This window comes from Mesoplodon bidens, assembly GCF_964165515.1.
Source record: "Mesoplodon bidens genome assembly, chromosome: 4".
In the NCBI taxonomy this organism is placed as follows: domain Eukaryota; kingdom Metazoa; phylum Chordata; class Mammalia; order Artiodactyla; family Ziphiidae; genus Mesoplodon; species Mesoplodon bidens.
Genome location: NC_138160.1, coordinates 143,115,751 through 143,321,390, shown reverse-complemented (window position 1 = coordinate 143,321,390; position 205,640 = coordinate 143,115,751). Strand labels below are relative to the sequence as shown.

The 205,640-nt window shown below is 53.6% G+C and overlaps 15 protein-coding genes across 22 annotated transcripts; 9 read left to right on the top strand and 6 right to left on the bottom strand.

Annotated features, from left to right (window-relative positions):
• Window positions 1–7,440: 7,440 nt before the first annotated feature.
• Window positions 7,441–17,697, top strand: ASF1B (anti-silencing function 1B histone chaperone). The gene is made up of 4 exons (XM_081232962.1): window positions 7,441–7,852; window positions 13,373–13,488; window positions 15,687–15,863; window positions 16,469–17,697. The coding sequence occupies exons 1-4, from the start codon at window positions 7,744–7,746 to the stop codon at window positions 16,673–16,675; spliced, it is 609 nt and encodes a 202-aa protein (XP_081089088.1). The 5' UTR covers window positions 7,441–7,743; the 3' UTR covers window positions 16,676–17,697.
• A 1,805-nt stretch (window positions 17,698–19,502) lies between these two features.
• PRKACA (protein kinase cAMP-activated catalytic subunit alpha) lies at window positions 19,503–37,048 on the top strand. The gene is made up of 10 exons (XM_081231889.1): window positions 19,503–19,767; window positions 27,230–27,291; window positions 27,745–27,873; window positions 30,345–30,443; window positions 31,467–31,549; window positions 32,328–32,454; window positions 32,547–32,642; window positions 32,746–32,868; window positions 34,911–35,075; window positions 35,520–37,048. The coding sequence occupies exons 1-10, from the start codon at window positions 19,722–19,724 to the stop codon at window positions 35,643–35,645; spliced, it is 1,056 nt and encodes a 351-aa protein (XP_081088015.1). The 5' UTR covers window positions 19,503–19,721; the 3' UTR covers window positions 35,646–37,048.
• Window positions 24,761–24,913, top strand: SMIM46 (small integral membrane protein 46; the record flags this gene model as incomplete). The annotated part of the gene is made up of 1 exon (XM_081233184.1): window positions 24,761–24,913. The coding sequence occupies one exon, from the start codon at window positions 24,761–24,763 to the stop codon at window positions 24,911–24,913; it is 153 nt and encodes a 50-aa protein (XP_081089310.1).
• Window positions 37,049–38,174: 1,126 nt separating the features above from the next.
• Window positions 38,175–41,282, top strand: SAMD1 (sterile alpha motif domain containing 1). Its single transcript, XM_081233327.1, has 5 exons — window positions 38,175–39,280; window positions 39,700–39,994; window positions 40,084–40,180; window positions 40,279–40,390; window positions 40,543–41,282. The coding sequence occupies exons 1-5, from the start codon at window positions 38,330–38,332 to the stop codon at window positions 40,699–40,701; spliced, it is 1,614 nt and encodes a 537-aa protein (XP_081089453.1). The 5' UTR covers window positions 38,175–38,329; the 3' UTR covers window positions 40,702–41,282.
• Window positions 41,283–42,473: 1,191 nt separating this feature from the next.
• On the top strand, window positions 42,474–45,617 carry LOC308615882 (UPF0575 protein C19orf67 homolog; the record flags this gene model as incomplete). Its single annotated transcript, XM_081231757.1, has 6 exons — window positions 42,474–42,808; window positions 43,487–43,628; window positions 43,746–43,846; window positions 43,933–44,118; window positions 44,670–44,804; window positions 45,269–45,617. 6 exons carry the CDS (start codon window positions 42,474–42,476, stop codon window positions 45,441–45,443), a joined length of 1,074 nt encoding a protein of 357 aa, XP_081087883.1. The 3' UTR covers window positions 45,444–45,617.
• A 3,065-nt stretch (window positions 45,618–48,682) lies between these two features.
• Window positions 48,683–51,127, bottom strand: MISP3 (MISP family member 3). 2 transcript variants are annotated; one of them, XM_081233713.1, is made up of 3 exons: window positions 49,911–51,068; window positions 49,324–49,397; window positions 48,683–49,064 (listed from the first exon to the last, which is right to left on the bottom strand). In XM_081233713.1, exons 1-3 carry the CDS (start codon window positions 50,476–50,478, stop codon window positions 49,047–49,049), a joined length of 660 nt encoding a protein of 219 aa, XP_081089839.1. In that variant the 5' UTR covers window positions 50,479–51,068; the 3' UTR covers window positions 48,683–49,046. The 2 variants fall into 2 exon arrangements, with proteins under 2 accessions (XP_081089839.1, XP_081089838.1); XM_081233712.1 differs by lacking the exon at window positions 48,683–49,064 and having other exon boundaries at window positions 49,071–49,397; window positions 49,911–51,127.
• A 5,047-nt stretch (window positions 51,128–56,174) lies between these two features.
• On the top strand, window positions 56,175–64,947 carry PALM3 (paralemmin 3). The gene is made up of 7 exons (XM_081232885.1): window positions 56,175–56,277; window positions 58,892–58,940; window positions 59,847–59,927; window positions 60,448–60,590; window positions 60,729–60,813; window positions 62,722–62,767; window positions 62,864–64,947. The coding sequence occupies exons 1-7, from the start codon at window positions 56,237–56,239 to the stop codon at window positions 64,723–64,725; spliced, it is 2,307 nt and encodes a 768-aa protein (XP_081089011.1). The 5' UTR covers window positions 56,175–56,236; the 3' UTR covers window positions 64,726–64,947.
• A 173-nt stretch (window positions 64,948–65,120) lies between these two features.
• On the bottom strand, window positions 65,121–82,509 carry IL27RA (interleukin 27 receptor subunit alpha). The gene is given in 15 exon segments (XM_081234027.1): window positions 65,121–65,662; window positions 65,665–65,823; window positions 65,944–66,037; window positions 66,223–66,316; window positions 66,703–66,828; window positions 69,553–69,711; window positions 69,786–69,887; window positions 71,782–71,970; window positions 72,066–72,249; window positions 76,029–76,102; window positions 76,408–76,567; window positions 78,061–78,218; window positions 78,301–78,458; window positions 81,727–81,844; window positions 82,257–82,509. Coding segments are annotated over 15 exon segments (1,902 nt in total). The 5' UTR covers window positions 82,357–82,509; the 3' UTR covers window positions 65,121–65,635.
• A 739-nt stretch (window positions 82,510–83,248) lies between these two features.
• RLN3 (relaxin 3) lies at window positions 83,249–84,613 on the bottom strand (the record flags this gene model as incomplete). The annotated part of the gene is given in 3 exon segments (XM_081232355.1): window positions 83,249–83,365; window positions 83,369–83,478; window positions 84,415–84,613. Coding segments are annotated over 3 exon segments (411 nt in total). The 5' UTR covers window positions 84,599–84,613.
• Window positions 84,614–98,327: 13,714 nt separating this feature from the next.
• RFX1 (regulatory factor X1) lies at window positions 98,328–130,503 on the top strand. Of its 2 annotated transcripts, none has more exons than XM_081233470.1 (21): window positions 98,328–99,121; window positions 105,898–106,281; window positions 113,255–113,364; window positions 113,601–113,684; window positions 114,593–114,700; window positions 115,649–115,750; window positions 116,866–116,961; window positions 118,396–118,490; window positions 121,722–122,088; window positions 123,848–124,029; window positions 125,048–125,167; window positions 125,258–125,373; window positions 125,602–125,720; window positions 125,803–125,912; window positions 126,364–126,515; window positions 126,590–126,687; window positions 127,778–127,927; window positions 128,022–128,230; window positions 128,662–128,815; window positions 128,899–128,944; window positions 129,094–130,503. In XM_081233470.1, the coding sequence occupies exons 2-21, from the start codon at window positions 105,960–105,962 to the stop codon at window positions 129,261–129,263; spliced, it is 2,910 nt and encodes a 969-aa protein (XP_081089596.1). In that variant the 5' UTR covers window positions 98,328–99,121; window positions 105,898–105,959; the 3' UTR covers window positions 129,264–130,503. The 2 variants fall into 2 exon arrangements, with proteins under 2 accessions (XP_081089596.1, XP_081089595.1); XM_081233469.1 differs by having other exon boundaries at window positions 105,894–106,281.
• Window positions 130,504–130,611: 108 nt separating this feature from the next.
• Window positions 130,612–138,566, bottom strand: DCAF15 (DDB1 and CUL4 associated factor 15). Its single transcript, XM_081231152.1, has 13 exons — window positions 138,420–138,566; window positions 136,737–136,834; window positions 136,512–136,647; window positions 135,767–135,873; window positions 135,548–135,687; window positions 135,292–135,462; window positions 132,665–133,099; window positions 132,468–132,559; window positions 132,237–132,365; window positions 132,059–132,144; window positions 131,721–131,825; window positions 131,528–131,643; window positions 130,612–131,140 (listed from the first exon to the last, which is right to left on the bottom strand). The coding sequence occupies exons 1-13, from the start codon at window positions 138,549–138,551 to the stop codon at window positions 131,085–131,087; spliced, it is 1,803 nt and encodes a 600-aa protein (XP_081087278.1). The 5' UTR covers window positions 138,552–138,566; the 3' UTR covers window positions 130,612–131,084.
• A 13,902-nt stretch (window positions 138,567–152,468) lies between these two features.
• On the top strand, window positions 152,469–157,341 carry PODNL1 (podocan like 1; the record flags this gene model as incomplete). The annotated part of the gene is given in 10 exon segments (XM_081230842.1): window positions 152,469–152,508; window positions 152,511–152,827; window positions 153,323–153,416; window positions 153,696–153,760; window positions 153,893–154,002; window positions 154,274–154,430; window positions 154,693–154,808; window positions 155,278–155,935; window positions 156,632–156,780; window positions 156,903–157,341. Coding segments are annotated over 10 exon segments (1,857 nt in total). The 3' UTR covers window positions 157,054–157,341.
• Window positions 157,342–157,954: 613 nt separating this feature from the next.
• On the bottom strand, window positions 157,955–175,758 carry CC2D1A (coiled-coil and C2 domain containing 1A). 4 transcript variants are annotated; one of them, XM_081231883.1, is made up of 29 exons: window positions 175,587–175,758; window positions 174,085–174,220; window positions 172,360–172,475; window positions 172,201–172,266; window positions 171,806–171,940; window positions 171,488–171,722; window positions 165,940–166,064; window positions 165,551–165,623; window positions 165,301–165,372; window positions 165,078–165,208; window positions 164,926–164,998; window positions 164,096–164,229; window positions 163,613–163,727; window positions 163,359–163,531; window positions 162,540–162,662; window positions 162,402–162,460; window positions 162,194–162,310; window positions 161,003–161,076; window positions 160,869–160,927; window positions 160,699–160,750; window positions 160,509–160,608; window positions 160,331–160,421; window positions 159,890–160,027; window positions 159,734–159,798; window positions 159,080–159,143; window positions 158,859–158,985; window positions 158,708–158,784; window positions 158,567–158,614; window positions 157,955–158,483 (listed from the first exon to the last, which is right to left on the bottom strand). In XM_081231883.1, the coding sequence occupies exons 1-29, from the start codon at window positions 175,644–175,646 to the stop codon at window positions 158,463–158,465; spliced, it is 2,859 nt and encodes a 952-aa protein (XP_081088009.1). In that variant the 5' UTR covers window positions 175,647–175,758; the 3' UTR covers window positions 157,955–158,462. The 4 variants fall into 4 exon arrangements, with proteins under 4 accessions (XP_081088009.1, XP_081088011.1, XP_081088010.1 ...); XM_081231885.1 differs by having other exon boundaries at window positions 159,734–159,795; XM_081231884.1 differs by having other exon boundaries at window positions 163,613–163,724.
• Window positions 175,759–176,019: 261 nt separating this feature from the next.
• On the top strand, window positions 176,020–195,170 carry BRME1 (break repair meiotic recombinase recruitment factor 1). 2 transcript variants are annotated; one of them, XM_081231888.1, is made up of 8 exons: window positions 176,020–176,073; window positions 176,892–176,943; window positions 180,601–180,778; window positions 183,459–183,540; window positions 186,751–188,037; window positions 191,704–191,792; window positions 193,862–193,954; window positions 194,376–195,170. In XM_081231888.1, the coding sequence occupies exons 2-8, from the start codon at window positions 176,913–176,915 to the stop codon at window positions 194,527–194,529; spliced, it is 1,914 nt and encodes a 637-aa protein (XP_081088014.1). In that variant the 5' UTR covers window positions 176,020–176,073; window positions 176,892–176,912; the 3' UTR covers window positions 194,530–195,170. The 2 variants fall into 2 exon arrangements, with proteins under 2 accessions (XP_081088014.1, XP_081088013.1); XM_081231887.1 differs by lacking the exon at window positions 176,020–176,073 and adding an exon at window positions 176,137–176,362.
• Window positions 195,171–196,995: 1,825 nt separating this feature from the next.
• NANOS3 (nanos C2HC-type zinc finger 3) lies at window positions 196,996–200,086 on the bottom strand. Of its 2 annotated transcripts, none has more exons than XM_081232909.1 (2): window positions 199,556–200,086; window positions 196,996–197,319 (listed from the first exon to the last, which is right to left on the bottom strand). In XM_081232909.1, exons 1-2 carry the CDS (start codon window positions 200,019–200,021, stop codon window positions 197,252–197,254), a joined length of 534 nt encoding a protein of 177 aa, XP_081089035.1. In that variant the 5' UTR covers window positions 200,022–200,086; the 3' UTR covers window positions 196,996–197,251. The 2 variants fall into 2 exon arrangements, with proteins under 2 accessions (XP_081089035.1, XP_081089036.1); XM_081232910.1 differs by having other exon boundaries at window positions 199,568–200,086.
• Between the last annotated feature and the right edge of the window lie 5,554 nt (window positions 200,087–205,640).

Below are 205,640 nucleotides of genomic sequence, written 5' to 3'. Positions count from 1 at the left end.
CTATGGCCACTGAGCCTGCGCGTCCGGAGCCTGTGCTTCTCAACAGGAGAGGCCGCAACAGTGAGAGGCCCACGTACCGCAAAAAAATAAATAAATAAATAAAGTTATTTACAATGTTGAATATGAAACTGTATCAATAAACTTTTCATACTCTGTTACACTGAAACCCATTGGTCTATCTTACAAATTTTAATTGATCTTTTATGACTGATTTTGTAACATCATGCATTGGTCTTTAGGAAAATACTGATATGCTGAGTTATTACATTTCACTCTACAGTATTTTTTAAATATATCTGTTAATAATATCACCACTGATCTCATCAGGAAAACCTTTAAATTTGAAAAGTTGTCAGGTTGATGGTGGTGAATAAAAGTTTCCTAAATGTCTAAGTTTTGCTTAAAAGCTCAAATATTATCATTGGCAACACACTGTTAATTCTCCTCCAAGTGACCACTCACTGCATTTGTTTCTGAGAAAATACACAGCATATATCCTAATCTGAATAATTAATAATTAGCAATTATTCAAGTAAAAATTGTGTTCATAAAAAGTCAGCAGTTCCACCTCCACTCAAACTACTGTACATTACCTCAACTACCATCATTCTCCAGCATGCAATAGAAGTGCTCTATGCAAGCGTCCCATTTCACCACCCAGAATATTAGAAAGACCTGCTGTAGGGCTAAGCTTTAACACAATTACTACTTTCACTGCTCCTTCAAGGGCATTCTTAAGTGAAAGCGTTTTAGCACTGAGCGTGTGTGTGGTGGTGAGGAATACAATGACAACCACTACCACAATATGGTGACACTGCACTGTTTCCTGCTAAGGGGCCAGAAGTTTTACCCATTGTTTTGGTACCAATAGTGCAGACAACACAGCACAAATGAGAAAGGCAAATAATGCCTTAGAATTATTATGAAAATAGTTTATCTCATGGATTCCCTAAAAGGTTCTTGGGGATCCCCGGGGGATCACATTTTGAGAACCACTGGACTACTCAATAAATGGAGCTGGGACATGTGGTTATCCAAACGAAAAAAATTAAACCTACCTCACATCATAAACAAAAATAAATTCCAGATTGTTTTTTGTGAAGATAAATATGAAAAGTAGACCTTCCAGAAGAAAATACAGTAGGATATCTTACTGATCGCAGCGTAAGATTTCTTAAGCAAGACACAAAAAAACACAAACTATAAGTAGATTCATAATTCTGATGACATTAATGATGATGATGATAATAATAATAATAAATTCTGAACATCAGAAGACACCATACAAATGAAAAGGCATGCCTCAGATGTAAGAACTCCTGCACTCAGTAAGATGAAGACAATCCAGCAGGAAAATGGGCAAAGATATGAACAGGCAATTCACGAAAGGCAAATGGTAAATAAACATTTAAAAAGCTCAATCTCACTATTAATCATGGTAATGCAAACTGAAACCAATAATTCACAGCCATCATAAAGACAAACATGTAAGGGTCTGACAATAACAAGTATGGATAAGGACACTGAGCAATAGCAACAATGCTGGTGGGAGTGAGAACTGGAACAACCATTTTGAAGAACAAACTGGCAATGTCTAGTAAAGGTGAATATTCCCAAAACCCAGCAGTTCAACTCCTAGGTATGTAGCCTAGGGAAACTCCTGCATGTGTACACAAAGAGCCATGCACAACAATAAACATTACAGCACTGTTTGTAAGAGTAGAAAACCAGAAACAAGCTAAATACCAAGCAAGAGGTAGATGGGTAAGTACACTATCCAACAAAACTTTCTGTGATCACAGAAGTATTCTTTATCTAAGCTGTCTAATGCGGTAGTCACTAGCCACAGGTGTCTATTAAACATATGAAATGTGGCTAAGTGACTGGGGAATTGAATTTTTCATTTAATTTTGATTAACTGAAATATAAATAGCCACATGTGGCTAATGGTTACTACATCAGACAGCACAGCCATACACCAGTGAAAATAAACGACTAGAGCTATACACGTGTCACATATATACCTCTGAAAAGCATTACGTTCAGGGCTTCCCTGATGGCACAGTGGTTAAGAATCCGCCTGCCAATGCAGGGGACACGGGTTCGAGCCCTGGTCCGGGAACATCCCACATGCCGCAGAGCAACTAAGCCCGTGCGCCATAACTAACTACCGAGCCTGCGTTCTAGAGCCCGCAAGTCACAACTACTGAAGCCCGCGCACCCTAGAGCCTGTGCTCCACAAGAGAAGCCACCGCAGTGAGAAGCCCCCACACCGCAATGAATAGTAGCCGCAACTAGAGAGAGCCTGCGCACAGCAACGAAGACCCAACACAGACAAAAATAAATAAATTTATTATTTTTTTAAAAGCATTATGTTTGACCCAAAAACAGCAGCTTCAGAAGGTAGGGCTGGGGGACTTCCCTGGTGGCGCAGTGGTTAAGAATCCGCCTGCCAATGCTGGGGACACGGGTTTGAGCCCTGGTCCGGGAAGATCCCACATGCCGCAGAGCAACTAAGCCTGTGCACAACTATTGAGCTTGCGCTCTAGAGCCCGTGCTCTGCAACAAGAGAAGCCACCGCAATGAGAAGCCCATACACTGCAACGAAGAGTAGCCCCCGCTTGCCACAACTAGAGAAAAAGCCTGCGTGCAGCAATGAAGACCCAAGGCAGCCACAATTAATTAATTATTTTTTTAAAAAAAATGAAGGTAGGGCTGGGACCAGAGTGAAGCAAGTTAGGTGTCTAGAATGAAAATTTTAGGAGGCACTCACCCTCAGAGTCATGCAGGTATAGGTTGGCACTTGTGTGACTTGGAGGGTATGTCTCCTTAAATGTTGTGCCCTTGCTTTCCTCATCCTAGTTCCAGCCCTATCGGGATATATGTGGTATGATACTGTGTTGGGGGTCCCCAAGATCATCCCTGACTCACTAGGAGTATTCACAGGATTTAGCATATAGCCTACTCAGGGTATGCTTTCTTTTTTGTTGTTGTTGTTGTTTTGGTTTGGTTTTTTGCTTTTGTGAGGTTTTTTTGGCCACACCATGTGGCATGTGGGATTTTAGTTCCCCGACCAGGGATTGAACCTGTGCCCCCTGAAGTGGAAGCTCAGAGACCTAACCACTGGCCCACCAGGGAATTTCCCAGGGTATGATTTCTTACAGTGAAAGGATACAAAGCAAAATCAGCCAAGGGAAAAGGTGCATGGGGCGAAGTCTGGAGGAAACCAGGCACAAGCTTCCAAGAGTCCTCTCCCAGTGGAGTTACAAAGGACGTGCTTAGTTCCTATAGCAGAGCTGTGACAACACGTGTGAAATGTTGTCCACCAGGAAAGCTCCTTAGAGATACAGTGCCCAGGGTATTAGGGTGGGGGGGGGGGCAGCTGCTCAAGTACCAAACTTCCAGACTCCAGAAGAAAAGCAGGTGTTCGACAAAAATCACATTGTTTGTACAGTTTAGGCACCATGAGCCCCTTGTATTATTTAGGGAATGGTGTGAACCCTCCTGAAATCCAAGTTCCTAGACACCAGCCAAGAGGCAACCTTGCAAACAGGCCTTTCTAAGGAGAGCAGTCTCAGGCCTGCTATAGTTGACTCTTTTGTATCAAGTTGTAGAACATGACATACAATACTCTACATAGTTTAAAGGCACATATTAAAGATACACAAACGTGCACTGAAAAATAAACACCAAAACCAGGATTGCAGTTACATCTGAAAACAAGGGGAGAGGAACGGGTTTGAGGCAGGGGTATAAAAGACCTTTCAATTGCATCGCTAATGTTTTACTTCTTAAGCTGGGTGATGGGTAAAAACATATTTGTCATAGCATTTCTTATGCTTGTTTTTGAGTGTGAGTGTACCTGAAACACTACATAAGAAAAATGATGACTTATCTCCTAATTACTATGCGCTACTAACAGTTCATGTTTATGGTGTTTATGGAGTACTCTTCACATTCCAGGTACTATGCTAAGTCCTTTATATGGATTTACACTTTTTTTTTTTTTTTTTTTTTGCGGTACGCGGGCCCCTCACCACTGCGGCCTCTCCCGCCGCGGAGCACAGGCTCCGGATGCGCAGGCCCAGCGGCCATGGCTCACGGGCCCAGCCGCTCTGCGGCACGTGGGATCTTCCCGGACCGGGGCACAAACCCGCGTTCCCCGCATCGGCAGGCGGACCCTCAACCACTGCGCCAACAGGGAAGTCCTGGATTTACACTTTTTAAAAAAATTTATTGAAGACTTCCTATGCTAAGCTCTGGCAATACACTGAGAGTTCAGCGTGAGACAGGTGAGATCTCTGTCCTCAGCCAGCTTTCAGTCTACTGAGGGATGATGAAAGCTAAGAAGCACAATTAGGGAGTTCCCTCGTGGTCTAGTGGTTAGCATCCGGCGCTTCCACTGCTGTGGCCCAGGTCCAATCCCTGGTAGCGGAATTGAGATCCCGCAAGCCGTGCGGCCAAAAAAACCCCACAAAATCAACATATCTACAGATTCTGGTAAGTGCTCCTAAGATAATAAATAAAGCAGGCTTTGTAATTAATGACGGTCTACTTTAACTAGGGTGGTCCAAGAAGGCTTCTTTGGGAGACATCTGAGGTGAACCATAAATTATGAGACAGCCACGCAATTATCTGAAGGAAGCACATTCCAGGCAGAGGGAACAGCAAGTGCAAAACCCTGCAGCAGGAATACGTTTGGTGTGTTAAAAGACGGGAAATGAAGCCAGCAGGGCTTGAGAGTGGTCACAAGAGGGAGACTGGTAGCTGAGGCTTGAGAGGTCAGCTGAAGCCAGTGTGCAGGGCCTCCTAAGCCAAAGTAAAGATCCTAAGTTTCATTCTAAGTATGATAAGCCTTTGAAGGTTTTAAGCACGGTAATGACATGATCTGGTTTACAACGGAAGATTATTCAGCCAGCTGTAGGGAGAAGGCATTATAGACAGGGCCATTTTCTTCATTAGCACCACAGACATAATGCTTACGGCTGATGAGCTTTTCAGAGGCTATGAAAAGGTTGGGGCTGGGGATACAGGAAAAAAAGTTCCACAATGCAAAAAGAAAACTATGAAGTTGTAATAAATAAATGTTCAATTAAATGTCTAGAAAACATATCATAACAACTTCATTCATCAAATTTTGTATTCATAAACAATCGAATTACATTTGGAAATAATTTGAAAATTAGATTTTCTCAAGTCACAAAAATTCCCAAGGATGCCCAGTAACTGCCAAGAAATCATAACCGATTGTAATGTGAATTTTCTTGCAGCCAAATCGTTTCAATGGGGGAAAAAAAATCCTTTCGATTAAAACAATTTTTTTTTTTTTACTTAATGTGAGATAGAGATACAAAAAATAATAATAAAAATAATGCCTAGCATCACGAGGCCACAGAAGCAGCTGGATAAGAAATGCTAGTGGCTTGCTCAACCCACCCCCACCTCTGGGAGGGGTGAAGGGCTGGAGATTGAGCTCAATCACCAGGGGTCGGTGATTTAATTAATCATGCCTAATGGAGCCCCCGTAACAACCCAAAAGGACAGGGTTCAGAGAGCTTCTGGGTTGGTGAACACGTGGAGAATGGGGAGAGAGAGCACACTCAAAGAGCATGGAAGTTCAGAGAGCGTGGAAGTTCCACACACACACCCCCTTTCCCCATACCTTGCCCTCTACACCTCTTTCATCTAGTTCTTCCTGAGTTAGATCCTTCTATAATAAACCTGTAATCTAGTAAGTAAAAAAAAAAAAAAAAATGCTAGTGGCTTGAAACAGTACTGTTCAGGCTGAGTCTGAACACTGTCCAGTAGACCCTTGGAAAGGTTTCTCCCAGGAGAGGACATCTCCCAGGAGAGGACATCAGAGACCTGAGTAACAAGAAGGCACCAGTCATGGCAAGAGCTGGAAGAAGAGGTGGGGCTGCCATCTCAGATTTTTACGAAATTAAAAGAGGGTCAGTTTGGCTGGACTGAAGTTGGGAGCTGGGTGGCTAGTAAACAAAGCATGTAGAGCCTTGAAGACAATATTCTCATACTGAGAACAATAGAAAACCACTCACATTTTAAGTGGGGGGGTGTGACTGATCCAATTTGTTTCAGATCTGCACTGTCCAATACAGAAGCCACAGGGGATCACGAGCTCCTGCATGTGGCTAGTGCCGCTGTGAAACAGAACATTCCCGTGGCTTAACTTTCATCAATTAACATTTCAATTTAACACCGACAGAAGACTGAGCTCATGGGAAACTTTTAAGTATGCTGGGAACAGCTTGGGCATGTGAATCTACATTTCAACTGTAAATTTTATGAAACCTAAACTATTTCCGGTGAAAATGCTGCATCCGGAGCACAGATGTGGTATAATGTGTAAAACACACAGGATTTCAAAGCCTTAGTACTAAGTAACAAAATGTAAGATACCTCAGTTGTATTTTTTTATACAGATCACATGTTGAAATGATATTGTAGCTATATTAATTTTAGTATATTAAAATTAATTTAACTTTTTAAAACTTTTTTTTAACGTGGTTACTATAGAAAAGTGTAAAATTAGGTATGTTGCCGCTGGTGGAAGCACAGTGAGTGAGTGCGGAGGTCCCTCGAGTCTTCCAGACTGGGGGCCACGGTGGTCCAGCCTATGCCTGGAAGCGTGGAGAGAAGTTTCTAGATGTATTATGTAATCATAAGTCAGGACAGTCAATTTTCACGACCCCGTTCACTGGGCTGGGAAACGTGGCCTCGGGTAGTGAGTAGCAAAGGCCAGACTCGAACTCCCACTTACAGCGTTGTCCACATGAAACCTCCCCAGAGGCTCTCGAGGGTGTAAGAACTGGATTCGAACCAGGCCCGACTCCCGGTCCCGGGACTCAGCGCGCCGCGTACCGGCCCCAACCGTCTCCCCTCAAGGGTGAGTTAAACGTTCACAACGTTCTCCCAGGCCGCTGGGCCTGAGGAGCCAGGAGCCCCCTTCGAGAAACTTCCAGCAACGCTCACCAGCTGACAGACGCCAAAGGTACAAACGCTCCTCTTTCCTCTTCACACGCGGCTCCGTCGCGCTAGCAGCCGACTTCCGCTCCACTCCCACGAATCCCCGGCCGATTCTTCTCTCCTCCCGCCTCCCGCAGCCATCTCAGCCAATCACTTCTCATAGAATTTGCTTTATTCCCTCCCCACTCCTGCCTGCCAATCACCGCAGGTAAAGCACCGCCCTTCTTTCCCTCTTAAGCGAGCGCCGCGCGCCACCGCTCGGAGGTTGGCTGCGCTGTCCCCAGCTGGATGCGTCTCCCGGAAGGGCGGGGCTAAGCGCTGACCTCGCTGGTGCGGGGACCCTCAGGATTGGCCAAGAGGAGCCCTGCGCCATGACCCCGCCCACCCCTCCCTAGACTTCCGAGTCGGAGACTCTGGGGATTGGTTCTCCGCGGACACCCAAAGAAGCTAAGAGACGGTTCCGCCTCCCTCCCGCATCCCGGAGAGGGAGCTCCACGGATTGGTCCCGGGAGTCTCGGCGCGCGCAGACCGACGCTCCAGGATTGGCTGAGGGGGAGCTCGCGCAGTCGTGGAGCGTTGACTGTGATTAGCCGGAGGGTGGGACCTGCTATTTGAAGGAGGCGCGCGGAGGAGATACGCACTTTAGATCGCGGTCGGAGGGAGCGGGAGCGGCTTTGGGCAACGCTACTCCGCTGACCCGATAGGACCCAGACACGGGCTCGGCCCCAGCTCTGGCCTCGGCTGCGATCCGACGAGGCGATGGCTAAGGTGTCGGTGTTGAACGTGGCGGTGCTGGAGAATCCGAGCCCTTTCCACAGCCCCTTCCGGTTCGAGATCAGCTTCGAGTGCAATGAGGCCCTGGCAGACGGTGAGGCTGGGCCCGTGTGGAGACCCCCTCTCCCCTGGGCCAACCCCGACCTCCCCTTGGAGACAACCCCGAGGCCAACCCTGTGAAACACACACCCCCTCCCCCAACCGAGATCTCCCGTGAACCAAACCCCCTCCCAGCGCCAACCTGCCCTTAGAGACTACCCCACCCCCACCCCCACGGTTACTCCCGTTCTCCCCTGTGGAGACCTCATCATTCCCCTCTTTCTCCTGTGGCGCTCCTCCTGGGCACCTGTGTTCTATGTAGAGACCTTCTCAGCCTCCGTTCTTTAACCTGCAGAGACACTCAGCCACCCCGTCTTGCCTGTAGCAAAAAACGCCCCACCTTCTGTTTCTGTACGGGTAGACTGCCACTGCAGCCACCCAGTCCTCCCCACCAATCCCCTGTCCCCTGTGGTGAGACACTCCCACCTCACTCTTCTCCTGTGGCGATCCTAACCTCCAGGCCCCTCGAATTTCCCCAACGGAAACCCCAGCCCCCTCCCAATTTCCCATATGGAAACCTCAGCCCCCTCCCCCATTTTCCCTGTGAAGATCCTCTCCCCCTGTGGCAAGACCTCACTCGTCCCCATCTCCCCATTTGTCTCCCCATAATCTCCTCCCCTACCTGCTGATACTTAACCCCAACCCCAGCTACTTCTGCTTGTTCTCTACCCCAAACCACATACCCTAGAACCTGGCTTCCCTCCTTAGTCTGGCCCCAACCCTCTACTCCACCTGGGGAGGCATGGCCTGGCTTCTGGCTCCAGTCTTTGAGGATAACCTGATCTCCCCAGCTCCTGTTCCTTCCGCCTCTCTGACTGTGGGCTTCAATGAACATACTCAAATCTGAGGGGTGGCATGGCCAGGCAAGCATTAGCTGGTTCCTTCTGTTTGCCTGCCAGACTCCTGCTGACCTACTGCAGCCATGCCCCCAACATTTTTGATGGTCTGACCTAGTCTGGGGGGGTGGGTGTTCCAGGCTGAGCCGTGAAGGTATCTGGCTTCAAACAATCATCTGGGAGGTCACAACATTTTGTGCATCTTTTCCAAGGTGCTTTCACAGATGTACTTACTCATCTGTGTAACAAAGGTGGACATGGCTCTCATCTCACAGATGAGAAGACGGGAGCCACAAAGAGTAAAAGACCTTTCAAGTAAAGGTCTATAAAAATCGAAAAATCTGAGGTCATTTCAGCTAGTCTTGGCACCGCTTTCAGGAGGAAGTATTCCATTAGATCTCTTCTCCACTTGGTGGTTAAAAGAAGAGAAGAGGCAGCGGCTGAGGAGGTGGAGATCTGTGAGGCCAGGGTGTGCTAAGCAGCACCTCTCAGTGGTAGGTGGGTGGTTTGCCTGCATATCGGCCCGTGGACTAGCCTGGGGTTGATACAGTTTTAATGTGTGTGTGCTTGGGCTGGGCCATTGGACCAGTCTCTCCCCAGTTTCTCTCCTTTTTAAATTAAGGGGTCTACTTGTGACTAACTATAGAATAAGCCCAGTTAAATCCTTTCTGGAACAAGGCAGGGTGTAAATAAATAAATAAAGTGTAGAATGACCCTGTGGAATAAGATTTAATTTTAAAGCCAGGAGGAGATGTAAGGAGCTAATAGGTTAAGGGATTCACAGTTCCCAGATGGCAGGAGATCAGGTTTCAATCAGCCTGTTTGTGCTCCTTGCATTTAAAAATGGTTGCATGGTCATTATCTGTCTAGTACTTTCATTCCTACAAAGCTCCTGCTCTGTTACTTTACTAATCTGTTTATAGAATCAGAGCAGGAAAGGCTAAAGTCAACCTGCAGGTTATTATTTTTTAATAGAAAGAAATGGAATGACTTCTCCAAGGTCACACAGCCGGTTTGTAGAATTATTAACCCTAGGTTTTGTCTCTGAGTTCTGTGTCCAGGGTTCTTTATCTTTGCTATAACCTGGGAAAGAAGGCATCCTATTTTAGAAGTGGAGCATAAACAGGACTCAGAGGAGGAAAAGGGAGGTGCTATTATTATTTATACCTGGACAATAAAACTTTTGCTCAGAGAAATTCCAGTTGGAAAGCCAACTCTGGCCTAGAAATCTAGACTCTTTGGTTGTACCTGTTGAGCTGTCCTTCACTCTAACCTGCCAACTTCCTTTCTGCCTCTTCCCACAGAGCAGAGAGAATTTGTTTCCTGCCTCCCAGACAGATGCAATGGGCCTGGCTCTAGAAGTCTCTCAGATTCTGGAGGAATCTCAGTCTTGTTACCTGGTGACTTCAGACACTGGCAACTGAAGAGCTGAACACCCAATCCCCAGTCTGACCCATTTCTCAAGGGTTCTTTTGCTCTCTTTTCTCCTCAGCATCTGGAAATAGATGCTTCCAAGGCATGGGTCTACATTCAATACATTGGGTGTGTTTTTCCCTTGTTTAGTTGAGAAATGCAACAGGTACTACTTGAACAAGTCTTGGAGCCAGATGGCAGGAGATCTGCCACACCTAACACCCTGAGGTCAGGCCAAGGTTCATCTGTATGATTACGAACAAAGGGAAAGTGATAAACAGAAAAAGCCCTACTAGATAAGTTGTTGTTTTTATAAATTTATTTATTTATTTATTTATTTTTGGCTGCCTTGGGTCTTCATTGCTGTGCCCGGGCTTTCTCTAGTTGCTGCGAACAGGGGCTACTCTTTGTTGTGGTGCATGGGCTTCTCACTGCGGTGGCTTCTCTTGTTGCAGAGCACGGGCTCTAGGCGCACAGGCTTCAGTAGTTGTGGCTCGCAGGCTTTAGAGCGCAGGCTCAGTAGTTGTGGCGCACAGGCTTAGTTGCTCCACAGCATGTGGGGTCTTCCCGGACCAGGTCTCGAACCTGCATCCCCTGCATTGGCAGACAGATTCTTTTTTTTTTTTTTTTTTTTTTTTGCTTTATAACAAATTTAATCAGTTATACATATACATATGTTCCCATATCCCCTCCCTTTTGTGTCTCCCTCCCACCCTCCCTATCCCACCCCTCTAGGCGGTCTCAAAGCACCGAGCTGATCTCCCTGTGCTATGCGGCTGCTTCCCACTAGCTATCTACCTTATGTTTGGTAGTGTATATATGTCCATGCCGCTCTTTCACTTTGTCACAGCTTACCCTTCCCCCTCCCCATATCCTCAAGTCCATTCTCTAGTAGGGGCAGACAGATTCTTAACCACGGCGCCACCAGGGAAGTCCTGTCGTCGTTTTTAAGGCAGGAAACAGATTCTCCAACTAGTTCAACTACGATATATATTTTTTTAACATGTCTTTCATCATATCATTGGTTTGGGTTTTGTTTTCGTACATAGTAGAGCGGCATCTTGTGCAATGGTTAGATTATAAAGTTAAGGCATAAAGACAAAATGTAATATAAGGAATTCCCTGGCAGTCCAGTGGTTAGGACTCTGCACTTCCACTGCAGGGGGCCCGGGTTCAATCTCTGGTCAGGGAACTAATCCCACAAGCACATGGCATGGCCAAGAAGAAAAAAAAAAAAGTAATGTAGTCATTTTACCCTTGAAATTACTCAGAAGGTTAGGCACACAATGCTACATGTGTGTGATCGTGTCCCATATCCAGTAAGAGTGAGTTTGTGCTGTGTTGGTGATTGACGCCCCATATCTCATTCAAAAATGAAGTCACTTCAGTATGCTTCTCCTTAAGACACTTGAGCAGGTTTCAGGCAATTCCGATTTGTAGATCCTCATTTCAGTCATCTTCTATCTTCCATAGGTGATCTTATCGGCTCCTCTAACCCTTGAGTGAGTATTTCTCTGCAGTCCTTGGTTAATTCTCTGGTTTCTTTCTGGCCTGTATGGAAGGAGCCATCGTGATCCATTTGCTTGTCCACCTGCATTTCTCTCTTCTGGTCAGCCAGCATGCTTTCTTGGTAAACAAAATCTTTGTTTAGGTTTTGCTGACGGTATTTTTTTTTTTTTTTTTTTTTTGGCTGCACCATGCAGCTTGTGGCATCTCAGTTCCCCAACCAGGGTTTGAACCCGGGCCACAGCAGTGAAAGCCCAGAATCCTAACCACTAGGACACCAGGGAACTCCCTTGCCGACAGTATTGAACGCTGAGAGCCCACGGCATACAACCCGGCCTGCTCTATTAAAATCTCCTTTCTGTCTCCCCCTGCAGCACAGTAATTAATACACACATGTGTGACTCCCCTGGTGATGGGGGAAAAGGCCAGAAGGAAAGATATCAAACGATAGAGCTATGTTAGAAAGGTGAGAACAGAGCTAGCTTGTTTTCTTTTCATCCAAAAACGTTATTTCTGGTTGTGTCACTACTGGTAACAAAAATAAATCAGTAAACTTAACTCCTCCCTGCAAATAATAAGAGACTGGAGTTTGACTGAACCCCAGTGAGCCCAATGGCCACCACCTCCTACAGATCTGTTAGGGTCCCTGAGTAGAAGGCCTGGGTGTCAGTTGCAAAAGGACAGGAGGCCAGTGTATCGAGAAAGGGCATGGAGCCCAGGTGACAAACCTCCATAGTCATGGCCCGGCATTGCTGTGCTTCCAAAGTTGGGTGCTCCTGTGGGACACGAGACCAAGGAACAGGGCAGCTTCTAAGACAGTTTGCTTCCTGTGAAAATCACAGCTTGTGAAACTTCCCCCGGCTGCTGGAGCCATAGGTTGTGTAATTTCAAAGAACCTAAAATAAGTTTCAGGTCTCCTGCCAGATTTCCGTGTAGTAGCATGACCTTGCCCCTGATACACTTGGACCTCCTGCAAGAGGCCGCAGTCACTGGGAATTTCCTGTGATTGACGGGCAGGGTCTCATTGAGCACTTTCCCTTTTATCTTGCCGGAACATACCCAGGAATTTGAGTCCCCTACTGGATGGGATGCAAGAAAATTGGGGTTCAGAGGATGGCCGTATGATGCCATATTTGTTGACTGAGTCGCTGTTGCCCTGATGTCTGTGAGCAGGCATGACTTGGTGCCGGATCTGGAGGACCTGGGGACTGGCTGGCTCCCCCAGCGACCTTATCTTCCCCTCCTGCCGGCTGGCTGTCCTACTGCATTGCAATCTGCTGCCCTGCCCCAGTTGTCGAGGGATCTACTCAGTTCGGTGGCACTGGTCCGTGTGTGTGAAAGAGGATGCTGCTTCCTATCCCGCCACCCAGTGGGCAGGGCCCTCAAATGGCCCAAGTCCCTGCTGTTCCCTCCTCAACACGCCTCCATGCCTCTGTCACGTGGCTCTTAATTCAACCTCTGCCATACGGTTCACCCTCAGGCTCTGAGAGGCCCAAGTTTACCCGGAGGTGCCGAGTCAAGGTCGCCTGGCAAAGCTAGGCCCACAGGAGAAATTTCCCCACCGGAAATAGAGCTTCGCGCCTGCCCCAGTGATTGGGACCGCAGTGCCTGGCACTTAGTGCCCAGTGGGTGTCAGGTGTCCTTGAGAATAAAAATCTATCAATATATTAAGGACCTATCCAAAACTAACATGAGAAGGCCCTTTCCCAGCCTTCTTGCTGTCAAGCTGTTTCAGTTCTTAACACCCTGTATCCTTGCAGACCTGGAGTGGAAGATCATTTACGTTGGCTCAGCCGAGAGTGAGGAGTTCGATCAAATCCTAGACTCAGTGCTGGTCGGCCCTGTCCCAGCAGGGAGACACATGTTCGTCTTTCAGGTAAGAAAGACTAGGCCTTAGGCCTTGACACCTAGAAACATCCTCTTCTACCCAAAAGCACACAGAATGGTTCATTGGTCAAAGTTCAGGTTCAAATCCTGGCTCTGCTCTCAAGCACTGTCTGACCTCTCAAAGGTACTTCAGACACCTCCCTCTCCTCCACCGCTGTGTCATAACTGTTACCATGAGCCACTGATTTACAGTTGATTCTCATTACTCGTGGGAGTTATGTTCTGTAAAGTTGCTGCAGACACTGAATTGGTGAATTAGTGAATTAAATCATTGCCCCTAGAGGAAATATAGTGTTATTTTCCTGCGAGTCACATTTTTATCAACCAGTCAATACATAATCTTGTTTTATGTTTTTCTGTTTAAAGACAACTTATTTTGTATTGTTGATTTATTCACATTGACCGCATGGCCCACATCACTATAACTCATGCCTGAACAAAGCTTATCTAACACGTTTTTCTCTATGAGGTACATCCCTTCTTGCTTTTAGAAACAGGGCAGCACTCAGCACTACGCTTTGGGGCCCCCCCCCCCTTTTTTTTTTTTTTTTTTTTGCGGTACGCCGGCCTCTCACTGCTGTAGCCTCTCCCGTTGCGGAGCACAGGCTCTGGACACGCAGGCTCAGCGGCCATGGCTCACGGGCCCAGCCGCTCCGCGGCATGTGGGATCTTCCCAGACCGGGGCACGAACCCGTGTCCCCTGCATCGGCAGGCGGACTCTCAACCACCGCGCCACCAGGGAAGGCCTGGGGCCCTTTTAAACAGCAAAATTACCAACAAAGATGCAGAAACCGTGGCCCTGAGACAGGAAAAAAGACACGTGTTTACAGTCTGAGACTGCCTGGTTCTACCTCAGCTGGGAACGTGCACACTGAGCTACTCAAATTCCACCCCTGCTCTGTGCCTGTCCTTAAATGACGGTGAAAGCCCCTGAATATTGATTTGGGGGTTACAAATACATTGTAGCAAGTAGTCGAATTGGCAAATACAGGATGCATGAATAATGAGGATCCACTGTAGCTGCTAAATAGCTCTCTAACCCAGCATCACAGGGGTTGTTGTCAGAAATGCAGGTTTCATGTGCTTCTCAGGCACACTAAAGTTTGAGAGCCTCTGCTCAAATCCATTCACTTATCTGATCTTGGCTATTCCGGCCCCAATCTAAGCAACCTCATCCCATCACCTAAGCCCGCACCCACCCATATCCAATCCACCTAACCTACCCCACAGCCAGGACCGGCTTCCTAGGCCTGCGACCCATGCAGTCACACTGGGCCCCACTCTTGGTATGATGTTCTGCTGTCACTGGCTGAAACTTACTAATTTTTGAACATGAGGCCTTGTGTTTTCACTTGTTTGTTGCTTTTTTTTTTGCCTGTGTTGGGTCTTTGTTACTGCGTGCAGGCTTTCTCTAGTTGCGGCGAGCGGGGGCTACTCTTCGTTGCGGCGCGTGGGCTTCTCATTGCGGTGGCTTCTCTCGTTGCGGAGCACAGACTCAGTAGTTGTGGCGCACAGGCTTAGTTGCTCCACAGCACGTGGGGTCTTCCTGGACCAGGGCTCAAACCCGTGTCCCCTGCATTGGCAGGCGGATTCTTAACCACCAGGGAAGTCCCTCGTGTTTTCATTTGTGTTGGTCTCATTTTGCACCAGTCATACAGCCGATCCTGTCCTTAACGATACACCCCACATCTGTCCACTCTCTCCCCTTCTCTACTGCCTGATCTAAGCCACTGTCCTCTCTGCAGGATGACCTCTGTAGCCTCCTGCCTAGTCTCCCTGCTCCCGCTTAGCCCTCTTCCTATCGCAGCTCCACTGGCCTCCAGGGTCGTCTTTTCAGATGGCAGGAGTGATGCCACACTTATCTCCTGCTAAACATTCTCGATCTTTCCCAAGCCCTTAACTGACGGGTACCTACCTGCTCACCTGTTCAGCCTCATTTTATACCGCTCTCCCCCTTGCCTACTACACTCCTCCTCAACACCATATACTTCTCCTTGATGGCACCTGTCACATTCGGCACTTTACAGGCATTTGTGCGATTGATTCTGTCTTCACCACTGGATTGAAAACCCCTGAGAGCAGAGACCCATACTTTTGGCTCAGTAAACATACGTTGCTTGAGAATCGTATTACCTGTCAAGGTGTGACTGGCAATCAGTGCTAAGGCCCAGCCTGTGTTTCCCCTAGGCCGATGCCCCCAACCCATCCCTCATCCCTGAGACTGACGCCGTGGGTGTGACTGTGGTCCTCATCACCTGCACCTACCACGGACAGGAGTTCATCCGAGTGGGCTACTACGTCAACAATGAGTACCCTAACCCTGAGCTGCGGGAGAACCCACCCCTAAAGCCAGACTTCTCTCAGGTGGGTCCTTTCTCCATGCTTCCTGCTTCAGACAGTCTGGCTCCTTTTTTATTTTTATTTTTTTTGCGGTACGTGGGCCTCACTGTTGTGGCCTCTCCCGTTGCGTAGCACAGGCTCAGGACGTGCAGGCTCAGCGGCCATGGCTCACGGGTCCAGCCGCTCTGCGGCATGTGGGATCTTCGCGGACCAGGGCACGAACCTGTGTCCCTTGAATCGGCAGGTGGACTCTCAACCACTGCACCACCAGGGAAGCCCAGGCTGGCTCCTTAGCACCTGGGGGTAGTTGAGTCGTTGGAATTGGGAGCCAAGGTCACTTCTTAAGGTTTTCAAGTAGTGCTCCGCTCTTGCAGCGCCAGGCTAGAACAGGAAAGAGAAAGGTCTTTGTTTCTCAGAATTTTGCCTTGCAGAATCAAGATTAGATAGGCCCTGGCCCTAAATCATGGTGCACAGGCACTCCCTGGAGTTCTACACATATTGTCGGTGGGGATGGAATAAACAAGGTCTGCTCTTCCTGGGCTTTTGGGGCGGGATCTCAGAGCGCCCTACTGTGTGGGAGTAATGCGAGGGCATGCTAATGAGGGTTCCCGTTCCTTTTCCTGCCCCAGCTCCAGCGGAACATCTTGGCCTCAAACCCCCGGGTGACCCGCTTCCACATCAACTGGGACAACAACACAGACAGGCTGGAGGCCATAGAGAACCACGACCCAGCCCTGGGCTGCGGCTTCCCCCTCAGCTGCACTCCCATCAAGGGCTTAGGTCTCCCTGGCTGCATCCCTGGGCTCCTCCCTGAGAACTCCATGGACTGCATCTAACTGTGGGACTCTAGGCCCTACCTGGGCCCAGCTGGGACTGCGGGCCAGTCTCCTGGCACATCTGGAGGGGGCAGCCGGGCCTACCAGAGAGTCTCAGGGAGGCCACGTGGAGGACTTTGGGGCCATCAACTATATCCAGGCCAGTCAAACTTGGCACCAAGGAAGGAAGGGGCTTCAGGTCTCTCTCTGCCAACCCTGGCCCAGAGGATCATCTCACCTCTACTGCCCAGGCCTGAAAGAAGCAGGTACTTCAGTTCTTAATTCTTTCTCTCTTGTGTCCTTTCTCGCCTCCACACACATTATAAACTCCGCCTGCGGGCCACTGTGCCATCACACTCCAATAGTACCGTTGACCCAAAGCTCTTCCCACAGACCTCCCTGGCCTGCCTTGAGGATTTCTTGGTCTATGCCTGGCAAGGCTTCAGCCCTATTGGGCCAAAGGCTCTGTCGTTCATTTTCCTTCCCAAACATCTGAGCAGACCCACCCAGCTTTCTGGAGTCACAGGCCAGGAGCCTCGGTAGAACATGGACTCGGACACAATTTCTGTCCTTCTCCTAGGATGATTTTTAGGTCTTTTCAATCCAGTAGCCCTCTGGAAAACTCTGTTCCCAAAAGGGTGATCAGCAGGATGCTGAGAAAAGATGGCTGATGCTCCTCTCAGTCGCAGCCACCCTCCTGCTGCCTCCCGGCTGGATCTGGCTTTCCCTGGAGGCTGCCCTTGTGGGAAGATGGTATGTTGGAGGGGCCTTTTGTGGTCTGTCTCGATATCGGTATCAGGGCCCCTCTGCTTCTGGCTGCCTTGATCTGCCCTCTGCTAAGACCTCATGTTCTCAGAGGCCACAGTGCAGACAAGAGAAGCAGGAGGGACCCTGAAAACCTTCCCCCCTCCACCACGCTCCCCACCCTTGCCCGCATCCCCTCGTCGCTACATGGATGCTGTTGTGATGGCAGTTTGTCTATTAAAGGGTTTTTATATTAAATATATTTGGTTGGTCTAAAAATAAAAAGCACTTCATCTAGACTGTTTCTGCTTTTGTCTTGGGTAGACTGAGGCAGTTTTGTCCATCTCTCATGACTGGGCAGCCTCCTTCCCCAGCCAGTAGGTTGACTGCTCCCTGTCCGCTTGCTCAGCTTCTTACTCTAGTCTTGCTTGTTATAGTTGTATTCCAGACTGAGGTCCAGGGAGGGGTTTTTCTTTGTCAAAACTTAAGCAACCCAGCTGTTCTGTAGATAGAACATAACCAGTGATTTTTCAGACTTTGACCTTGACCCACAGAAATTAGTTAACATTGTGCTCCAAGGATACACACAGCAACACTTGTAGTAAATTTTACTTAGTACTTTTGTAACTCCACAGCCCCACGTGGAGTGGTTTGGCTGATGAGCCATCTCCCCACAATTCACAGAAAAACATAGACTCTTCGCTCCCTTAGACTATGGTGGACTTAGGAACACAGACAGCTGCTGGGTGGGGTGCAGGTTGTATACAAGTCCAGAGGCAGAGCAGTGAGTTGGCTTGTAGACCTGAGACGAGCTAGCCTCCCCAAGCCAAGGAGAGCTGGCTCATCCAGTCTCCTGCCCATCGTGTCACTTCCTGTTTGGGCCTTCCTCTACTTCAGTGGTTCTCAACTGGGGGCAGTTTTGCCCCCCAGGGCACATTCAACAATGTCTAGAGATGGTTTTAGTTGTCACAACTGCCGGAGGAGAGGGAAGTTCTACTGATGTGCCGTTGGTAGAGGGACTGGAGATACTGCTAAACACCCTATAGTGCACAAAACAAACCCACAACCTCCACCCCAGCGTAGGATGATCTGGCCCTGAATGTTAGACATGTGGCAATGGGAAACTGACCGTCCTCAAGCTGTATGTAAAGGGCCCCTGAAAAGGGGGGCATCTTGCACTTCTCTGCTCCAGGAGAAGAGGTTCCTTGTGCATTGCCCAGACAGAGGGAATCCTCAGTCTGGCTGTGCCCCCGATTCCTCATCTGTAAAATGGGAGTGATGAGACTAGTACCTACGTGATAGGAGTGTGGTACGAAGTAATGTATTTAACAAGTGCCAGCTCTTACTACTGGCATGAGCCCAGCGTGGGCACCCAGCAAAGGGATGGCTACTGAGCGCCCCCCTCCTGGATCTCAGCATCCTCCTGAAGCTCGGGCTGTAGCTGAGGGAGACCCAGGAGGACCCCGGCATGGACCCTGGGCCTGCTGCTGCTGTCCTGCACCAGGCCTTATGAATGACGACGGCTGGCGGCCCGGAGACCTGTGACCCAAGGCGCTCGCCGCGCCCCTCCCCCGCTGGCAGGTGGACAGCGGCTGCGCCGGGGTTGGGGTGGGGGAGCCGCGGCGCCAACCTTGGCTGGCCGGCAGCCGCTGCAGCACTGAGCGGGGGCGGGGGACTGCGGCGCGCACGGGCCCGGGCGAGCGCCCGCCTGGACCGCCTTCTGGGCCTCGGAGCGCGGCGCCGCCGCCCGCCAGCCTCCGCCGCCCCGCCGGGCGGGCCCGGGCAGCAGACTGCACCTCCGCCCCGCCCTCTCACCCCCGGATTGACACTGAACGTTCTGCCGGGGGCTTGCCGGACAGCGCGCCTCCGCCAATTGGCGGCCTCGCTGGGCGGACCCCAGGCCCTGTCGCGACCCTCGGCCAATCAGACGCGTAGGCCCGCCCAGCTGGGGCCTCGCAAGCGCGCGAGTGGCCAGGCGTCCTAGGGGCGAGTCATGGGACCGAGAGCCTATGGCAGCACGGGAGGGTCACGGAGGACCAATGGGCGGCGACGCAGCACCGTCAGTCAGGGCGGCCTAGACCAATGAGCTGCGGGCTGCGGGGGCGTCACGGACAGCAGCAGCGGACTTGGGCTGAGGTTCCCGGGCGGGCGGGCGCGGAGAGACGCGGGAAGCAGGGGCTGGGCGGGGGTCGCGGCGCCGCAGCCAGCGCAGCCAACCCGAGGGGCCGCCGCCGCCGCCGCCCAGCGCGCTCCGGGGCCGCGGGCCGCCTCCAGCACCCGCCGCGCCGCAGCTCCGGGACCGGCCCCGGCCGCCGCCGCCGCGATGGGCAACGCCGCCGCGGCCAAGAAGGGCAGCGAACAAGAGAGCGGTGAGTGCCCGGGCCGTGACCCCGATCCCGGCCCCGCGCTGCCAGCCCCCTCCCTATCCATCACTGCCTGGCCCCTCCCCCTACGCGCCCCCCCATTTCTCTCTGCTTACCCCTCAGCGCCCCTTCCCCTGCCTGTCCAAGGTTGGGGCCCAAGGCCCGCAGATGGCCCCGTAGGAGCCCCCTTGCCTAAGACCGCCCCCCACTGCAGACTGTGCTCCCCCCCAGCTGTCACTGCCAACCATGGCACGTATGACCGCTGGGGCCCCACATGGAGCCCTGTCACCACCCCACTGTCTCCTCTCCAGGTCCCCTCTCCCCAGATTCTAATCTCTCCACTTCCTCACTCACCTCTTACACAGATGTGACCCACTGCCAAACCCCGACCCAGACCTCTGCCAGTCTGGGAGTGCTATGGGGTATGCCTCCACCCCGCAGGGACCTTGGCCACTTGGTGACCACACCCCTCCCCCCCTCCAGCCCCCGCCATCTTTCTCCTGCCCTTCCCCTCTTCACCTTATCACAGCCCCCCTCCAAACCCACTCTGTCCCCTTTGAGCACTTCCCAGAGCCACCTCCAGCATTGTTTTTCTCTTCTGTGTCACTTGGCATGGGGGACAGGATCTTTCTGGGTCCCTCTGCCCCTCTCTCACTCTGTCACTCTGCTTCTCTGCTTGTGCTTCCTCCTCCAAGCAAGCGTCTGTCCCTGGCTGGGGTAGCAGACTGTTTATGAACCTAGAGAACTACTTCTGTGCTTCAAAAGCCAAGTTTGAGCCGATCTTGCTGGAATTCATTGCATCCTCTTTTCGGGGTTGGGGCGGGGGGGGCGGTGTCAGCAGAGAGCCCCTTCCCATCTCCTGCTGTTCCGTGAGCTCTAGGCTCCTTGGAGGGCCCTTCAATAAATGGTTGTTTCACAACTGAGGCTCTGTCATTCACCCAGTCCCCCAGGCTTCTTCACCCGCTCCTGGCTTGGGATGAAAAGTAGAGGATGAAGAGGGTCTGGGTTTAGCAAGGCTCATTCAGCTTGAGCTGGGATGGTGAGAAGGACTCAAGGGATGGCAGTTGGGAAGAGAAGTGGTTGACATCTAATGACTTGCTTTGCCAAGAGACAAATAGATTCTGATCATTCCCAGCGTTCAGCCAGAGAGGGGACTGTTTCCCCCTCAGCTCCCAAATATATTGGCCTTTTCCAGCCAGCCGGGGAAAGAGATTCTTTATCTGGAAATGCCTTCAGAAATGGTCTCCAGCCCCTTCCTCAAGTCCTCCAGCTCTTAAATTGTCATCACTCCAGGCCTAAAGCTGGACCTCAGCTAGGATCCCCTTACAGTTACCCAGAAATAGAGTTGAAAAGGAATGGCCACATCCAAATATGCTCTTCCCAGTTACTTTTCTCAAACCCCAGTGTCTGAGTTCCCTGAATGCTCCCTCCCAGAAAGACCCAGGCATGAAAGCCAGGGAACTTTATTCCCACCCAGACTCAAATGGCAGAACTCAGAGTCACTGAGCAACCATGGAGAGGCCTGACATGTCACCGATGGGTGGGGGACGGGAAGGCAAGTGCCTGTAGCTGAGCGCTTGATGACAGAGGAGCAGGTGGGTAGTGACCAAAAAAGGTCTGGGCATGAGCTTGGAGGGAACTAGGCAGATAGGCAGAGGGGGAGGGGCCGGGCCCCCAGCAGGTGAGACCGGCTGAGAGGTGGAAGGTGGAGGCAGGCAGCTGTACATTTCAGTGGCTCAGTTGAAAGTTGGGGAGATGACATAGTCCTGGAAAACTTTAAAGGCGTATCAAACACATGCAGTGGGGAGTGGGGGTGGAAAGCCACACAAGGAAAAGGAGCCCTAAGAAAAAGATCAGAGGCTTCGGAAGGAACCGCTAATTCAGAGCACAGGCTGGACACCCAGGAATGGACTATCAAGGTGAAATAGAGCCACTGTTTATTGGGCATCTAGGATGGACCAGGCTAAATGGTCTCCACAGATCTATCTGCTCGAGTAATTTTTCATAACGGGCGGTTATCTGCATTTTCCAAACGAGCTCTCCGAGTTTGACATAGATGATGCCACAGAGGCAGGATTCACATCCAGATCCACCTACCAGACAACTTCCTGGACCCCAGGGTTTCCCAACTCAAACATTCTCAAGCCGCCTCCCTGATTTTTACTATATTCACTTCTATTTTGTTAACTTAAATAAAAATTTTGACTCACTTTTGTTCAGATGTAAATTTTGATCCGTCCTAAGCAATATTATAAATGAAGTCATGGGATTGCTGTGCCAGTTATATTCTCTCTGATATGCATTAAAATACAACGTAACTAGAAAAGTGAAACATCCCTAAAATCATTTCATGCCCTGCCAGTGGGACCTATGTCACACTTTAGGAAATGCCCTAAGCTATACTTCCTTCCAGAGGCTTGCAGGGGCTCTCAGAGAAGGAAATAGGATGAGGAAGGAAGCCCCTCTTCGCTTCAAATCTCCAATTCTGAGAGGATGGAGTTAAGACAAAATTTGCCTTCTCGTAACTAGGGTCTGGTGGGGGTGGGGTGGTAGTAGCCAGGCCAGCCTGCAGGGGGCACCTGAATTTCATCTGCCAGATGTCAGCCCTACTGGAGTAAGGAAGATGGCCAAACCTTAGTAGGCACCAGTTCAGCATCCTGCAGCCCTCTATACTACCGGCTCCATGCCGGGGCAGGACAGCGTTGGCTTCCTCCCAAGAGGGTGGGGATCCAGAATGAGCCCTGGGGTGGGGTGGGGTAAATCTGTACCCAAAGTTGCCAGAGCCATTGGCAGGGGCCTGGGTAAGATGCTAAGAGGGCAGAGAAAAACAAGACCAAGCCCTGGGCCCTGAGCAGCAGGAGGAATTGAGAGAGGGCAGTGGCTTCAAGAGGCCCTGGGGACAGGCGGCCAAGTGGGGCTCAGGCCTTGGCTGCCCTGGCCAAAGGCACCCCTAAGAGCTGGTCCATGGGAGAAGGGACAGGTCTGGTGAGAAGGAGCCCTCCAGATACCACCCCCCCGCCTCCCAGGTCCCAGGGATAAGCAGATCCAGGCTCCGAGAGTGAGAACTGCCCCCAAGAGGTCCCTAAATGGGAAGAATTGTGGCCCTCTAATGTACTACAGAAGTCCTAGAGGGCCAAATACTGTCTGTGCGTTGGCAGTTGTATGGGTGCCCAAGAGGGTCCTGCCAAGGCAGCTTTTCCTTTAGCCCAACCAGGCTTACAGAAGCTTGAGGGTTCTCTCTGCCCCTTCCCTGCACCCACTGGCCCCAGGTTGGGTTTCTTTTCCTGGCACCACCCCACAACTCCCTGGCTCCCCCTATAGGCAGGGCTCTGGGGATGGGCAGCCAAGCTGGTGCAGCAGGTCTCATGAGCCTTCCCAGCCACTATAGTCCTGGTGCCCTGAGAGGAAGACTGAGTGATGGCTTCCAACCCCAGCGATGGTGAGGCTGAGCCCTGTTGCTATAGCAACTTACCAGGCACTCTCTGACACTCAAGTCAGGGAAGGATTGCAGTAGAGTTTAGGGAACAGGTGAAGAGGAAAAGTCTGTGGACCCCTGGCTGGCCCTAGAAACCCTCCCTTACTAACAACCCTGAGCTGGGGGGCCTGGGGAAGAGCAGGCGAGATGGGTGGTTCAGTTCAGACAAGGGGGGGATGGTCACCCAGAGCGGGGGTCCAGCTCAGAGCCAGGCAGTGGGGTAGTCCAGCTCAGTGTTGAGGTTCAGCTCAGATTGGGGGTTGGTCCAGCTCAGTGATGGAGTCCACGTCATAATGGACAGTGGCCCAGTATAGAATGAGGGTCCATCAGACTGTGGGTCGGTCCAGTCCAGTGTTGGGATCCAGCTCAGGCTGGGGGATGGTCCAGTCCAGGGCTTGGCGTTCCTGCCCCAGAGTTTCCAGGACAACCAGGTTTCAGGGAGCAGCAGGTCCTGAGATTGTTGTCTGGCGGGGTCTGAGGCTGGGCTCCTGCCTCCTCATGGGGCCCTGGCTTTTTGAGGGATGCTCTCTCTGTGAGCTCCAATTGAATCCGGACCACGGTGGAGGCTGGCACCCCTCCTGTGGGAGACATGGGCCAGCTGACAGGTTCTAAAGACAGCAGCCAGCTGGGTTTCCCTTCTCTGCCACTTCCTATTGTCAGCAGGGGCCATGGGTGCCAGGCGCTCTCGGAGAGAAGCTGCCACTGACCCTCCACTTCTTTTGGGATCTGGAAAGAAGGAGGAAGATGGTCAAGGCTGCCTCCCCCTCCCCCACCCCGGGGTTTAGCGTTTCGTTTCCGGTTTGGACTTTCATGGCTGAGAGCAGAGCCAAGCACAGGGCAAGGTTTGATACAGGCCAAGGACATCCCAGGATGCCATTCCCCTCTCCGCCCCTGCATAGAAGCAAGACAAAGTCAGATGTACCCATTTCTTTCTCAAAGTAGCAGAACTTGGGGGCTCCAGGTTCAAAGAGCACTTGGGGGAGGAGATAGGGTAGCTCTCACTGCCCCCCAACTCCCGCCTTTCTCTCCAGCTGCTCTTTCGGCTAATTAACGGAGCTCTGGGGCCTCTTTGGCCCCCAGGGAGGCCCCAGCTGCTGCCTGGGCCTGAGCCTTAACTCCTTCCCCTCTGCCCAGTGGGCACTGCCCTGGGCACATTCGGTGTCATCCTCAGGGTAGTCCAGCACCCACTGAGAAAGGCAGGGCCTGGCAGCCCGGGAGCAGTGTAGTCCCTGGAACGGGAAGTTAGCTTTAGCACCCTGCCCCCCAGGGCAGGCAGGCCAGCCTGAGGAGGGACACCCTCAGGAGAATCTTCCCACCACATCCTGCCAAGGAGGGGCCTTTACAAACCTTGGCCAGCGGGAGCAGGTACCTTTAAATGCTTCCCTGGCAACCAGCTCCTCCTCGCCTGTCCCCCCGAGGCCCTCCCGAGGAAGCCAGCTCAGAGGCTCTGCAGCTCAGAGGCTCTGCGTCTTCCTGGTTTCCCTGCAAAGGGAAGGTTCCAGGGAGAACTTAGGGAGGCCTGGGATGGATCTGGGGTCAGGTAGAGGCTGGGATGGGGACTCAGAGACCACCTTCCAGCTCTGGCTGCAGCTGCTTCTCTGGGGCCATGTGACTGTCCGTTTCCTGGGCTACCTGTGCCGCACCCTCTGGGCACCTAAGCCGCAGCCAGCACCCTGAGCCTCACTGGCCAGGGGTAGATTGGCCCCAGATCACCCCATCCCACTCTATCCCCCATTTTACCCTCTGCTGGAAGAGGCAGGAAGCAGAGGTGAGTATGGGGGCTCCTGGCTGGGGTTCCCCCCATCATTATCCCTCTTTATCTGCCCACTCTTTCTGGCACTGCCACACCCTGTGCCCCATCCCCAAATCTGGCAAGCTGATGGCACCAGAGAGCACACAGCCTGGGCCCTTCAGCACGTTGAAAGGCCAGAACAGGGCTGTGTCAGAATCAAGGCACCGTGTAGAGCCTCTTAGTGGGGTACCAGCAGACAGAGGCACAGACGCACCAAGTTGGGAAAAACAGGACATGGCAGTTCTCAGGGATTGCTGAGAGCAAAAGAGGAAGCAGGACCAGGCTTTCTCCTGGATTCCTCTTAAACTCGCTCCTCTCTGCCTTTTTGGGTGGGTGACGGTAGAATCCCAAGAGGGTGCCTTCACCCCCACCTTCATCCAGAATTCAGTGTGTACGTTTGGAGGTTTCCAAGGAAGGTGGTGTGTGTCAAAAAAGATTCTGCCAGTGAAAGCATTGGATGTGGTGCAGCCCCCAGGCTCAGGGAGGTCTCAGACAGTTGGTGGCTCAGCCAGGCACCAGCCTAGGACTCTTGGCCATTCCTTGATCACCCCCTTTCTGCCTGGTCATTCTTTGTAGGGCTTTCCTAGCCCACAGTCTCTCCTCCATCTGCCACGCTTACAGCTCCACGGAAGGCTCTTCTCTGCAAACGCTGAGGGAGAGACTTGCGGGTGATGGGGGGTGGGGGGTGGCTACCCACAAGGCTGTAGGGATTCCTGGCACTGCATATGGGTGAGATAGGCAGATGGCAGGCAAGGCCAAAGTACCAGTGTGCAGGACCCCTCAGGGTGGCAACTGTCCCAGGAACATCAGGGTTGAGGACAGCTCTGTCCATGGGCCATCCTGGTGCCCTGCAACCAGTCAGAAGCAAAGCAGTTAACCTTATGGGCAGTGGGGTCCGGGAAGTGATCTGAGACCAGTCTTCTCATCTGTACAATGAGAGTAATAGCAGCTCTGAGCCATCAGTGTAGGAATTAAGCATGGAAAGCACTCAGCACAGAGCTGGCACACAGGGAGGGTCCCTGAACAACAGCGCGCCTGACTCCAGGGGGCGGTTACAAGGACACGTCCATACCGTAAGAATCCATCAGGTTGAGCATTTAAGATTTGAGCACTCAGTGCTCCTCCTGTATTTTATACCTCCATTTTAAAAACTATTTAAAAGCAAAATTAATAGCTGACATTTATATGGCACTAACCCCTGTACCCGCCACCATCCAAACCCCCTTTGCCAAGATTAACTCATTCGGTCCTCACAACCACCCCACCAGGTCATTACTATTATTATCCCCATTTTACAGATGAGGAAAACCAAGGCCCAGAGGTGTGATCAGTTGCCTAAGGTCACACAGCTCATCAGGGACCAGGCTGGGATCTGAACTTGATCTTATCCCAGAGTCCTGGCCCTTAACTGTTTTGCCGGGCTGCCTCTCCACATGGGCGGGAATGCCTGTTTTCAGGCCTCAGTTTCCTAGGGTGGTAAACAGAATGGTTAAAATGAAAGTTGACAAGTGAACCAAATGAGATAGTGGATGCAAAGCAGCAAGCCCAGGGTCTGCCAGGAAGTCTTCAATGTTAGCCAGATGGTGATGTTCGCCTTGGGGTGCTGAAGGGCCTGTAGGGGGCAGGCATCAGGCGAGGCTTCCCTTGAGCAAGCTCTGGAACGAGGGCCCCTCCATTGGCAAAGGTGGGAATGGAGCCAGCTGGGGGCCAAGGCAACAGCTGAACCCCCCAAGGGCGCCTGCTACCCGAGCCCCAGAGGCCTCCACCCCGGGCCGGCCTCCCCAGAGAAGGGGCCAGAGGAGCAGCCAAATCCCGAGGCTATAAATACCTCGGCTGGCGTCGTCCCTCGCCCTGGAATGTCAGTCAGAACTGGGGCGAGTGGGGGTGGGCTGGCCTGGGCGCCGCTCTCTGTCCCCCTGAGAGTGACCCCCGAGTTGCCCTGTCCCCCATTCTGGACAGAATTGAGGCTGGACCCCACCTCTCTAGTAAAGGAGACCCCAGACCCCAGCCCAGATCAGGGCCCCCCCCACCAGGCTACCCTCAGACTCAGCCAGGACACCCGAAGGCACTGGGAGAAGGTCAGGCTCTGGATTGAGACGACTGCACCCCACTTTCCACAAACTGGCATCTCCCCAGGAGTAGCCCAGGCCCACGCCAACAAGATGGGGTCTCCATCTCACTCTCTCCTCTTTTCCTTTCAGTGAAAGAGTTCTTAGCCAAAGCCAAAGAAGATTTTCTTAAAAAATGGGAAAATCCTGCTCAGGTAAGCTCCCTGGGTACAGAGCCCTGGGAGGGATAGCTGACAGCCCCCTTCCCCTCAACTGCATCCCTATGCCATGGGCTAGGATTTTATGGCCCCATGGAGGGCTCCAGACCTGCCCTCATTCGCTCCCTAGATGCCCATGGGGGCACCTGATCACTCACTGCCAGGCTCCCCCACCCCACCAACCCCGTCCAACTGGCGGCCCCTGCCCCCCAGGCAGCTGCCAGCAGCTCCTGGGCCCCAGGCCAGGGCCGGATCTGGCCCCTGCCACCAGCCTTGAGGAATGTACCCTCCGCCATCTTGTTTTTCCACCCCCTGTCCTCACCCCACTAACTCCACCTGGTCCCCAGGGCCCCCTCTGCTGGTGGCAGAGGGAACACCCCAAACTTTGGCCTAGCAGGCTAGACAGGGTCGGGGGCTGGTCCCTGACCCTCCAGACCCTTGTGCCCACAGAATACAGCCCATTTGGATCAGTTTGAACGAATCAAGACCCTCGGCACGGGCTCCTTCGGGCGGGTGATGCTGGTGAAGCACAAGGAGACCGGGAGCCACTTTGCCATGAAGATCCTCGACAAACAGAAGGTGAGCCCAGCCCTGCCACAAGGCCCTGGTCCCAGCCACCAGGGCTTTGCCTGGGCTGTTCCCACCACCTGGAGTGGTCTTCCCACCTATCCACTCACCAGCTATTTCCTGAGCCTCCATAATGTGCCAGACCCAAGGGCGGGAAGGGTAACATGCTGCCTTCAGGAAGCTTTCCCCAGGAGGAAAAGTACCCTAAGACGTAAAGCGCACACGGGCTCAGACACCTAGGCTGTATCGAGGAAGCCAGAAGTCTTCCTGGGGGAAGTGATGCTTACATAGACCTTCTTTCTGTAAATATTTTGTTTTTGAATTTTATTTTATTTATTTTTTTATACAGTAGGTTCTTATTAGTTATCCATTTTATACATATTAGTGTATATATGTCAATCCCAATCTCCCAATTCATCACACCACCCCCTGCCCTATGTAAATACTTTTGAAACCCTACTTTTTGCCAGGCAGTGCTCTAGAGCAGCACCATCCAGGACACATATCACACAAGCCACATATGGTTTTACATTTCTAGAATCCTCATTTTATTTATTTTTATTTATTTGGTAGCACTGCGTGGCTTGCAGGATCTTAGTTCCCGAACCAGGGATCGAACCCCGGGCCCTCGGCAGTGAGAGCACGGAGTCCTAACCACTGAACCACCAGGGAATTCCCTAGAATCCTAGTTTTAAAAGTTTAAAAAAGGCAGAATTCATTTTAACAATATGTTGTAATTAAGCCAGTATATCTACAATATTATCATTTCAACGTATGTATCCAGTGTAGAAATATCCTTAATGAAACATTTTACATTATTTTTTTCCGTACTAAGTCTTAGAAATCCAGCGTGCATTTTACACATATAACACATCTCCATTCAGATGTTAATTTTCACTGGAAAGACAAGAAAAAGTAGAGAAATTGAAAAAGCAGACTCACGTAGCCCACGTTGTTCCAAACAGGCTTGAAAGTTGTCTGGTAACTGTGCCAAGTATCAGTTTTTAAATTTTCTTTTTTTAAAATTTCTTTATTTCTTTATTTATTTTTGGCTGAGTTGGGTCTCCGTTGCTGTGCATGGACTTTCTCTAGTTGCAGCGAGCGGGGGTACTCTTCCTTGCGGTGCACAGGCTCTAGGCGTGAAGGCTTCAGTAGTTGTGGCACATGGGCTCAGTAGTTGTGGCTCACAGGCTCTAGAGTGCAGGCTCAGTAGTTGTGGCACATGGGCTTAGTTGCTTCACAGCATGTGGGATCTTCCCAGACCAGGGCTCGAACCCGTGTCCCCTGCGTTGGCAGGTGGATTCTTAGCCACTGTGCTGCCAGGGAAGTCCCTAAATTTTCATTTTATATATCTATATAGATATAGATATAGATATAGATATAGATATTTTTTTTTGGCTGCCTTGGGTCTTCGTTGCTGAGCGCGGGCTTTCTCTAGTTGCAGAGAGCAGGGGCTACTCTTCGTTGCGGTGCGCGGGCTTCTCAGTGCGGTGGCTTCTCTTTGTTGTGGAGCACGGGCTCTAGGCGCAAGGGCTTCAGTAGTTGTGGCATGCGGGCTCAGTGGTTGTGGCGCACAGGCTTAGTTGCTCCGCGGCATGTGGGATCTTCCCAGACCAGGGCTCAAACCCGTGTCCCCTGCGTTGGCAGGTGGATTCTTAACCACTACGCCACCAGGGAAGCCCTAACTTTTCATTTTAGATACTTCAAATTTTAAACTTGGTTCCCCAGTCAACGAACCACATTTCAAGTACTCAGCAACCATACGTGGCTAGTGTGGAATCTACTGGACAGTGCAGGTATAGACCCAAACGATGTAGCTGTGAGCAAAGCAGAAAAAGCCCCAGTGCAGTGGGGCTTAGAGCTGACCAAGGGGCCAGGCTGCCTGCGTGTGACAAGCTGCACTGATGTTGACTAGCTGCATGTGAACTTGGGCACGGCACTTCCCCTCTCTGCATCTGGGCTTCCAAACTTGCATGCTCCCATTGCATACCCCGCAGGGCTCCTGTCAGAGAGTGTGAGACGGCTGCTGGGGACAGCTGAGGGCTGAGGAGGAATTAACCCTGGGTTCAAGTGGATGTGGGGGGCGGGGTGTCCTCTAGATGCAGGGAAGGTATTTCTAAATCCCCCACCCCTTGGGTGCTACTCCCACCTATCTGTTTGGTTTCAACTCAGCTGCCCCTTCCTCCAGGAAGCCTTCTCTGACTCCCCAGGCTTCACCAGATGCCTTATCTGGGCATCCACAGGCCCCAAGCTTCCCCCACCACAGCTCTGACCCCTGTGGCCTGGTGACTCATGTGTTCTTGCCCTGAACTGCATGCCATGTGGGGACAGGCACCCAGCCCAGGGCTTGAGAGGCCCCAGGCACTCAAACGATTCTGGATGGAGGACCCAGCCCAGCCTTGGCACATCTACTTTTGGGTGGCAGGGAAGAAAAGAGCTCTCTCACACCCCCTCCTCTCTCCTCTCCCCTCCCACCCCTGCAGGTGGTAAAGCTGAAACAGATTGAGCACACCCTGAATGAAAAGCGCATCCTGCAAGCGGTCAACTTTCCGTTCCTTGTCAAACTCGAGTTCTCCTTCAAGGTGGGGTCCCAGCGGCCGCAGACCAGGGCCACTGCCGGGTGATGCAGCCTCTGGGTTCCCAGAGCTGGGGCTCAGCCAACCACAACCAGTGGTTGCCCGAAAAGGCAGACCCACTGATGGGGGAGCGGTGAAGAAGACCCCTGGGGGTGGAGGGCAAGTCAACCTGGGGCTCTGATAGACCCCAAGTTCAGCTGGGCCTGCCAACTTACAGCTTGATAACCTTGGGCACGTCCCCCAACCTGGATAACATCCCTCAAAATCATCGTTCCATTTACAGCAAGAACCTGACACACAGCCACAAACTGCCGCTCAGCCTGGGTTCAAATCCCAGCCTTGCACTTCCTGGCTGTGTGACCCTGGCAAGAAACTTCACTCCCATGAGCCTTAGTTTCTTCATCTGTAAAATGGGGATCATGGCAGGCCCCACCTGGTGGGGCTGCCATGACAGTTCCAACCGCATCATGAGCACCCTGCGTGAGCTGTTTTGGGTGCCGTCCTAAGCCATGACTGTGAGAGTTGGGAAAGGCCCCTCAGGGCCTGTGACCCTAGCAGTCACAAGGACCCCACGCTTTGTTTAAGGCTCTGCTGCCACCATCTTGAAATTCATAATCATTTTTTTAACAAGGGGCCTCACTTTTATTTTGAGGGAGGACTCACAAAATCTGTAGCCCATCCTGGTCCCATTTGACAGATGACAAAACTGTGGCCCCAAGAGCCTTGCTCAAGACAGTCACAGACAGGAACCACCACAGAGTTCTGTCTGCAGCCCAGGCATGCCAGCCAGGTCCCTGGTGTACCTCTAGCCAGCCCTCACTTTTGGCCCCCGTAAGCAGGATCATGGCTGCCCCTTCTTTCTCATGGGCAGAATGAAATGAGACAGGTAATCAGTGAGCACAGTGCCTGGCGCTTGGAATGTGCTTCACATGGGAACCAAAATTGTTGTTGCTTTATGTCTGACACCTGCCTTCAGATGGGGCCTGGGGCTTGGGGAGTGGGGCCCTGATCAGCTGCTGCTTCCCACAGGACAACTCAAATTTATACATGATCATGGAGTACGTGCCTGGTGGGGAGATGTTCTCACACCTGCGGCGGATCGGGAGGTTCAGGTGAGCCCGACGCCCCCTGCCACCCTGGGCCTGGGGTGTGCATGGGTGTCGTCCGTGGAAGTGGCCTCTCCAGGTCCCTGTGGGTTCTTGTTCCCCCGAGCTGAGGAATCTACAATGTCTCAGCCACCACGAAACAAAACAAACACGGTGACTTAGGCGTCACCATGTAAGTGGGCAATTTCATGTCGTTTTTAAATTTGTGCTATCTTATTTATATAGATATGCACTTTACATACAATAAAATGCACAGGTTTTCAATACGCTGTTCCATGAGTTTTGACAGCTGCATTCACATGTGTGTAACCACCACCCCAGAAAATTCCCTCAAATGCCTTTCTTGGCAAATCACCACCCCAACAAAGGCAAACGTCCTTTCTGGCTTCAAACACCATAAATGTGTTTGGTCTGGGTCTGGACTTGATATAAATGGAATCACACAGTTCATATTCTTTTGTCCCTTTCTTCTCTTGCTTCACATAAGCGTTTTGTGATCCAGCCACATTGTTGGGTATATTCATCATTTGTCCTGGTGGTGGTGTTGGGTAGGATCCCATTGTAGGAATCTATCACAATCTGTGATTCCATTCCTCTGTTGATGGACATTTGGGCTCTTTCCAGTTTGGGGCTGTATATGAATAAGGCTGCTCTGCTGATGCATTTCGATCGCTGGGCTGGAGGCAGCTCGATAGGCCCACCTGCTGGACCATTTGGGGGTGGGCAGGTCCTGCTGGTGTGGCCACCCACTCTCACCCATCCTCTCCCTGCTTGTCCCCATCAGTGAGCCCCATGCCCGCTTCTACGCAGCCCAGATTGTCCTGACCTTTGAGTACCTGCACTCGCTCGATCTCATCTACCGGGACCTGAAGCCGGAGAACCTCCTTATCGACCAGCAGGGCTACATTCAGGTGCCCACTGGGCTGGGCGAGGGGCAGCCCCAGGTGGCCACAGCCTGTACCCTCCCACCCTCCCGGCCAACCACCCATTCTTGTGCCCACAGGTGACAGACTTCGGTTTCGCCAAGCGTGTGAAAGGCCGCACCTGGACCTTGTGCGGCACCCCCGAGTACCTGGCCCCCGAGATCATCCTGAGTAAAGTAGGCACTTCCCTACCCCTCCCACCGCTCTGAGGCCTGCTCCACTGCCGGCGGCCCCCTCCTCACCCTTCTCCCCTCACCTGCTCCCCTCCTCTCACTCCAGGGCTACAACAAAGCTGTGGACTGGTGGGCCCTGGGGGTTCTCATCTATGAGATGGCCGCTGGCTACCCGCCCTTCTTCGCTGACCAGCCCATCCAGATCTATGAGAAGATTGTCTCTGGGAAGGTGAGGCCCAGATATGGGGGCTCAGGCCTAAGACTGACCCTTCCCTGCCTGTCCTGCTCACTGGGGAGCCCTGATCGTCATTGTCAGAACAGTCTAGGGAATTCCCTGGCAGTCCAGTGGTTCGGACTCTGAGCTTGCTTCCACTGCCGGGGGCACAGGTTCGATCCCTAGCTGGGGAACTAAGATCCCGAGTGCTGTGTGGGGCGGCCAAAGAAAAACAGAAAAAGAGCAATCGAGAAGTTCATCAAGTCGGGCCAGGTGGTGAAGCCAGACACACCCACTACGCTAACTGAGGCCACCACTTCACACAACCTCGCTGTCTGATTCTGGACCACAGTGCCGAAATCCTAAGGGTTTTCAAAACCCCGGGTCTCACCCAAACTCCAGCCCTGCCTGCCAGGAGGCTCATCTCGTCTCTAGTCGGCCCCCTCAGCATGAATTTTCACAAGTTTCACAGCAAAAAAGCGAGCATGTTCAGTTCCCAGGCGCTACCCCAGACCCCTCTGGGGAGTCACTTTGGATGTAAGGCCCTGCCTCCTTTCCCAAATGCAGACTTTCTAACTTGCAGGCTGTGGGTAAGGGGTGGCGGAACCGTTAGAGCCCCGGAGTGCATTAAGTACCTGCTGCCCCATGCACCCCCTCGGTCGTACCCCACCACTCTGAGGGAGTGAGGAAGCTGAGGTGCAGAGATTGGACATGTCTGGTTCAAGATCACACGGCAGCATCATCTCAAAAGAGGTTGGGGACCCCACCTCTGACTGCAGCTCACCCACCTCACCGGGAGGACCAACCATCCCTCCATCTGGTCCAGGAAATGGTGTGAGTGGCTCCCAGCTCAGCCTAGGTGGGCTGACCTGGCTCTAAGTCCCAGCTCTGCCACCCATCAGCTTTGAAACCTCAGGCCAATGTCTTCGCTTCTCTGAGTCTTATCCATCTCAGAACTGGGGAACTAGCCACTTGCCTCTCAGAGAGGTTGAGAGAATCACCACCTGCAAAGTGGGGTCACTAAAAAAGGGAAAGATGAGGTGTCTGCCACCAGGCAGAATAGAAATTGCCAAGAAAATGGCCCAGCGTGGGGGAAAAAAAAAAGCCATAGAAGTTTTCGAGGGGGGAGAGAAGATGAGCGTGACTCCCATCTTTGTAGCATTTCACAGTTCCCACGCACCCTCAGCAGGATTATCTCCCTCATGCAACCCTGGGATACCTGCCCCATGCCAGAGAGGCAGGCACAGGCCCAGAGAGGTTAAGGGCCATGGCCAAGGTCACACAGCATGGAAGAGGCAGAGCAGTGCTGGAAGTTGGTTCTTGGAGCTCGAAATCCAGTGACTGCTGACATACAGCTGTGGACTCAGAGCATTTGGGGAAAGTTTCTGGAAGAGTTGAACTGAGCCTTAAAGAATGGAAGAGCCTTAGCTATGCAGAGAGAGAGAGAGAGAAATAGACAAACAATGATTTCTCTCAGAAGCATGAATATTTCTGAAGTCCCCAGACCCTAGCAGAGCTGCCTTTGGAAGCAGTGGCTAAGAATGCAAGTTTGGAGTCCAACAAACCCCAGATGGAACCAACTTGCCCTGCTCCTCTGTGAGATCTTGGGCAAGCTGTTTAATCCTTCCGAGCCTCAGTTTCCTCTTCTCAGGAAACAGAACTGGGAACCTCAGGAATTCCCCGGCAATCCAGTGGTTAGGACTCGGGACTTCCACTGCCAAGGGCCTGGGTTCAATCCCTGGTTGGGGAACTAAGATCCCACAAGCCGCGTGGTGCAGACAGAAGAATAAAATGGGAACCTCATAGCTCTTACCTCTCCAGCAGCATCAGCATGGCCCAGGAACTGGCTAGAAATACAGACTTTCAGGCCCCACCTGAATCAGATATCCTGAATCAGAAACTCCAGTGGGCCCAGCAAGCTGTTTTAACGGAATTCCGATGCACACTCTGGTTTGGGGTCCTCCACCCAATAAGACAGTTGGATGGTGAAGGCAGTGTTCTGGGCTCCCCAAGCTCCAGATCAGTTTCCCAATCTGTCTGTGTTACCCCCTCTCCAGGTGCGGTTCCCATCCCACTTCAGCTCCGACCTGAAGGATCTGCTGCGGAACCTCCTGCAGGTGGACCTCACCAAACGCTTTGGGAACCTCAAGAACGGGGTCAATGACATCAAGAACCACAAATGGTTTGCCACAACTGACTGGATCGCCATCTACCAGAGGAAGGTAGGCCCCCCCCTTCCCCTTGTGCTCTCAGGGTTTTGGAGGGGGCTGGGCAAGAGCCAGGGAGTATTGCCAGTGGAGAGATGAAAAGGGAAGGGGAATTTGAAAATAGGCTGAGGGCTCTGGGCTCTGCCCAGAGCCAATCTAAATGGGCTCTGCCTCCATTTAGATGAGGCAACTTAGAGCATCGGGGGTATAGAAACAGAATTGTGGGGTCATTTGGCCACTCTGTGACCTTGAACAGACTTCCCTCTCTGGAAAGTAATCTCCCCATGGGTGAGTTGGCTATAAGATTCTTGGGTTGTTAAGATGAGTTCACACCCTAATGCTAAGATCAGGCCTGGGTCAGAGTAAGTGATCTCATGAATGTTAGCCCATTCGCATTTATTGTTGTAACAATGATTATGTTGACTGCTGAGGTCTGAATGGCTCTTGACCCCTCTCCAGGTGGAAGCTCCCTTCATACCAAAGTTTAAAGGCCCTGGGGACACAAGTAACTTTGACGACTATGAGGAGGAAGAGATCCGAGTCTCCATCAATGAGAAGTGTGGCAAGGAGTTTTCTGAGTTTTAGGGGTGTGCCTGTGCCCCCATGGGTTTTCTTCCTTTGTTTCTTTTTTTTTTTTTTTTTTTTTGTGGTGGGTGGGAGGGTTGGATTGAACAGCCAGAGGGCCCCAGAGTCCCTTGCATCTAATTTCACCCACCCCTGCCCCACCCTCCAGGGTAGGGGGAGCAGGAAGCCCAGATATTTGGAGGGAAACACCAGCTGCTCCCCCTCACCCCCTTCTCCCTCCTGCCCCCCCATCCCCCCTACTGCTTTTGCCTCCCTCCTCCCCCACAGCCCCCCACCCTAGCCCATTTCTGCCTGTTTTAAACGAGTTTCTCAGTTCTTCCCTTCTTCAGGTTAGACCAGGTCTTGCTGGTGTGTCAGGGACAGGGTGTGGAAAGAGGGGCCCAAACTTAACTCCAGCCACCTGCCCCCCACCCAAAAAAAACCCACAGGCACCACTCTCTAAGGGCAAAAGAATGAAAGGCTAACCTTCCCTTCAGAGCAATCTTGCCAGGGAAGGAAAGATTTTAGTGACATGTTCAGTGGGCTACTTAATACAATATTTTAAAAAAACAATTTACAATCTTATTTAAGTTCCACCAATGCCTCCCTCCCTCCTTCCTCTCCCACCCCTTCCCATGCCCCTCCTCCCCAAATCCATTTTAATAAGGCTGGGAAGCAGACTGTAAAGGAAGGAGCTGGGGTTCAAACCTCTCCCCCAAGCTGCTAATCTCCCCCCCCACCCTGCCCCCTCGGGGTCCCCTGCCAAGCCTGGAAGGGTCTCAGCCCCTTTAGGAAGCCCCCACTCCCTTCTGCCCCAATAGACCTGTCTTCACCCTTGGGCTTCGGGACCCAGACAAAGCAGCTGCCCCTCTCCCTGCCAAAGAGGAGTTGTCCCCTGAAAAGATAGAGGGGGAGCCCCAAGCCCAGGGTCTTTCCTCCCAGTAACACTCTCCCCAAACTTCTTAATTTTATTCTCAACTAGATTTTAACGTCCAGCCTCCTCTCAGTTGGGAAGGCCACCCCCGCAAAAGGAGGCAAAGCCCCCCGCCACCCCAGACGGCCCCGAGTTCAAGGCCAAGGTCGCTGGGGAGGGGCTGCTTGTTTTATTCACCCAGGAGCCTCCGCCCCCACCCCATCCTGGGCGCTCCTCCTCTGCTTAGCTGTCCGCTGTCAATCACCCGTTCTCCCCGCCCCCCCATTGTGGTTTTTTTCTCTCAGTAGAAAAGTGGGGAGTCACCCCATTCATCCCCATATTTATCCCTCTCATAATTTCTCCCCATCCCAGGAGGAGCTCTCAGGCCTGGGGTGGGGCCCCGGGTGGGCGCGGGGGCGATTCAACCTGTGTGCTGCGAAGGACGCAACTTCCTCTTGAACAGTGTGCTGTTGTAAACATATTTGAAAACTATTATCAATAAAGTTTTGTTTAAAAAAAGTGTCGCTGGTGTTCCTGACTTCGGTCACCCACCCACACACCCCCAGGGGGTTGGAAAGGGAATTTCGGACCCCAGCGTCCAGGCTGATCAGCACCTGGTCTGCAGTCCTTAAAACCGGGTTTATTTGGAATTCTGCCACTCTCCCCGTCCCGCAGGAGAAGGGGGCGCCAAACTGCCCTCTGACCCCAGATTAGGGGTCCCCACATTCTGAGGCGCGCCCCCTCTGCGTCCAACCAGAGGCCGAAAGGGCGGGCGCTCTAGGGAGAAGCTGGGGCCAGCGCGCCGGGAGGCCGAGCGGCGGCGGGGGCGGCCCTGGTAGGGGGATATGGGGTGGGGGTGACGGTGCGCGCCCCCCTTCCCGCATCCTCCCCGCGGAGCCAAGCGCGCCCAAGGGGCGCGGAGGCGTCGGTGGTCCGAGGATCCCCGCAGCCCCGGCAGAGCGCTGTAGCCCGACCCACGGGCGGCGAGTTCCCGGTAAGTGCGGTCCCGAGAGCGGAGCGCGCCGGGGAGGCGTGGAGAGGGGGGCTGGGCGCCGGGGACGTCTGGGTCCCGCGCCCAATGGCTGGAGGGCGGCCGAGCACCGCCCGCCCGCCCCGCCCGCCCCCTCTCCCCTCCCCCAGGCGCTCCCCTCCCCCTCCCCCGCCCGCCGCTTTCCCCCGCCCCCGCCCCGGCGCCAACTCCGCGGCGCCTCCTTAAAAAGCGCGCGGGAGTTGTAAGGGGGGGCCGGAGCGAGCCTGAGTGAGCGAAAGCGCAGGGTAAAGGGGGCGGGCGGGGGGCCCGGGCTCCACCTTAAAAGCGGGCGCGTGGGGGTGGGAGGGAGGAAGGCGGGCGGCGGGGAGGAGGGAGGGAGGGAAGGAAGGGGGGCCGGAGTGTCCCGGGCGCAGGGCGCGCGTGCGGCGGCGGCGGCGGCGGGGAGGGGCCGGCCGCGCCGCGCTCCCCTCCTCCCTCCTCGCATCCCCGGCCCCGCGCGCGCCCAGCAGAAGCGGGTCTGTGTGTGCGTGCGTGCGAGTGAGTGAGTGTGTGCATATATTTTTCTCTCTTTTCTTTCTCTCTCACTGCTTTTTCTCTCTCTCTCGCTCCCTCTCTCTCGTTCTTTTTTTTTTTTTTTTTTGCAAAGAAACAGCAGCGCCGCCGCCGCTCCGCCGAGGCGCTGCGCCCCCCGGGGGGGGAGGCGGAGGAGGCGGGCAGCGGCGGAGGGAGGGGAGCCGGGGAGGGGGGCGCCGCGCTGGGAGGGAGGCAGCGCGCACGGTGCAGCCGGGCCGGGCGGGAGGCATGGCGGGGCCCCCGGCCCTACCCCCGCCGGAGACGGCGGCGGCCGCCACCACGGCGGCCGCTGCCTCGTCGTCCGCCGCTTCCCCGCACTACCAAGAGTGGATCCTGGACACCATCGACTCGCTGCGCTCGCGCAAGGCGCGGCCGGACCTGGAGCGCATCTGCCGGATGGTGCGGCGGCGGCACGGCCCGGAGCCGGAGCGCACGCGCGCCGAGCTCGAGAAACTGATCCAGCAGCGCGCCGTGCTCCGGGTCAGCTACAAGGGGAGCATCTCGTACCGCAACGCGGCGCGCGTCCAGCCGCCCCGGCGCGGAGCCACCCCGCCGGCCCCGCCGCGCGCCCCCCGCGGGGGCCCCGCCGCCGCCGCGCCGCCGCCCACGCCCGCCCCGCCGCCACCGCCCGCGCCCGTCGCCGCCGCCGCCCCGGCCCGGGCGCCCCGCGCGGCCGCCGCTACCGCCGCCACAGCGCCCCCCTCGCCCGGCCCCGCGCAGCCGGGCCCCCGCGCGCAGCGGGCCGCGCCCCTGGCCGCGCCGCCGCCCGCGCCCGCTGCTCCTCCGGCAGTGGCGCCCCCGGCCGGCCCGCGCCGCGCCCCCCCGCCCGCCGTCGCCGCCCGGGAGCCGCCGCTGCCGCCGCCGCCACAGCCGCCGGCGCCGCCACAGCAGCAGCAGCAGCCGCCGCCGCCGCAGCCACAGCAGCCGCCGGAGGGGGGCGCGGCGCGGGCCGGCGGCCCGGCGCGGCCCGTGAGCCTGCGGGAAGTCGTGCGCTACCTCGGGGGCAGCGGCGGCGCCGGCGGCCGCCTAACCCGCGGCCGCGTGCAGGGGCTGCTAGAGGAGGAGGCGGCGGCGCGGGGCCGCCTGGAGCGCACCCGCCTCGGAGCGCTCGCGCTGCCCCGCGGGGACAGGCCCGGGCGGGCACCATCGGCTGCCAGCGCCCGTGCGTCGCGGAGCAAGGTGAGCGCGCCGCGGAGGGGGGCGCCGCGCGGTGGGCAGGTGCGGGCGAAGTTGGTAGCGGGTCGCGAATACCGGGAGGAACCGGGCCGCAGGCGGCCGGGGTTTTGCGCTACTTCCCGGCGGGCTTGGCGGGTGGTGACCTTGGCAAGTGACTTGATCTTCCCCAGCCTCAGTTGCCTCTGCTGTAAAGCGCGACTTAATAACAGTAGCGACTCTTTGGGGTTGTTGAGCGAGTTTAGCGAGATTTGGCTACTGAGGGCTTTATTAACACAGAGCCTGGCATGGAGTGAATGTGTAAAAGTTAGTCCGTGTTGATATTAAAGATGGTAGTGAGGCACACCACTTGGTCCTAGATCCCAGGGATTGGGCCCAGGGCCAGAACAGCTACTAACCTTGCGTGCCTGTCTCCCTTGCACCAGAGAGGTGGAGAAGAGCGAGTGCTTGAGAAGGAAGAGGAGGATGAAGATGATGAAGATGAAGATGATGAAGACGAAGTGTCTGAGGGCTCCGAGGTGCCCGAGGGTGACCGTCCTGCAGGTGCCCAGCACCAGCAGCTTAATGGCGAGCGGGGCCCTCAGAGTGCCAAGGAGAGGATCAAGGAGTGGACACCCTGTGGGCCCCACCAGGGCCAGGATGAAGGGCGGGGGCCAGCGCCAGGCAGTGGCACCCGACAGGTGTTCTCCATGGCTGCCATGAATAAGGAAGGGGGATCAGGTAAGGACCCCGCTGGGTGGGGGAGGGTGCCTGGTGGGAAGGAACCGAGCCCAAGACAAAACCACAGGCATATGCTTTTTATTTCCCAGCCTCTGCTGCCACTGGGCCAGACTCCCCATCCCCCGTGCCTTTGCCCCCAGGAAAACCAGCCCTACCTGGGGCTGATGGGACCCCCTTTGGCTGTCCGTAAGTTGGGGTGTTTGAGACACAGGGGTGCCGCCCAGGTGTGTATAACAGAACCAGAGGAGCATCACTGCTCACTGGTTCCCTTTGTTCCAACACAGTTCTGGGCGCAAGGAGAAGCCGGCTGATCCTGTGGAGTGGACAGTGACAGATGTGGTAGAGTACTTCACCGAGGCCGGCTTCCCCGAGCAGGCAACAGCTTTCCAAGAGCAGGTGAGTTCCTGACCCTCAACTTAGCCCCAGCGTTCCAGGGCCTTAGTGGGGGTGTGTGCTCTGACCCTGCTTGCTCGCTCTCTCTCTCTCTCTCTCTCTCTCTCTCTCTCTTTCCCTCTCCCTCCCTCCCTCCCTCTCTCTGTCCCACCCAGGAAATCGATGGCAAGTCTTTGCTGCTCATGCAGCGCACAGATGTGCTGACCGGCCTGTCCATCCGCCTCGGCCCAGCCCTGAAAATCTACGAGCACCACATCAAGGTGCTGCAGCAAGGCCACTTTGAGGATGACGATCCCGATGGCTTTCTAGGCTGAGCGCCAAGCCTCACCCCTGCCCCAACCCATTCCAGTCCCCATCTTACCCAAGACCCCCAGAGTCCGGGAGCTGGTCGGGGACACCCTCGGCCCTCATAACAGATTCCAGTGAGGGGGCATTCCTACTCATCTTTTCCCTGTGTCTCCCCAACACACACACCTCTGGCCCCCAGCACCTCCTGTACTCCCTGATAGAGGAGTGTCGGGTGGGACAGGGCCTACTCATTTCACCCCAGGAGGCCAACCCTCCCCCTCACCCAGTCTAGGACATTTTTGGAAAAATAAAATGGGGGCTTCCCATCTTCCCTAGATCCTCTTCAGTTCAGCCAGATGTTCCCTATATAAATGTTTTATTCTGTCTGTTCATTTTGGTGGGTGGCCGTTCCTCCCTCCCCCACCACCCAGGCCCCTTCCCAGTCTGTCCCTGGCCTCCAGCCCCTGGGAGCAGCTGGGAGGGGGTCCCTGGATCTTCCTTACCCCTCCCATTTCTTTCTGTTCATTGTCGCTCCAGCTGGCTGTATTGCTTTTTAATATTGCACCGAAGGTTTTTTAAATAAAATTTTAAAAAAAGAGAAGAAAAACATGCCACAGTGTCCATTTTATGAATGTAGTCAAGGAGGTGAAGATCCACAGCAGCCTTCTGGGAGTCTTGGGTTAGGACAGAATTGTTTGAGGAGGGAGACAGGTAGTGAATGGGGCTGCCCCACAGCCAGCTAACTGCTCCAGGAGGACAGGAATATTTGCTGCTTCTGCCATCTCCCCATTCCCAGAACAGCGCCTGGGCACACAGTAGGTGCTCAAATATTTGTTAAGTGACTAGCAGTTAACTCTAGGCTTTTCGGGCATTCTCTGGGTTCTCACCACAGCCCCATGAGGCAGGGCTCGTGAAAAATCCACTTTACAGATGGCAACTGGCTCATCACAGCAAAGATGCTTGCTCAGGGTCACACAGGGTGCAGCCTGACACCTGTCTGAGTTCTTTACCCAGAGTCTTTAAGTATAATTAATGTGTTTGGCTTCATAGCTCTATTATCTGACAACCTTTGCATGCTACAAGGAACCCAGCCTACAACTGTTGCGCGCAGGGGTCTGTTTTGGGCCCATGGTAGGGTCTCCAGGCCTCCTGGCCCTCTCCATAAAAGGGGCAGAAAGGACTGGGCCATCAGATGAGATCATGGGATGGGAAAAATTTTCCAAGTGAAAATTTTTATTATTGTTAGTAACAACCACTACATCACAAGTGCTACTAAGTTCTAATGCAGTTTCTCAACTCCATTAGTTTTTTTAAAAAATATACAGATTCCGTGTCCTGGGAGTCAGAGACACAGCGGGTGGGGCGGGGCCATCCTCGTTTTCTATACCTGCAACCCCGGGGTTTGGACGCTCGGTAGAGACCCCTCCTCCCTAGGAAACCGCCTCAGAGAGTCAAATGCGCTGGCCCCGGGCCGCACCCCCAGGACACTGCCGCTCTAGCAACGGCCCAGGTCGCCTCCCCCGGCGCGTACCCCACGGCCAGGTTACGGGAGCGCGCGTGTGCGCGAGGCGCCGCGGCCGGGCCCCGCAGCGCGAGCCGGAGCGGCTCGCCCCTCCGTGTTGAAATTCAAATGAACCGAACTCCCTCCACGCTGAGCCGTTAGAGAGGTCGAGGCCCGGGTGAGATGGAGGGGGACGCGCTCCCAGCCAAGTCCGAGGTACCCTGGGCGGGGTCGAACCCGCGGCCAATGTGAGCAGCGGAGGCTTAAAGAGCTCTGGTCCCCGCCTCCCGCCGCACGATGGCAACCAGGCAGTGGTTCTTGGGGCCGCTCCCCGCGGGCTCTGGGGAAACGCCGCTCCCGGACGACTTGGAACCTGGGATACAGCCCTGCGAAGACCCCTCATGGTCGCCTCCCACTGGCCAACCTGGGGACTCAACCCAGGCGGAGCCCGAGGATATTCAGGGACAGCTGCCGGAGGCCTCCACCTCTACGCCTTTCCCCGAGCCTCTGGCCCCAGGCCCCGGGCCCGCCCCTCCTCGCCTACCCTTGGACACCATGTTCAGACCCATCAGTGAACAGCTCCGTTACCTGCTCAAGAAGGCAGATGACTTCCAGAGCTACTTGTTCTACAGGTGATGTTGGACGGGGTCCTAGGTTCTACCCATGGATAAAGAGACGGAGGAGGGGATAACAAAATAGGTGACATACACTAGATTTACAAACTCAAAAGCATTAGGAGCCAGAGGAGGTAAATGAAGCTAGCTGATTAGCAATCCCATTTCGAAGAGTTACGAGGACTGTGTAGAAATTTGGGGTTAGGGAGTGCAGGCTATTATGTGGGCCCTTGGGGTTGCCAAATCGCTAGAACTCTTCTCCCACTTTGTAACCGTTGGCTTAGGTTTTGAACCCTGGGCAGGCTAAACAAAACCTATCTGAGCAAGATTTGGCCTACTGGCTACCGGTTTGAGACCTCAAAGGATAATATGATTCCCAGACCAAGGGAAAGGGGACTGTGATTCTCATATATCAATGTCCATGGGAGGTTGTTTAAACCCTAGATTTCTGGGCTTCACCCAGGGAATAGTAAGTCAAAGTCAGTCTTGGGACTCAGGTGTCTGCATTTTAACAAGTATTTCAAATGTTTTTGATGCTGGTGGTCCTGGAAGATGCTCTGAGAAAGGCCTGACACTGGGGGATTTTGTTTGTAGTGGGGGTCCAGGCCAGGGATACAGGTGGGCAGTGAGTGGAATAGGAGAAATTGGTGGGGGAGCCAGGGACCTCAGGCAAAGGCCCCCTTCTCCCTTCAACAGGGACCGAGTGCAGAAGGAACAGCTGGCGAAGGCCATGCCCACCTTCTTGCAGATGTGTGAGCCCTACTTCCTGTACCTGGAGGCAGCTGCACGGAGTGTGCCCCCCATCTATGGAGCCCTGCAGGAGCTGACCCGAAAGGGGGTGTGTGGAGCAGTTTTCCTAGATCCTATGCCCCTTTCTTCATCTCTCAGGCCTGGGGGATGGGGAGGACGCTCACGGCAGGCCAGCTAATCACATTATGTCCCCTCTTTCATGCAGCTGTTGGAGATCTCCCAACAGCTGACTCTGCGCCTGGAACAGCTGGTCCTTATGTATGCATCATTTGGGTTTGTGAACCTGGAGGAGACTGAACCCCTAAGGTAAAAGGTTAGGAGACTGGGATTGGGGTCAGGGGTGGAGGAGGCCAGGGCATACCCTCATTCCCCACTCTCCCATCTCCTGCCAGCATCTCCTGTTTCTTCTGCGGGAGGTTCTCCATCAGTCCTTCCCACGAGGTGTCCATCTTTAGATACTGTGCCCCTGCCGCCTACACCGCCAGCCGCTTCCCCCGATACCTCTATAAGAAGATGCGCTGGAACCTGGAAACCACCCCAGAGTCCAGCAGCCAGGGGCAAGATTCCCGTGTGGATTAGTGAGTCCCCTTATCAGAATCAAAGTCCTCCCCTCTCTATGGAGAATGCCAGTTTGGGCCACTGAACCACCACCATCAAAGCACGGAAAGCCAAGCAGGAAATCAAGGACCTTTGAAAGGTCATCCCCACCTTTAAAAATATATATATGCCCCCATCAAAATAAAAGCCCTCATCTTAAAAGTAGGCTGGGCCTCCCTGGTGGCGCAGTGGTTGAGAGTCCGCCTGCCGATGCAGGGGATACGGGTTCGTGCCCCGGTCCGGGAGGATCCCATATGCCGCGGAGCGGCTGGGCCCGTGAGCCATGGCCGCTGAGCCTGCGCGTCCGGAGCCTGTGCTCCGCAACGGGAGAGGCCACAACAGTGAGAGGCCCGCATACGGCAAAAAAAAAAAGTAGGCTGACAGTGAGAAAAAGCCTCAGTATTGAATCATATCCCTACCTGAGAACTTGAAGGCAACTTCTGATGAGTTTCCACCTTACCTCCAAAATTAAAACCCTCCAACAGAAGTTAGGAAACTGCTCACATTTAATTGCTGCCCCTTCTCCTCCCAGCTACTTCCTGTGCTATAGAGATACATGGGAAGACGCAGGCAAGAGTCCAATCAACTCATGCCCCCAGATTCAGAAGCTGTGGTCCATCGGCCGATGGGTGCCCCTAGGACCAGCTGAGGATGACCTTTATTCATGGTAGGAGCTAGGGCGATGGCAAGGTGGGCGTGGGGTCTGGAGGGAGGGGCAGAACCCAAACAAAGACCAGCTACCTCCCCCAACACTGTTTCCATTGGTAATAATGATAGCATTTTATTGTGCCCTGAAAAGCGCTTTATGCAGACTCGTGTAACAACCCACTGAGATCTATACTACTAGCCCCATTTTACAAAGAAGGAAACAGGTGCTCAGAGAGGATAAATTACCTGCCCAAGGACACACAGCTAGCTGAGTAATTGGCCAGGTCAGGGCTAGAGTTGTTCAGCCTCCCAGAGCCATTACCCTCTATGTTTCTCATCAACAAGAAAATCACTTTCCCCCAGGGTTTTTTCCACCCCTAGCTGAAACAAAGCCTCTCTCAGCCACAGCCTCTCACTCAAGGGGAGGGGCTCCCGAGTAGCAGGGGGCGCTCACATCCAGGCCTGTCTCTCCCCGGCGCCCAGGATTTTGTCCCCGCAGCCCCCTGGGGACTACGAGCAGCTGCTGACCATCGGCTTCGAGGAGCCGTCGCACATGCTGGCCACCGACCTGCTGGTGCAGATCCTCACGGGCCAGGCAGGCACGGCCCGGCCCCCGAGCGCCGCCGGGCCCGCGGCGTGGGCCGCGCAGGAGTCTTGAACCTGGAGAGAGGGTGGGAGCTGGAGCTTGACAGTTCCAAACTCCAGGAGAGGGAGTAGTGGAGGGGCTCACTCGTTCTCCTGGTGCAGCTCCGCCTCGCCTTCCAAGGGGCCAGGCCGAGCTAGCCCGTCCGCACTGGGTCCGGCCCGGCCGCGGGGCCCTGCGGGTGGACACACCGGCTTTATGTTAAATAAAAGAAAGAAAGAGGTCACAGTCTCAACGTCCGCTCGGATCGCCTCTCCCCTCCCCTTGGGGAGAGGGGGCTCCGCCCACTCGCGCGGCCTTCTGGGAAATGTAGTCTCTGGAAACAAAACCATAGTCCACCGACTGGCGGACGGAAGCTCAGAGCATGCGCAGAGGTGTGCATGAAGCAAAAAGGGAAGTAGCTGCTCCTGTCAACAACCGGAACCCAGAAAACCGCAAGTTTCGGGTAGCCGGGAAATTCAACGCCCACTGTGGGAAGGGACGCAGAGCCACGCCCACTCTTATGTTTTGACCCGGAAATTATGTCCTTGTACCGAAAAAGACTATATTTCCCAACGTGCCCCGGGAAAGGGCCAGCCATCAGTTTCCTAAGAGCCGAGGTTAGATCTTTTCTTCCAGCTTTTGGGTCTTGTCTTGTGCAGGTCGCTGTACCCCCTGGGGTGTCCGGGGCGCGGGCTGGGTGGGAGAGCCGGGAGGCAATCCAACTTAGGGTCGCTAAGCCTCACCCCAACCTTGGACTGGAGAGAAGACACGAGTTGAGAGGTGAACTCGCCTGCCGAGAGCTACAGTGACCAAGTGGCGGAGCCTGGACCTGAGCTGGGTTCTTCTGATAGCAACTGGCCACTTGCGAGGGGAGGGGTGTCCTTGCTGACCCGGCTGTCACTCAGCTGCGAGCAACCCCCCCTTTAAACTAAGGGACACCTTTTGGTTCCCCCTAGCATTTTCAGAGTGGGAGGAGAGACTTGGAGCCCTGCTTCATGGAGCAAAACACTCGCTTACCTAATAGTCCCTGGTACATAGTATTATCATAAGTATTATGATTATCCCAGTTTACAAATGACAAAAATGAACGTGAGAGGTGAAGTAAATCAGGATTGGACCAAAACCCTTGTTCATTCGGGGTGGGATTGGAGGCTTCTGGTGACAATTTCTGACTGCATCAAGGATTTTTTAGTCCACAACCCAGGTCTGAACGGGTCCAAAGGGGTTCTGAAGTTCCCTGACACGGATTTGAGGCCCCACCACCACCACTGTTTAGACTAGCCCAGTCCAATAGAAATTTAAAATGAGCCACAAATGCGAGTCACATATGTAATTTCAAATTTTCTAGTAGCCACATTAGAAAAATAAAGAGGTCAGAATTTTAGTGATATTTTTATTTAACTTCATATATCCAAGATATTATTCCAACGTATAGTCAATGTAAGAAATTATTAATGAGATATCCCTCTTTTTTTGTACTAGGTTTTAAAAATCTTTTGTGTATTTTACACTTACAGCACATCTCAATTTGGACTAGCGACATGCAGATTTAATCTATCTCCCTTAAGACAAATCCACAAGCCACTTAAAACTAGATTTCTGGTGGGTGGTGACAACACTGGGAGAGGAAGGAAACAGGTTTAATTTCTTGGGTCCTGTCTACACCCATGATTCTCTAACTTTAGAATCATGTGGAGGGTTTGGTCATTAAGTCTGGGATGGAGTCCAAGAATGTGTGTTTCTTACAAGTTCCCAAGTGATGCTGACGTTGCTCGTCCAGATACCACACTTTGAGAAATGCTAGCGTACATCGACCTCATGGCTCTCAAACTTGGCTCCATGTTAGAAGCACCTGGGGAGCTTTACTGATGCCAAGGCCTCTATCAGATTCTAATTTATTTGGCATAAGGGTGCCTCAGGTAATTTTAATATGCAAGAAAGTTCAAGAACCCAGGTCTACACTTAAGCAGTTCTGTCAACTCTACATACTTAATTCTTAGCTCCCCTGCCAGGGATTAAGAACAGGTTCTTGGCGTTTCCATTTTCCACTTTGGCAGTGCTGGCTCTTTCCTGCTTTTCTCTCCGTACCTCCCAGAGCCACGGTCAGCCATGTGGTCAGTGTGCTGATGATGGGGTCAGGGGTGGGTCCTTGGGCTGAGCTACTGTTGGGGTGCAATGCTGTGTGAGCTAGACCCAGGGCATACAGAATTGGACAAATCCAGGAGTTTAAACAATGATTCTAAAAGTCTTTTCTGGGTCTCAGCACACCTCTAAGAAGCTGATATACTAACACCGCAGAATATACTGCACAGATGCAGTCTTACAGCTTATCTCGAACCCCATCCAGGGGAGCCTTGGACCCCTTGTCTTGGGACAGAGGGAAATTAAGGAGGGCTTGCCAATTGACAGCCATAAGCCCTACTGCAAACAGGTGTTGCTTGCTGTCCCCTCCTGCCCCCCACCAATTAAGTTTTCTAAATAGTCACAATTAAAGTTTGGTAGATTTATCTTTTAAAGCCTGGGTTTCCAGTTGCTTTGGGGTTTGTTTTTTTGTTGTTGTTTTTAATTTTTTTGGCTGCGCCATGGGGCTTGTGGGATCTTGGTTCCCAGACCAGGGATTGAACGCAGGCCTTGGGCAGTGAAAGAACAGAATCTTAACCACTGGGCCACCAGGGAATTCCCTCCACTTGCTTTTGGAAAGCAGAAGCTTGACACCACTAAGCTCACTCACTCATAGCACTGGTGATATGGAAGAACACCTACCTGCCTGTTGAAATGAGGCATTTGTTTTACAGCACACCCTGTCTCTCTCTCTTAATATCTGCCTAAGGTCTGTAGGCATGTGAGGTTTGCAATTGCTAGGCAGATTATAAATGGCCTTGCATGCCCTACTAAGAAGCTTGAACCAATACCACTCCCTTTTTTTTGTAGCCATTGTTTATGTCCCCAGGGCGGGAACAACCTCTTATCACCTCTGTCTAGCCAGCACCCTGCGCGGGGCATGTCGCTTGGCACCAATAAATGTTGACGAAATCTGGAAAGGGTGGGCATGAGTTCGTTTGTCCCAACGCCGCAGTTCGCGCCCGCGTCGCCAGGTGGCACTAGGACCCCGGCCGGGCAGGGGGAGATATGCGGCCCAGGAACAGGGAGATAGGGGACATTCTGCATTCCGGCCGGCGCCTCCGGCGACTTTCTCAAGCCTTGCTCCTCTCGCCGCGCTCCCGCCCCACCCCACCGCAGACGAAGAGGACCCAGAAGAAAACAGCCTGCACTGCCCAGAAAGAAGGGGCTTTATTGGGGAGTGGGAACAGCCGAGGAGGTGACCCCTATCTAACAGTCAAGGCCGGAAGGAGAGGCTAGTTCCGTTTGCAGTTAGGTGGAGAAGGGCGGGGCAGTTTTACTGGCGGGGTTGTGATGGTGGTGTTTTCCAATTGGGACTAACAGTTTTATACAAGATTCTGGTCAATTTCACAAAGTCAGGTTCGAGGAGGGGCTGATCGATCGCGTCTTTCCTGGCTCAGACCTGTAGCCCCTCTCCAGGCCTTCCGCCGATCCGGAGGGCACACCTGGGCGACCCTGCCTGGGTCCTCTGACGGGCATGTTACCTTCGTCCGGGGACCCCAGCCGGCTCGAACCTCAAGGCTTCCGCTCCTCCTGGAGAGAGGGGCCAGACCAAAGGCATGCCTCGGGGGCCCGCGCACCGCGAGTGGGGACACCCAGGCCCCGGGTGGGGCAGTTTGAGCCCCAGGACCACCGCCTTCTCGACACCCCTGGGCCACGTCCGGGACTTTGGGTCCTAGCGCAGAGTGACTTCCCAGGGGGTCCTTTCCCCAGCCCAGCGTTCTCGCACGCAGAGGGTTGGGGTGGGGGGCAGCGACAAACGCCTGAGGCAGGAGGGGAAAGGGGTTCCCACCTGCTCCAGACCGTTCTCCGTAGCCTTTCTGCGGGGAGGCCAGATCACCGCCAGCTTTCCGTCGCCCCTGCTCGCTGCGGGAGAAGGGGCGCTCAGCCGAGATTGCCCCTCCTCTCACCAGCTGGAGGCGGCCAGGACGAAGGAGAGCGGCCGCGCCCCTTAAACACACACAGGCGTTCACCCCCCTCCTCCCCATGGAGGCCTCCATCATGAGGGAGGAGGGAGGAACCCGAGGGAGGAGAGAGGCAAACAAACCCAGGGTGGGGAGGTAGAAACCCGAAAATTCAGAGGGAGGATCCAGGTGTGCCAGAATCCAGGGAGGGTTCCCTGGAACCCGACAAAGACATCTGGAATCCTCCTCCCTTCCCCCACCACGAGCCTAGGGGGAGTGGATCTGGGAGTCCGACGGGGGCCGGGGGTGTGGAGCATAGGGATGGGCAGCCCAGAAGGGGTGAGTTGAGAGGGGCCCGAGGAGTCTGGGAGCCAGGAAGGGGGACCCTGAGGATAAGAGGGCCACTGGAGTTGGGTAGTCGGTGAGAGCGGCTGGAGCCCTGGGAATTCCCAGCGTAGGGGCGCCAGTGGCTTACCAGTTAGGCTGGGCGCGGGCTCCTTGAACTCGGCGGTACCGTAGACGCTGAGGCGCTGGCGCTGCAGTTCCCGCTCCCGCTCATTCACCTCGCGCACCTCCTGCTCCAGCAGCGATGGTGCGATGGGCAGCGGGGCGCGGGCCAGCACCGGGCACCGGCTCTGCACGACTGAACGTGGCCGGCCTCCGGGCTCAGGCAGCCGCTGCGGGTCCGCGCTGCCCTCCGCCGCCGGCGAGGAGCCGCACCCGCTGGCAGCCTCGAAGAAGCGCTTGAGCTCGCCCAGCGGCTGAGGCGGCTGCCGGGCGCGCTGCTTTGGGACCTCGGGGCGCGCTAGCGCCGCCTGCCGATGGGCCTCCCGCTCGATGTCTCGCTGCATCTGCGCGCCCGCCCGAGCGCGCTCCAAGGCGCGCGGGAGCGCGGAGCCGGGGCCCGGCAGGCTGAGCACCGGCCGCACACGCAGTTCGACGAGTTCGCGGCCCGCGCGACCTGGGCTCAGGCCCCGGCTCCGGCGCAGGCTCTCCTCGCGTTCGCAGCTGCGGCGGATTTCGCGCTCGATGGGCGTCTCCATGAGCGGCTCCTCTGGGGGCTGTTGTGGGGTCTCGGAGAGCAGTAGAAAACGCAGCTGAGGGGATTCCGAGTTTGACTCAGAGGAGGTTTCCGGACCTTGAGAGGGACACTGCTCCAGGACTCCCGCGCCTCGCGCTTCACACGGTTCAGCGTCGTCGCTGCCTCGCCCAGGACTCTCAAAGCCCTCAGCTGCGGTCGGTCCAGGGCGCTCTGCCTCCTGCCCCGCTGATAGCCTGAGGACTTCGCTCTCTTGCTTGGGGGTCTCCGCGCCCTGGTCTGGGGAGGGCACGGGGACCTCGCCGCCTGGCCTGGGGACCTCGGTATCCTGCTCTGCGGCAGGCCCGGGAATTTCTCCGTCTAACCCGGGGGGCTCAGGGCCCCGCGCTTCGGACGACCCCAGGGCTCCGCTCTCCGGCCCGGGGGCCTCGGTGTCCAGGGTTGGGAGCAGCTCGGAAGCCTTAGCTCCCAGCGCTGGAGTTTTGATGCCCAGAGCTGGGACACACTGCCCTGCGCGGCACCTGTGGCTGCAGTCGCCGTCCGCGGGTTCCAAGGCGTAGCCTGCACCGGCCGCTTCTCTGACCCGCCCCTGGCCTTCAAGAACTGTCCCCGGGGGCAGGGCCGGGCAACGCCCCCTGCACCTGCAGGCAGGACTCTGGGCTCCGCCCTGGCCCCGCCCTCGAGACGGGGGCGCCTCAGCTGGGCGCTGGATTTCTTCCACTAGCACGCCTCAAGTCAGCTCAGGGCATTGGCCCTTTTAGAAGAGGACTTCCCTAGACCTAGCCCGCTACCTGGGACGCCAGTCTGGGTGCAGTGTTCACTCAGGGGGCGCCACCCTAGAACATTTTCGGCCTCACGTCCCCGGCATTGCCAGGAGGCTTGGCCCTAACTGCACGCCTGGCTGGGCCTCTGAACAACTGTCCTCTGGTGGCGAGTCCCCCGAAGCCATCTTTCCGGGGCCTTGCCTGTCCCGCGCAGCAGCAACGCCCACGGCCTCTGGGCTGTCCTTCCACCTTCCACTCCTGCAGCGCACAGCTCGGGCTGGAGGGGGCGCCAGGAACCGCCTCACCGCCCGCCCCAGTCTCCCTCCCAGTACCTGGGTTCAGCAAGGTTCCGAGCGGTGAGCCAGCGCCCGCGACAAGCCCAGAGGTCACTTCCCCTCACCCCCTCCAGGAAAAGTCCGCGAGGCATCCACCGCCAAGTGCACTCCCAGATTGAGGGACGAGGGAGGGACGCACACACAGAACGCCCAGGGCTCAGCAGAGCGGCTGAGGTTTGAAAGGCGGTCACCTTGGGCCCAGGCGACTGGGAAGGCTCAGAGAGGTATCCAGGCTTGCGGGAGGAAGTAGCTCCCTGCAGCTGGGGCCAGATTGTGACGTTCAAGGCCGGGATCGATGCCGGGAGCAGGCGACCTACCCTCAGGGACATTTTCCACTCTCTTCCCCTGGGCTCTCTCCAAAACCTGCCTCCACCCCCCACCATTTTGGGGTGACCAGTAAGAAAGATATAGTTACCTAAAGAAAGTGGGGGGCTACACAGCCTCAGGAGCCCCAATAATCCTCCAACTCTCTGCCTACCCTGGTGACTCCCCTTTCTGTCCACCCTCCCACTCTACTCTCTCCTTGATCCCAATCTCAAGCTGCTACCCTCCTCCCTCTGACCATCTGAACTTCCTCCCTCTGACTCTATTGACCCAATTGGAATCAGACCCACCTGATTCCTGCCCACTCAGAACCTAAGTGTCAGCCTTCTCCAAGGCTCAGTTTCCTTGTCTGTAAAATGGGGATAATAGTGCTTACTCCCTCGGGAGGTGATGAGGATGAAAACTATACTTCCGGAATGAGTTGTCTCTACAGTGGACTCTTTATCACCTCCTGTCCCTCTTCTAGCCATGCTTACTGGGTTCTTGGTTCCACCATGCCACACTGAACCTTCTCTGTCCAAGGACCTCTGTGACCTCCATTTGCCAGACCTGATCACTGGCTCCTCCCTGATTCCCTCTCCATTAGCTCCTTGGTCTTGGAGGACACCATCCTCTCCTGATTTCCTTCCTACCTCCCAGGCACCCCTTCTCAGACTTCTGGTTCACCTGCATCAACGGGCTTCCTTCCCTCTGGCTTCCATTGGGTTTGGCTGATGGGAGAGAGGTGAGTGAGGTCCGGATGTTTATCCCATGCCCCCTTCCTCCAAGCTTTGTTGGCTGTGTCCCTCCACAGCAGCCAGCACCTCCACCTAGTTCTCTCCCTCCAGGGCCATGGGGTGGTAACAGCTCCTGGCTGTGGTGAATCCAGGGTATGCACTATGCCTTGATTATTTCCTTCTATTGAGTTCTCATCAATTACTTGGTTTAAGTATACAATCTCTTTCCTGCCAACGCTCAGACCTTGACAAACTCCAATCTCATGCTTTAAGTACCATCTCTATGCTGATGTCTCCCAAATTTATATCTCTAGCTCTGACTTCTCCCCTGGGTTTTGGACTCATATCCAACAGCCCCTAGTCTAATAGATAACGCCAAAATGAACACTTTAGAAACTGAACTCTTGGTTTCCCCCAACTCTACTCCTCTCTACTATGTATAGCAACTCACTCATTCTGTTTTTCATGCCCAAAATGGAGAAGTCAGCCTCAGGGCTTCCCTGGTGGTGCAGTGGTTGAGAGTACGCCTGATGATGCAGGGGACACGGGTTCGTGCCCCGGTCTGGGAAGATCCCACATACCGCGGAGCGGCTGGGCTCTTGAGCCATGGCCGCTGAGCCTGCGCGTCCGGAGCCTGTGCGAGGCTCGCGTACCGCAAAAAAGAAGTCAGCCTCAATTTCTCTTTTTCCCTCAGCCCCTGCCCCAATCCATTCATATATTGGATTGCTGTTTGCTCTGCCTCCAAAATATATTCTGAATTCGTCCACTTCGCGCCACCCTTGTCCCAGACATTCACTGTCCTCCAGTGACTCCCCACCAAACTTAGAAGAAAATTCCAAATTCCCTACCCTGGCTCAGAAGGCCCTTCCCACTTCTCAGGTCTCATCTCCTGACATCTCCCTTGATCACTCCTCCATCCCAGCCTTCATGCTTTCCTCAAACCCCCCAGCTGCATTCCCACCCCCAGGGCCTTTGCACTTGCCTTTCCCTCTGCTTGGAATGACTCATCACATGGTTGGCTTCTGCTCTTCAGGTCTTGGTTCTTCAGAGAAGTGGTCTCTGTTCACCCAGCCTACATCAAACACAGCTGTTCTTTAACCCTATCCCTGTTATTTTCTGTAACTCACCCAATACTGCAGTTATCATCAATTACCTTTATTTCTCCCTTTATTTGTATATTAGCTGTCTCCCCCCACCCCAGCCTGGAAAGTGAGCTGCAATACAGCATTTTCTGTTTGTCATGCTCACCCAACTCCCCCATGCCTAAAACAGCGCCTGACACATAACACTTGTTTAAGAATGTTACCAATGCTGGGAACAAAGAGATAAACCAGACTTGGAAGTTGCAGTTGAGCTTGGGAGACAGACACAATTATAAACAGAACAATCTTGCCTCAACGTGGAACACAGGCCAAGGGTACAAAGGGAAGCCTATATATTATACATCCAAATAATTAACAGTTATAAAATCAAACTACAAGCAATTAAGTAAAATATATTCTCTCCTCCAAAAGGTGGGAACAACCTAAATGTCCATCAACAGATGAATGGATAAACAAAATGTGATACATCCATACAATGGAATATTATTCAGCCATAGAAAGGAATGAAGCACTGATTCATGCTACAATATGGATGAACCTTGAAAACATTATGCTCAGTGAAAGAAGCCAGACGCAAAAGGCCACATACTGTATGATCCCATTGATAGAAAATGTCCAAAATAGGTAAATCTATAGAGACGGATGCAGATCGGTGGTTGCCAGGGGCTGGGGGGAGGGGGGAATGGGGAGTGACTGCTTAATGGGTACAGGATTTCCTTCTGGGGTGCTGAAAAGGTTCTGGAACAAGATAGTGGCAAAAGTTGCACAACACTGTGAATGGACTGAATGCCACCAATGGTAAATTTTGTTGCGTGTATTTTACCACAATTAAAAACTAATTTTTAAAAATATTTTCTCTCAGGGGAATTTCCTGGCGGTCCAGTAGTTAGGACTCAGCCCTTTCACTGCCGAGGCTTGGGTTCAATCCCTGGTCGGGAAATAGATCCTGCAAGCTGTGTGGTGCTGCATATATATATATATATTATATATTATATATATATATAATATATATATATATAATATATAATATATATATATATAATTTCCCTCTTCCTATCATGACAAATATACTTGTAGAATGACCTAGAAGATCACGTTCAATTGAAAATATTTTGAATCCCTAGGAGTTTTGTACTTGAATGTGGGACACAGGAAAACCCCAGCCCTCAGTCTGGCCCCTTTTGCTTCCCACCCCCAACTGTCCTAGACAGCGAGCAGCCTTGTGCATGCACCTAGGGGGCCCATCCCACATGCCCATGCTCTTTCCTCACCCTTCTGCCCATAGCTGCCCTTGACCACTTCTTGGCCACCCTGCGTAGGATCTAGAGCAGGGAGGGACGATTTAGCTGGGTACATTCCCTTTGCCCCATGGGGAGCAGGCCCTCTAAAACAAGGGGCCCAGGGGACTTCCCTGGCGGTCGAGTGGTTAAGACTCTGCGTTTCCATGCAGGGGGTTTGATCCCTGGTTGGGGAACTAAGATCCTGCATGCAGTGCAGTGTGGCCACAAAAAATAAAAAATAAAAATAAATGAATTAAAAAATTTTTTAAATTAATAAGTAAAGCAAAGGGCCCAGGACAAGGGCTCTTCTCATTGAGGTTTATGTCAGAATTGCAAAGTGTGACCAGGGCTGTGATGAGGGAAGCACTGGGGGCTGCAGGATACCAGCCTGGAGAGTAGAAATGATTTCCCCAAGAGGGTGGTTGGATGAAACATATAATCAGCTGAGAAAAGGGGTGCTGGCCCTTTAAGAATGGAATGTGGGGTAGAACAGGGTCCCTCAAGATTTGGGTAGGAAGCTCTCTAGACCTTTCCCATCACCACACTCTCCCAACAGTTATCACATCTAAGGGGTGTCCAGGGTCCTAGAGGCTGTTTGATCTAATTCTCTTATTCTCCCAAAGGGGAAACCGAAGCCTAGAAACCTAGGGGAAGTTGCCCAGAGTTGTCCAGAACCCAGACGTTCTGGTTCCCATGGGGCAGAGGCTCTGGTCTCCAGAATCCTCTAGCTGGATCAGCCCTTCCTCCTAACCCCAGAACCAGGTTCCAAGAAGGGAGGGCAGTTAGCCTGTAAAAGTATCCCTTGTGTGGTGTACAACAGTACTCAAAGGTGGGTGACCCTTGGTGGGCAACTGGACTAGAAATGTCTAGGGTGGCAAGGGGAGGTGCCATTGTGTGAGGGGGTCAGGGACTCCCAACGCCCGTCTACCCGCTAGACCACACATGTGAGAGTGTGTTTGCCAGGAGGCAGCTGAGTGCAGCAACGAGGCCACTGGCTGGTAAATAATTGATCAGGACAGCTGATAGTACCTCCCCAGAACTGCCCGCCAGCCCCCGGCCCCCCTCGCCCCGGCCCATGCGTCTCCCGCCTCCTGGCCCAAACCAGCTGGACCAGCTCTCCCAGTGCCCGCCTGCAGCCCCCCCCCCTCCCGACAGCCAAGTCACAGCCTCCAGGGCACCTTTCGGCAAGCGGGTGGTGGGTCCTGGACTCAGAGACCAGAACGTGGGCTTCTGGGCAGAGATGGCCCTGCAAAGCCAGGTGTGGTCTCCGGCCACACCCATGTAAGTGTCTGGGGTCAGGGGGGCCAGTGGGCAGGGCCTGGGAGGGGCTCATGGAAGACACTGGCCTTTCCACGGAGCAGGGGAGGTGAGAGCTCCAGCTAGCCTCTCTAAGGGGGCCAGGGAGAGTGAAGGGCGGCCGGCAGCCAACCCCCCAGGCTCTTCAATGCTCCCCTCCCCAGAAAGTCGGGTGGGAGGTGTGAACCCTCACCCCCTTCTTTTTTGGGGATTTTCCACTGGCAGGCCGAAGCCCAAAGTCCAGCCTGGGGGGTGGGGCTATTACTTGGGTGAGGGGCAGGGAATGTCAAGGTCTCTCACTCCTATGTTTTGCCTCTAGAATCATCCCTCAGTGTCCAGGGTGGGAGGAAATGCTTGAGATCCAACAGGAAAAAGTTAACAGCTCCCAAACTGGGAAAGAGAATGGCAAAATGGAAATGATCACATGCTTAATGAAATGACCACCAACTGTTCCTGGTGGGGCAAAAGCCACCACCGTGAATGTTCTTCTTGTAGAGTTAGAGATAAGCAACATCTAACGAAATGTGCAGATTATTTTAATATTCGAGGTGTGAGGGCTTTTTAAAGTAAGAGGGTGGAGGGGCTCCAGAGATTTGTAGAGTTCTGGAAAAGGGGCTCCCCCCAGGGACCCCAGTTTGGTTCTTCACTCTTTTGGGTTCCCCGTTGCATTATTCACCAACTACAAACCTGGTTGCCTAGCAACGGGAATCTGATCCTCCCCCCAGCAAGGAAGAGGCAGGGAGATTACATCTTGGGGGTGGGAGAGCAGAGGGGGGACTTTAGCCTTCCCCCCAGTGGCAAACTTATTAACAGGGGGTCTGAGCTTCCTTTGGGATACCTTATAAAGCATGACTTCAGCATCCTGCCCCAACTGGAATTGGAGACACCCCAGACTGATCTCTTGTCTCCTGGCCGTCAAGAGGAGGATGCCTAGACTTCCCTCTTCCCCACAGTGTTCCCAGTATTTGGGATCTGAGAGCCTTGAGTTCCAATCCTGACTCAGGGACATTAGACAAGTCTTTTTGCCACTTCTTGGAGCCTCAGTGTTCTCATCTGTCAAATAGGGACAGTACTACTATTGATACTTACCTTCTAAGATGGTAGAGAGGGTTAAATAAGTTACTGTGAGTAAAGCATTTAACAGTGCCTGGCACGTGGTGTGCACTGGCTAATGGTTGGCTGATTTTCTTCTTAGTTGGAATGTCAACTCAGCAAAAAGTTGACTACAGTGTCCCAAGATCAGGGCAGGGAGGGGGAGGGGGAGGTGGCTGTGGGAGCCTAGCGAAAGCCCCATAGAGCATTTAAGAGCGCTATAGATAGTAAGTGTTAAATGTGAACTCACTATTATACCTTCATGGTGAGGCCAGAGAAGATCTGGGAGGCCCCACCAGAGTTTGGGCAATGAGGCTAGTTAGTGCTCAACTTAATAAATGTTTGATGGCTTGCTCTGTGCCCACCCTGGGCTAAGTGTCAGGGCCAACAGGCAGACATATATATCCTTCTAGATATTGGCCTGTGAAGCACCTGCACATAGTCAGTGCTCAATGCATGTCTCTGATGAGAGGCTGATGTAATGATGACTGTCCCTGAAGTGCCCTGCAGTACCAGTCAGCCTCCAGCTTCCAGGGGGAGCCCAAATGGACTAGGGGTGGCCCTGGAGGCTGGGAATTGGGGATCCTGGGGTGCTTTGAGGAGGGCAACAATGGGGGTAATCTCAGGTTAAACCTTAAATGGTGAGTCCCCCTCCCCCTCCTCCCAGTTCAGAGTCCAGTACTAGGCAGTGTGACCTGGTGACCCTTGCCCCCAGGGATAGTGGCTTGCAGGTGGAGGAGGCAACTCCGGAGTTACCATGGTACTGGCATGTGTCCATGGTGGGATGGACACTTTTCTCCCCAGACTCCCTCACCCCCCAGCACTTAAGGGATGCTGAGTAGAAGCCAAGGTCCAAAAAGGACCTTGTTCGGGTTTGGTGGGATTCGAGAGTTTCTGGGAATGGTTATTAAAATTAATCAAAAACATTATTAGTTATGGGAATTATTTTAAAAAATTGTTTTTCTTTTTTTTTTTTTTTTTTCTTTTTGGCTGTGCTACACGGCATGTGGGATCTTAGTTCCCCGTCCAGGGATTAAACCTGGGCCCTCGGTAGTGAGAGCATGGAATCCTAACCACCGGACCGCCAGGGAATTCCCTAAAATTATTATTAATAATAAACTATGCTACTGTTTTTGGAGCACTATGTCCTCAGTTTTTTCCTGCATGGATACTTCCTTGCAAGGCCATCTCTCTCTGCAAGGTGAAGGCCAAGCTATCCTGGTCCATTTTACAGATGGGGAAACTGAGGCTCAGAGAGGTGTTGTCAAGCCTAGGAAGGGATTTATCTCAGTCTGTCATGGTCTCTGCTCTCTCTCCCTCACAGAACCCCTGCCCTCTGCCCTGACCCCTTCCAGGCGCAAAGGGGAAATAGAGGAAAGTGCTGGGTTTTGGTTGGTTTCCAAGCTGCTCAGGGATCTTGGCTCAGAGAGGGGTATTCGAGAGGTGAGACTGCTGAGGTGTGGGCCCCTGGGAGACCCCTTTGGCAGCCCCCTCCCTCTCCCTGCAGGCCCATGGCAGAGAGCTCCCTCTACCGGCAGCGGCTAGAAGTCATCGCGGTAAGTGAAGCCCTACCAGTGCGGTCAGCCTGGAGCCCTGGGCAACCCTAGCCTTGCCCCAAGCCCTTCCTCTCCTCCCTCCTATCACAGGGAGCAGGTCTAGGGCTCTGAAGGTGCGGGGAGCACCCTCAGCTCCAGCCTTTCTCGGGGCGCCCCACCTAAATCCTCAGGCCCCTCCGCTCCCCAGTTCCTCTGATCACTGACACCCCTAGAATGGAGAGCTGCGAACTCCGCACTCTCGAAATCTATAGCATCCGATGCTCCATTCTTGACCCCCAGTCTCCAAGATACCCCATGTCTGAACCCCATCTCTCAGACCCCCATATCTGAACCTCATCTCTCTGAACTCCCATATTTAAATCTCCATCTCTGTGGACCACATCTCTCTGAACCCCCCATCTCACTAACCCCCATCTCTCTGGACCCCTTCTCTACATCCTAGTCTCGCTGGATCCCCATGACTGCACCTCCATTTCCGACCCCTCCATCTCACTAGCCCCCTCCCTTTGATCCTCATATCTGGACCCCCATCTCTCTGAATCCCGTCCCTCTTTAACCCCATATCTCAGACACCCCCTACCCCCGGATTCCCATTCCAAGGCCCTCCCATCCACAGACCCCAGTTCCGCGCGGGCGAGGCCTCTGCAGCATCCCGGGCGCGGCCGGCCCCGCCCCCGCTGGCCCCGCCCCCACCCGCTGCTGAGTCAGGGCCTCCGCAGCCCCCTCCCGGCCCGGGGCCCAGACTTGTGTTCCGCCCCCGGCGCGGTTTGCAGTCCCGGGAGTCCCGGGAGCCCCGGGAGCCCCCGGGAGCCCGGCGGAGGAGGGAGGGAGGGAGGAAGGGGGGGGGAAGGCGGCCCCGCCCGACCCCACCCGGCCCGCTGGCAGCTCCGGGTCCTCTGTGCGCAGGAGAAGCGGCGGCTGCAGGAGGAGATCAGCGCCGCGCGCCGGGAGCTGGAGGAGGAGAAACTCCGTGTGGAGCGGCTCAAGGTTGGGGGCGGGCAGGGGCGCCTGCTTAGCCCGGGCAATGAAGTGGGGGTGTCTGTGAGAGTCAGTTCTGGGAACCAAAGGAGGCTCTGTCTAAACATGGGGGGCGGCGTTGGTTCCAGCTTTGGGGGCGGGCGTCCTCCCCAGCTTGGGAGAGTGGGTGGTTGTGATGGGGACATTTGTCCCACCTTTGGGAAGAGTATGGGGACAATGGAGGTGTTTGTTCCGCTTTGGGGTAGGGAGGGGCTAGTAGGGACATTGAGTTCACCTTTGGGGGTGTTTGTCCCATTCTGGAAAGGTTGGGGAGATTGATGGGTGTTTTTTTTCCAGCGTGGGAAAGCTCTGGGTTGGTAACGGGGTGTCTGCCCCACCTGGCATTGTTGGGGCACGTATCCCAGCCTGAGGGAGAAATGTCTGTCCCATCTGGGTGGTTGTAGGGCAATAAGAAATCTGCCCAGGGTGGGACATCCAGATGGGGTGCTACATGAGGTGGGGTAGTCCATGTGCCCCTTCCCATGCCCAGAGGAAGTCTCTCCGGGAACGCTGGCTAATGGACGGGGCAGCTGAAGAGCCAGAGCAGCCCCAGGACCCTGCCTCACAGGACCCCCAGTCACCTGAGGACCAGGCTCAGGCCCGCATCCGGAACCTGGAAGGCAGCTTGTTCACGTGAGTAGGGCCCCTGCCTGACAGCTTTGCCCCAGCCTGACTAGGCCAGGCCCCTCAGCCCACTCCAACTGACACTTCAGGTGGGGTTGGTCCATAAGCCTGAGGTCCAGGCTCCCAGCAGCCCCTTCTCTTCCCCAGACTCCAGTCCCAGCTGCAGCTGTTACAAAGTGCGTCCACAGGTGCCCAGCACAAGCCCGCAGGCAGGCCCACCTGGCGCCGACAGGTGAGGAGCTAGGGGAGCAGGCGGTAGGAGGAGGGAGTGTGGCAAGCAGACCCCAAAGCAGGACCTCTCCAAGCACAGTTTAGATTCTGGGTCCTCTGCTCTGTGGTCTTGGGCAAGTCGCTTTCCTTGCCCAAGCCTCAGTTTCCCCATCTCTAAAATGAGCATAACGACAGCACACACCTGGAAGAGGTGTGAGAGAGGGTTGGTGAGATCATAGCTTAGTGCCCGGAACAGGCACAAGGGACCATTTTGATATATGGTGGCCAATATGACCTGAATGAGGAAAGCAGTCAGCAAATGTGGGGAAGTGTTCATGGAATTCAGTCTCAAAGGTGGGAAAGGGTCATCGTGAGATGCTCTCATGATTTGGGGCATCTACATGGCTTTTGGAGTTTTGGGTTTTGTTTTGGTAATGCCTCTATTAAGATACAATGCAGGCCATACAACATACAGGTTTTTGAAAACCAAGACAACTTCACATTAAAATCTGGCTCTCTGGGCTTCCCTGGTGGCGCAGTGGTTGGGAGTCCGCCTGCCGATGCAGGGGACACGGGTTCGTGCCCTGGCCCGGGAAGATCCCACGTGCCACGGAGTGGCTGGGCCCGTGAGCCATGGCCGCTGAGCCTGCGCGTCCGGAGCCTGTGCTCCGCAATGGGAGAGGCCACAACAGTGAGAGGCCCGCGTACCATAAAAAAAAAAAAAAAAAAATCTGGCTCTCTGGGTTGTCCTTGAAGTCCAAAGATCCAGTAACATTTGCACCTGGCCGCAGTGATGTGTGGGTTTTCCACAGTCCCCACCTCTCCCTGATGCTTTACCTTGGCTCCCAGGTGCCTGTCTCAGGACAAAAGGGGAGAGGAGACCTTTAATTGGGATAGGAAGCTCTTGTTGGGTTTTTAGTCTAAGCCGGGAATTCCCTGCTAGAGATGCACAAGGCATGATTCCTGGCCCAAGAGAGCTCACCGTCCAGATGAGGAGATGGGGTGCAAAGAGTCTGTGAGGGGGGAGCCCAGGATATAGGGGAAGCTCATAAGAAGCACCTGAGTGAGGTTGGGGGCTCAGGGACGGCTTCCTGGAGGCAGTGACATCTATGCTGAATCTGGAAGGGAATCAGGAATACAGGCAGAGGAAACAGCCTGGGCAAAGGCCTAGAGGCTGGAAAGAGGAGGGTAGGATAGGAGATCTGTGGGGTTTGGCATAGGTGGCTTGCAGAGCTGTCCTCAGCTCCCCTCCCTTGGGCTCATCTTTCCCTTGATCCCTTCCTTCATTCCACTCTAGCCACCCTGATTCTCTGTTCTATTCCTTGAACTTGCCTAACTCACTATAGCCCCAGGGCCTTTGCATTTGCTGTCCCCTCCGCCTGGAATGCCCTTTCCCACCTCTTGACTCAAGGCTGGCTCTTCTCACCTTTCAGGCCTTTGTTCAATGTTACCTCCTCCAAGAGGCCCTTCTGCATCTTATACCTAAAGGAGGCACCCCATCACCTCCCAGGCATTCCCCAGCCCCTTATCCTGCTTTGCTTTTCTTTTTTTTCCTATCATAGCCCTTCTCACTCCCTGAATTACAGATTTGTGTTTTATGTTTATTACCTGCTTCCTCCCACTGGAATGTAAGTTCCAATAGCAAAAGGCTTAAGTGTCCCTTAAGTAACCTCAGTAGCTGGCAGAGTAGGTCCCCAGTACAGAGGGATTGGCTGCATGGCCACAATATTGATTGGGCACCTACTGTGTGCAACGCAATGGAGCAGAGGGAGATGAGACAGGTAAGGAAGGCTGAGGTACAATAGAGGGTTTGGTCCTGAAGGTAATGGGGAGCCATCGATGGTGTTTGAGCAGGGGAGGGGTACTGGCATGCAGGAGGCTGGAAGTGGAGATGTGGGCTGGCCTGACCTTGTTTCTGCCATCCCTGCAGGGTCACCGTCCTCTATCCCAGTCCACCGTGGAGGCAGGTCCTGCAGGTGGGTGTTTTGAGGTCTGGGGGTCGCAAGAGGAAGGGCCTGAATCTCACTCTGTTGCCCCATCTCTCCTTTCCCCTTCTCCCCTGACGCCCCCAGGCCAGACTGATCTAAACAAGAGAGACTCCATACCAGCCGGACCAGTGGGCACATACCCAGAGTCCCCCTCTAAGTCCAGAGATGAGTCTGTCGGGGTTCCACCAGCCCCAAGGAGGATCCCTGGGGCAGCAGGGGCCTCCTCAGAAGCCAATGGCCCCTGCCCTGGATCCAGCCCCCCTCCAGAGCAGGTGCCGAGTCAGGAAGTGGCAGCATCTGACGGGGACGTGAATGATGCCAAAGGGGGAGGCACGGTGAAGGTGGTCTGGGAGGGGCTAAGGGCCACAGAGGACTGTACCATGGGGGCCACAGGCCCAGAGCTGGAGGCTAAGGTGGAGGAGATGGTCATGGAGGCCATCGGGGACAGACAGGAAGCCGGACGCCGAGAGCTCCCTTCGTGGGTCAGGGAGGACAGGGGTATCGTGGAGGTGGTCTGGGAAGGGGTGGGAGGCACAGAGGGCAGCGACTCAGAGGCCACGGGGGAGGCGGGCAGAGGCCTGGAGGCTGCACAGACCAGCTCACTGAGGCTCCAGGAGGGACCGGGGGGAGCAGCTTCTGGAGAAGGGGAAGATGCCCCCAGGGGCAGCCCTGATGGTGATGGGCAGGGGGGCTTTGGAGGAGAGGACGGGTCCTTCATTTGGGTGGAGAGAGTGACCCTCAGTGAGCAGTGGGAAGAGCTGGTGGTGGAGGGGTTGGAAGGGCCAAAGGCACGGGGAAGGGAGGGAAAGGATGAGAGTCCACTGGGCGCAGGCAGCAGAGGCGGGGAGGAAACGTGGGAGGCAGAGAGGAGGTGGGCAGAGGAATCAGCGGGGAAGAGAGGAAGTGAGGGAAAGGCAGGCGCGGAGCCAGAAGGAGCAGAGATGTCACTGGTGGTGGAGAGGAAAGGAAGTGAGGAATCCTTGGAGCCGGAGAGGAGGGGAGTTGAGGAAAAGGTGGAGACAGAGATGGGAGGAGGTGACGAACCACTGTCGGCAGACAGAAAAGAAGTTGAAGGACCTCTGAGGGCAGAGAGGGAAAGAGGGGAGGAGCCGCTGGGAGTACAACAGAAAGGAGGTGAGGAAAAGTTAGAGGCAATTGAAGAACCATTGGTGACAGAAAGGAAAGGAGGTGAGGAATCACTCATGGTAGAGAGAATAGGAGGTGAGGAAGCATTGGAGGGAAAGGAAAAAGGAGATGAGGAACCACTGAAGGTAGAGAGAACGGGCAGTGAGCAGCCGTCGGAGGCAGAGACAAAAGGAGATGAGGAACCACTGAAGGTACAGAGAACGGGCGGTGAGCAGCCGTCGGAGGCAGAGACAAAAGGAGATGAGGAACCACTGAAGGTACAGAGAACGGGCGGTGAGCAGCCGTCGGAGGCAGAGACAAAAGGAGATGAGGAACCACAGAAGGCAGAGAGAAAGGCAGGTGAAGAGCCATTGCAGACAGAGAAGACTCAAGGGGTTGAGGAAGATCTGAGTCCAGAAGAGCAGAGAGAGTCAGGAGGAGGAAAGGAATGTCAGGCAGAGGAAGTGAGTGAGGAAGTGGCTCCCCTGGGGGCCAAGGAGGAGCCAAGGCCCGAGGAAGGACAGCAGCCCCAGGAGAAGCAGGAAGGCTCCCCAGAAGCAGAAGCAGTGAAGCCCCAAACCTCTGATGAGGGCCAGGACCCCTCTGGGGATGCCACCCCCCTCCTGGCAGAGACCCCAGCTCAGGAGCAGCCTGCTGAGTGCCAGCCACTGCTTCAGGTGGAGGAGCCCAGGGCCAACCCCAGTGCCCACACTGTGCCCACCTACGCGCCTGCCCGGCAGCCGGAGCCATCTGCCCCTCCTGAGGGCGAAGAGGCGAGCGGCCCTAAGCAGAAGACGTGCCAGTGTTGTGTGGTTATGTGAGCCCACGCCCTCTACCCCACTCCCAGCTCCTCTCACAGCTACCTCGGCCTCTTGGCATCAGCAGATGGTCCCAGGCGCAGACAGGGCACCACGGAACTAGTGGTGGCACCTGGGAGCCAGCTGGTCCACATGTCCATCTCCACCTGGGCTTCTGGACCCCTTGCACACTGCCTGTGACCCTGGCCCCCTTCTGTGACAAAGCCTTTATACTTGAAAATAAAATGTTGAGCATTTGGACAGTGTGAGTGTGTGTGTTGTTGGCACAGAGCCACCTCACCGTCTCCTGGTGGGAAGTGGAGGGCTTCACTCTGCCAGAATCAAAGATTATGAATCAGTGAGAGTATAGATATGGCTGCTGTAACAAAAAGACCTCAAGCTACAGTAGCTATCAAAACAGAAAGAATTTATTTCTCTGGGCACTTCTGATCCATGCAATCACTCAGGAACTCTGGTTCCTTTCCATTTCTTGCTCCACCTTCACCTTGGGTATGGCCAAAGCTGAATCACAGGGCACATCAATGCTCCAGCTCATGGGAAAGGGAAGGGAATGCGGAAGAGCCCCCACGCAGACCCACTGTAGGCACACGTCACTTCTGCTTATGTTCCACTCGTAAGAACTCAGTCCATGGCTGCACCTAGCTGCAGGGGAGGCTGGGAGTGCACCCAACTACAGTTCTGTTATAGCAGCAGGACAGATTTGGGGAGGCAGCTGCCACTCTGGATTTTATATATTTTTCTTTGCTCCCTCATCCATCCGGATATTCCCTGTAGGGCCAGGCCCTTTTCTGTAGGGGTCCTTCAATCTCAGCTCTTCCTTGGCTGGGTGTCCTCAAGCAAGTGACTCAGCTCCTTTTGAGCCTCAGTGTCTTCATCTGTCAAATGAGCACCCCTCTCCCCTCCTGGGGTTGGTTCAGTCCATAACCTGGAACCTGGGGTGTGGCCCAGAAAGCCCAGCTCCTCGGGTGTGGGCAGGAAGTGTTTCTCATACCCAGAGTCCAGTGGGGCGGAGGCCTGGGGGGCCTCCATAATCGGTACCTGCTCTATCTCCTCCACTTCCAGGATGGGCGAGTCCCCAGGGGGCTGGGCCTGGGGCACCTCCTGGGAAGAGAAGAGGCTGAGATTCCTCCCCTCATACCCCCCAATTCTCACCTACTCCCCACTGTCCGAGCTTTCCCTAATCCCCCCAGAGGGCCCTGACAAGCCAAGCTTTCTGCTCACCTTCATGTGGGGCAGGCTGAAATTACTGTTGGCAGGATCAGGAACCTTCTCCCAGACCCAGTGGGGTAGTACCTTGTGCCGCAGGTGGACGCACCTGGCAAGCAGGTAAGAGTCAGGGCAGGGAATCCAGGCGGCTAGACACGCATGCCCAGATCGTAGGGTCCAGGAACGTCACAGAGCTCTGAAGCATCATCCCCTTCCCACATCTCTCCCCAAGCTCAGCTAACACCCAGCTGCCCTCCCAACCTGGGCAGAGACCCATGTGTCCGACAGCCTCACCTTCTGGAGGTAGCTAGGCTGACGCCACAGCCCGTCAGGAGCAAACCCCATATGAGAAGGACAACTGGCAGAACTTTCCATTTCAGGGTGTTATCTGGAGGGAGGGGGGAGGGGCAGAAGAACATCTGGACACCAGGCAGGTGGGGAGGGGTCAGGTAAGGCTCATGGGTGGAGCTGGGAATGGGTAAGGGAGGTGGATAAAGGGGCAGGGCCTATGAATGGGTAGGGGCTAAGGGTGGGGGAAATCTTGGGGTGGGAGTGGGGCTTGTGAAAAGGTCAAGGTCAGGGATGGGGTGAAAGGGTCAGAGACACACATTGCTTGATAATCCACAGCAGTATTTAGCAGCATCAAAATGCATCATCAACATCCCGAAGTCTAAATGTTGTCCACCCCCTGAAGTTCAGTAATGATTATATAACCCCCTCCAATGCCCCTCTCTCCCGGCCCCCTCCCATGGCAGTCCTGCCCCAGGCCCGTACCTGGTAGGTGAAAGCGGAGGCTTGGACCCGGTGGGCCCTGTCCTGCGATGGTGGACGCGGTCACCCACAGCTCACAGGTACCCCAGTGAAGGTCGGGCAGGGTGATGGTCTGGGTGCTGCCACTCACTGAAGGATACACCCAGAGCGGTTGGAGAGGCAGTCAAGTCCCATCTCAGGACCTTTGCACGTGCCATATCCACATGGCTCCCTCCTCATCTCCTTCAGCTCTTTGCTGCAAGGTCACCTTCCAGTGAGGCCTTCGCTGACCGCCCCCGCCCCGCGATTAAAATAGCACCTGCTTCACCACTCACCTTCCTTGCTTTATTCTCTATCCACCACTTATCACCATCTGACACACTGCTTAGACATTATTTACTTTGTCTATACCTTCATGTCCCCCATTAGAAAGTTAGCTCCACGAGGGCCATATTCCCAGCACCTGGATCAGTGCCTGCACATAAAAAGCACTCAAAAATGATATACAGGGGACTTACCTGGTGGCACAGTGGTTAAGAATCCGCCTGCCAACGCAGGGGACATGGGTTCGAGCCCTGGTCTGGGAAGATCCCACATGCCGTGGAGCAACTAAGCCCGTGAGCCACAACTACTGAGCCTGCATGCCTAGAGCCCATGCTCCGCAACAAGAGAAGCCACCACAATGAGAAGCCTGTGCACCGCAACAAAGAGTAGCTCCCGCTCGCCGCAACTAGAGAAAGCCCGCGCAGCAACAAAGACCCAACGAAACCAAAAAAAAAAAAAAAAAATTTGATATATAGTTGACCTTTGAACAATGCAGAGGTTAGGGGTGCTGACCCTCAACTCTTTTAAAAATCTAAGTACAGTATAATTTATAGTCCACCCTCCTTATCTGTGGTTCCTCTGTACGCCCAGTTCCACATCTGCAGATTCAACCAAACGCAGATAGTACTGTACTATTCACTATTGAAAAAAGTCATGTATAACTGGACCTGCGCAGTTCAAACCTGTTGTTCAAGGATCAACTGTATATTTGAATAAATAAAAGGATGCCTGAGTATCATATCCCTCACCTGCACAGAATCCAGTGAAGGGAAATTCACCCCAGACGAGGGGAATACATTTGCACCTCCCAGATATGTTTTTGTTTACTTTTTAACTGAATTGCCCTTTTTAGTTTTTAAGCCAAGAGAGGAAGCAGCTTTTTGGTTTGTTATAGGATTACAGGAGACATGAATACAGATCAAGATATACTGCCATAGAAAGATGTCCAAGTTAAATCATCAGGTGAGAAAAAGAAAGTTGCAAAACATCACGTTCATAAGCTTCAGGGGCCTATAACATAGTCCTCTTTTAATTATAGCTACATGTACACATAAATATATATGATTTTTAACCTAATGATATCTATATACTTGTGCAAGGTGCAATCATGGCAAAGTATGTTAAAAAAAAAAAAAGTAGGCTTTATCGGTTAGAGACAAATGCTGAAGTACCAAATTATTTAGGGGTGAAATGATGCCAAAGGCTCTAGAAAAAAAAAAGTGTGGGGATAAATTGAAACAAGATTGATAAAATGCAGAAAACCACTGAAACTGGATGGTGGGTACACAAGGATTTGTTATACTATTTTTCCGACTTTTGTTTGTGCTTGAAATTTTCTATAATAAAAAAGTTTAAAATTTTCAAAAAACACAACTCCTATCTCTATGTTAACGTACACATGGCAAAATATGGAAGCTGCATTGTCAGTATCAGTGAAATGATGAGAATGACGATATACTTGAGTATACTTCTTTAATGTGTCGGTTTTTAAAAAAAGAACAGATAACTTTGGTAATTAGAAAAAAAGGGTATTTTGAATTTTGATTTTTTTTTTGCTTTTTCTTTTTATTGTATCTATATGAGATGATGGATGTTAACTAAACTTATGGGAATCATTTCACAATATTCGTAAGCCGACCCGTTACACTGTATACCTTGAACTTACACCGTGATGCTGTCAATTACATCTCAATAAAACTGGAGTGGAAAGGGTCAAAAAGATATTTTAAAACGGTATTTGGGGGGCTTCCCTGGTGGCGCAGTGGTTGAGAGTCCGCCTGCCGATGCAGCGGACGTGGGTTCGTGCCCCAGTCCCGGAAGATCCCACGTGCCGTGGAGCGGCTGGGCCCGTGAGCCATGGCCGCTGAGCCTGCGCGTCCGGAGCCTGTGCTCCGCAACGGGAGAGGCCACAACAGTGAGAGGCCCGCGTACCGCAAAAAAAAAAAAAAAAGGAATTTGTGCTCAAGAGTAAAAATTTAGCCTACACCCAAACGTATGAAAAAGAAATAAAAGTCATCTTTAGGGACTTCCCTGGTAGTCCAGTGGCTAAGACCCAATGCAGGGGACCTGGGTTCAATCCCTGGTCAGGGAACTAGACCCCACATGCCACAATTAAGACCCGATGGAGCCAAATAAATAAATAAATAAAATTTAAAAATCATATGTAATCCTACAGTCCCTATTGACACTGTGGGGGAATTTCTTTTCATATTTGTGCCTCTGCTTCACTCGGTGCTGGGTTTTTTTACAAAAATGGAACCATCCCACAAAGTTTTACAATCCTTTTATCTTTTTCACTTAATAAAATATGACAGGCATCTTTCAATGTCAATAAATATAGATCAGAGTCTTCATTTTTAATGGCCAAATGACAGTCCATTACATTGATAGCCACCTGGGTTATTATCCACTAGGGAACCCATGATAGCGTGTGTTCTCCCAGGGGCTGAGAGGGAGCCAAAGGGGCCCATGTGGAGGTAAGGGAAGGGGTAGGCTGATGGGTGGGTCTTGTGGGGGCTGGGAGCAGGGGCAGGCGGCAGTGGAGCTCACCATTCATGCAGACAGAAGGCCTGGTCCCACTCTGTGCACACAGGGTGTAGTGGGTGAGATGGCCCCGAAGTTGGTGCCTTGGGACCTCTCCCCACGCTACAGCAGGGGTCCCTGGGGGGTTATCCTGGAGTCGCCAAAGCACTGGCCCTGCCAGGGGTACTGATGAGAGAAAGTCAACCGGTCAAGTTCTGCCAGGGTTCCAGGACCCTCCATCCTCCAGCCCCACCACTTACCTAGTTCCTCTCTGAACTTCCAGACTGAGGGGGCAGGGGCCAAGCCCCAAGGAGAGACTGCTGTCACCGTGATTTGGTAGGGGACCCCTCCTTCGAAATCCCCTGAGTGGGGGAGGAGCAAAGACCAGTTAGAGTTGGCTCCCCTCCCCGACTCATTTCTTATTTTGTAGGAATCTTCATTTGTGTCCCCAGAAGGACACCTTGATATAAGAATTTGAATGAATGTAATTTATCTGGGAGGCAACCCCAGAAAACACCAATAGGGCGGTGGGGAAGTGAAGCAGGGAAGGAAAGTCACCCAGTAAATATGTGTTAGAGAACAAGTTCCCAACATGGCCAACCAAGGCTCAGTCCTGCTGGCGAACTCTGTGTGGCAGCAGAGAGCACAATCCTGAGCACCATCCCACCTGAGGAGGGTGGGAGCTGGGGTATTTATCCATCAGCCATTAACAGTCATTGGTAGAGGGCTGCATCTGAGGGGCCTTGATTCCCCGGCACTTCCAGCTGTCCAGGCAGGCAAAATGTTTCAGATAAGAAAAAGCCCTCAGGCCAGGAATGCAGGTGCCAGAAGCTGGGAGATAGTCAAATGCTGGACTATGAGTGGGGCCCTGACACCACCCATCACAGTAAGTAAGGCTCCTGAAATCCCTTCTCAAAACCTAATGCTGCCATATGGGCTTCCCCAACTGGGAATTTTCCAGAATCGGGGCTCCTCTTCTTTTGTCCATATATACTTATGGGTCTTGGGACTCTGTCCTAAATCTCTCGCTCAACACCTTCTCATGCTCTCCCAAGTTCTTTACACCAAGGACAGACTCCCCAGTGTTAAATCTCCGCCTAGAACTTATTGCGAGACCTGAGGCTTGAGTATCTGATAGTCCCATGGACAATTCCACTTGGATGAGCACATGAGGTGCAACATATCCAAATGGGTCCCCAACATTCTGCTCTAAGACTCCCCAACAAGAATCTGCCTGCTTCTCTCCTTTCCTTGGTCCCCACCTGGTCCAGTCCCCACCATGTCCCACCTGGACATACACAGTCCCTTCTCCTGGGTCTCTTACCTCCAACCCTTGCCCTTCCAGGCTGTTCCTCCCACAGCAGCCAGGGGGCGCCTGTAAGCACCTGAGTGAGGACACATCCTTCATCTGCTCAGAACCTTCTGTGGCTCCCACCTGACTCAGAGCAAAAGCCAAAGTTCTCCCCAGGACCCACAAGGCTTTGCACACTCTGCCCCATCACCTCCCTGCCCTCACCTCCTCCCACTTTCCCCTTTGCTCATTCCACTCCAGCCACGCTGGCCTCCTCACTGCTGCTCTAACACATCAGGCACAATCCTGCCTCAGGGCCTTTGCACTGTTTGTTCCCTCTTGGTTTTCCCTTAGACATCCTCATGGCTCTCTGTCTCACCTCCTTCAGGTCTTAGTTCAAATGCCACTTTCCCAGAGAGGCCTTTTCTAACTTTTGTTTTCTGAAATAGCTATCCTCCCTCCTCTCCCTTACCCTGCTTTACTTTGCCCCAATTACATTACAGAGGTACTTGTTTTTTGTTTCATTGGGTGCCTGCCCTACAAGATGAGGATGGAGATGTTGGTGAGGATGAGGGTGGGGATGCTGCTGAGAGGAGAGTAGGGTGATGGTTCAGGGTTTAGCTTCAGGAGCCTATGTGGTTCAAATCCTGGTTCTACCACATACTTGCTGTATGGCCTCAGGTGAGTTGCTTAACCTCTCTGGGCCTTTTTCTTTATCTGTATGCTAATAGCAGAAACCTACTTTATAAGGGAGTTTGAATGATTTAATGCTTATGGTAAATGCCAATACACATCAGCTGCCATCACTGTGTACCAGTGTCTAGAACATGGCCTGACACACAGTAGGTAGTCAATGAATATTTCTTGCATGAATTAATGATACTTTAACACTCTCTTCTGCAAATCCAGCCATCAGTCTGCTCTCCAACAGCTGAAATGGGAACCCAGGTGTCCTGGGGCCTCACCTGGCAACACAGCACTGAGGTTTCCAGGAGGAAGCCAGACCCAGTTGAGATCCTCCAGGGGGTCACCATCTCGAGCCCAGTCCACCACATGCTCCTGCAGCCCCCCAGACCCCTGTTGCCAAGTCACCAGCAGATCCGAGCTTGCAGGGATGATGCTGACCACCACACCATGAGGGGCAAAGCCTGGACCTAGAGGATGAGGAGGAGAAATCTCAGCTGTCCACTCGGGAAGTCCCCTCTTGCACCTCCAGGGCATTGCTCAGAGGAAGCTCACAGCCTCTTACCCAAGCAGGCCAAAGAGAGGTTGGTAGGAGGCTCCCAGCTTGTGGCGTTGATGGCGGACACCCCAGCCCACTCCGCCTGAGTGGGGATGGAGAAGCTGCAGCATGAGGTCTCCTCCTGGATCACCTCCTGATCTTTAACCTGGAACCAGACTCTGTAGCTCACCTGCACACAGTGCCCCGAGGTCTGAGGGATGAGGGGAAGAAGTGGTTAATATCTCCCATTTATCAGGCACATACTGTGCTTCTCAGTGAGGTCTCCTGACAAACCAGTCTGTGAAACATTTTTGTTTCACTCTAAGATGAAGATACCGAGTCTCAAGAGTGGCTCAGTGGCAGAGGCGGAATTAGAATACAGCTCCTGAGCCAGAACTAGGGTGAGGTGAGGGAGGCACTCACCTTGGCAGCAAAACAAGAGAAGATACCAAAAATCCAATCAAGATAAATTATATTTTAATGCAATATTTAAAAAAATTTTGGGGGGGGCTTCCCTGGTGGCGCAGTGGTTGAGAGTCCGCCTGCCGATGCAGGGGACACGGGTTCGTGCCCCCGTCTGGGAAGATCCCACATGCCGCGGAGTGGCTGGGCCCGTGAGCCATGGCCACTGAGCCTGTGCGTCTGGAGCCTGTGCTCTGCAACGGGGAGAGGCCACAACAGTGAGAGGCCCGCGTACCAAAAAAAAAAAAAAAAAATTTATTTTTTAGTATAGTTGTAGTTGAAGTATAGTTGAATTACAATGTTGTGTTAATTACTGCTGTACAGCAAAATGACTCAGTTATACATATGTATACATTCTTTTTCATATTCTTTTCCATTATGGTTTATCCAGGGTATTGAATATAGTTCCCTGTGCTATACAGTAGGACCCTGTTGTACGCAATATTTTAATCAATCAAAATTAATGCAGGGATTTCCCTGGCGGTCCAATGGCTAAGTCTCTGTGCTTCCAATGCAGGGGGCGTAGGTTCGATCCCTGGTCGGGGAACTAAGATCCCACATGCGGCTCGGCACAGTCAAAAAAAATTTTTTTTTGATTAAAAAAAATTAATGCAAAAAGAAAAACCATGACAAACAAATTATCAAGATTTTAGGGGGCTTCCCTGGTGGCACAGTGGTTAAGAATCGCCTGCCAATGCAGGGAACGTGGGTTCGAGCCCTGGTCCGGGAAGATCCCACACGCCACAGAGCAACTAAGCCTGTGCGCCACAACTACTGAGCCTGCACTCTAGAGCCTGCGAGCCACAACTACTGAAGCCCGTGTGCCACAACTACTGAAGCCCGCGTGACTAGAGCCCATGCTCCGAAACAAGAGGAGCCACCGCAATGAGAAGCCCGCACACCGCAACGAAGAGTAGCCCCTGCTCGCCGCAAGTAGAGAAAGCCTGCGTGCAGCAACGAAAACCCAATGCAGCCAAAAATAAAAATTAAATAAATTAATTAATTAAAAAAAAAAAAAGATTTTAACTAAAGACAGGCAGGATCTGACCATGCACTTATATGACCCTGTCTTCCCTCACCTTACCTTAGTCTGTCGTGTGCAGTTCTTAGGGACTGCAAAACTCCCACTGTTGTATAGAGGAGTAATTATGCATAGCAAAGAGGATAGTACCCTCCAGAGTACTTTGGGGAAACTTGCGAGAATATCTGATTGCCTCAATGACTGGTATTTGATGGGCAAGAGCCAGAGACACTACCCTCTCCTAGAAACAAAAAAATTGTCCCACGTCCCTTGTGACTTTTGAAGGTCATCTCAACTGGAAACTTCTGTAGATGAAAAACCCTAATAATTTTAACTGATCCTAGAACCAAACACATTTTGATGTATAAATACAGAACCTTTTGGGACCTGTTTTTTTTCTTTTCGGTATGCGGGCCTCTCACTGTTGTGGCCTCTCCCATTGCGGAGCACAGGCTCTGGACGCACAGGCTCAGCGGCCATGGCTCATGGGCCCAGCCGCTCCGCGGCATGTGGGATCTTCCCAGACCAGGGCACGAACCCGTGTCCCCTGCATCGGCAGGCGGACTCTCAACCACTGCGCCACCAGGGAAGCCCCATGGGACCTGGTTTTAACAGTCACTGAATTTTGAAATATCCTGAACATATGGGGACTTTCTAAGCACTTTTTATTATCTATTTCCAGCACAATCTGTGTTCTGATCAGAGAATTTTTCAATGTACCCAGCATCACCTCATCCCTTTGAAGTCCTTGGAAACCAGCTCAATAGCCTAGCATGTGGATGATTTTGGTAAATGTCCTGTTTGCATATGGAAAGAATGCATGTTCTGATGTTTCCTATGTGAGTCCATTAGGTTGTTTGTTATGCATATGTTCATATTCTCTGGATCTTGACTTGTTTTTCCATCTGCTTGTTATGAAATTACTTAGAGGGGCATGTTAAAATCTCCCACGACGGTTGTGGATTCATAGAGTTCTCCTTGTAGTTCTGTCAATTTTTACTTTATGTATTTTAAAGCCATGTTATGAGGTACATACAGATTTAGTATTCCTATCATACTGGCGAACTGAATATTTTGCCATTATGTAGTAGCCTTATTTCCCTCTTATTTTCTACTGAATATTATAATACACTGTACACTGTATGCTATAATACAATACACTGTATTATACACATTTTAAAATATATGTACATATGGGTTATATTAGCTATGTATTTCATTTCAGTATAGTAAAGGGGCATTACAAAGTATGTGTTATAAAATAGAGGCACGAGGGACTTCCCTGGCAGTCCAGTGGTTAAGACTCTGCACTTCCAATGCAGGGGGCACAGGTTTGATCCCTGGTTGGGGAACTAAGATCCCACAAGCCGTGCAGCATGGCCAAAAAAGAAAAAAATGAATTAAAAAATAAATAAAACAGAGGCACTGAAACTGTGAATTAAGGTTTGAAAGCCAAAGAACCTCAGCTCTGCCACTTAGCTGTTGTTTGGTTTGGGGTAGCCTCTCTATGTCTCATTTTCTCATCTGTAAAGTTAGTTAATGTAAATAAGTGTTGTAGGTGAGGACCTGGCACATAGTAAGAGCTCTGTAAGTATTATGCATGGTTAAAGTTAGTGATATTAGATTGTGTGGCCCAAGAAAGTATAAGCCCTGTTGTTTCGTTTCTTGCCATATTTACTGTGAGCCAGGGCCTTGCAATGTCTGGAACACGGTAGGTGCTCAGCAGATTTGCATCAGTGAGGACTGTTTCACTCTTGTCTGTCATCTCACAATGCCCTTTAATACTAGCATCAAAGTCCTTAGCATATTCTGCTATATTTTGTGGAGCTGAGCCTAGTCTTGCTTCTAAATCTTTGCACCTGGTGTCCCCCCTGACTGGAACACTTGTACCCATCTTCATGTCTCAGCTCAGATCTCCTAGATTCAGCCAACATTGGTGGAGTCTTTCTCTGCACCCAGCACTGTGCCAGGACCTCTCTGAGCATCCCCTCCTTGAAGCCCTAAAGCAACCTCAAGAGGGCAGCATAGTAACCTTTGTCTTGTTTACATCATTTTTTTTGGGGGGGGGGTTTGGTTTGGTTTGGTTTGTTTTGTTTTCTTGGTTTGGTTTTTTTTTTTTCCCCACTCCTCAGCTTGCAGGATCTTCGTTCCCAACCAGGCACTGAACCCAGGCCCTCGGCAGTGAAAGCCCAGAGTCCTAACCACAGGACCACCAGGGAATTCCCTACATCATTGTTTTTTGGTTTTTTAATATTTATTTATTTGGCTGTGTTGGGTCTTAGTTGCGGCATGCAGGATCTTCGTTGTGGCATGAGGAATCTTTTAGTTGCAGCATGTGGGATCTTTAGCTGCAGCATGTGGGATCTAGTTCCCTGACCAGGGATCAAACTCAGGCCCCCTGCATTGGGAGTGCAGAGCCTTAGCCACTGGACCACCAGGGAAGTCCTCTACATCACTGTTATTTGGGGTTTCCTGACATGTGCAGAGACATGGTCCTCACAACTCACCTTCCACAGAAGCAGGGGTTCCTGTCCGCCTGGTGCCCCACAGATGTTCCCTGATATCCACACATCTTTTGGAGCTGGCAAGGATGAAAAAAGGAGAGACCATGTGGCTAAGTTCTAGCCAATGAGATACGAGATGAAAGATACGTGCAACTTTGGGGTTGTGCTCTTAAAAGTGCAAGGGCAGGCTCCCCGACTCCTGGGGTCCCACTGCGCTGGAGTTGTCTTCAATTTTTTTTTGCTGTGTGAGCTTGGGAAAGGTGCTTACCCTCTCTGAGGTTCAGCCCTCCCAACTATAAAATATGACAGATGAGAATGGCATGATTGGCCAGACTTCCAGGAGAGGGGCTGAGGGTGTAGGGGTAAGCCCAGAGATCCTCACAAGAGGGTGGTGTCTGGAAGGACAGAATGGGGCTCCACTCGCTCCACAGATCCTCTTCTTCCTCCACTTGACAGCGGCCAGATACCTCATAGCCAGTGGCTAGCTCCAGGTCCTGGATATCAACAGGGGTCAGGGGTATGGACTTCACTTCAGGTTCCAGCTGGGGGAGAGACAGGGGAGAGTGATGAGGCTGAAGATTGAATTGAAAGTACCTGGCCTTATATGTCAATAGGATGACCAATACTGTCCTGCTTTGCCTGGGATCAAGTGGGTTCCTAGGACACAGGGCTTTTGGTTTTAAAATTGGGACAATCCCTGGAAAAAAGAGACAAGTTGATTATCTTCTGTGCCAGGTATAGCAGTAAGTGGCAAATTCTATTATTAATATTATTCTCATTTTACAGATGAGGAAAACTGAGGCCAAGAGAGGGGAAGTGACATACCCAAGGTCACATAGCTCGTGAGTTCTGGAGCTGAGATTCATACCCAGGCAGTTAGATTGCAAAGTCTGCATCTTAGCATTGCTCTGAATTGCATGAATATTCACAGTGACAACTCTGCTCTATATTGTAGTGTTTTGCATGAAAAGCTATGACTGAGACAGTGGGTTATCCCCAATATCCATTCTCCCCTTCTTCCTTTGGAAATAGAACCCTTGAGTATCTGTCAGGAACATGTGTATCAAGAATAAAGACTACATTTCCCAGTCTCCCTTGCAATCAGGTGAGACCATGTGACTAAGTTCTGGACAATGAGATATGAGATGAAAGATACTTGCAACTTTGGTGCTGTGCTCTTAAAGTGCATGGGCAGGCTCCCCAACTCCTGGGTCCCATTGCACTGGAGTTGTCTTCCATTTTTTTGCTGTGTGAACTTGGGAAAGTTGTTTAACCTCTCTGAGGTTCAGCTTCCCCAACTATAAAATAGAGATCTTAAAAGCATCTACTATATAGGGATGTTGGGGGTGCTCATCAAGATAATCCATGCAGATTGCTTAGCTTGGGCCCTGATGCGTGGCAGGTGCTCAGAAATGTGAGCTGCTTTTATTACTTTTGAGTGTTTACTGAAAACCAGGCTCTGTTCCTCATCTGTAAAATGGGTAGGCATAAAATACATCTACTCAAAGAGTTCTTGTAAGGATTCAACAGATAGCTTAGAACAGTGTATGGCACACAGTAGATGCTAAGGTCTGCTGTTAACCTCTTATTTTAAGGTTAATGTAATAAGCTATTTGAGGATTTTTATTCATTCACGAAAATGTTAGAGGAAGTTTACTGAGTTTCTCAAAAATTCCAAGTGGAAGGAATTCCCTGGAGGTCCAGTGGTTAGGACTCCTTGCTTTCACTACCGAGGGCCCGGGTTCAATTTCTGGTCGAGGAACTAAGATCCCATAAACACACCCTCGCGGCATGGCCAAAAAAAAAAAAAAAAAAAATTCCAAGTGGAATTTGGATTGGGACTGCATGGAATTTATAGATTATCTTGGGGTAACATTTTTAGCTGAACAAGATGCATGTACAGGCCTTCTGTGAGGAATGTGGACAGACTCCAGGGCCAGCTGAGGAATGAGCTCTGAGCTAGGTGTCTGATTTGGGAATGATGTCCCGGGCCCCGCCCAGAGTAGGGTGGGAGAAAAGGGTCCCTGACACTCACCAGCATCCAGGCCACCTCCTGGCATCTTCGGTAGTAGAACTGGCAGACCAAGACCTTATGGGGTGGCCACATAGGAGGGGCCCATTGGACAGTGGCCTCTAGGGGGTCATCCTCTGAGAAGTCCACATCAGGGTACAGTTGGGGGGCATCCGGCTTCACTGAGGAAGGGGAGATGCATTGAGCCAGGGCCTCCAAGACCACCCACCCCACACATAGCAAACCCCCACTCCCGCCTGTTACTTCGGGTTTCGAGGTTCACGAAGACTGGGGGCCAGAGAGGTTGGCCTGCCTTGGCCACCCAGACAAGGAGTTCGTCAGACATGGTGAGCTGTTCCCGTGGAATGGTCACCCAGCTCTGCCCAGTGGGCACTGCCACAGTCCAGGTTTTGTTGGAATGGCTGTGAGGAGAGATGCGAGAATCAGGGCAGCATACAGTGGGCTGGGCCCAGAGCTGTAATAACATATTTTCTGCCTGGGTTCAAATCCCAGTTCTGCTTCAGAGCTGTGTGACCCTGAGCAAGCAACTTAACTTCTCTGTGCCTCAGTTTCCTCATCTACAAAACGAGGGTGATAAAACTGCCTCCTGAGGGACTTCCCTGGTGGTCCAGTGGTTCAGACTCGGTGCTCCCAATGACCACGGTTCGATCCCTGGTTAGGGAACTAGATCCCGCATGCCCCAACGAAGATCAGTGTGCCACAACTAAGACCCGGCACAGCCAAATAAATAAATAAATAAATAAATGTCTTTTTTTTAAAGTGCCTGTTGAAGGGGCTGAATAGGGGAGGGGAACAATGAGATGAGAAATGGACTGCATTTAGAACAGCAAATGTCAGGGGCACAATACATGTTATATGAGCATTGGTTATTTTGTTTACTGAGCACCTATTACATATACGCACATTTACTTCTATGCAACTGCTCAGTCAGCAAATATATATTTCTGTTGTAGAAGCTGGGAACAGGACTATGACCAAAGCAGGCAAGCATCCACTATCCGGAGCTGGTGTTCCAGTGGGGGAGGCAAATGAGAAACTCATAAACATATAACTGATGGTGGTATAAGTGATATAAAGAACAATAAAGCAGGGTGAGGAGGATTCAGTGTGATGATAGGATGAAGAATGACAGCGCTATTTTAGGAAAGGTGGTCAGGAAAGCTCTCTGATGAGACATTTGAATAAAGGCCTGAAGGATGTGGTGTGGAACCACGCAATACCTGGGGAAGAGCATTTTAGGAAGAGGGAGCAGCTGGTGCAAAGGTCCTGAGGCCAAACTGTGCCTGGTGTTTTATGAAGAACAGTGGGGAGGAGGCTTGTCCTCTGGAGTAGAGTGAGTGAGAAAGTGGGAGGAGGTGAGGGCAGGGAGGTGACAAGCAAATTATACAAGGCCCGATGGGCTGCAGGAAGGATTTCGGCTTTTACCCTGAGTGAGGTGGGAGCCCTGGAGGGCTGTGAGCTGGGGAGGGACATGCCCTGATTCAGAAGTTCACAGGTGCGGGGCTTCCCTGGTGGTCCAGTGGTTAAGAATCCGCCTGCCGATGCAGGGGACAGGGGTTCGAGCCCTGGTCCGGTAAGATCCCACATGCCCCACAGAGCAAGTAAGCCCGCGAGCCACAAATACTGAGCCTGCGTGCCACAACTACTGAATACTGCGCGCCTAGAGCCTGTGCTCCGCAACAAGAGAAGCCACCGCGATGAGAAGCCCACGCACCGCAAAGAAGAGTAGCCCCCAATCACCACAACTAGAGAAAGTCCGCGCACAGCAATGAAGACCCAACGCAGCCAAAAATAAAATAAATTAAAAAAAAAAAAAAAAAAAAAAAGACTCCGTGCTCTCAATTCAGGGGGCCCGGGTTCGATCCCTGGTCAGGGAACTAGATCCCGCATGCCGCAATGAAGATCCCACATGCTGCCAGTAAAACCCAGAACAGCCAAATAAATAAATATTAAAAAAATAAATAAAACAGAAGTTCACAGGTGTCCTCTGGATGCTGTGGTGGAGAACAGACTGTGGGGCTAAGGGTGGAAACCGAGTCCAGGGAGGTGACTGCGTGGTCCAGGCCAGCGATGATAGGGACTGGATTATGGTGGGTGCTGAGGAAGTGAGGAGTGCCAGATTCTGGATAATGTAGAAGGTAGAGCTGGTAAGGCCTGCTGATGGATCAGATGTGGGTGACAGAGAGAGAGAGAGAGGAGTTGAGGACATCCCAAAGGGTTGGATTTAAAAGGTTCAAATCAAGGTCTTCAGAAAAAACCAACAAAAACACACGTGTTATGTTATGCTGCTGGTAGGAACATAAAACGGCATAGCTGTTGTGGAAAACAGTTAGGTGGCTCCTCAAAAAGTTAAACACAGAACTGCCATGTGATCCAGCAATTTTACTCCTAGGCATATACCCCGAAGAACTGAAAACAAGGACTCAAAAACTTGTACACATTATGTTCAAAGCAGTGCTAGTCACGATCGCCCAATTGCAATTGCCCAATGGTGGAAACAACCCAAATGTCCATCAACAGATGAGTGGATGAACATAGTATATCCATACAGTGGAATATTGTTCAGCCACAAAAAGGAACGAAGTTCTGATTCGCTACGATATAAATGAACCTGAAAAACATGCTAAGTGAAAGAAGCCAGATACAAAAGACCACATGCCATATGATCCCATTTATGTGAAATGTCCAGAAAAGGCAAATTCAGAGACAGAAAGTAGATTAGTAGTTGCCAGGGAATAGGGAGTGACTGCTGTTGGGGATGGAACTTCGTTTTGGGGTGATGGACATGTTTTGGAACTAGATAGAGGCACTGGTTGCACAACATTGTGAATGTACTAAATGCCACTGAACTGTTCACTTGCAAATGGTTTATTTCATGTTATGTGAATTTCACCTCGTTAAAAAAAAGGGGGAAGACCTTCTCTTACTCCTTCATTCTCTACCAATTAAAACCCTAGGCACCCCCCTTCTGGACATGGATGGTGGTGATGGTTGCACAACAATGTGACTGTACTTAATTCCACTGAACTGTACACTTAAAAAAGGCTGAGAAAAAAAGGTGGTAAATTTTATGTGTATTTTACCATCGTTAAAAAAAAAAGAGACCAGCCTCCCATCCCAGTTCCCATCTTCAAATGTTCCTCTCCTTCTCCTCTCACTTAGCCAAATTTGAAATGAATTTGTGTTTCCAGGTGTGATTCATTGTGAAGCAACATCAGTCACCCCCTCAGAACGTGGGCTCCACAAGGCTTTCTGTGTCTCTTTCACTGCTCCATCCCCGGAACCAGACCAAATGATCTTTTCATATGCTCAGAGAGGTTAAGCTATTTGCCTAAGGTCACACAGCAATAAAAACAGCTTCTAATCATTAAGCATTTTCTTTCTCAAGTGCCTAACTCATTGAATTCTCAGAACCAGCCTTGAGAGGCAGGTTCCATTATTATCACTACTTGATAGAGGAAGAAACAGAGGCTCAGAGAGGGAAAGTGACTGGTCTAGGGTAACACAGCAAGGAAATGAGGGAACTTGGAATTGAAGGGCTTGAGAGTGGGGCAGGACTGGGGGGTGCGGGTGGGCAGGACTAATGGGTCCTCTCAGCCTGAGAAGTCTAAACCTGAGTGGTCACTCTTCCAAAGCCTCTGTTTCCCCAAATCACTCCATTGTACTCACTACTTCTGGCTCTGGAGGTACAGCGTGGAAGGGGCTCCCAAGTCCCCAAGAGGCTCCCATGAGCAGTTCAAGTCGCCCAAGGGTCCAAATCCATAGCACTGCAATGGCCCAGGGCTGACTGGAGAGAGAGGAGGGAGGGTCCGAGGGAAGGGGGTCAATTCCCCCAGCCGCCCTCACACCCCAGAACTTGAACTCCCCCCACCCCTTATGGAAGTGAGCAGCAGGAAGGGGGCACTGGGCACCGCTCCCCAGGCTTCGGGCGTAACTCCTCCCCTCCCTCTACCAGCCACATCCTGTTACCATCCGAAGAGCCCTTTCCCCTACCACCCCCCAACCCCGGACCCTGGCTCCCACCTCGCTGCCGCCCATTCCCCAACTCCTCTCATCGCCCGGCCCCTGCCCCGGGGGGTAGCAGAGTGGCGTCCGGATCTTTGTCATTCATTCCACAAACTTGCGGTTCACCCTGGAGGAGGTGCGCTTTCGCGGAGCGCGGCGGCAGAGCGCCGACACGAGTTCGCTCCGTAACTCACCCTGGGGCCGAGTCCTGCAGAACAGCAGCATCAACAGAGGCAGCAGAACCAGCTTCGGCCGCGGCCGCGGCGGGAAGGGGGCGGCCCGGGTTCCCCGCATGGCGTCCCCGCGCCCCCAGTCCGGCCCGGCCCGGCCCTGCCCGGCCCAGCGCTGCAGCGCCGCCCGCTTAGCTCTCGGGGTCCAGCGCCCGAGCAGCAACGGGAAGAGGAGCCACCCCTCCTAGCCGCCTCCGCACCTTGCGCTTCGGCTCCCCGCCCCTTCGCTGCCTCGGAAAGTCCCTCGCCCGGGCTGAGGAGGCGTAGTGGGGGATGGGCGGCGCTGAGGAGTGGCCGAGCTCCGCAGACACCTGCCCCTCCCCCCCGCCCCCCAAACAGGCTGCCGAGTCCTTTGGAACTGTTTATCTTTGGGGTTGGAGAAGGTTCTGATCCGTTCCCCCCACTGAGCTTCCCACCCCAGCATATGAAGGGAACCCAGGGGTCCCTCCACCAACCCTGGGGTCCACAGCTTTAGAACCCCCAGGAGGCGAGGTCGGAGCGAGAGGGGCTGGCAGACAGGGGGAAGGGAGCGGGCAAGGCTGGAATCGGGCGGCGGTATAATTGGGGCTGGCAAGGGGACAGTGGCCACAGTTGGGACAGGAGAGAGTCACAGTTTGGGTAAGGGTCTCGGTGTGGCCAGTTTGGGTAGAGTAGGGGCATCCATTGCAGCAGGAGACAGTATAGGGCAGGAAAGGCATGATATGGGCTGCGGAGAGGTCAGGGTCCCCATTTGGCCAGGTAGGGGCACAGCTTGCTCAGGGTCAGGTTAGGCAGGCTGCTCAAAGGTCAGGGTTGGGTGGGGGGACTCTGTCCAAGTCCACAGTGCCTGACCTCTGAGACTTGCTGATGAATGAATGCATGAGGGGCCAGAAACAGGTGCCCAGCTGGATACTGGTTAGGTGGATGGCAGGGCTGGGGCGTTCACCCTGGTGCTCCCTGGCTGCCCAGTTCCCCTTCTAGCAGAGGCTGCTGATTTCACTCTTGCTGCACCCGCACTTGCAGCAGTTGCTGGAGAGGCCAGCCAGGTCATCGCGGCTGCCCCGCAGAGCCCCTGGGGTGCCCTGCCAGCCCGGTCAGCCTCCATAGAAGGCCTGGAGGGACTTGGTCAGGGCCAGCCACTCGCTGGAGGCCACTGCCTCATCCAGCTCGCTGTCTGCATTGGAGTCTGCGTCTGGGAAGGCATCCCCTGCAAAAGATGAAAAGAGTTAGTGCTTGGGACTCTGTCATACCCAGAGTCCGGGCTCCTGGCTGGTCCAGCTACTTCTCTGTTCTTGTGACTCAGCCTCCTGAGTAAAGATTTTGATTCCACTCAGGCCTGGGTTCCCACTTTGATGGGCAGCTTACTCAACCTCATTGAGCTTGACTTTCCTCTTCTGTCGTATCTTTTCCCCCACTATTTATTTACTGAGGACCTGATGGTTAAGAACATGTGTTTGGGAGCTGAACTGACTGAGCACCAGTCCCATTATCATCTCTCAGCTTCCGTTTCCTTGTTGGCAAAACGGAGATAGTAATAACTCCTACCTTCTAGGGTTTTTATACAGAGTAGATGACTTAATTAATACCCATTTAAAAAAAAAAAACTTAGAATAGTGTCTGGCACATGGTAGGCACTCAACTTTGTCCTAATCTGTTTTCACTCAATTTTGCCACTTAACAAACCTGCAAGATACAGGGGCTGTGCCTCCCTTTTGCAGATAAAGAGGATCAGGGGAGGAAAGCAACTTGGTAGGAGGGTCACCTACTAGGTGGCAAATCTAGCCTTGTACTCACCACACCCCTCACACTCCCTTCCCTGAAGGCTTGGAAAGCACTTTAGTTTTGGCTTCTGAAAGGCACTTCCCAGTGTTGTGCAAAGAGCAGCCTTGCCTAATGCAGGGCACAGGGCTCCCAAGTAGCAGCAGACTTTTAGCTGGTGTGGATGGCTTACTGCCCTTCCCCCGTCCGGCTCCCCCAGCCTTGACACAGCTTTGAGGGCCTGGCCCATCTCCCCAGCTGCAATGTGGTGGAGGAGGGACTCTCCTGCCCCAGCCCCTCATCTCACCTCCGTCCCTGGCTCCTTGGACCCATCTTGTGTCCTGTCAATGCCCCTAACACACACACAGCACCTCCCCAGCCTCACCCATAGCTTCATAGGCCAGGATGTCTGACCGTCTCCACCGGGAGCCCCCACAGGTGAAGATGACTGCTCGGATGAATTCATGGCTGCAAAGCTTCACTCCGTAGGGTGCTGCCTGGGCCTCGGTCCACAGCTCCCCAGCCAGCACCCCCATGGCCAGCAGCAGCAGCAGAGGACGTTTGGCCATGCTGGACAGGGCTGCCTGAGATGTGAGAGGTGGCACAGCAAGGCAGCTTCCTGTGGTTGGTGCCTCCACCGCCTCCTGGCCCCCCATTTATACATCTTAGCTCCCCCCGCCTGTCATGGAGGAGCAAAGTGACCTCCTTTATCTCCACTAGCAGAGAGGAGGCAGGCACGCGGCCCCCTCCACCCCTCCAGCACTGACCTTTCCCGTTTCCCAGACCAAGCGATAACCTTTCGCCAGGGATGGGGTGACGTGGTCCAGCTCACTGTCATCTTCAACAGAAAGAAGTGAGAAGGCCTCCACTTAGCAGAGACCAGGAACCCAGACCCCCACCAGACCGGGAGAGAGGGCACAGCCAGCCCCCCATCACCACCATACTGCTAGGGTCCCAGGCCTTCTCCGTAATAACAACAATGAGTGCTTACACAGTATGCGCTGTGGGGCCAGGCACTGCTCTAAATATGTTTATTTGTTTAATTGATTTAATCCTCCCAACAACCTATGATAATAGTTCTTAAAATTTGAGCAAGCCTCAGAATCTCCTGGAGGGCTTGTTAAAACACAGATCACTGGGCCGTACATGCGGAGTGTCTGAAAATCTGCATTGGCAACAAATTTCCAGGCCATGCTGATGCTGCTGGTCCAGAAACCACACTTTCTCTTTTTTTTTTTTTTTTTTTTGCGGTACGCGGGCCTCTCACTGTTGTGGCCTCTCCCATTGCGGAGCACAGGCTCCAGGCGCGAAGGCTCAGCGGCCATGGCTCACGGGCCCAGCCACTCTGCGGCATGTGGGATATTCCCCGACCGGGGCACGAACCCATGTCCCCTGCATCGACAGGCGGACTCTCAACCACTGCGCCACCAGCGCCACCAGGGAAGCCCTCTTTTTTTTTTTTTTTTTAACTTTTTATTTTATATTGGAGTATAGCCAGTTAACAATGTTGTGATAGTTTCAGGTGCACAGCAAAGGGCCTCAGCTATACATATACATGTATCCATTCTCCCCCAAACTCCCCTCCCATCCAGGCTGCCACATAACATTGAGCAGAGTTCCCTGTGCTCTACAGTTGGTCCTTGTTCAGAAACCACACTCTTAAGAGCCACTGGACTATGAGACTAAGACTAAGACTGTCTCCATGTTACAGGTGAGGAAACAGGAGAGTGACCTAAGGTGCCAAGATCAGCTAGTAAGTGGAGGTGGGTGTTGGGGTTCAAACAGAGCCTCTGGTTCCAGAGCTCATGCTCTCCAAGGGAAAAAATATTTTTTTAAACTTTTATTGGAGTACAGTTGATTTACAGTGTTGTGTTAGTTTCAGCTGCACAGCAAAGTGAATCAGTTATACATACACATGTATCCACTGTTTTTTTAGATTGTTTTCCCATATAGGCCATTACAGAGTATTGAACAGAGTTCCCTGTTCTATACAGTAGGTTCTTATTAGTTATCTATTTTATTTATAGTAGTGTGTGTATGTCAGTCCCAATCTCCAAATTTATCCCTCCCTCCAGGGAAAATTTTTAAGGATTAAAAAAAAATGTTGGGACTTCCCTGGTGGTGCAGTGGTTAGGAATCTGCCTGCCAATGCAGGGGACACGGGTTCGAGCCCTAGTTCGGGAAGATTCCACATGCCACGGAGCACTAAGCTCATGCACCACAACTACTGAGCCCGCACGCCTAGAGCCCACGCTCCCCAACAAGAGAAGTCACTGCAATAAGCCCGTGAACCACAACAAAGAGTAGCCCCCACTCGCTGCAACTAGAGAAAGCCCGCGTGCAGCAACAGACCCAACACAGCCAAAAATAAATAAGTAAATTTATTTTTTAAAATATTGTTATGGAGACAGAATTTCAGTTTCGTAGATGAAAATGGTTCTGGAGATGGATGGTAGTGATGGTTGCACGACCATGTGAATGTACTTTATGTCGTTGAACTGTACACTTAAAATGGTTAAGATGGTACATTTCATGTTATGTGTATGTTACCATAATTTTTAATATAATTTTTTAATGTTTAACTAATATCATATACAGAGAGGAACTGTCGTGTGCTGGGCAATGTTTAACAGTGGGCCTTCCAGATACAAATGAACTTATTTACAAAACACAAATAGGCCCACAGACATAGAAGACAAACTTATCATTACCAAAGGGGAAAGGGGTAGGGGAGGGATAAATTAGGAGGTTGGGATTAACATATACACACTACTATATATAAAATAGATAACCAACAAGGACCTACTGTATAGCACAGGGAACTATACTCAATACTTTGTAATAACCTATAAGGGAAAAGAATCTGAAAAAATATATATATATATGTATATATGTATATACACATATATATGAATGTGTGTATAACTGAATCAATGTTCTATATACCTGAAACTAACACAACATTGTAAATCAACTATGCTTCAATTTTTTAAATAATTTTTTTTAATTAATTAATTATTTATTTATTTGGCTGCACCCGGCCTTAGTTGCAGCACGTGGGATCTTTAGTTGTGTCATGAGGGATCTAGTTCTCTGACCAGGATCGAACCCGGGGCCCTTGCATTGGGAGCACGGAGCCTCAGCCACTGGACCACCAGGGAAGTCCCTATACTTCAATTTTTAAAAAATAAATTTATTTATTTTATTTTATTTATTTTTGGTTGTGTTGGGTCTTCATTACTGCATGCGGGTTTTCTCTAGTCGCTGCGAGCGGAGGCTACTCTTCGTTGCGGTGCGCGGGCCTTTCATTGCGGTGGCTTCTCTTGCTGCAGAGCACGGGGGCTCTAGGTGTGAGGGCTTCAGTAGTTGCAGCTCGTGGGCTCTAGAGCACGAGCTCAGTAGTTGTGGCACACGGGATTAGTTGCTCTGCGGCATGTGGGATCTTCCCAGACCAGGGATTGAACCCAGGTCCCCTGCATTGGCAGGCAGATTCTTAACCACTGCGCCACCAGGGAAGCCCCCTACACTTCAATTTTTTAAAATATGAAAAAATAATAAAACAAAACAAGTAAACCCCAATGGGCTCTCCAGAAAAAAAAAAAAAGGCCTTGATTTATAGCAGTTATAGGTTTCTGGCCAATTTCAAGCTACCAGCGTGATATCAGTGTGATGTTGCCAAATTCCTGAAAAGGTAACAGTCAGTTTTCACAAGTCAGTATAAGCCGGCTCCAGGACACCACCAAAATGTGAAAAACATTGCAATTTGCGCAATTTAAAAAATAATGATTTTTTAGGGGCTTCCCTGGTGGTGCAGTGGTTAAGAATCTGCCTGCCAATGAAGGGCACACGGGTTTGAGCCCTGGTCCTGGAAGATCCCACGTGCCGCGGAGCAACTAAGCCCGTGAGCCGCAACTGCTGAAACCCGCGTGCCTGGAGCCCGTGCTCCACAACAAGAGAAGCCACCGCAATGAGAAGCCCACGCACCGCAACAAAGAGTAGCCCCCGCTCGCCGCAACTAGAGAAAGCCCGCGCGCAGCAACGAAGACCCAACGCAGCCAAAAATAAATAAAATAAATAAATTTAAAAATGATAATAATAATAATGATTTTTTTAAACACCCATGTCATCATTACCCAGATCAAGAAGAAGGACAGTGCCAGCACCACAGATGTCAACCCCCCCTCACCCCACATCCCCGGTCACAATTTCTTCCCTGCAGAGGTAACCACCATCCTGACTTCAGTCATCGCTACTTCTTTGCTTTTTATTCGTTTTGTGTTTTTTTTTTCACCGTGCCGCATGGTTTATGCGATCTTAGTTCCCCAAGCAGGGATTGAACCCAGGCCCTCTGCAGTGAGAGCTCGGAGTCCTAACCACTGGACCACCAGGGAATTCCCTGCTTTTAATTAGTTTTAACACCAACCTGGGCATCTCTGAAACAGAAAACTGAATCTCTGAAACATAACTGAGTCTATTTCTTTTTTTTTTCCTTTTTTTTTCATTCTAACAAATTGAACTTTTTATCAAAGTTCATACAGATCTGGGCACTTACAGAAAAGTGCCCAGATCATCAGTGGACACCGGGAAGAATTTTCACAAACTGAACACACTTCTGCATCCACCCCTCAGGTCCAGAAACAGAACATTCCCAGCCTCCATCCAGAGCAGGGAAATTTAACTCCACCGTCTGGGAGGAGGAGTATGGAAGAATTTGTGGACATATGTTAAAACTATACTAACTAATAAATGCTTTGAGTGAGATGCTTTGAGGCTATGCAAAGACCCTGTTTCCCGTTCCACCCACTGATGTTAGCATTCATTGGTGGATTGTGTGCATTTGCTATTATTTATTATTTGGAATTCTTCTGTAAGGAAGAGTTGTTTCATCTTCATTTATTTACTTGTTCAATTATTTGTTTATACCAATATGGACTCATGAATAGTTATTTTTATTCTTTGGGTTAAAATTCAATACTATTATTATTTATTTCACTGCCCAAATTGTTCCAGCTTTGGCCATTGGGAGCTCTTTCAATTGGTTCCTGCTCTAAGCATTTTCTTTCAGGCACTGCTCTTTTGACATGACTATCTCTCTCTGTCTGTCTCTGTCTCTGTCTCTGTCTCTGTCTCTCTCTCTCTCTATATATATATATATATATTTTAAAGTACTTCCTTACTGTCTGGCACCACAAGATGTTCCAGGCTCATCTTGCATTTCCCCTGCCCCAGTCCTAGTATCAGCCATTTTCCCAAGGAGCCTGTGTTCCCTTTACTGGAGAGTGGCATTGAGAAGCCAAGACCTGGATGCTGAGTCTGCTCATTGCTACTGAGGGTGGGAGTTGATGTTGTTGCTTCTGGGCCTTCTCAGCTGATAGCATCACTTAAAAAAAATATATTGAGGTAAAATTCATATGAAATAAAATTGACCATTTTAATGTTACATGTACATGCGTGTTCATAGTAGCACTAGTCACAATAGCCAAAAAGTGGAAACAACCCTGATGCCCATCAACAGATGAATGGATAAACAAAATATGGTCCATCCATACAATGGAATATCACTCAGTCTAGAAAGGAACGAAGCAATGACACATGCTACAATGTGGATGAACCTTGAAAGCATTGTGCTGAGTGAAAGAAGCCAGACACCAAAGGTCACATAGTGTATAATTCCATTTATAGGAGATGTCTGGAATACGCACACCCATAGAGACAGAAAGCAGACTAGTGGTTGCCAAGGGTTGGGAGGAGGGAGGAATCGGGAGTAAATCCTACCGGTATGTCTCTGGGGTGACGAAAACATTTTGGATCTAGACAGAGGTGGTGGTTGCACAACATTATGAATATACTAAATACCACTGAATTGTTCACTTTACCACGGTTAATTTTATGTTATGTCAATTTCACCTCAATTTATTTATTTGTTTTGTTTTTTTGGTTTTTGTTTTTTGCCACACCGCGCAGTTTGTGGAGCTTCCCCAGCGAGGGATCGGAACTGTGCCCCCTGCAGTGGAAGTGCTGTCCTATTTAATTATTTATATTATATAATTTTAAATTTCACCTCAGTTTACAGAAAACAACAATAAGGGCTCTGGTGATGGGCAGAGCTGGGTTCGAATCCTGTGTATGCCTAGCTCCTGCTGTGTGACCTTCGGCAAGTCACTTAAGCTCTCTGTGCCTTGGTTTCCTCACCTGTAAAACAAGGAGGATTCAATGAGTGCATCAAATTCTTAAAACATTCTGTGGCATGCAGTAAGTGTTGCTTAATTAAATGTTATTTCTTTTTTTTTTTTTTTTGCGGTACGCAGGCCTCTCACTGTTGTGGCCTCTCCCGTTGCGGAGCACAGGCTCCGGACGCGCAGGCTCAGCAGCCATGGCTCACGGGCCCAGCTGCTCCATGGCATGTGGGATCTTCCCGGACCGGGGCACGAACCCGTGTTCCCTGCATCGGCAGGCGGACTCTCAACCACTGCACCACCAGGGAAGCCCAATTTTTAAATTTTTATTTTTATTTTGGCTGCATTGGGTCTTTGTTGATGCTTTCTCTAGTTGTGGTGATCGGGGGCTACTCTTCATTGCGGTGTGCAGGCTTCTCATTGCGGTGGGTGGCTTCTCTTGTTGTGGAGTGTGGGCTCTAGGTGTGCGGGCTTCAGTAGTTGCGGCACATGGGCTCAGTAGTTGTGGCACGCGGGCTCTAGAGCTCAGGCTCAGTAGTTGTGGTGCATGAGCTTAGTTGCTCTGCGGCATGTGGAATCTTCCCAGACCAGGGCTTGAATCCGTGTCCCCTGCATTGGCAGGTGGATGCTTATCCACTGTGCCACCTGGGAAGCCCCTTAAATGTTATGTCTACTTGACGCATCCCCTTTGGATTCGAACTTTATTCCTTTGTCCTTTTCTTCATGACGGACTCCTGGCCTTGGTTGCCCCCAAGGCCAAGGCCAACGCTCCAGAAGACAGGAGTCATATCTGACTGTACTGCTTCAAAAGGGCTGATGAATAATATGCTCCCCTCCTCTGCCTCTTCTCCTGGCCACTCTCTAGGGATGTACCCTTCTGCCCTTTTCTCCATATCCCCAATCCTGGCCCAGGGGTTGCTGATGAACAAACACGTCAGGAAATATTTGTTTCCTGACTGTTTGACTTTAACTGACTGTCCCAGAACCAGAAGCTTCTTTTGTGCCTCACACAGAATCAGAATTTTGAGCCCATCACAGCTGAGTGCAAATCCCACTTCCTGCGAGCAAGGTGCTGCATCTCTATGCGTTCATTGGGAAGATGTAGATAATAAGCGTTCTACTTTATGGGATTGTTTGAGGACTTGGGTGAAATTATGTAAAGTGCTTAGCACCGGGCATAACACCCAAGTGCAGAGGGTTGAATGGTGATCACCTCCTGGTGATATATAGCAGGACCCGTGAACGTGATCTTATTTGGATAAAAGGATCTTTGTGGATATAATTAAGGACTTTGAAATGAGATCATCCTGGATTATCTGGGTGGGCCCTAAATTCGATGACAAGTGTTAATAGACAGAGACAGAAGAGATAAGGCCAAGTGAAGATAGAGGCAGAGATTGGAGTGATGTAGCCAAAGAGGCCAAGGAGCCACCGAAAGCTGCAAGAGAATGAAAGATCCTCCCCTAGAACCTTGGGAGGGAGCCACAACTCTGCTGACACTTTGATTTCAGACTTCTGGCCTGCAAAACTGTGAGCGAATAAATTTCCACTGCTGTAAGCCACGCAGTTGTGGTGAATTGTTACAGCAGCCATAGGAAACTAATATATAAGAATTGGGAAATATTATCTGCTACCAATATCATTATTGTTACTGTCATCATCATCATCATCACCACCATTATCATGGGCAGCATAAAAATGCACTTAAGGGACTTCCCTCATGGCACAGTGCTTAAGAATCCGCTTGCCAATGCAGGGGACACAGGTTCGAGCCCTGGTCTGGGAAGATCCCACATGCCACAAAGCAACTAAGCCCATGCACAACTACTGAGCCCACATGCCACAACTACTGAAGCCTGTGCGCCTAGAAACCGTGCTCTGCAACAAAGAGAAGACACCTCAGTGAGAAGCCCACGTACTGCAACAAAGAGTATGCCCTGCTCATGGCAACTAGAGAAAGCCGGCTCGTAGCAACCAAGACCCAACGCAGCCAAATATAATTAATTAATTTTTTAAAAAAAGAAACAAAAATTAAAAAAAAAACTCCTAAAAATCAGGAAGGAAAAGATCAACAACCTAAAAGAATAACGGACAAGGAAGGTGACCAGAGAGGAAAAAGAAAACTATAAATAGCTCTTAAACACATGGAAATATGGAAACATGTTCTGTCTTGCTTGTGGTTAGGAAAATGCAAATTTTCTCTACTCTGAGATACCATTTTTCACTTGTTCTTTTGGCAAAAATCCAAAGTTTGATAATATTCTGTTGGTGAAGCTAAAGGGAAACAGGACTCTTATCCATTGCTGGAGGGAGTGTGAATTAATCTAACCCTCAAGGAAGGAAATTTGGTAATATCTGTAAAAATTACAAATGCACATAATCTTCGAGCCAGAAACCTCACATTGCAGAATTTATATACAGATACACTTGCATACGTGTGAAATGACATTTGTGCAAGGTTCTTCACTGCAGTGTTAACCTAAGAACAAACGAATGAAAAAAATGTCTGCCTCTGGCAGTGAAATTAACTATGGGGTATCTACATGGCAAAATACTATCCGGCTGTAGAAAATGACAAGGGTGCATAAAGAGAGCTTTGGAAAGGGGAGCACTCCGGCATTTGTTGTTAAGTTGGGGGGGTGGAGGAGGAAGGTGTAGAAGAATATGTAAAACATGTTACCTTGAACTGAAATTCTGACACATTCTACCACATGGATGAACCTTGAACGATTACACTAAATGCAAGAATCTAGACACAAAAGGGAAAGTCCTGTATTGTTCCAATTTGCAATCTACCTTGAATAAGCAAATTCATAGAGACAAAATGTAGAATGGTGGTTACCAGGAGCTAGGAGAGGGAGGAATGGGGAGTACCTGTTTAACTGGGTACAGAGTTTCAGTTTGGGAAGATGAAAAATTTCTGGAGATGGATGATGGTGATAATTTCATGACAATGTGAATGTACTTAATGCCACTGAACTTTATACTTAAAAATGGCTAAAGTGGGGCTTCCCTAGTGGCGCAGTGGTTGAGAGTCCACCTTCCGATGCAGGGGACACGGGTTCGTGCCCCGGTCCAGGAAGATCCCACGTGCCGCGGAGCGGCTGGGCCCGTGAGCCATGGCCGCTGAGCCTGCGCGTCCGGAGCCTGTGCTCCGCAAAGGGAGAGGCCACAACGGTGAGAGGCCCGCGTACCGCAAAAAAAAAAAAAAAAAAAAGGCTAAAGTGGTATATTTTATGTTATATATATTTTACCACAGTAAAAAAGCCCGTGCTCTGCAACAAGAGAAGCCACCGCAATGAGAAGCCCGCTCACCGCAATGAAGAGTAGCCCCCGCTCACCACAACTAGAGAAGGCCTGCACATAGCAACGAAGACCCAACGGAGCCAAAAATAAATAAATAAAATAAATTAAAAAAAAAAAAAGAAGAACGAGCCTGCTAATCATTCACTACACCTCATGTTTAATAAGCAGAAATGCACAGGCTTTTAAGATGAATTTCCAGCATAACAGAAGGTCATCTTGTTTGCATTTCAATGCACCAAGTGTCAGATTCTTATTTCATTACTCACTGGCACATTAATGGATGTCTCTTAATTTCTTTTTTTCTCTCTTTTAGCAAAACTCCATGAAGACCTCTCACTCTTGCCACTTGGGTCAGGAGCAAGGTTGCCTTATTTTAAAATGCTATAGTGTCTGAGTTTCACCGCATCAGCATCACATTTTTTAAGAGCTACTTTGCTGCTTTCACTGTTAGATTAGTACTCTATATCATTCAGCATTCTTATTTCATCTTTCTAGTCCCTGAGGGATGGACACCTACATTGCTTCCAACTTCCTGCTTCAATGAGCATTCTTATCTGGTGCAAAACTCAGTGAATATAAAAACTTGGAAGAGAATTACCAAAGTTGTGGTTCTCTCAATTTAACAGGGATCCAATAACTGGCTTAAACAAGAGAGAATGTTTGTCTCTGCTGGCAGACAGCCTGGGGACCCTGGGTCCTTCTGTCAGTTGCTCCACCATCCTCCAGGGCAGTATCTCCAAGGACATTTGGCTGTCTGGAGACATCCTTGGTTGTCACACCTGGCAAAGGGAGGGGGTGGGAGGTTGTGTGCTACTGGCATGTAGTGAGTGGTGGCCAGGTATGCTGCTCAATACTCTACAGTGCACAGAATACCCCCCTGCGACAAAGAACAATTTGGCCTCAAATGTCAATGATGTCGCCTGCCCTACAATAGTCCCCACTCTTTTTTTTTTCTTTTTTGGCCTCACTGCGAGGCATGCAGGACCTTAGTTCCCCGACCAGGGATGGAACCTGTGCCCTCTGCAGTGGGAGCATGGAGTCTTAACCACTGGATCACCAGGGAAGTCCCCCACTCCTTTTTGTCATGACTGACGCGTTGAAGACACTGGGACAGTTGTCCTGTAGCACACTCCACCCTTGGGGTTTGTCGGTTGCTTCCTGATGTCATTTAACTTGTTCCTCTACGCTTCCCATTTCCTGCAAACTGAATGTTAGGTCAAGAGAACTGATCAGAGTCAAGTTTAACATTTTGGCAAGATGTGTCCCAGGGGAAGCTGTGAACTTCCATTGGTATCGCATCAGGAGGCCCCAGAGGCCCAAGGGTCCCTCTACTGTGATGCTCAGCTTCACTGCAGCTAACACTGGTGACAGTATGTCCTCTGTGATGAAGTCTGCACCCCTACACCTAGTGAAGCCTGGGTGTATCTTTTTTTTTTTCCCCTGGGCGTATCTTGCTCCCCATCATCTTCTCACCTGACGTTTGATAACACCCATCGATGAATGCTGCCCAAATCAATTATTTCATTGGCTTCTGCAAAATGGTGATTGTTCTAATTCTCCCATTCCTTCCAGTGTTTTTGGCCATGTCACACAGCTTGCGGGATCTTAGTTTCCCGAGCAGGGTTGGGGCCAGGGATCAAACCCAGGCCCCCTGCAGTGGAAGCGTGCAGTCCTAACCACTGGATCGCCAGGGACTTCTCTCCTTCCACATTTTTTTTTTTTTTTTTTTGCGGTACGCGGGCCTCTCACTGTTGTGGCCTCTCCCGTTGCGGAGCACAGGCTCCGGACGCGCAGGCCCAGCGGCCATGGCTCACGGGCCTAGTTGCTCCGCAGCACGTGGGATCTTCCCGGACCGGGGCACGAACCCGTGTCCCCTGCATCGGCAGGTGGACTCTCAACCACTGCGCCACCAGGAAAGCCCTCCTTCCACATTTTTAAGCTGGCATTCTTAGACTGTTTGGTGACCATGAAAAGTTACTACTGGGAAGGCAACATCGTGCCTAATTCCTTACTTTTAACTACCAACATTTTCGGAAAGGAGTTGGTTGAGAGCTACTTCCAATGGGTTAATAAGTGTGTGTGTGTTTTAACTTTCAAATCGAGGCATAACATACATAAAGTGCACAGATCTTAAATGGAGAGCTCAGGGAATTTTTACGGCTATATACCCGTGCAACCACCACCAGATAAAAATATAGAGCATTTCTAATCCCACACTGCCTTCCCTGCCATTAAGTTTTTTGTTTCTTTTTTTGTGGTACACGGGCCTCTCACTGTTGTGGTCTCTCCCGTTGCGGAGCACAGGCTCCGGACGCACAGGCTCAGCGGCCATGGCTCACAGGCCCAGCTGCTCCGCGGCATGTGGGATCTTCCCGGACCGGGGCACGAACCCATGTCCCCTGCATCGGCAGGCGGACTCTCAACCACTGCGCCACCAGGGAAGCCCTATAATGAGTAATTTTAATTGAAGAAATGATTTCCAGGCTTGGTTGCACCCATCTTGGGGGGTCAAGGACTTCAGGAAGGTGGGGAAATGGGTGAGAAGTAAAAATAGGGCTTCTTGGCACTCCCCCACCCAACATGGCTGGCTCTGGCACCCAAACCTGTCTCACAGAAGTAGCTGCAAGGGTCGAGCGACTTGCTTTGCCAGTCAGGATTTATCCCGGGCACCTCCTGCCTGGAAGTCTCATTAATTCTTGGGGCTCAGCTAGCATTTCCAAGCAGAGGGGGTCTGCCCCTTCTAGTCTTCCATCGAGGGTCACACCCAGGGGCAGAAAAGCACACTGGCAAGTCCCAGAAAAGGAGACAGGCTGTCTGGGTTCTGCAGCCTTCAGTTACATGATCCTAGATGAGGTACTTTCCCTTCTGAGCCTTTGTTTGCCCACCTGTCAAGTGGGGGGAATATTCCGCTTTGCTGAGTTCTTGGGAGGATTTCTGCAGAACCATCAGACTACCTTTACATTTCTGACCTCACCTCTTGGCACTTTCCTCTTTGCTAATTCCACCCCTGCCAGATGTTTGTTCCAGTCCCCAGGCCTTTGCTTCTGCAGTTCCCTCCACCTCCGTTTTGTGGGGCTTGCTTGCTTTCTACAACCCAGGCACAGTTCGAATGACCCCCTCCTCAGGTTACATGCGCTACAGTGGGCTCTCTTATCACACACACTCTAATGTTGCTTTTTTTTTTTTAAGAGTTTTTGTTGTTGTTGTTGTTGTTTTGCGGTACTCGGGCCACTCACTGCTGTGGCATCCCCCGTTGCAGAGCACAGGCTCCGGACGCGCAGGCTCAGCGGCCATGGCTCACGGGCCCAGCCGCTCCGCAGCATGTGGGATCTTCCCGGACCGGGGCACGAACCTGCGTCCCCTGCATCGGCAGGCGGACTCTCAACCACTGCGCCACCAGGGAAGCTCTGTTGTTGTTTTTTAAATTGAAGTATAGTTGATTTACAATGTTGTTAGTTTCAGGTGTAGAGCAAAGTTATTCATATATATATATATATATATATATATATATATATATATATATATATACACTTTCTCAGATCCTTTTCCCTTATAGGTTATTACAAAATATTGAGTATAGTTCCCTGTGCTATATTATCAGTCCTTTCTGATTATTTTCTATATAGTAGCATCTCACAGCTCTTACGAACCTATCTTGAGTATTAATTTCACTGCTTATTGTGTCTCCTCCTGTAGTAGAATGCAGAGTCTAGGGACTTGCCTGCTTTTTTCACTTTTACAGGCAGGTCCTTGCACGAGGAAAGTGTAATGTTCGTTGAACTAGGAAACATAAGCCCAGAGAGGTGGAGCCACTTTCTCATTTGTCACACAGCAAAATCTGAATTAGAACTTCAGGCTCTGAGCCTTTGCTTTCTTTTCCCTCCCTCTTTGGTGGGGATTAGGACACAAAATTTAAGGGGTGTCAAAAAAATTAGTCATCAAGATATTTTTAAAAGTCAAAATTGGGAATTCCCTGGTGGTCCAGCGGTTAGGACTCTGCGCTTTCACTGCGGAGGGTCGGGGTTCAATCCCTGGTCTGGGAACTAAGATCCTGGCCAGCTGTGCCGCCGCCAGGAAAAAAAAAAAAAAGTAGAAAGAAGCAAGCTGTGTGTCGCCGCCAGGAAAAAAAAAAAAAGTAAAAATTAATGTCAACAAAAAGCAAAAGATAAGATTCGACCTTGCACTCGCATGACTCACCCCGCCCTAATCCCAGTCCTGGCACATCCCGTCTTTATTTAAAATTTTGCTATTCTGTTCACCATGGATTTTTTCCCCATTAATTTTGATATTTAAAAAATATTGCAATATTTCATTAGAATGTTATTCATCTTGATGATTGAGTTTTTCCACCCAAGACGCTCACCCTAGTACAAGCCCCGCTTCTGTCTCTTCTCCCCTAGAGAAACTGAGGCACGGACGACTCGGGGAGGGATTCGGGGAAGGATGGGGGAGCTGTGTGGAGCCGGTTGAGCAACCCGAGCTGCCCCGGGAGGGGCTGGACGCTGACCTTTGCTTATCGTCCGCGGTAGAAGCAGCTAATTAAGTCTCCCCCGCCTGCGGGAGACCTTTCCCAGGTCGGCCCGCGCCTCCTGTAGGGCCGAGACAGCCGCCGTAGCCCCGGCAGCGGTGACCTTTCTGGGTCCAATGGGGCGGGGAGGCGGAAGAGAGAGCGGGATGGGTTTAGGCGGAAATGGTGGCGGGGGTGTCGCGCCCCTGGGATCGAACCCCGCCTCGGCCCCCCACGTTCATCCTACCACCGTAGGGTGATGGGGGAGGGAAAGAGCGCCCGGTGACGTCATCGAACCCCGAGACCGGCCTCCGCCGCCAACGTCACAGACAAGAAGCGTAGCGTCACCGCATTCCTCCCGTGACGTCAGCGCGCAAGGCCAAGAACTGGCCCATAGGGGAAGGGAGAAGTCTGAAGGAAGAGATCTTTCCTTTCACGCACTTCGTATTTGGTAAGGCGTTTAAAGTACGCAAAACTGACTACCACTCCCATCTGGCCTTGCGTGCTGCGCATGAGCGCAGCTTCCAGCGAGAGAGGGCGGCAAACCTTTGGGCTAGATTGACGTCCCTTTAGTCGAACCAAAAGGCAAGTTTTACGGCCGCACACCAGTCCCGACCTTACAGGCCCCACCCCTTTATTCTTAGCCCGCAGCTTCCTTGAGGGAGTGACGGGCTCCTCTGCCTTTGAGGGCTCAGTTTCCCTTGATGGACATTCACACCAATGAATCAGAGCGCCGGGAAGTCGAGAGGATGTTGAAAGATGTGCCTTGGAGCCAATAGCTTAGCGGCAGGGCCTGGCGCCATCCAATCACTTTTCCCAGTGCCGCCAATCACCCTGGACCCCGCCCCCGGCGCGTGACGTAAGTAGGGTGGGTAGCAACAGTTGCCCCGGTGAGGGAAACGGAGGCGCCATAGCCACGGTAGTCGTGGCGACCAAGCAACCCGGCAACGCGAGTCAACAACAACAACCGACCGGCCGACCCCCACCCCCACCCCCCCGGCCCGGCCCGGCCCGGGGACCCCGGCACGTTCTGTCCCCCTCCCAACATCGCCTCCGAGACCTGTGGAAAGCCCTTCCGCGGACAGAAGTAGGGAGAAGCCGAGGTAACCCGTGCAGCTCCAGGGTGGCGGTCCGGGCCGGGGAGGACAGCGAGGCCCGGGCGGCGGGTGTCTCTGTAATCATAATCTTGGGGGAAGGGGCGGGCGGTCAAAATGGCGGCGGCGACTGTCGGGGCCGTGGGGGAGGGGGCTGGGGCCCGGCCGGGGCTACACCACCCGCCCCCGGGCCCCGCAGCCCGGCCCCCGCGAGGGGCGGGCGCTCGCAGGCAGACGGCGAGTGGAGGTAGGCCGGCCAGCCGGGGCGGGGGGCTTTTATATGTCGGGAGGTGCAAGGGGGCGGGACTGGGAGGGCTGGGCCAATGGGAACGAGGGAGGGGCGAGGCGGGACCGAAGTGGGTGGGCGGGACCAGGTCATAAGGTGTGGGCGGGACCGGCCGGTGCCCCGGGAACCGGGTGGGGCAGCTGCCCCCTAGGCATTCCTGCTCGCCTAAGCGATGGAACCTGTTCCTTGTCACTTTAGAAGCTACCAGGACTCAAGTGTGTACCACATGTGAGGCCTCAGTTTTCTATCCTGTAAAGTGGGGAGAATCACTGCCACCGCCTCTTTTTTGCATTTCAGGGACTCCTAATTCCTAGGAATTTCTCTAGGGCTCATTCTTGAACTTTTTATTCCTATCTACTTTTTCTGAATTTTTTTTTATAGATTAACTGTTAGTCTTGATTTCAACATTGCTGTTCGCTCCTAAATCTGTCTTCTCTCTGAGAAGAGATGAAGGTAGACAATTTCATGAAGCTGTGGGATAGGGGTATGGCTTTAGTCTGGACGATCTGGTTCGCAGAAAGCGAAGCCCATGGCAGAGAGGATTGATCTTGGGTGACTGAGTTAGAAGAACAGAAACTTGATTGCTTCTATGTGGGCAGCTCTAAGATCTAAGATCTCGTCTTGTCCCTGGGCAGGGTGCTTGTTCCTGGAGATGGGACCATTCCTAGCTGTTCTGCCCATTCTGGTCTTCCTTTGGGGAAGGAAGTAAATGATGCAGTAAAGGGCGCCTGAGGAAGTTTCTGACGCTGCTTCTCTTGGCTAGACACATGTTTTTGTGTCAGTCAAGTTGGTGTCAACTGGGTCACATGTCACTGAGGAGGTACCAGCTTCCAGAGCCACGTGGGCAGGGAGCCGGGACACCGAGGTCAGAGGGAAGGGGAAGTGTTCCACATTTGTTAGAGGAGAATCTGAGTGACTGCTTTGCCGGGAGACAAGATCTGCCAGCTTGGGGAAGAATTTTTTTTTTTTTTTTTTTTTAAATAGCAGCTGGGCCAAGTCCACTGTGCTTATTCTCCGTCTTGCTTTGGAGCTTGGCATCAGCAGAGCCGAGTGCATGCTGCAGCCGTTTTCTTTTAAAATCAATCAGTAAACTTCAGGGAGAAGGAACGTTTCAGGTTCTCCCACAGCTTTCCCTCAAGAATTTGAGATAAGGCTTGGGAGAGTCACTTCTCCAGGGACTTCTCCCAGGTCAGGAAATAACCTGATCTGGGAAATATTTCTAAAATCTAGAAATAACCAAGTTGCCAGGTCATCGGCACCTGTTAGAAAGGCGAGCTCTGAGCAGAAAGTGATCTAGTCTTGTTAACTGCCCCTCCCCCTTCTTATATCTTATGCATTTGAAAGGCCCAAGCCCAGAGGGGTTATTAGACTCCTGAAGGGAACACTGGCTTTGGTCACTTGTCCTTGAAACAATCAACTGCTTTCTAGCTGTATGCTCCTGGGCAAGTAACTTAACTTCTCTGGACCTTAGTTTCCTCCCATCTAAACTAGGGACAGTGATCACTGGTAGTGATTTTAATCTCATATTACTGTGCTGTGGATCCCATAAAAGAATACATGCTGAGCATCAAATATATAGTAATTGCTCAAACTGTGTTGGCTGCTACTGTTATTATGATGGTTGTTGCTTCCTGATCAGCCTTTGGAATTATACCATTCGCATTTATTTTTATCATTTTGAATCGGGTGACAGCCTAGTGGCTTTAAAGCTTGACTCACTTGCTGTGTGGGCCGATGACTGGGATCCCGGGAAGCTGAGTGCTAGGACTCTAGTTTCTAGTGGGAAAGTGTCACTCTCCTAAGGCCCTTCTCCAGCTTTAGGAGTGTAGCCAGAAAGAAAATTTTTCCCTGCGCCCAGGCTCAGACTCAACCTTCCGGGAGGCAGCTGGATGAGCTGGGGCTGTGGGTGTCATGGGAAAGGTGGGGACCTGGGAAGGGTGTCTCTGGAGCTAAGGGTCTCTCCCTGCCCCTCCTGCCACACGCCCCAGCATTTTGGGGCTGAAGACAGGGGATAGGCTAGGCAGGATCCACCCCCTCCCCATCACCACCTACTAGGGACACGGCCTCCAGATAGCAATCACACAGCGCATAGTCTTCCTGGCCTAAGGGGCCTGTTCTGGACCAGGAGGCATCACCTGCCCCTGTAGCACAAGCTTGCTGCTGGCAGGAGGCAGTAACTTTTTCACAAGGTCTTACCAGTCTGTAGATTTGAACCGGCTTTTGACAGTCACTAGCGGTGTGTTCCCAGCATTGTGGACACTTATTTGACAGTAAAAGTTGAGCCCCAGCTGTGTGCTTGTCAGTGTTTTAGTAGCTGGAGATAGAGTCATGGGCAAGGCAGGTCACATCTCCACCCCTGGGGAAAGCTTACCTTTCTTGTCGTGGAGGGAAGAGGAAAATAAACAGGATACAGGGCCAGGAAAAAAAATAAAACAGGAGTATGTACTCCAGAGGGCTTGGAAGGGGGTTACTTGAGACCTGAGAAGGTGGCATATGAACATGAGTGATAAGGAGCCAGCAGGTGGAGGTGAGGAGAGCATGCCAGTAGATGGAAGAGCTGGTGCAAAGGTCCTGAGGCAGGAGGAGGCCTGGAGCATTTGGGAAGCCACATTGTGGCTAGAACATTCAGAATGAGAAAGGGGAAAGGGCCAGATCCCACAGGGCCCTATGGGTCATGGGGAGGACTCTGGATTTTATTCTCTGTGATGGGGAGCCTTAGAGCCTTCTCAATAGAGAAGTGACACGATAGGGTTTGTGTTTTCAAAGGATCTTATAGACTATACAGGCAAGAGTAAAGCCAGGAGCCAGTGATGAGAGGGTCCAGGCAAGAGATGATGATGGCCCAGACTAGCATGGTATTGATAAAGATGGAGGGAAATGCCCAGCCTTAGGATCTATTTTGGAGGAATTATTGACAAGTCTTAAAAACTAAGTGGCTAGGGAATTCCCTGGCAGTCTAGTGGTGAGGACTCCGTGCTTTCACTGCTGGGGCCTGGGTTTAACCCCTGGTTGGGGAACTAAGATCCTACAAGCTACGTGGTGTAGCCAAAACAAAAAACAAAAAAAACAAAAAAACCTGGACATAGAGGATGAAGGAAACACACATTATTATATTTAATTTCCCCATTCCCCCAAAAGTTCATTTTTGAAGCCAGTCTACAAGTGAGGGAAGTGAGGTTTTCTTTCCATTTCCTTGGGAGGGCCTTGTCCAAGATGTAAACCATTCAATTAAGTATCTGGCATCTAAAACAGTTGGCAAACTACAGCCTTCACCTGTTTTATATGGCCTGTGAGCTAAGACTGATTTTTACATTTTTAAGAATGATATTTTGTGGCATGATTAATATATCATGATATGTGAAAATTATGAAAATTCAAATCTAAGTATCTAGAAATAAACTTTATTGGCACACAGCCACACTTGCTTGTTTACATATTGTCCATGGCTACTTTAATACTCCAGTGGCAAAGTTGAGTCATTGCAATAGGCTGTCTGCCTTCAAAGCCGAAAGTGTTAACTGCACAGAAATTTGCCAGCCCCTGACCTAAAGAATTGATTCAAACATGCTCCAAAAGCAGGTGTTGGCTTTGAAGATAGGTGCAGCCATTGGTGCTTTTTTTTTTTTTGGCAGTTTCGTTGCTAAGGAACAGATTTGCTGAGTCATGCTCAGATAGACGGGGGAATGCCTCATCCTGTATAAATATTTGTGACTTATTCCTCTCTAGGGAACACCCTACAGAACTCTGCTTAACCTAGTCTTCCACAAATGGCAAAAAAAGGGTGAAATAATTATGGGAAATATGTCATTCTGTATCATTCTTCCTGGAGACTAACAATGACAGTGCTGAGAAGGTCTCCAACAGAGAAGTTGGTTTAACTGTTTTATCCATCTCCTCTTCCCCTTTTTGAGCTCAGCCTTTTAGTTGTCTCATCGCCACCTCCCCCTGCCCCTGAGGGGAAGGGAGGAGGCCTGCAGGGTTGGCACCTCGAGGAGGAGGAGAAAGCACCAGTAAGTGTGGAGCTTTTAAAGCCCTTTTGTGGTGGGAGGGGCCCCTAGGGGCCAGCTCTCCTAGGGCTGGGAAAGTCCAGGCCAGGGTTTCTCAGTGCCCCCAGAACCACCTGCCTCTGAATCATCCAGGGGACTAGCTCAAACAGTAGACTCCAGGGTCGTCCCAGACTCTGGCAGTGGAGCCTAGGAACCTGCATTTAACTAACTCCCCAGGTGAGGCTGATGAACACCAGAGTCAGAGTCCCCCTTGGCACCTCTTTCCAAGAGCTTGAGGATTGTGTCTCTCTCCCCCTTCCGGCCCCAACTGGCATGGATGTTTGTTGAATGAATAATAATAATAGCAACTTCCATTTCTCAGTGCTTATTGGGTGCTGGGCTGATCACATTGGATCTTTACAACAGCCTTATGAATCAGGTGTTCTCATCATCCCAAGGTGACGGATGGGAAAACTGAGGCCCAGAGGAAAGTCAGTTACATGTTTATGAATTAAGAGACAGGCCAGGGTTCATGTGGAGGTGGGTCTGATACTGGGCAGACAGGTGCTGATCAGCTGCAGTGACTTGAGCACCTGATCTGGGCCAGAGTTTGGACCCAGTAGTATGAGACCTGAGGAGGTGGGCCTCTCTAATGCTGGCAGAAAAGAGTTTGGGAAGGGCAGGGGCTGGGGGAAGATGTCTTCTCTGTGTGCATGGCAGGCAGTAGCCTCTTCCCTCTCCCGGTGGGCAAGCTCCCCCTGCTGCCTGAGTACCTGGCAGGCCACCCTTCCATCCTGCCCAGTGGGAAAGCCCAGAACAGCTCCCCTGGACCTGAACCAGGGCCCATTCCCCCTTGGCAAGAGAGACCATGTGCCTCACCCAGCTCCTGGGAGAGGGACCACAACCTTTTAGTAGCCACAAAAGCTGCCTCTGCCTGGTCAGGTGGGCCCCATTCTGAGGTCAGCGGCGGCTGCTGGGCCTGCCCTGTGGCCAGGACCTGTTCCCAGCCCAGCTGCCCCTGGTCCTAGAAGGCCACTTTCCTTGAGGAGCTCACATCTGGTGTCACCACCCATAACTGCCCTCACTTCTGTGGCAGCAAGCAGCTCAGGAGGCTTTTTGGACTCAAACAGCTTCCCTGTGTCTGGCACCCCACTAGGAATGATACTCAGCCAAGAATCCAAGCCCAGATGGCAGGCAATTAGGGAACTGGCACAGGTTGGCTGGGAGATAGCTTTCCTCATGACTTTCCTTTCTGGCAATTATCCAACTAGTCAAGTGCTTAGAATGCCCAGTGTTCAGACTCAGTCTTGCCACTTCCCTGCTGTGTGGCCTGGGGCAATCTCAACCTCTCTGAGCCTCAGCTCCTCCTCGGGCAGAAGGAACCCAAATTCAGATGAGATTGTTGCAAAGTTTTAAATTAAGTAATGTAGGGGGACTTCCCTGGTGGTGCAGTGGTTAAGAATCTGCCTGCCAGGCTTCCCTGGTGGCACAGTGGTTGAGAGTCCGCCTGCTGATGCAGGGAACACGGGTTCGTGCCCCGGTCCGGGAGGATCCCACATACCGCGGAGCGGCTGGGCCCGCGAGCCATGGCTGCTGAGCCTGCGCATCTGGAGCCTGTGCACCGCAACAGGAGAGGCCACAACAGTGAGAGGCCCGCATACAGCAAAAAAAAAAAAAAAGAATCTGCCTGCCAGTGCAGGGGACACAGGTTCGAGCCCTAGTCTGGGAAGATCCCACATGCCGCGGAGCAACTAAGCCCTTGCGCCACGAGTACTGAGCCCACGTGCCGCAACTAATGAAGCCAGCGCGCCTAGAGCCCATGCTCCACCGCAATGAGAAGCCCGGGCACCGCTCGCCGCAACTAGAGAAAGCCCGTGTGCAGCAACAAAGACCCAATGCAGCCAAAAATAAATAAATAAATAAATTTTAAAAAAAGAAAACCACAAGCTTAAAAAAAAAAAAAAAGTCATGTAGGTACTTCCCTGGCGTTGCGGTCCAGTGGTTAAGACTCCATGCTTCCATTACAGGGGGCACGGGTTCAACCCCTGGTCAGGGTACTAAGATCCCATATGCCACGTGGTGCGGCCAAAAAAAAAAAAAATTAAAATTAAAATTAAGTAATGTAAAGAAAGCACTCAGCACCAGTGCCCAGCCTGCAGGAGCCTGCAGGAGAACCGTATTATTTGTTTTGGGGTGAGAGCTGGAGCTCTCCCAGCACAGGGGTCCCCCAGGCGCTGGGGCCTAGGAAGGAAGAAGGCAAGAAACCTGGGCAGGGAGGAGTGGAAGAGGTGCAGACCAGCTCCGGTCCATACTCAGTTGCCCTGCAGTGATGGATTCGTTATATCTTGCCACCAGCCTCGGGATTTAATTAAGTTACTGATGAACTCAAATGTGTCTCTAGGGAGCCAGGAGCTGTCCCTGGTTTCCTCTGCCTGTAGATTAATTCTTGTTTTTCCTTCTTTTTTCTTCCTCCTCTTCTCCCCCGCCCCGCCCCACCTTTCTTCCCAAGCAAGCAAAAAAAAAAAAAAGAAAAAAAAGAAAAGCCTTATTTATTATCATTTTCCCCACTGTTGGCATGGCAACACAGGCGTACGTTACTGAGCTACAGGCAGCCCCGCAACCATCCCAGCCGCCACAGGCCCCTCCACAGGCCCAGCCCCAGCCACCGCCACCACCCCCCTCAGCAGCACCCCAGCCCCCCCAGCCCCCCGCCACCACCGCCACCCCCCAGCCCCAGTATGTCACCGAGCTGCAGAGTCCGCAGCCTCAGGCACAGCCACCGGGCAGCCAGAAGCAGTACGTGACGGAGCTCCCGGCCACCCCCACGCCCTCGCAGCCGGCCGGCACACCCACCCCATCCCCGGCGTCCCAGCAGTACATCGTGGTCACCGTCTCCGGTAAGTGGACACGTGCTCAGAGCCAGGGCACTCAGTGAACAACCCCAAAGGGAGTTTTGGGGAGCCTAGCATCCTGGATGTGGGGGCACCCTGGCGCCCTCTCATTGTCACTTATTATGCCTGTTACCAGGAGGGCAGCTTTTAAACTCTCTGGGGTTCCCAGGTGGGATCTGGAGGGCACCTCTGGGGAAGGAGTAGTCAGACCAAGCAGGGAGGCCTCTGTGCCCCCAAACTCCTCCCCACCGGGGCAGCTCTTAGAGCTGTTTCTGTCTCTATCCTCAAGTAAGGTGTCACTTGAAGAAAGGATTGGGCAGTGGAGTTAATTTGCAAACGCCTGCTGGAGATGGAGGGTGAGCACACAGCCATCATCCATAAAGGGATCATAACAGCTTCGAGCGCTCAGGGGCTGCGTGTGAGGTGCTCCCTGTGGCAGTTCAGGGAGGTCCGCTGAGAGGCCTGGAGGGACCACTTCCCCTCCCCTCCCATTTCATTTTTGGCAAGACTCAGGCCAAGCGGGGCTCTTGGCTGAGCGAGTTTGTGAGCATGTGATGCGGCCAAGGGCTCCTGTTTGTCACTGTGGCTGCCCCTTGAGGCTGTGGAGCAAATGACTAGGAAGCTTGGGTCATGGCACCCGTGATTCCTGCCTAGAGCATCTTCCCCGTGCCCGGTTATTCTAGAATGGGGGTGGGCTGAGCAGAGGGAAGTGGGAGCACAGGGTCACGACAGGCAGTCTCTCCCCTAAGGGAGAATGTGGAGCTCCGAACAGGGCTCGGCGTCATTAGTGGTTTCTGATGTGCTCTGTGTAGAGGGGAGGATGCAGCGAAACCTCATGTTGAGGCTGGCCCTGGTCCTCCCAGAGTGGAAAAGGAAGTGGTGGGGATCCTAAGGGCATCCTGGGAGGCAGCGGAAGGAGCAGGTCAAGACTGCATTTAGGACCATAGGACAATAAAGAGTCAAGATTTGGGGCAGTTGACATGGCCCCATAGGACCAGGACAGAAGCAGCTGGGCCCCGGCAGCATCCTGGAGGCTCCTGGCTGTGTCGGGGTCCCCAGGGAGGGCCAGGGGGCGGGGCACGCAGGGGCTCAGGACAGTGACTCTTTAACACACAGACTGGTGTGGAGGGATGGCACGCGAGAGTCAGCTGGGTGCAGAGTGAGGCCAGGCCAAGGATGTGGCCAGGGTCACCGGGCCACAGATCTCCAGGGTGTTCTCGGTGCTGCACAGGGATCCTGCTACATTCCTAGCCAGCATACCCATCACTGTCCGAGGAACCCACTCCCGCCTCTCTCACCTCTGTCACCTCCCTCTCACTCTGTGCTTTTGACCCCTGACCCTGCTACTGACCTCACTGGGGACAAGGTATCATCACATGACAAGAAGGACCCCTTCTCCCACCCAGCCAGCCTCCCAGCACCCGGGGTCCATCTGCACCCACCAGCTCTGCTTTCTGGCTTCTGGAAGGGTGAATCGGTGCCCTGCCTGTTCCAGGCTGCCCCCTCCAAGACTTGCTTCTGCCATCCCGGCCTCTTCACTTGGTCTCTCTCTTTGCTGATCTTTTCCACCTGCTTGAAAAGATGCAACAGCTCCCATTTTAACTGGGCCCCCCCAGGCCCTGCACCCGCTTCAGCTGCTGCCCGATTCTCTTCCTTTTAAGTTAGAATTCCTCAAAGGATTCATGCTCCCTTCCTTAGTCTCTTCTCCCTCACCTCAGCCACTTGCACCTTCCCTCGCCATAGTCCTAGTCAGGGTCACCCATGGCTCCTATCTTGTCGATCCACTGGTCACTCTCTGTTCTTCTCTTCCTTGGCCTCTGGGCAGCGCCTGACACACTGGTCCCCCTCCTCCCAGAGGTGCCCTCCTGCCCTGGTCTCTGCCCACCTCCCTCCTTCCTCCTCATCTCCCTGACTTTGTCAGCAATGACCTCATCAGGCCTGAGGCTTCCTCTCTGCTCCCGTAAGTCTCCCTTCATGGTGGCCTTGTCCAGTGTCTCAGCTTGCGATGCCACCTCTTATGCTGACGGTGCCACATTGAGGTCTGCATCCTGGGCCTCAGCCCTGAGCCCTAGCTACCTGTGAGCCATCAAAGGGCCCTTTCAAACCAGCATGGCCAAATAGAAGTCTGGATTTTTTTCCTTCTTCAAATCTGGCCTCCATTGAGACTTCCTTGTCCTTGTCCCAGACCCCAGGTCTGGGTCAACCTTGATTCCTGTCTTACCCATCCTTTTATTTTTTTTCTGGCTGTACCGTGCGGCACGTCAGATCTTAGTTCCCTGACCAGGGATCGAAACCTTGCCCCTGAAGTGGGAGCACAGGGTCTTAACCACTGGACCGCCAAGGAAGTCCCCTGTCTTACCCACCCTTGAGCAAGCAAGATCTCTTGGCTCCACCTCCTAAATGCAGCCAGAACCCACCACCTCTCCCACCTCCACGGCCCCCTACCCTGGTCCAGCCTCTGCTCATACCCTTCACAGTCCTCCCCCCACAGCAACCAGAGGGAGCCTCTTGCCAGCTGTTGATTAGGTTCCATCATGTCCCAGCTCAACCCAGATTATTCCAAGGCAGGTGGCCCTGGGGGCACTCTCTGAGAAACCTTGGCCTGGCCTTTCTTGGCCCTAGGAGATCTGGCCCCCTGTGGCTCACAGGAAGGGGCTTAAAAAGCTCCACACTCCCTGTGCCCCTGCTGACAAATGTCCAACCTCCTGACTCTGGCCTTCAAGGCCTGCTGGCCACCCAGCCCTACCTGGTACTAACCTGCCCCCTAGCACACCTGCTTCAGCCCCACTGGTCTTCCTGTGGCTCCTCAAACCTTCCGGGCTTAGTTCGTCTCTGGGCCTTTGCACTCACGTTGCCCTCTGCCGGGAGCACTCCCATCCCAGACCTTCTGGTGGTTCATCCCTCGTGAATGCTGGCCTGACCCAGCTCAGCCCTCATACCCCATCAGCCCCTGGGCAGCCAAGAGCAGGTAGGAGGGCTTGTTTGTCACTGCTGGAGGACTTTTTGTAGCCTACAGGGTATCTTATTGGCCCTGAACCTCCTGAGTGCTGGCTTTTGCTGCTTCAGGTATCCAGGGTCCCCAGAACAAGGGTCTGGAATGGATGCACATCTCCAGACCCCAGAACACCCCAAGTCCCAGCCTACCTCCTCTCTTCCCCTTGTCTTCTCCAGCTCCTCCTAGCGCTCTCCCCAGGGAGTCCCTGGTGCTTACAGGTCAAAGCCTTTGTTTCCCTCCTCCCCTGGTTCCCCCATCTTGCTGTGGGGCACTCAGTGTGGACGGGTTGCAGTGTTGGCGTGAATGGCTGTTGGCGTGAATCTTAGCCTCCCTTCTTTGGTCAGGCAGTGGCTTAATTGTCTTTCACAGTGGTCCTGGGGAATTTCATTTCCCTTCTGCTCCCAGTTCTGCCAGGAGCAAGCCTGTCCCCGGAAGGCTTACTGGGCAATGCTTCCTTGATTTGTTCTAAGAGGAGGTTGGGTTGCGCCCTGTTACTGAACTTGTGCTGCTCCGTTCACCCCTCCCTCATCCCCCTTGCTGTGATTTCCTAGGGTTCCTCCATAACCCTCTCCCAGTTTTAGTGTCCCTTTTAACTAAGGGTGGCCTTTGGGCCATGTGAGCCAGTTCTAGGGGTGGAGGTGTGTAACTGACACCAGCAAAGGCTGCAGCAAGGTGCCTGGGGTTCCTCCAGAGCCAGAAGCAATCTGAGCTGAGCAGGGACCCAGGGAGTGGCAGGGAGGAGGCAGGGAGGGGCCCTGGACCCAGACCTGGAGCCTAGACTGGAAGCCAGCCAGGAGCAGCACCAGAAGCAGCTCAACTAACCCGATCCTTGCAAGCTCTGCCCTAAGGTGACTTTGGAGGTGATGGGAAAGAAGCTCAAATTTCCCGGCTTAGGAACAATTCTCTAGATCCATAAATCCCTGTCCTCAGAGGGAACCGGACTCCCACCCAAAACCCGGGTGGAAGGAGGGCATTTTGGGTCCTGCCAGCTGTCCCTAGGAAAGTGAAAGTGAGCCTGTGGAAGGGGATAGGGCTGGGCTGAAGGAGGGACCATGTCCAGCCTCTCTTCCCTGCTTCTGACTTGGAGTCCTTGGGAGTCCAACAAGACTTGTGTCCAGGAGAGGGACACGGAGGGTGTTTGTTAGTGTCCCCAAGCAGATGGGGAAACCGAGGTCAGGGCAGACAAGGGACTCAGGACGCTGGGGGCAGCAGGAGTCCACAGGCCCCCCAAAGAACCTTTGACTGAAATCATCGGCAGGATGGGAGCAAAGGATCAGGAGGGAGAGGGCCATGACTGCCCCATCTATTGTCCGTGGTGAACTGGGTCCCAGCTTGGAGTCGAGCCTCTCAGGTTTCCCTCCGTCTTCCCCCAAGTAGCTCGTGACATTTGAGGCATGAGTAGGTCTCAGTGAGGAAGTGCAAGGCCCAGGGAGGAAGAGACACTCATCAGATTGAGGGACAGGAAATCAGCTGCCGCTTCCTGACTGGAGACCTGAGACAGCGGGGCCCTCTCTGGTCTGGTGCACATGCCCAGAATGGAGTTTGCAGACAGATGCAGATGCTTGCAGACTCAGTGACCCCCTACGCGCGCGTGCGCGTGCACACACACGCACACACACGCGCGCACACACACACACACACACAGCCAGGGCTAGACACAATGGTAGGGAGCCTGCCCTTGCTATAGGCAGACAGGGGCTCACACATAGGAAGCCCCTTGTCCAAAGAGTAGACTCTGGAACCTCACCTGCCCGGCATGCCCTCCTGGCCTGGCAAAGATGGGGATTCCGGCCTTTAGGGCTACCCCAGAGGCAGGAGATGGGCAACACTGGTTCCCAGGGCTTTCCTGTCCCAGGCAGATGCTTGATCTCAGCAAGTCCCCCGGCCTCCAACTGCTCAGGGTCCTGCTTAAGGATCAGCCTTGGCATTTTCATCAGAGCACCGGGGCCTAGGAGGTGGCTGGGGCCAGCCCCCCATTCGCTGCCCACCCTGAGCCAGGCTAAACCTGCCACGGGCCTCCTCTGTCAGGCACTATCCCTTGGGCTGTGCCTGGCTTCCTGTGCCTCATGGACACCCAGGTGTGCCGGGCCCCTCACGTGACTTGGGGCTTTCTCAGGTTCCTCCCAGCGGGCCAGCTCAGTGAGGGCCTCCTCTTTTACCATTCAGGGAAGCCTAAGTACAATAGATGCGAGGGACAATTCCAGCAAAACATAGGAATCGGTGCCCCCTGGAACTGGTTGCAGAGGCAGCTGGCCAAGTAGGCCTGCGGTTCTACTGTCCGCCCCACATCTGGCTACCACTCCCCACACCCAACATATATACGTTCATGTGCTCTGCCCCTGAGGTCCTTGCTTCTACCTGGGGTGACCTTTCTGTCCCGGCCAGGCCCTTCTCCATGTCTCCCCACAGCAGCTGAGGCCCAGCTCCCCTATTTGGAGGCTGAGCCCCAAAGGGACGCTCTGGACCTTGTGGTGTCCCCATAGACCCCTGGCTCACTGTCCTCCGGTACCCACATGCCTGAGTCTGCACACCACTGCCTTTGGGCCCTCAGCCTGGGCCTGACCCATGACTGTGGGTTCCACACATGGTGTGACGTTCATGTGGGCACAGACACGAGCCTGTGTTCTGGTCTGCCAGTTCCCGGCTGGGCGACCTTGGACAAGTTACTTCCTCTCTTCCGGTCTCTGTTGCCCTCTCTAAAAACAGAGGTAATAAAAGTTCTTTGCATTTCCAGATGCCCAGGAAGACCCTACTGCAGTGCCTGGGGCACCGGAAGTGCTATAGTTACTCTTATTATTCCTTGCCCACTGCCCTCCAGTCCCACCAGAGGGCTCCCAGGGGATGGGACTGGGATCTTGGCTCCCTCTGGCAGCACACTGGAGGAAGAGCAGGCGCATGTGTGCCCCCAGCCCTACCCCACAACTGAAACTGCTGGGAGCAACCAGGCGACACAGAGCGGGTGGGGTGGATTGTGTCCCAGCTGGAGTGAGGGTCTCCCAACCAGTGCCTCTCAGCGACACTTGTGCTCCACGCCCCTCCCTACCCCCCCAGCTCGCCTGTTAATCACTTAGCGGGATGTGCATGAAACTCAACCCGTGCCTTCCTGATAGCATCTCTGGGTACCAGCCTCCCTCCTGACCCCACAGAGTGGCCCCAGCCCCGCGAAGGCCCCACTCAGGCTCTGCCCGCTGGGAGGGAAGTGTGTTTATCCCAAGAGGACAGCCAGGAACTCTGCACCCAGTGGGGGGGATTAGCTCCCCAAGGTTGCAGGTATAAAGCCGCCCACACAGCCTGCTGTTCCCGAAGAGGTGGGCGAGGAGTGCCGGGCAGGCTCCCCGGGACAGACGGGGCGGTGGGGCAGGTGGGCACCATGTTCTATGATGGCCTCTTCTTGGCTGCCTGTCAGCGTGAGTACCCGCCTGCCCAGCTCCAAGCCCTCTGCCCCCCCACCCCACCCCAGTGAGGACTAGGAAGCAGGGACGGTGGAGAGGGAGGGGGTGTTTGGCCGCAGGCCCGTGAGACCTTCTGGGGCGACTTCTCTGACCAGCTTCCATCCCTGGGAAGCCAGGGGTCATTTCAAGGAAGGTGGCCCCGACGCCTTGCAAGGCTGTGGGACCTGGTGGGAGGGCGGGGGGCGGGATCAGTCACGGTCCACAGTCCTGCCTGTTGGGCAGAGGCATCCATCCCTCCGAGCCTCCGCTGCATCATGGCTTCTCAGTCACCGCTTCTGGTCTGACTTCGGGACAGTGAGGGTAGGGGTGAGGAGGGAGGCTGCTTATGGGTGTTAGGGATTATAGGCCCTTGGGGCCCCCAGCCCACCCCAATGGGCAGTGTTGGGGCTGACCAGGGGCCAGGCAGAATTCTTGGAGAGCCTAGCCCCATCCAGAGCTGGCTTCAGGCTGCATCGTCGCATCCCAGCGGGCTCAGGCTCAGGGTGGGGGCAGTGGCAGCAGGCAGAGCTGACCTGGTGACCTTTCCCTACAGAAGGTGCCATGCGGGCCAGCGAGACTGTGTCAGAGGCCAGCCCGGGCTCCACGGCCAGCCAGACTGGAGTCCCCACTCAGGTGGTGCAGCAGGTGCAGGGCACCCAGCAGGTAGGACACACACCCCTCCCCCAGGGGTGTGTAGAGAGGGCACCTGAGGGGGGCAGCGAGGCTGTGGCCGTGGGTACCTTGCTTTCCCCCGGTCCTGCTGCCGGAACCATCTGCTCACCTGTTCTTATCAAGATGTTCACTGCTGCCGCCCCAACAAATCCCCCCCCAACCCCGCCCCGGGCCGGGCCTCCCTGGGGAAGCCAGTGCGGCTCAGGTCCTTCCTGCTTCTCCCGCAGCGGCTGCTGGTCCAGACGAGTGTGCAGGCCAAGCCGGGCCACGTGTCACCCCTCCAGCTCACCAACATCCCAGTGCCCCAACAGGTAAGCGCCCCGCATCCAGCCCCCACCCTCAGAGCCTCCCCAGGGTGCAGAACCCACCCCTGTGGCCTGCTCTTATCTACCCTCACCAGCATCGAGGCTATGGGGCCTATCCAGGGGCTGCCCTACCTGTTGTCTCCAGCCAGTGAGGCTGTGTCAGTCAGGGCCCATTGGGGAAGGAAGAGCTGCAGGAGTCATCTTAACAGAGAGACCTGAGGATTGACAGTAAGGAACATGGCTGGTGGGTCCAGCCCCAGTGTCCCAAAGCAGAGAAGCCAAAGCCGGTTAGGAACCAAGAACCCATAGCCATCACAGGGGCGTGACTGGATGGTGGTCTGTCACCTGGAAGGCTACACACCGGGTGCCGGCGTCCAGTGTGGACCGGGACAAAGTCCTGTCAGGTTTCAAGGGTGAGAGCACATTTCATGTGCCCTGTGGAGCCAGGCTCCCTGAACACAAACTCCAGCTCTGCTGCACATGGGCTCCAGGATCTCGGGCAAGTACTTTCACTGTCCTAAACCTCTGTGAAGTGGGGGAGCGACTGCAGCATCAGGACTGTCAGGGCGATTCTGTGAGCTAGCAGGCATGCAGCACTAGAACGGCGCCTGGCACGGCACAGGTGCTCATTAAAAACACACAGGCAGGGCTTCCCTGGTGGCGCAGTGGTTGAGAGTCCGCCTGCCGATGCAGGGGACACGGGTTCATGCCCCGGACTGGGAGGATCCCACATGCCACGGAGCGGTTGGGCCCGTGAGCCATGGCCGCTGAGCCTGCGCGTCCGGAGCCTGTGCTCCGCAACGGGAGAGGCCACAACAGTGAGAGGCCCGCGTACCGCAAAAAACAACAACAACAACAACAAAACACACAGGCCGTTGTCAGTGAACTGTGGTCCTTCTCCCTTCTGGCTCCAGGCTCTCCCCACACAGCGTCTGGTGGTGCAGAGCCCAGTCCCAGGCGGCAAGAGTGGCCAGGTCTCCCTGACGGTGCATGGCACGCAGCAGGTGCACTCACCTCCTGAGGTAGGTGGCGGCCCCTTTGGCCACCCTCCCCACCCCTCTCCCCAGAGGAGTCAGGACTCACTCTTCCCAAGTCCTCGTTGACCCTGGCTGGGGTGGCTCGGCCACCAGATCCTAGCCCTGCTGGCTCTGAGCTGAGCCCAGCTCCAGGAGGAGGAGGCAGCTTGTCCCCTGGGTCGAGATGGGCCTTGAAGCTCCAGCTCAGGGCACTGCATCCCAGGAGGCAAAGTGGGCCCCTCTTCCCTTGACAGGGTGGGTAGAGGTTCCTCCTCTGACCACAGGATGGAATCCAGGGACCCCTGAACACCAGTGAGGGTGTGGAGGCAGGCGAGCCATGGGTGGCCGGGAGCATGGGTGTCAGCAATCAGAGCTCAAGGTCAGATCCCTGGCTCAGCCATTCAGTCCTGGGCGACTCTGGGCAGGCCCTCAGAGCCTACTGAGCCCAGAGTTAGAAATGTGTAAAACAGTTAATGATACCCACTGTGACACAGCACGGCCCACAGCTATCGGGCTCTGCAGCCAGCCCACCTGGGGTCAGCACCTGGTGCCACCACTCACAACTATGTGACCCTGCACACGTCCCTTCCCATCTGTGCATCAGCAAATCATCTGGAAAGTAGGGGTGCCCTCACCTATCCTTTCTCACGTCAGGGCTGCAGCCCATCTGATGATGGAGGCAGCAAGTGGCCCATGAGCTGAGGCTAGAGTCCCAGCGCTCTTCGCTGGGGAAGATGGGTCTGAACTCTGAGCCTTGCACCTGGGATGACTAGGGCTGTGGGCTGTGGTGGGGACCAGGCATTTGGATGCAAAGGATGGTTACCAGCTTAGGTGGTTAGATACGTCCCCTCTGGCTGCTGCCCTCCCCTAATAGCTCTCTGGACAGCCCTTTCGAGCAGGGTTTTGTCAGGCCCCGGCTGCTCCACACACACACCGTGTTTCCTTCCATTGCAGCGGTCACCAGTGCAGGCCAATAGCTCCTCCAGCAAGACGGGCACGGTGCCTCAGCAGCTGCAAGTCCACGGCGTCCAGCAGAATGTCCCCGTCACCCAAGAGGTGCCAGGCAAAGGCGGGCAGTGGCAGGGGCGAGGGTGCTGGCCAGGCGGCCTCTGCATCCTCCTTCAGTTGTCAGTGGGAGTTGCAGTGGGGAAGGCCTGTGAGAGACAAGCAGCTGGGGGTACAGCCCCAGCCTGCCACCTAGGCCTTTGGCAAGCACCTCTGCTTCTCTCCAGACTCCGCGTTCTCACCTAAATAACAGCTCCTCCCTGAGGCCCTGGGAGCAGGGTGGTTGGGGCCGCCGTGAGGATGAAGTGCGTCCTCGTGGAAAGCACCTAACACTGAACAGGCACTGGAAACAGCTTTGAGAAACAGCCTTGGCCTCTCTGGGCCCATCTGCCTGGAGGAAACCCCAAGGCCAAGTCTTGGCTTGCCCCTAAGGGGCCCAGGGAGAGGCCTCAGCCTCCACTACCATGCCCGGTCTTCTGGAGGAGGCCTCACTCTGAGCTGCCAGCCACGGCAGCCAGAGCAGGTTAAGAGGCAAGGGCTGTCTGCCATCTGGTCGTTACCACTCAGGTTGGGAGGTTCCCAATCCCTCGGAGAACCAGATGAAAGCCATAGACCCTTTCCCTGGAGGAAAGCAGAAACCCCACCCTGAAGGATTCATAGATATTCTCCTGCCTGGCACCAGAGCCCCTCTGAACCTCTAGGCCTGAGTTCAAGTCCCGGCCCCATCACTCAGCAGCTTCCCGCCTCCCAGCCTCTGTCCCTCACTCTGTGCCCTGAGGATAATGCCGGCATCCCCTCCATAGCATGGAAGTAAGGACAGCCAGTATCATGGGCGTGTGGGACAACCCATGTAGGGAGTGGGGGTAGAGAGCAGGGAACCCCTCAGTCAGTCCCAAGTTCAACTCAGTACTACTTCCCATCAGCCTCACCTTGTTGAGCCTGGGTTCCACACCTGTAACGTGGCGCCCAGAGGCAACCTGGTAATGAACCTGGAAGGCACTTGGTGCAGGGCCAGCAGTGAAAAGCTGGAGAAAGGTGGCATCTTTCCTTATGGGGCTGCTGTGAGGCTTACATGAGTTCACATGGGCAGGGGGTGGTGCTTAGGGGCAGGTGGGCAGCCATCATCGCCATCGTTACCATAGTCTGACTTGCCTTTCCTTCCCCAGAGGTCCGTGGTCCAGGCCACTCCACAAGTGCCCAAAGCTGGCCCCGTGCAGCAGCTCACAGTGCAAGGGCTCCAGCCGGTCCACGTGGCTCAAGAGGTGTGTGTCTCCCCCACCTACCTCTGGGCAAACTGGAGCTAGGCCTGGGCTGAGCTGGGGAGGGGTGCAGGCCCCTCAGGCCGCAGGGAGGGAGTGGAGCTCCCCTGAGGGGATGTGGGTGGGTAGGTGGGGAGGCAGCTGGAGCCTTCAGAACCCCAGCCCCATCCTGGGCTCCACCTCTGGCCATGGGCTGCGGACCCGGTCCTGGAGCCTTACTCTTTCCGGGCACCTGGCAGTTTAAGGCCCAGGTTTTGCTGAGAGAGATCTCGGTTCTCCCTTCGCTCACACGGGGTGGGGATCTTCTGGTCGGGTTGCTGAGTGAGCTCAGCAGCCTCGTGGGCGGTGGAGGCCTGGAGCCCCACCCGCGGCCGCCCCCGGTGACCCCCCAGTGTCTCTGTTTGTCCTCCAGAGCTCAGGCAGTCAGTTTCCCGCTAGGAAGGCAGAGCAGCAGGAGCCCCGGCCCACGCCGCCACCGGAGCCGCCGCCCCGGCCGCCCACGCCTGGGCCCGGGCCTGGCGTGCTGGCCCCGGAACCGCCAGCGTGCAGCGGCGAGGCCCCGCAGCTAGGCAGCCCCGAGCCGCCGCCGCCCCATTACGAGACGGGCGCCGAGCAGTGGGTGGAGCTGGTGGGCGTGCTGCCCCCGCACCTGCTCCTGCAGCAGCAGAAAGTGGTCCTCGAGCCACTGCCCGGGCTCCCGGCCCGAGCCAGCCCCGACCAGAGGGTCAGGATCCAGAGAGTCCCCCAAGTGCTAGTGTTCGGCACGGCCGCCACGGCCCTCAAAGTAGGTGGCGGACGCATGGGCGGGGTGCAAGGGGCGGGCGGGGGCGGGATCCGCCGGCCCCGGCCCGCGCCCGGCCCCGCAGGCCCTGTAGACCCCACCTCTACCCAGCCAGTCTGGGGACCCGCCTCTGATTCCCCCTAAATCGGGCTCCAGGTCCCAGGCTCTGCTACTACAGACTGGGGTGGGGGATGGGGTGGGGAACTCAGGCCCCTTTTGTGGGCCCCACCCCTGGCCCCGGCTCCGCCCCTAGCATCCGGTTCAAGGTTTCTAGGCCCCGCCCCTGTAGACAGGGGTCTGTCCCTGATGCAGGCTCCAACCCTGAAGCCATGTCTGTAGTTCCAGGCTCCGGCTTTAGTGACAGCCTTGTACCAGGACTTGGCTCTGCCCCTGGGTTTCAACTTTCACGCCCACGGTAGGACCCTGCCTGGGGTCCCCCCTGCGCACCTCAGGCCCTACCTTTACTGTCCCCAGCCCAAGCAGAGAGTCCTGGCTTCTCCTGACACAGCTGTGCCTGATTCCCAGCCCTGGCCCCGTCCAGGGTATTCAGAGAGCCCAGAAGTGCAGCCTTCCAGCTGGGGAGCTGCCAGACTTAGAAGCAGAGGCGAGGAGGTGGCCCACCCCTGACCCTCTGTGTACCCTTCCTCCTGTGCCAGGTGCAGCAGCTCCAGCAGGTGCCAGTCCCACATGTGTACTCCAGCCAAGTGCAGTATGTGGAGGGCAGTGATGCCAGCTACACAGCCAGCGCCATGTGAGTGGGGAGGGGACTGGGGGAAGGGACAGGAGGAGGGGCATGGGTCTGCTCAGGACCCCCTGGGACTTGAGGCCCCGGCCCCCAGTGGACCAGCCAGCCTTCAAGGCCTCAAGTGGCGGTAAAGCAGAGCGGACCCTGGCAAGTTGGGAAGGGCATCCCAGCAAAGCATAAGAGCTTTGGAATCAGGTTGGTCTGGTTCTACGCAAAAAACCAGAAAACAAAAATGGAAAAAAAAATTTTTTTTAATTTCACAAGATAAAAATTTCTAAGGAATAAGGAATGTTAAACTGTGAAAAAAAAGTTTCCTTCACTCCTGACCCCCAACCCTGCCCCAGAGGGGATGCTGTGGCCCATTTCTTTGTTTCCTCCCAGAGATACCTTGAGAATAGAAATTACCCCCTTTCTTTGTTCAGAAATAGAGGCAGCGTGTTCTGTCCCCTATCTCTTCCCCTGCCATGTAGCTCGAAGCTCTTCGACCACGTGGGTCCCAGTCACCCTCTTTAACTGCTGGGTGATACTCCACCATACAGTCGCAGCATGAAAGACATAGCCAGTCCCCACCCAGCCAACACGTAGGTGACTTCCACTCACTGGTGCTGCACACAGCTCAGCGTCAGCATGTGCCACATCAGGCAGATGTCAGCCCCAGGCCTGCCTTAACCCCGGCTCTGGCTCCTTGCTGGGGATGCTCCATATATATTACCATGGAGGAAGGATCTCCCTTTCTCCATGGTAATAATTCCAGGACTTATAGTCTCTAGTTGTTGTTTCAGTTTTTGGAAGCTTCATTTGGCTTTTTTTGCATTTGCCTGATTTTTTTATGTCCCTGCCACCTGTTCTTGTGGGCATGACACTGGGGGTGGATTAGCTCATGGAATGACTTGATCTCTGGGTCCTGATGCTGTGGCTGACCCCAAAGGGTGTGACCCTGGCACCTGAGTCGTGGTCTACAGCATCCAGCTACCTCATAGTTCTGTTGATTTATTTCCAGTGCTGCCAGTCTCTCTTATCTGTGCAGTTGACCAGAGCTGGCAGGGACCACAGAGGACATTCCAAAGAGGAGCCGGGCTCCCGAGAGCCCCCAGGGGCTCTTCTGCCTCTCCTGGTCTGTCTTTTGCTTCTTCTTTTTTTTTTTTTTTAAATAAAATTATTTATTTATTTATTTTTGGCTGCATTGGGTCTTTGTTGCTGCACACGGGCTTTCTCTAGTTGCGGTGAGCGGGGCCTATTCCTCGTTGTGGTGCACGGGCTTATTGCGGTGGCTTCTCTTGTTGCGGAGCATGGACTCTAGGTGCACGGGCTTCAGTAGTTGTGGCACACAGGCTCAGTAGTTGTGGCTTGCAGGCTCTAGAGCGCAGGCTCAGTAGCTGTGGCGCAAGGGCTTAGTTGCTCTGTGGCATGTGGGATCTTCCCGGGCCAGGGCTCGAACCCATGTCTCCTGCATTGGCAGGTGGATTCCTAACCACTGCGCCACCAGGGAAGTCCTGGTCTGTCTTTTGCTTCTGATTCAGTTCTTCCTTCTGTGATTATGTGTTTGATCATCCGGAGTCCATTGTTGCCATCAGATTCTTCTGCTATGTGAAGTTTTTGAGGACACTGTATCTTGTCTCTCCCTCATAGTGGGTCATTACCATGTTCCCAGCCCTTTGCTGGTCCAGATCCCCACGCTGACCAAAGCCACAGCCCTTGGGCCTCCATCCCTGGCCCTGGTCCAGCTTGTGTCCAGAGATACACACATTCATTTATTCAGTCATTCAGCAGTTACCAAAGCAATGTTTTCTGGGAGCACATGTTGCGTGTAGGATGCTGGGCTGGTTTTGGCTCCTACCGAGGGGGGCATGGGCACTTACCAGTCCCTGCTCAGGTCACGCACTCTGGGTGTCACTCGTGCAGTAGATGTGAACTGATGCGAACCAGGGCACAGTGATCAAGAGCTACATCCTGGTGTCTGATGGGCAATGCTGCGCACCTCAAGTGATCACATCCCCCACCCCAGTCCCTCTCCTTGCTGCCCGCAGAGGCCCCCAAGACTCCCTCCGCTGCATCCTTCAGCACCTTCTGAGCCAGGCCACTCCTGATGGGCCTCCCTCCCTTTCTGGATTCTAAAAATTTAACTTATGTTTTTACATCAGTAATACATTGAGAGGGCTCAAAAATCAAAACTGTGTCCAGCCACGTTGGGTGAAGTGCCTGCCCCCAGTCCGCGGGCCCTCCACCCTCACAGGTGGCAGATATAGGTACGAAATGCCATGTAATCTCCCCTTTCTTCCCACTCTCTGCACCCTTCCCTGCCTCTTTTGTTCACCTAACCGAATGTTCTGGAGCTGGTTCTTTGGAAGGACCCCAAGACCTTCTTCCTCCTCCCTCACCCCTGTGTAGGATTCCATCACCTTTTAACTTGACATCCCACTAAAGATGGACCCCCCCACCCCGAGTCATTTTTACTCTCTTGCTACGATTTGCAGCCTTGAGCTCATGTGACCTGATGCAGATCCTGGGATAGCTGGAGAAGTCTCTGGGGTGGGGTGGGTTTCTGGGTCAAAGGGAAACACATCTGTACCCCGATAGTCATTGTTGACCAGCCCCTCAGGGTGACGGCTGCTGGATTTAGAAGTAGAGCCCCCGCTTCTCCAGTACCCTCTTCCTGCCTCATGTACCTTGGTGCGTACCACCTTCCGAAGTGCCCTCAATTTACCTTTGCACTTGGCTTCTCCTCTGGCTCCCTCGCTAAGGCATTAACTCCCCTGTGGGGGACCTTTTCTCTCTCATCCACTGTTGCGTCCAGCGTACCTAGAACAGTGCCCAGCATACAGCAGGCACTCAATAGTTCTTTTTTTTTTTTTTTTTTCTGGCTGCACTGAGTGGTTTGTGGGATTTTAGTTCCCTGACTAGGGATTGAACCCAGGCCCCTGGCAGTGAGAGCGTGAGTCCTAACCGCTGGACCACCAGGGAATTCTCTCAGTAGTTCTTTTTATGATTGACTGAAGTGTGTAGCCTATTGCAAGTTACTTAGCTCTTCCAGTTCCACTTCCTCCCATCTGAAGTAGGGACTCCCAAGTCAGGGGGCCGCTTTGAGGATTAAGTGAAAATTTGCCCATCATGCACCTGGGGTGATGCACGGGGCTGTTGCTTCCTGCTCTCCTTCTACCCCCGCTGCAGGGCCCCCCTCAGTCATGCCCCTGTGCCACCCAGCTCTTGTCCCCTGACTCCCTCGCTCTACTTTCGCAGCCGCTCCAGCACCTACCCCTACCCCGAGACGCCACTGTACACGCAGACGGCAGGCACCAGCTACTACGAGGCCGCGGGCACGGCTGCCCAGGTCAGTACACCTGCCACCTCCCAGGCGGTGGCCAGCAGTGGCTCTGTGCCCATGTACGTGTCCGGCAGCCAGGTCGTCGCCAGCTCCACCAGCAGTGGGAGTGGGGCCAGCAACAGCAACAGCGGCGGCAGTGGCAGCGGGGGAGGCGGTGGCGGTGGCGGTGGCAATGGCAGCAGCAGTGGCAGCGGAGCAGGCACCTACGTGATCCAAGGCGGCTACATGCTGGGCAGTGCCAGCCAGTCCTACTCCCACACCACCCGTGCCTCACCAGCCACTGTAAGTGCCAACCCAGGCCCAAGGGGAGGTGAGGGTGGGAGGGGGACCCTGGGTAGGAGTGCTGGGTGGTGGATGGTGGTTGCTGGCCACCGTCAACTGGAGCCTGGGTAGCCTGGTGTCAGGGTGCTCAGGTGAAGATGGCCTGGGGTTGAATCCTCGCTGTGTGGCTTCAGACAAGTTACTCAGCCTCTCTGGGCCTCAGCTAATATGCATGACGCTCTTGGAGCTATTACCCAAGAAGTGTTGGCGGATAGATAGCAAGGGGAAGGAGATGCAGGCACCACCATGCAAGGAGCTGCCCCGAGCAAGGTTCTGTGTCCATCCCGAAGGCAGCGAGATAACCTTCCTCTGCCTAGTGTGGCTCTGTGGAGCAGCCCTAGATCCTAATCCTGACTGGGCCCCTCACCAGCTCTGTGACTGTAGGTGGATTTTCCTGGGGTGGTCCCCGTCCCCTTGGAGCTTGGCGTCTGGAGCGATGGCTTCCCCTCTTTTTTTTTTTTTTTAAATTCATTTATTTTTGGCTGCGTTGGGTCTTCATTGCTGTGCGTGGGCTTTCTCTAGGTGAAGTGAGCAGGGGCTACTCTTTGTTGTGGTGCGCAGGCTTCTCATTGCGGTGGCTTCTCTCATTGTGGAGCACGGGCTCTAGGCGGGTGGGCTTCAGTAGTTGTGGCGCATGGGCTTAGCTGCTCCACGGCGTATGGGATCTTCCCGGACCAGGGATAGGACCCATGTCGCCTCCAGTGGCAGGCAGATTCTTAACCACTGCACCACCAGGGAAGTCCCTTTCCCTCATTTTTAACTATCGCCCTCTCCCATGGCGACCCATTGTGGACCCCATAACTAAGACAGAAGGTTTCTCAGAAGACAGGACCTCCCTCATGCACCCATGCAGCCTGGCTTCTAAGTCTAATATTTGAATGCTGGTCATAACCCACATAACTGATTTCATGACTCCCTGATGGGTCCTGAAAACATGCTTCGCTAGACCAGTGCCGTCCGATAGAACATCCTCCAGTGATAAATATTTTCTCTCTGTGCTGCCTAGTGCAGGGGCCTCTGCCACATGAGGCTATTGAGCACTTGAAATGTGAGTTTCAAGGTCCCAGGAACTGAGTTGTTTTTTTAAAAAACTATTTTGAAAGAATTATTGTCACAGAAGCTGCACAATAGTACAGAGATCCCTGTGGACCCTTCACCCAGGTTACCCCACTAATTACATTTTACGTAACTGTAGTACAGTATCTAGCTAGGAAACTGACATTGGTACAATGTGAGGGTGTCTACTTCTGTGTCTTTTTATCACATGGGTAGGTTTGGGAAACCACGATCACAGTCAAAATGCAGAACTGTTCCGTCACCACACATCCCTCCTGCTAACCCTTTTAGTCACCCTTGCCCTCCTCCCTCCCAGCATCCCTAACCCCCGGCACTCATGAGTCTGTTCCCCATTTCTCTAATGCTGTCATTTCGAGGCTGTTCTATGAATGGACTCATACTTTACGTGACCTTTTGACATTGGCTTTTTCCATTCGGTGTAAATTAATTTATCAGCTCTGTGTGGCTGGTGGTGACTGATTTGGACAGTACGGTTCTAGAGAGTTCCACTGGATTTAGTTCCCATGGGTGATTGTGATATGACACCCTCTCCAGTGTGGTTGTCAAGATCACAATCAGAAATAAATATAGAGAGCACTTAGCAACGAGCACTTGAGAAAGGGAAGCAATTCTTAGCATTCTTCCATCCCTTCTCGGGCCCCAGGTCCAGTGGCTCCTGGACAACTATGAGACAGCCGAGGGCGTGAGCCTGCCTCGGAGCACCCTCTACTGCCACTACCTGCTGCACTGCCAGGAGCAGAAGCTGGAGCCCGTCAACGCCGCCTCCTTCGGCAAGCTCATCCGCTCTGTCTTCATGGGCCTGCGCACCCGACGTCTCGGCACCAGGTGGGACCATCTGCCCCTGATAGTCCCTAGCAGCCACAAGGCCCAACCTCACTCTAAGTTATCGAGGTCCTCAGCTCCCCTTGTCCCCTCACTCACTCCACTCCAGCCCCACTGACCTCTTCACAGCTCCTCTGACACTTGCATGCTCGTACCTCAGGGCCTTTGCACTGCTGTGCCTTCTGCCTCACGTACCGTTCCCCACCACCTGACTCAAACGTCCCCTGACCCCCTTAACTAAAACTTCAGCCTCCCCTCACCTCCTTGGCCTCCACCCCGCTTACTTTATTCTCCTTAGCACTGAGCACCATCCAACATGCCTCTTACGTTACTTCTCCTTTCTGATCTGTCTTCCAATGCTGAAATGCACGTCCCTTGAGAGTGCAGGGGCTACACACAGTCAGTGCTTAATCAGGGCCTATGAGTCAGTGAATTCATGTAGGAAGGAGCAAGGAGCCCTCCCATGAACCCGCTCTTCCCTGCCTCTCCTTTGCAATCCCCCACACCTCTCCAGGCTGAGCCCCGCTCTTCTCTTGGTTCCAGCTCCCAGCTTAGGCCTTAGACATCACCTCACTCATGCATTCATGCATGTGTACATGCAGAACCTTGGGCAAAGTACTGCATGTCTCTGTGCCTCAGTTTCCTCAGCTGTCAATCTAGGATGCTAGGAGTACCCTTCATAGGGTAGGGATGAGGAACACGTGGATTCGAATATGCTAAGTGCTCAGAACAGTGCCTGGCAAATTGTTATGACTAGCAGGCAGCAAATACCTGCTAAGTGCCTGCCCCTGACTCTGGCCCTGTCTTCACAGAGCTCAGTCTGCAGTTGGGGGCCTCTCCTGGCACCCATAGACCCTGTGGCTTCCCCAGCCCAGCACCCCCAGCTCTGTGGAAATATGGGTCTCATCCCCTGGGCTCTGTTCAGCCCCCTAGCAGAGAGGAGGCAGGTGTGATGTGAAGCTCCCGGTGGACAATCGGTGACCACCCCCAGCCCAGCCCTCATCCTCTGCCTCCCTCCCAGGGGCAACTCCAAGTACCACTACTATGGCCTGCGCATCAAGGCCAGCTCACCCCTGCTGCGGCTGATGGAGGACCAGCAGCACATGGCCATGCGGGGTCAACCCTTCTCGCAAAAACAGAGGTAGGAGGGCAGGGCTGGCCCAGTGCTGGCGGGCAGGGAAAGGCATGGCAGCCCATCTCCACTCCAGTCCCCTGCCTATCCCTTCTCCAGGCTCAAACCCATCCAGAAGATGGAGGGCATGACCAACGGTGTGGCCGTGGGGCCACAGCAAGCCACTGGGCTGTCGGACATCAGCGCCCAGGTCCAGCAGTACCAGCAGTTTCTGGGTGAGGGCTCCCTGGACTCTGGGGTGGGCCCAGGGCAGGGTCTGTGGCCCCCGGAGAGTGTGCAGATGGTTCACTTGCCCTCTTGGATTCCCTCTTCGCCCCCAGTGCACATGGGGGAACTTCTGCTTGGTAGCAAGGTGGTGCCAACTTAGCAGGATCCCAGGATGAGGCTCGAGGGGGCAGGCAGCTGTGGGATGAAGGGGCTCACGGTGTCTCCTCTGCCCCCAGATGCCTCGAGGAGCCTTCCTGACTTCTCAGAGCTCGACCTCCAGGGCAAAGTGCTGCCCGAAGGCATCGGGCCTGGGGACATCAAGGCCTTCCAGGTCCTGTACCGGGAACACTGTGAGGTAGGGCATCTGGGCAGTGGGCAGGGGCGAGGGAGGGCCACACTGCCGCTCAGCCCCCTTGAGCATCCAGCCTCCCCAACAGGCCATCGTCGATGTCATGGTGAACCTGCAGTTCACCCTGGTAGAGACGCTGTGGAAAACCTTCTGGAGGTACAACCTGAGCCAGCCCAGCGAGGCACCGCCGCTGGCTGTGTGAGTGCCTTTGGGGGAGGAGGGAGGAAGGGAGGAGGTTGGGTACCATGTGAGTCGGCCCCCAAGGCTGGGGTGGCCAGACCTCAGACTTCATGCAGGAGTGGGGGCTCCTCTCTACCCCTGCAGTTTGTGGGGTGCACATGGCCTTCTGAGCCCGCCTCCAGAGTGTGCATTGGTACCGGTCTGATGCTCGGTGTTTGGGATGGCGTGCCCCACTAAGCCATTTCCTCTCTGCGGTGGGCAGATGCCTGTGCCCTAATGTGCAGGGTGTTAAGATCCCTATCTGACCCTGGGGGCAGTGGGGTCTGTGTCAGCCTGACCCCGGGGGTCTTCCAGAGACAGAGAGTACCTGCCTGACCCCAGGGTGGGGTGAGGGTGCTGTGCCCTTCTGACCCTGGGTACAGGACCATGGAATGTCCTCGTGACCCCCGGGTGGGGTGGGTGCCCACAGGCATGATGAGGCTGAGAAGCGGCTGCCCAAGGCCATCCTGGTGCTCCTCTCCAAGTTCGAGCCCGTGCTCCAATGGACCAAGCACTGTGACAACGTGCTGTACCAGGGCCTGGTGGAGATCCTCATCCCCGATGTGCTGCGGCCCATCCCCAGTAAGTGCACGGCCCCCTGGTCCCCGCACCCCACCCCAGCCCTAAGTCCTGACCAGCCCCCCTACCGCCCACAGGTGCCTTGACCCAAGCGATCCGGAACTTTGCCAAGAGCCTGGAGAGCTGGCTTACCCACGCCATGGTGAACATACCTGAGGAGATGCTGCGGGTGAAGGTGAGGGCATGAGGGGGGGCTGAGGGGCCAGCTTGGCCCGCAGCCCGGGGCCTCCCTCCCGGCTGGGGGTGGTCTCGGGGCCTCGGTCTCTTCTGCCTGACAGAGGCGGTAAGATTTGTCCCCGTGTCTGTCCCCTCAGAGTGAGCTTTGGGCGTTGTCTTTACAAACCAGCTTCCTCAGGAGCCCACTTCTGAAACACAACCTGTGTGTGGTGTTTTTGTATGCAACACAGCATCTTAAAAAAATAAAAACCAAATGCACACTTGAAGTAGTTCTCTTCAGAGAGCTTCAACAGAAAGTGCTTTAGGTGTTCAGAAAGAGATAAAATCTTTAAAAAAACCCAAAAAACAAAAACATCTATAAGGAAACAGAATAGCCCTCTTTGTCAATGCTGCATTCACTAACTACCAAGATGTGAGGAATTAGATGGGGTGTGCTTGCTCTTGAGCAAAAAGAAAAAGAGAGAGAGAAAAAAAGTTTGTTTTCAAAGTCCTGAAAATGCCAACAAGACAGCTAACAGAAAGGGATGTCTGAAGAATGACCCCTGGGTATGATGGACACAGGGCTGGGGTTGGGGGCCTGTGGAGAGAGTAGAAGCTGGATCCTGGGGGAGCCCTTCAGAACGGGCAAGACTTATGTATTCATTCATTTATTCCACACACATTTATTGAGCACCTGCTGTGTGCTCGGCATGGTTCTCAGTGCTGGGAGCACAGCAATGACCAAGATGCACAAAACTCCTGCCCTCCCGGAGCTGACATTCAAGGGAATAATAATACAAACAAAATGAAACCACAGGTTATGGAAGCAGTGCCCTTTCTGGGCAATGCCCTCCGAGATTTACCTGTGTCCTTTGATGAAAAATAATAATGCTGTTCAGATACAATACATTGATTTTTTTTGGAGGCATTCTTTGGGTGGGTGGTCGCCCAAAGTTTGAAAACCCCGACCCTTTGATCTCCCAACGAAAGCAACAAGGCACATTCCTCCCTTTTAGGAGAAAGAAACAGGCTCAGAGAGGTCGCATTGGGTGGGGCAGGGGGCTGTGCGGGGTGGGTTCCGCGGAAGCCACAAGCCCTGGGCCCCACAGGTGGCAGCGGCAGGCGCCTTCGCGCAGACCCTGCGGCGCTACACGTCGCTCAACCACCTGGCGCAGGCGGCGCGCGCTGTGCTGCAGAACACCGCGCAGATCAACCAGATGCTGAGCGATCTCAACCGCGTGGACTTCGCCAACGTGCAGGTGAGCGTGGCCGGGGCAGGAGAGCGCGGGAGGGCCCGGCGGTCCGGGCCCGGGGCGGCGGTTGAGCCCCGGGCACCCGCCCGCTGTGTCCCAGGAGCAGGCCTCGTGGGTATGCCGCTGCGAGGACCGCGTGGTGCAGCGGCTGGAGCAGGACTTCAAAGTGACTCTGCAGCAGCAGAACTCACTGGAGCAGTGGGCGGCCTGGCTGGACGGCGTCGTGAGCCAAGTGCTTAAGCCCTACCAGGGCAGCGCCGGCTTTCCCAAGGCCGCTAAGCTCTTCCTCCTCAAGTGGTCCTTCTACAGGTGCGCGCTGGCTGGGCGGGATGCGGGCGGGGAAGGGGCTGGGCGGGAGGACTTTCCTCCCACCAGGGCGGGACCCAGAGAAGGCTCCTTTGCTTTGGGATCAGGCCAAAATGGGGCCAGTGAAGGCCCCGCCTCTTCGAGGAGGGTGGGGCTGGATGAGGGTCCCAGCCCCACCCTCTCGGCTGGACCAGAGAAAGCCCCACCCCCTGGGGGACTCGGGTGCCTTTTAGGAAGTCGAGGGTCCTGCTGGTGGTGGGCGGGGCTCGGGCCCTCCTCCGTCTCTGAAGGACGCCTTTCCTCTCTGACCGGGAAGCCTGTGCGGGGCCGGGCGGTGGTAGCTGGGCTTGCTCGGGTCTGGGGTCCTTACGGCAGGGAAGAGGGGCGCGGGGCGTGTCTCGGCCTGAGGATTTCCTCTCTGTCGCCTCCCCCAGCTCCATGGTGATCCGGGACCTGACTCTGCGCAGCGCCGCCAGCTTCGGCTCCTTCCATCTCATACGGCTGCTCTACGATGAGTACATGTACTACCTGATCGAGCATCGCGTGGCCCAGGCCAAGGGCGAGACCCCCATTGCCGTCATGGGCGAGGTGCGCACGGCGGATTCGCTGAGGGCACGGGCGGGGCGCCCCTAGGCAGGACCCTCATTCCTTCTCCTCTCTCCTCCTTCCAGTTCGCCAACCTGGCCACCACGCTGAACCCCCTGGACCCGGACAAAGGTAGGTAAAGCGTGCCCCTACCGAGGGCCAGAGTCCAGGGGGCGGCGTACAGCGAGGCTGGGGTGGAGGAGGCGGCGGTTGGGGCGCCATGTGGCGGCCTGGTGGCGCCGCCGCCCCGCGCTGAGCCAGGCTTGGTCCGTGTACCCCAGACGAGGAGGAGGAAGAGGAGGAGGAAAGCGAGGACGAGCTGCCGCAGGACATCTCGCTCACAGCCGGTGGCGGGTCGCCCGCGCTGGGCCCCGAGGCTCTGGAGCCACCAGCCAAGCTGGCGCGGACAGACGCACGCGGCCTCTTCGTGCAGGCGCTGCCCTCCAGCTAAGCCCGTGGCCTCCCCACCCCACCCCGCCGGCCCGCCCGCCCTACCCTGCTGCCCCTCCTCGCCAGGGTCCCTCACAGCTTCTGTGGCTTCGCTGTCACCGCTCCAGCCTCGGCCGGGGCCGGGAGGGGGCCTTCGAGACAGGGAAGGTAAAGGGGTCCCTGCCCCGGATGGGACGGGCACAATCACAGGGCCGGGCGGAGCCGCAGCTGCAAACTCTGACACAAAAGACGTGCCTTAAGGAACCCGCCGACGTGCCCAGGTGCCCCCTGGGGCAGCCAGCTTGGCCCCTTGGCCCCGAAGGCCGCATCTCCCTCCCCCAGCCCCCCCCCCAGGGGGCAGGCAGGCAGGCCCCCTCCCTTGCGGAACTGTTAACTTATTCAGCTCGCTGGCTTTGCACAGCCTGTCCTAGGCCCAGCCCTGAGCCCCGGGTGGGCGCAGGTGGGCATCACCTGGGGACCCGCCACTGTCAGCAGCAGCCCCGGGATCCCTCCCCCAGCAGCCCCACCGCTTCCCACTCCTTGGTATATAAGTGCAATTAAAGCTGTGGGTGTCGCATCTTCTCCAGAGCTGGGCCCTCCCTTGCCCCGCAGCCCTAGAGGGGCACTTCCCGACCTGGATAGGGGGAGGGCAGAAGGGGCACCACCTCCAGCTTCCAAAGAGCAGCAGGCTGGACCGGGCGCCAAGCCCAGAGGGACCTGCTGCAGGCAGCGGGCCCGGAAGTGCCCATGCCTGCCCCAGCCAGGGCTGGGTGCTCCACTCGCTCAGATCCTGGACCCTGAGTCCTGGGCCCTCCTCGCCGCTGGTTTGTAATGGAATCTCTATGCTCCTACTCTCCCTGGAGACCGTGCTTCTCCTCCATGCGTGCGATCCCCGCCCTCCACATGACTATTGTGCGATTTGTGAGCGCCGCCTGAGCGGAGTCGGTAACTTCTTGGGTTTTTTTCCAACCATCATGGCCTTATCTGTTCCGGTTTTCTCAGTGTTTTCAACCTGTGAGATAGATGTTTATGGCAAAAAGCGAAAAAAAGGAAAAACAAACCTGATCTATTGTATAAAAATCACTATTTTGTGTGCTCCGTGTGCTACAGCTTTTGGGGTGGCTTGCCGACTCCCCCTCCCTACCCCTCGGGGCCTCCCTTCTCCTGGTGGTGAAAGTGTCCACGCGTGTGGTAGTCTAGTGTGCCGAGCTGTTTTCTACCTTTTTGTAGTCTTTCTTAAAACACAATAAATTCCGCTGTGATATTTGGCTACTGCTGACTTGCCGGGCCTTGGTGGGAACCTTGGGGCTGGGGGCTCCAGCTGGGCCCCGAGCACCTGAGTGGCAGGCAGTAAAGGGAACTCAGTGAGGTTCAGAAATAAAACATTTATTATGTGAAGAGGAACAACAGGGACGGGAAGGGGAGGTGTGATGGCCATGAGGTTCACCACCTCAGGTCGGGGGAGAGGCTGGGGGTGAACAGAGCAGGGGTATGGGATCCATCTGGCCTCCCTGGGGTGGGGGTAGGGGGGCAACGTCCACACCTGTAGCCGAGAAAAGGGGCAAACTCGTGAGGAACGAGGGCCCATGCCCAGCTTAGGGTGAAGGTGGGCGCTCAAGGCTGGTGGGGCAGGGGGCTCCCTCCCTCTGCCCCTTTCCAACTTAAATAGGCATAAATAAGAAGCGTCCAGACTCTCAGGCCACCAGGGGCTGCCCCGCCCAGCCCCCTTCCCGCAGCCTAACACTAGTGCCGGTCATCGGTCGGTCGGCAGAGGCTGCCGGGAAGGCGGCCAGCTCCCAGGCCGCGGAGGTAGTTGGAGTCAGTGTCCAGGGCGGCCGGGCCCTCACAGCACAATCCACGTGTATCGCTCACTGTCTGCCAGAACCTTCAGTGAGCACCCTGCAGGGAAGGGTGGGGACAAAGCCTTGGAACCTTGGCCTGCCCAGGCTGTAGGAGAGGCCTCTTTCCCCGACTTGATATGGGCCCAAAAGGTTCTGGAAGGCAGGCACCCTGCAAAGTTATCTCTGCCTCCTGCCTGCAGCCTTTCAATAAAATGTCTGCTGAATGACTGAATGACTGGCTGGGGGCCCCCAGGTGCCACACCTGAGCTGGCCCCCTGGCCCTGGCCTGGGCTGCCCTCCCCTCACCCAGTGCCACAGTGTCCACTAGCTCAGCCAATGTGCTCCTCCATTCAGCAACACTTAGGAATTAGTGCATGCTCTGGGCCTGGCCTGGCCCCAGGATGAGGACCTCGGTCCTGGACTGTCGTCAGGTCACGGGGCCCACCTTTGTGCAGCGCCTCGTTGGTCATCCTGTTGACATAGCGGCCGCTGCTCTCAGGCACCAGCCACTTCATGACCATGTCCACGCAGCTCTTGCGGTATGAACTCCAGACGCTGCCGCTGAGGGAGAGGGGGTGAGCAGTTCTCCTCACCCTGGCCCAGCCCACCCCCAGCCCTGGCCCCCGGCCCTGCCTCACCTGGTCTGCCCTTTGACCTCAGTGAGGTCGCCCACGCTGACTGTCACAAAGATGCCCGTGTTGAGGTCCCATGCCACCTTGAGGCTGGTGTGATAGGTCTTTGGTCTACAGCAGGGAGGGATGGTGAGCAAAGGAGAAAGGGAGTTGGACCACAGGGTCCCTGAGCTTGAACCCAGGCTACCCAGAGGGGCCTTTATCTTTGGAGCAGTAATGGAGTGGCCAATCCAAGTTTTGGTGGGCAGGGGGAGTCTTCTCACATCCCCCCTTCCCCCCACTGAGAGGTCTTGAGTGCAGGACGCCGCTGGGCAAGGGTGAGGGTGGGGTCCCTGCCCACTCACCGGAGCTGGCCCTCCTCGGTGGGGGACGGGAATGCCAGGAGCAGCAGGCCAATGTTAATGAGGACCTGGTTGGTTTCTGGGCAGACCTGGGGGGCGGGGTGTGGATGGTGACACATACTGAGAGTGCTGCCCAGAGCTGGGAGGCCCTGGGCCTGCCCTGCCCGACGCCTGGGCCCACCTCCAGGATGACAATATCGTAGTCGCTGAAGGAACAGAACTGGTGACCCCAAGTGGCATCATGGCGGATGACCTCGTTGATGACATACTCGAAGTCCAGTGTGAGCTGCTCCACTGTCAGGTACTGACCCTGTGGACAGTGGGCAGAGGGGTAGGGGGAGGATTGCGCCAACTGCCATCCCAGCAAGTCCCCCGGGAGCTGCCCCTTGGCCTGCCCGCTGCCAGCACCAACCTGGACGGCAGCCTGCTCCCGCATGGGCCGTAGGTTGCGGCCACGGAGATCAGTCACCACGAAGGGCAGGGAGATCTTGTCATCCTCCAACTCTGAGGGGGCAGGATGTGGGGGTAGGGGTGGCGGTAGGAGGCCTAGAGGCCCCTCCAGGCCAGCCTCCCACGCCTGGGACCCCACCAGGTGGGCTCCCCGCTCACCATCCTCTGGCTCCGTCCCCTCACCGGACCCCAACACATAATACAGCTTGGTGTAGTTGACGTATCCAGGCTCGGAGGCGGGCACCTCTGCTGCAAGGGGGCTGTCCCGGGGCACCGCCTCCCCACCTGGGGCTAGGGGCTCAGAGGGCAGGCGGCAGCGGCTGCTCGAGGGCCCCGGGCAGGGGGGTGGCCGGACTTCCTCCGAGGTCCCACCCTTGGCCTCTTTGGCCCTGCGGAAGATGTCAGCCACAAACTCCTTGGCTTTGGCGATGGCAGGCGAGTGCTCGGGGGTCCCAGAGGGCCGGGCTGGGGCCGCTTCGGGGCAGAGGGTGGGGAGAACAGGGGGCATCTCTGGGCTCTGGGGCCCAGGGGGGCTGGGAGGGGCCGGGGGGTAGGTGGTGTGGTCGTACAGGATTTGGCAGAAGCTGCTATCACCTGGAACATAAAGATAAAAAGTGATGGATGTGGGAAAGAGGTCAATAGATGAGTTCAAGTCCAGAATGCTCTTCCGACCTCCCTCATGCTGGGGGGTTCTTAGAAACCCACCATGAGGAGACCCCTCAGTCTGAAACACCCAAAAGGGAAAAAGGACTTTTACACACACACACACACACAGACACACACAGACACACGCAGACACACACACAGACACACACACACACACTCTCTCTCTCTCTCTCTCTCTCTCTCATTCAAACCTTACTCTTGAGCATCTGCTCTATGCCACATACTGAGGACTGAGGAGTGAACAAGACAGACAAAAATCCCTGCCCTTGGTAAGCTGACATGTCATCATCATACCAGATAAAAGCCACTTAAGTTTGACAGTTTACTACACAGCCCTCTGTCCTTCCCAACGCGAGCCAGACCAGCACAGGCACAGACTGCCCGAATCCCAGGCCTCTATGACTCCATCTGACTGGGAGGCAGATCCCCCTCTGGGGAATGTCAGTGTGGAGAACCCAACGCATTCACTGAGCAGCACCATGGCCAGGCCCTGGGCTCTGCCTGCCCTGCTTCATTTGGGCCCCCCTCAAGCAACCCTTGGAGAGGGGAACTGTCCTCCCAGTTCAGACTCGGGACTGAGGCTCAGAGAAGCTTGTCCAAGGTCACACTGAGAGACAATACAAGTCTGCCAACGAACTCCTGTCTGCCAGAGTGGTGGCACTTCTTCCAAAGGGGAGGGGGAATGAGTGGAAAATGTTCAAGTCAAAACTCCCCCTCTGTGTGAATACCCTCCTAGGGTGAGATGAGTGTTAAACACTGATGACAATGCCCCTCACCTGGGCTGTGTGCACACAGGCTGAATCCTGTCCCATGTGGTCCTTCCTAACGGGGCAGGGGGTGGCGGCCCCATCCAGGCCTGGCTTCCTGGGGGCTCACGGCTTGGCGAGAAGCAGGGCCTTGCCCATGCCGGCACAGGTGGCCAGGGCAGGGGTGGGAGGCCCCTGGACAGGCCTGAGGACAAAGCACCCTGCCCCTTGCTGGTCTGTGGGCTTAGTTATATACATAGAATCCTCTTTTCATGTCCATTACCCTCCCACACCCCCAGGGACAACCATTTTAAATGCAGTTAGTGGGCATCTTTTTTTTTTTTTTTGGCTGCACTGCGCAGCTTGCAGGATCTTAGTTCCCCGACCGGGGACTGAACCCAGGCCCTAAGTGAAACCACAGAGTCCTAACCACTGGACTACCAGGGAATTCCCAGTGGGCATCTTTATTTGCATTCTGGCAAAATTGGAACACGTTTTAAATTTAAATATAAGTGGTATCAGTATCAGGTGATAGATCTTCTTGTGTTTCTTCTGCACTTGAACATGTCTTTAAGGTACACTCTCCACAGATGTGCACGTTGGGGCTCTCCCTGCTGACCTAAGGGAAGTGCCCACCCTGTCCTACCTCCCCAAACCCCAGCGATGGACACCAGGCAGCCCCTGGCTCCCGCCACCAAACCTTCAGACATGTCTGGGTGCAGCGCTGCTGGGCCACAGGCACCTCTGTTGCCATAACGCCCTGGGAGAGCGGGAGAGCCCCTAGGGCCCCACGCTGCCACCAGCCAGTGGCACTATCCAGCTTTTTAACATCTGCCACTCTGCTGGGGGACATCACCTGATTTTCACTGGCATTTCCGCGATCATCAAAGATGTAAGAAGGCCGTTTGTCTGCTAACCACTCCCTGAAATTTTTAATCAACATTTCTCTTTTTGCAGAGAACGCACTGCACTGTCCAGCATGGTAGCCACAGATCGCATGTGACTACTTGAACTTAACATGACTAAAATTAAATTTAACAACTCAGTTCCTTGGTCACATGAGCCACGGTCAAGTGGCTACTGGTGGCAGCTATAACAGATACAGCAGACCTGGAACATCCCAGCCCTGTGGAAAGTTCTAGCGGACAGCGCTGGGGTGGGGAGTGGCTGGGTTTGGATCCCACATTCCCACTTCCTGGCTGTGTGACCATGGATGAGGGACTTCATCTCCCCAGGGCCCTGGTCTCCTCATCTGTGATGCGGGGTAGTGACAGCACCGAGCTCGCAGGGCCGCTTGGCCAAGTCATTAGGTCACAGGGCCCCGAGGCTGACAGCGCACGTGCGAAGGGCCTGTCCTCAGACATGGGGGCCTACCTGCCGAGTGGACCGAGACGGCACAGGCCACCAGGGAGTAGCTGGTGTTGAGCAGCACCACCTGGTCCTTCTTGAGCTGGAAGGCGGGCTGGAAAGTGGGGAAGGGGTAGACCACCTGGTACTTGGTGTGCAGCATGAAGCCATGCCGCAGGCACTGCGCGCTCGGGTCACCTGCAGCGACACAGGCCATGCAGGCTCAGCTGTGGCCCCAGGGCGGGGAAGCAGGCAGCCTGCGCCCCAGGCCCCGGCCCCTCACCTGGGTGGGCGCGGCTGGCGTCCCGGCAGGCGGCACAGCGTCCTGGCGGTGGCACGGCCACGGTGCTGATGTAGATGTCCCGGTGGTTCTCATCGCTCATCATCATCATGTTCATGAGCATGCCGTTGGCTGAGCGAGTGCTGGGGGCCAGCACAGCCTCAGAGCCTGGCCCACGCGCCCGCCCTACCCACCCCCGACCACCCTATCCCTAAGTCTCACTTGAAGCCGAAGACAATGACCTTGGAGGCGTCACTGGGCCACTCGCACACGGTCAGGTACAGGTCACTGTAGATCTCCTCATCCTGGAAGAGCCGTACCTGCCGGACCTGAGAGGCATGTTCGGGTCGGGGGTCCGAGCGGGCCCAGGGCCCACCCGAGGCTGCACCAGCCAGCAGTACCAGGCCAGGGAGCCCCAAACAGCCCCCACCAGCACCCCTCTGCCTTCCTGAGGACAGGCTGAGGAGACTCACAAGCGTTTCCCCTCACAAGTGGGGGACACAGGGAGGCCGGGCCCAGGATAGGACACGGCCAAGGAGAGCCCTGCCCCAGCAGAGGGGGCTCAGCCAGACACATCGGTTCCAAGTCCAACCCACCCTGAAACCTGTTCACCTCTCTGAGCTCATGTGTAAACTGGGGTTAATGGCACTCACCTCCTGGGGTGGGGCATTTGAGGAGTTGAGGTCAGGGCTAAATTGGGTGTGGCAGCCTGCTCGTTCCTAACAAAGCTAATGGGTCCCTCCTGGCTTGAGCCATCAAACTATATGAAATTGCTGCCGTTTACCCATTTTCAACTCTAAAAATGGCAATTTCCTACACTTCGACCTAACACTTGGAGTCTCAACAATGGCCCCATGAGTACACTGTTTTCATTTTGCAGACATGAAACCTGAGGCTCAGAGGGGTGCCGTGACCGGTGGGAGTCATGCTGTTGGAAGGGACAGCCCAGCATCAGGCTTGGCCCTACCAGCTTGAGCTTGCTGTGGACGTTGAACTCCCACCAGTACAGGTGGTAGATGTAGAAAGAGAAGTCATCGTCCCCGCTGCTGCTGGTGTAGGAGAGAACGTAACGGCCGCACTTGGAAAAGCCCAGGAAGATGTGTCTGTGTGGATGGGGGGAGGGGCAGAGTAACCAGGTCAGGGCCAGCCTGACGCCCCACCCAGCCACCCCCCTGCCTGGCCCCAGCCTCACCCTGCATAGAGAAAGTCTTCATCCACAATGTTCTTGAGAGAGACGCAGACCCTGGGTGGCAGCTTCCGGAAGAGGCGAGGAGAGAGCTGCCCACTGATCTGAGGAAGGGGCAGCCAGGGCTCTTGAGGCACCACGTGGCAGAAACAGCCTGCAGCCCCCCAGTCCCCTCACCCAAGGCCGAGCAGCACCTTTGGGGTCCAGCCCAGCCATGCAGGCCTACTCCCTGCCAACCATAATGGTCCAGGGAGGTCCAAGCTCTGGAAGGTGCAAACGGCGTGAGACTGACTCTCCACCAGGGACCCGAGCCATCCTCCCACCTCCATAGCCTCAGGGTTCCTCTTGCCTAAGCCCCCAACCTTTGAGGACTAGGACTGGCATCACCTCCCCCAGTCACCCCTGGCCCACACTGGGCCATGGAGCTGCCTTCTTGAAGGCTGCCTCACTGCACAGTGAGCTGTGGGCATCGAGAACCGCTAAGAAGCCTGGGATGGGGGCTTGACCAACTACACTCACCTGTTCCCGACCCACTAGCCTATACACGGGGCACAGAGGCCCCTCGGGGGCCAGCTGAGGCAGACAGAAGGATAAACCTGACCAGTGACCTTCCAACTCCTGCCCGATTCTCCCTTCCAACAGACTCCCTCATCCCAAAAACTTCACCAAGTACGGATTTGGGGGGCCAGGCAGGCACAAGTTGGGCACTGGGGGATCAGAGCACCTTGGACCCTGCTATCCAGTCTAATGGGGGAGATACAGCCCAGCCCTCAAGGAGATCCCAGGGTGGAACAGCCCTGTCAGCGAGGCCCAGGCTGCCGGGGAGACACAATCCCTGTCCAGGGAGCTTCCAAGCTAAGGGCGGAGCCACAGCCCAACCCAGGGAGCCATCAAGCTGAGGGTGGAGACTGTCCCTGCCCAAGGAACTCCAGTCAAAAGGAGAAGCCACAGCCCTGCGTTCACAGAGTTCCCAGCCTAATGGACAAGGCACACTACTCCCGATCCATGGAGACACAGACCTGCCCCAGTTGCTGCTGACCTGACAGCAGACTGTCCGCCCTCCCAGAGCTCCCAAACTGATGGGGGAAAGATCCCAGCACACTGAGAGTTTACAGTCTCATGGCGAGACAGAGCCCTGCTCAGGTAGCTGAAGATCAGGCCTTCTCCAGGGAGCTCCCTCTCATTCAATGCGGGAGGCAGATGCAGTTACAGGAACTCTCAGCTCCCCTGTGGTCAGAGCTGGACAGAGAGAGGAACCCCAGGCGGAGGAATCCCAAAGCCGGTAGCAAGGGCTCTGCCAAGGGGGCGGTAAGGCTCCATAACGGAAGGGCCGTGGGAGCAGGGTTTTGAAAAATGAGTCTGACCCTGGATCGCCCCCTTCCTCCTTACTCCCCCAGCGGCCTCTAAGGCCCCCTCCATCCAAGCCCCCTTCACGGGGCCCCGCCCCCAGCCCCTCCATCCAAGCCCCATCCCCGGGACCCCGCCCCCAACCCCCTCCATCCAAGCTCCCGCAGCAGCCCCCCCAATCCAAGCCGTCTCCCCGGGGCCCCGCCCAACCCCTTCCTCAGAGCCCCCCTCCCCCGGGGCTCCGCCCCCAACCCCTCACCCCGCGAACGCCCTCCCTCCCTCCGCCTCCCTCGTCCCTCCTCCCCACCCTTCGACGCGCTCCTCCCAGACTCCAGGCCTCACCTTGACCCGCTCCAGTTGCTTGAGGACGTGCTCCCGCCGCCGCCCCGTTGCCCGCTTCCCCCCGGTGCCCCCGGGGCCGCCGCCGCCGCTCCCGGCCCCGCTGTTCCGCTCCGATTTCGAGCTGGGCGCCATTTTCACCCCCTCCCTCCACTTCCGGAGCAACCGGCCTCTTCGCCCCACCCCCGCCGCCTCTTCATTGGCCCTTTCTCGGCACTGCCGCCCGCGGGTTGGGTGAAAGCCCGCACTCGGGTCCTTTGCCCGCTACGCCTGTCCATCACAGCCACCTCGGCCCTTGATTGGTAGAGACGGTACAGTCCCCGCGGCCTGTCGCCGTATTCCCGCCTTCCCGCAAGGACGCCCCCGTCAGAGGCCCCATTTGCGCCCCTCGCCGAGATGACTTTGACTCAATAGGCAGAGGCGCCCATCAGTCTCCACGGCGTCACGCCCCCTTGTGGCTGGTGGGTTTCCATGGAGACCCAGGTGGTCCAGGCCTGTGGGCGGGGCGACGGGAGCCTGTCGTCCAGAAGGGCCAGAATTCCCAGCCCAGGGATCTCCGCGCCCCGTCCGGGTGCGCGGAGGCCTGGCGAGCATCCCGGGGCCACCGGGCCGGGCCGAAGGAAGGGATTTTCAAAATAAAAGGAAGAAATTCGATTAAAACATTTTTCAGATGGTCTGGGGGGCGGCCTGGCTGGATGATGATGATGGTAATAATGACAACATTAATCACTGGTATATCACTTTACACTTGCCAGAAACAGTTCTGAGCTTACGGTTATATGTAGTAGGTCGCTGTTATGCACCTTTTATAGATGATAGTAATAACAATTGTTTAATGTCTGTTATGAGTATCATCTTCCTGTGCTTTTAGCTCATTTAACTTTCAAAACCGTTTTGGAGATGGGTCCTTTTATTATCTTCATTTTACACATGATGAAACTGAGCCTTACAGTGTAGCGCTCCTGAATGGTACATATATACCCCAGATGCGAACTGTTACTATAATTAAAGAATCAAATGGATCTGGCTCTCATATTCTTCCAAGCCTCTCACATTCATTTATTCAACAAATACTTATTGAGCACCTACTATGTTCTAAGCGCTGGGGATACAGCAGTAAACAAGACAGATAATAAACAAGGAAATTAATTTATGTTAGCTAATGCCAGCTAGGATCAGAGAGGAAGGAAGAAGGCTGCTTAAACAGGGCAGTTAGTGAGGGGCCCTGTGAAGGTGAGGAGGAGGAATATACCAGCAAAAACAAAGGTTTCAGGGTGGCAAGATTGAGAGACCATAAAAAGACCAGTTGGGCCAGAGCAGGAATAAGCAAGGAAGAAATTAAGAAAGGAAAACAGACAAGGACCAGGAAGCAGGTAGGGAGTGTATGAGGCTTCTAGGTAAGAAAGACACCTGGATTTCACTCTTAAGCATAGAATGAAGTCTCTGGAAGGTTTTTAATAGAAGATGATGGAATCTGAGATGAAATTTAAAAGATCATTGTGATCCAAAGAATTAAACACCCATGAGTCCATACTGGTATAAATAAATGATTGAATAAATCATTGAATAAATAATTGGGGAGAAGGGACCAACCTTCCTTATAGAAGATGAGGGATTAATAATAAAAGTAGGGGACTTCCCTGGTGGTCCAGTGGTTAAGAATCTGCCTTCCAATGCAGTGGACGCAGGTTCGATCCCTCTTGGGGGAACTAAGATCCCACATGCCATGGGGCAACTAAGCCTGACCGCTCTAGAACCCACGCGCCACAACTAGAGAGCCCTGGCACTCTGCAACTACTGAGCCCTCGCGCTCTGCAACTATCGAACCTGCATGCTCTAGAGCCTGTGCACCACAACTAGAGAGAAGCCCACACGCCACAATGAAGAGCCTGCGCTCCACAATGAAAGATCCCGCGTGCTGCAACAAAGATCCCGCAACTAAGACCTGACGCAGCCAAATAAATAAATAAATAAACAAACAAATAAATAAAAATAATAAAGGTAGAAGGAATGAGGGAGGGAAATAGAAAATCATCATCACACAATTACCACAGTAATCATTGCAGCAAGCAAGATCTACCAATGGATGCTAAAATTCATGGATGAAACTTGAAGGAGAAATAGGACTTTTGCCTACCCTAAAGGTATCTCTCCTAAAATATTTATTCAGTACTGGCAGTTTTAAAATATATGTCCACAAATTATTTGATGTGCCTCCTTCCAGGAGGTGGAGCTTAATTCCCCTCGTTGGGTGTAGGCTGGATTTAGTGACTCACTTATAAGGAAGAAAGAATGGAAAGGGGACAAGTAACCTGGCACTGAAGAAACCTGGCAGATACCACCTCAATCAAGTGATCAAGTTTACCATCATAGTGAAAAGTCATGTGCATGTCATGGTCTCTTGATGTGATGCGATGACACTCGCACCTCTCTGGCATCCAAAACCCATAACCTCCCTCTAATGAGGAAACATCAAGTGATTGTCCCAAATGGAGGACCAGGACATTCTACAAAAGTCCTGACCAGTATACTTCAAAAGTGTTCAGGTCATGAGAAAGAATGACCAAGAAACGGGCACAGTTTAGAGGAGTCTAAGAAGACGTGATAACCAAATGAAATGTGATGTCCTAGATGGGATCCTGAACCAAAAAAGGACATCAGGGTTTCCCTGGTGGTGCAGTGGTTGAGAGTCCACCTGCCGATGCAGGGGACACGGGTTCGTGCCCCGGTCCGGGAAGATCACACATGCCGCGGAGCGGCTGGGCCCGTGAGCCGTGGCCGCTGAGCCTGCGCGTCCGGAGCCTGTGCTCCGCAACGGGAGAGGCCACAATGGTGAGAGGCCCGCGTACCACAAAAAAGAAAAAAAAGGACATCAGAGTGTCCTTTTTTGGGGAAATTCATACTAAGTCTGTAGTTTGGTGAATAGTATTATACCAACAATTGTTAATCTCTTAGTTGTGACAAATGTGCCATGGCTAGGCAAGATGTTAACATTTGGGGCAGTTGGGTGAAGGGTAGACAAGAATTCTTTGTACCAACCACCTCTGCAAATTATCTTAGTCTGTTAGAGCTGCTATAACAAAAATACTATAGACTGGGTTGATTTACAACAAACATTTATTTCTCACAGTTCTGGAGGCTGAGAAGTCCAAGATCAAGGCATTGGCAAATCTGTTGTCTGGTGAGGGCCCACTTCCTGGATTGTAGACAGTGCCTCCTTGCTGTACCCTCATATGGCAGAGAGACAGACAGACAGACAGACAGACAGCTTGAAAGCTCCCTTATAACGGCACTGATCCCATTCATAAAGGTTCCATCTGCCTAACCTAATTATCTCCCAAAGGCCCCAACTCCTAATACCATCAAATTGTGGGGGGTTAGGGCTTCAACATTTGAATTTCAGGGGGACACAAGCACAGTCCATAGCACAGACCTGTAAATCAAAAAATTCTTCAAAATAAAAAGGTTTTAAGAGTTTAAAAGTTTTGGGCTTCCCTGGTGGCACAGTGGTTAAGAATCCGCCTGCCAATGCAGGGGACATGGGTTCGAGCCCTGGTCCGGGAAGATCCCACATGCCGCGGAGCAACTAAGTCCGTGTGCCACAACTACTGAGCCTGCGCCCTAGAGCCTGCGTGCCACAACTACTGAAGCCTGTGCGCCTAGAGCCCGTGCTCCGCAACAAAAGAAGCCACCGCCATGAGACGCCCGCGCACCACAACGAAGAGCAGCCCCCACTCTCTGCAACCAGAGAAAGCCAGTGTGCAGCAATGAAGACCCAATGCAGCCAAAATAAATAAATAATTTTTTTTTTAAAGAGTTTAAAAGTTTTTAAAGGGGGAAAGGTCATTATGGCTGTGATGGAGTCTTGAATTCAGATGGTAGCAGCAGAAAGAGAAAAGGGGTCATATGCAGAGATGAGGGGCGATGCTCATGGATTGGATATTGGGGTGGAGGAGAGAAGGGAGTTAAGTCAGTGACTTCCTTAAGCAAGATGAAGGAAACCAGACAGGGAGTCCCCCTCATCCCCTTTCCAGAGCCCCACCTACCCCAGTGGAAGAGACCTTGTATCCGTTATCCATTGTTGTATAATAAATGACACCAAAAACAGTGGTATAAAATTACAATAATTATTTACTATTATTATCTCTCAGTCCTAAGTGTCGGTTGGGCTCAGCTGGGCAGTTCTCACTTGAGGTCGCTCATGTAGTCAGATGGTACCTGGGGCTGGAGTCACCTCGAAGGCTTTCTCATGCCTCATGCTGTCTGTCAGCAAATGCTGTTTGTCAGCCAGAACAGAACAGAGTGGTCTGTCCAAGTGTCTTGGGCTTCCTCACAGCATGGTGGAGGGGTTCCAAGGTCAAGTCCTATGAGAGAGAACTAGAAGCAATCTGTATCACCTTTCATGATCTAGGCTCAGAAATGGCATTGTATAACAACTACCAAACTCTATTGATTGCATTAGTCACAAAGGTTCACCCAGATTCAAGGGGATGGGACATAGAATCCACCTCTTAATGGGGGAATGGAAGGATATATTGTAAGAAAATCATGTGGTCCCAAAATTTAAATAACTATGCAGTAAAGTTTTAATATTTTTTCTAAAAGTACATGGCATTTGAGTTATTGTTATGGCCACCTTTGGAAATTACAATCTGCCATAGTCCTATTATCAAATGTTGATAAATGTGAATTATCAAATATTGAATATACAAAATAATAATTTTAAATACATGTATATGCCTTGTATAAGAATAAAAATTTTACCAATATCCTTGAAGATCCCATTATCTTTATTCCTCCTCAAGGTAACAATATTCTGGAATTTTGTTCTATCATTCTCATATGTTTCTATCCCTAAATAATATATTATTTATTTTGCCTGTTTTGTACTTTTATATAAATGGATTCATAATGGTGGGGGTCTCCTATGACTTGCTTTTTTCACTCAACAATATGCTCTTATGATTCATCCATATTGTGAGTAGTTGGGGACACTTTTATTTTCACTACCATATAGTGAATGCCCCATGATTTATTTATTCATTGTCCTGTTGGTGGAAAGTGCAGCTATTTCCAATTTGAGGGCTATCATGATCAGTGCTTCTATGAGCCTTTTTGTACATAGGGTTCCCAGGGAACCTGTGCAAGAGTTTATCTGAGGCTCATACATCGGAGTGGAGTTGCTGGTATGTGTCAAATTGTTTCTCCAAAGTGGTTGTGCCAATCTACACCTGTAGCAACAATGTATGAGCGTTCCAGTTGCTCTACAACTGCAGCAACACTTGACGTAGTCAGACTTCTTCAGATGTGTGCTTTACCAGGTCAGAAACACAGCACTGATGTGTCATTCGTCCCTGCTGGGAGCATCCCAATCAAGAAAGGTATCCATATTCTAGTTATAAAAAGGTGTAACCTCCCTTAGGAAGCCTCCTCCCCCAAGTTTGGTGCCCTCTCTGTGTTTCCTTCTCCCATACTGGCATTGTTACTGCTTCCATGGACTTGTGGTTAACACACATTTAAGATATGTAGATTTTACTGTATGTGTATAACCCACAGAAAAACATGGTAGCTTCTGAGGAGGGGTCCACCTGCTAGGGTGGAGGCAAGCACGGGGTCAGAAGAAGGATACAAGATGCCCTCATGAAGCCACTATTAATTACTGTGGCCAAACCTGTATGCAAACTAATACAATATGTACATAACATTTCTTTTTAATAAATATAGACAATTTGTATACATATTGTATATAGTATATACACATTTCATATACATTTTGTATTCCAGTGTACTTAAGTTTTTTATATATACATATATAAATACATTCGTTTCATTGTATTTAACTTGTTTTTTTTTTAACTTTTTGGCCACACCACACAGTATGTGGGATCTTAGTTCCCCAACCAGGGATCAAAACCGTACCCCCTGCACTGGAAGTGTAGAGTCTTAACCACTGGACTGTCAGGGAGGTCTGTACTTAAATTGTATGTGTATGTGTATACATATATATTACACACAAATTTGTAACAAGTACAATTTATTAAAGAAACCACCATTTAAGCTTGCCTATTTGTAGTAAAAAAAATTTATCACATTTGAAAATTGTGGTAAAATGTATATAACATAAAATTTACCACCTTAGCCATTTTTAGGTGTACAATTCAGTGGCATTAAGTAAATTCATATCATTGTGCCACCATCACTACCTCCATCTCGAGAACTTTTTCATCACTCCAAACAGTTTCATCACTCTAAACATCCCTTCCCATTCCCCTCCCCCAGTCCCTGGCCACCACTGTTCTACTTTCTGTCTCTATGAATTTGGAACTCTAAGGACCTCAAATGAGTGGAATCATACAGTATTTGTTCTTTTGTGACTGGCTTATTTCACTTAACATAATGTCCTCTAGTTCCTCCATGTTGTAGCATGTGTCAGAATTTCCTTCCTTTTTAGGGCTGAATAATATTTCATTGTGTGAATATAGCACATTTTGTTTATCCATTCAGCCACCGATGGACACTTGACTATTGTGAATAGTGGTGTTATGAACATGGTGTGCAAATATCTGTTCGATTCCCTGTTTTGGTTTTTTTGGGTGTATACCCAAAAGTGGAATTGCTGGAACATAATTCTATGTTTAATTTTTTGAGGAACTGCCATACTGTTTTCCACAGCAGCTGTACCATTTTACATTCCTCCCAGTGCTCAAGTGTTGCAATTTCTCTACAACCTCGTCAACACTTGCTATCTTCTGGTTTGTTTGTTTGATACAAGCCAACTTAATGGGTGTGATCATTTGATTTTTAATAAGTATTATATTCACACGATTGAAAATTCAGCAGGAGGAAGACATAGAATGGGCAGTAAGCACATAAAAAGTTACTCAACATTATTAGTCATTAAGGGAAAGCAAATAAAGTCACAATGATATACCACTACACATTCACTAAAATGGCTAAAATTAACCAGACTGACTACACCAAGTGTTGGCAAGGATGTGGAGGAACTGGGACTCTCTTAGACTGCTGGTGGGAGTGGAAAATGACACAACCACTTTGGAAGACAGTTTGGCAGTTTCTTAAAAAGTTAAATGTACACTTACCATATGATCCAGCCATTTCACTCCTACATATTTACCGAAGTTTCTAAAAGACATATGTTTGGGACTTCCCTGGTAGTCCAGTGGCTAAGACTCTGTGCTCCCAATGCAGGGGGCCTGGGTTCCATCCCTGGTCAGGGAACTAGATCCCACATGCTGTAACAAAGATCCCGCATGCTGCAACTAAGACCTGGCAAAGCCAAATAAATAAATATTTTTTAAAAAGACATATGTTTACTCAAAGACTCATATATGACTGTCCACAGCAGCTTTATTTGTATCATCCAAAAATGGGAAACAAGCCAAAAGTCCATCAACATGTGATTTAAAAAAAAAAAGTTGGTCTATCCATTCACTGGATACTATCAAGTAATAGAAAAGAACGAACTATGGTACACGTAAAACTCTGTTTTATGTCAATTATATCCTAATTTAAAAAATAAAGATAATTTTTAAAAAACACTGTGGTTACATTTGACAACATGGATAAAGCTCGGAACTGCTACCAAATGGAAGAAGTCAGACAACAAAAATTACACACTCTATGATCCCATTTACATTAACTTCTAGAAAATGCAACCTAATCTATGGTGACAGCAGACCAGTGGTTGCCTGGGGTGGGGAGTAAAGGGAGGGGGGGAGAGAAGGCTGACAGAGAGGCATGAAGATACTTTTGGGGGTGATGGAAATGTTCACTAAACCATGGTGATGGTTTCATCACAGGTGCATCCATGCTGAGTTTTGAAATGATGAGGTATTTTTTAATTGAAGTATAGTTGATTTACAATGTTGTGCTAATTACTGCTGTATAGCAAAGTGATTCAGTTATACATATATATATATATATACATTCTTTTTTTTTTTTTTTTTTTTGCGGTACGCGGGCCTCTCACTGTTGTGGCCTCTCCCGTTGCGGAGCACAGGCTCCAGATGCGCAGGCTCAGCGGCCATGGCTCATGGGCCCAGCCGCTCCGTGGCACGTGGGATCCTCCCGGACCGGGGCACGAACCCGTGTCCCCTGCATCGGCAGGTGGACTCTCAACCACTGTGCCACCAGGGAAGCCCCTATATACATTCTTTTTTAAAATATTCTTTTTTATTATAGTTTATCACAGGATATTGAATATAGTTCTCTGTGCTCTACAGGAGGAACTTGTTGCTTATCCATTCTATATAAAAGCTTCCATCTGCTAACCCCAGCCTCCATTCCATCCCTCCTCCAACCCCGTCCCCCTTGGCAACCACTAGTCTGTTCTCTATGTCTGTGAGTCTGTTTGTGTTTCATAGATAGGTTCATTTGTGTCGTATTTTAGATTCCACATATAAGTGATATCATATGGTATTTGTCTTTCTCTTTCTGACTTAATTCACTTAGTATGATCATCTCCAGTGGCAGAAATGAGTTTTGACTCATGTATGCTTTAAATATTTTCATTTTTATTGTATGTCATCTATATCTCAATCCAATTTTTTATTCAACAGATATACAAGGATATTTGGTGGCAAGCCCCCTCTCCTCTCAGCACTAGCCACCCAGTTCTCCCCTCAGAGACAGCCAACTTATGAAAATGTTTAGTTTATGAAAATGATCGCTATTGTTAGCCTGGCCCTGCAACTTTTTTTCTTCACAAGATTAGCTCGACTCACACTAATCCATGTAGTGGTTTGAATGGGGATCCACAAAAAGATGTGCTGACGTCCTAACCCCCAGAACATGTGAGTATGACCTTATTGGGAAAAAAAGATATGCTTAAATGAAGGATTCTGAGATTATCCTGGATTAACCGGGTGTGCCCTAAATCCAATGACCGGCGTCATTAAAAGAGACAGAAGAGGAGAAACACAGACACACACAGAGAGAGAAGAAAAGGCCACGTGGAAACTGAGGCAGAGATTTATTTGCGTGATGCAGCTACAAACCCAGGAACAGCAAAGATTGTCAGCAACCACTAGAAACTGGAAGAGAGACAAAGTAGTCTCTGAAAGGAACCAACCCTGCCAACACCTCGACTTTGGACTTCTAGCCTCCACAAGTCCAAATAAATAATTTGGACTTCTGAAATGAATCCGTTGATGTTGTTTAAAGCCATCCAGTTTGTGGTCATTGGTTACAATGGCCACAGGAAATGAATACAATATGTGTAGACAGAGTCCCTTGTGCGTCCTAGATCTTGCTGTCTATTATTTTAATAGGACACATTGGTTTTTTTGTCTGTTTATCTATTCCCCTCTTATGGGATTTTTTTCACTCGCTCACACAACACATGTTCATGGATCACCTGGTACTCAGGACGCACTGTTCTAGGTTTGGGGAGACATTGGTGCCCACCTCCATGCAGCTAATGTTCAGGTGGGGGAGACGGCCAGTGGGCAGAAATATAAATTAGGATGTGAGAAATGCCAGGAAGAAAAATAAGGCAGGGAAGAGGAAACAGAGTCAAAAAAATTGCTTCTGGGGCTCCCCTGGTGACTGATAAACATGACTTAATGACTTAATGACTAATAAACACCCTCACAGATGTGCCCAGAAAGAATGTTTAATCTGGGGGGTCCCATGACCCAATAAAATGTTATCATATGATTTTATATTTGACACATTTAACCATCACCAACCAGTATGTGGCAGGCACATCTTCAGTTTTACCAGATACTTTCAGGTTCCTTTCTGACCCTCCTTCTCCATGGCCATTGCTGGCTTCTCTTCTGCCCACCCCTCAAGCATAAGCATCCCTCGGGGGTCTCCCTTGGACTCCCTTCTGTTTTCCTTCTAGACTTTCTCCTTGGTGAACATCATCCATGCTGTGGCTCTACAGTGAGGTGAGAGGAGGGGAGGGAATTCCCTGGTGGGCCAGTGGTTAGGACTCTGCGCTTCCACTGCAGGTAGTGTGGGTTCAATCCCTAGTCAGGCACAACCAAATAAAAAAGAGAAAAAAGAAAAGAAAAGGGTGGTGGGGGGGAGAAGAAATAAAAGAGAGATGGGCTTCCCTGGTGGCGCAGTGGTTGAGAGTACGCCTGCCGATGCAGGGTACACGGGTTCGTGCCCCGGTCCGGGAAGATCCCACATGCCGCGGAGCGGCTGGGCCCGTGAGCCATGGCCGCTGAACCTGCGCATCTGGAGCCTGTGCTCTGCAACGGGAGAGGCCACAACAGTGAGAGGCCCGCATACCGCAAAAAAAAGAAAAAAAAAAAAAAGAGAGAGAGAGAAATGGTGGCTTAAACAAGAGAGATACCTCTTTTTCACGCCTGGTCAAAATGACTGGTGCTGGTTGTTTGGAAAAGCCTGAAATTCCAGGGGCTGCTTTGATATCTTTGAGCCTCGTAGGGCCTCAAATGTCTAACTGTGTTTCCCTGCTTTTGTCAGATATGCATCCCCACCCCCAACCACCTGACTTGTTTCTGTATCAGCCAGACCAGCCACACTCCATGTGGTCCTCGACCTAATGGGTTTCACCTCTCTGCCAGACTGAGAAATTATTCAAACAAGACAATCACATCCTCTGATGGGAACCAGAGGTCACCCCTCCCTTTTGTCACTACCAAGCCCATCTCCCACAGCCCCTGCTTCTTGGTTCAGCTGCTGAGTGTACCCCCAACCATGTGGCTCAGTGCCCTCCTCCAATTCTGGCCTGTGAATGTGACTAACTAATCATCAGATGATCTCATCTATCCATATTAGGTGTCATGTGTTTGGCCATCTTGTACTATTTACGGCATGTGATTCCTCTTTCACCAACGGGGTCAATAGGAGGTGATCAAAACACTGGTCAGTCCATGGGTAGCACAGCCTTCCACAGTATGTGAGATCCAGGTTCCTGCTATCTTGTTGCTCCACCATTCAAGGCCTCTAGTCCCAAGGCAATGTCATGGCCCAAAATGGCTGATGGAGTTCCAGCCATCACATGTACATTCCATCAGTAGGAAACAGAAAAGCACCCACCTTTCCTCAAAGTTGTACATACCACTTCTGCTTACATACGGCCACATCCACCTGCAAGGGAGCCTAGGAAATGTAGTTCTTTATTCTAGGCAGCCATACGCCTGGCTAAATATCAGTAATTTTATGGACTGGGTCCAGATCCTGAGGGGCTTGTGAGTCAGATGAAGGCTGACTGAGGAATTTGGCCTTAGCCTGTGTCTCAAGGCTGGATGCCATCATAGGATGAGGAGGGGCAGGCCCAAGGTGTACCTTGGGATGATTAACTGCTACTGAGTTAAGACCCCTCCTTTCCTCTTCTAATTGGGAAAAAAACTACATGTTCCATCAGCTTCTTGCTCCCTCCTACATCAACCCTGCCTCTTCTTCCCACCAACCAAAATAAGAACAGACTGCTGCACTAGCTGCGCACAGTGTTACTGCAACCCGCTGACTCCACAGTCATCCCTACTCTGAGATCAGAGCCTCAGGGAAACCAAGAAACACCAACAGCCCCTCCCCATGCAAACTTCCCCACACGTACAGACACAATTCTACATGCATTTCATAAAGGTGTACTAAATGCTGATTCTGCCAGGCTCTACAATGGTGGACCATACTCCTTTGCTGTCCCTGCAGAACTCCCTCCTGGGCAGGGCAGGGCAGTGGAGGACTGAGTTGGGCTGGGCAGAGCTGGGATGGGCTGGACTGGGCTGGGCACGGCAGAGTGTAGAGAAGAGAGTTTGTTGCAGGAAGATAAGGCCAGTGGGTCATTTACAAGAGTGGTGATTATGTTCCTAACCAATCAGCACATTCCATCTCTCTGTGGCCACAGGGACTGATTCCAGATGGACATGTGACCAAAGCTAGGCCAATGACATATAACCTTGGGGCTTTCAGCTGGACTAAAGCTGGAGATATCTTGGCACTGCACAGAGAATCCTGCCAGTAGAGCTGAGAGGTAGAGAGAGACTCCATCCTTAAGGTGTCATTTGAGTCCCTGGATCCAGCTATGCCTGAAGGACAGCCCCTCAACATTTCCATTCATGAGTTAATAAATACCCTTGTTTGTATTAGTTAGTTTGGCTTGGATTCTCTATCCTTTGCAACTTTAAGAGGCCTGTCAGAAACTCACACAGCTTGGTTCTCATTGCCACTTCCCTGGGGTTAGGATGTCTTCTGTCCTAGCCCTGAGGGACCCCTCTCCTGAGGCCACACAGTCCTGGGAAACGTGGTCAAATGAGTACATTTTTGGGTCCAAGTTTCCTCCTCTGTGGAAGAGGGATTAATAATACAGACATCCTCTGTCTCCATCATTCTCCCACATCTTAGTCCCTTCTTCCCGCCCACCTGATATACTTCACTTCCATCACCCCATGGCTTGACCCCCCCCTCAAGCCCCCTGTAGTTGGTGCTGTCTGGGGCCTACCATGCCCCCCCTCCGGCCTCACCAGCAGGCATGTAATATCTCTTTAGGGATGGAGTCTGCTCTACCCAAACTGCCAGGGAATTCAGATCCCTTGGGGGCAGCCCTCAACCAGTGACTGATGGAGGGAGTTGGAGGATCAATACCCCAGCTCTCTCACCCCTCAGGTGAGACGACTCTGATCCCCCAGGGTTCCCCAGTGAGACTGAGCCCCAGCTGCCTATAGTGAGAATTTGCTTAATTACAAGAGTGACCAAACTATCCCAATGTGACCAGGACTGAGGGTTCTCCAGATGCAGGATTTTGAGAACTAAAGTTGGCAAGTTCCAGGCAAGTTGATTACCCCAGTGATAACTCATCGATTCATGACTGCTCCCTTCCTTCTCTCTGCCACATCCCTGCTCCCCTACAGCTGCTGTCTCCCAGACAAATGCACTCAGTCCTCATCTCAGTCTGTTTCTGAGAGACCCCAATCTCCTTCATGCCCTTTGAGCAGCCCATCAGCCACTCCAACCCAAGCTGAGCACTTGTGGGGCAGATGCTGTGCTTGGAACTTTCTGCCCACTACCTGCCTTTGCCTTGTGACCGCCTTTTGAGGAGGGGTCTTCTGTCAGCTCCATTTTATGCGTGGGAAAGCTAAGGCTTGGCAGGAAAATGACTTGTCTGAAGTCTCGCAGGTAAGTGACGTGTCTTGGGGGATCGGACCTGGGGCAGAGAAGGGCTTCCTCACCCCTCAGCACACACTTCCGCTCTGCTGTTGAGGGCCTGGCATGTGCTGGGCACTGTCTCACCCCCTTCTTATGCATGATTTCATTTAATCCTTACACCACTCCCGGGAGGCGAGGCAACCATCCCCCCACTTTGCAGAGCAGGAAACCAAGGCCTGGAGAGGTGGCAGAGCCCAGGTTCAAGCCCAGGCAGGCTGCCACTGAGTGCACATCCTTAACCACCAGGCTGGTGCCTCAACACGTGTAATTTCCTTTTGGGCGGTGGCTGTGGCTATTTGGGGATGGGGGAGCCTGGCTGCCAGTGAGGCCAGCTGGCAGGGGGGAGGAGGGGCCCAGATGGCAGACCTGGCTGGGAGCCCACAGACCGGTGTCTGGACTGGCAGGCTGAGCCCAGGCATGCCCTGACCCATCATTGCCAGCCCCGGTTCCTTGGGGACCCTCCTGTGCCCTGAAGCGTCCTCCACTCCTCTGCCCCCACCTCTACCCCTGCGGTTGGCCCAAATACCAGACAGGGCAAATCTCAGCTTTCCCCCAAACATTCCTTGCTCCTGTGGCCCGGCCCAGGCTGGCCGAGGTTACGCAAGCAGAGCTGGGGAGGTGGCGGGGGGGGGGGGCGTGGAGGATTGGGGGGAGGTGGGTGGGACCGAGGGGACAGGCTGGCCTGTCCTCATCACCCCATCCGGCGCCTGCCTGCCCTCCGCAGGGCGGGGAAAGGGTGGGCCAGCTCCCCTGAGCCCCTGGGAGAACAGGCTGGGGGGGGAGGGTGGCCAGTGCCAAGAGATGGGGGGCGGTGGCGGCCACAGCAGAACCTCCAGGAGGTGACCGCCTGCTTTCCATTAGGGAGCCCTGGTCAGCAGTTCCGGCAAGACGGCAGACCTGGGGCTGGCTATGGTAAGTTGGGGCAGGGGAGGGTCTGAGGGTGGGGCCTGCCTGCCCGCCCCCCTCCATGCGGGGATGCTCCTGTCGCCATGGTGACCCGGTGCCCAGCCTGGGGACACCCTGAGCCGTCCCTCAACTCCCAGTGGCTGAGCCTACTGCTGTTGCCCCTGCTGCTGCCCGGGCCCCCGCCCGCCCTTGGAATGGAGGACGCCTCATTCCCCCACCTGGGGGAGAGCTTGCAGCCCCCGCCCCGGGCCTGCCCACCACGCTGCTCCTGCCCCCGGGCTGACACAGTGGACTGTGCCGGCCTGGACCTTCGGGTGTTCCCGGACAACATCACCAGGGCAGCTCAACACCTCTCCCTGCAGGTGGGGCCTGGGGTGGGGGGGCAGGGTGGCTCCCAGGGGAAGCGGGGAGCCTGGGGAGTGGTTGGGTTGAGGGTGATGGGGTGTGGGGTCCACGTGCAGGGGTGAGGCATTGGGCGTGAGGGTCTTGGCACTGATGCGAGTTGGCCTTGAAGAGGGTGCAGGGCTCTGTTTGTCCGGTGAGAGGAGGTGGGGGCATAGATATTGGAAGTGGGAAGGGCTGAGGGTTTAGGGGTGTCGAGGAGGTCAAGGTCTGGTGATTACGGGGTTGCTTGGGGTCAGCGTGGCGGGGCATTTGAGATCAACTGTAGGGGTGCATGGGGCACTGGGGGCCACTCTCTTTTTGGTTACAGGGTTGTTCCGAGGTAATAAGGCATTTGGGATCAAGTAGAGGGTGATGGGGTGTCAGAGCTCACTGCTTAGGCTGATGGGAAGCTGAGAAGCAGGGCCCAGGGTCACGGGGGTCAGGGTGTGAGCACCCCCCTCCCTGCCCCACAGAACAACCAGCTCCAGGAGCTCCCCTACAACGAGCTGTCACGCCTCAGCGGCTTGCGGACCCTCAATCTCCACAACAACCTCATTTCCTCCGAGGGTGAGGGGGACAACGGGAGGCGGCCCCTCCCCACCACGGTCCCCGCTGCCCTCTCCCTCCCCAGCTCGGTCTGTGGGCAGGTCTGTGGCAGTTCCCAGCACTGTCCTTTGCTGAGCAGGATGGAAACTCAGGGGATGGGGGGCAGGGGCTGTGGCTTTTGAGGACGTGGGGGGCGGGGCCTGGAGGAGCCTCTGCCAGTCCCTGGCTGGGTGGGAGCACAGACTGCGCCCTGCCCCCACCCCACACCAGCGGTCCCCTCGCTGCCCACCTCATTCACAGGCCTGCCTGACGAGGCCTTTGAGTCCCTCACGCAGCTGCAGCACATCTACGTGGCCCACAACAAGGTGAGCCCCCCTCACACACACACACAGGGGTGCAGCCGGGCTGGGGTCATATAGCACAGAGGGTAGATGGGACAGCGGGCGGTGGGGTGCAGGAGGGGGGCCACCAGGACCAGTGCGGCTCTGCTCCCACAGCTCTCTGTGGCCCCCCAGTTTCTGCCCCGCTCCCTCCGTGTTGCGGATCTGGCTGCTAACGAAGTGACGGAGATCTTCCCGCTCACCTTTGGGGAGAAGCCGGCGCTCAGGTAGCCCCTGGCCCAGCCCAGGCCCCAAGGGTCTCAAATATGCCTGAGGTCACTCCCCACCCTGGGGGGGTCTGGTGGGGAGACAGGGCCCTGGATGCTCTGTTTGGAGAACTCAAGACTGAAGCAGAGAGCATGCACGCGCGCACACACACACACACACACACACTCACTCACTCACTCACTCACTCACACTGAAGGTGGCCCTGAGCTGGGGTGCGGGGCGGTGGGGAGGCCAGGGCGGGGCTGGTGGCCGGAGCCTGGCTCCCCTCAGGTCCGTGTACCTCCACAACAACCAGCTGAGCAATGCGGGCCTGCCCCCCGACGCCTTCCAAGGCTCCCAGGCAGTCGTCACCCTCAGTCTCTCCAGCAACCGGTTCAGCTATGTGCCGCCCAGCCTGCCGTCCTCGCTGGAGCGGCTCCACCTGCAGGTGCCCCTCCTTCACCTCACCATCCCCGAGTCCCCACCTCCCTGGGCTCCCTGCACCTCTCTCCTGGGGGACCCCGCCACCTCCTTGTTAACCCAGTAGTCAGAAATGTCTCTGAGTCCCTTCCACTGGCACTGGCCGCTCACAAGCTCTCTGTGGGCAGCCTTGCTCAAGCGAGCTCCTCGCCCCTTACTCAAGAGCCCTCTGTGGCTCCCCACTGCCCTCTGTCCCGGACCCTCAGTCTCATGCTCGCCCCCCTTCCCAGAACAACCTCATCTCCAAGGTGCCCCGAGGAGCCCTGAGTCGCCAGACCCACCTCCGTGAGCTCTACCTTCAGCACAACCAGCTGACGGACAGCGGCCTGCATGCCACCACGTTCAGGTGGGGCCTGGGGACAGGGGGTTCGGGGGTGCGGCCTCGTGCCGGCAGTAGGGGCTGAGGATTCAGCATCTGGGGGCCCCAGGCCTCCATCCCCCACCTCTGTATGACTCCTAACTCAAGGCCTCACTTGGTGAGCGCCTACGATGGGCCAGGCTCAGCCAAGCACCTGGCAGCATCCCTGTCTCCAACCACCCTGGGCCTCGGTCCTACGACCCAACGACACGGCTGCCACATGAACATCTCAGACCCAGAATTCTGTCCCGGTCACCCCTACATCTAACCCTCAGGCTGGAACCTGCCCTGATCACCCCCAGGGTTACCTCCTACCCAGATCTCTCAACTCATCACCCCCAAGTTGGAATCTCCAGCTTACGTCTCTCAGGACCAGTCCTCAACACCCCCCACCAAGATCCATCCGGCCCCCCACTCTGGGTTCCCAGCCCGACGCCGACCCTCTCTCTCCTGCCAGCAAGCTGCACTGCCTCGAGTACCTGGACCTGTCCCACAACCAGCTGGCCGCGGTGCCCGCCGGCCTGCCGCACACCCTGGCCGTGCTGCACCTGGGCCGCAACCGCATCCGCTGGGTGGAGGCTGCCCGGCTGCGTGGCCTGCGAGGGCTGCGCTACCTGCTGCTGCAGCACAACCAGCTGGGGGCTGCAGGGCTGCCAGCCAGGGCACTGCGGCCGCTGCGGGGCCTGCACACGCTGCACCTCTACGGCAACGGGCTGGACCGCGTGCCCCAGGCACTGCCCCGCCGCCTGCGGGCCCTGGTGCTGCCCCACAACCGCGTGACCACGCTGGGTGCCCGCGATCTGGCCGCCACGCCCAGCCTGGCTGAGCTCAACCTGGCCTATAACCGCCTGGCCAGCGCCTACGTGCACCGCCGGGCCTTCCACCGGCTGCGGGCCCTGCGCAGCCTCGATCTGGCCGGCAACCAGCTGACCCTGCTGCCCTCTGGCCTGCCCGCCAGCCTGCACACCCTGCAGCTGCAGCGAAACCAGCTACGGGCCCTCGAGCCTGAGCTGCTGGCCGGCCTGGACCAGCTTCGGGAGCTCTGCCTGGCGCATAACCGGCTGCGTGTGGGTGACATCGGGCCTGGCACCTGGCATGAGCTGCAGGCCCTCCAGGTCAGGGGTGGGCTGCTTGGCCACACTGAATGCCCGCAGGTGTCCCCACGGCCCCTCCACTCCCTGGCCTGCCTGCCCAGCAACTCCCCTGCAAGGCCCTGAGATGCCAGAAAGAGAGTTCCCACTGCAGGCCAGCCCTGGGGTGGATAAGACAGATCCAGCCCCCAGGCCTTTGCCTGTGCTGCCCCTGCCACCTGGTCCTCCACGACCACCCCTCCACCTCCCCAGCTTCTAGCTCTTTCTGAGCGCTGTTGATGCCACATAATTTAGGCCATCTGTGGGTGCCAGGCACTATTCTAGGTCCTGGAGATGCCACTGGGCACAGAAGGACACGGCTCCTGGCCCCTGGCACAAACATCCTAGTTAGGGAGAAAGCAGTCAGCAACAATCATAAGCAAACAATTGTTAGAAGGGCACAAGGAGGTAAAGGAAGCACCATCTTTGTGAGGGATTAACTGAATCAACGGTTCCCACAGCAGGCAGGGACCCTGCCTCTCTGGGCCCCCACCACCTAGAACAGGGCCTGCCCCAGAGGGGACTCAGTTTACCTCCATTGAGGGCAGGATTTGGCAGCCACAAAGTAGCTGAGGGAGGGGGCAGAAGCACCGGGCTGGGAGGAGAGCAGTTTGGGGCTTGGCTAAATGCGTGGCCCAGGGCCTGGGGCCGCCACGGCACCATCTCTGCCCGCCTGCCCAGGTGCTGGACCTCAGCCACAACGAGCTGTCCTTCGTGCCCCCCGACCTGCCTGAGGCCCTTGAGGAGCTGCACCTGCAGGGCAACCGCATCAGCCACGTGGGCCCCGAAGCCTTCCTCAGCACGCCCCGCCTACGTGCCCTCTTCCTCAGGTGCCCTGAGGGTGGCAGGGCCAGGTGGCTCCAGGTGGACAAGGGAGGGCTGTGGGGGACGTGAGCAGGCCTGGGGGGGCACCTCCCCTCAAAAACGCCCTCACGCCCACCTCTCGGTCCAGGGCCAACAGGCTTCACATGACCAGCATAGCACCCGAGGCCTTCCTGGGCCTCCCGCACCTTCGCGTGGTGGACACGACGGGTAACCCTGAGCCAGTCCTGGTCCAGCTGCCACCCACAGCCCCACGTCGGCCACGGGCAGAGGGCCCCTGAGCCTGGAGGGGCCCAGTAGAGCAGCCCAGACACCTGGGGCTCTGCTGGGCTGTGGACTAAGGAGACAGCGCCCAACCTGGGGCCTCGAGCTGGCTCTCCCAGGCCTGGAGAGCTGGGCCCGCCTAACCCATGCTGGCCAGGATGCTGGGACAGGGGTGCCACCTCGACACACAAGGAGCCCAGGGAGAGACTGAAGCGTGCAGCTCGCACACTGGGTGTGCAGGCAACTCCGACCCTGCTGGACACCCCCCCACTGCCCGTGCAGATGGACACAGCAACAATAAAGCCTAGCCCGGGACCTCCCTCGCTGTCCAGTGGTTAAGACTCCGCGCTTCCACTGCAGGGGGCGCAGGTTCGATCCCTGGATGGGAAACTAAGATCCCACATGCCACACAGTGCAGCCGACAACAACAACAAAAAGCCTAGCCCTTTCAAGTGTTCACCACTGATCAGGTGCCCTTCAGCTTGTGGGAGGGGCTCTCATCTTCCCTGCGTCCAGCAGAGGCAGCTGAAGCTCTGGGATGCTAAGTGGGTCAGGCAATTTGGCCCAGGTCCTGTGGCCAGTGAGCGGCAGGGCTGGCTGTCAAGGCCCTGAGACACACACGGGTCACCAAGCAGCACCACGTATGACCTGACCACACATGTAAACCCAGATACGCCCAGGGCCACCAGCTGAAGAGACACTCGCAGATGCCCCCCAGGTGGGCCACAGACGCTCATGACACGTGCACAGGCCTTCACACACGTCCTCGCAGCAAGTGTGCGCGTAGCACACATCCTTCACGGGCACACCCCCTGCCAGCCTGCTCTTCTCGCAGGCACCTCTCCATCAGCCCGCAGGGGAGCTGTGAAGGAGACCCAGTCCAGGCACTGAGGGCAGGAGCAAGAAACAAAGGCAGGACAGAGTGAGCCAGGTATGGCCTGGCTGTTTATTCCGTGTGTCAGCCCTGGGGGCCCAGCTGGGCCAGGGCAACCCTCTGGGGAGCCAGCTGGGCTCTGGCTGGCCTCAGTGGCTTCTTTGGGGTATGGGTGGGTGTCAGGGTTAAGGCTGGGGACGGGCTGGAACTAAAGTGCTTGCAGGGGCCCTTGAGGTTTGGTCCTAGCTGCCCTCCCACCTCGGAGGCAGGCAAGGGGCCGCACACCCCTGGGCTGTGCAAACGGACTCTCAGGGGCCCACCCGGCCAGGCCTAGGTGAGGGGCACACACAGGCGGACGCCCCCAACGTCCCCTGCCAGGGAGGCTCCAGTCGCGCCAGGTGGGCCCAGCCAGGGGAACGTGTCCATCCAGAGCCGATTGTCCACTGATTGTCTGCTTGTCTGGTCTGAGGCTGTGGCCGTGTTAGCTCCTCCCAGTGCCGGGGCCTTGGACCCGCTCCCGGCTCTCCAGGGGCCGCCTGCCCCTTTGGCCCCTCACCTGCGGAGCCGCTGCAGCTGAGGGGAGAGGCCGCCGGGGTCAGGGTGGGGGGGACGTGGCCACAGCTGCCCACCCTGTCCCCAATACCCAAGCCTCTCACCTCACTCTCGACCAGGTTCCGTCTATACAGTGCCTCCTTGGCAGCCTCCTGGGGGGCCAACAGGTGGTCAGTGGGCAGCCCCTGGCAGCCCTGGCCCCCCGGCCCCCCGATGCCCACCCGCCCGGCCCGCCTGCGGCTCACCCTGCTGCCATCATTGCCCAGGCGTCGGGCGGCCTCTGTGTAGAACTGCAGTTGCCGCTCCAGCTGGGCCATGTACTCTGAGGGAGGGAGGGGGTCACGATGGGGCCCCCTGCCTTGCCCCTCCCCCACCTACTCATCCCTGAGATCCTACCCCGCCGGATGCTGGGGCCCCCCTGCTCCAGCTGTGCCCTCTGCCACTGGCTGCGCTGTATGATGTCCTGGTACTGCTGGGCCACCTCGGGGGGCACCGGCCGCCGTGCCTGCCTGAAGGCCAGGATCTGGGAGGGGTGTGCAGAGGGAGTTGTGAGGGCCCTGCCCGGGCCTGCTGACCCCCAATCCTGCCCCACTGAGCCTTGCAGGATGGGTACCCACCTTCCGCTCCAGACGCTCTTGGTCGAAGGCCAGCACGCTGAGACTATGCAGGGGCCGGGCTGATCTATGGGGTTGGGGAGGGGTGAGGGGCTGCAGGGATCTCCCATCCCCGACCCCACTAATTCAACAGACACATTGGGCACTGGGGAACAGTGGGAGACAAGCCAGGCCCACCCCTGTATTGCCGAGTCCACAACCTAATAGGGACAATGGTTGTACACCCAGGCAACTGTGACGCCAGGTGTCAGGGAGGGCTTCCTGGAGGAGGTGAGAGCCAGGTTGGGACTCAAAGGAGTCAGAGTTGGGCAGAGGAGCAAGGAGATAGTGTGGGGATAGGGGTTGTAGGATAGGGATACAATGCTCAGGACATTGTAACCCAGAGAAGCCCAGAGGTCAGTGAAAACTAAGTGTATCCATGAACCAACAGGAGGAAGTGGGGAGAGAGAAGGCTGGACATATTGACGGAGATCACAAAAGGTCTTAAAGATCAAGCTGAGGAGTTTAAACTAGATGCTCCAGGAGAAGGGAAGCCAGGAAAGGTCTTGAAGCAGGGGAGAGACATGCTCCAATTTGTGCCTGATGGGAAGTTGTCCAGGACAGGCTGAGATAAGAAGAAGGGGGTTCTCTCCAGCACAGCCAGGCCCAGCCACCTACCTGTTCCCTGGCTCCCTCGTAGGAGCAGGCACGGGAGGGGCTTTCCCTTTGGGCCCAGCAACCTGCTTCAGAGGACAGAACCAGTCTTGTGAGCCTTGGCCCCCTTGAACCAAGCCTCCCTCCTTCCCTGGGGCTGCCGATGGGCAGGGCTCTCACTGTGGGCACAGCTGCTGGTATGGGGTCGATGACCAGCCACCTCTCAGTTGTCGTCTCCAACTGCTGGGCCGTCAGTGGCTCCCGAATCCGAACCATCACCTCCAGCCGCCCCCCTGTGGGCCTGCGACCATCCAGGACCTGGGTGGGAGTGAGGGGAGCCTGTTAGGAAGCAGGCAGTGGCTGGAGGCTCAGGGCTGGGCTCAGGGAGACCAAAGCAATTTCCAAAATACGAGTCCATGGGTATGGCTGACACACCAGCTGCTCATAATGGAGCAGGGTGCTGAGGGTATTTAAGGCTGGGTAGCAGGGAGGTCTGGGGCTCCCGGGGAGGGGCTGGGTCAGCAGAGGGGACCCTTGGGGGCTCAGGGCAGGCAGCACCTGGGCGGTGTTCCTGAGCGGCACGGCCATACCGGAGCGTTCAGACGAATGTCCACCTCTCACCTCAAGGATCTCCCGAACCTCGCATGCTGCCTCCAAGGCGTCCAGCTTCAGCTGGGCTGTGCCCAGGACCCGGTCGGTCTTGAACAGCCCCCTGTGTGTGTGAGAGGGGACAGGATGGTTGGCCCAGGGAAGCTCCCCCTCCTCTAGAGCCCATGCAGCACCTGTGGCCCCAGCTTACCCCTTGTGGACCACTTCGAACTTGATGCCTTTGGTCTGGATGGCCCTTCGGAAGCCACGGTGGCTGCGGTTGATGCAGAGTTTGAACTGCTCCTTGAACTCTGCCCAGGGAAGGAGGGAGGGAGGAAGGAGGGGTCAGGCTATGGTCTCATGGGCTTTCGGAGGAGGGCTGCTTCCCGCCCGAGGCTCACCAGGGGAGTCTGTGTTCTTGATCACACTGGTCTTGTCTTTCTGAGCTTCTTCCTGTGACCAGACAGGAAGCGAAAAAGGTCAGGGGCTGAGGCTTGCCCTTGAACCCCGGCCAGACTCACTCCCGGGCCTGATGGGGCTTGAGCCCGTCCCTCCTCAGCTCCCCACATACCACATTGGGATAGGGGAAGTCGAACCGAACAAAGACATCCAGGTCACCGGGGGACAGCCCTGTGGGCAAATGAGGGTCAGAGCTGGGCAGAGGGGTGGATCCCACGGCCCCACCCCTGCCTGAAGCCCCCTCACCTGGAGGTGTGGGCAAGTTGATGCCCTTCACAATGAACAGGAGCATGTCGTTGCTGCTGAGGTCAGGGAAGATCCTTCCAGGAGGGCGGGCAAGAGACAGAGGCACCTCAGTGCCACTGCCTGCCCGCCTTCTCTGCCCTCCCCCCAGTCTCTTAGGGCTGTCTCAGCGCCTAGGCTTGAGTTTTAGGACCAGACAGAATTCTCTATCCAGGTCCACCACTGGCTACCTTTTGAGTCCTTTCTCCACCCTGCACATACTTATTTGGGACTTACTCTGCACCAGCCAGTGGCCCTAGCTGCTGTGGGACCTTCTCTTTCTTTGACAGTATTTCTTGAGCATCTACTATATGCCAGCCAGTGTCTTCACTGCTGGGGATACAGAAGTAAATGAGGCAGACCCCATGCCTTTGCTCATGGAGCCGGGGCTAGAGCTGAGTGGACAGATGACCCATGAATATATAAATAAGCAAACAAAACAACAACAACTCTGCAGAGAATTAAAACAGGGGAGAGAGTGGAGTGTGCTCAGGAGGGGCTGCTTTAGACAGAGTGATCAGGGAGGGCCTCTCAGGGGAGGTAACATCACAGGTGACTCTGAATGTCAAGAGGCCGCTACATGGTAACCTGCATGAGAGAGTCTGAGCAGAGGAAATAGCTGGTGCAAAGGCCCTGAGTGGGAACACGGCTGGTGTGTCTGATTGACCAAAAAGAGGTCTATGTTGCAGGAGGTGAGTGAAGTGGGGACAGTGGGAGGAGAGGAAGTGATAGGGAGCCAGGCTATGCAGATGTAGGGGGGCCGGGGTAAGGGTTGTGAGTTATCCTAGATGGTGATCTTAGGTTATCCCAGTGCCTGCACCTAATCTCATCTACAAGTGGGAAAAAACAATCCCAACTCCCTGGGGTGTAAGAAGACTTAACAGGAGCAGGACCAAGATCACCATCCCACAGGCTTGCCCAGGCCTTTGGGACCAGGCACATGCCTGCAGTCACTAGATCATCCCCACTTCCAAGTGTGTCACTGTCAACACCCTACTGCCATCCTTCACTCGCGTGTCACGTCTGCCTCAGGACCCCTGCACACATTGTGATCCCACCAGCTCCCCAAACTCTACTCCAGAGGCAAATCCTCTGCTGGCTTCCGGGGAGCACAAACCCCTCTCCAAAGGGCTGGGGGGGTCCCAGGGGCCTTACTTGATGACGCTGAAGGTTCTCTGCTCAAAGCGAGCAGTGGGTGTGGGGAGACCCCGGGCAAAGGCCTGCTTCAGCGTCTCCATGCTCCGCTTACAGTCCTCCGCCAGCTTCTCAAATCTGCCGGCAAGAGGGCCCTGCTCAGGTCCCGGGTCCCAGGGGCGGGCTGGGGGTGCAGATGTCTGGTGGGGATGGGGGCGGGGCCTCTTACTTGCTGGTTTCAGCGAGGTTGCCCAGGTGGGTGAACTGGTTAGAGTGGTTCAGGCACATCTGAGGGAGCAGAAGAAAGTGAGGGGAGGGTTGGGGGCCCATGCCCTTGTAGTGACTTGGGCAGGGAATCCCCCTTCACCTCGTGCTGCTGCCTTATGAGCTTGGTGAGTTCACCGTAGCGCCGGACAGACTCCTGAGAGAGACCTGGGCCTGGCCGCTGGACCAGGGCGAAGTCGTCCTTGTTGACAGGGGCGGGTGGCACCTGGGGAGGACGAGGCTCATGAGGTAGGGTCTGCTGGTCAGCAAGGAGCAGGCCCACCCAGGTCTCTGCCAAAACGTCACCCCTCCTTAAAGAGGCCTTTCCTGACTATGGCTTCATCCCCTCTCTCTGTTCTTCCTTCTTTCCCAAGGAGAAAAGTAATGCTCAAAGAGAAGTGGATGGTCCTGCCCCAAATGGCAGAATCTGTTATCCATTTTCCTCCAAGTCTGATCCCCATCCCCTCTTCCCTAGTAATGGAGTCCTGCCTGGGCACACAGCACACATGTAGTCTACATGTCCCAGTCTCTGCTGCAGCTAGGTGTAGCCATGTGACTCAGTTCTGGCCAATGGGAGGCAAGCAGAAGTGATGACAATTCCATGTAACTTCTCATAGCCGGGATGCAGACAAGGCATCAAACCACTGTGACCATGTGGACAAGACCTAGGGTGCGGCAGAGCAACAAGATAAAAGAATCTGGGCCCTGAAGGGCTTTGTCTTTTAGAGACCAGAATGCCCTGAATGTTACATGCAAGAAACATAAATGTCTGTCTTGTTTCAGCCACTGTCTTGGGGAGGCCTATTTGTTTCAGCAGCTTAACCTGGATGCTGATTAATACACTCTAAGTCACATGGCTGCTAAGTGGCACGAGCCTGAAGGGTGAGTGCTTGGGAAGGTCCAGCAGGCCTAGAGCGTTCACCTTGGCGATGTCCACGGGCAGCCCGTTGCGTGAGGCCTCCAGCATGGGCTCCAGCCCCTTGGCCTGGCGCAGGTGCATCTTGGCACCCTCCACGTCATTCTTCTGCTTGGCTCGCAGCGCCGCCTGCAGGAGCTGCTTCCTGCGGCCCTCCAGGAAGGCCAGCTGCTGCTGGGCTGTGGGCACAGGGGCGTCTGCGGGTGCTGCCCAACCTGTGGCCAGGCAATAGGCAGCCCAGGTGGAGCAGGTGTACCTACCTCTGGTGGATGTGCCTTTGGGGGCTGCTTTGGCTGCTGGGGCTGATCCTGACTGGGGTGCCTTTGAAGGTGGGGCTTTGGGCTGGGCTGTGGGGGCTGCAGGGCTGTTGAGCTGCTGAGGGATAGAGAGGAAGTCAGAGCTTTCCCAGCACCTGTGATGAGTCCACTCCCCAAAGGGTCAGGGCCCGACACTGACAACACTGACCGTCTTAGTTTCTGTTTCCTCAGCACTGAACACAACATATGATCTTGTTCACACTGAATCTTTGCAATAGCCCTGGGAGGTAGGGACTATTACTGTGCTCAGTTTACAGAGGAGGAGCCCGAGGGTCGGAGAGCAAAACGACTTGCCCATGGCCACACAGCCAGAAGGCAGCAGGGCCCCGATGTGTAGCCGGTTCTTTCTGGCTCAAGGCCAGGACTGCTGGGGCTCGGCTTTGCTGCCACTCCCTTGCCTCACCCCAAGGCCCCGGCCCCTCACACCTTCTTAGGCTCCTCATCCTCTTCGTCCTCTGGGCCTTCATCCTGGTTGGCCAGCTTCACGGCAGTCTCTAGGACCCCCACCAGGCTCTGTTGGGTGGGTTCAGTGGCCTCCAGGCCCTGGATCGGGGGAAAGCCTGGGCGGCCAGTTGGGACCCAATCAGGAGGGAGAGGCCAACACCATAATGGCGGAGACTCAGGTTCCTCCCCCGATAAGGAGCCTCAGGCCATTGAGTCTACTTTGCATGTAAGAAAGGAGATGCTGCTGGTTGGGTGGAGATGGCCAGACCATTCCAACCTCCCTCTTGCCCTTCCTCTTGCCTGACCCCGACTGGGCCTTGACCAGACTCCAACAAGCAAGCACTGTGTGAGGTAGTGTGCTGGGCATAAGAGGTAGTCTTGGGCCTGGAGGGACTCCCACGGGACCAAGGTGCAGACACATAATTGCTCTCATGGGGGACACACGGGCAGCTCTGAGATCCCAGAGGAAGCCTCCTACCCACTGGGGGGCTGATGGGAGGCTAAGCAGGGATCTGTAAAACTGAGAGCTGATGACTAGGAAGGAGTTGAGTCAAAACAAAGAAGAAATGGAGGGAGCAGGCAGTGGTGGGCTGGTGAACAGGCTCTCCAAATAAAACCTGATTTTTAGTGCTTGCCAATTTCCGTGGTATAAACTCTCCCATTGTGACTGATTTTAAGCTACCAACTGTCTAACAAGCTTGCAGAATTTCTGAATGTGCAAGCCATTGGTTCCCTGAGACTGCAGAGTCAGAAGGAATAGCACCTGCAAAGGCTCAGAGGTTAGAGGGGTAGGGGCCGGAGGCGGGGCCTACCTGGGGGCACAGGCAGCTCGGCCACATCCACAGCCCGGCCAGCCTTGTGGGCTCGGATGGCATCTTGGTATTGCTGCAGGGGACGCAGGTGTTAGGGCTTCCTGGGCAAGGTTTCGAGGGGCTGCCGACCCGCCCACTTGGTCTCCACACACCTTCACAATGCGCTCGTGCATGCGAGCCTTCCGCTGGTCCCCCTTGGTCTTCGCCTGAGCCGCGGCCACACAGTACCGCTCCATCCGCTGCTCCAGCGCCTCCAGGAGAGTCCTTGGGGGTGCAGGAACCTCTGGGCCAGACAAGGGGGTAGAGTTAAGAGTCTAGGGGTGGGGAGACTGTCTTGTTCTGGCTGGCCCACCCCACAGGGTCCCAGAAGCCTACCTGGCATGGAGGGCACGACGGCAGGAGTTGGAGGCTGTGTTGGCAGTGATGGTGGGTCTGGGGGCAGCTGGTCTGGGGGCAGAGAGGTCCAGTCCGATGGGGGGCTTGCTTGTGGCCGCCCTTTCCCCCACCAGGCTGGCCTGGCCTGAGGGTGGGGTCCCTGGGCCTGACCAACAGGGGCGGCAGCATTAGAAAGAACTTCGTGGAGGCCTCCAGCAGTCCTGGAGGGTGGGCAGGGTGGGGTCCTCACCAGCTGGAGGGGGCAGGCGTGACAGGTCCACAGGCTCCCCCCGGCTCAGGGCCTCCAAGACAGCGTCAAAGCTCTGGGAAAAGGAAGATCAGGGGAAGAGGCTGCAGCTGGGGGCCAGGACCCTGAGGGGAGTCCCTATGTCCTGCCCACAACAGAGGACTCCCCGCTCTGTCCCTTTCTTTGCAGCAACTTGCTCAAGCCTCTTCCAGACACTTATGCCCATTTCACAGAGAGGGTAAACTGAGCCTTCAAGAGGTGCAGCAAACTACAGCTACGGAGTGACCAGGATTCAAATCTGTCTGACTCCAGAGCCCCTGTTCTTTGCCATCACACAATGTCAGGAGCATCCTGTCCTCTCCCTCTGACCCTGTCCGTCAGTCTGGGCACACCTTGGCCACGCGGAAGTGTCTTGCGGCAGTGGCGGTATCTCCCTGCTGCTTGGCGCGGAGGGCGGCCAGCTTGTACTCGCGCTGGCGGCTCTGCAACTGGGCCAGGGGGCCAGGGCTGCAGGGACCTGGGAGGGGGAACAGCACGCAAACCATTTCTACTTAATTCTCACAACAAAGACTGTTCTTAGGCCCACCTTATAGATTTGAGAATTAAGGCTCAGAGAGGGGATACTGCCTCCCCAAGGTCACACAGCCTGAAGATGGCATGATGGGGACTCAACCGCATGATTGTCAGTCTCTGGAGCCATTTCTGTTTTGCCCCCAAGAGAATTCTGGAAAACTTTATGTACCCTTACACATTTTTAAGTTGACATCGAAAACTTTTCATTTTAAGTTGAAAAAGTAGCAAGGGTTGTCATTCCCAGTGTCTCCAAATATTGACATTCGATAAAGAAAACCAACACACCACTCTTTTAAATCAAATGTATCCTAACTACTATGGTGATTTGAAACTCACCAATATTCCCTTTTTATTTTTTCAAATTGCGCTAAAATACACACAACATAAAATTTACCATCTTAACCCTTTTTAAGTGTACAGTTCAGTGGCATCAAGTACATTCACATTGTTGGGCAACATTCCCCACCATCCATCTCCAGAACTCTTTCATCTTCCCCAACTGAAACTCTGTCCCCATAAACACTAACTCCCTATCCCCTCTCCCTGAGCCCCTGGGAACCCCCATTCTACTTTCTGTCTCTACGAATTGGACTCCTTTAGGGACCTCCTGTAAGTGGAATCATATAGTATCTGTCCTTCTGTGACTGGCTTATTTCACTCAGTATAATGTCCCCAAGGTTCATCCATGTTGTAGCAGGTGTCAGAATTTCCTTCTTTTTTAAGGGTGAATACTATTCCATTGCATGAATGGACCACATCTGTTTATCTGTTTACAAGCATACCTCTGAGATATTTCGGGTTTGGTTCCGGACCACCGCAATAAAGCAAATACCGTAATAAAGTGAGCCACTCAATTTTTTTGGTGTCCCAGTGCATACAAAAGTGACTACACTATACTGTAGTCTATAAAGTGTGCAATAGAATTATGTCTAAAAAACCGACGTACATACTTTAGTATAAAAATATTTTGTTAAAAAATGCTAACTACCAACAGAGCCTTTAGCAAATTGTAGCAGTAACATCAAAGATCACTGATCACAGATCCCCATAACAAATATAATAATGAAAAAGTTTGAAATACTGTGAGAATTGCCAAAATGTGACAGAGAGACACACAGTGAGTAAATGCTGTTGGAAAAATGGCGCCAACAGACTAGCTCAAAGTGCGGTTGCCACCACCCTTCAGTTTGTAAAAAACCGCAATATCTGTGAATCACAATAAAGCAAAAACTGGAAAAAACGAGGTGTGCCTGTATCCGTCAATAGACGCTGTGTTTCTTCTACCTTTTGGCTATTGTGGATAATACTGCTAAGAACACAAGTGTACAAATACCTTTCCACGTCCCTGCTTTCAATTCTTTTGACTATATACCAACATTTACTTTTTTTTTTTTTTGGCTCGGTAAAAATTTTTAATTTCTTATATAAAAAGTAGCAAACTTAAAACTGACTGGGGAAAAATATATAGAAAAAGGTAAAAATTATTTTTTGCTATTTTATTAGTCTCCTGTTGCTGCTGTAACAAATTACTGCGAAGTCAGTGGGTTGAAACAACACAAACCAACATTTACTATTTAAATATGTGTCAGGGTTCACATTTAGCAATCAGGAATTTCAGATCTTCTTTTGACTATATACCAACAGTTACTATTTAAATATATGCCAGGGTTCACATTTAGCACTCGGGAATTTCAGATCTTCCCTTATTTACATCCACGTCTCCCACAGAACTGTATCATAACATGATATATGTGGGTACTTGAAAGGCTTTTTTTGACAACCCCATCGTACATTTAAATGTACATCTATGCACTATATCAGCAAAGTTGGGAAACAGGATTAAATGGCTTATTAAACAGTATGTTAGTTACAGTTTCAAACAATATGCTCAGTTTTTAGGGGAAGTATCCCTAAATTGAAAACAATAGGTACAATTGTCAGTATATTAAAAAAAAATACAATAGATACACCACCCAGTGTCCAGAAATCCTAGAAACACCTGAAAAACAGCATGCATTGTACTTTTTCAGACTGACAACTGGACCCACTGCTTTAGTTTTGGAGGACTTGTCGGAAGAGGTGTCTAAAACACCTTAACGTTTTTTTTAAATTGAGGTATAATTAATTTACTACATTGTGTTAGTTTTAGGTGCACAGCAAAATGATTCAGTTATTTATATTTATTTATTTACTTATTCTTTTTCAGATTCTTTTCCATTATAGGTTATTACAAGATACTGAATACAGTTCCCTGTGTTATACAGTAGGTCTTTGTTGTTTACCTATTTTCTATTTTATATATAGTAGTGTGTATCTGTTAATCCCAAACTCCTAATTTATCTACCCCTCTCCCCAACACCTTGACATCTGATTGGCTTTGTTTACTGCCATCGCAAGTCTCTGTGTTATAGAATTTTTCTTCCAGGATAGAATTACTGTTACAATTATTATCAGCATGAAATTGAGCAAAGCCTAAATATACTGAGCTTTTTTGACAAATAATTTTTATATACTAAGAGTAAAATTTTATCGGCAAGGCAGCTCTTGCTGACACGGTGGTGGCTGGGTCCACCTCCTAAGATTTATCTCTGTTTCCTTGTTTATTCTTTTCCTACTTTCCTTTTTTGTTTTTAATATGTAGAGAAACCTGCTCCACATCAACAAATAGAAGGAAAGAGACAGTCTTATTATTGTGATGTCACATGATTCTCAGAGCCCCTGCCCAGCTACATACCAAAAACTCCATTATGAAAAATTATTGATGATTTCAGCTGAGAATCTCAGGTGATGATTTCTGATAGTCGTCCTTGAACTTTGCCAAAAACAAAAGCTTAGAAACCAGCCTGGCTGCAGAAGGATTTAGAGACCAGGGGTTCACTTTCTGAACCCCAGGCCAGTGTTTCAAGTATCTCTTTGGTTCCCACCAGGGCAGCGTTTGCCCCTGGGGCAGATCCCCATGTTCCTTTCTTAAAGGGGGAGAAGGGAGGTTGGGGGAAAGAAACTTCTTGGGAGGTGCATCCTCCAGCAGGTGAGTTTTATAGGAAAGACAGACAAGCTGAGGGCTTGGGAATTATTCACTCAAAACCCTATGTGCGGGAATCAAAAAATCTACAAACAATAAATGCTGGAGAGGGTGTGGAGAAAAGGGAACCCTCCTACACTGCTGGTGGGAATGTAAATTGGTACAGCCACTATGGAGTACAATACGGAGATTCCTTAAAAAACTAAAAATAGAGCTGCCATATGATTCAGCAATCCCACTCCTGGGCATACATCCGGAGAAAACCATAATTTGAAAGGATACATGCTACAGGGTGAAGTCAGTCAGGAAGAGAAAAACAAATACCGTATGCTAACTCATATATACGGAATCTAAAAAAATGGTTCTGAAGAACGTAGGGGCAGGACAAGAATAAAGACACAGATGTAGAGAATGGACTTGAGGACATGCGGAGGGGAAGGGGAAGCTGGGACAAAGTGAGAAAGTGGTATGGACATATATACACTACCAAATGTAAAACAGATAGCTAGTGGGAAGCAGCTGCATAGCACAGGGAGATCAGCTCGGTACTTTGTGACCACCTAGAGGGGTGAGATAGGGAGGGTGGGAGGGAGACGCAAGAGGGAGGGGATATGGGGATGTATGCATACATATAGCTGATTCACTTTATTATACAGCAGAAACTAACAAAACATTGTAAAGCAATTATACTCCAATAAAGATATTAAAAAAAAAAAAAGGATACATACACCCCCAACGTTCATTGTAGCACTATTTACCACAGCCAGGACATGGAAGCAACCTAAATGTCCATCAACAGAGGAATGGATAAAGAAGATGTGGTACAGGGACTTCCCTGGTGGCGCAGCGGTTCGAGCCCTGGTATGGGAGGATCCCACATGCCATGGAGCAACAACGAAGCCCGTGCACCACAGCTACTGAGCCTGTGCTCTAGAGCCCACAAGCCACAACTACTGAGCCCATGTGCCACAACTACTGAAGCCCACACGCCCAGAGCCCATGCTCCACAACATGAGAAGCTATGGCAATGAGAAGCACGTGCACTGCAACAAAGAGTAGACCCTGCTCGCCACAACTAGAGAAAGCCTGCTCGCAGCAACAAAGACCCAACGCAGCCAAAAATAAATAAATAAATTAATTAATTAATTAATTTAAAAAAAGAAAAAAGAAGATGTGGTACATATATACAATGGAGTATTACTCAGCCATAAAAGCGGACAAAATACTGCCATTTGCAGTGACATGGATGGACCTAGAGATTGTCATACTGAGTGAAGTAAGTCAGACAGAGAAGGACAAATATCATATGATATCAGTTATATGTGGAATCTAAAAAAAGAGTACAAATGAACCGATTTATAGAACAGAAATTGAGTCACAGATGTAGAAAACAAACTTACCGTTACCAGGGAGTAAGGCGGGGGAGGGGGGGAGGGATAAACTGGGAGATTGGGATTGACATATACACACTACTATATATAAAATAGATAACCAATAAGAACCTCCTGTAAAGCACAGGGAACTCTACTCAATACTCTGTAATGACCTGTATGGGAAAAGAATCTACAAGAGAGTGGATATATGTACATGCATAACTGACTCACTTTGCTGTACAGCAGAAACTAACAGAACATTGTAAATCAGCTATACTCCTATACAAAAATTTAAAAAAAACCTAAAAGGTCTTGAGATTTTGAACATTGCCGATGTGAAAAAAAATAGAGGTCATGATTAAAATTACAGTGACTAATAAAATAATGTTGTGTTTCTGTAAGAAACAAACAACCCCCCCCCCAAAACCCTATGTGTGGGAATGTTACTCTGTCATAGAAAGGAATGGAGTTCTGACACACACACTGCAACATTATGCTAAGTGAAGGAAGCCAGACACAGGAGGGCAAAGAGTGGACTGACGATTCCACTTATGTGAAATGTCTACAGAGGCAAACCCATAGGGACAGAAAGTAGAATGGTGGTTACTAGGGGCTGGGAGAGAGAGAATGGGGAGTTAGCATTTAATGGAGACAGAGTTTCCGTTCGGGGTGAGGAAAAAGTTTTGAAAACAGAAGTGATGACTGAGCAATATTGTGAATAAGCCAAATGCCTCTCAATTGCACATTGAAACATGGTTAAATAGCAAATGTGTTGTTAAATATATTTTACTGCCACCACACACACAAAACGTCTCTGTGAGCTCATGTCCCCCCTGGAAAGTAGGCTCCGGGGAGGGAAGGGTGTTAAAAATATCTAACAGTCAGTGTCAGGCCGGCAACCCCGCAGAGCGCCCTACCACTGAATAAATACCCAGCCCATCCCACATCAGCCCAGCCCTGTCCTTGGCCTACCTGAGGGCAGCTGGGGCTTAGCAGAGACCAGGGACGAGGCTGGGGCAGTTGAAGGAGGACCCTCCACGATGACCCGGGAATCTGGGGCCGGTGGGTTCGTAGGGACCGGCTGGGTGGGTGCTGGGATGTGGCTGGGCGTAGCCACTGGGCCCTTCCCCACAGCCACAGGCGGCGGGATGTCCCCTTCATCGATGGCTTTCCCCTTCTGGACAGAGGCCAGCAGGTTTTCAAGTGTCTGGGAGAAGATGTGAATGTGGGTTTGGGAGGGGCCTGGAGCTGGGTGGTGAGGTCCCAGCACCCTCCCGTCTGCCCGCTCACCTTAAGCCCCCGGTCGTAGCGCCGCATCTTGGCACCATCTCCGGCTTGCCGGGCGCTTTCGATCGCTGTCTGGTAGAGGGTCAGCCTCTCCTGCAAGGTGGCCTCCAACCCTGGGCTGGGGGTTGTGGCCTTTGGCTGTGGGAGGGGCCGAGCACACAGTCTGGGCAGTGACCCCACTTGGGCCCGCCCTGACATCTTCCTTGGTTGAGTACCCACTGTATACCAGGCATGTTGCTACCCTAACCCCAAAGGGGCAGAAATCATCATCCCATTTCCCAGGGCAGAGAACTGGGGCTCAGTGGCATCCCGCCACCTGAGCGAGGTCCCATGGCTGAGAGGGGAAGAAGAAGGCCTTGAACCCCGGGCTGCAGGGACCAGTGTCTTCGGAGGTATACCTGGGCCACAGGAGGGTGGGACTCCAAAGCCTTCTGTTCCTCCCCAAGGACCTCATTCAGTTCCGCCTAGAGGGACACACAGCCAGGGGCCAGTCGTGAGGGCCTGCCAGATGGGGCAGCAATGGAAGGGAGGTCCCCTGCCCCATCCTGGGTGCTCACCAGCAGGTCATCATCAGCCTCCACATCCTCCTCATCCGTCCCCTCCTCCTCATCCTTGTCCGGGTCTCTCATGCACAAGCTGGCCATCTTCTCAATGGCCTCCATGGGCAGGGGACCTAGAGGCAGGGGGAGGCCCCAGCTGGACCGGGATCCTTCAAGAGTCCCCAGTCTCCCATCCTGTTCACCCACGGCCCCAAAAAATAGGGTAGCAGGTGGTGGGGCAGCATGTCCCCTTCCTGGCCCTTCATGGCACCCCATTGCCCTCGGGCCAGCCAGGCATGATCCCCCTCCCCGCCAATCTCCCTGGTCTCATCTCTTCCTTATCCCGCCTGAGTTGGAATCCCAGATCTGCAACTTTCTCACTGTGGGACCTTGGGCAAGTCACTTCACCTCTCTGGGCCTTAGTCTTCACATCTGTTGGATGGGGACAACAACAGTCTCTCCCTCATAGGTAGCTTGTGGGGACTAAAGGTAAAAGAAGCTCTTAGAACAGCATACTGTCAGCATTTTGTTGTTCATGTTATTCTCGTTATCCGCAGTATCCATGTGCTATAAAGTTGCTGCAAACATGGAATGAGCGAATACTGAACCATTGTCCCTGGAGGAAATACAGCATTAGGTTCCCGTGAGCCTCTGGGGCACATTTTTGTCAACCAGCCAATACATAACCTTGTCTTATGTGTGCTTCTATTTAAAGATACCTTATTTAATATACACTGTTGATTCGTTAACATTGAACTCGAGGCCAACACCACTATAACTCATGCCTGAATGAAGCTTATATAGAAGGTACATCCCAGCCTTCTCAGGCTTAGGAACAGGAGACAGCACTTCAGCACTACGCTTGGGGGCCATATGGATTCACAAAATCACCAACAAAAAGCACAAAAAAGAGAAAAATGTGGCATTAAACACACCAAAGAAAGGACACTTATTTATGCGCTGAGACAAGAAGGCGGAGTGTCGCCTCAGCTGGGAACGTGCACATCGGGTGACTCAAGTTTTCTGCAGCTCTGTACACTTCTGTGAATGACTGCAAAAGTACTACAAGCACTGATTTGGGGGTTACAAATAAATTTAAGCTAGTAAGTGAAATAACAAATTCAGAATCCATGAATAACGAGTATCAACTGCATTAGCTAGAAAGTGTAAAGGCTCCGTCTGCCCCGAGCTCCAGCCCCACCTGACCACTGCAGAGTCCCCTGGCCCCTTCCATCTCCTCCAGGGCCTCTGCATGTGCTGTGACCCACCCTCCAGAAGCAGTCCCCCACTCTTCACCTGGCTCTCCCCACTGCAGGTGCCTCCTCCGGGAATCCCAGTCCAGCTCACAGGTCTCCCCCATTGCTCTGTGCCTTCCCTATCCCAGCCCCGATCACGGAACAGTGGGTTGGAGGACATGACACATCCTATGTGAAGTGCCTGATGAACACTAGAAGATTAACTCCTGTGATGTAAGTGTGGTCATTATTCCCATTTTACAAACAGGGAAACAGGCCCACACAGATGCTGGAATTCATCAAGTCACACAGCCAGTAAGTTGCAAAGGTGGGATTCAAACCCTCATTCTGGGTCCAGAGTTGATTGCTTAACTCTTACCCAGACTGTGGATGCCAGAAGGGCAGGCACCTTCTCTGTTTCCATTTCACCATCGCCCCAGAGCCCAGCTCCAAGCCCCGCCCACAGAGGGAGCTCAGAAAATGTTCAGGGGTGTGTTGAGAGTCTTACCTTTGCCTTTAAGCTTCTCCAGGGCTTGGGGCCGGCCCCCCACCAAAGCCAAGAACTCAGCCTCCAGTTCCTGATCGCTAACTCCCTCCTCAGGGATCATCAGGCCATCTGGGGAGAGGTCAACTAGCAGGCCCAGCTGTGGGAACAATGGGGGTTCAGTCAGACCTTGGGATGCACCCCAGCTAGCTAGAGGCAGCCATGATGGACCTGGAGTCCCCTTGGAAGGAAGGGAACCCAGAGCTGGGGCAAGTCATTTCCCTGGGGAGTGCCAGGAGGCCAGAACAGGCCCAGAATACAACAGATGTCCCAAGGTGGGCAGGCCCTCTGGCACAGATCAACATGGGGCAAAGGGCAGCTAGAGAGACCCAACTGCCCGCTCTGAGCCCACACCCATGATGTGCTGCTAGCCAAGGTCAGTGGGGAAGGAAGGCCCCACACCCTGCCCCATGGCAAAGCCACTCTGCACACCTTCGTTTTTCCTTTCCAGCATCTTTTGCAGAGCGAGTCATGAAGGAAGGTTGGAGGCGTCAAGAGCAAATAGAAGCCCAGACAACGTAGAAGTTGGAATTGGGAGCTTTGCTGTGTAACATGCCTGTCTTCCTATCCTATCCTGGTTAAGGACCAACCATGATGTGATAATATCAGGTTGAAGTACACAAAATTACCCCCCTTTCTTTGGATCAAAAATGGCCAAATATTGGCAATCATATATGTCTCCATCTAATAGTAATAATGATGATGAAAACACTTATTGAGTGCTATGTTCTAGTACTTTCCATAAACTATCTCAATGAATTTTCGTGACTATCCTGTGACATAAGGACTCTTAGGGGCTCCATTTTACAGATGAGGAAACTGAGGCTTAGAGTGGTGAAGCCAAGTGTCCAACGTGTAGAAGCCAGGAGGGAACTTCAGGTCACTCAGACTGTAATACCTGGGCACTAAGTTATGGCCTGAGCTCCTTCCATCAAAGCTGAGAAAAATCAAACTCTCCCAGTGCCTGGGGTAAAGGCAGTGAGGGAGGGAGAAGGGGCCCAACCACAGTTCAGTGGGCTCATGGCAGCAGTTCTGGATTTGTGCTTAGCTCTGGCCAAGCATTTAATCCTTATGACCTTGGGCAGGTGTCTTCACCTCTCTGGGTCTCAGTGTCCTCATCTGTACAATGGGGATAAAAGAGTCTGACCTGGCCAGGCTGATGCGAGGGTTCCACGAGTGATCAGGCCAGGAGACCCATAACTGTCTTTCTTACCCCAGGTCCGAGGCCTTCCCCTCCGGGACTGGAGCTGCTGCGGCAACAGGTGGCCCCGAGCCCTGGGAGGGAGCTAGAAGCTGGGGAGCAGGGGCCAGTAGGCCGCACTTTGGGGGTCGAACCTAACCAGGGGGGCGGGGACCGGGGCTCACCTGGGGTGGAGATCTGGCTCCCCTGGGGGTGGGGCCCTCCCTTGAATGTGTGACAAGGGTGGGAAGGGTCCCCTGGGCCGGGCCGTGGGGTACAGACTCACCTGGCGGGCGGTGGCGGCTCCTCGGCCCGGGGGTCCCGGTGGTCCCTTCCTCTTGTGCATCTTCCAGGTTGGATATTCGGACCACCGGACCCCTGGCCTGGCCTCCCCCGGGGCCTATGGCCGCGCACGAGCCCTTCCTGAATCCCACGCCCCTCGTTGGCGCCCCGCGACCGCCGACCTCGCGCCCTCGGCCCCCCGGGTGGCCGCCCCACTTCCGCCTCGGCCCTTGGGCTCCGCGGAACCCGAGCGCAGCCACCGGACTTGCAGGGCCCGCCGCATTGAAACTACAATTCCCGGCAGGCAGTGCGCGAGCGCGCAGGCGCGCTGCGGAGCGATGGGCGGTGCCGCGGGCTGCGCGGGAAAGAGGCGGAGCGTGCGCAAGTGCGAGGGGGCGGTGTTGGCGTTGCGCGTGCGCGCGACGAGGCCTCGAAGTGTGCGGGAGAGAGGCGGAGCGTTTTCGTGTGTGAGGGGTGGTGGTGGCCGCCAGGTTAGTCACCTGCGAGCTCCGGCCTCTCCTGGCGGTCCTGGTCTGGTCATTCCTCGCTTTTCAGTGGACGGGGTAGGGTTAGGGTGGGCCTGGTCACCGGAAGCTGGGTCCACAGTGGTCAGGCCTCAGACCCCCAGCTGCCTGGCCTCCGTGAGGGCCAACTTTGCCTTTTCTTACCTCAGAAAAATCCTACGCAGACTATTTAACCGAATTATCCCCCAACAGATCCAGGTAGATCTTCCCAGTTCCCGTTAAGGACAGAGGGACCTCGACAACTTATCTGGCCCAGGTCGGGTTTGGCCTGTCTGGCCCCCTAGGCCGGAAGGAATTGACCTCTGGCGGCGACTCCTGCCTCCCCAAGACCCCAGGCATCTCCCGAAGGGCGCCCCACCCCTTGAAGGGTTCCCCGGTGGCCCCTCCAAAGTCCTCCGATGACCCTGAAGGGCCCCACGTGTCACCTCGAAAATCCTGCGTTGTCCCTAGAAGGGTCCTAGGTAGCCCAGCTTGGAGGGAGGGGGCTTCACACAGGCTGCCCCATCTTAGAGACTAGAGGGGGGCGGCCCAGGTGCTCTCAGACCCTGGACAGAAGATAGGCAGTTCCCTCTCTGCTCTCAGCAATATGGAGGAGTTTAAATTCTTAACTCGGCCATAGTCCAGGGTAGCCATGACTCCCACCCTGTGTCCTCTTGGGGCCCAAGTGACCCCTGGGGCAGCCAGATGGGCCCAGGTGGGGGTGGGGTGGCCTCAGCCAAGGCCACTGGGTCTGTACCCAGAGACAGGAACTGCTTGTAATGATGAGATTTGCTCCTTGTTTTCAGATTTCTCTAGGGAGGGATAAAATGAGTAAGAGGAAGAAGCTTCGGACCTCAGGTATTTGGACATTCAAGTTGACACCTCTTTATTGCTGCTTCTGCTTACAGGAGGAAGGTGGGCTTATTGCAGAAATGCTAACATGATCACACCAAGCTCCTTAAAATAACAACAATGACTTAATACAAGTGTAAATCATGGAGAAGTGCTTACAGTAAAAAGTGAAAGCTTTGTGGAGCTTCCCCCAGCCTCTAGTGGGATCCCACAGCCTTGGGGAGGCCCCCAGGCTTCAGGGCAGGGGTACAGCCTCTATGCAGGCCCACTCTCAGAGACGACCCATGAATAGAGCTTGATGTGCTGGTGTGTGGCGAACTGCTTCACTCTCGAACCAAAAACCTGGGTTCATCTCACTGTGATGGCAGATGACTTACTGTGTGTCTCACTTTCCTCCTATTTGTAGGGGATAAGAGCACCTACGCTTTACTTTCGAACAGTGATTCTCAACCTGTTGGGGGGAGCAGTTTGACCTCCAGAGGACATTTGCCAGTGTCTAGACACATTTTTAGTTTTCACAACTGGTGTGTGGGCAGTGGCGGGGGGCGGTGTTGGTACTGGCATTTAGTGGATCTAGGCCAGGGATGCTGCTCAAAATCATAGAATGAGGTGGACAGTCCCCACAACACAGAATGACCTGGCCCCAAATGTCAATAGTATCCAAATGTCAATAGTGCCAAAGTAGAGAACTGTGCCCTAGAGCTCACATGTGGATTAGTGTTTGTAGAGCACGGAGAATAGATCCATGGTAGGACACAAATACATGCTGCTGTTATCATTACCCTTTCAGATTAAGAAGAAATTTTTCATTCTGAAACAATTTTAAGCTTACAGAAAAGTTGTAAAAACAGTTCATTTCTGTTTGAATAAAAAAAAAAAAAGAAATCAGGGACAGTGGCTAGCTTTGAGGGAGCTGTGCCTGGAAAAGAAACATGAGAGGAACTTCTTTGTTCCTGGAAATGTTTTGTTTCTTGATCTAGATGTAAAATACGCTCTTCATTTTATGAATTTGCAGTGAGTTGTACACCAATGCGAACTTCTCTGTTCTATATTATTTGTCATTAAAAAGCTAAAGAAAAAAAAAGGAAAAAAAGTTCAGAGTTCTGTCTACCCTCCCCCCAGCTTCCCCTAATGTTAACATCCCCCTCAACCATAGGATGATGATCAGCCGTATAGTGTAGCATAAAAAACAGGAAATGAACCTCAGTACACTACTTCTTCCAAACTTTTTCTTTGTATACACAAATACAGTGTTTTTATTGGAAAATAGAATCATCACACATACTGATCTGCAACCTCTGTTTTTCAGCTTCATGGTATTTCGAGACTGTCTTTACTTCTCAATATACGTGTAGAATTTCCTCATTCGAAAAGGAAAACACCCAGTGTTACATAGTATAGCTTCATTTTCCTGTCATTGGCTAAGGTAGTTTAAATTAAAAGTTTAGAAATGACCCCTTCACTTAGTGGTTAATGAACTTCGAGAGGAGTACTCATTTTTTCCCAAGATGTGGGACAGGAAAGATGCAGATTGAAGATGTTTTGTGCAGAGATGAGTAACAAGCTGTTTGGAGGCACAGGAATTTTTCTGACCTTCGAGGGGGAAGCTGGGGCCAGCCAGGCCCACCCACAGCAGGTCATATGGGGCCTCTCTTCGCAGTGGACTCCCCTGCTCAGTGGACCCTGGGCTGGCCCAGGACAGCTCTTTCTGTGTGTCCTGGATGGCGTGGAGAGAAAGGAAGAAGATTCTGGCAGGTGGTGAAAGGAGCCCTTTCCCTTGTGATGTCTTTGGCCTCTGGTGTTGAACACAAGGTTCTGCCTTAGTTTTTCTTAAATTAATCCTGTGGGAACAGATCACAGGAAGGAAATGGGAACCTCTTCACTTCTGATATTTTTGCTTTTTATTTGGTACAAATAAATGTCCATTGGATGAGCAAAGCAAGCTAGTGTTTGGACATCTTAAAGAAACTAAATGAAGCTGCTGTATTTTTGCATTTTATGGCAGACCACAAGGTGGAATGTGTTTGTGTAAGAAACATTCATCGCAGCTTTGCTCTGGGTGCAGCGCTGGCATGGGCACCTGAGGTGGGGGGCGGGAGGCAGGGTGAAGATGAGATCAAGATGAGACTCAGTTCCTGCCCTTGACAGCTTCAAGGTCTAGTCAGGGGAAAAATAAAAATGTTTCTCACCGAGAGAGCTAATCAAATAACAGTGGGGTGAAGTTCAAATGGGCACACACGAACCGTAACTGACAGACTGGGGAGAAATTACAGGAAAGCCACTGTGGACTTGTGAAGCCCCAAAAGCTGAATGGATGCTGAGGAGGACCCTAGCATTCAGTGTTGGAGAGAGGGGGCTCATTCAATGGTTTTACTTCAAGGTATGTAAGGAGCTGAGTTTGGAAAGGGTCTACGTGATTGACCTCCAAGAAAATCAGACCTGGGTCTGGTTTGTCTTTTTGTTTGCGCTGCCTAGTGAGAGATAGTACATAGTAGGTGCTCAGTAAGTGCTCGAGTATACTTAGGTGTGGAGGTTCTGGAACTGGACTGCATAGATTCTGTTGCATATTCCTCAGCCTCCCTGTACCTCAGCTGTCTCGTCCATAAGATGGGCCTAACATCAGGGCCCTGCCTGAAGTTTTGTCATAGCGCACCTGAGTTCTCAGGACAGTGTCTGGCATGGAACTCACGAGAGTCAACCGTTATTATTTGTTCATTGAATAAATGGTTCAATTGGGGCCAGATTTGGGGGAGGTTTTACAAGCCAGCCACTATTGGCAGTTTCTGTATAAGGGCATTTCCTTCATTCAACAAATAAATGTTAATCTGCACCTTTAGGCTCTAAATTGCTTTCAATGATGGGAAAGGTATCGTAGGGATACAACAGGGACCAAGAGGCAGCAGAGAAGTCACCTCCTTAGCACTCGATGACTCTGGGTCCTGGTTTTCCCAGGATGGATATTCTGCAAGCATCATGGAAAACCAGAGTGGTACATAATTTGGTGTTGTCTGCATTTCCTGGGAGGTGATCTGGGTTTTCTTGTGCGTTTATTCAGTCATCTGCCAAGTATTTATTGAGCACCAACAGTTTATTAGATGCTCTTCTAGCTACTTGAGACCCAGCAGAGAGTGAGATAGATGAGGCCCCTCCTTGCATGGAACAGGTTGTAGTGGAGGAGACAGAAAATGACCCAGTGCATCGGATACTTGCAGAAAAGTTGTGAAGTGAGTAAAACAGAGCATGGGGCCAAGAGGAGTTGCTCTATAGAAAAGGCAAGGATGCCTCTGCAGGGACATTTGAGCTGAGACCCGAAGGAGCCAGCACACACCTCTCAGCACTTCCGCAGAGCGACAGTCGGCTGGGCCAGGTTGTCTCGTGTGGTTCCGAGCCAGGCCCGGTCACCTCAGGATTGAACGTCAGTCATGACCAGTCCATAGATTAAAAGCCTTTGGATCCCATGGCCATGTAAGCTCCTGGGTTCCACCTGGATGAAATTCCATCTCATCTCTCACTCTCCAGGCAAGCGTCAGAGCAGGGATTTCCTGCCCTTTGCACAAGCCTGCTCATGTTGCATCAGTGGCCCAGATGTGTTTGGTGGTCGGCCATGGCAGTGCATGTTCCCGCCATCCCCCTCCCCTTCATTTTCTTTTGTCTCTAAACCAGGAGGGAAAGGAAACCGTCCTCCAAAACTTCCAAAGAACCCAAGGTTAGGAGACTCTGACGGGGACCCCCAGAGTTCCAAGTTGGGCCATTGGCATCACCCTGAAGAGACAGAAAGCAGCTCAGGACCCGCTCCCTCTGCAGAGCAGAGCAGGGAGGAACCAGGACAGGCAGCTTCCAGGTAGGTGGCTCAGAACATTCCAGCAAGCCTCTCCGCTGACAGTGGGCACAGCACAGTGGCCTAGTGGACAGGATGCAAAGGGGAGGGGGCCAGTCAACACGACCCATCCAGTGCCATGCATCCCCCACAGGGGCTCGGGGCCCTTGGATTGAGCCTCTCGAAGTTTTGCTCTGGGGACTCCTCTCTTCAGCGAGAAAGGTCGATATTTTAACCATGGGCAAGGAAGACCTTGAATTTTTCAAGGTCACTTAGTTACAGAATGCACCTTGTCCTGCCTGTTGGTCAAATCCATATTTATCCCACATTCCTTCTTTTTTTTTTTTTTTTATTTTTTTAATTTTTTTTAATTTTTTATTTTTTTCCACATTCCTTCTTAATCAAGAGGAGACTGAAGGAGTTGTGGGTCTGTGAAATAATAACCCATAAGAGAGAATAACGATCTTTTATGTTCCAGGCAGCATTCTAATAATAAATACTTTACACGCATCAGCTCATTTAATCCTCATAGCACTGTGACATGGGTTTATATCCCCATTTGGCATATGAGGACTCTGAGGCTTTGAGAGGTCAAATGACTTTCCCAAGGCCGCTGAGCTGGTACAAGGCAGGCTGGGGTTCTGGCTGCGTCTGGTTCCTGTGCTCTTTACCACAGTGGTTTCCCAGTTCCCTTATTTTTTCAGGAAATATGTAATTAAGCACGGTGGGGGAAAGGAAGAAAGATCTGGAGAACCATCCAGTCTCCACGGGGTTAAACCACGTGTAGCTATAGCAGAGTAGAAAGGGTTAGCAGGAGTTAGGAGAAGGAAGGTTCCTGCTACCTGATGTCTTCAGAGAAAGCATCACGGATTGGACTAGCAACGTTTTCTGAGTGAAAAATTGAGGCATGCAGTCTGGCTGACAGAACCATTTTCTGGGGTGTGTGTCTGTCTGATCTCAGGTCTTTGCAATCTTAGGGCTAAAGGCTGTGTGTGTGATAGGAAGAGAGGGGCCATGTGTCACACCTAAGCTGTTCCCCCAGACAGACACAGTGATGTCACACTGTGCCCCTCCCCCTCGAGAGGCCATATCAGGGCTCATGGGGTCACGGCTGCTGCCCACCCTGCTGTCCGAGACCATGAGAATAATCAGAACCCACAGAAGTGGGTTCCTACTCTTCTGTTTTTTAAATGTTTTATTAAGAAATACCACACGTGCAGAAATATAACAGAAGAAAGCAACATAAAGCAATCCGTTTAACACATTTATGTTGAGAAATGAAACTTTGCCGGTACCCCAGAAGCTCCCCAAACAACCCATCCCAATGAAAAATTTTGAAACAGGCGGTTGCTATCAGTATCTAGAGTTACTCTGTCTCCATAACCTCCCTTGGCACGATTCAAGCCCATTAGTGTAGCTTCATGCGTTTTCCTGCTCCACTTCCAAAGTTGAAACCATGAAGTTTCAGTTCCAGATTTTGATCTTTTTTTTACAACATACATATCCACATTTATTTAGTTATAACCATAAGTCTCACCAGTTTTTTTAAAAAGAGTTTATTTCTTTAGAGCAGTTTTAGGTTTACAGTAAAATTGAGAGGAAGGTACAGTGGTTTCCGATACACCTCCTGTCCCCACACGTGCACAGCCTCCCCCATTATCACCATGAGTCACCAGAACGGTACATTTTTTGACCAAGGATGAACCTACATTGACACAGTCCACGGTTTCTTCAGAGTTCATTCTGTGTGTTGTACATTCTGTGGGTTGGCACAACAGTATAATAACATACATCCATCATTACAGTATCATACAGAGTCTTCTTATGGCCGTAAAAATCCTAGCCTATTCATCTCTCCCCCCAACCCCAGGTAACCACTGATCTTTTCACTGTCTCCATAGTTTGCTCTTTCCAGAATATCATATAGTTGGAGTCACGCAGTACGTAGCCTTTTCAGATTGGCTTCTTTCACTTGGTAATATGCATTTGAGGTATCTCCACGTGTCTTCATGGCTTGAGAGCTCGATCTTTTTTTATAAAGCAGATGGCATGATTTTATTTTTTAAAATTTTTATTGGAGTGTAGTTGATTTATGATGTTGTGTTAGTTTCAGGTGTACAGCAAAGTGAATCAGTTATACATATACATATGTCCACTCTTTTTTAGATTCTTTTCTCACATAGGCCATTACAGAGTATTGATTAGAGGAGAGCTCGTTTCTTTTTAGCGCTGAATACCGTCCCATTGTCTGGATTACCACAGTTTATTTATCCACTCACCCACTGAAGGCCATCTCGGTTGCTTCCGCATTTTGGCAGATATGAATACACCCGTTTTTTTTAGACACTGTATTTTTTGTATCTACAACTTGTTTACTGTTTGCAGAGTTGGGGGCTGGAGTGTCAATCAGTCCAAATGAGAATTCCTGTTCTTACTTCAGGAGCCAGTTCCTGGGATTATAAGAGTTTAAGTGCTGCCAGAGCAGGCAGCTTGGATTCTAGATGTGGGACTCCACACCCTTCTTGGCAGTCACATGTCCCCTTCTCCATCCCACCCTCTCTAAGCAGGTGCTCCAGGGCGTCCCTTTTAGGAGACCCTGGGCGCTACTTTGCATTTGGATTTCATTCGCTGCTGTTTGTCTTACTATGCAAGTTAACAGCGTAGGAGGACTTGCGAACCTCCTCTTTTGTCTTTCTCCTCCCAGCTCTCCTTATGAGGAAGCAGGAGCTCCCTCCAGGCTCCTCAGGCAGCCAGAAAAAGAGCCAGTTCGCCTTCCTCCTTCCCAGGTGAGCCTGTTTTGCAGCCTGACATATGTACAAAAGATGCTGCCTCCCTTCAGCTGGAGATCTTGTCTCTATTCCTCATCAATAACTGCTGGTGGGAGGGTGTGCTGGGGATGGAAGGCAAGGGCCTTGAGAGTTTGAGATTGCAAGAGAGAAACTTGTTCTGGTGTCTGCTTGCTTGATTTCCGAGACGTCATTCCTCCCTCATCTTTACTGCTGTTTTGTTCTTGTTGTATCTGGTTCACAGAACTCAGTCAGGAGGTTTGTCCCCCAGTTTACAAAACCCAGGAAGACAGTGACAGGACGAGCAGAGGGGAGGGAAGAGGACCCCAGGAGTGGGGCCTTCAGCTTGGTAAGGTCCTACCACTGACCTTCCTCTTGGCCCAACCTTGGCAGCCAAGTCCAGCCTTGATTTCCTTTGGCAGTGGCTAGCCCTGCATCTCTCCACACACACACCCCATTTTTAGCACTACAGATGTCTGTGGATGGCAGGTCCCACGCCAGCAACTAGCAGGCCTGTGAGAGGCACTCAGGACAGCCGTGCCTGCACTGAAGCTCTCGAGGCCAGAGCTCTCTTCCCCAAGTTGCATGAAAGTAGTGAAACTCAGAAAGGCAGCCCACATTCCATCCCTGAACCCCTAAGCTTCTCAGAAGCTTTTGTGTGAGTCGGGGTGAGTGGGTCTTACAGCACACTCTCTTGTCCTTGCACCATGAGCTCCAGGGGTCACAATGTCTCTGGAACACACACACCTAAAAAAGTGAGTGGGGGCTTCCCTGGTGGCGCAGTGGTTCAGAGTCCGCCCGCCGATGCAGGGGACGCGGGTTCGTGCCCCAGTCTAGGAAGATCCCACGTGCTGCGGAGCGGCTGGGCCCGTGAGCCATGGCCACTGAGCCTGTGCGTCCGGAGCCTGTGCTCCGCAACGGGAGAGGCCATAACAGTGAGAGGCCCGCCCACCGCAAAAAAAAAAAAAAAAAAAAAAAAAAGTGAGTGGTGGGCATTCCCAGCAGCTTTGTTTGTAATTGCCCCCAACCGGGAACACCCCAGATGTCCTTCGCTGGTGAATGGTTGAACAAATCATGGTCCATCCACACTATGGAACACAACCCAGCAATAAAAAAGGAACAAACAGGGCTTCCCTGGTGGTGCAGTGGTTGAGAGTTCACCTGCCGATGCAGGGGACACGGGTTCGTGCCCTGGTCCCGGAAGATCCCACATGCTGCGGAGCGGCTGGGCCCATGAGCCATGGCCGCTGAACCTGCGCGTCCGGAGCCTGTGCTCCGCAACGGGAGAGGCCACAACAGTGAGAGGCCCGCGTACCGCAAAAAAAAAAAAAAAAAAAAAGGAACAAACAGGTGTGATACACATAACCACCTAGATGGATCTCCAGAGCATTATGTGGACTCAGAGGAGGTTGCAGAAACAGTGTGCTCAGCCATAAAAAGGAACGAACTTGGGTCATTTGTAGAGATGTGGATGAATCTAGAGACTGTCATACAGAGTGAAGTAAGTCAGAAAGAGAAAAACAAATACCGTATATTAACGCATATATGTGGATCCTTGAAAAATGGTACAGATGAGCCGGTTTGCAGGGCAGAAACTGAGACACAGACGTAGAGGTCAAACGTATGGACACCAAGGGGGGAAAGCGGCGGTGTGTGGTGGTGTGATGAATTGGGAGACTGGGATTGACATGTGTACCCTAATATGTATAAAATGGATAACTAATAATCTGCTGTATAAAAAAATAAAATTCAAAAATACAAAAGAAAAAAACCAGTATGGCTACAAATGTCCATCGATGGATGAATGGATAAACAAAATGTGGTATATCCATATGATGGAATGGATATTTGTGCATCCATGTTCACTGCAGCATTATTCACAGTAGCCAAAATGTGGGAGCACCCAAAGTATCCACCCAAAGATGAATGAACAAATAAAATATTGTATATTCACACAATGGAATGTTATTCAGCTTTAAAAAGAAATTTTTTTTTTTTGGCTGCACCGTGCAGCATGTGGGATCTTAGTTCCCCAACCAGGGATCAAACCCGTGCCCCCTGCATTGGGAGCATGGAGTCTTAATAACTGGACCACCAAGGAAGTCCCAAGGAAGGGATTCTGACACATGCTACACCATGGATGAACCTGAAGGACATTACGCTAAGTGTAATAAGCTAGATACAAAGCAGCAAATACTGTATGGTCCCACTTATACAAGGTCCCTAGAGTAGGCAAATTCTACTGATTCCACAGGAGGTAGAATGGGGGTTGCCAGGAGCTGGGAAAGTGGGGAGTTAGTGTTTCATGGGGACAGAGTTTCAGTTTGGGAAGATGAAAGAGTTCTGGAGATGGATGGTGGTGATGGTTGCCCGACCTTGTGAATGTACTTAATGCCACTGAACTATATACACTTTAAAATGATTAAAATAGTGGGAACTTCCCTGGTGGTCCAGTGGGACGCGGGTTCAATCCCTGGTCAGGGAACTGAGGTCGCACATGCCGCGGGGCAACTAAGCCCGCACGCTGCAATTACAGAGCCTGTGCCACACTGAAAGGTCCCGCGTGCTGCAACTAAGACCCAATGCAGCCAAATAAACATTTTTTTTGAAAAAGATCATTTCCTTCAAAAAAGATAAATAAAATGATTAAAATGGCGAATTTTAGGTTATGTGTATTTTACCAAAATTAAAAACAAAACAGAGAGGCCCCCGTGTGTCCTCCCCGAGCATCCCCTGGTGGTAGCATGTTATGTAACTGTAGTCCATTGGCAACACCAGGCAACTGACATTGACACTGGTGCGATCCACAGGACCTCCTTGATTTTTATATCCTTGATCTTCCCGAGAGCCTCCACGTGCCTGGTGCTGGTGGGGAGAAGGAGCTGGTAGAAAGGGGGGCTCCTGGGGCTTCCCTGGTGGTCCAGTGGTTAAGATTTTGCACTTCCACTGCAGGGGGTGGGGGTTCAATCCCTGGTTGGGGAAGTTCCACGTGACGTGAGGTGTGGCCAAAAAAAAGAGGGGTTCCTGTGCTTCCGGTTCCCCCTCTAGCCCCTGGCACAAAGCTCTGCCCGGCATTGGGACTGATCGCTATTTGGGTGCACCGTCATCCGTGCAGCATCTGAGACTTTGTGCAGGGGCAGTAATGACTAGAAAAATCCTCAGAGCGGTTGATTATTGAAGGCCCAAGGCTGACTCTTTTTCTCTCCACAGGAAACACTGCCAGAACCCAGTGCCCAGCAGCCCAGAAGCCAGCCTCAAGAGGAGTCCCCAGGGCTTGCCCTCCAGGAGACCAGGGACCCAGGAGACCAGACCCAGGCAGACAGCGCCTGCCCCGAGCCCAGCGGCCAAAACCCTGTTGCACCTGTGCCTGGCGATGGGGATCCTCAGCCCTTGGCCTCCAGCATTGCCTCTCTGGAGTGGGGGACAGTGCCCTCGGCCTCAGAGAGGGCCAGCCAGGACCACCTGTCAAAGCATGGGACCAACGTGCCAGATGGTGGAAGCACGGAGGAGGGTTGGGTTCCAGGTGATCATGACCAGAAAGGGCACCTGCCAGGCAATGATGCTGAAGAGGAGCCAGACCAAGGAGCCCCTCAGGAGGGAGGTGCCCGAGGGGAAGCAGGAGCTGAGCTGCCTGAGGAGCGCCAGGAGGAAGAAGATGGCATCCTGGGCCCAGAGCCCAGATCTGCAGCCCAGGGCCCTCCTGACCCTCTGCAGACACCCAGCTGGACTGGCGGGGGAGCAGAGTGGAGCTATAGCAGCCCAAGATGCTCCCGCCTTGGGGCTGTTGTCATCGCAGGTGTGAGCACAGACCCCACAGAGCCGGAACAGAGGGCTCTTGGGGTGGCTGGGCCAAATGGGACGGTCAACGCCAGGGTGACTGCCTCTCCCAGCGGGAAGGCTCCTGATGGAGGCCACAGCAGAGCCCTGCTCGGGTACATGCCTCGCAATGGGGAGACGACAGGAGGCAGAGAGGAGTCAAGGCGGGAAGACAAGCCCCCTGATGACGTCCCGGGGGGCCTTGCAGCCTCCCTGGCTCTGGCTCACGAGATCCAAGAGTGCACAATAGGTGTTGGGGATTCCAGCCCTTTAGCCTTGGAAATGGGTCCAGGTGTGGGTCAGACACAGGTACCAGGCCCGGATCAAGAAGGGCTGGGAGGTATGTGCTTGCTGCCTTTGCTATCGCAACCTGTGGCTAAAAAGGCAGCTGAGTTAGGGAGCCGTAGCCACAAACAAGACCTCAAGGGGCACAGTTTGTCCCTCAGAGCCTGTGCTCCACCAGTGTACAGAGAAGCAGTGGACAGCCCTCCCCAGGATGCTGGGGCACGTCAGGGCAGCCCAGATACCCACACGAGCCCGGCAGGCCAGCCTGAGCACCCTGCTGACTCTTCAGAGCAGGCTGTCTGGGAGGGGTCCCCAACCATGGAACTCTACTTCCTGCCGGACAGCCAGACACAGGATGCCCTGGAAGCCCTTGGTTTTGAAGCCCCACGCGAACAGGTAAGAGCTTCCTTGAGTTACAGCCAGATGTCCTAGTACAGGTGCCAAATGGCCACAAGCCCTCCCAAACCACCCGGTAGTGGGGGAGAGGTGGGCACGTGGCCATCTGTTTGTACAGCAGATGAGTCCAGGGGTCTGAATCACAGCTTTAGCAGCTGTGGAGTCTGTGATATTCTGGAAAGGATAGACCTGCCTTTCTATGAGGGGCCCATCTGTGTGAGAGCTGAAGAGCCCCGGGATGTGACACACATGTATGTTGTCAGCCCAGGGAGAGCCCACAGTGCACCTGCCGCCTCCACCCTTCAGTGCCCTGCTCTGGCCAGAGGTTCCCAAGGGATATATGGAGGGTGACAGACCAAACGGGGTGACCTAAAGAAGCCAGTGACCTCAAACCTGGGCCTGCGGGCGGGGACTTCATTCCCCCACTGGAAAGAACCTTTGCCCATCTTTAGGGTCATTTGGGGGCCCAGATACAATTCTTTTTCAGACACATACATGGAATTTCATTTGTCTGCTGGAATTTTAGGGGCTTTGCTTCCTTCAGGGATCTGCCTGCTGATCCTGTGCTGGCCGTTGGCGGTCACCTGTCAGGGCAGGTGGCAGTCCCTGCTTTGGCCCCGCCCCCCCCAGGAAGCGCCACATCTCTGGCTGCTGGCGCACTTGAGCCTGAGCTAAGTGCTTTGCAGCCTCGCCCTGATAGGTAGGTGGTTCTCTTTCCACACACTGGGTGTGGCTGAGACGCTGAAGAAGGTTGGGCACCTGCCCCAGGTGAGGCAGCCAGGAGGGGAGGAGCCTGGGTCTGTGCCCAGGTTGGCCTGATTCTGCAGCTTTGCCTCAACTGTTCCGTCCTGGAACGAACACAGAGCCCATGTCGCTTCACAAACATGGCCTCCGTTTCTTTGGCTGTCCCTGTTTTAAAACTTCATTTTTTTGCTTGTTTGAGAATGTTTTTAAGATGTGAGAGTCCGCTCTATGCCAGGAGTGAACAGATCAGGCATGGTCCCTGCCCCCATGAGGTTTTCAGTAGCACCGTTCCCACCTGCCTCTCCCGGAGTGAGCATTTTGTACCCTGTCATCTCGGCACTTAAAGAGTCTTATCATATGACACAGCCCCCAAACAAGCAAAGGATGTCATCTGGTGCCCAGCCGAAGAAAGCCAGCTGTCCCCACTGCAGAGGGGGATGTGACTGGGTTGAGCTAATGTGGGTCTCAGGCGCTGCCTTCCCAAGGGATGGCCAGGGGTCATTTGTGACACAGGCCTACCCAGTGACTTTTCAGACCCGGCCCTGCCTGCCCCGGCCCGAATTCCTTGTACATTGCTGTGATCACCAGATGAGCAAGATCACAGAAATTGAGTCACACTGCGGTTTGGTCATAGTGTTTAAACATGATTGCCCAGGAGAGGTAGGCGCTCAGGTGCTGGGCAGAGCTGAAACTTTATAACTAAAGCTGCATCCCTTGAAAAATGCAAACCCCTCTCTTGGAAAGAAGAGCTAAGTCATCCCCAGTCTCTAGCTTCTTGGGCTGTGGCTGAGGGATAAGGCTGGGGAAGCAGTTGGGACCTTGGGTGGCGCCCAGAGGGCACAAAGGAGCAAGCCCTCCCAGACCTGCCACCAGTGAGTGCACTCTGAAATCACCGAGGAGCTGGCAGCCCCAGTGCGGGGGACCCAGCAGCAGCTGGGGTGGACAGCCCTGCTGGGAGCGGAGGCACTGCCCTGACAAGGCTGTGGGCGCCCAGGCACGTTTTGTTTTGACACTGGGCGTTGCTGAACAAGTCGGGGCAACCCAGGCACAGGTTCTCATGGGAAGGTGCGGGAAGGTCCTGTGGGCAGGGACACATGGGAACAGCGCACAGGTGGACCGAGAGAGCAGCCCTCGACCTCACTGTGCCACAGCTGTGAGCACCGCTTCAGTGGAGGGGCCCTGGGGTCTCACAGCAGTGACAGACGGGCTTCAAACCCAGCTGCCCTCACAGGAACACTTGGTGTTTTCTTCTCATCGCGGCTCCCTGGGGACGTGGTGCTCACCCCAGGGCTGGTGGAGCCCTCCTCTGCCCACAAGCAGTGTCATTTAAAACACTGACTCCCAGGCCCCTCTCACAGTCCACAGGGGTGGTCCCCACACGTTCAATACAAGCACCGCCTTTGTCATGACATTTACACAACCCCGGTGGGAGCCGTGGTACCTGTTGGGAAAGAGACTATCCCTCATGACCAAGAATGGTGCCGTGAGTTGGGTAAATCTGTGGCATCAAATTGTATTTTTTTTAAAATTTATTTTTGGCTGATTTGGGTCTTCTTTGCAGTGCGCGGGCTTTCTCTAGTTGCAGCGAGCAGGGGCTACTCTTTGTTGTGGCACACAGGCTTCTCATTGCAGAGGCTTCTCCTGTTGCGGAGCACAGGCTTTAGGCATGCAGGCTTCAGTAGTTGTGGCACGCGGGCTCAGTAGTTGTGGCATGCTTGCTCTAGAGCACAGGCTCAGTAGTTGTGGCACACGGGCTTAGTTGCTCCGCGGCATGTGGGATCTTTCCAGACCAGCGCTTGAACCTGTGTCCCCTGCACTGGCAGGCGGATTCTTAACCACTGCGCCACCAGGGAAGCCCTCAAATTGTATTTTAAGTCACAGAGTTGCCTCCGTGAAAGTCGGCCAGGCGCACGGGAGAAACTGTATCATCTAGAGCAGGCTTCCCAACCTCGGCACTACTGGCGTTGGGGGCTGGATCACCATTCTGTGCACAGCAGAGGCTTGAGCAGTGTCCCTCGCCTCCACCCCCAGGTGCCAGGAGCACCCTCTCCCCGGGCATGACAACCAAAAGTGGTTTCGGACACTTAAGTGTCTTGGAGGCGGAGTCATCCCCACGTGAGAGCCGCCGGGCTGCAGCCAGTTCCTCACGTCTTCCTTTGGATTCGGGGACCCTTTGCAGGTCGAGCGCAAGCCCTTTACCCCATCCGCCACCCCAGGACTTTAGTCTCCTCAGAAAAGGCCCAACAGCCCTGGGCCGGCCGCTCCACTTCAGCCTCTTTGCCTCTTTGCAGAAGGACGTATGTCACCTCCATGACTGAGCCTGACATTTTCCATGAAAATTAAACCACCGTTGACATTTAGAAATTTAAGCTTCTCAGGGTTATCTGGCTCTCTCCCCTACTAATTATGAATTTTCCCTTCAAAATACATTTGCAAAATCTCTTCCTGACATGAAACTCGCGGCCTATCCAGCCGACCTCTTTCCCTCCACGCCAGATGCCCACCTCGCCGCAGTCGCCACCACTCGGGGTCTTCTCTGTACTCTTCTAGATACTGCAGGACAAGCTGGAGACAGCACCACTCCTCAGTTGTCAGGGACAGAGAACGTGTGGATGGAGCCGCCCACCAGTACAAATCAGCCTGTCGGAAGGCGCAGGCCCGGGACGGGACCCCAGGGTCAGGCCCAGTATTGCCCTTCTGCTCTCTTTCCAAAGAGGGAGGGTGAAAGCAGCCCGGGCTGGTGGCCCGTATGTCTGGCCATCATGGCATCTGTCCCCCACACCACTTTTCCTCTGCAGGAGTCCAGCCTCCGTGTTCCTGGCGTGGCAGAGGAGAAGCCAGACCTCCCCTGCCTGACTTTTCCTTCCCTATGCAGGGCTCACCCAGCTGGGCCGTTAACACGTGCGCGCGCTGTCTTTCCAGTTGTGTCCTGCAGGGAGCGGGCTGGACCCTTGCTGGCCTGGCACCAGCCCACGTGCCGATGGAGGCTCCCTTGCTGAGGCCCAGCCAAGGTAGGCAGGGTGGGAGGCCACCCCAGAACGCTTTCCTTGACAGGAGTCCTCCTTTTGTCCCTGGGAGGGGAGAGAGTGGCTGCTTTCCTGGCACTAGAGCCCCCATGCTCTCCCTCCCCCCAGCCCTGTGAGCTCCCATTTTGTGGATGAGAGTGTCGGAGGTCGCCCTGGCTCTGCCTTGAGGGGCCTCACTTTCCTTGGTCCAGTAAGGTTGCTAAGCCCCGACTTTCAAACCACCCATGTCCCCTGTTCCCCGCGAGTGGAGAACTCATCAGCAATCTGCACCCAAGCCAGCATCTCTCCCAAGGACCCCTGGGATGATGCCCCCAGCTCAGTGGTTGTTTTAATGCACATTGTGCATTTTTCTGGAGAGAAGGTCCAGAGCTTTCCCTGAATCTCCATGGAGGGGGAGTGGACCCAGACAGGGCTAAGAACCATTGGCCCACAGGGGCCATCCCCTCTCTGGCACCCTCAGGCCCTCCAAAGTCTCTGACCTGTTCCATCTTATTTCCTGCTTGATTTTATTCCCCAAGGCAGCCCACCTTCTTTCCCTCCTGCAGGCACCAGGTGTGCTCTTCCTCCAGCCTGTGGAGTGTGTGTGAGTGTGTGTGTGAGTGTGTGTGTGTGTGAGTGTGTGTTGGGGGGGGTCCTCTCCCCCCACCCCAGAGCCTCTCACAGTCCATCACCTTTCCTGTCTCCCAGCCTTGCTGGTGGCTAGCATTGAGCGACAGTCCTCTCCCGTTACCTTGAACCTGAACTGGCCTCTCTGCAGAGTGGCGGCTTATCGATTATTTATGGCCAAGCTTCTGTTTCTGTCTGGCAAGTGTGGAGGAGGGTTAGGAAGTTTGTCTCTTTCCTCTTTCTCCTCCCCCTCAGGGGAGAGGGAGGCCGTGCTCCCACCTTCTGCCCTTACACACATCTGTAAATAGTACCTGTTGTACCACTTGTTGCCCCACCCCCTGTGCCCCCCTCCACGCACACACGCACGCCCTGCACAGGGACCAGAGGCAGTTTAGTCAAAGTGACCCCACTATTGTTTGAGCAAAGAGGAGGGAGATTCCTGGGTGAATCTCGGGCGGCCTCCGTGGATGGCTGGAAGCCCCCAGGTGGGTCCCAGGGTCTGGTTCTGTGGCCCATGGCTGAGGGAGAAAAGGCAAGAGACTGAGGCCCGGACTGGCCAGTCCTCTCAGGGTGACTGAGGCAGGTGGAGCAGAACCAGAGTCCCCATAGTGACAACCCAGGAGATGCTGCGAAGCTGGGCAACCCTCTGCCCACCACAGGCTGCACCCATTAGATATGGTGGTACGGAGGCACGCCCACCCCTTCCATAGACACTGACGCCCGCCAGTGCCGGCTCTTCCAGGAACTGCTCTGGGCACTGGGGAGGCTGCGTGGGACAAAACATGAAGCTTCTACCTATTGGGGGTCGGAGCAGGGGTGAGCGAGACAGACAAATTAGGTGGTCAGATGGCAGAGTGTTGCGGAGAAAAAGACAGCAGGGCACGGGTTAAAATTTTAACCTGTGGTGATGGAGAGGACTCCCTCCTCCCACCTTCTCCACCCCCCCATCCCCACCCCCGAAAGGAGGAGACATTTAGGAAAGAACATTCCAGAGCCCTAAGAAATGCTCAGGGAATGGCCAGGAATTCAGTGTGGCTGGAGCAGGAGGGAGGGGAGACGGGAGGGAGGGGCTGGGGTCTGGAGGTGCAGCAGATGGTGCAGGGCTTTGGGGAGGGGCTTTAGGCTGGCTTTCCATTGCCACGCCCTCCCCTGCCCCCCAGCCCACTGGGGGGACAGGCTGTAGGGGCAGGAGCTGGGGGTCAGGGAGGCTGTGGCAGCTGTCGGACAAGGGCCACGTCGGTGGGGGAAGTGGCTGGATTCTGGGTGCGATTTCAGCAGTAGAGCCAGCTGGGTCGGCCATCAGGGCTGTGCCCAGGGTGGCCTCATGACTGTCAAAGGCGTTCATCTCTGGAGAAGACAGCTCGAGGCCCAGCAGAGTCCCCCAGGGCAGAGTCTGGTGGAGCTGTCCAGTGAGGTCAGGCCTCTTGCCCTCCCTCCCTTCCCGCCAGGACCCGAATGGGGATCAAGACCTGTGAAGCCGCCAGGATGGAGGATGCAACAGACACCGTGCAAGGCCTCGTCATCGAGCTCTCCAACCTGAAGTAAGGGCTGGGCTCGGATCCACGGATCCACAAGTCCCCGGGATGGGTGGAGGGGATGGGGACGCGGGAGGATGGTGGAGGGCCCAGTACAGCAGCGAACCTGGGGTGTCAGGGTGGCCCCCCCGCCGGGATCCCCAGCAGGGGGCCTCTGGGAAGCTCCACCGTTCCTGGGCCCCAGCCGGTTGTGTCATAAACCTGTCCTTCACAGAGTTGTTAGGTTCTGAGGAGGGGCTAGAAGGGTCACAACCTGCCCTGCAGCAGGCTGATTCTGATTATGCACGTGTGCATGCCTGTGTGTGTGTGACCTGTGAGTACACATGAGTGTGTGAGCCTGTGTGAGCAGGCTGGTGTGTGCCCGAGTGTGAGGCATGGTCCCACTCTGCCGCGAGGTGGAGCACAGCTCAGACCCTTTCCCACACAGCAGGCTGATCATGAGCGCCCACCGGGACCTGGAGGCCTTCAAGCGCCTCAACTACTACCAGAAAGCAAAGCCAGCAGGGAAGGCCCCTGCAGCCTACACACCAAAGGGGGCTGGGAATCCCCCTCGAGGGGAGCAGTCCTGGAGGGACTTGTAGGTGTGTGTGCTCGTACACGCTCACCGACCCCAAGAAGTGCCTGATGCTCCTGCCAAACAGCTGGAAACAGTCCCTCAGCAGACTCTGGAAAGCCTGCTGGCCCCTGTGTGCCCCTTGTTATTTTGTTACCATCTGAGATGCTCCAGCAAGTCCTGGTGGCCCCAGAAACCTCCCCTCAGCTGACCTGGAAGTCACCTTCCCATGGGAAACACAAAAGGCCCTGCCGTCCTCAGCAGCCTCCCTCTGGAGTCGTGTGGGGGAGGGAACCTGCTCCTCCTGGTGGCAGAGGCCTGGAAGCTGGAGGCAGAGAGACGGGCTGGGGCCCCAGGAAGCTGTGGGTGGGTGGGTGGGGGCACAGAGCCGCCCAGATGTTTATCTGGGTTTGCAAATTTCAGCTCCTTAGCCCGAGGTTATGGAAGGTTCAGAATTTGTTTCTTTCCTGGAGGAGAAAAGGGCTCGCTTTGTTGGTTGTACCCTTGTTTTTCTCCGGATTTCCATTTTCTTTTGGGAAGCCCATTAATAAATGATTCCCTAGCCAGACCTCAGACCTCGTGACCTGTTGTTTGGGGTTTGAGGCATTTTCAGTTCCTTGATGTCTTGCCACAAACCTCCCTAACCATCTCTTTCTCCTTTGACTTCGACTTTTCATCTTCCCTGGGAAGACAAGTTCGGCTACTGTTGGATCCAGGGGTCCCCCAAGCAGTACTGAGTGTGTCGGACTCAGGAGCAGGTGGCTGTGTGCACGAATTCAAGCACACACAGTATCTTGACTGATGGTCCAACTGGAGTTTGCGAGTCTGTATTCAGTGCTGAGATGGCTTCGCCTGTCCTCCGTGGGACAAGCTGCTTGGAGGCCTTGGCCCGGAAGGAGGCAACCCTGGGGGAATGTTACTGATGCAGACACAGCTACTGCCTGGAGGGTGCTGAGGGCAGGCCTTGCACACACCATCCCACCAAACCATACCGCAGCCCCAGTGATGTCAAATTGTCATAAGCAGTCCCGGGTGCTGCTGTCAAACCCATTTTGCAGAAGACGTGCTTCTATTAAATAGGTCACCACGAGATGGACCACACCCAATACTTGGTTTCTCTCTGCCTGTGGCTCCTGCACCCTAATTCCTACAGCCAAGGCAGGGCCCCCTCCCACCGCCTTTTTATACCCTGGGATACCCCATTTGCGAGGGAGCAAGGGGGGTCAGGGTCCCCCAACTCTTCTGCCTGCTGGATGTGCGGCTACTTCCTTGAACCCTCCAGGACGTGCCCAGTCGCCCAGTTCCCTGTGTCTCAAGCCCCAGCGGCTCTGGCTTATACAATTAGCATTTGCAGGCACCTGGGGGTGGCTGGGGGATCCTGTCCCCTGACTCAATCTGAAACTCTTGGGGCTGCTAAAGAGGCCTCCTGTGTCTTCTTTCTCCTCCTTCCCTCTCCTCTTCAAGCCTGGGCAGCAGGCTGTCTTCAAGGGCCGTCTCCCATCCCTGGCTCACCCCAGCCCTCCTCCTGGGTGGCCTCAGGTCCCAGTTCAAGTGGAAAAGCCAAGGGCAAATCCCAGGAAGTCCAAATCCTGCCCCCACTCAACCCTGGGAGACCTTGTCAGCTGGGGGTGGAGACCGGGCCCTCAGGCCAGCCCTCAGCTTGGGGGAGGAATGTGGACAGGCACTTGTCACCTGCTACCCCCAGGAGGCTGGGGGAACAAGATGTGGGCGTGCAGGAGGCAGACAGGGGATGGGGATCCCCCCAAGCACAGCTCCCCAGGAGGACCAGATCATACTTCCTGGGTGGGGATGGATGTCCATCCCCCTACCCACTCCTGCCTAAGCACAGCCAAATCACCTCAGTGGTGCCCCCTACCCATGGCCTCGCCTGGCCCAGCCCCCTCCGGACATACTCCTATTCCTTGCAGCTCCCCACCCCACCCCTGCCCCAGCCCAGAAGTCCTTCCCTTGCTCTGAAGGGCCTGCATGTGACTCCACGGCCCCCAGCTGTTGGGGCATCGATGGTGACCTAAACTTTCACTAAGAGCCTCCTAGGTGAGGACAGTGATGGGGAGGAACCTCTAACTGTCTCTCCATTGCCCCCTCAAGTCAGGCCCCCACCTCCAGGGTAGGGGATTCCATCTGACATGTCAATATGCAAGGGGTGGCTGGAAGGGTCTGCAAACACGAAGCGTCACAGAAACAGCCTCATGGCACCAACCCAGCAGCAAGTGCCCTGCTCAGAAGTGCCAGGCTGGGGCGACCCCTCAGAACCCCATAGCTGCCCTGTGGTGCCCACTCCCATTTCTCAGCACAAAGCAGCTCACCCCAAGGCCCCAGGGTAAACGGCAATCCAAACAGCAGTTGGGGCATGTGGAGGTCAGAGTAACGGGGGGGGTAAGGGATGAGCCAGGAGAGGAGGGTCCCCAGTCCCATCGGCTACCTTGTCCCAAGACCGGGCCTGCTATGACGCTGATCCATTCATAAACATTTATTGAGAGCTGACTGGGTGCCCAGCGCTGGGGAAGGAGGGCTGGGGTGCCTGAGAACCACCTCCTTCCGTGAGGTGGTCGGAGCGCCCTTTGGGCTGTGCTCCCAGACGGGGCTCCTTTGCCAGGCCCTCAGGCTGGGGGCAGGGCCTAGGGGCGGATCCTCGGAGGGTGAGTCTTCCCTGAAATCCAGCCTCCAGTGAGCCTGGGTCCCCAACCCCAGGTGAAGGCAGCATCCCCGTCCTGCCTGCTCCAGCCTCCTTAGGCAGAAGTGGAGGGACAGCAGGAGGAGGGGGTAGTTGCAGAAAGCTTCCCGGCACCTTTGGAACCTGGATTTTAAAAGCAGAAGGGGAGGAGAAAAACATTTAATAACAGGGATGATTCAATGCTCCGGAAGTACCGACTCAACCTGCAAGACTGCCATGGCTCTGGCGCCACCTGCAGGCTATTTCTGGAATAGCACCCCTGTGACATTCCCGGCCCAGGGCAGCCCCAGGTGGGACCCAGAGCCAGACACAAAGCGCAGAAACTCCAACTCAGTCCTGCGGTGCCGTCTCCTCGCGGCGGCAGGGCTCCGGGAACCCCGGGTTTGTTACACCCAGGTTACCTGGGAGGACGGCCTCAGGCAGCTTTTCTGTGCCAATATCCTGGTGAGGGCTTCCCCAACCCCCCCACGCCCGCGGAGGCAAGTTTTCCTGTTCTCTCGGACTTGAGGGCAAAAAATGAAGACTGAGACCATCATCTTTGCGTCCCTTCAGCTTCCCACCTCTCCCAGTTGGACCTCGTCAGACCTCATAGGGAATACTATCTTCTCCTGGAAGCAGTCTCTTCTAACAGATGTTCACTGCACAGCTGCCGGGATAGGGAGGGGTCCTCCCACCCGGTGACTTCCCCAGGGGCTCACAGTCTGATAGGAGAGGCAGTGCCCACACCGGGCACCCAAAGGGGTGGGGGTACCGCCCGGTCAGACCCGTCTCCTCTGTTGCTGACTTCCTCAAAGGCAATGAAAGTTACTAAAACGGATTTCTCTTTTAAAACCCTGCAGAAGCTGAGGTCTTTCTTGTCTGTAATAATAACTGTTGCCATTTAAGACGGAGCTACTCAAAGCCTGCCGGTCTGTGGCCTTGCAGTATGGCAGCGTCAGGGGGAGCTGGTTAGATATGCAGATGCTCAAGCCTCACCCAGACCTGCAGAACTGGAATCCACATTTGAAGAGCAAGATTGGTGGGGGGGAGCGCCCTATGTGGTGGGCCGTGCAGTGTGGGGAGAGCCCTTTAGACCTCAGGGAGGCTTCAGCCGTATTCTCTTCTAAACTTCAGCCCTAGCCAGTGGCTGATTGGCACACAGCAAACTCATGGTACTTCCCTCCAAACTGACGTTTCCCCAGGCGCTGGGACTCTCCCTCTTCGCCGCCTTGAACACCTCTGCCTGGAGGACCAGCCTCTTCCAACGCCTTCACATCCGTTTCCACGGTCCAGCCCGTTAGCCACGGTCTAACACATTCACAGTCAAACACATGCAGACCTGCTCTTGTCCCTTCCTTGGCTCCCTAGTTCTCAAGTCCAAACCCTTTAAGGTGACCAGCAAGGACCTACAGGTCCTTTTGCCATCCCTGAAATCTCTGACACCTTCCCCTCCGACATACATGCACACACACTCTATCCCAGACACACCGAACTTCACTAAGTTCCTAAAGGAGCCCCATTGCCTGGGCTCCACTTCAGCGCTCCACCAAACTGAATTAGGCTTCCAGAAGTCACTTTCTCCAGGAAGACCTCCTGGACCCCTTCACCTGGATCAGGTGCTTCCTCTAGACTCCCCCATGCCTGTGTTTTAACTCTCACTCTCCCCATCTACCACGGCGGGCCAAGCCCAGCCCAGCGCTTGGCACCCGGCAAGCCTCAAAAACTATCTGGTGGTGGGCTTCCCTGGTGGCGCAGTCGTTGAGAGTCCGCCTGCCGATGCAGGGGACACGGGTTCGTGCCCTGGTCCGGGAGGATCCCACATGCTGCAGAGCGGCTGGGCCCGTGAGCCATGGCCGCTGAGCCTGTGCGTCTGGAGCCTGTGCTCCACAACGGGAGAGGCCACAACAGTGAGAGGCCAGCGTAACGCAAAAAAAAAAAAAAAAAAAAAAAAAAAAAAAAAAAAAAAAACTATCTGGTGAATGAGTGAACAAGTGAGGCTCAGTTTCTCTAACTGAGCCACTTCCCTCTGGTCACACAGTTCCCACGTGCCAAGCCGGATTGGAGTCCCTGCTGTACCTATCCCCACACCCCACCGGTAGCCCCCACAGCCTCCCTGCTAGATCACACCGCGCCTGGAAAAGGACGGTGTTTCCCTTACGGGCCCAGGGAGGGAGAGTGCCTTGCCCAAGGCCACACGGGGAACCCCATCCCCAGCTTACCAGCGTAGGGCAACAGTTCTAGAATACTGCTCTAAGCTGTCTACATGGATTATCACCCCCCCAACCCTCTGAAGTGGGTGACCCCAGGGGTTAACCCACTTCACAAAGGCCCCTAGGGGCTCAGCCCAGGGCAGACCCCCTCCTCGAGTTCCCCCAGCCACCTGCACAGGCACCTCCTCCTCCTCCTCGGTGGTGTCCGGAGTCCTGCGTCCTCGCCTTGTCCGAGCGGGCCAGCTTCCTGCCGGCCGAGTTGCGGGTGTTGTAGCTATAGACGGAGGTGTAGCCCTGGCTGGTGAGCGGGCAGAAGCGGCGGGTGTGGGCATGCTCGCGAGTGGCACCACACTGGGGGCACACGTAGTCTCGAAGGATGGGGCACAGCACCCGGCCCGCTTCGTCCTTGAGCACGTGGGACTGGTAGATGGCCCGGGACTCGCCGTTGTGCTTGCAGAAAGAGCACAGGCGTTCAGGAGCTGGTGAGGATTCCGGGCTGGGTGTCTGACCCTCCACCGGCTCTGGCACTGGTTCTGGTTGAGGGTCCAGCCTGGTCTCAGGCTCCTCTTCCCCACGCAGAGCCCCCACCAGGCGTGCCAAGCCCAGGTAATCTGTCCATAGATTGTAGGTCCCCATGGCTGGACACCGTGTGCCAGGCGGAGGGGCAGAGAGAGAAGAAACGCAGCCGCCCCAAAGCTTGTCTTTCTACACCTTCCTTCTTAACCCTCCCTTCCCCTCTCTGGAGCCGAGCAGTCTGGGCTGTCAGTCCCCTCCTTATACCTCCAAGGGGCTGTGAAGAGGGAGGGGCATGCTGTAGGAGGTGCCTTATTATCACAGGGGGGGCTTGCTGCCGCTCCCCCAAAAATGCACCTGCCCAGGGGATGCATGGTCTCTGGGTGGGCTGGAGGCGAGGGGAGGTGATAAGACACAGGCTGCAGGGGGCACCAGTAATATGGAGCCACACACCCCACCCAGAGGGCATTGGGAGGGCGACCCCTCCTTAGAGTCTGCCTGCCTCTCCTGCCCCACAGGGTGATGGGGGTGGGAGGGTTGGAGGCCCCACCCGACAGACTAGCATTGATGTAACCAGTAACTTAGTAACTTCTTTCTTCCTTTTCCTGGGCTGGGGGAGGGGCCGAGTACCCCTGAGCTCTTTGGGAAGGGTTGGGGAGCTGCTGATGTTCCAACTGTCTTCAGAAGGAGAATGGGCCTGGCTTATGGGGTGGGGGGATAAGGACCAAGGCTCCCAGCTCTGGTCACCCTCAGGGAGCTTTCACACCCCTTTTCAGTGGATCCGGCATTTAATGGATGAACAAACTGGGGTATGAAACCACCTGCCCCTGGGGTTATTCACAAAGACAAGCACAAAAGCCTGCCTCCTCCCCACGCAGTTAGCAGTTACCACCGGAGCCTTAGGTGTTGGAGAGCCTTAGGACCAGCTCGTCCTGGTCCTGGGGTGGAAAGGGGGTGAGGCAAAATGTTATGGGGGGCGGAGCAGAGCACAGGCACAAGTTGGGCTAATGGGGGGGCCCCTAGCGCTCGCCAATGCCTTGATCTCCCCCTCAAATGAGACCTCAGCTCAGTCTCTGGAGGATAAGGTGTGCCCAGGAGTCACCCACGTGGGGCACACAGATGGGCAGGTGGAAGAATCAACTGGCGTCAAGGTGCTAGGTGGGCAACTGAAGGTAAAGCAGGGGTCTGCCGGTACCAGGCAAGGAGGGTGAGAAAGCTGGGCCCGGGACTTGAACGCAGAGAAGAGGTGCTATGCTGCCTACCCACCTCATTCATTCATTCATTCATTCATTCACTCAAGAAAACTCTATTGAGTCTTCCGGAAGCGGGGCTCACTAATCCGTTTCACAAAGGTTTCCCAGCTGCCCAGCCCTGAGCCTGTGATTCATGCCCCCAACCCTCCAGGATTTATTCTCCAAATCCAGCCTGTGTCTGTAAGGATCCCAGACACCAGCCCTCACCAAGGGGTGAGAGGCTGAGGTCAGGGTCAGGTACTGGCTGAGAAATTCTGGGGGGGAGTCCAGGGTGGGTTTTTTTCCCCATCGCATTCCCCTTAGGCTGTGTCCGGCCCAGACACAGTGACATTCATCCCTCGGTGGGTCTGGCCTCCGTCCTCACAACCCACCGACAACAATGAATGTTGATTGTGACCTTCGCTGTGGCCTAAGGGAGGGGATGTGTTCAGGATCCCCTGGCCCCGCCCCAGGTCTGGAAGGTGGGGGTCGTGATGGGTGGACGGCAGTTCCAGGCCTCGGGGTCCACTCAACGGTCGATGGTTTGCCTGAGCTGCCCAAACTCACCGACAGGTTGAATGTTCCCCCAAACCCTTGGCAACTTCTTGGGGAGTGGAGGCTGGGTGGGGGTGAGGGAACTGGATAGGGTGAGGGGAGAGGGGAGGGAATAAGGAATTTATAGAATCATTAAGTCAGCAAATAGTTATTAGGTGCCAACTCTGCTCTGGGAACCGGAAAAAGCAGGAAAAAATATAAATAATAATAACAGTAGATATTTATGTCACCTTTGCTATGTAAATGTAGCAGTACTGGGCCCTGGGCTCAATTTTTCATGCATTTACCCAAAGCATCCTCAAAACGGCCCTCAGAGGTGCATATTACTTCCATTTGTCAGTTTGGGAGGCCCGTAGGGCACCGCTAGTGAGAGGCAGAGAAGGGATTCCTAGAGGCCCCAAGATGTCTGGAGGCCAAGTGGTTCTTGCCCCGGGGGCATCGATGCAACAGAGAGATAAAACATTTTAATACAATGTAATACCTTGGTGAGCTTCATCCTGTTCCGGGCACAATTGTTTCTGAATCACAAGAGCCCCCAGGGGTTGTCAGTCTCCACTTTGCAAATTGGGGCCGGCGGTGGGGCCGCTACAAGGCAGGCCCAGCCCGCACGTCCGCTTGCGGGACTTTTGGACAGGGGCGAAGCAAAAGGACCACAGAGGACCACAGGTTGCCCGCCTGCCTGCAGGGTCTCAGGCATCTGAACTCAGGCCCTTGTGGCGGTCAGCGCCCAAGCGCACAGACACGCGAGGGTTGCCCCGTTAATGCGGGGTGCGGGTTCGCTCACCCTCGGGCCTCGAAATGGGTTGCGGTCAAATCCCTGCTTCGGCTCTGATTGCGTCAAGATGCTGCCCGCTCCGCATTTCTTCACCCGCAAACAGGGCCCCCAGTCCCTCCCTCCAGGGGCTGCGCAGAGTTGGGTGCCCGCCCCCTCGGGTGCCCCTACGCGCAGTCTCAGGGGAGACCGCCCCCCACCTGGGTCTGGGGCCCTCCGAGGACAGTCTGGGAGGGGACTTCAAATTTCTTGTCCCCTCCCATTTCACTAAGGGCAATATCGAGCCCCAAAGGATGAACCCCCTGGCGTAACCCTAAGGTGGATTAGGGCCCCCAGGGGTGCTGAGCTTGAGTGAACCCCAAAACGACCCTCCTTGGAGGCGGCCTGAGGCGACGCAGCCCTTGAAGCCCCACCCCCGAGATCCCCGCCTAGAGACAGCCTCCAGAGACCCGCCCCTCAGAAGCCACAGACTCAAGCCCCTCCCCCAAAACCCGCCCCCTCAAAGCCCACCCACAAATTGCACGTCCCTAGGACCCTCCCTCTAAAGCCCGCCCAGATAGAATACCGTGTAGCCTGACCCCAAAACTCAACCGCCATAAAACCCGCCCCCTAAGCCGGTTCTCAAAGCGCCCAGCTCCCTTAAGACCCGCTCCGGGGCCCCGCCGTCAGGCCCCCCCCCCCCGCAGACTTCCCATCTAGTTTTGGCTCTGGGAGCGCCCAAGCCTCCAGAACCCCGCCGTCTAGGATCTCTAAAGTCCGCCTGCCTAGACCCCCAGGGACCGCGTCCCTACGGAGTCCCCAAGGCCGTTCCCTGGAGCTCAACCCCGCTAAGGTCCGCCCTGGCACGACCTTCCCCCAAACCGGACCCCCTCGGAGCCCGCCCCCCGCAAGACCCGCGCCCCTTGAAATTCCCCCACCTCATGGAGTCCCTTCCCCAGAGCCCGCCCTCTCGCCCACCCTGGGCCGGGGTCCAGTCACGTTCCCACCCCTGTCTGGAGCTCCGGGTGGGGCGCCCTCTCCCGTGGTCCATCCACCCGGCCTGCAGGGCCCCATTCAGGCACAGGGTATCCAGGACCTTCTCAGGGAGCATGTGGGGGGTGTCTTGCTTTGAAGATGGTGGTCCTAACAAGCAGAATATGGAGAGAGGAGGGGTAATAATAATAATGCTTTATATACATCACCCTATTATTAGAATACCCATTTTATCGATGAGGAAGATGAGGCTCTGAGAGTTTGGAACAGAACTCTCTCGGCAGTTCCTAAAAAGCTTTGTTCTTAACGACCACGAGGCTAGAATGCGGGGTCATCAGGCACGAGGCACTCTGGCCACAGTGCGTGGGGTGTGGGGCTCCCCATGACACCGCTGCTCCTTCTGTGCCTCCTCACAGGTTTCCCGGAGGGCTCTGACCTGGACCTACCTAGGAGGTAAGTTCCAGTGAAGGTGGGGCTAGGGCAAGAGGGCGGGGCTTCGGGCCAAGGGGAGGGGTGGGAGGCGGGCAGTGCCCAGACTCATCCTATGGGGGAGGGGCTGTCTGGGCACAACCTGGGGTCTGTCTCCCTTCGTCATGGTAAGTGTTGGCTTCCCGCCCTCGGTGTCCGTCTGGGTCTGACCGTGTCCCTCACAGGCGAGTATTTGTCTGGGTCCCCAGCCCTGCTGTGTGCGCTGTCTCTGGCTGTCTGGGGTCGCCTGTGTGTGTCTGGCCCTTTACACCTGATCTCCCCTCTTTGTCTGTCCACCTGTAGGACAGACATGTCCGGGGCTGCCCTTTGGTGAAAGGCGGCCTCTGGTCTGTCTGCATCTCACTGTCTGCACCTGGGGCCCTTAAGCAGGGCGCTGACTGTTCCTCCCAAGTGTCCTGAGGCCTTCTTGGGGGCTGACTGGGCCTCCAGTCTGACTTTGAAGCCCAGCAGGGTAGGAGGCAGGGAGTTGTCTCCTCCCACCCCCAACCCCGGGCCCTGGAGCAAAGCAGGGGTGCCCTTCAAGGCCTGCTTCTTCCTCATCCTTACTCCTGGGACCCTACACCCCAGCTGGGAGGGTCTGTCTGGGCAGGGGCCTGAGAATGACTGGGGTGGCGGGCAGCCTGCCAGAAGCCATGCTGACCCTGAGCCTATCCCCACCCCGACCCCCATCCTGAGCTCTGGGAAGGCAGGGCAGCTGGCAAAGGGTCTGGGGGTCAGGGTCGGAGGTGAGAGGTCTCAGTGGAGCCAGATGGCCAGGCAATGGATAGAGGCAGCTCTGCTGTCAAGTTGAAGAACAAGGTGGCGGGGCCGGTGGGGGGTCGGGGGCAGCATGAGGTCAGAGATGCAGGGCTTCCAGGGGGTGTCTAGTGGCTTGTGTGTCCCTGCATGTGTCCCAGTGTGCATCTGTCCTTGTGTCTGTGCCCTTGTGTGTGTGCATAGGACCTGGGGGGGCACATGGGGAGGAGGTGCTCGGGCCCTGGCAGACAAAGAGCCCATTATGGAACATGCAGTAACAGTGTATGTAGGGGTCCCCCTGTGGGGTCCTGTTGATGGCCCGGGCTGTCTAGACTGGCGGGCAGGGGCCCCTCATTTCCATGATACCTGCATGGCCTCTCAGGTTCCCACCCCGCCCTCCCCGGGCCGTCTGCCCAGCTTCCTCTCCGCTGCCAGCTGCTCAGGCTTTGGACTCCGTGTCCTCAGACAAGGGGCTTGTCTGTCCTGCCCAGACCTGGGGGTGGCCAGTCGGCCAGGAGCCTGAGTTTCCTTCTGAAGACCACCAGACGTGGAGCCAGGGCTGGGGGAGGCGAGAATGCTCCCCTGGGTTGGAGCTGGGGGCTGTGGAGGGACCTGGGGCAGGTTACTGAGAAATTCAGACACTTCTACTGAGGCTTGTGGGCTCCATCTGCAAAAATGCAGGCAGCAGCTGCCTATGGGCCTGTTACTGGGGGGCTGTGATGGGCTTGGGGGTCTGAGCTACTCTGGTGGGCTATTTTAGGGGGCCTGTGGGTGTCTGTAAGTCTAGGTGGGTGTGTGCCACAGTGAGCGGCTGTCTCTATGCCAGTTGTGCGTGTGCATGTCGGCACTCCTGTGGGCTGCTGTTTGTGTGTGGATGGATGTCAGTGTGACTCTGGTTGTGTGTCAGGCTAACCGTGGGTAATTGCAAGTCGATGTGTGAGCCAGTGTATGTGGGTGTCTGGCGTCTGTCAGTGTCACTGGGGCTGA

Coding starts and splice junctions, on each gene's coding strand:
- CC2D1A (XM_081231883.1), bottom strand. CDS start 175,646: ATGCACAAGAGGAAGGGACCACCGGGACCCCCGGGCCGAGGAGCCGCC. Junction 165,624..165,939: donor GACACTTCCGCGTGGCCAAG/GTGTGCCCAGAC, acceptor TCCTTTTCCCAG/AGCTTTGACGCTGTCTTGGA. Junction 159,799..159,889: donor TACCAGCAGCTGTGCCCACA/GTGAGAGCCCTG, acceptor TGTCCTCTGAAG/CAGGTTGCTGGGCCCAAAGG.
- ASF1B (XM_081232962.1), top strand. CDS start 7,744: ATGGCTAAGGTGTCGGTGTTGAACGTGGCGGTGCTGGAGAATCCGAGC. Junction 13,489..15,686: donor GACACATGTTCGTCTTTCAG/GTAAGAAAGACT, acceptor TGTTTCCCCTAG/GCCGATGCCCCCAACCCATC. Junction 15,864..16,468: donor TAAAGCCAGACTTCTCTCAG/GTGGGTCCTTTC, acceptor TTCCTGCCCCAG/CTCCAGCGGAACATCTTGGC.
- NANOS3 (XM_081232909.1), bottom strand. CDS start 200,021: ATGGGGACCTACAATCTATGGACAGATTACCTGGGCTTGGCACGCCTG. Junction 197,320..199,555: donor AGGAGGAGGTGCCTGTGCAG/GTGGCTGGGGGA, acceptor TTTAAAATCCAG/GTTCCAAAGGTGCCGGGAAG.
- BRME1 (XM_081231888.1), top strand. CDS start 176,913: ATGAGTAAGAGGAAGAAGCTTCGGACCTCAG. Junction 180,779..183,458: donor CCAGGACAGGCAGCTTCCAG/GTAGGTGGCTCA, acceptor TTCTCCTCCCAG/CTCTCCTTATGAGGAAGCAG. Junction 191,793..193,861: donor CTTGCTGAGGCCCAGCCAAG/GTAGGCAGGGTG, acceptor CCTTCCCGCCAG/GACCCGAATGGGGATCAAGA.
- DCAF15 (XM_081231152.1), bottom strand. CDS start 138,551: ATGGCGCCCAGCTCGAAATCGGAGCGGAACAGCGGGGCCGGGAGCGGC. Junction 135,688..135,766: donor GTCATTGTCTTCGGCTTCAA/GTGAGACTTAGG, acceptor GCTGGCCCCCAG/CACTCGCTCAGCCAACGGCA. Junction 132,366..132,467: donor GGGAGCAGGCTGCCGTCCAG/GTTGGTGCTGGC, acceptor CACTGTCCACAG/GGTCAGTACCTGACAGTGGA.
- PALM3 (XM_081232885.1), top strand. CDS start 56,237: ATGGCCCTGCAAAGCCAGGTGTGGTCTCCGGCCACACCCAT. Junction 56,278..58,891: donor TGGTCTCCGGCCACACCCAT/GTAAGTGTCTGG, acceptor CTCTCCCTGCAG/GCCCATGGCAGAGAGCTCCC. Junction 59,928..60,447: donor TCCGTGTGGAGCGGCTCAAG/GTTGGGGGCGGG, acceptor TCCCATGCCCAG/AGGAAGTCTCTCCGGGAACG.
- MISP3 (XM_081233712.1), bottom strand. CDS start 50,478: ATGGAGACGCCCATCGAGCGCGAAATCCGCCGCAGCTGCGAACGCGAG. Junction 49,398..49,910: donor GCCCGCGCCCAGCCTAACTG/GTAAGCCACTGG, acceptor CTTCTCCCGCAG/CGAGCAGGGGCGACGGAAAG.
- SAMD1 (XM_081233327.1), top strand. CDS start 38,330: ATGGCGGGGCCCCCGGCCCTACCCCCGCCGGAGACGGCGGCGGCCGCC. Junction 39,995..40,083: donor GAATAAGGAAGGGGGATCAG/GTAAGGACCCCG, acceptor TTTATTTCCCAG/CCTCTGCTGCCACTGGGCCA. Junction 40,391..40,542: donor CAACAGCTTTCCAAGAGCAG/GTGAGTTCCTGA, acceptor TGTCCCACCCAG/GAAATCGATGGCAAGTCTTT.
- RFX1 (XM_081233470.1), top strand. CDS start 105,960: ATGGCAACACAGGCGTACGTTACTGAGCTACAGGCAGCCCCGCAACCA. Junction 118,491..121,721: donor AGCTACACAGCCAGCGCCAT/GTGAGTGGGGAG, acceptor CTACTTTCGCAG/CCGCTCCAGCACCTACCCCT. Junction 125,374..125,601: donor GCAGTACCAGCAGTTTCTGG/GTGAGGGCTCCC, acceptor CTCTGCCCCCAG/ATGCCTCGAGGAGCCTTCCT.
- PRKACA (XM_081231889.1), top strand. CDS start 19,722: ATGGGCAACGCCGCCGCGGCCAAGAAGGGCAGCGAACAAGAGAGCG. Junction 32,455..32,546: donor ACCAGCAGGGCTACATTCAG/GTGCCCACTGGG, acceptor TTGTGCCCACAG/GTGACAGACTTCGGTTTCGC. Junction 32,643..32,745: donor CCGAGATCATCCTGAGTAAA/GTAGGCACTTCC, acceptor CTCTCACTCCAG/GGCTACAACAAAGCTGTGGA.